The sequence below is a fragment of the Lepus europaeus genome, chromosome 21 (genome assembly GCF_033115175.1).
Source record: "Lepus europaeus isolate LE1 chromosome 21, mLepTim1.pri, whole genome shotgun sequence".
Taxonomy (NCBI): domain Eukaryota; kingdom Metazoa; phylum Chordata; class Mammalia; order Lagomorpha; family Leporidae; genus Lepus; species Lepus europaeus.
In genome coordinates this window covers 21,887,601-22,105,600 of record NC_084847.1, presented here as the reverse complement: position 1 = coordinate 22,105,600, position 218,000 = coordinate 21,887,601, and the positions used below count along the sequence as shown (strand labels likewise).

General features: G+C 55.2%; 2 protein-coding genes and 1 non-coding gene across 3 annotated transcripts; 2 read left to right on the top strand and 1 right to left on the bottom strand.

The window, feature by feature from the left end:
- The first annotated feature begins 83,576 nt into the window (after positions 1 to 83,576).
- On the top strand, positions 83,577 to 144,120 carry LOC133750771 (germ cell-specific gene 1-like protein). Its single transcript, XM_062180440.1, has 5 exons — positions 83,577 to 83,725; positions 114,121 to 114,232; positions 126,537 to 126,704; positions 134,028 to 134,098; positions 144,023 to 144,120. The coding sequence occupies exons 1-5, from the start codon at positions 83,641 to 83,643 to the stop codon at positions 144,118 to 144,120; spliced, it is 534 nt and encodes a 177-aa protein (XP_062036424.1). The 5' UTR covers positions 83,577 to 83,640.
- On the top strand, positions 99,253 to 99,360 carry LOC133751124 (U6 spliceosomal RNA). Its single transcript, XR_009864759.1, has one exon. It is a non-coding gene; the product is annotated as a U6 spliceosomal RNA (small nuclear RNA).
- Positions 144,121 to 148,794: 4,674 nt separating the features above from the next.
- Positions 148,795 to 213,150, bottom strand: LOC133750452 (katanin-interacting protein-like). Its single transcript, XM_062180056.1, has 19 exons — positions 213,036 to 213,150; positions 210,984 to 211,156; positions 210,043 to 210,120; positions 208,275 to 208,379; positions 191,423 to 191,560; positions 175,381 to 176,203; positions 169,547 to 170,269; positions 168,566 to 168,771; positions 166,773 to 166,851; positions 162,593 to 162,770; positions 157,318 to 157,483; positions 154,943 to 155,103; positions 154,022 to 154,086; positions 153,276 to 153,386; positions 152,441 to 152,580; positions 151,473 to 151,574; positions 150,797 to 150,957; positions 150,612 to 150,700; positions 148,795 to 150,138 (listed from the first exon to the last, which is right to left on the bottom strand). Exons 1-19 carry the CDS (start codon positions 213,148 to 213,150, stop codon positions 150,014 to 150,016), a joined length of 3,738 nt encoding a protein of 1,245 aa, XP_062036040.1. The 3' UTR covers positions 148,795 to 150,013.
- Positions 213,151 to 218,000: the final 4,850 nt, after the last annotated feature.

Genomic DNA, 218,000 nt, shown 5'->3' with positions numbered 1-218,000 from the left:
AGGAACAAAATCTAAAACCCAATCTCCTCAAACTACTAGAGAACATTGGGGAAAACCGAAAGGTATCGGCCTAGGCAAAGATTTCTGGGGAAAAAGATCCCAGAAGCACAAGCAATAAAAGCAGAGACAGACAAATATGATTCCATCAGGCCAAGAAGCTTCTGCACTACAAAAGAAACACTCAGCAAAGTGAAAAGGCAACTGAAAGAATGGGAGAAAATACTTGCAAACTATGAAACTGATAAAAGATTAATATCCGGAATCTATAAAGAGTTCAAGAAATTCAACAACCACAAAACAAAAAATCCAGTTTAGAAATGGGAAAAGGACTTGAACAGGCATTTTTTTCAAGAGAGGGAATTCATATGGCCAACAGACACTTGAAAAAGTGCTCGAGATCACAAATCATCAAAGAACTGCAAATCCAAATGACAATGAGGTTTCACTGCACAATAGTTAGAATGGCTCACATACAGAAATCAACAAACAGTAAATGCTACTGAGGATGTGACAACTATGGGAACGTAATCCACTGCTGGTGGGAATGTAAACTGGTGAAGCCATTGTGGAAGCAAGTAGAGATACCTCAGAAAGCTGGAAATAAATCTACTATATGACTCAGCAATCCATCTCAAGGTGATTTACCCCTAGGAAATGAAATGAGCAGATTTGAAAGGGATGTTTGCACCTCCAAGTTTAGTATAGCTCAGTTCACAATAGCTAAGATATGGAATCAACCCTGATGTCCATGAAATGATGACTGGATAAAGAAATCATGGCCTATATACACTAGGTAACACAACCCATTGGGGATTACAGAGATGCTGTCTTTAGCAACAAAATGGATATAATTGGAAACCAGTATATTTAGTGAAATAAACCATTCTGAAAGGACAAATACCATATGTTACCCTGATTTGTTGGTAACTAATAGAGACCTACAGGGTAATGGGCAGGAGGGAAACTGACATTCTGTGATAGATGATTTTCTACAGTGTTTTTTTTTCTTCATACTGTTTTGTACTTATTGTATGCTTAATCATATGAGTATATGGTTAACTGAAAATAGATAATTATTAAGAATTAAGAGTGGTAACAAAAGAGGGAATGAGCAGAAGGGTGTGAGAGCAGGATGGAGGGATTGTAGCATGGGAAGAAGTATCAGTATATTTTGACTCTGTACAGAAGAAATGCATGAAATTTGTATACCTGACATAAAATTTTAAAAAAAATAATAGATAATCCTCTAACCAGACTAACATAACAAAAGAGAAAAACTCTACAGTAAGTGAAATTACAGATGAAAAAGCAGACATAATAACCAACATCACTGAAATACAAGGCTTCAAAAGAAATTGCTATTCAATATCATATGCTAAAAAATTGGAAAAAGACAGGAAGAAATTGAGAAATTCTTCAACAACAAATACATATAAACTACTAAGATTAAAACCAGAAAACCCAGACATCTGAAAAAGACCCTTTAAAGCCAATGAGATTGAAGCAGTAATTAAAAATTTTCCAGCAAACTCCAGGCATTAAAACTCCAGCAATGAAAACTGCTTGCATTACAACGGAATTCAATAAAACATTTCAAAAGGCACTTCAACACTTCTCAAACTGCTTCAAAATACTGAATAACACTGAATTTTGGCAAACACTTTTTATGAGGCCAGCATTCCTTTGACACCAGGAACTACAAAAGACATGAAATGCATAGAAAATTGCCACCCTATATCCTTAATGAAATAGATGAAAACATTCTTAATAAAATTCTAGCCAAAATAAAAAAAAAACTCCAAAACCACATGGTAAAGCTCATATATTACCTTCAATTGGAATTTGTCCCAGAAATGCCATGCTGGTTCCACATTTGCAAAACAATAAACATAAATAGATCAAAATCATGAAAGAATAAAACCATACTGTCAGGGAGAGTGCTGTGTTCAAGCAGGTTAAAGACACGACAAGAAGTGCAGGCATCCATATGGGTGCTAATTTGAGACCTAACTGCTCCTTTCCCCATGCAGCTCCCTCCTAATGTGCCTGGGAATGTGGCAGAGGATGCCCCAAGTCATTGGACCACTGAAACCACATGAGAGACCAGGAAGAAGGTCCTGGATCCTGACTTTGTATTGGCTCAGTTTGGTCATCGCAGCCATTGGGGAGTTAATTAGCAAATAGAAGAGCTCTCTCTTTCCCTTTCTTTTTCTCTCTCTTTGTTTCTAACTCTCTCTGCAAGTCTTTGATTAAGCTTCGTAGAACTGCCTTCCCTCTCTTATTTGGTTTCCTCCAAAGTGTGTTCTAATCTTCACAAATTTGAGGTGAATGCATGCAGATAGCAGTACCAAGAGGGAGTTAATGCTCTGAAGTGCCTGATTGTCAAGAAGACATCCACTAATGGAAATAATGCATGTGAAAGAAAAGTCAACACAACACTTTCCTTGAGAGAGAAAAATGAACTGGGCTGGGCTACCTTCCATGGAGTTTTCAGTGATCTAGCCGGGGTATCCAACACATATGTACATACAGAGCTGAAGAAAAGTTTAAAGGAAGAGAAAATATATAAATCCAAAAAAGGGAATATTTTAATGTGAAAACAAACTTATGTTAAAACAGAGTCAAGAGATCTTCCTGCTTTGCAAACTATTTGGCTTAAAGAACAGCCATTAATGATTAATGATTCCATTAATTTTAAATCAGTGTACATTCTTCAGACTACCATTTTGTTTATCAGAGTACTGGTATAAATAACTGTGCAGTCATCATTATTTTCCCTCTTGCATTTAATAAATAAATGACTGGCATTTATCCCACAGCATGGGATGCAAGATGTGTACATGGATGTTGAATAAAGCTTTATGCACTGATTTAAATTAACTGTGGACAACCAGGTTTAATTTTTTAAATATTTTCAAGGCTCTAAGCCATATATTCATTAATTTGCATTCTAGAGTGAAGACTGGTATCTGAATGTATGAGAGTAGTTGTCAGCAGAGATTTGTAACTTAGGATTAATGAGAGCTTTGAACTGGAGTGGTGGTGGGGGAGTGTGAGTTGGGATAATATAAATGCAACATGCAGTGTAACATGCTGATGTGGGCAAATCGTGCTAAACAGCAAGGTCTGGTCCAGTCCCATGCTTTCAGCAAACTATAATTTCTTATAGCGAAGCAGGATTCCCTATGATGTTCACCTACCTAGAAAAGCAGCAGGCGAGACAGTGCCGTTGCTTCTTGAAACCATGACACTGATCCCTGTCTTCACAAAGGGCACGGAGAATTCCACCACTTCAGAACGCTCCTCATTGATGTTGTCGAGCCCACTGCCAGGACTGCTTTGTGGCAGACCATCTGGAGGTAAGGCATAAAAAGAATGGCACCTTTACGTGTTCTTTCTAACACTTCTGATGACCACAGGCCCCTGTCAGAATGGGAGGCCAGGGGTGGAAAGATGACTTACTTCCCTCAATCACTCCAATCCACATATTGTTGATATTTTTGTCATGCTTCCCTTTGGTCACCAGGTAGAAGGCATAGGTAAACTTGACCGTCCAGGAGAGCTTCTTCAGGATACCAATGCAGAACCCCTTGCAGCATTTCTTAAAGGTTATCCCCTTGTTAGCTGAATTGCTGCAAAGAAAATCCCAAGACCATGGGCTGTTAGCACTGGAAGACTTGTCTAGTCATTAGCTATACTCTTCTACTAGCTTTGCAAAGTTGAAGTTCAAGAAGGGAAGTAACTTTTCCATGGACACACACTGAGCTTATGGTGGCCAGAGGAGAAAGTGTTTTTAATTATAGCAGTTAATAGCACAATAGCTAATGTTTATTGTTACTACACTGCAGTTAGGCACTGTACTAAATGCTTTATACCAATTGCTGGATTGAGCTCCATGATGTTTCTCCAAATTAGGTAGCATTTGTACCCCTGCTAAACCGGCAATAGTTACTAACTCTTATTTTTAAAACATTTCTAACACATTCAACTTCTTTTTTCTTTATTTGACAGACTGAGTTAGGCAGTGAGAGAGAGACAGATAGAAAGGTCTTCCTTCTGTTGGTTCACACCGCAATGGCCACTATGGCCGGAGCTACGCCGATCCGAAGCCAGGAGCCAGGTGCTTCCTCCTGGTCTCCCATGAAGTTGCAGGGGCCCAAGCACTTGGGCCATCCTACACTGCCTCCCAGGCCACAGCAGAGAGCTGAACTGGAAGAGGAGCAACCAGGACTAGAACTGGCACCCATATGGGATGCCGGTGCTGCAGGAGAAGGATTAACAAAGTGAGCCACGGCACCGGCCCCCACATACAACTTCATTAAACCAGAGTCTAGCCATCTGATCTAAGTTGAGTTATAAAAACTTATTGGAAAATGGAAGAGAAGAAGGTGTGAAATTCTCAAGTAAAGTAAGGTTTTGCTTCATCCTCTAAGGATGGAGACCTGAAACCAAAGGGAAGAACTGGAAGTGCCTAGATAACACCTATGATCATGGGGTTCTACCCCATGCCTGAGTCTACAGAATTAACTTCTCACACTAGGCCCGACTATCACATGAAGGCTCATTCGTACTATCTTTTCTTCCTAACAACATGGTTTGATGCACAAAAGGTCAAACTTTTCAAGAGTAATATCCAGGACTGGGGGAAAAATCGCCATTAAAACAGAGACCATATTGCCAGCGGAAAGCCTATCTTCTGAGCTGCCAGGGTCAACCTCACTGTTTTCTACCAGGCACCCTGCTGTACTCTCCTGACCAACTCCTAGAAAAGAACACCCACACGAATCAGAAACGTCTTTGGTAAGGAAGGAAATGCTGGACTTCCCCACTGATAGCAGAAAGTCTTAGACAATGCAGGCAGGAAGACCACAGCCTCTTCAGGGAACAAACTTGCTTACACTGGAACATCCCAGTAGCTCTACCTTCTACTTGAATCACACATGCTACAATGTAGGTGCTCCGTCTGTAACCTTCCATTTTGAGCACAATCACACACTGCACTATCGTCTAAGCACTAAAATAATGTTTGAAGACACTCAACTTCATAGTAGGAAAGTACATTTCTATCTCTTAGTTTAAAAAATAGGTCATATAATACTATAAATAATAATCACAGCTATGTAAAGGCCAATGAGTTTACGAAATAACTGGATGAAAAAATAATGAGAAGCACAGCTATTTTTAATGGTAGAAAATGATTTTTGCCTTTTCATATTAGGATTTTTGCATCAAATTCTCCAGTTAATATGGACTACATATATCATATATAATTTGTTACACACTCATAATCGAGTCAGAGAGGTTTATTTATAGCTACATACATGAATGTGGACAGACTTGAAAATATAACTGAGCAGCAGAAGTAGGTTGAAAATGCCACCTTTTCCCTGAAGCTCTCCTTTATTCCAGAATCACCAACCACCTACCTTCCTCACCACCACAGTCATGCTGCCCCTGAGTTCACCTCAACCACTCTGCTTCTACAGCCATGATCACCATGTAGACTTTGAGCTCTAGCCTCCAGAGTGATGATCCCAGATCTGGAGTACTCTGAGACCACCCTTGTATATATTCCATGTGATAACCACTGGACTCAAGGCCTAAACTGGTTTTGGAGACTAATATGTGCCTCCAAGACCCCAGAATCTCCCAGGGGCTAGAAAGGGCAGTTTTTTCCCTGGAAAAATCAGTACCAAGTAAATACAGTCATGTTGACCAACAGGAATTCTTTTTGCAACCAATTAGCCTGGTTCAAAATGTTACATTTAGGAAATTTAATTGCTTTAACCTACGTTAATGTTGGGATTCATGGATTCTAATTTTGTATTGCTCCCATGGAAGTCAAAGGCTTTAATTCACCTCTATACATAGCAAACTTCTCATGTTATCAAGCAGAAAAGGCAAAGCCACAAGCTGCCACCTCCCTACAGGAACAACAACAAAAACAAAATTTGAGCTTGAACCTAATAAGCTGTTCACAGTGTTCAGTAAAAATATCAATTCTTTCATAGAGAGTCATGGATTTTTGGCTCATGTACTTCATAGTCAAGCAAACTGGGATGTGGACATTTACTTGTTTTCAGCTCTAGGCCTTCTGATTTTCAAAGACTGTAAACTCCTGCTATCGACTATGAAGAAGAGACTACAATCATGGATCATAATGAAGCACACAGGGTGTTGTCCCACAGATGTTATGCTCCTTGCTTTCTTCACGTGGTCAAGCTTGGCTCCCAACACCCACTGAAATCAGAACGGCCATTGGTAACAAACCTGCAATGTCCCCTTCATCCTCCTCCAGCCCACGACTTCCCTGCACAGTCCCCTCCATCTTCCACCAACCTGTGACTTTCCAGCACGGATGCAACGCTGGCATGCTGTCAGTGGTTCAAACTCCACCTCTACAGCATCAGGAAATCATTCCCAAGCAGTGTCCAGCCCTGATCTGGGAAATACAGAGGAGGGGGGACGTGCCAGGGAGGGGACGGACAGAAAAATGGTTAAAACCAGGAGAAGCACCTGGCTCCTGCCTTCGGATCAGCGTGGTGCGCCAGCCACAGAGCGCCGGCCACAGCGGCCATTGAAGGGTGAAACAACGGCAAAGGAAGACCTTTCTCTCTGTCTCTCTCTCTCTCTCATTGTCCACTCTGCCTGTCCAAAAAAAAAAAAATCCTTTAAGGAGAGACTTTTTAGGATGCTGGGGGATGACTGAGCACCATGGGTAAGAACACAGCTGGAGTCAGCCATACCTCTGGATGGCTTCAGCCGTGTTCTCCAACCTGCCCATAACTCAACTGTATCAACTGTAAATGGCAAATGCCCTCACCCCATATGGCTGTGAGAATTTAACGGATGTAAACTTAGTGCATCTCCAGGCAATCATAAACATAAGCCCATTGTTAACACTACAGCTATCACAACAGTGTCTTCTGTATTACGTTTTGTAGTACAGATGCTGTTGTGACCAATGACTTGCACTATTTGACAGGCGTGGGCATGTCCAGACCACAGCCTCCCTGGCACTCACTTGATTCTGATGAACTTTCAACATGGCACCATGTTCCGCACACACGCCTCAGTCAGCAGGTTGATGTCTTCCACGATGACGAAGGGGGCCTCCTCCAGGGTGACAATGCTCAGGTGGTTGTGATCCAGCTCACAGTCAGAGAAGGACTTGTACCGGGGCCACACCATGGGTCTTGGGCTCAGGGTCTGGTTCTCCCACTTGCCCACCTGCACCACAAACACAGAGATACACCAGTGCTGCCTTGTGCCCCTGACTTCCGGAAGGGTGAGTCCTTCCCCTCGGAAGGCATGGGAGCAGAAATCCATCTGCCATAAGAGCTGTCCTCTTACTTTCCTAAACATGTGCTCTTGCTCACGGGTTAAGACAAACTGGGGATAATGAGAAAACAGAGTATCGGGTCGCAGTTGCCCCTAGCTCCTCCACAGAGGAACTGAACATGCATGTCTGGGAGTGGCACCAAAGCATGATGTCCTGTCAGAGCTCATTGTCATGAACGTGATGGAAAAAGCATAGACTTCTGAAAAAATCAGCAAGGTCTATGTCCAGCCCTCCAAAAAGGATGCGGGTGTCCCAGGAAGTGACCTAACTGTTGCACCAAATGCCTGCTCCGAAAAAATTGATTTTGGTATAAAAATTTTGACATGGATACCTACGTGAGAGGTCTTGAAAAAACTTCATGAAAATGTCTATTATTAAAAAAAAACTACGTTGTGGAATTCAAAGAATGTTGCAACAAAATCAAGTTATCTTTGAATTCCATTTTCTAGGAATTCATTGAAGTACCTTCATTCTAACTGAAATACTCTAGGCACACGCTTCATCACTGACAGCTTCATTTTCCCAGCTATAAAATGTACACAATCCCACCTTCTTCCTAAGAACAGCATGACAATTAAATAAGGCAGTGCCAGAAAAGGAAAAAACACCCATTAGGGACTCCATACTTTCTCCCCCTTAAGTATACAGTAGGTAAAATTGAAAGGAGAAAGCTGGAAAGTTGCTGAGAAAAAGAGAAGGAAACAGGAATGGCGAATGGTAAAAAGGAGATGAGAAATGGGAGAAGAGGCAACACCAGTGGACAGAGCAGGAGAGGAAATTAGCTCAACCCAGCCCCACATAGGCTTCCACTTCTGTTGCAAATTCAGGTGAACTTGTGTTGACCCAGCACAGGATGGAGATGGTTACTGCTTAGCATACATCAGGACCTGTCAAAGCAGAATCAACTGTGCTCCCTCTGAGCTGCTTGAGCGTCTTGGTGAAAGTGAATTGAAGACTGTGGGCTGTATTTTTATTTTGACAGGCAGATTTAGACAGTGAGAGAGACAGAGAGAGGTCTTCCTTTTCTATTGGTTCACCCCCAAGTGGCCGCTACAGTGGCTGCGTCTGGTGCGCTGTGCCGATCTGAAACCAGGAGCCAGGTGTTTCCTCCTGGTCTCCCATATGGGTGCAGGGCCCAAAGACTTGGGCCATCCTCCACTATCTTACTGGCACACAACAGGGAGCTGGACTGGGAGAGGAGCAACCAGGACAGAACCAGTGCCCCAATCAGGACTAGAACCCTGCGTGCCGGCACTGCAGGCAGAGAATTAGCCTAGTGAGCCGTGGTGCTGGCCGGCTGTATGTTTTAAAACATAATTTTTTGACAGCTTATTGGCACTGCTCACACACACCGAGAAAAAGCTGCCCTGACCAGCGCTGGCTCCTTCCTCCTCCTGCTCCTGCTCCCACTTCCACACATGATCACTTGACACCGCAGGTCAGTGCTGTGTTTGTGACAGTAACCTCCGGGGAAACACCTCGTCTGAAAAGCTAAGTGCCAAGTCCAGGCTCTGCTGGGTGGCTGTGACCCCTCCCCACCCCTTCAGGAACATCAACATCACATGAAACGAATGGTGGACCAGCAGGGCACCAGGAGTCTGAATCTGAAGGTGCTTTCTGCAGGGTGTTTCTGTTAACCCAGCTACAGCAACTGTGTCATAGCCACAAAACCCGACCTGCTTGGCACACTAGGCTCCTAAATCACCAAGGCAACATAAACTAAGGCAAAGGCTGTGCAGCCAGCACAACCTTTGGTGATGTCACTGACCACATTACACAGAGGACTTCACAGCAAAATTCCAGCCAAAGCTGGTCTGGGTCAGATCAGTGCAGCTCCAGCCATTGTAGCCAACTGGGGATTGAACCAGCAGATAGGAGCCCTCTCTCTACCTCTACCTCTCTCTCTCTCTCTCTCTCTTTCTCTTTCACTCTCTGCCTGTCCTTTTCTCTTTGCGTACCTCTGACTTTCAAACTATAAATAAATAAATAAATTTTTAAAAAAAGCTAATATGGAGGGTGGCTATTTGGTGAATTGGTTGCAACACGGCTTGGGCCACCCGCATCCCATATCAGAATGCTTGGGTTCAATTCCCAGCCCAAGCTCCCAATTCCAGCTTCCTGCCAATGCAGACCTTTGGAGGCAGCAGGTGATGGCTCAAGTACCTGGAACCTGATACCCATGTGAGGGAGGGGCTGGGGGCCAGCAGGTGTGAACAGGGAGCTGAGGGGAGGCCGTGGGCCAGCAGGGGTAACAGGGACCTGAGGGAGGGGCTGGGTGCTAGCAGGGGAAAAGGGACCTGAGGGAGGTGCCGGGGGCCAGCAGGGTACGGGGACCTGATAGAGATGTTGAGGGCCATCAGGGTTTGGGGATCTGAGGGAGAGGCTGAAGGCCAGCAGGGAACGGGGTCCTGAGGGAGGGGCCGGGGCCAGCAGGGAACAGTGACATAAGGGAAGGGCTGGTGGCCAAAAGGGGAACAGGGACCTGAGGGAGGGTCTGGGGGCCAGCAGGGGTGAATAGAAACCTGAGGGAGGGGCCGGCGTCGTGGCTCAACAGGCTAATCCTCCGCCTTGCAGCACCGGCACACCGGGTTCTAGTCCCGGTTGGGGCACCGATCCTGTCCCGGTTGCCCCTCTTCCAGGCCAGCTCTCTGCTGTGGCCAGGGAGTGCAGTGGAGAATGGCCCAAGTGCTTGGGCTCTGCACCCCATTGGAGACCAGGATAAGCACCTGGCTCCTGCCATCGGAACAGCGCGGTGCGCCGGCCGCAGCGCGCTACCGCGGCAGCCATTGGAGGGTGAACCAACGGCAAAAGAAAGACCTTTCTCTCTGTCTCTCTCTCACTGTCCACTCTGCCTGTCAAAAATTAAAAAAAAAAAAAGAAACCTGAGGGAGGAGCCGGGGGCCAGCAGGGAACAGGGACCTGACTGAGGGGCTGAGGGCTAGCAGGGTACGGGGTCCTGAGGGAGGGGCCCGGGTCATCAGGGGTGAACAGGGACCAGAGAGAGGTGCTGGGGGCCAGCAGGAACAAGGACCTAAGTTAGGAGCCGTCGGTCAACAGGGGAACAGAGACCTGAGGGAGTGGTTGAGGGCCAGCAGGGTACGGGGTCCCAAAGGAGGGGCCAGGGACCCGGAGGGGTGAACAGGGACCAGAGAGAGGTGCTGGGGGCCAGCAGGGTATGGGGAACTGAGGGAGGGGCTGGGGGCAGCAGGGTACGGGGAACTGAGGGAGGTGCTGGTGGCCTGCAAGGGAACAGGGACCTGAGGGAGGTGCTGGGTGCCAGCAGGGGAACAGGGACCTGTGGGAGGGGCCGGGGCCCAGCAGGGGAACAGGGATCTGAGTTAGGGGCCGGTGGCCAGCCGGGTAACAGGGTCCTGAGTGAGGGGTCCGGAGCCAGCAGGAGAACAAGGTCCTGAGGAAGGGGCCGGTGGCCAGCAGGGGAACAGGGACCTGAGGGAGGGGCCGTGGCCAGCAGGGGTGAACAGGGACCTGATGGAGGGGCCAGGGGCCAGCAGGGGAACAGGGACCTGAGGGTGGGGCCAGGGGCCAGGATTGGTGAACACTGAACTGAGAGAGGGGCTGGGGGCCAGCAGCGGTGAAGAGGAATCTGAGGGAGGGGCTGGGGGCCAGTAGGGTATAGGGACCTGAGAGAGAGGCTGTAGGCCAGCAGGGGTGAACAGGGACCTGAGTTAGGGGACAGGGGCCAAAAGGGTTATCAGGAATATTATGGAGGGGCTGAGGGCCAGCTTGGTACGGGGATCTGAGGGAGGCTCTGCGGGTCTGGAGGGGAACAGGGACCTGAGGAAGGGGCTGGGGGCCAGCAGGGGAACAGGGACCTGAGGGAGGGGCCAGGGGCCACCAGGTGTGAACAGTGACCTAAGGGAGGGGCCGTCACCATGGCACCCCAGGACGCACCTGCACACTGTTGCATCCAGCGTCCGAAGCCCCAGGGCCGCTTCCAGTCCGCCTCTCCAGGCTGTGACCAGGGACGCAGACGCTGATGGCCCGGGTTCTCTGGACCCCACCTTCCTGCCTCGTGGGAGTCCTCAATGGAGCTCCTGTCTCCTCGCTTCTGCCTGGCCCAGCGCTGGCCTTTCGTTGCAGCCGCTTGGGGAGAGAAGCAGTGCAGGAGGCATCGGCAGTGCGCGCTCGCTCTCTCTCTCTCGCTCTCTCTCCCTCTCACTCTCTCCGTCTCTCTCTCTCAGTGATCATCCATCTGGGGGTTCACCCTTGAGGTGGCTACAAAGGCCAGGACTGGGACAGAAGCCAGGGGCTGAAGCAGAACCCAGGCACTTTAGCCGGCACTCCATTCTGGTTTCAGGGGCCTAAGTCCTTGGGCCGTCTCCCTCTGCTTTCCCAGGCAGCTTAGCAGACAGCTGGATCCCACGGCGAACGGCTTCCGGGAGGTTCGGCACTGTGAGGTAGCCGGTAAAGCCACCGCCCGCAGTGCCGGCTTCCCATATGGGTGCCAGTTCGAGTCCAGCTGCTCCACTTCCGACGCAGCTCTCTGCTATGGCCTGGGAAGGCAGCAGAAGACGTCCCAAGTCCTTGTGCCTCTGCACCCATGAGGAGATCTCAGCGAGGCTCCTGGCTCCTGGCATCAGGTACTCTAGCTATGCCATTTGAAGCCAATTGGGTAATGGACCAGCAGATGGAAGACTTCTCTCTCTCTCTCACTCTCTCACTCTCACTCACTCCCTCTCTCCCTCCCTCCCTCCCTCCCTCCCTGTCTCCCTGCCTCCATGCCCCCCTCCTTCCTCTCATCTCCTCTGTGTGTAACACTCAATGTCAAATAAATAAGACCTTCAAGAAAAGTAAAGAAATTCAAAAAGGAAGACATAGCTATAAATAAAATATCACATCAAGGCCAACTACTAGAGTTTTTTTTTTTTTTAAATTTGGTATTGTAGGCATTACCTACCCTATTAACCCAGAATTTGAGAAAGAGTTTAACTCGGTCTTAGAACAGATTGTGGCACCCAGTCATTCTCTTCTTCCTTACAAACATTCTGTGTGGCATTATGTCTGACTTGCGCATGAGGAAATCTTTGGAATTTACGAATTCAGACACTTACGTACCCACTGGCACAAGGACTTGAAACACCTGTGATCTACAGAGTTCTCCACAGAACACAGGTCTGCTTCCCAGTCCCCGCCCTCCACAGTCTAGCCCTGCCTTTAAAGTATGGATCCTGTTGGAAATAGACCAAATCGTGCCTTCCACAAAGCAAGAGAGAATACAGAAAGGAAGCATCTGAGGTCACTGTCGGCATTTTCGGCGTGCACGTTATCATGTCGGTATTTTTCCTCTCATTGCTCAATGTTAGTTACATATTGAGAGGGGGGAAGTCCAACTATCCCTATTTGCAGATGACATGATTGCATTTAAATATATAGGAGATCCAAAAGATTCCACTAAGACACTCTCAAAACTCAGAGTAGAGTGTGGTAAAGTGGCAGGAGAGAACATCAGCAGCCTACTTGTAGACACAGACAATGGCATGGCTGAGAAAGGACTTCAAAGACCAATCCCGTTCACATAGCTACAAAGAAAAGACAATAGCTTGGAATCCATTTAGCCAAGGATGTGCAATAGCTGAGAATCACAAAAGATTAAAGAATGAAATAGAAGAGGACACCCAAAACAAACAAACAAAAAACAAACAAAAAACAAACCACCACCACAACAAATTGAGCAGCTTCTGCACTGCCAAAGACACACGCAGCAAAGTGAAGAAGCAAAGTAACAGTTGCAAAGCATGCAGCTGATAAAGAATCAACTGCCGCAAACTTTCAAGAAACTCAGCAAAACCAGCCAAACAAACCACCCACTCAAGAAATGGGCAAGGGACTTCAACAGGCTAAATATTTCAAGAAAGCAAATCTAAATGGCCAGCAAACACATGCAGAAATGCTCAGGATCACTAGCCATCAGGGAAATGCAAGTCGATCCGACAACGGCCTGGAGGATGTGGGGGAAAAGGCACCCTCATCCACTGCTGGTGGGAATGTAAACTGGTATCGCCCCTGTGGAAGGCAGTATGGAGGTAAGTCAGAAATCTGAAAACAGACGTACCATATGAGCCAGCCATTCCACCCCTGGGAATACACCCAAGGGAAAGGAAATCAGCATACGAAAAAAAAAAAAAGAGTGACCCCTGCCCACATATTCACTACAGCTCGCTTCACAATAGCAAAGATATGCAATCAGCCAACATGCCGATCCCCTGGCATCAGTAATATCCCTAGGCTCTAGTCATGAGTTGCCAAGGCTATGGAAGCCTTTAGAGTTCGCCTACTTTGATCTTATTCCGATAGGGTCATAGTCAAAGTGGAAGTTCTCTCCTCCCTTCAGAGAAAGGTACCTCCATTTTGATGGCCCCGTTCTTTCCACTGGGATCTCACTCGCAGAGATCTTTCATTTAGGTCTTCTCCTTTTTTTTTTTCTTTTCCATGGTGTCTTGGCTTTCCATGCCTACAATACTCTCATGGGCTCCTCAGCCAGATCCAAATGCCTGAAGGGCTGATTCTGAGGCCAGAGTGCTGTTTAGGACATCTGCCATTCTATGAGTCTGCTGTGTATCCCACTTCCCATGTTGGATCATTCTCTCCCTTTTTGATTCTATCAGTTAATATTAGCAGACACTAGTCTTGTTTGTGTGATCCCTTTGACTCTTAGACCTATCAGAGCCATCAATTGTGAACTGAAATTGATCACTTGGACTGGTGTGATGGCATTGGTACATGCCACCTTGATGGGATTGTATTGTAATCCCCTGGCACATTTCTAACTCCATCATTTGGGGCAAGTCCGGTTGAGCATGTCCCAAATTGTACATCTCCTCCCTCTCTTTTTCCCACTCTTATATTTAAGGGATCACTTTTCAGTTAAAATTTAAACACCTAAGAATAATTGTGTGTTAATTACAGAGTTCAACCACTAGTACTAGAACAACAACAACAACAACAAATACTAAAAAGGATAAAGTATTACATTGTACATCTAGAGTCAGGACAAGAGCTGATCAGGTCATTGTTTCTTATAGTGTCCATTTCACTTCCACAGGTTTCCCCTTTGGTGCTCAGTTAGTTGTCATCGATCAGGGAGAACAAATATTTGTCTCTTTGGGACTGGCTTAATTCACTCAGCATGATGTTTTCCAGATTCCTCCATCTTGTTGCAAATGACCAGGTTTCATTGTTTCTTACTGCTGTATAGTATTCTATGGAGTACGTGTCCCATAATTTCTTTATCTAGTCTACTGTTGATGGGCATTTGGGTTGGTTCGAGGTCTTAGCTATTGTGAATTGAGCTGCAATAAACATTAATGTGCAGATGGCTTTTTTGTTTACCAATTTAATTTCCTTTGGGTAAATTCCAAGGAGTGGGATGGCTGGGTTGTATGGTAGGGTTATATTCAGGTTTCTGAGGAAACTCCAGACTGACTTCCTTAGTGGCTTAACTAGTTTGCATTCCCACCAAGAGTGGGTTAGTGTCCCTTTTTCCCCACATCTCTCCAGCATCTATTTTTGGTAGATTTCTGAATGTGAGCCATTCTCAGTGGGGTGAGGTGAAATCTCATTGTGGTTTTGATTTGCATTTCTCTGATTGCTAGTGATCTTGAACATTTTTTCATGTGTCCATTGGCCATTTGGATTTCCTCTTTGCAAAAATATCTGCTGAGGTCCTTGGCCCATCTCTTCAGTGGGTTGTTTGTTTTGTTGCTGTGGCGTTTCTTGATTTCTTTGTAGATTCTGGTTATCAACCCTCTATCTGTAGCATAGTTTGCAAATATTTTTTCCCATTCTGTCGGTTGCCTCTTCACTTTCCTGTTTCTTTCGAAGTACAGAAACTTCTCAATTTGATGCAATTCCAAATGTTAATTTTGGCTTTGACTGCCTGTGCTTCTGGGGTCTTTTCCAAGAAGTCTTTGCTAGTACCTATATCTTGCAGGATTTCTCCAATGTTCTCGAATAATTTGATGGTTTTGGGTTGTAGATTTAAGTCTTTAATCCATGTTGAGTGAATTTTTGTGTAAGGTGAAAGGTAGGGGTCTTGCTTCATGATTCTGCCTGTGGAAATCCAATTTTCCCAGCAACATTTATTAAATAGACTGTCCTTGCTCCAGGGATTGGTCTTGGATCTTTGATCAAATGTAAGTTGGCTGTAGATGTTTGGATTGATTTCTGGTGTTTCTATTCTGTTCCATTGGTCTATCCATCTGTTTCTGTACCAGTACCATGCTGTTTTGATAGCTACTGCCCTGTAGTATGCCCTGAAATCTGGTATTGTGATGCCTTCGGCTTTGTTTTTGTTGTACAAGATTGCTTTAGCTATTCGAGGTCTCCTGTGTCTCCATATGAATTTCAGCATCATTTTTTCTAGATCTGAGAAAAATGTCTTTGGTATCTTGATTTGTATTGCATTGGATGTATAAATTGCTTTTGGGAGAATAGACATTTTGATGATATTGATTCTTCCAATCCATGAGCATGGAAGATTTCTCCATTTTTTTGGTATCCTCTTCTATTTCTTTCTGTAAGGTTTTGTAATTTTCATCATAGAGATCTTTAACGTCCATGGTTAAGTTTATTCCAAGGTATTTGATTGTTTTTGTAGCTATTGTGAATGGGATTGATCATCGAAGTTCTTCCTCAGCCATGGCATTGCCTGTGTATACAAAGGCTGTTGATTTTTGTGCATTGATTTTATATCCTGCTACTTTGCCAAACTCTTCTATGAGTTCCAATTGTCTCTCAGTAGAGTTCTTTGGGTCCCCTAAGTAAAGAATCATATCATCTGCAAAGAGGGATAGTTTGAGTTCTTCCTTCCCAATTTGTATCCCTTGAATTTCTTTTTCTTGACAGGATTCTTGAATTGTTGTGGTATATGTATATATTCTTTATACTCATTGAGCCAGATGGCTGTAATTTAAAAATGTTGTTGGGGAGAGTCTTTGGGGCGGTTGTTAAGATGCTGCTTGGGACACCTACCTTCCGTGTTGGAGTGCTTAATTCAAGTTCGCACTCCACTTCAGACCCAGCTTCCAGCTAATGTGCACCCTGGGAGGCAGCAGGGAATGCTTCTAGTGCATGGGTCTCTGCCACCTGCATGGGACACCAGGATTGAGTTTCTGGCTTCTGGCTTTGGCCTAGACAGCCCCAGCAATTGCAGGCATTTGGGGAGTGAACCAGCAGATGGAAGATCTTTGTCTGTCTCTCTGCCTTTCAAATAAAAGTGAAAATAGATAATTTTTTAATTAAGTTAGTTCTGGCATTTTTGAGAGGTAGTCATAGTTTACGTGGATCACAGATTTCTGTCTGGCAGAGTACTGGGGAAGGGGACACTCCAGGTGTGCCCTTGGTATTCTGAGCAGACGTTTTCAGAAATAATGATAATTTTCAGTTTGTTCTAAATGATATTTATTTACTATGAAATCGCACATACAATCTTCTCCCCCCACCCTCTTTGCAGTTTCATTTTCTATAGTTTGGTTTACTTGTGGTCAAAAAATGTAAGATGGAAAATTCCAAGAATAAAAATTTGTAAGTTTTGAGTGTCATTCTAAGTAGTGTCATGAAATCTTGTTCCATCGCTCTCTTGAATGATCTCTCTGTCCATCCCCAGCACATCAGACATATCACACATGCAACTCCCTGCTAGTCACTTTGTAGCCTTCTCAGTTATCATGTACCTCAGTGTTCAGTTTATTTAGTTGTTTTTCCCAAAGTCCAAGAGCAGTGGTGCTGTCAGTTCAGAGAAGCCATCAAGTGCTTCCTTTAGGTGAAAAGTTCAAAGTTCTCAACTTACTAAGGAAAGAAAAAGAAGTCATATACTGAACTTGCTAGAATCTGTGGTAAGAACAAACCTTCTGTCCTGAAATTATGAAAAAAGAGAAAGAAATTCATGTGAGGTTTTGCTATCCACCTCAAACTGCAAATTATAGCCACCATGTGTGATAAAGTTTGTGTGTTTGGGGGAAAATATTAATAATGCCCACAGTGTCAGGCATGCACTGGGGGGCTTGAAATGTATCCCCCTGGATAAGGAGGGTTTACTGTGAGCACTACTTTTTGGTGTGAGATGATCACGACCTGTCACTGCAAGTGGATATTGAAGAAGTCAACAGCCCCCTCCCCCAATCCTGAGAGACCAGGGGGCATTTGTTCCTGCCACCAGGTAGATTTCATCCTCTCTAATTTCCTTCAGATAGAATCATTCTAGGCCATTCATTTGAAGGTTTATTTTAAAAATTTTGGGATAGCCATTGTTATTTTGGAGATGAGAATTGAACACATTTATGAGAGCCACTGTGTTTGATTTACGAAGAGATGCATTTAGAGGAAAGGGAAATTAAAAAGAATAATCAGAAGCTAATTTCTTTTGCTGTTGAAACCATAAAGAAGAAATCCCTTTCTTAAAATGGCATTTGGGGACCTTTATTAGTGCATTTGGGAACTGAAGATAGTAGACACTGCCAGCATTCTGTTTCAGTTATGGCAACATGAAGGTAACCTGCTCCTCTGCTGTGGGCCTGTAAGAAGCTAGTATATGTGGCAAGAACTAATTTGCCACCTTCATAAGAATAAAACAAAGACCATGCCATTAGTTCCTTTTTAGTCTGAGATATTGGATTGAAATGAAAACCATTTATATTCAGCTGTTTACTCCTTCCCTTCATCTAGCCACATGGTAGGAAAAAAATGTGTTATACCTGTGACAAATTAGAAAAATGAAAAATCACATAACTAAAATTAGAGCAACTTTTGGAGCTTATTCATTTTAGAGTCTTTCTAATAAGATATTTTTTCTAGCTTTCGAATTTGTAAAAACAATAATAATAAATATTAAACACCTAAAGTGGCTGTGTCCGTCATTGCTTCTCCCAACAAGTGAACCACATCATGAGATGTAGGGAGACCTGGTCCAGTAATCCAAGGAAGCTTTTACTTTGTTTTTCACTCATGCTCCTCTGTTGGCTCTGTTGACGATCAAAGTTAACCATGTAAAGATTTCTGTTACCAGAAAGAACATTCTTCCTCTTTTCTGTCCCTGGCTCCTGATGGAAAATTACCATTTCTTGACATTATGTGCTTTAAAAATATCTGCTGGCTGGTGCCGCGGCTCAATAGGCTAATCCTCCGCCTTGTGGCACCGGCACACCGGGTTCTAGTCCCGGTCAGGGCACTGATCCTGTCCCGGTTGCCCCTCTTCAAGGCCAGCTCTCTGCTGTGGCCAGGGAGTGCAGTGGAGGATGGCCCAAGTGCTTGGGCCCTGCACCCCATGGGAGACCAGGAGAAGCACCTGGCTCCTGCCATCGGATCAGCGCGGTGCGCCGGCAGCAGCGCGCCAACCGTGGCGGCCATTGGAGGGTGAACCAACGGCAAAAAGGAAGACCTTTCTCTCTGTCTCTCTCTCTCACTGCCCACTCTGCCTGTCAAAAAATTAAAAAAAAAATTTAAAAAAATGTCTGCTGGCCTTTGAAGAGCACTGGCAAATACTCCAGTTGGGGTCTCATTTGTGTGTTTGTAACTGATTACGTGTGAGTGCATCTTCCTTGTTTTCCCCAGGGTGAAGGCAGTGATTTTGATTCCTGGTTGCCATTTTCTGGGGTAGCAGGACTGGAGACATGCATTGGAGGAACACAAGAGACCACCCAGTGTTCTAGAACCCTCCTCCTCATAATCTCGAAGAGGGAAGCAGAAATCCTCCAGCCTACATTTCTTCAGAGGTTTTTTTCCAAATTACTTAGCTTGTAAAAGCTGTATTCGAATTCTGAAAAATACTGGTATCATGCATTGTGTACTTTTTAAATATTTATTTATTTATTTGAAAGGCAGAGTTACAGAGAGGCAGAGGCTGGGAAAGAGAGAGAGAGAGAGAGAGAGAAAGTCTTCCATCTGCTGGTTCACTCTTCAGATGGCTGCAACAGCTGGAGCTGTGCCAATCTGAAGCCAGGAGACAGGAGCTTCTTCCAGGTCTCCCACATGGGTGCAGGGGCCCAGGGACTTTTGCCATCCTCTACTTCTTAACCAGCCCACAGCAGAGATCTGGATCAGAAGTGGAGCAGCTGGGACTCGAACCAGCGCACATGTGGAATGCTGACACACAGGCATCGCCTTTACCCACTGGGCCACAGCACCAGGCTTGCTTTATATACTTCTTAGGAGTTGCTTTTTTTTTAAAAAAAATATTTTTACCTCTTTGTTTATATATAAATTTACCTCATTTTTACATAGCTATACCCCATTCCTGCAGTTATGTGATTTATTTAACCATTTCTTAATTGATGGGTATTTCCATGTTTATAATAAGCAAATAGTAATTTTAATGCACTTGTATTCTAGCACCATTTTAGATTTTCATACAAATTACAAGGATAGTACAGTATGTTCCCATGTATACCCCTTCCCTCAGCATACCCAGTTTCCTGTTATCAACATGCTGCCCATTGATAAATACATTTGTTGCAACTCACAAACTAATATTGATAAACTAAATCCAGACTTTCTCACATTTCCTTGGGTTTTGCCGAATGTCCTTTATCTATTCCAGGATCCTATCTAGGATACCACATTATATTTAATAAACACATCTTTTTAAGCTTCTCTTGGCTGGACAATTTCTCAGACTTTTCATAACTTGACGGTTTGGGGAACTGATTAAATATTTTGTAGACCATCCTTTGAGATCTCCCTGATGTTTTTCTTGTGCTTTGATTATGATTATGTGTTTTGGAGAGGGAAATCACAGAGCAAAAGTTTGTATACATTAAGAGCCACCCACTTTTTGTGCTATAAAGTCCTATGATTTTTAGTTTTTTAAAAATTATTTTTATTGATTTGAAAGGCAAAAAGAGATTTTTCTATCCATTGTTTCATCTCCAAGTTGTTCAAAAGAGCCAAGACTGGGCCAGGCCAAAGCCAAGAACCTGGAACTCATTCTGGGTCTCCTATGTGGGTATCAAGGACCCAACTACTTGAGCCATCACTTGTTGCCTCCCAGTGTTGACAGGAAGCTGGATCGGAAGCAGAACTGAGACATGAATCCAGGGACTCCCACATGAGTTGTGGGCATCCCAAGCAGTGTGCTTTTTGCTGTGCCAAATGCCTGCCTCATGTTCTGTGGTTTTGATTAGTGCATAGTATCATGTCACAGATAAATATCAGATAAACCAGTTTTACCACCTCAAAAATCTCACACATTTCACTATTCAATTCTCTCTACCTCTCCCTAAGCCCCTGACAAACACTGATCCTTCCCCCCATTTCTAAGTAATTTTTCATTTTGTCATGTAATTGGATCACATAGTATGTAGTCTTTTCACAGTGGCTTTTAAGATGCACATGCATGCATTTAAGATTCTTTCATGTTTTTTGCAGCTTCATAGCTCCTCTCTTTTTACCAAGGAGTCATAACCCATTGCATGGATATGGCACAGACTATTTGTCCACTCACACATTCAAGGATGTTTTTGCTAGGGGAAGTGGTTGCTTGGAATTCCAGCATCCCATAATAGAGAACCCAGTTTCAGGTCCAGGCTCTGCCCTGGATTGCAACTTCCTGGTAATGGACACACTACTGTCTCCCTCCCTTCCTTCCTTTCTTCCCGGGATGTGAGCCCTCCCTCGGTGCCCTGTGTCCATGCTGGGTACACTGCTTGCCCTTTTGTCACTCCACAGCCATCTCAGTGATGGCGCTACCTGTCCCAGTATCAGGCGCGAGACAGAGACCATGCTCACGTCAGTGCTAGGACTGTCCTGTTGTGTTCTTGGTTATTACTGTCCATCTCTGTGCCAAGTTCACACATGGTACTTTGCCATAGGTCTGTGCGGAGTGGGCAAGTGCAGTCTATGGAGGGTTGGGTCTTCTCCAAGGTTCTGGGCATTGGCAGTGCACCTGCTGTCTCCCACAGATGAGGGTGGGTGTCTGTCCTGCAGTGACTTCTGTGATTTCCACTTGGTGGGTGGAGCAAAGGCTCAGTGAGGTGCAGCCGCTCGCAGCAGTCACGTGGCTGGGAGGAGGTGCGGGGTGGACTTGAACTCACACCCTGTGGCTCTTGAGCCCCACCCTCTGTTAGTTTGCACACACCCCCACTCAAGGAGGGAGCCCTGGGAACGTGTCGACTGCCCTGGGGGCTGAGGGTCCATTTGTCAAGTGGATGTCGGAATTTTTAAAAATGTGATTGCTTGATTAATTTCAAAATTTTTGCTTATTGATTTTCAGTTATCGGAAAGGCAGAGACAGACAGAGAGAGACAGAGAAAGAGAGAGATCTTAGGCCGGCGCCGCGGCTCAGTAGGCTAATCCTCCGTCTTGCGGCGCCGGCACACCAGGTTCTAGTCCCGGTCGGGGCACCGATCCTGTCCCGGTTGCCCCTCTTCCAGGCCAGCTCTCTGCTGTGGCCAGGGAGTGCAGTGGAGGATGGCCCAAGTCCTTGGGCCCTGCACTCCATGGGAGACCAGGAGAAGCACCTGGCTCCTGCCATTGGAACAGCGCGGTGCGCCGGCCGCAGCGCGCCTACCGCGGCGGCCATTGGAGGGTGAACCAACGGCAAAGGAGGACCTTTCTCTCTGTCTCTGTCTCTCACTGTCCACTCTGCCTGTAAAAAAAAAAAAAAATAAGAAAGAGAGATCTTGTGTTTGCTGCTTCACTCTCCAGATGCCCCCCACAGCCAGGGTTCAGTCATGCCAAAGCCAGGAGCCAGAACCCCCCTCCTGTTCTCCCACGGGGGTGGCAGGGGCCCCAGCACTTGAGCCATCACTGCCACCTCCCAGGTGCACGTTAGCAGGAAGCTGGGACCGGAAGCAGAGCCAGGGCTCCAGCACGTGCTGATACGGAATGAGGGTGTCCCAAGTGGAGTGCTAACCGCCATGCCAAGCGCCTGCCCATGCTGTCTGATTTAAATGCTAACTGGTGACATCTTGCTTTATATCCATTTCCTCATTTAGCTCCCGAGGCAGCCCCAGGAGGCTGGAGTGAGTGGCCTTTCCTGGCAGAGGAGAAGCCAGCCTCAAGAGCGGCAAACCATTCGTTACCCACAGTCCCCAGCTAGCGGGCGGCAGAGCTGGGATCTGAACTCAGGCCCACAGGAGAGCAGAGCTCAGGCCTCGAATCACCCTGCCCGGCCTGCCGTCCCCCCGGGCGCCTGATGCCTCCCCTGGCTGCTGTGCGTACCGAGCATCTTTCTCAGTTCGACCCAGCCTGGTGGAGGGAGACCTTGGGTGAAATTCCTGGAATCAGGCCTGGGTGTGGACCCAGAGTGAGGCGGCTCCCCTGTGGCGTCTGCCGGTGGGTTCCTGGAAGTCTCATTTCTGCCAAGGGTCCGTGCCAGCCTCCATGTGGGAGCCGCTGCCTCCAGGGTGGTTTCCAAGCTCCCCCCACCCAAAACGGGGGTCGGGGGGTAGGGGAGTCAGAGAGGTCAGTAAGGGGGAGGGGCAGACAAGGTAGTGGTCAAGGTTGGAGCGTGTATTTCGTTCCCTCGTTGCTGTGACAGCCCACTAAGGTGATGATGCCACCAGATCGAGGAAAAAAAGTGTCCTGCCTCTCATCTTGTTTGCCTGCCCTTCAAAAGGACATTTCACATCCAACTTCTGGGATTTGTTTCAAAATAACCCCATGCAGACACCACCGGCTGTGAGTTGACAGTTACGGGGGCTGGGGCTGGGGACCCAAAGCTGTCGGAGCCGTCTCTCTGCTGAGGTCAGACAGAGACAGAAGTTTCCCATCACAGACATATGTCAGAGAGGTCTTTTGAGCCCACATGCTCTGGCTGGGGAGTGGCCCCAGGCCTCTGCTGCACGTCTGGTCACATGAGCCCCCAGCCTCGAGGCTGGATCCCGACTGCCATAACCTTGGGCAAGGAGGCTGTGCCTCGGGCACCTCAGGTGCCTGCTCTGGACGGTAGGGGGTGGGGATGCTGACCTCACATGGTTATGGTCATGATGCCAGGTGCTTGGTGAGTACTTGGCCTGCACTGTCCTTGGGGTCTCCGATTGTGGATCAGAAGGCAACGGAATGACATTGAGCCTGCACCTGCTGGTGTGAGATGTGCTACTCACAGCCCCATGGGCATCACCATGCGCCTGGTGTAGGAGGTGTCGATGTGACGAGAGATGCTTTGATAAAACCCCTGGGGAATTCACACATGTTAGCCGTCACAAAGCACACCAAACACCGGAGTAAGGGAAAGGGTTTATTGGGAAAAACCCAGCAGGCTGGAGGGGAGGGACAAAGAAGGATAAGAGAGAGAAAGAGAGTATAAGAGAGAGAGAGAGAGAGAGAGAGAGAGAGAGAGAGAGAGAGAGAGAGAGATGAGAGACGAGAGGAGAAGAGCCAAGAGAGAGGAGCCAAGAGAGCAGGAGAGAAGAGCCAAGAGCCACGTGTTCAGGGACAGGTCCTTTTAAAACTTTGCCCGAGGGCGGGCAGGGAAGCAGGAGCATCGAATCCCATTAGGATGGGCGTGGAGCTTGACAATGGTGATTGGGCAATGTGGCCACCTGGCTTCCAGCAGTGGTGGCAGGATGTAAATCAGGGTATAGATCGTGCCATAGATAAAACTGCGCCAGTTTCCTAATAACACAGGGGGATGCCATCTCCTAGGTGAACAGGCAGGTCAGTGGCCAGGGCGCCGGTGGGCATTTGGGCTGTATCTTGAAGGCTGGGGAGAGTTCAGGTGGGGAGAAATGGAGGGAGAGGAGGTTTTGAGGCTAAGGGAGTAGCCGGGTCCGAGGCATGGGGGTGGGAAAGGCAGGGAATTAACCTGACCCTGAAGGGACAAGAAGCAGAGAGGGGCCTGGGGGTGGAGGGCAGGGTCCGGAGATGTTCAAGGTCATCTCTTTGTCTCCAGTCCTCTGCCACAGGGCAGGGGAGGCTCAACGTGGCTGCCCAGAGGCTGCCCTTGGAGCCATCACCTCTGACCTGGGTGGTGTCAGTGCTCCCTTTCTCTTAGACACAGAGGTGACCGGCAGACATAGAAAGATGACAGTTGATATGGGGATCCTAGAGAGACTGCAGATAGATGACAGAGAGATGACAGATTGAGAGATGACTGACAGGTTACAGATAGATGACAGATAAGATAGGTAGATGATAGATGGTGGATAAAATAGAGGACAGATTATAGATGATAGATTACAGATTATAGATGATGATTAAATGATAGATAGATAGATAGATAGATAGATAGATAGATAGAGAACTCTGCCTGATCTCAGCCTGGCCCAGAGTGTGGTCCAGCCCACAGCCCACAGCCCACACACAGTTCCCTGGAAGTGGAGCTCAAAGCCCAGGAAAAGCCCGTGGCACATTCTGCAGAGGACCCAGACACTCAACAAGCAAACACAAGCACAAACAAGAGCCTCTGGACTCCTGGCTCTGCACCAGTGCACGACACCACCACCTGTGCTAGTGTGTCCTTCCTGGGGCTTCTGCAGTGTCCTGGGAGGGTGGTGGACCTGCCCGGGCAGGGCATGGTGATGATGATGATGATGATGGAGCCAGTGTCTCCTGATCGCCCGCTCTGTGCCAGGCACCGTGTCTGAGCTCTTTGCCCATTTCACAAACACAGAAGTCAGGGCGCAGGGCCACTGGGGGTGCGCACAGGTGGCAGGAGGTGCAGAGCCAGCATCGGAACCTGACCGCCATGCCATCCTGCCCAGGTACGCTGTTGCTTGAAGGTGTCTGGTGCAACAGCAGGAGCCACGCTGGAGGGGCTCACTTCTGTTTGACTGATGTGGAAAATCCATTTGTCTGTAAGTCAGAGTGGAGCGTGCACATTAGCATAACCTGGGAAGCTTTGAAAACCCTTCCAAGGGGCTGGCATTTGGAACGGAGGTTAACTCCACATGGGACATCCACATGCCATGTCTGAGTGCCCAGGTTCGGGTCTCACCTCTGTTCTCCAGCTTCCTGCTGGGTGCACCTGGAGAGACAGCTGGTGATGGCTTTAGTAGTTGGGTTCCTGCCAGCCATGTGGGAGACTCAGAGTGGGTTCCAGGCTCCTGGCTTTGGCCTGGCCCAGTCCTAGCTGTTGGGGGCCTTTAGGGAGTAAGCCAGTGGTTGGAATATCTGTTTCTCTCTGCCTTTCAAATAAAACATGAAAATAAATTTAAATTCTACTGATGTTTAGATCCCATTCAGACAAATTCAATTGGAGTTGTGGGTGGGTGGGAGGGGGGTGCCAGGCTCCCCAGGGCTGAGCACTCCTCGCTGGGTGACTTCAGGGTCTTCCTGAGGTTCCTAGGACACATGCTGCCATCAGGTGGTGGCGACATGCCACAGCTCTGAGGTCAGCATCAGCCTCCTCCGTCTGAACTGTGTGGATGCTGATGAATGCACTTGTCTTCAGTTTTATACCCCAGATCAGTCCTTTAATTAAACACAGCAGCTTGATGATAATCCACACACGGTGTGACTGCTGTAAGGGTCGCTTAGCTAAGCTCGAGCATGCAGAGTGAGGAGGTGGAGGGAAAAGCTCTCTCCCGTGCTTGGATTTCCCGCCAGGCTTTTAACCACTGAAATCGCCCATCTTCCTCTGGTCATCTCTATGATTTGTCCTCAAGCCTCAGCTTTGCCCTGCATGGGTGATATGGGCTGAGTTTGGCCATCTGTGTCCAGCGGAGATGGATGTGAGAGCCATTTAGGTGGCTTCCCGTGTATCTCCCAAGTGTTTAGGGAGAGCTGTGTTCCCAGGGGGTTTCCTATGGGGCACTGCACTCAGTGGGCAGAGCTGGCTGCAGGAGGAGGCTGCAACAGAGCAAAGTGCAGAGAGCTGGGAAGGTTTGGAGGCACGGACTCTGCTGTCTATGGGCCCTGGAGGAGCCCTGCCCCCCATACTGGCAGCAGGGTTGTGGGCAAGTTGAGGAAAATTCAGAGCCTCAGTTTGCTTGTCTCTAAAATGGGGATTCTCAGAGGTAACTTGCAGGTTGGTGTGGGATTAATAAGAAGGGAAATACCATTTCACAGTAAAACCACACCACCAAGCTGGAACAGATGCGACCTTTTCAGCTTGGCTTTTCAGCTTGGCAAGGGGCATATATGAAAAGAAGTAGCTAACAGCAAACTCACCAGAGCAACAGGGAATGCTTTTCCTCTAAGATCAGGAACAAGACAAGGGTGTTTGACACTGTACTGGAGCTTTGAGCCAGAACAATCAGGCAAGAAGAAGAAATAAAGGAAATTGAGATTGGAAAGGAAAAAGTAAAACGATCTTTGTTTGACAGGATCTTGAAGATTGCAAGTCTAAAGAATGCATTAAAAATATTAAATGAATCAGTGTGTTCAACACGATTGCTCAGTACAAGATCAATAACAAAAAATTAATCATACTTCTCTACACTAGCTTTTTTAAAAAAAAAAGATTTATTTACTTGAGAGTCAGAGTTACACACACACACACACACACAGGTCTTCCATCTGCTGGTTCACTCCCCAATTCGCCACAATGGCTGGAGCTGTGCTGATCTGAAGCCAGGAGCCAGGAGCTTCTTCCTGGTCTCCCATGTGGGTACAGGGGACCAAGCACTTGGGCCATCTTCTACTGCTATCTCAGGCCATTGCAGAGAGCTGGATTGAAAGTGGAGCAGCCGGGACTCGAACCAGCACCCATATGGGATGCTGGCACTGCAGACTGGGGCTTTACCTGTTACATCACAGTGCCAGCCCCTACACTAGCTTTTGAAAAATTGAGGAAACAATTATATTCCTAACAGCATCAAAAAAGAGTAAAGTACTTAGGAGTAAATTTCACAAAAGAAATGCGAAACTTAGAACCTTCAAGCTGTAATATGTCACTGAAAGAAATTAAAATAGATCTAAGCGAATGGAAAGGCACACCATGTTCATGGAGTGGCCGAAGAATGTTCTGAAGATGGCAGTGGTCCCCAGAGTGATCTCAAGGTCCCAGCCTGCACATCTCTGCAGAAATGCACAAGTCGATCCTAAAACTCATATGGCAATGCTAGAGCCCTGGCACGGCCAAAACGACATTAAAAATGAGAGTCAAAGCTGGAGCACTCACACCTCCCAATTTCAAACTCACTACATGGTCATGGCAGTTAAGACAGTGTAGTCATGGCATCGGGCAGACCTGTAGGTCAGTGGGACAGAGCTGCGAGGACAGAATCAACCCTCACACTGGCAATTCACCTTCGACAAGGGTAGCAAGATGATCCAGTGGAGAGAGAGTAGTCTTCTAACACACAGTGCTGGGATGGCAGGAGACCCACGTGCAGAGTTTCTGGGAGCCCTTTTGTGCGCCCTACATGAAGCTCAACTCAGAATGCACAGCAGACCTAAATGGAAGCACTAATGCCACAGAGCCGGGGCCAGCACTGTGGTGCAGCGGGTCAGTTATTACCTGTGGTGCTGGCATCCCACATGCATGCCATGTTGAGTCTTGGTTGTTCCGCTTTCATACCCAGCCCTCTGCTGATGTGCCTGGAAAAGCAATGGAAGACGGCCCATGTGCTTGGACAACCAGGATGGAGTTCCTGGCTCCTAGCTTTGGCCTGACCCAGCCCTGGCTGTTCGCTCCATTTGGAGAGTGAACCACTGGTTGGAAATCTGTCTCTCTCAGTATTGTCACTCTACCTTTGAAATAAACACATAAACCTTAAAAAAACTTTGTGATCCTGAGTTAGGCAAAGCTAATGTTTGAGGAACGTGATGGGGAGAGGGGAGAGGTAAACCTCCAGCTGTCTGAACACTCCAAGCAGAAGTTGTACATGCAAAGGGCCTGGGGCAGGGGCATGCTCAGCTTGCCCAGAGTGCAGCCAGGAGGCCAGCTTGGAGGAGTTGGGGGGTAGGACAAACAGCAGGGGTCAGGGGATATGGAGGGGATGGGAGGACAGGCCATGGAGGGGATGGGAGGACAGGCCATGGAGGGGACAGGGGACAGGACACAGGGGACAGGACACGGGGGGACAGGGGGCAGGCCACAGAGGGGACAGGAGGACATGGAGGGGACAGGGGGCAGGCCACAGAGGGGACAGGAGGACATGGAGGGGGCAGGGGACAGGCCACAGAGGGGACAGGAGGATATGGAGGGGGCAGGAGGACAGGCCATGGAGGGGACAGGGGACATGGAGGGGACAGGGGACAGACCATGGAGGGGACAGGGGACATGGAGGGGACAGGGGACAGGCCATGGAGGGGACAGGCCACGGGGGGACAGGGGACAGGTCACAGAGAGGACTCAGGCTCCGACTCTGGGTGGGTTGGGCATCCAGGAGGGTTGTGAGCAAACAGTGGGCCTGAGTGCTCTTAGGCTGTGATAGGATCCTCTGGCCGCTGTGTGGCTGGGGGCAGAGGGAGGAGGAGCAGCGCAGGTGGTGGCTGGGAGCCACAGGGCAGTGAGAAGGGTGCAGGGTCGTGGCACACGGTGGGGGTTCAAGGCTCTCCATCTCTCTGTGAGGAAGGATCTGGAAGCAGAAGGCTGGGGGATGAACACACTTCCAAGGGAAGGAAACGCTTACTGCTCCATCTACTCATCTTCACACCAACATGGCCGCGGAATCTAAGTTTCAGCTTCATTTAAAGAAGGCAGCAGAGTCCGAGGCCCACTGTGGTGCTACTGAGGCCATGGCTGCAGACCCCACTTGGCTATTAAATTCCACCCCTCCGACTTCCGACAGTGTAACCTTGAAGAACCTCTAACAAAGGCACCTGGAGTCCGCCCCATCTAGTGCCACCTCCTTCCCCCGCCTCTCCTCTTTCTCCCAGTGCCCCTGCGGCTCTCAGCTGTCCATGGACAGCCGTCCCAGCAGGCTATAACCCTGCTACACTAACGTGCACCCCAGACAGGTGCGTGACAGCGTCTGAGTGCGGCCAAGGTGCTGTGTGAGTTGTGAGAGTGGAAGTGTGTTCCAGGAGGGAGGGGCAGCATGTGCAAAGGCCCTGTGGTGAGCTGGGGCGCGGGCAGTGCAGGGAGCTGAGTGGGGAGGGGGCGTGATAAGGGGTGTGGCCAGTGTTGAGTCCTCCCGTGGGGCTCTGGACTTCTCTCCTTTGGGGTCTGAAGCTGGTGCGTGCTTGTGCGGGGTGGGCATGCCTGAGTGCCTTTCATGCAACCAGAACTGTGTGTTCTGAAAGTGTCCGTGGGCCTAGCAGTTAAGATGCCACATGGACACCCACATCTCATATCGAGGGCCTAGGTGTGAGTCCTCGCTCTGCTCCCAAGAAGCACTGTGTTGAGTGGACTGTGAGATTAGGAAAAACACTGCTTAATACTAACATTGAGGGGGTGGGCATTTGGCCTAGCGGTCAGATGCTGGTTAAAACACTTGCGTCCTGCAGAGAGGGTCTGGATTCACGTCCTGCTCCTGACCCCAGTTCTGTGCTCAGAGATGTCCATGGTGAGGGTTCAGTGGGAGGCAGTGGTGATGGCTCAAGCCCTTGGGCCCCTGCACCTATGTGGGAGACAGGGAGGAAACTCCTGGCTCCTGGCTTCAGCCTGGCCATTGCAGGCATTTGGGGAGTGAACCAGCAGATGGAAGACCTCTCTCTAGCTCGCTCAAATAAATATTAAAAAAACTTTGAAAAAAGAAAATATCTGGGGCCAGCGCTGTGGCGCAGGTTAATCCCCCGCCTGTGGCGCCGGCATCCCATATGGGCATTGGTTTGAGTCCCAACTGCTCCACTTCCCATCCAGCTCTCTGGTGTGGCCTGGGAAAGCAGAGGAAGATGGCCCAAGTCCTTGGGCCCCTACATCCACGTAGGAGACCTGGAAGGAGCTCCTGGCTCCTGGTTTCGGATCGGCCCAATCTCTGGCAGTTGCGGCCATTTCGGGAGTAAACCAGCAGATGGAAGACCTCTCTCTGTCTCTCCCTCTCACTGTAACTCTAGCTCTCAAAATAAATAAAATCTTTAAAAAAAAAAAAAAAAGGAAGAAGAAGAAAAGAAAATAGCCCTCTGGCCGCAGCAAGGAGAGGGATGGAGAGAACACAGCAGAGGCCTGGGGAGAGCAGTAGGCAGAGCCTGGCCGGGATGAGGGCGCTGCACGGGGGACCGGGCTGTGGAGGAGGCAGGGGAGCGGGGCTGGGGGGCTGGGGTGGGGGCGGGGGCGCGGGGCTGGGCGGCGGGGGTGGGGGCTGGGGCGCCGGTGGCTGGCACTGCTGGGACGCTAGGGGGGGCGGGGAGTAAGAAGCCCCCTGGGGCTGGGGCAGCCATGTCTGTGGGTCCAGGTCCCAGGGGACGGGGGTGGGGTTGGGGGCAGGTAGAGCTGGCAGCGCGCATGCGTCCTCTGACCTGAAAAACCCCTCTTCTCTTTCCAAAGGTGAGAAATGTCGCAGCTTCATTGACCTGGCTCCAGCGTCGGAGAAAGGTGAGTGTGGCCCCTTCCAGAAACTTCTCCGCACGGCGCCTCCCCTGGGCGCCAGGTGCCGGCGGCCCCGCTGCGGTGAAGGTCCGGCGGAGCAGGAGAGGTGGCCGGAGGCGAGTCCGCCCGCCCAGTGCATGCTGGGACTGCGGGGAAGCGCCAGGGCTGATGGGAGAGCGGAAGTGTGGCTCGGGGTGGCCGGAAGTCAGCTGTGCGGAGGGCCCATCTGACTGAAGGTTGCCACCCCCAGGGATTTCACTGGGGTGCGGGGCCCGGCGGCAGAGACAGAGCCCATTGCCGTGCTCAGGAGTAGGGACAACAGTCAGGATCAGGCTTACCTGCAAGTAAGTGACCCGGAAGAACTAATGTCTCTTATGAAAGTTTGGAGGTAGGCAGTGTTCAGACTGGCTCTGCCCGGCGAGGTCCTCTGCCGCTCCCCATCACCCATGGCTTTTGTCTTCGTGGTCTAAGGTGGTGGCTGGAGCACCAGCTATCACAGCAGCATTCCAGGCAGTGGAACGGAAGCAGGGCAGAGAAGATGGGCAAAGGCTGCACATCTGTCAACTCTGAGGTTCTCCGGACTTGCCCCAAAGTGCGCCTGCAGGCATTCCTTGGGCAGGACTTAGCTACAGGGAGGCGGGATGTAGGAGCTTAATCCCGGGCAACGCCGGGCCCAGCTATAAGTCAGGTTTTGTTCTTAGGGAAGAGTAGGGGGGTGGGTCTGAAGGGTGACCCGGCCCAGGGATGTGGGGTGTGTGGCCAGCTCCCCACCTGCCTGTGCCGGGCCACCCAGGGGCAAGGTTTCTGAGGGTGAACAGGTGAGCAGAGGCCTTCACATGTGTGCTGGAGACTCTGAGAGGGCTCTGGTCCTGGGAGTTGGAGGCGGGGAAACTGAGGCAGAAAGCTGGCCTATCAATCATCTCAACAGAGAGTGTGGAGCTGCTTGGCTCAGGGGACTCTAAGTCCTGGGCGCATGGCGCCCCCTGCTGGCGAGACTGAGCCCCCCCCCCCCAGGCGGTTGGCAAAGGCAGAGGGGGGCCAGGGCTGGTGACGGGTCTGTCTCGCAGGTGCTGCTTCCTCCTTGGAGAGCTCCAGCCCAGTAGCCTTTGGGAGGCTGAGGGACAGGTGTCAGGGACCCCGCTGGGCTCTCCGCCCCCGAGTGGTTCAGCCACTGGGGCACTGGGAGACACTCATGGCTGCACCAGGCACCTAAGCTGCAGGAAGTGAGCAGCTGGCCCACCCTGTCTGAGGATGGGGCCGCTATTCTCAGTGCCACTGGACAGAGGGGGAAGCAGGCTGAGCGAGATTGTCATGTAAGCCTCACACACAGAGCCAAACCAGGCTTTAGGGCAGGCCCCTGACCCCATGCTGCATGCCCGTGTGTTGTGCTGTGGCCCTCGGGTACACACATCCCATAATCCACCAGGCCTGGGGAAATCTGATCTCTGGCTCCCAAGAAGCAGGGCCTGTGTGTGTGTGTGTGTGTGTGTCCCCCTGAGCAGCGACCCCTGGAAGTGTATGTGCATGTGTGCATGCCGGTGTGAGGGTGGGCGTGGACACGTATGTACACACATGAGCATGGAGGTACCTCTTAGGGACACGTGCACGGATTCGTCCCCTCCTCACACTTGGACCCTGCACTTCCCGTGGAGTGTTGGATGGATGTGGTCAGGAGCAAGACCTCCCGAGACTGGATGGTGCCCCCTTGGCCTTCTTGGGGACTCTGAAGCACTCCCATCTTCCTCAGGGTAAACACATGCGCACCATGGCCTAAAAGCCCTGCCTGGCTGGGCCCCATACGCGGGATCTCGCCTCCTGCCGTCGCTCCCTGCCACTCCTGGTGCGTGCCCCAGGGCTTTTGCATGTGCTCTTCCAGGCTCCCAAGCCCAGATCTGGGGCCAGGTTGAGGGTAATAGCCACGAGGAGGGTGACTTCGCTTGTCTCCATCCTTTGCTAGCATCCTAGGCACTCAAGTCCCCTTGGCCGAAGCAAACCACAGAGCCAAGTCCACCACCAGCCACCCTGCGGGCATGGGGATAAGTCTGGGCTGGAGCAGGCGTGAAAGTCTGCTGAGCCGTGTGTTTCATCTTCCATACCTGCTGGGCAGGCTGGGCCGGGCTGGAACTGGCCCAGCTGCATCGGTGTGTGTGTGTGTGTGTGTGTACCCGTGCACGTGTGTGTGACTCATCAGTTGGCTTGTGGAAGTCTCCCCTGCTCATCGGCTCCTGGATGAGGTCATCGTCCTCCGGTTGTTCACGGAGCGCCCAGGGCATGCCCTCTCTGTGCTGGCCACGTCCACGGGTGCCTTTCCCCGGGGCACATGCTCCCCGAGCACCTGCGTACACCAGCTCCTGGCCGCGGTGGGCGGGCTGCCAGTGAGCCAGGAAAACCCACCATACTGGAAAGGCGGAGACCGTCTCTCATCCGCGGCGTTGGCTACGCCAGTAATGCAACCCCCACCTCGGGTCCACACAAGCCTGGGAAGGGTCTGAATCCCCCACCCCCACCCCACCCCACCATCCCCAAGTCAAGATGAGTCCCAGGCTGCTGGACGCAGAGAAAGGTCTCATTCCCAGGCGTCAGCGTGGGGCTGATCCTAGCAGGTGGATGGGCTCCCACGGTGAATGCGTGCGGCGTCCCGTGGCTCTCATCTGGCTGCGCTGTCCGGCTGCTGCTTTTCTTTTTTTTTTTTTAATTTTTTGACAGGCAGAGTGGACAGTGAGAGAGAGAGACAGAGAGAAAGGTCTTCCTTTTGCCATTGGTTCACCCTCCAATGGCCACCGCGGTTGGCGTGCTGCGGCCGGCGCACCGCGCTGATCCAATGGCAGGAGCCAGGTGCTTCTCCTGGTCTCCCATGGGGTGCAGGGCCCAAGCACTTGGGCCACCCTCCACTGCACTCCCTGGCCACAGCAGAGAGCTGGCCTGGAAGAGGGGCAACCGGGACAGAATCCGGTGCCCCGACCGGGACTAGAACCCGGTGTGCCGGCGCCGCAAGGCGGAGGATTAGCTTAGTGAGCCGCGGCGCCGGCCCGGCTGCTGCTTTTCTGTGCTTGTCTGGAGGCGTCCATGAGCTACCAGGGACAGCCCTGACCAGGAGGATGTGTTCAGTGTTTACCTGGTGTCAGGTGCGCCTTCCCAAATCTTCTTCCCTCTTAGCTGCACGTGCTTCCACCCTCCCTGCTTGGGGTGGTGGAACCCGTGGGGGTCCCCAGGCATTCTTCCCACTCCTGTCCTAACCTCTCTCCACGGGCGCACCTGACTTTGTGGGTGCCCGAGCCACACTGTGCTGACGACCACCGCCTCTGCCTCTGGGACCTTTAAACAAGGTGCTTTCATGTTTTAAAAACTCAAAATGGTATAAGCACGTGGTTTTGAAAGTCTAAAACGGGGGCAGCATTCGACCTGGTCGGTCAGCTGCTGTCGGGATCCCTGTACCTGTGTTGGTGAGTCTGGGTTCACCTCCGGGCTTCCGTCTCCAGTCCGGCTACCTGCCAATGCACACTGAGATTTATTTATTTGAAAGTCAGAGTTACACAGAGAGAGAAGGGGAGGCAGAGAGAGAGAGGTCTTCCATCCGCTGGTTCACTTCCCAGTTGGCCGCAATGGCCAGAGCTGTGCCAATCTGAAGCCAGGAGCCAGGAGCTTCCTCTGGGTCTCCCATGTGGGTGCAGGGGCCCAAGGCCTTGGGCCATCTTCTGCTGCTTTCCCAGGCCATAGCTGAGAGCTGGATCAGAAGTGGAGCAACAGGGAATTGAACCAGTGCCCATATGGGATGCCGGCAATGCAGGCGGTGGCTTTACCTGCTATGCCACAGCACCGGTCCCAACTTTCAACATCTTATCTTCTGGGGCCGGTGTCCTGCAATAGTGCCGACATCCCATATGGGTGCCAGTTTGTGTCCTGAGTCCTGCTTGCTCTATTTCCTGTCCAGCTCCCTGCTGACAGCCTGGGAAAGGCAGCGGAAGGTGGCCTGCGTGTTTGGGCTCCTGCACATGAGTGGGAGACCTGGAGGAGGCTCCTGGCTCCTGGCATCAGCCTGGCCCAGTGCTGGCCATTGCGACCATCTGAGAATGGAAGATCTCTCTGTCTGTCTGTCTCTGTATCTGTCTCTCCCTTCCTCTCTAACTCTGACTGTCAAATAAATAAATAAATCTGAAAAAGACATCCTATGTTCTGTTCTTATTTTTTAAGCTTTTCTGTTTTCATCATTATTTGGCTTTTTATTTAGTCCTGTGATATTTACTCAACTTTCAGCTATTCTATTTTTAAGATTTCTGCAGTTACATTTTTAATTTTAAGAACTTTGTCTCGTTATCGGAATGTTCCTTTTTATAGCCTTGGTTTTATGGACACAATATCTTCTCCTGTTTCTCTGAGGATATGAATTATTTTGTTTGTTTTCCTCTGGATGCTTTCATGTCTGTGTTTCCTCAAAGTTCCTTGTCCTGTTTTCATTTTGAACTTGATCTTTTCTATTCTACATCTTCCTCAGTTAGCTGATGTCCGTATTGAAGGGGGCAGTGCTGACTTCGAATTTGAAGTTCTAGTTGAGGGGGGGATACTGGCTCTAGGCTTCCTGCTCACCCAAGGAGTCCATCTGGTCAACCCAGCCCCACCTACCTTTACTGGGATTTTCCCCTTGCACCAATGGGGCTGTGAGACTGGAACCAGCATTCTAATGTGGGATGTGGGCGTCCCAAGTGGTTAACTCAGCCACTGCGCCACCACGCCGGCCATTCCAGGCACTTTTGGAGGTGTCCTTATCCCCACCTCCTCCAGGCTTTTCCCACCTACTGAGCCATTGGCCACCTCTCCAGGAACTTCCCCGCAGTTAAAATGTTGCAGCCAACTTCCGTCTGTTATCACCTCCTCTCGGTCCCCTGTGCCCTGAAACTTGGGCCTTTCTGATTCGCTACTGTGATGGTTGATGGTGTCAGAAGAGAGCAGAAGCCTTTGCTTCAACCTACTGTCAGCTGCTCTGGACTTCCGAGGCCCAGGTCTCTCCTCTGGCCTCTGGACTCCACCCCCTGCTGCCTGCTGGATGCTTCCTCCCGGATGTCCCCCAGCTGCTGCACTCCCAGCTTGTCCATGGCAAGAATCATTCTTTTATTTGAAAGACAGAGGGAGAGAGATCTTCCATCAGCTGGTTCACTCCCCAAACAGCCTCAACAGCCTGGGCTGAGCCAGGCCATAGCCAGGAGCCAGGGGCTTCATCCAAGTCTCCCATATGGACCATCTTCCGCTGCTTTCCCAGGCGCCTTAGCAGGGAGCTGGCTCAGAAGCAGAGCAGCCAGGAATCGAACCCGCACTCCGATACAGGATGCTGGTGTAGCAGGTGGCGGCTTACCCTGCCACACCACAAAGCCTGTTTCAACCTCTTCCTTCCTCATCCAGCATCCTGTCCTCACCAGCACCTGCTGTCTCCCAAGCCAGGGACCAGAAAGTCACCCTCAACTCCTCCCTGGCCGGATCCAGTTGTTGATGGCTACCTCCCCTCCGTGTCTTCTGCACCTGCTCTCCATCCTCACCACCACAGCTTCAGTTCCATTCCTCCTGTCCCTGGTTATGGGGGTGCTTCCTCAGCTGGCCTCTCAGACTCTAGTCTGTACCACTTAACGTTCCTTCCTTAGGGCTCTGGTCTGCCATCCCGGGCCCCTCCTACATCTCCTGACAGGACTGCCATGCTCCAGGCCTGCCTCCGCTCCCCCCAGACACCCCATTGCTTCTCACACCTCAGGGCCTTGCCCTGTGCTGGCTCTCAGTCTGACTGGCATCCACCACCTCTTGTTTGCTTTGTGAACTTCTATTCATCCTTCAAAACCCAGCTTAGACTTGTCCCCCTTCTAAACAGCCATCCCAGGAGCCCCAGAAGTACCTACCTGCAGTGCCATGTGCACCTGTGATGCTGCATTGAGGGCCTCTCCCCCACCAGGGTGGACCCTCCTGAGGATAGACCCTATGTCTTACCCTTCCCTGCAGTCCCCAGGGCCCCGAGTGGGATTGCACAGAGCCAGGATTTAGTAATGGTTTGTTGAATGAATAAAGAAAGAGCAGAATGCATGGGGGCTCCTGTTAGAGATACTGGGTATCCCATTTGGGCTTAGAAACCTGGCTCCGGGGCCAGCGCTGTGGCATAGCAGGTAAAATCACCGCCTTCAATTCTGGCATCCCATATGGGTGCCAGTTCCAGTCCTGGCTGCTCCACTTCTGATCCAGCTCTCTGCTATGGCCTGGGACAGCAGTAGAAGATGGCCTAAGTCCTTGGACCTCTGCACCCATGTGGGAGACCTGGAAGAAGCTCCTGGCTCCTGGCTTTGGATTGGTGCAGCTCCAGCCATTGCGGTCAGTTGGGGAGTGAATCAGCGGATGGATGACCCCTTGCCTCTGTCTCTCCTTCACTCTCTGTGTAACTCTGACTTTCAAATAAATAAATCAATCTTAAAAAAAAAAAATAGAAGCCTGGCTCCAACTCCTAAAGTATTGGTCTCCTCTAACCCATCTAGACTGAGCTGTGTTTTTAGAATTTTCTTTTATGTAATTGTATTTATTTGGAGGAGAGAGAGAGAGGGAGAGAGACTTCCATCCACTGATTCACTCCCCCAAGTTGTGCAGGCTGAAGCCAGGGCCAGGAACTCAATCCTGGTCTCCCATTGTGGCTGGCAGGCACCCAAGTGCCTGAACCATCACCTACCACCTCCCAAGGTGGGCATTAGCAGGAAGCTGGAATCGGGGGCAGAGCCAGGACTCAAGCCCAGGCCCTCCGGTGTGGTGTGTAGGTGATCCAGGGGGGCCCTGAGCTGGTTTTATTGTTTTTTGTTTTTACTTTTTGATGCCCTTGCCCCCTCCCCCTGCTTCCCAGCTGTCCAGGACTTGGTGTGACCATGATCTCCAAAGCTCAGAGGCTTCATTTGCTGAGCGTCTCAGCGATGTGCAGCGCTGGGGTAGGCTCTGCCGTCGGCTCCCCGAGCGCCGCGCGAGTCGGTTCCTCACTTCGCTTTCAGTGCTCACCTCTGCTGCTTTCCTCAACCTCTCTGGGCCTCCTCCACCCAAAATCGATTTACAATTCTGCTGCTCACTTAATTCATTTAGTGCACCGTATTGATTTATGTCATAGAACTAAAGTGTGCATAGATGAGATCCCGCGGAGCAGGGAAGGGCTTGGGGAGCCCCCTGCTCCTGCTGCCCCGGGCGCTGCCCCGCTGGGAACCCATTGGCTGCTGGCTGCGGCTGAGAGCATCCCCTGGGGGTGGAGGCCAGCATATCCTTGACCCTGTGTGTGAACCCTGGGCTCCCTGGGGATCGCTCCATCTGCCTTCACCAGCCAAGCCAAAAGTCTCATCTCTGCTAAGCTCCCCTCACCCCCAGACTGTTTTTCCTGCTCTCTGCTACCAGGCCACCAGGGAAATGGCTGTGGCCAGCCTGAGTCCGGCAAAATTGGTTCTTCCCATACCTGGAGAACAAACACTTGCGGTCGGTGAGAGGCAGAGACCGGCCCAGGCGCTCGCTGCACCTGCCTGCCACTCCAGGTGATGCTGAGATGATGCTTCCAGCCCTCTGTCCTGGGGGAAGGAGGGGGAGTCAGCAGCCCTCTCAATGGCCCTGGGCCATCTGTATTGTTCTGGAGTCTTCCAACGGGAGCTCACTGTGGGACCATCTCCATAGACTCACTGCAGAGGTCACCGATTCTTGGAAACAGGATGGCTGGCAGCTCTGCTGTCAGGTGTAAGCTACTGCCACCTGCCTCCGCCTCGTCTCTGGCCAGTTTGTCAGCCTCTCTCCATGCCAAGCTGTGTGCCAGGGGCTGAGAACCAACCCCCATGCCCCCAGCCCTGCTCCTGGACTCGTCCCTGAGCAAAGGGGACAGCAGGCTTTGCAGGGGAAGATGGCAGTCTGGGAAGGCTGCGTGGAGGTGGTGTGGGGTGGGCCTTGAGGGAGGAGTCACTCCTGGGAGAAGGAACGGCCCCACAGAGGAGGCGAGCCCAGGTGTCCCTCGACGCTGCTGGATGGACAGCCCAGAGAGGTTAGGTGCCTGCGGCAGATCACACAGCAGGTGCACATTAGAGTGGGCTCACCCTCCAGCCTCCTGGGGTCTTTTAATCAGCGCCCCGCCGGCCGGCTCCCAGCCTCTTCCTCCCTCCCCACCTCCCGGGTTCTGAAGTGCTCATCTGCCACTCTCATCTCTGAAACCCTGGATTCCTCTAATTATGCGCTCTTATTAAAGGTGATTAAATCCCTGAGCCTGGTGGACGATTGCTGGCAGAGATCACAACATCTAATAATTGCTTTAGTTGCTCTAATTCCAATTATTCAAGATTATCTTTCCAAGTAATTAGGCGGCTGGGCAGTCTCGCCTGCTTGCTCTCTCATGGAGCACCGTTGTATTAACCCCGAACAGTGGCCGCCTTTCATGTTTCATAATTGGAAACAGTTTCTCTGTGCTGAGAAGGCTCTGCTAAGTGTAAACAGTGGGCGCTTAAATTTCTGCGTGACTCTACCGTCTTATCAAGCTTTGGTGGGAGAAATGACCGTGCTGGGTTGGGAGAGGGATGGGTCATGATTCCCCCTGTGCTCTCTTGTGAATGGCGTGCGTGTGCACAGTGCCCATCCTGTGCAACTGTACATGGGTGCCAGGGGGAGGCAGACAGTGTGGAAAGAAGACAGTGTTCGTCCTCCAAGGCTGCGCTTGCTAAACCACACTGCCCGGGGGGTGCAGGGAGTGTGTGCTCCTATTTGGTCATGTTCCTTTTGAACAAAGTGACATCAGGTGTCCCCGAGTGTCTGAGGGGGAGGGGTTCCAGGAGCCCCCTTGGATACCAGATCCAGGGATGCTCAGTCCCTTCCTTATACTGGCACAGGATTTGTGGGTAACACTCGTCTGTATACTTTAACGTCTCCAGGTGACTTACAGCCCCTAATATGATGAAAATGCTAGCAGGTGGTTTCCTGTAGAATTAACAGGGAGCACTGACAAGGAAGAGCCCAGGACACATGCCATTTTGCCTGAGTATTTTTTAGTTTGTTTTTTGTAAAAATTTATTTTATTAATTTGAAAGGCAGAGTTACAGAGAGAACAGGAGAGATGGAGAGAGAGAGAGATCTTCCATCCACTGGGTCACTCCTCAAATGGTTGCAACACCCAGAGCTGGGCCAGGCTGAAGCCAGGAGCCAGGAGCTTCCTCCGGGTCTCCCTCATGGGTGCAGGGGCCCAAGCACTTGGGCCACCTTCTACTGCTTCCCCAGGCACATTAGCAGGGAGCTGGATGGGAAGTGGAGCAGCCGGGACTGGAACCAGTGCTCTGCTCTGGGATGCTGGGATCCCAAGCAGAAGCTTAACTGGCTGTGCCACCACACCGGCCCCTGCTCATTCTCTTGATGACAGTGGGGCTAAGGACATTGACCTTGTGGGATTCCTTGGAGATGGAGCTGAGACAAACGTGGATGAAGTCAGCCTAGGCAGAGAAGGGCCCTGTGTGGAGGCTGCGGCTCCCAGGGCAGCAGGAAACACACTGGCGTCTCTGCTTTCCATCTGGTTGGTGTCTCCATGCTTGCCTGTCACTGGCGCATCTCTTCTGGGGGTTGAGGGAGGAGGGCAGAGGTCACCCATTTATTCATTTGTTTCAAATAAAGCCTTTTTTTTTTTTTTTTTGGTAAGAGCATTATTGAGATATCCACTCATGGGTCACTTAGCGATGGGATTGTGTTTTATTTATTTTTTTAAAAGATTTATTTTATTTATTTGAAAGAGTTACAGAGAGAGGTAGAGAAAGAGAGAGAGGTCTTCTATCTGCTGGTTCATTCCCTAGATGGCCGCAACGGCCAGAGCTTTGATGATCCAAAGCTAGGAGCCAGGAGCTTCTTCCGGGTTTCCCACGTGGGTACAGGGGCCCAAGGACTTGGGCCATCTTCGACTGCTTTCCCAGGCCATAGTAGAGAGCTGGATCGGAAGTGAAGCAACTGGGACTTGAACCAGAGCCCATACGGTTTGCCAGAACTTTCGGCCAGGGCTTTAGCCCGCCATGCCTCAGCACCAGCCCCGATGGGGTCATGTTTTATAAATGAGCCCTTGTGACTGCATCTTCAAATGCACCTGTCCACACCTGGACCTGATAGGCTGCCGTGTCACTCACTTCAGGCTGGGGCCTGTGGCTTCTGGGACCATGATGGACAGAACCCAAGATTAAATGTAGCACTGGAGAAAGTGACACAGTCAAGACACTTCGTGCCAACCTTCTTTTTTTCCATCAGTAGAAGGATACACCCTAAAAGAGAGGTGAAAGGTTGAGCCTAGGGCAGGTGCAGTGGCGAAGACCCTGCCTGGGAGGTCCGCATCCCATATCGGAGCCCTGGCTCCACTCTCCACCCCAGCTGCCTGCTGACGTGCACCCGGAGGCAGCAGGTGTCCTGGCCACTGGTGTGGGAGACCCAGATTGGGGTCCCCGGCTCCCCCCGCCTCCAGCCACCCCACCAGCTATTTTGAGATTTGGGGGAGTGAACGAGCAGATGGAAGATCTCTGTCTCTCTCTCTCTCTCTGCCTTTCAAATGAAAAGGAAAAAAAATTAACAATGTGATGAATACAGACTACGCAATGCCATGGATCTACACGACTGGTAGGGCAGGAGATCTGTTTACAGTGGCATCACCACAAACACGCGGGCAACATCACAGGGACATTTGCAGTGTCCGCTGGTGAGGGGAGGTGGTCAGCCCCATGGTGGCCTCAGGCCCGCTGCCGTGCGGACGGCCCATTGTCAAGTGCAGCATCACTGCATGGTGTGGCTCCGTGATCTCTTCCAGGCAGCTTCCCTCATTCAGGGGCACAGCCTGGTGGTTCCCCATGGATCCGGAGAGTCACGCAACCATTGCCACTCTGCATTTTAGAATATTTGCATTGTCCAGGAAAGCAAAGCCCATGGCATCCAACCACTGCCCCCACAAACCTGGGCAGCCCCTGAGCTACTGCTTTCTGCCCCCATTGATGCACTTGTTCTGAGCGCATTAAAGAATTGCACGGGATGAAAGGCTGACTTTGGCATCCGGCTTCTTTCCAGGAGGGTTTTTTTTTTTTTTTTTAAGATTTATTTTTTTTTTGAAAGGCGGAGTTACAGAGAGAGAGGGACAAACACACACACACACACACACAGAAAAGGGGGGAGGTGTCTTCCATTCACTGGTTCACTCACCAAATGGCCGCAATAGCCAGAGCCAAGAGCCTGAAAGTCCATCCAGGTCTCCAATGTGGGTGCAGGGGCCCAAGCACTGCGGGCCATCTTCCATTGCTTTCCCAGGGGCAGGGAGCTGGATCTGAAGTGGAGCAGCCAGGACTCAGGAACTGGTGCCTGTATGGGCTGCAGGTGTTGCAGGAGGCTGCGTAACCCACTGCCCCACAGCACCGGTTCCTGCGTTAATTTTCGTGCTCTCAGTCCTGTGTTATTTTTTATTGCCAGATATCCTATGGTGTGAGTTGAGCACATTTTGCTGATCTACTCGTTATTTAATTTAAAAAAGCCTTTCAAACTGAGATGTACAGCGCAATTCAGAAAAAAATACATAAAATATACATATACAACTTACAGAATTTCTGTAAATAAAACTGTTGTGGGTGACGTCAGGAAATAGGTCATTGCTGATCTCCCAGAATTCTCTGGGAGCTCCTCGCTGGCTATTATTCACCTCTCCCCTGGAAGAGGAATCATCATCGCCAGGGGTCAGCCAACTATGACCCATTGCCTCTTTTGTCAATAAAGTTTTATTGGAACACAGACACACCGGTTCCTTTAGGCACCGGGCTGGCCATGTCTGTGCTGCAATGGGAGAGTTCTGCCATCACCATGGAAACCGTCTGGTCTGCACAACACAAAATGTTTACTCCCCTGGCTCTTTGCAGAAAAAGTTAGCTGACCCTGCTTCATAGTTTTATCACCAAGCCCACCAACCTAAGCCCTCCAGATTGGCCCGTTTCTGAACATTGTGCCTCAGGGTGATGCATGTACTTTCATGCATCTGACCCTACAGCCTGTTGTCCTTGGCTCACTCATTTTCATTGCTGTGCAATATTCCGTGGTATGAGAGCACCACCTTCTGATGGGTCACTGCACTCAGTGGGTAATTGAGTCATTTTCTGTTTTTATTAGGAATAAGCCTGCTGGTGCAAGTGTCGTCCCCGTAAGCATCACTTGGGAGGGTGTTAGAAATGCAAGTCCTGGCCAGCGCCGTGGCTCACTAGGCTAATCCTCCACCTTGCGGCGCCGGCACACCGGGTTCTAGTCCCGGTCGGGGCACCGATCCTGTCCCGGTTGCCCCTCTTCCAGGCCAGCTCTCTGCTGTGGCCAGGGAGTGCAGTGGAGGATGGCCCAAGTTCTTGGGCCCTGCACCCCATGGGAGACCAGGAGAAGCACCTGGCTCCTGCCATCGGATCGGCACGGTGTGCCGGCCGCAGTGCACCTACCGCGGCGGCCATTGGAGCGTGAACCAACGGCAAAAGGAAGACCTTTCTCTCTGTCTCTCTCTCACTGTCCACTCTGCCTGTCAAAAAATAAAAATAAAAAAAATAAATAAAAAAAGAAATGCAAGTCCTGGGCCCCACCAGGAACCTCCTGAGCTGGACACTGCAGCCTGGGGATTTGTGTGGAGCAGGCTTTCTGGGTGATGCTGCTGTGTGCCCCAGCTTGTTCTGGTGTTTACACAGGGGCAAGGAATGACCCACTTTCCTTTTTCTGTCTTGAACCTCTCCAAGTGAAGCCATGCCATTTACTAAAAGTGGGCTATAGGTGTACTACCCCACAAGTGGGCTGTGAAAATCTCCATCACTCAGGGCTGGCGTTGAGGTGCAGCCATTTAAGCTGCTGCTTACGACACCCACATCCCATATCAGAGTGCAGGTTCGAGTCCCGGCTGCTCCACTTCTGATCCAGCTCCCTGCTAATGCACCTGGGAAGGCAGCGGAAGAGGGCCCAAATGCTTGGGCTCCTGCACCCACGTGGGAAACCCGGATGGAGTTCAAGGCTCCTGGATTAGGTCTGGTCCAGCCTCAGCCTTTGCAGCCATTTGGAGAGTGAACCAGCAGATGTAAGGTCTGTCTCTCTCTTCAAAATAAATAAAAATAATTTTTTAAAGAAAACTGTATCCTTCTATCCTTGGCATTATCAGATTTATACATTTTTCCCATCTGGACATTGAAAAGTGACATCTCCTGGCTTTCAGCCTGCATTTCTCTGATCATGGATGAAGCTGGGGCTCTTTAGATGTTTGTGGCTTTTGGGAGCTTCTCTGGCTGGAAGGGCCACGTTTCCATGAGACCACCTTCCTCTGATTGATCTCTGGGAGTCTCTACTACTGTACTCCTTTGTTGCTTTTATGTATTGCAGAGATATCTCGAGACTTCTCTCTGATGTCTTTTGATGAGTGGAAGTTCTATGTTATTTCATTGTAGTGAAATAGACATAGTAGGACATTTACCATTTTAGCCATTCTCATGTGTCCGGTTCCATGGCATGAAATCCACTCACATTCTTCATGGCCACCGTTACCATCGTCTGTAGAACTTTTTCTTTCTTCCTTCCTTCCTTCCTTCCTTCCTTCCTTCCTTCCTTCCTTCCTTCCTTCCTTCCAGATTATTTGAGAGTAGCAGACAGAGGGGGAGAGAGACAGAAAAAGAAAGGTCTTCCATCTGCTGCTTCACAAGATGGCCACAATGGCCAGAGCTGCACTGATCCGAAGCCAGGAGCCAGGAGCTTCTTCCGGGTCTCTCACATGGGTGCAGGGGCCCAAGCACTTGGGCCATCTTGTACTGCTTTCCCAGGCCATAGCAGAGAGCTGGATTGGAAGTGGAGCAGCTGGGACTCGAACCTGTGCCCATATGGAATGCCGGTGCCACAGGCAGAGGCTTAGCTCACTATGCCATAGCACCGGCCCCTAATGTGGAGCTTTCTGTCTTCTTAAGTTGAAGCTCTGTTCATGAAATGATCACTCTCTGTTTTCTCCTTGCCTCAACCCTGGCAGCCACCATTCTCCTTCGTGTCTCTATGGATCTGATTGCTGTCACTGTCTCGTGGAAATAGCATCATCCCTATCTTTGGCCTTTATGTCTGGTGTTTGTCTTTTGCATATTGTCTTCATTGTGCTGCTGAAGGTGTCCATTCCTTTTCCAGGCTGAGTAATATTCCATTGTGGGTCTGGATCATATTTTGGTTGTCCTTTGATCTGTTGGGAGCGTTTGGGATTTTTTCCCCATCTGTGGGCTCTTGTGACTAATGCTGCTATGATCACCAGTTGTGTGCTATCTATTTCAGTCCTCGCTTTCAGATTTTTGGGGGTGCAAATCCAGGAGTGGAATTGCTGGATCATAGAGTAAATCCTATGTTTGATTGTTTGAGGAACCACCATGTTGCTTTCCACAGTGGCCACACAACCTCACTCCCACCGGCAATGCACAGGGGTTCCGGTTTCTCCACTTACTGGCCAACAACTGCTATAGATTGATTCATTAGTTGTTAACGGCCATCCTGATGGGTGTGAGATAGTACCCCACTGTGGTTTTGATTTGCAGTTACCTGGTGATTAGTGATGCTGAGGAGCTTTTCATGTACTTACAGCTTCTTTGGAGAAATGTCTGTTCAAGTCCTTCGCCCATTTTTGAATCAGAGTTTTCTTTTTTAAAGGTTGATTTATTTATTTGAAAGAGTTACACAGAAAGAGAAGGAGATGCAGAGAGAAAGAGAGAGAGATCTTACATCTGCTGGTTTACTCCTCAATTGGCCGCAATGGCCGGAGCTGTGCCAATCCAAAGCCAGGAGCCAGGAGCCCCCTTCAGGTCTCCCACGTGGGTGCAGGGGCCCAAGAACTTGGGCCATCTTCCACTGCTTCCCCAGGCCACAGCAGAGAGCTGGATCAGAAATGGAACAGCTGGGACTTGAGCCAGCACCCATATGGGATGCTGGCACTGCAGGCGGCAGCTTTACCCTCTACAACACAGCACTGGCCCCACTGTTGTTTTTTTCTTTTTGTTCTTGTTTGTTGTTGTTGTTGTTTTTGTTTTTTGTTTTTTGCTGTTGAGTTATAAGAGGAGTTCTTTATGTATTCTAGATATTAGCCTCTCATCAGAGATCTGATTTTCAAATATTTTCTCCCATTCTGTAGGTTTCCTTTTCATTCTCTTAAGTGTTCTTTGATGCTTGTTTTAATTTTAATTTTTTAATCCCATTTATCTCTTTTTCTTTTGTTGCCTGTGCTTTTAGTTTCATATCCAAGAAATCAATGCCAGATCCAGCGTCGTGAAGCTTTCCTCCTCTGTTTTCTTCTGTGTTTTAGCTTGTACATTTTGGTCTTTGATCCATTTTGGGTTAATTTTTTTGCATATGGTCTAAGGTAAGGGCCCAAAGAAATTCTTAATTTTAAAACTGCTAAATATATCCATGCTTTTCTTTAGTATTGGTGCTTTGTCTGTCTCATTTAAGCAAACTTTCCCCATCCCAAGTTCATGAACATCAGTAGTTTTATTTATGTTCTGAGCATCTGTTACAGCAAGTGCCTGGTAGACATTCTGAGGTCAGTCCTGCCTGGTCCATCCCCGCTTCTGGTTACTATTTGCTGCCCACTTTCTGGGAGAGTGCCAGGGGACCCCCAACTGCAGGCCCTGCCAAGACCCAAGGCAGGACTGGCCCTGGCTGTACACATATCCCATGGTTTTCATGAACCTCTCCCTGCATTCTGGGTTCCTGCTCCTCATTAATTGGACCCACAGTTGAAGATCCAAGGGGCTGCTTCCAAGGCACACCAGTGAAACATCTCTAGGACACAGGTCGAAAGCCTGGATGGGGAAAGCAGGTGTGTGGGTCTAGGATTTAATCAGGGCTGTATGTGTGGGTGCTCAGTAAACATTGGAGCTCACAGGGAGTGTTCCTGCCCCCATCTGGAGGATTACCTGCTGCATAGCTGCAGCCAGCTGTTGCACTGCAGACACATGGGCCCAGCTATGCCTGGTGCCAAGAGAACTGGACATCTGAACCTGTGTGTGTGCACCTGTGTGTGCATGGTTGTGTGTGAATGCATCCAGTTAAAACATGTCCCGAGGGCTGAGGCAATAGGACTCTGACACCAGACTGCTTGGGTTCAAATCCCACCTTCTCCACTCTTCAGCTGTGTGATTCAGAAAAAATGATTTAAATCTTGTTGAACCTCAGTTTACTTATCTGTAATATAAAAACAGCATCTACCTGCTAGGGTTTTATGGGGTGGTAATGCAAACAAGTGACTGTAATTGCTTTGTTCATTATTATATTTTCAGTACAGAAAATAGTGTCTTACACCTGGAAAAACAAGGCATGGGAACACCCAGAGCTTTTTAATTCACTCATCCATGTATCCACCTATCCATTGATCCATTCATCTGTCTGTCCACTCCTGTATCTGCTCCTCCACCCACCTATCCATCCATCCACCCACCCAGCATCCATCTATCCATACAGACATCCAACCATCCATTAACCCACCTATCCACCTATCTGTTCATCCATCCATCCATCATCCATCCACCAGCCATCCATCCATCCTTCCATTCATCCACCCATCCATCCGTCCATCTATCCATCTAACCATCCATCCATCCAACCATCCATCCCTCATCCATCAATCCATCCAACCATCCATCCATCCATCTATCCATCCATCCTTCCATTCATCCACCCATCCATCCATCCAACCATCCATCCATCCACCCACCCATCCATCCATCCATCTATCCATCCATCCATCCATCCATCCACCCACCCAGCATCCATCTATCCATACAAACATCCAACCATCCATTAACCCACCTATCCACCTATCTGTCCATCCTTCCATTCATCCACCCATCCATCCATCCAACCATCCATCCATCCACCCACCCATCCATCCATCCATCTATCCATCCATCCATCCATCCATCCACCCACCCAGCATCCATCTATCCATACAAACATCCAACCATCCATTAACCCACCTATCCACCTATCTGTTCATCCATCCATCCATCATCCATCCACCAGCCATCCATCTATCCATCCTTCCATTCATCCACCCATCCATCCATCCATCTATCCATCTAACCATCTAACCATCCATCCAACCATCCATCCCTCATCCATCATCCATCAATCCATCCTTCCATTCATCCACCCATCCACCCATCCAACCATCCATCCACCCATCCATCTGCCCATCCATCCATCCATCATCCATCCATTCATCATCCATCCATCCATCCATCCATCCAGTAAGCACCTGTTGAGCTCCTTTCACACGTCAGGTACTGAGGATAAATGAATTGATCTGAGAAGGTCCTACTAAGCCCTCTAAACAAGACCTCCAAGCCTGATTAGTTCTGTTAATTCTCCAGCTGCATCAACCCCACACTTGGCATTGTAACAAACACACTGAGGCCGTCCCAGGTCCATTTGGACACCTACTACAAACACTCATTTGCCCCTGCCCTGCACTTGGTGCAGGCTGACCCTGGAGTCATGTTGCTCTCCTTGGGAGGCAGGATAATCCTCTCTGCTTGAGCATGCCCTAGAGTCTGTTCTCTTACAGGAAGGCTGGGACGTGCGCACACAATGTGGACACAGGTGTGTTTGGGAGGAATGTGTGGTGGCCCTGGTCCATTCCAGCATCTCTAGTTTCTTTGTTTACCCTCGTATTAGGAGCACTAGCTGTTGTAACAAGCATGCCCCCAAGTCTCCAGGTTTCTGTATGGTAAAGTGGACTTTCAGCTCACGTGGAGTCCTGTTCACTCAGAGCTTCAGCTCCTTCCCTTTGCTGGCTTCACCTCTCCTGGTTCATGGAGTCTTCGCCATTCAGCCAGTGGTTGGGGAAGCAGAACTAGTAGAGGATGGCAAGAAGGTCCCTACGGGCCGAGCTTTATATGACCAATTCCATTGGCCAGAACTCGGTCACATGACTATGCTCAACCACAGGAGCCACTGGGAAGTGTACTTCCATTGTGTGTCTACAAGGAAAAGGAGGTGGATTTGGTGGTGCACAGGAGTCTGTCATACACCCTGCTTTCCCGTCCTCTTTCCCCGGGGCCGGGGGAACTTTGTGTAGTATGGGGTGTGTTGGGGGGAAGTCACCCACACCTTCATTTCTTTTTCTCAGTGTTCTCTAGGCCGGCTTTGAATTTGAAAGACCAGACTCCTGCAACTCAGGCATCCTGTTCTCGTGGCCTGAGCTGCCCCTCCTCTTCCCCCTGCACCATCTTCCCTGGCAGCCATGAATACAGATGGGGTAAAACCTCAGTGCAGGTCCCAGCCTCGGTCCCAGCGTGGTGAACCCCAGCATCTCGGCTGTGGACTCTGCCACTGCCAGGGTGGCAGCTTCCGGCTTCTCTCTCTTTTGGAAATTGACATGCTCCCTTGCAAATTGGAGCTGGAAATCTACTCACTCCTTGTTGGTCTCCAGAAGTCCTGACCACGTCAGCAGAGGCCCCATCCATCCCCTGTGCAGGGTCCCAGGGCCCTGGTCTGAGTTCCCGCTGGGGGAGGGACTGGAACCTTGACTTCTGTTTGAACTTTGGCTGCACCTTGCCAGGGCTCCCCATGCCCTTTTCCTTTTAAATTATTCTCTTTCTTGCCAGAGGAGTCAGAAGTCAGAAACAAAGCAGCGGAGGGGAAATGCCTGCCCCCTCCCTGTCATGCTCTTGACGTCGCACCCCAGGCTCGTGGCAGCCTGTTCGTCCTTGCTTTGTCATCCATGTCCTGAACAGAAGGGAAGAGCTCTTTCTTGCTCCCCCAGAGTGTTTGCGGGCTCAGCCCCTGCAGCACATGCCTGCCCCTCCTGGTAGGCTCCTGATGACTTTGCTGCTCTCTGGTATTCACCCCGTCATCCTGCATGTACAGCCCCTGAAACCTCCTTCTCCACGGGGGCATCCACTTCCGTCTCTCCCAGGACCCCAGCCAGTGTGCTGATGGATGCTGGCCTCAATGCAAACCTTTGGGGAGCCTGGGACTCTGGATTCCTGGGAAGTCAATGGTCTTCCCTGACCCTGTCCCCTCCCAGGAGACTTCTCCCTTGATACTGGGGAAGGGAGGCAACCATTCACTTCCGGGTCATTCCCCAAGGGAGCCAGACTGGGACAGTGACCCGTGGAGCACTTCCTACATCCTTGGTGTCATCATCGGATTGGGGAGTTGGTGGGGATTTTATAGAGGAAGATTGGCTGCCAGGGCCAGAAGCCTGCTGGGACCAGCTCAGGTGCAAAGGGGGCTGTGAGAGGGTGCAGGGCACTGGCCCAGGGCCCAGATGAGGGGTACTTGAAGGCTGGACTTAGATACAAGTAGGGGCCTGCCTTACCGTCACCTCCACTCTGCATAGTGGCTTCATCCTTTATCTGTGACAACCCCAGATGATCACCATACCCCTGTGGTCGTCCACCCCGACCTCAGCTCTGCAATACTCCCTATTAACTTAGTCTTAGGTCTCATTTCTAAAAACCCAAGGCAGGAGAGCCTGATTGGTTGAGCTTGAGGGTGGAAACAGCTTAGGTCCAAAGAGCTGAGGCAGGAGGTGGGATTGCATGGTGCAGAGAGCTGCTTGCCAGGCCTGGACAGTTTCATTAAGATGGGGGTGTGGTCAGGGGGGCAGTGACTGGGGTGGACTACTGGTTTAGTAGACAGAGGACGACTGGGTAGGGGTGCTTGGCTTAGTGGTTAACATGCTGGTTAGGACGCCCACATCCCATGTTGGAGGGCATGGGTTCAAGTCCCATCTCCAGCTTCCTGCTGTGCAGACCCTGGCAGGCAGCGGATGATGGCTCCAGTGATTGGGTCCCTGCCCCGCACTGGGGAGACCTGGATGGAGTTCCTGACTCCTGACTTCGTGTGACCTGCTGGGGCAGGTGGGCTGGGCAGGCCGTTTCCAAAGTGTTCTCAGCGGCCATTCCAACACTGGTGGAGCCATTCACTGATGGGATGGGCTCCTCCAGCTCCTGTTTGTACCCAGGCCTCCCACAACGGGCCCCTTCCCACCCTCAAGGTCACGTCAATGTCATCTCCTTGGACAACTCTCCCCGGCCATCCTGTCTAAAACTACCTCCTGCACACTCCCAAACTGGTCTTATTTTGGGGTGTTTGCTTATTTCAGCTTCCAGTTCTTTCTCTTAGCTGTGGGCACAGCAAGTATTTATTGAGCACCAACTGTATACTTCCTGGTGCTCTTCCTAGGGCCTGGCCCTCACGCACCTGGTTTCTGTCTTGTTCTCTTCACACGAACTTGAGCTCCAGGGGGCACTGCCTTCCCTGCCTGGTTCCAGGCCAAACCCCAGCACCGTGCCTGGCACCCAGTAGGTGCTGAACCACGCATCGTGGAACCTCGACCTTGAGCCACGTGCCCTGTGTGGGCCATCTCATTGTCTCCCTGAATCCTCCCAGCAGCCCCAGGACGGAGGTGCTAGTGTGTTCCTATTTTGCAAATAGGGGACACTGAGGCTGGTGGTGGCTAACCAAGTGCATTGTCCACACTTGCACCGCTGTGAGGGGACCTGAGTCGGGAGTCACTGCCAGGGATGGTGCACACCAGAGCCAGAGCCCCAGCATGATGCACTCTGCTCTGGCTTTCCTTAACTGCCTGTCCACTTCCAGAACCTTCTTGGGTCCTTGACAGTGATGGCCATCGCTTTTTTCTAGAGGCCACCCTCCCTTCCTGCCCCTCGAGACCCTCCTCCCCTGGGTGTCAGTACTTGGAATGAAGTGACAGGAGCGGGGCGTGGCCCTGGCACGTGGGAGGGGGAGCGGCTATGCCAGGAAGGTGGTGCCTTCTGCTGCCTCGTTCTCTCCTGCTGTCCTGCTCTCATCGCTGTCCCCTTAGGGCTGAAGCGGACACAGAAATAGGCTGGGATGGTGACAGCGATTCAGCTCAGCGCCACGCCGCTGTGTCCTTCGTCCTCCCACCGGGCAGAACCTGGGCGGAACCCCTAGCAGACCCAGGGGGCCCTGCAGGGCCTGTGTTTAGTTGCTGCAGGGCCTCGACCCATTCCTGAGCCTGTCTCAGACGGGCAGTAAAGGCGTTGCTACACTGGGAGGTGGTGGAGGCAGGGTCCCCAGTGTGGCAATGTTGGCAGGTGCGGGGACCTTTCAGAGTAAGGGCCTGGTGGGAAGTAGGGAGGGAGGTCCTAGCGAACACTGCCCTGGGAAAAAATCAAGGTCATCCTTGGGGGAATCATGTGTGTGATGATGCTGGTGTCAACAAACCATCAGGTTTCAAGCACAGCGTGTGCCATGATGCAGAGCAAGTGACGACAAAAAACACCTGCGTTGCTGGGTTATGTGTGTATTTGCCATACCATACTTTCAATCATTATTTTCAATCATTATTTCAGTGTGTGCTCCTAGTGTGTTTTTTAAAGATTTGTTTATTTATTTAAAGGAGAGAGAGAGAGAGAGGCACACACACAGAGAGATCTTCCATTTGCTGGGTCAATCCCCAAGTGGCTGCAACAACCAGGACGGAGCCGGGCTGAAGCCAGGAGTCAGGAGCTTCTTCTGGGTCTCCCACATGGGTCCAGGCACTTGGCCCATCTTCCACTGCTTTCCCAAGCACATTAGCATGGAGTTGGTTTGGAAGTGGAGCAGCCAGGACTGGAACAGGTGTCTGTATGGGATGCTGGTGTTGCAAGGCAGAGACTTTACCTGCTGAGCCAAATGCTGGCTACCATTTGCGCCTAATTCTAAAAAATATTTGTTGTCAGGGGCTAGCATTGTGGCTCAGCAAGTAAAGTTGCTGCCTCCTGTGACACCAGCATCCCATTGGGGCGCTTGTTCTAGTCCTGAGCCTCATCTGCTCCACTTCCAATCCAGCTCCCTGCTCGTGCACCTGGGAAAGCATCAGAGGATGGCACAAGTCGTTGGGTCCCTGCCACCCATGTGGGAGTCCTGGGTGGAGTTCCAGGCTCCTAGCTTCCACCTGGCCCAGCCCCGGCCATTGTGGTCATTTGGGGAGTGGACCAGCGAGTGGAAGATCTCTCTCTCTCTCTCTCTCTCTCTCTCTCTCTCTCTGCCTCTGTTTCTCTCTCTCTGTAACTCTGCCTTTCAAATAAATAAATTCTGCTGCAGGGTCATCCAGCCCTGGGTCTCCTGCTTTGGCAGTGTTCCGTTGAGCGCTTGAGATCCACTGTGAGGCTGTGTCTGCACCTAGCCCAACGCCTGCCGGGTGCCTCAGCCTGAGCTTGTCCTCTAAGCTGTGGATACTGAGGCTGTGAACAACTCCCTATCTGTACAAATGCTGCTGCAAAGTGCCTCTTCCGGGCTGTCCTCCTAGATGACCCTTGTGAGAACAGGATGGCAGGAGATGCTCCATGTGCCCAGGTCACGCCCGTGCCTCCCCAGGTGCAGACCAGTGGTGGGAGTCAGCCTGCTTTACCCGGGTTGGCCTGTGTAATCAGTGTGGAGCCCTGTGCCGTCCCGTACCACCTTCATTTGCATTTTCTGATGAGTATCGTGTCTGAGTGTCTCTTCACCAAGTTTCCACTTCTGGAAACTGTCTTTTGCCAGGGGCTGGGGGTTTGTAGGGTGAGGGGGTGGGGGCTGGATCAGGATCCAGCAGCGTGGAGGCCGCATTGGAGGCAGTGGGCAGGAGGGCGGGGCAGGGCATCTGTGGACCCAGGAGGGAGATTTCAGCCGGGAAGAAGCCAGGGGCACCTGCCCTGTCCCAGGCGTTCATTATTTAACCTTAATTAGCAGCGCTGAGATGGGAAACCAGTTGTTGCCTTGATTGGCTCCAGGGAGAACCTGAGTGGAGAAACAGTTGTCAAATCAGAGTCGTGCCTGGGTCTCCACAGGGGACAGATCCTCGTTCCCACCCCAGTCCGCAGTGCTCGCGTGCCTACCACAAAATGGCAAAGTGTTTGCGTAGAATTTTCTGTATCCTTTAAATATCTCTGGATTACTCAGAACACCTAGACGATGTAAACCATTGTTCTACAGTATTGTTTAATGAATAACTGCATGATGAAATGTACAGACATAAAAGTACAGGCACAAAGTTTATTTCTGAATATTCTGTTTGAGGTTATTATTTCATTTATTTGAAAGGCAGAGTTAGAGAGAAAAAGAGATTTAAAAAAAAAGATTTTTAATTTATTTATTTGAGAGGTGGAGTTACAGAGAGAAAGTTCTTCCATCTGCTGGTTCACTCCCCAAATGACCACAATTGCCAGAGCTGCGCTGATCCAAAGCCAGGAACCAGGAGCTTTTTCCGGGTCTCCCACATGGATGCAGGGGCCCAAGCACTTGGGCCATCATCTACTACTTTCCCAGGCCACAGCAGAGAGCTGGATCGGAAGTGGAGCAGCTGGGACTAGAACCGGCTTCCATATGGGATGCCGGCGCCACAGGTGGAGGATTAACCTACTGTGTCACAGCATCAGCCCCGACAGAGAGAGAGATCTTCTATTCGCTGGTTCACTTCCCATATGGCTGCAATGGCCGGTTCTGAGCTAGGCTAAAGCCAGGAGCCAAGAACTCCACCAGGGCTTCCCACATGGGTAGCAGGGGTCCAACTACTAGGGCCATCTTCTGCTGCCTTCCCAGGTGCATTAGTAGGGAACAGGATTGGAAGTGGAGCAGCCAGGACTTGAACTGGCACCCATATGGGATGCCAGCATCACAGGTCACCCTTTCTATTTTCTTTCTTCCCTTCTTTCTTCCTTCCTTTCTTTCTTTCTTTCTCTCTTTCTTTCTTTCTTTCTTTCTTTCTTTGACAGGTAGAGTTATAGACAGTGAGAGAGAGAGAGAGAGGTCTTCCTTCCGCTGGTTCACTCCCCAAATGGCTGCCACGTGTCCTTTCTATTTTCAACATGAGGTTGGTTGGCCCCACAGATGCACACAACCCTTGGATGCAGAGGGGCAGCACTTTCTGCTTTATTGTGGATGTCCTGGAGATATAGACAATAGGCACCCCAAACTCTTTTTCTTTTGCTGGTTACCTTGGGGATGATTGGTAGACTAGTTGCTTGGGAGGGTTGTATCCATTCACTGTGTCAACACGCTTTTCATGAGAGCACCTACTGTGTGCTGGGCACTGTACTGGAAAGCACAGATCTGACAGTGAATAAAAGAAAATTAGACTGTCTTATTGGAGCTCATATTGCAATGTAATGCAGATGGCAAATAGACATGAGATACGCAGAGTAGGTCTACTGAGGTGTGCCAGTGGATGGAAGGAAGCAGAGGGGTTGAAGTTGTAAATTGGGCAGTCCAGGAAGGCCTCCCTGAGAAGGTGTAGTTTGAGTAAAGACCCCAAGGAATTAGACCCGTGGGGGACCAATCCCAGGAGGAACAGTGAGGGCAGTGCCTGACACCCAGTAGGCACTCTGTGACATGATTACTGTGTGTAGGTGAGGGAGGGGTGACTCAGAAGGGTTATGGGACCTGCCCCAAGTCACTGAGCTGCTGGGAGCAGATGGGGACCAGGTTGAAGACCCCAGGGTGCCAAGTGTGAGGACACTGCTCGCTCTCAGAGGTCCTAGACTCTGGGGCACACACAGAGTGGGGTACCCCTAAGCAGTACATCACGGGATGGAGCGGCACAGCTATGCATGGCTTGGCTGCCTACAGGGGTCTTTTCTGGATATGATATGAGCTATAGGAGACCCCCGTGAGCAGGTGAGGAAGGGGTGCTGTGGAGGAGGGCCCAGAGGTGGGGTCCCACCCGCCCATTCCTCTGCACCGGCTATTCCGGGCTGCGTGAGCTGGAATATGCCCCCCCCCATCTCACACGTGTTCCTCACCAGGCTCACCACGGAGCAGGTGTCATGGCAACACCTGGCTCTGCCAAAGCCTTTAAAAACCACACCAAGCAGAAACACAACTGAAGGGAAAAAGGGGATTTGAGGGCTCAGGTCACTGAATGCAGCCTTCAGGCATGGCTGGATCCAGGAACTCAAACGACATCCCTAGAATTCATCTCCTTTCAGCACTTGGCTTTGAGGTTCCTGTTATGACTTCCTTCTCAGAGACACTTTCCCTAGGAGACGGTAGAAGGATTGTGTGTGCAGGTAGGTGGGAGGGGTGGGGGTCCATTCCTTGAGGAAAGAGCTTTTCTCGGAGAAACCCAGAAACCCAGGGCCATGAGGAGACAGCATGCCCTTCCCGAATCAGTTACATTCATTTGGGAGATGGAAAACTCCAATTGGCCAAGTCTGAGTCATGTGACCCAGGCCAGACCCCCCCCCCCCCAGGGACTGAGGGTGTGGAAGGGGTGGTTCCCCAAGGAAAACCAGGCAGAAGAAGGGGGAGCGGATGGAGTGAGCCCACCCTGCAGGCTGAGTTCCCTCTGCGCTGTCACCTCTGAGGAGCCTGTGTGTCCGTTAGTGCAGGGGTCCTGGGGCCTGGCTGCTGGCTAAACCCCGTTGGGTGGATGCTAAACAAGGCCGGTGCTGGTTAGAATGCAGGTGGTGACACAGGCAGATGGTTGGAACCACATGGGCAGAGGAGCTTCTTCCAGGTCTCCCATGCGGGTGCAGGGGCCCAAAGACCTGGGCCATCCTCCACTGCTCTCCCAGGCCATAGCAGGGAGCTGGATTGGCAGTGGAGCATCCGGTTCTCAAACCGCCGCCCATATGGGATGCCGTGGATGTGAAGCAGGACCCGAGCATCATGGGTGTGTAAAAGCCGGCCGGGAGCTGCTGTTGTGGCCAGGGCTGAGCCCTGCTGCCCTCCTGGGCCCCTATGCCTGCGTTCTTTCTCAGCCTCCCAATTTCTAAGAAACACAGGCTGTTAGCCCCTGAGCTGGTGTCCATCCCGCTGGGCTAGGGACCAGGATGGCTCACGGCGCAATGTGGCTTCATACTGGGCCTCCGAGCCCTTGGGTTAACTTCCCTGTCCTGGGTGGCCACAGATGGGGGCCTGCGTGGTGACCCTGTGACCTTACCACCCACCGTGTGGCCGCCATGGGGCCCCCAGTATCAGCAGAAAGCTGGCACTTGGCACAGCAGTGTCCAGTGAGAGGCCTCTGCCCAATGCGAGGCGGACCCTGGAGAGGATGAGCCAGGGCTTAATTTTGCTTTCACTCCACTTACAAGGATTTTGTTTTTCTTTTAACTGGGCTGTGGGCCCTTGGGAAGGGCTGAGAGGCTGGGAAGGGCCAGGTCAGCACGTGGGAGAGATGATCTTGTGCGTGTGTGGCTCGGCAGAAGCTGGTGGAGTCAAGGGGAGGGAGCGAGTGCTTGCTCCCCCTCCCCTAAACAACAAAGGGAAGTCTTGAAGGGTTCAAGTGCCAGGTGACAAGGTCAGATTGCTTTTTTAAAAGATCCTTGTGGCTGCAGCTGGAAAGCAGACGGTAGGGGAGCCGAGTGGGCCTGGGACTCCCAGTAGGAAGCACCTGCAGTCATGTGCATGAGCGAAGGTGGAGCGAGTGTGGGCCAGGGAGGGGGCTCCATGGACAGGAGCAGAACCTGGGTGCTGGACTCACACCCTGAACCCATCTGAGCCCAAGTTTCTTCCACTGTAAAGGAGGGTCATCCGCCGGTGCCACGGCTCAATAGGCCAGCCCTCCACCTTGCGGCGCCGGCACACCGGGTTCTAGTCCCGGTCGGGGCGCCGGATTCTGTCTCGGTTGCCCCTCTTCCAGGCCAGCTCACTGCTATGGCCTAGGAGTGCAGTGGAGGATGGCCCAAGTGCTTTGGTCCTGCACCCGCATGGGAGACCAGGAGAAGCACCTGGCTCCTGGCTTCGGATCAGCGCAATGTGCCGGCCACAGCACGCCAGCCACGGCGGCCATTGGAGGGTGAACCAACGGCAAAAAGGAAGACCTTTCTCTCTGTCTCTCTCTCTCACACTATCCACACTGCCTGTCAAAAAAAAAAAAAGGAGGGTCATCCCCGTGCCCAGCCCAGTGCCCGGCACACAGCAGGTGCCTAACACACTCTATCAGGGAATAGAACCGATCCTTCACTCTCTAGAGCCAGGGCCCCGGCCAGCCTGTGGCCATGTGGCTGTGGGACACTGCAGACGTAGCTGCCCTGGGCCGCATCCTATGTTCAGTGCCTTTCCTTGAAGAAAGTAGGGTGCTCCAAAAGTTCACAGGAAAAAAAGTGGAATGAAAAGATAAATTTATTTTGGTGCAAAAAATGGAAGTCCACACATATATATATATTTTCATCATGCACGTTTTCCATGAGCTTCTTAATGGCTCTTGCGGCTGCCCATGACACTTTGCCACTGCTGTCCACTCTTGCGTATTCACAGGGACAGTTTCTTCTGCAAGGTGGCATTGTCATCTCCACGTTGGTGAACGTGGACAAACTTCCTCGGAGTGCACCTCCTCAGCCTCAGCACGCACATGGCTTCACTCGGCTCACATCTGCCTGTCCCCTCTGTTGTCAGATAAATGTGGTTTTCTCTGAGTCTCCTAAGCTGCTCTCTGCTGTCGCTGTGCAAGGGGCTGGCAGCTTGCCAGAAAACCAGGGCCCTGTGCTCGCCCCAGGCAGGGCCCTGTTCCTGATAGTCTTCTTGCTTCTCTTGCTTGCTGGCTTGGTGGTGAGGCCATTGTCCCTTTTGTCACCCCCTGCCTTCCTGCTCCTGTCTTGAAATGAACTCCCCCACCTGACCCATGGGGCCCACCTTTCTTCATGAGTGGAATCTGTCAGCTCCTTGCCATGAACATCACTGTGGGGTGAGCCCACGGCCCCCCACCATTGAGGCATCCATGGGTTGTCCCAAGCTGTCTCGCTTCAGCCACCTCTCCCCAGCTGAGAACCCTGTACCTGCCAAGCTCCTTTCTGAGATCCCTCTCTGGCTGCTTGTGGCCCCCACTGTTCTGGGTCCAGCCTCCTCCAGTAGGCAGTTAGACCCTTCCCCCAGGCTGACCCCGAAATCTACCCTCACCTTCCACCCGCCCCTCCCTTCCACAGCCTGTCACCTCGTTCTCCCTGGGATGTGCCCCACAGTTCCCACCTCCGTGACTCTGCTCACCCTAGAACTTCAGCCTCAAGTGAGGCCCCTCCCACTTCTGGCATTGACACATCTTCAAAAGCCCAGATCACACGCCATCTCCCCGAAGTGTTTTCACTCCTTTGCTCAGCGTCGATCGCTCCTTCAGGTTGGAGACAAGCAAAACGTTCACAATAGGAAAAAGAGTGGCGCTGTTCACCATCCCCCTGCCCCCATATCTTCCCTCTCCTGCAAAAGAAATTTGGTTTTGTCCAGCTCTCCTCTCTCGGGGAATGTGACCCCACATTCCCAGCCCAGGGATGAATCCTGATTGTGATTGTTCCAAGTCCACGTCGTTACTCTGTGCCCTTGACCGTGGTTGGTTTAGAAGGAAGTTGTGGGGCCAAGTTCAGCTGGGAGACCATGGAAAGCTCTTTACTGTCGAGACTTGCACATCAGCCTCTCCTTCCACTGCAGACTGCATGGCTGCAGTCTTATTACCATGGTCAGGGTCAATGCCAAGAACAACCACCATCCATCACCCTTGGGACATAGAGCACAAATATAGAAAGGTCCTTATCTGTGATGATATTGCTGAACTGCTAAATTCATCAACCCCAGAGATGTTTTCCTTCCAAGGTTTCTTTTATGTGAGATAAGAAAATCCCTTCTTCCTTAAGGGAGTTGGGGTAGGGCTTCAAGTTACTTGTAGCCCAACACACCAGAGCAGTTCAAGTGGAATCCCTAAGTCGATCCAGGTCTGTCGTAAGAAACAGTGTTGTTGACATCACTTACATGAAAAACTCTGACACTAAACTGTAGGTCCAGCATGATATAAAAGTTATGCAAGGGCCAGCGCTGTGGTGCAGTGAGTTAAAGCCCTGTTCCACAGTGCTGGCATCCCATATGGGTGCCGATTCAAGTCCCAGCTGTTCCACTTCCAATCCAGCTCTCTGCTATGACCTGAGAAAGCAGTGGAGGATGGCCCAGGTCTTTGGGCCCCTGCACCCACATGGGAGACCCAGAAGAAGCTCCTGGCTCCTGGCTTCAGATCGGTGCAGCTCCAGCCATTGCAGCCATTTGGAGAGTGAACCATTGGATGGAAGACCTCTCTCTCTCTCTCTCTCTCTCTCTCTCTCTCTCTCTCTCTTCTCCCAACTCTCTCCCTCTCACCTCTCTGTAATTCTGTCTTCCAAATAAATAAATCTTTTTTAAAAGTGCATGCAAATAAAAATCAGAAGAAAATAAACTTTATTTTACAAATATTTATTTACTTATTTTTATTTTATTTGAAAGGCAGAGACACAGAGAAAGACACAAAGAGATCTTCCATCCGCTGGTGCCACTCGATGCTGTCTCATTTTGTCAATTCCATTTCTGCCATTAGATGTCTAAATGATGTTAGATTGAAGCAGTTGTGGAGAGGTGTGGGGGGGAAGGGGGGGTCCTGAGTGCCCACATTGGGTGGTTGCCTCTGCCTGTATTTGTTGGGGAAGAAGCTGGTGAGGAGCATCCTTGGATGCCAACCCTGGGGCGCTTGCTATGGGGGAGCAGTCCAGAGAACGCTGCTGAAATCTTGGCTCTCAGGAGAAAGAAGGATACAGGGTGAACAAAAGGGAAAAGAGAGAGGCAAAGGAGCCACAGGAACTGGGAATCCAGGTCAGCATCTCTGCCAGAAAGGCCCCATCTTTCACAGAGGTGATCAGTACAATCGATTCGGGGGGCGATCTATTATAATTGAGTAGGGAAACTTATTAGGTTAAGTAGTGAGTCTCTAAAATGTATTTGATTATGGGTAGCTGAAGGCAAGATAGAATTATGTGGCCATACATGTTTGGAAATATTTTGTAGTGATGTTTTGTTGGGATAAATAGAGTATGTGGATCAATGGAATGAGACAAATGTCTTGGGCAGCAAGATACTCAGAGATGCGGGCATGATGAAGGGGGGATCTGTAGTCTTGACATTCTTGTGGCCACGAGAGAGAGGGAAGAATTAGCATAGAATGGAGGAGGGAGAAACAAGTCATCTTCGAGGCAGGAGGGATGGGTGATGGATAAGGAGAGACGCATGGGCCTGGTCGCAAGAGTAAGTCAGCGAAATGTCGGTGAATTTGTTTATCATGTTCTGTTCATCTTCACAGCTGATTGGAGAACTGATCAGATTGGCGAAGGTGGGGAAGGTTAGAAAACCTCCCCTGGTGGTCTTTTTTTGGGGGGTAGGCTTGAGTTTTTACAAATTGCCTTAGTCTATCTCCCTGTCTCTTGCTGTTGTCCAAAGTAGTAGGTGATGGGTACAGTCAAGGCAGAGTCCTCATCTTGGGAGGGAGCTACAGCCTAAGACATATCATTCAGCTGAGACTTGGAACAGAAACCCAGACAGGGATCTTATTCTACACAGAGCAGTATCCAAGCTGTCAAGAGTTTCCCTGGTAAATCAGGAAGCCCAGTTATGTGAACCAGGGTACCACTGGGAAGGCTATTGAAGGCTGAGTAGGAGTTTTGCAGGAAACACGAGGCAGAGAGAAATCTCCTTTGGGGAACAGAGGAAAATTCATGTATCTAGGGTTCATGGTGTTTGTCTTGTGAGAAATGAGGCTGGGAAATTTACTAGGGGAGTTTTAAAAATATATGCATATGAACTTTAAAAAATGGTAAGAGCGTTCTTCACAGTCTGTAACAACACATAGGCAGCAACCAGCCCATGGGTGCTGGCCATGGTGCTGGACCAAGCCCTGGGTGGGAAATCCCAAAGGTGCTGGAAAGCTGGGGAGCAGTGTGTGTGTTGGGGCAGGGGATGAGGGGGGCACCTGGCAGGAGGTGTTCAAGGTAGCAGCTACTTGCCAGTAAGAACGAGTGTAGGAGTGAGTATTTTTTTTTAAGATTTATTTATGTGAAAGACAGAGTTACAGAGGGAGGTAGAGACACAGAGAGAGGTCTTCCATCCATTGGTTTACTCTCCAGATGGCCACAATGGCTGGAGCTGCGCCGATCTGAAGCCAGGAGTCAGGAGCTTCTTCTGGGTCTCCCATGCAGGTGCAGGGGCCCAAGGACTTGGGCCATCCTCCACTGCTTTCCCAGGGCACAGCAGAGAGTTGGATGGGAAGAGGAGCAGCCAGGACTAGAACCAGTGCCCACATGGGATGCTGGCGCTTCAGGCCAGGGCTTTAACCCGCTGTGCCACAGCACCCTCCTGGGAGTGAGTATTTTAATATGGCCACACAGGTGCCTGTCAGTTGACAGTCAGGCCCGAGCTGGGAACCAGGGAGTGACAGCATTGGATTTATGATCTGAAAACTGGTTCTGGCCTCAGCAAATGTTTGTTTGCCGGGTGGACTGGCAGGTCACAGAATTTTAGCATGAGCAAGACCCCGGGCTCTTTCTTTCCATGCGACAGAATGTAAACGTTTCCTGGCCCTGGCCAGAAATGACCTGCTTTCATCTGGCCACTCAGTCCCTGGGACTAACCATTTCCCCAGGTCTCCCTAGGCCTGTGCCCATGGCCACTGCAGCCAGAGCTGCTCTGTCCTGCATGATTGTCTCTGCTCAGCCCTGTCTGGACACGCCTGCTGGGCCTCGCTCTCTGCTCCCCTCACCAGCAGGAGAGTTGGCAATCTTCTGGGATTTAATTACAGCTTCCCCGAGGGCCTTCCAGCCCATCACAGGGCTCCTGCCGGCTGCCGGCTGGGAGGGTGACAGGCGGGTGCGGTGATGAACAGCGACTTCCTGGCATGGCGGCTGTACCCAGTGGCCGGCCCACGCTCCTTGGGATGCTCTGCATTTTCTTGAGCAAAACATGTCTCACTCCCATTTTGTAAGATCAGAGAGCGAGCGGGGAAAACACTTGCAGCAGGGAAGATGATGAAAGGGAGAGCGCGGTGCACACAGGGCAGCGGACAGAAAGCACAGCGGTTCCCCTGGAGGTGGTGCCTGCCTCCCAGTGACTCCTGGAAACTCTTTACCTCGTTAAATAATGACTTAGTAATGCTGTTCACTTTAATTAAGTCAGCCTGGTGTGCTGACAGCTCAGGTCCAGGGAGGGGATCGTTTTGGCCTCAGGCAGCCACGGTGGAGTCCAAAACCTCCGTAACTAGGGTCAGCAAATACACAGAAGGCACACCACCCTCCCCCCTCACTCCTCCACCCACAGCAGACATTGCTAATTGATCACGCACGACTAAGCCTGAATGTTTTAGGAGCTTGGATGTGAATTCTTGCTATCCAGGGCATGGGGATGGCTTAACACCAGACAATGAGAGATTTCTTTTCTTTCTGTCATAGGCATTGTAAGGCCTTGGGTGTGCTTCCAAGGTTGACATTCTAACCAAGCTTTGAGTCTCTAATCTCTGGATTCCTAATCTCTTGCCAAGTCAACCCCCTCTGGACATAGCGTTTGTCACAGGGTAGGACAGACTGTCACTGGGGGAGATTGGAAGAATTCACTCATCTCGGTACCTGGAATAAAAAGCAAGCCTTGGCAGGTCTGGGTTTTCCAGATGTCCTGTCTCCCAAATTCCTCCTTCCAGGTGAAAATCAAGTGATGTGGGCTTTGTGTTATCATCTGGGGCAAAGTGTTGAGTCCTTCCCCTCTCTGCCAAAGCTGTGTGGCTTCCTCATGGGCATTCAGTGCTCTACTCTTAGTTGGTGAGTTGGAAGGTAAAGCTGACCGTCTCCCCAAGGGCAACACACAGGACTCAGACCTGGCTGCCCAGAGTGCCCCATCTTCTGGGATGCCACGATGGGTCCTGGATTCTCGTGGGCGGGCAGTTTCACTGCATGGGCTCAGAAGGTGAGCAAATCTCCTTTCCCTGGGCTTGGGGACAAAGCTGGAGGAACGTTAGCCTGGGGCTGCCAGCAGGTGTCTTTGCCGCCATGTGGGGAGATCCTGCAAAGGCTCTGAGGTGGGATTGGGCTTGTCGTGATTTGAGGAATGAAAAGACAGAATGGTTGGGGCAGGGAGGGAGGGTGATGGGAGAGTGCAGGAGAGGAAGGCAGGGACAAGGTCCTGGGCTGCCTTGCAGGCCACCACGGGGAATTTGGAGCTCATTCAGCATTGTGGAATAAGCTCATTCCAGCATTGTGGAATTGCTTTCCCACATGGCATTGTGGAATTTGCATTCCACAGCCCCCCCATCACGAGCTCTGTTCCTGCTCCAGCTCATGATGAACTGAATGAGTTCAAGGAGAACAAAAAGATTGAATCTTCCATCCTTGCTCTCGTCCGTTGGTAATGTCTGCGGGGACAGCAGTGCGGAGAAGGATTGCAAAGCATCTCCCTGGCGCTGTGGGAGGATGCCATGATCGATTAGCAATGTCTGCTCTGGGTAAAGGACAGGAAATGGTGAATCTTTTGTCTCAAGACCAGTCTCTTGCAGAGGTGTCTCCTGTGGCACTCGACGGTGCTTTAAGTCTGAGATATCTGCAGCTTGGAGCCCCAGACCAGGAATGAAAAGGCCCAGCAAGTTGGAGAACCTCTGCAGGTTCCCCCTCCACAGATTTGGCTTGTCCTTTTTCCTGTTGGACCCTCACCCCGTCCTCATGCCATTTTAGTAGGAAAACAATCTGTCATGTTTGCCTCCTACCCAGCATCCCTTCTCTTGGTAACCATACTCCAGTTTTGTCCCTGTGTGTCATTTCCTTCATGTGCTTTAGGACTGAGAGAGTGAAGCAGGAGAATCCAGCCTATGTCAATCAAAGCCTCCGGGACCCATGGCCATGGCATTGGCCAAGAGGGACCCCCGACCAGCCCACAGGCTAGGAGATGCAATGAGATGCCTGTTGCAACCTCAGGGGATGAAAATTGTGCTCAGTGGGTGGAAGGTGGTAAGACAGGCATCTAGCTGTGCCAGGGCTGGTTTGTTTATTTGTTTGTTTATGAGACAGAAATATTTTTTTAAAGATTTATTTATGTTATTTGAAAGTCAGAATTACAGAGCAAGCAAGAAAGAGAAAGAGAAATCTTATAACCACTGGTTCACCTTTCAAATGGCAGGAACGGCCAGAGCGGGGCCAGATCAAAGCCAGGAGGAGCTGGGAGCTTCTTCTCAGTCTCCCACAAGGGTGCAAGGATCAAGCACCTGGGTCATCTTCCGCTGCTTTCCCAGGCACATTATCAGGGAGCTGGATTGGAAGTGGAGCAGTCGGGCCTTGAACCAGTGCCTGTATGAGATGCCAGTGCAGCAGGTGGAGGCCTTAACCTGCTGTGCCACAGCACCGGTCCCAAAGGCTATTTTTTATGGCCTTGAGAGCTGTCAACTTTAGTGTTCAGTGACATTGGCCAAGTAGAAATATTTGCTATACATCCAAGTGATTTTTTTTGCCCCTTGGTACCAACTTGGCATCTACCAATGGCACAGAGCCCGAGACCCCAGCTGGCAAAGGGCAGGTGGAGCCAACACAAAGAAACGGACCGAGGCCTGAGTCCAGCTGTGCCTGAGGCGAGATCTGCCTTTACACCTTCCAGATGATAAATTATTCTTCTGTTTAAGCCTGTCTGGTTGTGTTTTATGTCCCTTGCAGCTGAGAGGCCTGGTATAAATTTTATACCCAGAGGGCAAAAGAAAAGATGGTTTTATACCCATCTCTTTAAAATTCTGGGATTAGGGGCGGGTGTTGCAGTTCAGTGAGTTAAACTGCCACTTGGGACACTGGTTCACTCCCCAAGTGATTGTAACAGCCAGGTCTGGCCAGGCCAAAGCCAGGAGCCAGGCACTCCATGTGGGTCTCCCACGAGCATGGCAGGGGCCCAAGGACCTGTGAGCCTCACCTGCTGCCTCCCAGGTGTGTATTAAGCTGGAATCAGACTCAGAGCCAGGATCAAATCCAAGCACTGCAGTATAGGATGCCACCATCCAAAGTAGTGTCTTAACTGTTGTAACAACACCCACCCTAATACAAAGGAATCTTAATAGTGCATTATATGGGCCAGGCAGCCTCGAGGTGCAGTGGGTCAGGCCACTGCATGCAATACAGGCATCCCAGTTCGAGTCCCGGCTGCTCCTCTTCCAATCCAGCTCCCTGCTAGTGCACCTGGGAGGGCAGCAGAGGATGATGGCCCAAGTACTCGGGGCCTTGCCACCCATGGGGAAGACCCAGAAGGAATTCTGGGTGCCTGGCTGAAACCTGGCCCAGCCCTGGCCATTGTGGCCATTTGGGGAGTAAAGCAGCAGGTGGAAGCTCTGTCTCTCTGCCTTTCAAGATAAATAAATAAATAAATATTATATATATATATATATATATATATATCAAGAGCACACTATAAACAAGTTGATATAAGTATCATGATCCCATTTATCTAAAGTTCAAACATATAATAAAAACTATACATTTAGATGGACAAGCTTCTAACTGTTCATTTAGATGAAAAAAATGCAAAGGAATGTCAAATCCAGAAGTCAGGAGTAGTTCCCAGCAAAAGGAGGGGCTGGGAGCAGAGGGGGAGTCCCAGGACTTCAAAGCTGGTGACAATGAAGGGTTACTTAAGTTGGTGATCCACTGTAATTTTATTATTTGTATTTTGAAATTATTTTTATAAACATTATTAGTATTTTGAATTTATTTTTATCTTTTGCATCTATTCAAATATTTGATTCTTTTTAAAAATATTTATTTATTTATTTGAAATGCACAGTTATAGAGAGGGAGAGAGAGAGAGACAGTCTTCCATCCACTGGTTCACTCCCCAGATGGCTGAAATGGCTGGGCCTGGGCCAAGCCAAAACCAGGAGCCAGGAGTGTCTTCAAGGTCTCCCATGTGGGTGCAGGGGCCCAAGCACTTGAGTCATCTTCCACTTCTTTCCCAGGCCATAGCAGAGAGCTGGATCAGAAGAGGAGCAGCTGGGACACAAACCAGCGCTCATATGGGATGCACCAGCCCCTGGGTAACATTGTTGATTTGAAAGAAAGAATGAGAGAGAGCTGGGCCAGGCCAAAGACAAGAGCTGGGAACTCAATCCAGGTGAGCCATCACGGGCTGCCTCCTAGGGTCTGCATTAATGGGAAGCTGGACTCAGGAGCAGAGCCAGGACTCAAACCCCAGGATTCTGATGTGGGACGTGGGTATTTTAATCCGTGTCTTAACCATTAGGCCAGAGCCCAGCCCAGTTTTTCTGTTTGCTTGCTTACGTACGTGTATGCATTCTCCCTCCATACCAGGAGCACGCTGACTCTGCAGTTTCATCTCAGGAGCAGTTTTTCTGCATGGCTTAATTACATTCCATTTTTGCTATTATTTATAAGTAACGATGCAATTAGTATCCTTGTACACATGTCTTCGTCGACAGTATGAAATATTATATAGTCATCCAAAATGAATTCTTCAAGGGATTTTAAATGCTGTAAAGACTGTCGCGGCTGTATTATTGATACCAGCAAAAAGACCAGAAACATTATAAATGGCCTGGCGTGGGGGCTGGGGGGGGCAGCGTGGAATTATTATGTGGATTCAGTGTATCACACAATGGAATATTCCAGAACTCTCGAGGGTGATGACCGTGAAGGAAGGAAAGACGGTTCTCCCTCTAATCTTCAGCTTCCTCATCTTCAGTCTCCCGGTGGAGTCACAGGAGGACTTTGAAAGCATCTGACACCATGAGTCAGCCATGTAGGTTGCATTCCCCAAGCCCGAGCTATTGTTATTGATAATATAAATTAGCGGGAGGGGATAGGTCAGCGCTGCAGCCCACCAGCTGCTAAATATTTTAAAGATTTCCCCTGGCTACACCCACATGAGGTGAGTGCCGGGAAGGGGCCCCCAGAGAAGAGGCAGGCCACCCTCCTCTGCCTCTGCCTGAGGCCTGTGATGGCTGCTCCCATCCCATTTGTGTGATCATTGAAGGGCTCTGATCCCAAATGGGCTTGGATGAGAATCTCCCTGCAGTCGAGACAGGGGCACATGGTTGTGCACCCTGCAGACATAGCAAAGCAACTACTGAGCAGCCTCGATCAGAGCTGAGGCAGAGCCAGGCAGAGTGGAGGGGCAGCTCCCAGAGGGGAGAATGAGGAGTGGCAGAGGTATCTCTTCTCCCAGAGGATGTGCACCCGAGCACGTGTGTGCATGCACACACACAACACAGAGGCCATGTTGGTTTTCAAAACTCACCAGGAAGCAGGGAAGGAGAGGCAGGTGAGGGAGGGAGGCTTTGCCAGTCTTCCATTTCCATTATAAAAGAAATATCTGGAAGCGAAGAAATCCTGACCAGCAGAAGGCTTTGTGGAGCGTGGAAGGCAGGGCAGGGGGCTGGTAAGTATCCAGGGTGCTGGAGAAAGAGCCACGAGTTTGAAAATAAGTTTGCCACAGTCAGTGGGACGCGTCAGGTATCACAGCCCCAGCACAGCGTGTGCAACTCCGCTGTGAGCCAGACGGACTGGGTTCCAGTCCTGGCACTTCCTGCCACCAGGTGGGGCCTTGGGCAAGTCAGTTAACCTCTTAGTGGTCAGCATTGCTACTGCCCTGCTCAGCTCTCCCCGACAGGCAGGGCACAGCTGCCCTGGCTGCTGTGAGTGGCCACTAAAGGCTCACACTGCAGAAAATTGGCATTTGCTGAGTGGCAGCCAGCTCACCTGCGAGGTAGCCCTGGCCCTGAGGCATGCTGGGAGCTGGGTGCGTGGCTAGTGGGACAATGGTGGGAGTTAGGTCCTGGTAGGGTTTGTGGGGGGTGATGAGGGCTCAACGTGGATCCCACAGCAGGAGGTCTGTGTTCTTATAGCATGGACTCAATGCTGACTCATTTCTTCATCACGTGTTGAAGTCTACTATGTGCCAGGTACCAGGGGACTGTGGTCGAGAACAGGGACAGCAGTCTGCCTGGTGCAGCTTACACGTTCACGGAGAGATATGTCATTGATCATGTGGCTTTCTTAGCTGGTGGTAAGTGTGGGGACGAGCAGAGTGGGTGAAGGGTGGAGAACCACAGAGGGGCCAGCCCTGTGGCCCAGTGGCTTAAGCTGCACCTGCGATGCCAGCATTCCCTATCCGAGCATCAGTTCAAGTCCTGACTGCTCTGCTTCTGAGCCAGCTCCCTGCTAATGAGCTTGGAAGATAGCAGGTGATGGCTCAATTACTTGGACCCCTGCCACCCATGTGGGAGACCCGGATGGAGTTCCTGGCTCTTGGCTTTGGCCTGGCCCAGCCCTGGCTGTTATGGCCATTTGGAGAATGAATGAATCAGCAGATGAAAGAAAACTCTCTCTGTCTTTCAAGGTCATTCATTTTTTAAAAAAGAATGTCAGAGAGTGAAAGGGTCTTTGCATTCCACATGGGGACCAGCATGGGTCTCCCTGAGAGGGTGACATTTGAGCAAAGACCTGAGGCAGATGGCAGAGCTGGCCATGAGGATGTCTGGTGAAACACTGTTCCAAGCAACAGGAGCAGCAGGTGCAAAGGCCCTGGGGCAGGGAGAAAGCCTGATTTGTTCAAAGACCCATCAAGCTGCAAGCAGACCAGCATACTTGCCACCAAGAGAGGAAGGGGGAGAGGGAGAGGAGTTGAGTTCCGAGACAGAAGAGGGCCACACCGTGCTGGGCTGTGCAAAGGGTAGGCTTGGTTCTGGGGCCGAGAGACTCTGTTAGAGGCAGCAGGTCCTGGAACCTGCTAGGGAGGAAGTGGGCAGGGTCTGCAGACAGTGCCAGTGTCCCCAACCCTCGCTTGGGGCTCCGATCAAGGAACTGGCATGCTTGGGTAAGGCAGCCTAGCTGTGTGTGTGTGTGGTGTGTGTGTGTGTGTTTGGGCTTTGGGGATGGAAAGACAAAGGCTTGTGTAGCCTGTGGTTCATGGTGTGACCCCAGGACAAGAGGCAAACTCAGAGCTGGGGGAGCTCAGGCAGGGCAGGGGTGAGAGCCTGGAGGAGGTGCCGGGGCCGCCGGGCTGAGCCTGACAAATCTCCCCAGGCTAAGGTTGCTCTGCGATGCCCCTCTCAACTCCTTGGACCCTGTGTGCCACAATGGCCCTCCAGCCCCAGGGCCTCGACAGCACCATAGGGCTGAAGTGGCCAGAGCTGAGGTCAGGAGCCTGGAACTCCATCCGGGTCTCCCACGTGGTGGCAGGGGCCCAGGCACGTGGGCCATCCTCTGGGGGCTTTGGGCTGGTCCAGCACGTGGGCCATCCTCTGCTGGCTTTGGGCTGGTCCAGCACAAAGAAGTGGCCTAGCAGCCCCTGGTGTGGGTGGGACGAGGCAGTTACTGAGCTGAGCTGAGCAGCGAGGGGTGCGTAGGAGTTGGCCAGGCAGACTGCTGTGGTTTGAGTATTTCTGTCCCTTCCAAAAGTTCATGTCTTGGAAATGCAAGCCTCAACGCAGTAGCGCTGGAAGGAGCGGCGTTTTGGCAGGCGTTTGGATCTGGCTGCCTGACCAGATTGGTGCTGCTCGAAGCAGGGCTTAGTGTGTGCGTTTGGCCTGGCTCCTTAAGGCACTTGTTGAGTTCCACATTGGAGAGCCCGGCCCCGGCTCCCTGCCACCACCCACATGGGAGATCTGGGTGGTGTTCCTGCTCCTGGCTTCAGCGCCTGCCCAGCTCCAGCCGTCGCAGGTGCCTGGGGAGTGGATCACTGGATGATTCTCTGTCTCTGCCTCTCTGTGTCTTTCCACCTCTCCAGTAAATGCTACTGAACCGCAGGCTTGTGATCAATCACAGCGCAAACGGCCCAGGACACAGGTCAAAGTAGGGGCAGGGAGGGCTACCCAGGAGGGAGAAGACCACAAGCAATGCCTTGAGGGAGTCAGGGAACTGTAGCCCGTGTTCGTAGCTATCCATTGCCAAGATAGCACCCCCTGCCGGCCGACCATGGCCGCAGAGAAATGCGGGAGCGAGCGTTTATTGCTCAGAGATCTGGAGATGGCTCTGCGGATGACGGCCGCTGTGCTTCCGCGTCTGGGCATAAACTGAACATTGGCTAATGTAGGCCGGTCTCCGCAGGGATGACCAGGATGGAGCCCTGCTCTAGGAACCCTCAGCAGGGCCAGGCTCCCGCTTTGAAAACACCCCCAAGGACCTCACGACTTCCCAATAGGCCCAACTCCCAGGCACCATGGTTGGGTCAAGTTTCTGCCCATCAACGTAAGACTTTGGAATGTAACTGTCAGAGAGTTCAGAGCCACATCCCATTCAAATCACGGCAGGGAGGGGCCCGGCCGATGGGCCGATGGCACACAGACCCAAGGGGGCGTGGTGAAACGGGGGGTCCTGCCGTGGGACAGTCAGCCATGCAAGGTGGTGGTGGGGAAGCTCAGGATGCAGTTGAGGGGTCACTGGGGTGGAGCCTGTGGCCAGGCTGGGCCCACAGGAAGCAGGAGGGGTTAGGAGGCTCCAGGCCCCCACAAGAGGAGTAGGGCAGTGGCAGTGGCCCGAGGGGTGATTGATTCTGCTACGTTTGTCCTAGAAAAACCAAGACGGGCAGGCCGTGGCGCTTCGTCTGCTACACAGATGTCCCAAGTGGTCCCTGGGATGTAATTGGCCTTGGCCTCTGCAGAAAGGTTAATTGCTCCAATCACGCAGTCCTGGGCTGCTGCGAGTGACAGCAGCTCCCCAGTGAATGGCCTGGAGCCGGGGGGCTTTCCGTTGCTCCTGGTCACTTGACCACGGCTGTGTGGGGCTGTGGAAGGGCCAAGGGGCCCTGGGGGTGGGGGTGGGGGAGGCCCTGCCCTTGGCCTCAGGGAGTGCACAGCCCTGGAGGGAGACCAAGCATTATGCATTCTGGAGCTGTGACCAGTGTGGGACAGGGCCAGTGAAGGGCTGCTGTGGCTTCGGGAGGGAGGAAACGCATGGCCAATGGGCGTGAGCCCCAGGAGGAGGTTCTGGGCGGGGGCCAGCAACGCAGGGGCGGTTCTTGTGCAGCTATGGCTGCACCCAGGGGCTGCCACGTAGCAGGTGCACAGGAGGCTGCTCTGTGGTCGCTTAGCTCAGCTTTCCTGTGTCTTTGCCATTCCCAAGAGGCAAGGCACTGGCCTCTGACTGCCCATGTTCCTGCCCTCCCCAGTGTGGCAGCCCCCCCATGTGGGTAGGGGGCGGCCCCTGCTAGATGTTCCAGTGTTCAAGTCCCAGGACTGGATCCGGTGGGCCCTGGCTGAGTCATATCCCACAGTGCAGCCCCGGGACCTGGGAGAGTGTGGGTTGACCCCAGGACGCCCCTGAGAATGGGGGAGCTACAGACCCTGGAGGGAATAAGCTGGAAGCTGGGCTGGCCCAGGACACAGGAGGTAGCGGCAGAGGCAGGGTCTCTGGAGTCATGTTGGAGAGGAAGGGACCACGTGGGGATGGTTGAGTCCCAGCGCCCATTTCACAGATGATGAAACTGAGACCAGGATTTGCCCATTTCAAAATGGGAAAGTCACCAGGAAGACCAACTGATGTCAGAAGGGGCCGTGGCCAGGAGAGGGGAGGCTGGGGCCTTTCTGGGTTCTCTCCGAGGAGCTCACGTTGGAGCTGAGACCCGAATGGAGAAAAAAACCCTCAGCCATGCGAGGCAGAAAGGCTAGAACATTCTAGAAGGAATGGCAGAGTGCCCAGGGCCGCAGACTCAGTGGGGGCAGGGTACACTCTGACCTCTTGAACCTGTGGCTTCCATCAGGTGCCACATGAGAACTGGAGAGTTCCAGCCACAACTGCTCTGTGCCTTGTCCCTGAAGCAGGGTGTGTGTCCCCCTACCCTTGTCTGCCATGGGGCTGGGGGCACAAGAACACTGCGTGGCTTCTGTGTGACAGGTGCCTGCCCAGGACACCCCCCTGTGCCATCGGCCACTTCCGCCAGAAGCCCAGATCTGAAAAGCCTTGGCTTACCCCACCGGCTCCAAGAGCTCTCTCAAGAGTGTTTCCATTTCAGTTTTGTTACTAGTGAGGTCAAATCGATTTTGCCATGCAACTTCAACTCAGTTGGTTTCTTCTTTTGTGGGCTGTCTGGAAACCCCACCTTTAAGACCTCCTTACAAAACTCTTGGTTGTTTTTTTTTTTTTTCTTTAACCTGAAACTCGAGGCATTTGGAAGCACTGATCTCAAAGGCCCCAGTGCAGCCGGCTTCTTCCCTTGGATTCTCTGATCTTTAAAAATACCAAAGGAAATGCCATTTATATTGGCAGAAGCTTTATGGGTGCCTACCAGATGAGAGAGAAAACCCCCGAAGTTGGGAGGCTGGATATTTTTAGCTTCCTCCACTGGGTCATATAAAGTGCCTGCTCCATTTGTGCAAGGTGGGGGCAGGGGCAGGGGTAGAAGCAGGGCCACCGCCCAGGTGCAGGGGAATCAAAGGTGGAGTGGGGAGTTGGGCGTGGCTGTCCATGCCCTGCTGGGAAGGACGTCCATTTCAGATGGAGGAGGCCCTCCTGTGTTCCAGAACACTCCTTCCTGCCCGAACCCTTGCAGACAAGCCCTGTGGCGTGGTGTTCACTGGCTTCCTTTTCATCACTCTGCCCATACCTGAAAAACGCTGACAGAGGGCGCTGTGGTGTAGAGGGTAAAGCCGCCACCTGCCGTGCCTGTATCCCATAGTGAGTGCAGGTTCGAGACCCAGCTACTCCACTTCCGATCTCGCTCTCTGCTATGGCCTGGGAAAGCAGCAGCAGATGACCCAAGTCCTTGGGCCCCTATACCCACATGGGAGACCCGGAAGAAGCTCCTGGTTCCTGGCTTCAGATCAGCCCAGCTCTGGCTGTTGCGGTCATTGGGGAGTGAAACAGCGAACGGAAGACTCTCTCTGCCTCTCTGGAACTCTGCCGTTCACATAAATAATTAAATCTTTTAAAAAAAAAAAAAAGACACCAACAGGAAGTGCCTCGATGCAGCCGGCAGAGACCCGGGTTGGAGCCCTGCTCTGCTGTGGGCTGCATGGCCCTGGTCCAGCTTCCTGCTCTCTCTGGGTGCATTTTTACCATCTGCAAAAAGGATGTGCAAGGGGTTCAGTTCTCAGTTATGGTCAGGATTCCAAGTTCTGCTAGGGCTGGAAACTGGTAGGCACGTTTCACCGACCCATGCGGCATTTAGTTCATGGCTGGTGTCTCAAGGTGGGGAGAAGTCACATGAAAAACCGAATTCCTGGCTTCTTTTGGAAAGGCAGACAGTCTGGCAGTCCTGGGCACACGCCGCCGCCAGAGCTGGGCAGTGGCCCCTGCCTGGGTATGTGCGGCCCCTCCAGGCGGCTGCAGTTGCTGTCACTGCCTTTACCTCCTCCAGTTCTGCTCGTGCCTCTGGGTGAGGAGGGAAGGGCGCACTGTGCCTGGGGTCCAAGCCCCCAAGGTTTCTCACCCCCTGAAGGAAGAGTCGAAGCATGGTGACGGTGACCCTGCACAAGTCACTCGCCCTCTCTGTGCCTTCATGGAAAGGCGGACTTGGGGTTGGGTGGACAGGACGCCTCTTGCAGTAGCTGTCAGATGCGTGTTTCGTGGCCCAGGTAAGCCAGCCTGGGCCTCTGAGCTGGGGACCTGTCTTTGGCTCTGATAGGCAGCCTCTCGTGTGTGGGCTAGACCCTGTGGAAGCCGTGTAACTGGAGTTTTCTAGAAAGTTTACCCCCCATGCAGGTGTCAGGAGGACTCTCACGTGGCCCTGAGATTGTGCACTGCTGCCGGGTGTCAGGGGTCAAAGGGGCTTGCGACACCATCTGGGGGTGGGGGTGGGGCTTCATTACCTACGTGCTCTTGGGAGCCATGGGTGTGTACTGACCCTGGAGCGTGGGCCTCGCTCAGCCCTGTGGCCATTCCCGTGTGAGGACGCAAGGCCCCTAAATAGGGTGCACCTGTTTTTGCCAATGCACTCCAGGAAGCTGGTGTTTTATGTAGTCTGCTATTTTTAAATGTCGGTCATGAATCCAGATATTTTTAAAATATCCTGTGGGCCAAACCAAGGCTGAATTCAGCCTGGCGACTCCTTGACTGGAAAACTATTTACTGAGAGGGAAACTGAGGTGCACAAGTCTGCGGTGTCAGGGCTGCTGGCGCATGGTGCACATACCTCCTGTTGGTCCCGCTGCAGCTCTGGCTTCCAGAAACTTCCTTGCCTCCACCCCCACTCCTCAACCCTTGGGGCTCCCACAGAGCCAGCCCATTCCCCAGCCATGCAACAGATGGCAGCCCCAGCGCTGGGAGGAAGACCCCTCCACCCCGGGCCGCCTGTGCCCCCTGCTTGCTCTGTGACGTGGCCAGGTCCCAGGCCCACACGGGCACGAGCTTCCGCTTCTGCAGAACCAACACGGAGCACCCGGCGGCCCCCAGAGTCCCTTGTCTCCCAGCTCCATCCCTGCCTCCCAGCTCCCGGCATTGACACTTTGCCAACAGCAGCCGACCCTGAGGTCTGGGCCCGTGTCATTGCCATGGCTGCACATGCTCCGTGCCAGGGGGCGTGTCACCCGTCTCATGTCTCACACTGAGCAGTGACTTATTGATTGGATGGATCGAACAGATGGATTTATTTTGGGGGGAGTGTTCCCTTTTGAAATGCCACAGCGTCTCGGGAGCTGATGGCTTTGCGACAGTTCCACTCTGATCCCTGTGAAGGTTTTATTTGTCTGGTGGCTGATGTGCACTTGTCCAGGCTTCTCAGTTCTCCCTGGTCCCATGCCTGTAACAGAAATGACAGCCACGGCTGATGCTTGCGTGACACTGTCCCTGGCTCAGGCACTGTCTGGAGCCCTTGACCCCCCTCATCCTCGCAGTAGTACATGAAGTGGGGTCTGTATTTATTCCCAAATGACGGATGAGACAGCTGGGGCTAATGGGGACCCATCACTTGCCCGGTCTCCCCACCTAGGCACTGCCAGAGCTGGGGGTGGGCAGTCTGCATGGACAAGCTGCTCAAGACCCGCGGTCTTTCCCTCTGTGTCTTTCTTGGTGACCTCTGTAATTATTCTAATTGCCAATAATTTTTAAAAATTGATTCATTGTATTTCTTTGAAAACAAGAGAGCGAGAGAGACAGAGACAGAGAAAGAGAGGTCTTTTATCCACTGGTTCACTCCTCAAATGTCCGTAGCAGCCAGGGCTGGGCCAGGCCAAAGCCAGTGGCCAGGAACTCCATGCGGGTCTCTAACGTGGGTGGTAGGGACTTCAATGCCTGAGCCACCGCCACCTGCTCTCTCCTCCCAGGGTGCCCACTGGCAGGAAGTGTGGCTTGGGAGCAGAGTCGGGACTCAACCCCAGGCACTGTGATACGGGATCCAGGCATCCTAAGCCGCACCACCTGCCTCCCCCACCCATAACTTGACTTATTGCAAGTAATAGGCTCACTCCGCTTTCTTGCATGCTCTTCAAGAGTCAGCCATGCGTGACTTACAGATGGCATCTCACGTAAGGCTCATGACAAAGTCTGCGACATGGAGAGACTGAGGGCCAGGGTGGCGAGGCCCCTGGCTGAGGTCGCTCCAACAGGACACAGTGCCCACCTGTGTCTCTTGCTCAGCCGAGGAGCTGGCCCCGGGAAGTATCTCAGCGAGGGACGGATGGGGTGACAAGGAAACCATTGCTGCCAACACATCCATTCCGTTGCTGGAGGAGCAGAGCTGGGGTCACACAGCTGGTTTTTAAAAAGGCAGAGAGTGCCGCTCACCCCACGGGCCCACACCTGATGAGAAGTCATTTCTTCTGCCCCTTGATGTCACCTGTTCTGTGCTGCAAATAGAACCATTGGTGGCCAGTGGAGCAGCCGCAGGACAGTCACCCCCAGCTTTGCGGAGCCTTTCCCAGTGTCCCCAAGGTAAGGCCCAGCTGGCCCCGACCCAGGGTACCAGCCATGCCTGTCTGACTCCTGTGCATCTCACGTATGCGTGTGCGTCTCACGTGTGCATGTGTGTGTGTGCGTGTGAGTTCAGAGAGTCTCAAGTCAAAGGGTGCATCAGAGTCCCCAGCAGTGCCCATTACAGCGCCGACTGGGTCCTGCTCAGAGTTTCTGATTCAGTGAGGTCCAGGGCGGGGCCTCAGACTCTGCACCCCAAGTTGCCAGGTGGTCTCAATGCTGCTGGTCGGGACCCACTTTGAGACCGCTCCAAAGGGAAACCAGGACTCCTTGAAATTAAATAAGAGACAGTGAGAGAGCAGGAGGGACAGACAGAGGCATCTGTGGGGTCCCTTTGGGAAATGACTCCCCAGAGGCTGGGGGGTCAGGACAGGGAGGGGGCAGGGAAGAAATCCCTGGCTGTTCACCCCCCCTTCTGATCTGCAGCTGGCGCTCCGTGGCTGAACCCAGCAGCAGGGTTGGGGCGTGGGGTTTGTGTGTGACAGTCTCCTGGAGCCCAGAGCTGGACAGAGATGGAGGAGGCTGCTGGCTTGGGGGGTGGGTGGGGGATGGAGAAAGTAAGCCACAGGACTGTGACTGTAAAAAAAAAAAAAAAAAAAAAAAAAAAAGGAAGATTCTGAGTTCTAGCCTGGCCCTCTTTTTATTTAAAAGAAAATGACAAGACTTAGCCAGGTGTTAAGAATACAGTAGCACCAAACAGAGGCTCTTTTTTTTTTTAAGATTTATTTATTTATTTGAAAGGCAGAGTTAGAGGCAGAGGCAGAGAGAGAGAGAGAGAGACAGAGAGAGAGGCCTTCCATCTGCTGGTTCACTCCCCAAATGGCCGCAACAGCCAGGGCTGCACTGATCCGAAGCCAGGAGCCAGGAGCTTCTTCCAGATCTCCCACGTGGGTGCAGGGACCCAAGGACTTGGGCCATCTTCTGCTGCTTTCCCAGGCCACAGCAGAGAGCTGGATGGGAAGAGGAGCAACCGGGACTCGAACTGGCGCCCAAATGGGATGCCTAGGCACTGCAGGCAATGGCTTTACCTGCTATGCACAGCTCCAGCCCCATGGAGGCTCTTTGGATGGAAGTAGTGAGACCCACAAATAGCAGGAGAGAGAAGTGGCTGTTTCACCTTTGGGTTCAGGGAGTTGAAAGTTGTGGCTTGGTGCCATTTTACAGCCCTGATGGGAACACGGACGTGTGGACCACGCCCTGCACTGTCACCTGCCTTGGGGACTGACTGCTATCCCTGGGGATAGAGCCAGGGCAGTGTGGGTCCCCCAGCGGTGGGGAGGAGTGGGCGCAGGTGGCCAGGGAGTTGTGACTGCTAATAAGTGGGCATGTGCACCAGGTGCTGTGGGCGTGATAGGGGCCCCCTCCATGTCTGCTCTGCCCCCACAGCCCCCCACCCCTGCTGCTCCTCTTAAGGATTGCTGCACCCTGCGACCCCACCTGCCAGCTGGGACCCCAGCTCCCACCTGTTGTCCTGAGCTTTTCAGAGGCGTTTTGTGGGCTCCCAGGCCTCTGGCCACTCTCTGACAATCAGCAGATGTTTAGTGAATGCCAAGGCTCCTGCATCTGTCTGAGCTCCAGCTGCCTGGTGGGCATCCCTGCTGGGTGGCCCCACTGTGAATGTCTACCTCGCATGTCCAGGAGTGACCACATCACCTCCCTGCAGTGGCCTTGTCCCTGTAGACCTTGAAGCGCGTCATGGTCCGTGGCGCCCCTCTGCCTCCTTGTCCCTTTCTGCCTCAGGTCTGCAGCATGCTGAGTGCACCGTCGGGGCCGGGGAGGGAGTCTCAAGTTCCCCCACTGGTCCTCAGCCCAGCCATGGCCACAGCTCAGGCGCTGGTGAAGCCTCCAGTGTGTCCCACCGCCTGCCCGGACCGTCTTTCTTTTCCATCCATTCTTGTTCTCCACACCCCTCCCAGCACAGTCACTGCCCTGCTGGGACCCTGCACGCGGGTCAGGCCCTGCTTGCCCAGCCTGGCTTTTTCCAAGTTGCTCCAGGACCTCTGGGCTCCTCCTCCATTGCCCTTGGTGGCCAGGTGGGCTTGGGATTGCTGAGAACCAAGGGGGCCGCTCCATGCCACCTGGGGCCATTCTCTCCCTGAGATGCTGGACGTCTGGCGTGACAGCCTTGACTGGAGATGCTTACACCTGGTGGCAGCCAGCTCGAGTAATAGGTATGAGTGCCAAGTGGCCACTCCCCTGCAGTTTCAACCCTCCCTACCCAGGATGTCTCCCAGAGTCAAAGGGGTCTGGGTTTGAATCTGGCTTATACCACGGTCTAGCTATGCCGTCTCTAGAACCTAAGCTTTTTCACCTGTGAGATGGGCAATCTGTTGCCACCTTGCGAGGTAGTTAGAGAATTTTGGGAAGGAATTTGCATGAAGACTGCTATCTAAGGTCAAGTTCCCCCACACACACACACCCCGAAGAAGATGCTGAGATGGGGATTCACGTGCAAGCCGTTTATAAAGTCAGCGCTCCCCTAGAGAGCCGGGGAGAGAACTGTGGATGCAGCCCGGGGTAGGGAGGGGGCGCAGCTAAGGGACAGTGTCAGGCCAGTCTGACCCTCGGCTCTGCGTGAAGCTCAGCTCAGTCGCACCAGCCAGAGACCCAGGACCGGGCTCCACTGGGCAGCTACTGGCTGCCGACAGCACAGAGTGGGTCATGTCAGTGCCCAGTTACTGTCTTTTCTGTTCTTTAAAACATTTTGGGGTGGGGGACAGGTGTGGTGTAGCAGGTTAAGCCTCTGCCTGCAGTGCCGGCATCCCATATGGGTGCAGGTTCGAGTCCAGGCGGCTCCACTTCCGATCCAGCTCCCTGCTAATGCGCCTGGGAAAGCGGCAGAAGGTGGTTCATAGTCTCTTTGCCCCTGAACTTATGTGGGCCACCTGGAAGAAGCTCCTGGCTCCTGGGTTAGGAGCAGCTTAGTTTTGGCCATTGCAACCATCTGGTGGGGGGGGGGTGAACCAGGAGATGGAGGACCTCTCTTGGCTCTTTCCTTCTCTCTGTGTCTCTGCCTTTCAATTAAATAAATTAAAAAAAAAAAAAAGATTTTTTGAGAGGCAGAGAGAGAGAGAACGAGTTCCCATCTGCAGGCTCATGCCCCAATGGCCAGCTGGGGTTGGGCTGGGGCCTAAGCTGGGAACTCGATCCAGGTCTCCCAGGCAGGTGGCAGGGGCCCACGTTCTGGAGCCATCACCACAGGTGTGCGTTAGCAGGGAGCGGGAGACTCAGGACACAGAGTCGGCATCCAGCCTAGGCACTGCGGTGCGGGAAGCAGATGTCTTCACCTGGGCTCCGCTCAACACCTGTTCTTGCTCTCACACTTGCCCGAGGGCGAACCTCAAAGACAGAAACTCTAAAGTGAGAGCGCATAGGATCTTGGGTGAGCAGAGACTTCCAGTCAGCTGAAGACCAGGGGAGATGAACCTCCCCACTGAGGCTGTAACACCCCTCTCCCCCAGCATTGGGGATCCCAACCCTGTTTCCCCAGGGCTCACTTCCGAAACACTCCGCCCCCACACCCCAGCCTGTCTCCAGTCTGCAACAGCGGAGCAGGGCCCTGCTGGGAGGGCGAGGCGTGGGGAGGGGGAAGGCCTGGCCCAGAGTCCAGTGGGCTGCGCTGAGCAGGCCCCTGGCGGGAAGGGGGCCATGGGCAAGGGAGGGAGGCAGCTGAGCCAGCAAGTGCATTATGGTGGATTCCACCCCTCCAGCACCCTGGGGAGTCTGGAAAGGCCTGGGAGAGGCTGCTGGGTGGGGTGGGCGTGCCACTGTCCTGGCAGGCTCAGCACTCCCTGGGTCTCTCCCTGCCACCTCCTGGGCCTTGGCCAGCACTGGCCTCGGGGCTGTGAGTATGCAGTGCCAGGTGGTGTTTTAACAGCTTCCAGGCTGCCAAGGGCGCATTATTTTCTTACAGAAAATCCAAGGGATTGCCCAGGACATGCGATATTCCTGTAGCCAAAAGGAAAGAGAGAGAGAAGGTTCTCCAAAGCCCTAAAAGCCCTCCAGTGTCAGGCGTGCCAGCAGGCAGTTGACGGCCCAGATTCCTCGGTAGGGGGCAGACAGGGACTCAGCATCTGCTGCCTCCAAGAAGTAGTGTGTGTCGCATGTCCCTGGCACAGCTCGGGCACTGGCAGAGGGAAGGAAAGGACATGACTGACAGCCTCAGAGAACAGGGAAGCGGAAGATAAGGAGGCCACTTCAGACAGATATGGGATTAATTGGCTCATGTGATTAAAGAACAGAGGACATGCAGCTTCAGGCACGGCTGGATCCAGGCGCACTAGCAATGTCATCAGAACACAATTTTCCTCCGTCTCTTGGCTTTGACCTCTGTGGTACTGGCTGCCCCTCGGGAAGGCTCTGACCCCTGTTGACTGGGTCAGGTCCCACCTTCCATCCTTCCATCCTTGGACCAGCTGGGAAGAAAAGCAAGGGCTTTGGGAGGCAGGTCACGTACACATGGTCCTGGTTCCATCAGTTACTTGCCACATGTCTCATGTCACCATGTGACACAGCATCTTGCTCCCTCATGACCTTGTCTGTAGCCTTGACCCCAGTCATGAGCCCATGGGCTGCACTTCCTGTCACCACTGGTTCTCCCATGTGACAAATGTAGCAGTGCACCCAATTTTTTAAAATTCATTTGAAAGATGGAGAGAGAGAGAGAGAGAGAGAGAGAGAGAGAGGAACTTCCATCACTGGTTCACTCCCTAAATGGCTGCAACAGCCAGTTCTGGATCAAGCCAAAGCCAGGAACCAAGAGCTTCTTCCAGGTCTCCCATGTGGGTGCAGGGCCCAACCACCTGGGCCATCTTCCACTGCTTTCCCAGGCCATAGCAGAGAGCTGGATGGGAAGTGGAGCAGCTGGCACTGGAACTGGCCTCCTATGGGATGCCTATGTCTCGGCCAGTGTCTTAACCCACTGCACCACAGTGCAGATCCCGCACCAATGTAAGCTCTCACCGTATGCTGTCATAAGTTCTTTTTTTCAAAATCTTTTTTTTTTCAGCCATGAAACAAAAACTTTTATTATCACAAAATAAAAATGAAATCTAACTGCAGTGACTGGGCCGATTTTATTAATGCATTTCCTGACATCAAACCTCACATTCGCTACTTAGGAAGTAAATATTAATAATAAATCTAAGGTATTCTACCTGACCTGAAATCATTGTTTAAAAAATACTTTATGGGGCCAGCACTGTGGCATATTGGGTAAAGTCACTGCCTGCAGTGCCGGCATCCCATATGGGTCCAGTTCGAGTCCCCGGTGCTCCACTTCTGATCCAGCTCTCTGCTGTGGCCTGGGAAACTGTGGAAGATGGCCCAAGTTCTTGGGCCCCTGCACCCACATGGGAGATCTGGAAGAAGATCCTGGCTCCTGGCTTCGGATCGGTGCAGCTCCGGCCATTGAGGCCAACTGGGGAGTGAACCAGCAAATGGAAGACCTCTCTCTCTCTCTCTGTAACTCTGCCTTTCAAATAAATAAATAAATCTAAAAAAAAAATACTTTTTTGAGATAACATAATTTTATATGATACTGAAAAGCTTATTGGCTCTGCCAAATAAAGAATTCAACAATGAGAAAGTGACAAGACCAGGAAGCCAGCACACCATCTTCCAGTTGTAGCCATTCTGCTGTCAGTACTAGAATATCATTCTTTTATGTAGCTGAATAGTATTCCATGTGTGTGTGTGTGTGTGTGTGTTCCTCATCTATTTTTTTAATCTGTTCAGTGGATGATGGACACCTCCGTTGATTCCATATTTTGGCTCTTGTAAACAAAGCAGCTACAAACATGGTGGTGCAGGTGTCTCTTTGATACAACGTGTTCCTGTCTTTTGGGACTATACCCAGTTACTGGGATTGCTGGATCCTTTGGGGAAGTCCTATTTCTAGCTTTCAGAGGAAATCTCCACACTGCTTTCCCCGGGGGCTGCCCTGATGTACGTTCCCACCAGCAGTGTGTAAAAGTTTTGTCATTTGGGGCCGGCACCATGGCTCACTTGGTTAATCCTCCACCTGCGGCGCCGGCATCCCATATGGGCGCTGGTTCAAGTCCCAGCTGTTCCTCTTCCAATCCAGCTCTCTGCTGTGGCCCGGGAAGGCAGTGGAGGATGGCCCAAGTGCTTGGGCCCTGCACCCACATGGGAGAACAGGAAGAAGCTCCTGGCTCCTGGCTTCGGATCGGCGCAGCACCGGCTGTAGCAGCCATTTGGGGGGGTGAACCAATGGAAGGAAGACCTTTCTCTCTGTCTCTCTCTCTCCCTAACTGTATCTGTCAAATAAAAAAAAAAAAGTTTTGCCAGCATCTGCTGCTGTCTTTCAGAAAACAGCTGTTGTGGCAGGGGTGTGGTGCTGTCTCATCGTGGTTTTGATGAGAGAGGGAAGTGGGCAGGAAGAAGAAGATGTAACAGGGGCGGGAACAGCAGGAGACCTCCCATAAGCTAGAAAGCTAGATAGCAGATGAATGCAGCCCAGTTGTGGGGGAGGGGACCGCCGGCCTTCAGGCACAGCTGGAACCAGGTGTTTACATGGTCCAAAGGCTTTGACTCGCAGCTGAGCCTCTCTCTCCTGGTCCACTTCAGTAGTTCCATGCCCCAGATTTCAACAGAAATATGTTGATTGGTCAGTTTTAGGTCAGGTGATCTGTTAGACCCATCAGCTGTGCACAGTGGGGCAGGGTCGCGGCTGCTGGAAGAGCAGGGTCCAGAGCAGATAACAGCATGGATATCGGGCACTGCTGCTGTGGTGTAGTGGGTAAAGCCACCGCCTGCAGTGCCAGCATCCCATATGGGTGCCGGTTGGAGTCCTGGCTGCTCCACTTCCAGTACCACTGAGGACAAGCAGGGATGAGATGGGACACCTGATACAGACAGCTTCACTGTGACTGGCTACCAGGAGAGCCCCACTGTCTCAGGTACCAGGTGCAGGGGAGAGCTGCCCCCAGGGCTCTCCGTGGGCATCTGTAGTTCCATCCCAGGCCACTAGGGCGGGGTAAAGTGGCTTCGAGACTACCAGAAAGAGCCCATCTGGAGAGCACAGTGTGCACGCTCTCTCTTGCCGCCTGGACCAGCACTGGGCACCCAGCAAGTGACTTCAGCGGGGGTTCCCGAGCCCTTCCCCGGGGATGCCGCGCGATGGCAATGGTCTCAGCCGGGAGACCTGGTGTCTGCTCTTGAGCCACCTGCAGCCTCCCACTGCCCCCCACGCTGGGGCTTGGGAGCACAGGACCCGGCGGGGTGGGGGTGATAGTGGCGGGGGTGGGGCAGTCTGGCAGGGGTCGGGCCTCACCTCTCAGCCTTCCCGTCCAGGGGTCCTGTGGCTGTCAGTGGTCTCCGAGGTGCTGTACATCCTCCTGCTGGTGGTCGGCTTCAGCCTCATGTGTCTCGAGCTCTTCCACTCCAGCAACGTCATCGACGGGCTCAAGCTGAACGCCTTCGCAGCCGTCTTCACGGTGCTCTCAGGTAAGGCGGAGCCTGGCCCACGGAGCAGGAGCAGGAGCTTGTAGGAGAGGGGAGGGCTGGGCTCAGGAGCCTCCGGCGGGGGATGCGGCTTTGGGCAAACCGCTTCTCTTCTCTGAATCCCACTTCTACCATTGGTACTGGTGCATTCAGGCGCATTGAGCACGTATCTGGTGAGATCTGCCGTGTGCTGGGCACCGTACCGAGTGCAGGGGGTATGGCGATGAAGACAGGTGGGCAGTTCTGGCCCTGGTGAAGCCTAGAGGTGGGCTCCTTCGAGATGTCTTTAGGAGGTCAAAGTCACTGGGCTTGGCGCTGGATGGTGTTTGTTGTATGGTAGAGAGAGAGAGAGCTGGGTGTGCAGAGTGGACACCCCATGTGGCCCTCCTGGGAGCCGAGCTGGGGAGGAGGCCACATCCCACTCTGCCTGAGCAGACCCGAGTAGGAAGTCAAATGATGAGGCCCCCTTGGGTGCTTTAGGGCCAGGCTGTGGTGGGGGTGGGGGACTGTGGACCAAGAATGGCATGGCTACCAACATCACACAACCCAGAGGCGTGGAGACCCAGAGGGCCTCCAAGACGGTGCCGCTGCATGGGGTGGCCCAGTGTCCAGAGTGATTTCTGCAGAGCTGAGCGAGAAAGGGTCACTGGGGGAATGTTCCAGAAGGCAGTCAAAGAGGCCTCCAAGCTCTGCAGAGGGACACAGCGCGACTTGGCTGGGGGAGACACTGTTCCTCAACAGCCACGTGTATATTGAATTTCTATAAATTTGATCCTGTTCATCACGCCTTGCAAGAACTCTGTGTAACCCAATGGGCATGCAGAGGCCTTGGGTAAGCGAAACCATCGTGGCTTAATTGAGGTCTGGGTATCTAACAGAGGGGTTCCCCAAGAAGCTGGCAGAACACACGCCATGGACCCCAACAAGGGAGGCCTGTCACTTCCAGGAGGTGAGAAACCGCCTCTCTCACGATGGAGAAGAGGAGAAACGTGCAACTGTTGGCAGAGTGCAGTATTGATTTTGGTGCCCGCTAACCCATCCCCAGCTACTCGGGGCCTGAGAGCCATTTTAGCCTTGTTTGCAACATCTTCGATTCGTTGCCTCAACGTGCATTTGTGGAAGGCCTGCTGGGCCCCGGCCACTGGGCTGGACTGGAGGGAGTCGAAGGAGGAGGCCCCAGTCCTTGCCCTAATGGAGTCTGCAGCCTTGGAGAGAGAGGGGCTTTGTCGAGGGGTTGGAACGTGGTGTGCTGACCCCTGTGCTCCAGGTTGGGGCAGGGCCCAGGGAGTAGGGACAGTGGGCAGGCCATGGGGATGGCAAGCTGTGAGCAGAGACCTGGAGGATCAGCAGGGTTGGCTTGGAGGGCGATTCGGGGAGGGAGCTGCACAGGTGAAGTTGTAGTGAGGAGGTGTGCTCTGGGGACTTCACCCAGGTCAGCATGGAGGGGCAGGGGCTGAGCATGTCTACAGGTGGGGCCACAGAGCTAGGGGTGGGTCTTGGTGCCTTGCAGAAGTTGTTAGATGGACAACAGGAGCCCTGGATGGCTCAAGGCAAGGGGTGACCGGGTCAAGGGTTTTGCATTTGTCTGTGGTCTCTCTCGGGTTCAGAGTGGAGAACAGATGGGATGGAGCAAGAGTGGAGGAGGGGAAGGCTGGCCAGGAGGTCACCATGGTGATCAGATGAGAAACAATGAGCCCACCCCCACCTCCCAGGAGTAGCAGTGGGGATGGGAGAACACAAGAGATGAAGTCAGCGAGACTTGCCCTGGGTTAGGAGGGTGGGGGGGGGGGGAGGTGAGGGAGTGGTTAGGGTAAGCAGAGGGCTGAGGTCCAGGGGTCCCAGCTTGGAGTGCTTGGAATTCAGGGAGTCTGCGACCCTGGACGGGAGGAGGTGCGCATCTTTGTTTCACTAACTTGTAACTGTCAGTCATGGTGTTCTGGGGGCAGGACCCATGACAGGAGCATTGTGGTTGTTGCAAGGGTCTGGAAGGGCACTCCTTCCAGAGTGTAACACCCACCAGAGCTTCCACGGAGTCTCCCAGCCACACCTTAATGGAGCAGCGCTTTCGTCCCTGTACAGCCGATTTGAGTATTTTGTTGTGTTTCAGTAACTGCTTTCTATCATCTTATATAGTAGTAGTTGAGCATCTCTGCTACAAAAATCTGAAATTCCCCCAAATCCAGAGTCTTTGCATGCTGACATAAGGCCACAGGTGGAGAATTCCACACCTGAACCCTTGGGGGGGGGGGGGCGCACCACAGTCAAAACACAGGTATGGCCGGCGCCGTGGCTCAACAGGCTAATCCTCTGCCTTGCGGCACTGGCACGCCAGGTTCTAGTCCCAGTCGGGGCGCCGGATTCTATCCCAGTTGCCCCTCTTCCAGGCCAGCTCTCTGCTATGGCCCGGGAAGGCAGTGGAGGATGGCCCAGGTCCTTGGGCCCTGCACCTGCATGGGAGACCAGGAGGAAGCACCTGGCTCCTCGCTTCAGATCAGCGCGATGCGCCGGCCGCAGCGGCCATTGGAGGGTGAACCAACGGCAAAAAGGAAGACCTTTCTGTCTCTCTCTCTCACTATCCACTCTGCCTGTCAAAAGAAAAAAATAAATAAATAAATAAAACACAGCTGCACTAAAAACATTGCATAAAATATCCTTCAGGCTCTGTGTAGAAAATATGTGTGTAACGTCAATGAATTCCATGTTTACGCTTGGGTTGCACCCCCAAGATACCTCATTACGGATATGCAAATATTCCAAAAAGCCACACCCCAAACCTGAAATCCCAAGCATTTTGCATAAGGGATGCTCACCCTGTTCTGAGAAGATGCCTGTAAGTCCGACAGGCCAGAGGCCCTGATGTGGGGGTGGGAAGTAAGCCCAGGTGACCACCTACCCACCACAGGATGGACTCAGAAACACCAAGGAAGCAGAAAGCAAGCTGTTTACTGCGCCCGCTCTTGAGAGTGGCGAGTGGCTGGTGGAAGCAGGCACCGCCCCCCGAGAGTCAGCAGCTCTCGTGCCTGTTACGCCGGGACCCCTTCCTCCAGTTCCTCACGCCCTGCCCATGCCCCTGTAGCCATGCAGGTGGCCCCAGCCTTCCCCCCAAGGAAAGCACCCCAGGGAATCGCTTCTGCCCCATGCCAGGTGGGGCCGCCCAGGCTGAGAACACAGAGCAGTAAAACCGTGGGAGGAATTGCAGCCAACGCTTTGTCCTGGAGAAGAGGGAGGAGGGGAAGGAGCAGTGGCGGGAAGAAGGAGAACCCGGTCCCTTAGCACCTGCAGTCTAGACGACAGCGAGGCGCCGTCCCTCAGGTCCCTTTCCGGAGAGGTGCCCGTCGGCTCTGACGCTGCCCCACCCCACTCCGCCAGGCCACCTGGCTGACCACTCTGCCTCACGTCTGGATTCTGTCTTGCACGAAGACAACAACCTATTCTGCCCATCTCCCCTGAGCGAGCTCATCACTTGAACCACTTTGTTGTTGTTTTTGCTTTTTTTTTTTTTAACTTAGCCTCCCCCCCCCCCCCCACCATTGCAGCTGGGAACTAGGCCCTGGCATCACGGCTACACTTGGGCTAAGCCAAGTGCTTATGAAAAGACACCACTGGTTCACTTCTCACAGGGGTGGGCCCTGGGACAGGTCGAACAGAGGCCTCATCAGATGGGGAAATTAGAAGAGGCAGAGGGATGATGGGCTGGGTTTCAATGCTCTATGCAGCATCCTGGCTCCTGTCCCACAACCAGGGCTTCCTCTGTTCTCCTTCTCTTTCCCTTCACCCAACAACAAAGAGTCCCCTGCATTAACCCAGGCACCCAGCCCACCCCCTGCACCTGCCGACCCTGGTCACAAAGCAGAAGCTGCTTGTCAGTCCAGGGCAGCCCTCTCCAGTTTAGAAAGCAGGTGTGGCACATGGGCTAGGTCAGTAGCTCCTCCCTCTCCCTCCTGGGAAGACCTTGTCTCTTTAAGTGCAGGCAGACAAAGAATCCAGGACCCAAGAGGTTAATGGCCATGGCCAGGGTCACACAGCCCGGGGAGTGTGGGACTGGGATAAAAGGTGCCTCCAGGCCGGCGCCGCAGCTCACTAGGCTAATCCTCCGCCTTGCAGCGCCGGCACACCGGGTTCTAGTCCTGGTCGGGGCACCGATCCTGTCCCAGTTGCCCCTCTTCCAGGCCAGCTCTCTGCTGTGGCCAGGGAGTACAGTGGAGGATGGCCCAAGTCCTTGGGCCCTGCACCCCATGGGAGACCAGGAGAAGCACCTGGCTCCTGCCATCGGATCAGCGTGGTGCGCTGGCCACAGCGCGCCAGCCGCGGCGGCCATTGGAGGATGAACCAACGGCAAAAGGAAGACCTTTCTCTCTGTCTCTCTCTCTCACTGTCTACTCTGCCTGTAAAAAAAAAAAAAAAAAAAAAAAAAAAAAAAAAAAAAAAAAAAAAAAAAGGTGCCTCCAGCCAGCTTCAAAGGCCTGAGCTGTTTTCACAGAATCAGGCTATGGCAGCGTGTGCCCGGGCCCCAACCAGCCAACAGTCCCTGAGAAGTGCATAGTGCCCGGATGATGCCATAAGACCTGGGCGACAAGTGGCGGTGAGGAAGGACTTTTGCGTTTGTGCCCGGGAGAAGGTAGACCTGAGTGGTGTGATAGGAAGAGGTGAACATTGCAGCTGCTGCCGCAAGAGCCAGGGTTGGGAGAAAGGAGAGGCTGGATGGGGGAGCCCCTAAGAGCAGGAGGTGGAGTGGCCCCTGGCACGGGCAGTGCCAACACGCAGAGGCCAGCAAGTGAGCCCTCCTGGGCAGAGGCTGGGGTCTGCCGCCTGCTTGATGAGCCGAGGTCTGTGCCTTCGAGAGCTGAGGAGGAAGCAAAGCTTACGGATTAGGGAGTGGGATTGGGCCTGGCGGCTGAGATGCCCGCTGCCAGTACTGGAGCGCTTGGGTTTCAGTCCCAGCTCTGGCTCCCGACTCCAGCTTCCTGCCAGTGCCCACCCTGGGAGGCAGCAGCTGATGTCTCAGGGACCTCGGGTCCCTAGTACTTGAGCAGTGATAAGAGTTCACAATTAATTATCATAATTAACTAGTTACTATTAATCCTACTTGATTGACACGTAACAGACTTACTCCTGGGACCCAGTTTCAATCAGGCTCCTCTGAATGCCCTTTCTGACTCTCAACCTTGGGCTTGAGCTGTGTCGTTGGCTCACACAGGTCATTTGTAGCAAGAATCCTGCTGGGTCAGTTTAGCGAAAATGCCTCCCCCTGGATGGCTGCTCACATGCCTCATCTCTCGCGCTCCATACGTTATCACCCTTGGTCATGCATTTTAACCAGAATTCCCGATCCCGATGGCCAGTTCTCCCCTCCTTGCTCTGATGAACCCCTTGTAAGCTAAACAATACTGTACGTGGAGAGTGTACGGGGCAGACACTGCCCCCTGAGTGTCCCAGATCGGTCACACGGTGTGCTGTTGAGTGCTGGCTGTATACCTTTGTTACTGCAGTGCTTGCTGGGAGCCGCACCTGCTTCCAGTCCCTGCCCAGTCTCGTGCGAGAGCAGCCTACCCCTGTGTTGCCAGGCTGGGGAAAGATGGGAATTCAAGCCTGCGAGGTGCAGCTTCCATTGAATGCGTGTGGCTCTTGTAGCATCTTGTAGCTGCACTAAATGCCTGTCTCCCCATTTTACAGCTGAGGAAACTGAGGCACAGAACTAGTACATGGCAGTGATGGCTTCCAAGCCCCTGCGCTTTCCTAGGGGCCTGGTCTCATGTGGGTTATGCTGAGCACGCAGAGAGCTGTCTGCATGGTCCCCCTGGCTGGAGGCAGCCACAAGATGGAAGAGTGGGACCGGTAACATCAGTGGCCTTGGTCTTGTCACCCTGGATTGGGGTTCTTATGTCTAGTGCCCACAGAGACGTATAGGCAGCATAAACACCCTGATGCAACCCAACAGGTTCCCTGGGGACCGACAGACCCCCCCCCCCATCCCAACTGTATAGTTACCGCAGAGACACATGCACATGTTCGAGGAAAACCCAAGTCTGTTTTTTTTTAATTAATGGAAAACTATTTTTAATTTTAAAAAGTTAAAATAGCTTTAGGGAGGTCTAATTTACGCATAGTAAACAACACTCATTTAAAGCCTACAATTTGGTAGGTTTGGAAACCAACATCGTAATCTGATTTTAAGACATTTTCATCCCCTCCCCAAAGAAGCCCCGCCCACCAGCAGGCACCACGCTATCGTCCCCCCACCAAAGCAACTGCTGACCCACTGTCATCTCCAGGACATGCCTGCTCTACACAGATGGTGTCAGTGGACTCAAGTAACATACACTGTCTTGTGGGGCTTTCAAGGTTCATGTCCATGGGAGCAGATGCCCACGCCTCTCTCCTTTTTCATGCCTGAGTAATATTCCATCGTATGGGTAGCCCTCCTTTTTGTTGCCAGGTCATCGGTTGATGGGCCTTTGGCTTGTTGCCACCTTGTGGCCATTGTGTGTAGTGCTGCTGTGAACCTTCAGGTACCCGTGCTTTGTGTGGGCCTGCACTTTGCTTTCTCTTGGGTTTAAACCTAGAGGAAGAACAGCCGGATTGAATGGCAGCTGTCACTAACTCTTTAATTCCAAGTATGTCCAACATCACTCTGGAACCTCGGCTCCCTCTCGTGCCCCAGCCAAGAGAAAAATCCAATCTGTTTTTATCCTGAGTATTGGAAGATGACTCCCCCTACCCCACTCCCAGAGACTCCTGGCTTCTCAATAAAGGAAGGCGTTTTGAAAATGAAAGCCAACAAGGGAAGTCTTTGGCAGATGGGTTTTGCTCCCCCTTTCCTGCAAAACTTCGGGGGCGAGGAGGTCCGGAACCTTAAAGGGAAGGGGTGGGAATATAGCAGGGGGTAAAAAACAAACCAGTGAACATAACTTAACCTCAAAATATTATCTGGATGCACCTGCTAGCATACTGTCACCCTGTGCCCAGGTATCCTGGAGGGATTGGCTCCAGGGCCACTGCTGGGTACCAGACTCGGAGGGTGCTCAGGGCCTTGACATGGGGGTCTTCGCCCAGACCCTGCCCCTCCCATGTGTGGGACAAATGCGTTGTGAATGCCTTGTAAACCACGGTGCTCACAAGTCGTTTACAGAATCACGACGAGGAGCAGTGTCTGTCCATGTTCCATACAGAAGCGATTATTTTTTTTTTCCCCTTGGAGTGGTTTCCAGCCCCAGTTGGTTGGCTGTGGGGATGTGGAGCGGGCAGGCCTGGAGGGCTGATGGCTGTGATCAATTTGCACCTTACCCGTGGGCCCCACACTGCTTGTCATCGTGTATTCAGCCCTCGGCATGATACAAAGTCCCCGGCCCCTGGAGAATAGAGGGGAGTCTTTTCTCACTCCGCCTAATTTGACCTGTTGAAGCATCTGTTTGTGGAATGGAAAGCAAGCTCCTGGCCATGACTGTGACTGCACGGTGGGGCCTCTGCCTGTCTCCAAGGTCACCCTCCCCTCCTTGGCTGGCGCTCGGACCGCCAGGCTTCCTGGCTCCCTTCCTCAGTGCTGGGGCCTCGGTGCAGGTGACGCCTCCTGGGGACAGCGTCCCTCCCTCCCCACCGTCTTCTGGCCCCTTCTGCCCTGTCCTCCTCCCTGGCCTGATTGCTTCAGCAGAGCTCCTAGACCGTGGACTCGTCGCGCGAGGCATGCCGTGCGCTTTCGATGAGCTGGTGAAGGAACTTGAACCGCCATGGGTCCCTTCGGAACAGGGACAGCGAGGGATGCGTCGCCAGACGAACATTGCGGAGTTACTCACACACACCTAGAAGGTGGAGGTCAAGCTCGGCTCGTGGCTTCCTGGTGCAGTCAAGACCAGCTGTGCCCGGCCTGACACGACTGCTGCTCACAGTAAATTCATTTCTAGAAATTCTTGAAAAAGTGACATTTATTTATTTGAAAAACAGAGTGACACAGAGAGAGACCGTCCATCTGGTTCACTCTCCAAATGTCAGCAACAGGCAGGGCTGGGCCAGGCTGAAGCCAGGAGCCGGGAGCTCCATCCGGGTCTCCCACGTGGATGTAGGAGCCCAGACACTTGGGCCATCTTCTGCTGCTTTCCCAGGCACATCAGCAGGGAGCTGGATCGGAAGCAGAGGTGGAACTTGAACTCTTGTGCTCCGATATGGGATGTGGGTGTCCCAGGCAGACTTCGCCCGCTGCACCCTGCCTGCCCCAACCTTTCTTTGAGAACTGGAAGAAGCACCTAGCACAGCAAGTGCACTAGACAGTGCCGTGCGGGCTCGGTGCCACGGCCGAGTGCTATGTACGCTACCTAATGGAACAAACCGCTGGTTTGTCTATGCCAGCCTCACTGCCAGTCATGCCTTGGGTGGGGACTTTGTCACGCCAACCATGTCCCTAGCCACAGTCACTTCTCAGCTCCACGGAGCCTGCCGGGACCAGCATGGGGTCAAGGCTTGGCGTGGAGCAGAACATCCCCATGCAGTGCGTGAGTGCGTCGTCCCTGGGCGCCACGAGGTGGCCTCCAGTGCCCCAGGCCGGGTGCTCTCCACCGCGGCCCTGCTGACGTCTGGGTCTGCCCCCTTTTGGGGGGCTGTCCTGTGCCCTGTGTGATGTTCAGCAGCCTCCTTGGCCTCTGCCCGCCAGGGGCCAGCTGCGCCCCACCCAAGCCAGGGCGGCTCAAGGTTTTCATGGTCAGGGAAGGTGCCTCACCTAGGATAGCATGGGGTCAGGGCAGGAAAGGGGGCCTGGGACAACAGGCCGGGAAATGGGGGCTTCATCCTGGGTGGTGGGGGTGGGGTGCACTGAGAAACCCCCGAGGGCTTTACATGAGGGAGCAACAAGGTCAGGATGAGGTTCGGTGAGATCATGTCTAGGGTGCAGGGAAGGCCAGTGTGGGTGAGCCTGGCTGGAAGTTACCATACGTGGATCTGGCCACAAAGAGGTGGGGCCAGGGCCACAGAGCACCGTGTGCCTAGAACTGGCTGGGCCTGGGGACAGGCCCAAGGGGCAGGGAACAGTCCTAGAAGATGCAGAGGTGGGGACTGTGCTGGGGTCAGGAGCACAGTGGGAAGGTGGGAGGGGGGCTCCTGCTGGGGGTGGGGGTGGGGCCAGGCCCTCCGTTGGGAAGTACTTCCTGGGGGAGGGGGGCAGGGAGGAAAGAGAGAGGGACAGGGAAAGAGGCAGCAGGAGATGGGGAAGGCTTGGAGGCAGACTCACAGGCGAACGCGCACACATAGATCAGGAGAAAAAGACACACACACACACACACGTGCTTGCACACGTCAAGAGAAAGAGACAAAACGAGAGGGAGGGACAGAGACAGAGGCCCAGGGAGGGAGGAAGGAGGAGCAGGGAGACACAGAAGACAGCAGCAGACGGACCAACCTTTCCTTAGCTCGTGGCATGCACCAGACGCCTATCAAAGCCCAGGACACAGGGTCCCTGACTCCCCTGCACCCCCCTCCCCAACTCCTAGACCCCGGACTCCCTCCTTCTGCCACCTGCACTCACCCACAGCCTCACTCTCACCTACCTGGGGCAGTCCCAGAAGACCAGGGTGGGAGCTGGGGTCGCCCTAGGTCAGGAGCCCATCCAAGCGGGGGCCCTTGAGCTCTGGCAGGGCTGGGGGACCCTGAGCCTCACCCCCTCCCCTGCTGCCATGGCACCCCTCCCCACCCTCCTCCTTGCCTCCATCCCTATCCTCTCCCCTTCCCCGACCCCCGGGATGCAGGCTGATCTCTCTATGCCCAGCTCCAAGTTCACCTGCAAGGCCAGGGCAAACCTGCCTCTTCCCTCCTCCAGGCTCTCTCCAGGGCTTAGAGCACAGAAGCATGCAGGGGCCTAGGGGGAAACACAGATGACTGAGTGACATGGGGGTCTCAGGAGTTGCCAGCAAACAGGGAAGTGTGGGTGCTGGTGCAGGAGGGGCAGGCAGATTCGGCATCTGGTTAGGGCCTCCACGTGTGGAGGCAGCTGAGCAGCCCCTAAGGCCCGCCCCAAGGCCCCGCCCCCAAGGTCCGCCCCTAAGTCCTGCCCCAAGGCCCACCCCAAGGCCCCGCCCCCAAGGCCTGCCCTCAAGGCCCCGCCTCCTGGAGACAGCTGGCCAGGGATGAAGTTTCAGCAGAGGAGTTTGGGGAGGGCAGCCAGTGAGGACCCCGGGGGGCTGCTCAGGTGTCTGCTTTTCACGAGAGAAGCCCCAACTCCCGTGTTTTCAGGCACATCCTCCAGATTTTTTAATGTTGACCAAAAAACGCATCGTGTATTTTAACCATCTTTTAAAAAAAAAAGATTATTTATTTATTTATTTATTTGAAAGGCAGAGTTACAGAGAGGCAGAGGCAGAGAGAGAGAGAGAGAGAGAGAGAGAGAGAGAGAGGTCTTCCATCTGCTGGTTCACTCCCCAGATGGCCACAATGGCCAGACCTGGGCCATTCCGAAGCCAGTAGCCAGGAGCTTCTTCAGGGTCTCCCATGTGGGTGCAGGGTCCCAAAGACTTGGGCCATCTTCTACTGCTTTCCCAGTACACAGCAGAGAGCTGGATCGGAAGTAGAGCAGCCGGGACTCAAACCAGCATCCATATGGGATGCCAGCTCTGCAGGTGGTGGCTTTACCGGCTCCGCCACAGTGCCAGCCCCCTTTTATTTTTGTTTTACAGCTGTTGCCAACATCTGCAGGTTGGATTCAGCCCATGGACTGCCAGTTTTTGATCGTGGCTGCACATGTTTCTATTTTAGTGTTTGTCGTAATTGATTTTGCTTCACCATGAGTGTCGTTCTCCTCCTTAGCCCTTGGGGGGTAATGGCTGGGTCAGACCTGTGACCCTGTCCCCCAGACCTGCGACCCTGTCCCCCAGACCCACAACCTTGTTCCCCGTGACTGCGCCAGCACCTCCCAGACCGTGGAAGCGTCATATCCTTAGGTGAATGAATGAGCTGCATGTTGCAAGCGAGGGTGCTGTCTGCAGAGGGGTCTGAAGGTTCTAGAAGATTCCAGAAGCCATGACCTGTTGGCTGAAGGGCAGCCAGTGCATCTGCAGGAAGCAGGGCACTGTGTCCTGTTGCTGGCCCCCTGAGACCACCTGTGATTTAAATTCCACCACGTCCTTTGTGTGCTCCTCCTGGGAGCAGGGACCAAGGGGAGGATGTAGGCATTCAGGCTCCCTTACCCTGAACCTGGCCCCAGGCACAGGGCCAGGCAGAAATGGGACTCTGGGAACCTGGGGAAGAAGCCAGAATTTTAATAAGTGTAATAAAAATATGTAGTAAATCCCACCACGGTGGGAGGGGTGTTGGCGGCCCAGGCACTGATCCACCCAGAAGGCTGGACTCTGAGGGGCGTGGCCAGGAAGTGGCAGGTGCCTAGAGGTGTGGCCTCAGGAGGGTGAGGCAGCTGGAGCTGCTCAGGCTGAGGTCGAGGTAAGTGCCCTCTTCCTGGTGCGGCCAGCAGAGGGCAGCACAGGCGCAGGATGCAGTCCCAGAGGAGAGAGTTGTTTAGGGAACCAAGCAGAGAAATGGAAGCCCTGTGATGGGGGAGAAGCAAGGCTCTTGGGGTCTCTAATACACAGAGGCAAGGGCTTAGTGGACAGTCCAGCTCCCGTGTCTCCTCCAAGTTGGAGGGAACCAGGGACAGCTCATGGGGTGGTGCCCACTAGGCTGCATTGCCTGTGACAGATCCAGGCCCCACTTCCTCCTCCACCATTGCCAGTGCTCCAGACAACATCTTGGGTCCCCTCACTCATATTTTAGGGATAAGATAAAGAGGGCCCAGAGATTTGTCACTCAGCTGCAAGGGGAGCCGGGCCCAGGGCCACACGGTGCAGTGAGCATGTCTGTACCTGCCCGACCTCCCTGGAGGGGGAGCCTTAGAATGGGACTTGCTCCTTCCTGGTTGTTCTTACATCCCTAGAATCTGGCAGGGGTGGGGTCAGTTGCATCCCTTCCATCAAGTGAGGCGCTGTGTGGGGCCCAGGCATGGGTCATGGCTGCGTCGGTGGCTGTGTGCTTTTGTACAAGTTCTCCATCTTCCCCGAGTCGCAGTTCTCCTGACTTCAAAGTGGGATAATACTGATGCCTATCACAGAGGGGGTTGTGAGGGTTTAAGGCAGGGGTGGGGAACGTCTGGGCCACAGGCCATATGAGGCCCCCCAAAAAAATCATTTGGCCTGGCCCTGACAAGGTGCACTCAGGTTGGACTCGACATCTGATACATCTAAGGCAGGCTAATTTTTAAGCTGATAATTTTTTTTAAAGATTTATTTATTTTTTTGAAAGCCAGAGTTACAGCGAGGCAGAGAGAGAGAGAGAGAGGTCTTCCATCCACTTGTTCACTCCCCAGATGGCCACAATGGCAGAGCTGAGCCAATCAGAAGCCGAAGCCAGGAGCCTAGAGCATCCTCTGAGTCTCCCACGTGGGTGCAGCGTAAGCTGGTAATTTTGTATGGCCTCTGAGTGATGTTCTAAATATCCTAATGGCCCTTGCAGAAGAAAGGTTCCCCACCCTTGGTTTAACGTGCTTAGCCTCGTGCTTGGGCACCGGCTGACTATGGGGATGATGACTGTAATAGAACAGGTAATATCACGGCAACTCCGGGACACTCAACAGCGTGCAGTGGCTTTTTGGTATTATGGTGACAAGGCTTGCAGTGCATGTGACAGGGGATGGGCACAGGGCAGGTCAGACCCACAGAAGGAAAGAGGGATCTGGGAGGGGGCATGCAGACCATGGTACTTAGGGACACAGAGAGAGAGAGAGTAGAGGGAGAGAGGGAGGGAGGTGGCTAAGCCTGCTGTTGATGTCTGTCCAGGGCAGGCACGTCCACCTCCTCTGCCCACCGTGTGTCCCCCAGGGTCTGACAAGGCCAGTAGAGCTCCCAGCCACACAGACAGATGGCCAGTTAGAGCCCAGGTCATACTGGGGCAGGAGACATGTCCCCCACAGTGACCAGGAGAGCAAAGTCCTAGGAGCCTGCAGTGCTTCTGTTTGGATGAATCCAGTTCAGAAACACAGGCTGCAGGGTCCCAGTCAGGAGCGGGGTGACGAAGGGTAAGAGGCTTGGGGGCCATTGCGGGGTGGAAGCCAGGCAGTGGTGGGGTAGGGGGTAGTCCAGGGAGAGTGCTGGACTGGAGCTCAAGGGGCCCAGCCTATGGGTGCTGGGGCTGGTGCACAGGAGAGCAGGTGGGCTGCTGCCATCTTGGACTCAGGCACCGGACACACTAGTTGGCCCTCAGACCAAGGATACCCCGCCAGGCATCCCCACCCAGACCCCGAGCCACAGCCAGGGCCCTGTTCCCTTCATCTCCGTGTGTCTGCAGCCTGGGGCACCACATGAGCGGATGACAGGTCTGGTGTGGCTGCAGTGCTAGAGGAGTCGTCCCCCCACAGAGAGCCAGGCTCTGTCCTGGCGCCCAGGGCCAGGGCATAGAGTTTCCCTTGGGAGTCTTCACGCAAGGACGTGGTGACCTGCATTTTGCTGTGTCAGAGGCTGTTTGGTCTCCTCCCTGGCTTGTGGTCGGTCGTCTTCTGGTCCAAGACGCTGAGTCTTCTTTGATCCGAGGCAGAGTTGTATTTTTCCAAAGGTCATTCCGTCATTTCCTCTGGCTTTACCTGGTGGTGGCTGCCGGTGAGCAGAGGGGAGGGGCTGCCGTCCCTGAGGATGTTAAGCCCAGGGGCTGGGTGACCTCGGCATTCAGGGCCCATGCTGGGAGCTGCGGGGATGGCAGTTAGGAGGAGGGCGCTGGGGCCCATCCAGCACCCAGCCTCGGCCGGCCACCGTGCCACTTACCGTGGATCCCTGTGGCTCTGCCTTTCTCATGTGCTTTTCCCCTTCTTTAGCTTAGAGCACTGTGACTTTTCTTTTGAATCCGTCTCTTCCCCACTCTCGGGCAGGCCACGTTGACACCCCCCACACCCACCACGGAAGTGGCCCCAGGGTCCCATCACAGCATCCCAGCCCCTTGGCCACCATGGCTGGCTCAGGGATGAGCATGTAATAGAAACCAGGGCAGTAAGGTTCAGCTCTAGGATGTTTGTAGCAACTGCCCGACACCACAAATGCTATTTTCTTAAGATGAGAGGATGGAGGGGCTGGTGGTGTGGTGCAGTGGGTTGAGCTGCTGCCTGCAATGCCAGCATCCCATAGGTTTGAGTCCCAGCTGTTCCACTTCTGATCCATCTCCCTGTTAACACACCTGGGACAGCAGTGGAAGATGGCCCGAGTCCTTGGGCCCTGGCACCCACTTGGGAGACCCGGAAGAAGCTCCTGGATCCTGGCTTCAGATCAGCCCAGCTCTGGCTGTTGCGGCCATCTGGGGTGACATTGCCACCTCTCATGACCACAAGAGTCCTCATACAGCCCAGATGAGCTCAGCTCCAAATACTGTGGGGTCTTCAGTGCAAGGCAGGTGGGGGGAGCCAGGCCAATGTCAGAGCAATGCCCTGAGCTGGTGTCTCTGTGGTCTCTGAGTTGTGGTCTCTCCTTTGGCTGTCCCCTGAAAGTGATGCTATTCCCCCAGGCCACTCAGACCTGTTGTCTTATTTGGCTGTGTACCCCTGGGACATCAGTGACAGAATGAGTGCATGCTAAAGTGGGTGGAAATGAATCCAAATAAAAGTAAATGTGACTGGGTTAAATCTGCCAATTAAAAGACAAGGCTCCTTGGCTGTAGGAATGAAAACAACTAGATTCAACAATAGAAGAGGAACACTTTAAAAGAGAAAAGGCTGGGGTGAGACATGCCTGGAAGATATGTATCAAAATGAGCTGGGTTAGCACCTCTGCCTAAATGTAATGTAGAATTTAAGACCAAATGATCATAAGGGACAAATAAAGAAATTATAGGTGAGTAACAAGGATAATAAAACAAGGAAAAATGTATCTTCCATAAGCACAGCCTTACCTACTGTGCAAGCTTCAAAACATATTGAATAATAACTGATGGAGCTTCAAGAGGAAGTAGGTAAATCAGCAGTGGCAGGTAGAGATTTTTAACATGCACACACACACACACACACCTCAGAAACTAACAGAGAAACAGAATATTAGCTAGGGGCACAGTGGGTTAAGCTGCCATTTTGGACACTCACATCCCATATCAGAGAGCTGGTTCCAGTCCTGGCTACTCTGTGCTTCCATCCAGCTCCCTGCTAATGTGTTTGGGCTTCTGCCACCCACGTGGGATGCCTGGATGGAGTTCCTGGCTCCTGGCTTCAGCCTGTACTAGCCCTGGCTATTGCAGGCACTGGTGGTAGGGGTCAAGGTTGGGGTGGGTAGGCATTGGTGGCAGGGGTGAGGTTGGGGTGGGGGGTGTTATGAATCAGCAGATGGTAGATCTCTTTCTCTATGTTGTTCTTTCAAATAAAAAACTTTTTAAAAAAAGTCATCTGAACAGCTGAACTCTTAAACAATACAATTACAACATTTTCATTATTAAGTCAGTATGGAATTCTATACCCACTCCCCCCAAAAAGCATCCCTACAGAACACACATGTATTTGAAACATGCACACACAAAGAGATCAGAAACATACATGTTGGGTGCTCGCTTCGGCAGCACATATACTAAAAATTGGAATGATACAGAGAAGATTAGCATGGCCCCTGCGCAAGGATGACACGCAAATTCGTGAAGCGTTCCATATTTTTATACAGTAAGTAGAAAAAACCTCCCTTTCAGACCAAAGGGAAAGAAAGTTTTAAAGTGAGAATATAATTTTCCTCATGGGCATTGTCTACCTTAGAAAAACTACTACAGAACATGCCTGTGACTATAGACTTGTAGTTCAGGCCACCAAAGATTAGAGATGGGACACGGGCACTCCCTTGACTTGCATCCTCTGGTCTGCTTTAAGACAAACCAGGAGGAAAAGAAAGCTAGGCATCAGACGCAATGGGTGGCAGGCCTATTAATGGCTGATCTGTACAGTGATCTGCCCTCAAGGAGACCCAACAGGCCAGTCCACTGCAGTGGCTTTCAATGTGGTAAGCCTGGGCTTCAGCAGAAGTCAGCTTGTGAAGAGCCCTGGCAGCTCTGCCAAGAGTTGGATCACTGGAAATGGACCTGCCCTGGAGTCGAAGGATGCCCAGGTCAGAGCCACAGATCTTATTGGCTCTAAGCTGAAAAGCCCTTCACTCAGCCCAACTTCCAAAGTGACTACTGCAGCTGAGGGTATGGTCAAGTAGGGCCAGCAACATTGCAGGCAGAACTGTACATTTCTTGTTAGAGATGCCCCCTGCCTTTACCTGGCCAGCTCTCCTCCCAGGCCAGCCAAGTAATGAAAGTCAACAGAGTGCCTTCCCCTAGGAGGTTCACACCTCCCTTAGGATATACTCCATGTGAAGAGATAGATAGGTCTGGGCCTCTTAACTTACAAGGCCTAAAGCCCACCAGATTATTATCAAGCCCCTTCTATCAGGTTCTATTTGCCTCTCAATCAGAAAACTTAATTGTAGCTTAGACAGCACCTTTCTTAGCTCCTCTAATAATGACTCTGTCCTTTGTTCTAGGCCCTGTCTAGTGCACTTGGGCCTCATTCCTTTGTAATCATAACCTCTACTCTACCACCAATGGCTCTACTCCCAACCTGTGTGTACTGATGGTCCTCTTCCCCACTTAATGCTGTATAATTGTTCAAACCCGGTAAATGCCACTCTTAGGATCATTGGTTACTATCCTCACCCTGTCTTTTATGACCTTGTCTAAATATGATCAGAGTCGGCAAACTTGGAAGGCTTTCATAGCCTTGGCAACTCATGACGAGAGCCTAGGGTGGTTACTGGCGCCATAAACTAGAGTGTCAATTTGTTGGGTCAACAACAGGAGCCACTGTGCAGTTGCTCCTCATGTGGGATCTCTGTCCTTAATGTGCTGTACATTTTGATTTGATGCTATAACTAGTACTCAAACAGTATGTTTCACTTTGTGTGTCTATGTGGGTGCAAACTGTTGAAACCTTTATACTAAATTGATCTTCTGTATATAAAGAGAATTGAAAATGAATCTTGATGCAAATGGAAGGGGAGAGGGAGCGGGAGAGGGGAGGGTTGCGGGTGGGAGGGAAGTTATGGGAGGGGGAAGCCATTGTAATCCATAAGCTGTACACTGGAAATTTATATTCATTAAATAAAAGTTAAAAAAAAATCCAAAAAAAAAAAAAACATACATGTTGGGGGCAGGACTTGAACTGTGCTGTCTTTAAGGGTCTGTGTTGCTCTGCACCATGTGTGTTTGCAGGGGTGAGTGGGGTGGAGGCTGACCTAGAGAACTTGGCTGCAGCCAGGCTGGGGATGTGGACTGGAGGGATCTAGCCTCTGGGCTGCTGAGGCACCAGGACTGTGTGTGTAGCCTGGGCTGGACCACAGGCTTGGCTGCCCCAGCAGCCCCAGGAGGAGAGCAGCAGGCTGCAGCCCCACCAGCTGCCTGGGACTCAGTCCATAGCCCTGGTCAGGCCTGGATCAGGGCCCACAGCCAAATGTTTGCAGCCCTGTTGGGTTATTTATTGGTGTGCAATAATATTGCCACCAACTTAGTAACTTGAAACAACACACACTTACTAGGTCACCACTGAGGGTCGGAAGTCCCAGGCTGGCTCCACAAAGCTGCAGCCTGGGTGTCCACCAGAGCCGGGCCCACCAGGAACTCCTCCAGGAAGGGTCCACTTCCGGTCTTTGTGGTTGGTGTCAGATTTCTGCTCCTGAAGTCTCCAGCAAAGACAGTGGTGGAAGGCCACTGTTTCTGGAGGCCACTTCCGGTTCCTAGATGTGTGGCCCCCAGCGAGGTCACTTCCTCAAGCCATGAAGGAGGGCATGGTCTCCCCACCATGGGGACTTCAGGATCTGATGTAACATGATCCTGTGCAATCTGTCACCACAGGTGGCCCTATTGGTTAGGGGGAAAGATTACATGCCAAGGGCATGGGGCCACCTAAGGCAGCAACCAAACCAGAATAAATGGCAGTGTGGCAGGTGTGGCAGGCGTGGCAGCTTACACACGCCCTATGACTAGATGGCTCACCTCTGAGAGATAACAAGACCCTGAGGCCACTGACTCCTCTGAGCTGAGGGGCTCTAGGCTCCCAGAGTGGATGAGTCCACACTGGCATTGCTAAAGCCCCAGGAGTATGGCCTCCAAATAGCCCCAGCCACGTGCACTGTGGAAAGGACTGGACTCTGAGCCCCAAGTAAGTAACAAATGGCAAGACATAGGGATGTCTGGGTGAGGAGCAGTGCAAGTAGTTGGAACAGCAAATGCAAAGGCCCTGGGGCAGGCATATGCCTGGAATATTCATGGACAAGCAGGGGAGCCAGAGTGACCACAGAGGAGTGGGAGAGGGTGAGGCCGGGTGTGGAGACGGTGATGGTCTCCCAAGGGTTTGCGGGTTGAAAGCTTGGTCCCCTCTGTGGCAGTGTTGGAGGATGTTAGGCCCTTTCAGAGGGGACCTTGGGGGGCGGGGACATGTTCTTGACCCCTCCCCATCACATCCTGGCTTCTCCTATGGCCAGGGGATTGTTCCTTTTTGCACACACTCTGAGCAGACCACCCACCATGCATTACAGCCAGAGGGACCCTCACCAGGGGTCCGTGCCTTGCCCTTGAACCTCCACACTGTGTGCTGCGTAAACAGTTTCTGTATCCCCCAGCCTCAGGTCTTTTCATTACAGCAGCAGAAAAAGGAGTGCCACCGAGATGTAGATTTCTGTCACCATAGCTTCACCTCCTGGTTCCCTGCTGGGCTGTCACCAGTGCCCTTGCCCACACACGGCAGCTCCCAGTGCCAGTTCCTGCAGGTGGAGTCGCTGGGCAGAAGGGGTGGTGCTGTTCTGACAACCATCGCCAGCTCCCTTCCCCCACCAGAAGCCGACCCCCACCCCATCTCCAGACCCTTCTGAGGCTCCTCCTCCCTGCCCTGACCTCCTGGTCTCTGCCTGGGCCTGGTGTCCACAGCGGCTGCCATCTCCCACCGGCCACAGCTCTGCTATTGCAGGTGGCTGAGCTGAGCCCTTGGAGACCCTTACCTTGGGGGACCCTCCTCCACTGAAGACCCTCCCGCTCACACACGATATTTTCAGTGCTATTCCCAAGAGCTGGAAACTCCCCAGGGGCTAGTTTGAGACAAGGGTGTGCGGTGTTCAAGCTAGCCCACCATTTATCTCTGGGCAGGAGGCTGGAAGGCAGGTTTATCCAGTGGGCAGCATGTAGAGAGCAGCCGTACACTGTCCACATGGCCTCTCGGGGCCTGGGGCTCTGAGACCTGCCAGGATGGAGGCCACTCAGGAGTCGACTGCCATCATCAGGCTTCCACTGCATGCTCTGTGCTTTTGTGGGTGATGGGAAGTCAACAGGGCTGACTGCCTGCAACTGGGCGCTTCTGCTGTGCTCCAAATACAACCCCAGCTCCCCCACCCCACCCCGAGCTGGTCTTACACCCAGGCTGCAGCCACACTCCCCTACTTTCTTTCTTTCAAGATTGTATTCATTTATTTGACAGGTATAGTTACAGACTGTGAGAGGGAGAGACAGAGAGAGAGAGGTCTTCCATCCGCTGGTTCACTCCCTAGATGGCTGCAATGGCCGGAGCTGCGCTGATCCAAAGCCAGGAGCCAGGAGCTTCTTTCAAGTCTCTCACATTGATGTAGGGGTCCCAGGACTTGGGCCATCTTCTACTGCTTTCCCAGGCCACAGCGGAGAGCTGGATCAGAAGTGGGGCGGCTGGAACTCGAGCTGTTGTCCATATGGGATGCCGGCACTGCAGGTGGAGGTTTAGCCTACTACACCACAGTGCTGGCCCCCAACTCTGGTTTTTTGTTTTTTTTTTTTTTTTAATTTTTGACAGGCAGAGTGGACAGTGAGAGAGAGACAGAGAGAAAGGTCTTCCTTTTGCCGTTGGTTCACCCTCCAATGGCCGCCGCGGTAGCGCGCTGCGGCCGGCACACCACGCTGTTCCGATGGCAGGAGCCAGGTGCTTATCCTGGTCTCCCATGGGGTGCAGAGCCCAAACACTTGGGCCATCCTCCACTGCACTCCCTGGCCACAGCAGAGAGCTGGCCTGGAAGAGGGGCAACCGGGACAGGATCGGTGCCCCGACTGGGACTAGAACCCGGTGTGCCGGCGCCGCAAGGCGGAGGATTAGCCTGTTGAGCCACGGCGCCGGCCCCCAACTCTTGATTTTTAAAAAATATTTATTTGAAAGTGAGAGTTACACAAAGAGAGGAGAGGCAGAGAGAGAGAGAGAGAGAGAGAGAGGTCTTCCATCCAATGATTCACTCCCCAGTTGGCCGCCAACAGCCGAAGCCAGGAGCCAGGTGCTTCCTCCTGGTCTCCCATGTGGGTGCAGGGGGCCAAGAATTTGGGCCATCTTCTACTGCTTTCCCAGGCCATAGCAGAGAGCTGGATTGGAAATGGAGCAGCTGGGTCTCAAACTGGCAGCCATATGGGATGCTGGTGCTTCAGGCCTGGGCATTAACTCGCTGTGCCACAGTGCCAGCTCCCCCAACTCTGATTTTTAAGAGTTCTGCATTTACTCTTTCCTCTCATAAGGATGTCAGCAGTCTGAAAGCAGGGAACTTGTTTGTCTTATTTTCCCCTTTATTTCCTGAGCTGGGAAGAGACCCTGGCATATGTTGAATGAATGAATGAGGGGAAGTGGCTGTGATGGATGGATGTGGAGTTGGGGAGCTTCACATACATGGCTCTTTCCATGCTGTGTGACCCTGGGTGGGCTGCTTTACCTCTCTGAGCCCCACCCTCTTGCATATCAAATAGGATGTGACCCAGCCTAGCCTCCCTGGGGTAAGGCCAGGACAGCTTTACAAACTGTTCAGTGCCCCCAGAAAGGGAGAGGCCATCATTTCAGGCTCTCCGGGGGTTTGAGGCGGCTGCCCAGCCCCCAACTTTCTTAGTGCACAGGCAGCTCCGTGGGCAGAGAAGCTCACGGGATGGGCTCGCAGCGTGGCTGCAGGGTCACGCCAAGGCTCCGAGCACTTGCAGGAAGCAGGGTCTGCATTTGGGCTCCTGCCACTGGCTGTCTATCCAGCTGTCTATCAGGCTGTCCAGAGGGGAGGAAGGGCAGTGCTGGGAGTGGTTGCTTAGGAGGGGAAGCAGGAGCCAGCCAGTGGTGTGGGGAGGAGAGGGGGTGGGGACTGGAGCTGCAGCCCCTCCCTACCCTGTCTCACTGGTTTCCCCTTGTAGGCTCTGGGCCAAGTGGGAAAGGGAGGACTCCAGCCTTGAGACCCAAATGCAGCCCATGGTCCTGCCTCTAGCTTGGGCAGATCGAGCTGATAATTCTGGGAGAGACAGAGTGGGAAACCAGACAAGATAGCAGGACAGACAGAGACAGACAGGACAGACAGAGACAGGCAGGAGGAGAGCTGAAAGCTGAGGGAGTGATTCTGCCATTGTCCCTGCCATGAGCTCCTGTCCCAGGAGGCACTCAGATGGGCTTGCCCAGGGGCAGCCACCTCTCAGAGCCCCCTGCCTGCCAGGAGTGTGTGTGTAAAGATGCCTGTCTCCCCCACTAGGGGGTCCCCAAAGTTAGGTGCACCTGTTCCTCGGGTGCCCAGCCACAGACCACCTGTTGCTAGGTGGAGGGAAAGCCGACCTTGACCATCCAAGAGAGCAGCTGTGCATGCCCATACGACTTCCCGCTGAGGCTTCCCAGGCACGTCACACATGTGTGAGACACTGTTATAACCCCTCCACATGCCGATGGGATCCCGCCGCCCCCTTCAGCAGACAGCGCGCCTCACAGTGGGGCTGCGTGGCCTTCCCTGCACCTCCGTAGGGCACAGGTGCCATCGCTGACTCAGCATTTTCCTCCAGTTCCCTCACTGGTTTTGCAGCTTGCATTCAGTCCAAAAGGAAACTTCGAATCCCTGCCGGAAATGAGAAGGCAGTGTCACTTGCCATAAAGAGAAGTGTAAAAAAAAAAAAAAAAAAAACCTTCCCATTGTTAAAAAAGTGCATGCAGCGTCTAAACCAGCGACCAGCAGCGGTGAGCCCTGGCACTCCTGACAGTGGGGGGCAGAGATCCCCTCACCGCCCTCACCAGGGACAACTGGTAATGACTGGAGACCTTTCTGATTGTTATGACTGCTACATGTGCATGTGTGTGCATGTGTGTGTCCATGGATGTGGGTATGCATGGGTGTGCCCATGGGTGTGTGTGTGTGGGTGTGTGTGTAGGGTGTGCCCATAGGTGTGTGTGCATAGATGTGTGTGCATAGATGTGTGTGCATGTGTGTCCATGGATGTGGGTATGCATGGGTGTGCCCATGGGTGTGTGTGTGTGTATGGGTGTGTGTAAGGTGTGCCCATAGGTGTGTGTGCATAGATGTGTGTGCATGTGTGTGTCCATGGATGTGGTATGCATGGGTGTGCCCATAGCTGTGTGTGCATGGGTGTGTGTGCAGGGTGTGCCCATAGGTGTGTGCATGGGGTGTATATGCATGTGTGTGCCCATAGGTGTGTGTACATGGATGTGTGTGCATGGGTGTGTCCATAAGTGTGAATATGCATATGTGTATCATGAGTGTATGTGTGTCCATGTGTGTGCATTTGTACACATGTGCGTCTGCAAGTGCATTGTGTGCTTGCATGAATGTCTGTGCCCATGTGTGTGTGTCCCCATGGGTGTGTGTGTGTGTGTGTGTGGCTGTTCCTTGTACACAGTGGAAAGGTGCTGCTGAGCCTTCTGCCATGCCCAGGGCAGCTCCCCCTGGTAAAGGACCCCCTGTCTCCCACTGTCAGTAGTGCCAACATTTACAAATCCTGGTCTAAAATCGGCTTGAGCACCGCCTGGACTGTACCCACACTTGGGGCAGCTGTGGCCTGGTTCACTCCTCCAGGTTCAGCTGCAAACCCCGTCCCATGCCCCCTACAACAGGTGCCCCCCGAGGTCAGCTCTGAGGGTCCCCAAACCTCCCGGGTCCTGATTCTCAGACCTCAATGGCAGCTTCCTGTTGGCATCTGTCTCCCTCCCTGGAGCAGAAGCCCTGAGCGGCCAGGACCTACGCCATCCCCTGCCCCTATTTCTCCAGCCCTCAGCACAGGGCCTGGCTCAGTGCCTGTGCTGGAATGAGTGAGTGGGCATGGGCCAGGACAGACGTGGACTCCCCTCCTGGTGCCCGCCACCACTGTCATTGTCACCTGTGCAACAGACAGCACAGAGGCCTGTTGAGCCATCAGAGACAGGGGTATGGAAGCCCCTGGCAGAGGGAAGGTTGTAGGCAATGGCAGGGGCGCCCTGAGTGCAGGCTGGGTGCTCGTCCCCTCATTCATTCATTTCTCCGTTGTTAGGGAGTTCCCTGTGCTCCTGCTGTGCCCAGGCACCTTTTGTCCCCTCCTCGGCAGGCTCAGAAGTGTCCTGGTTTCAGCACTAAATTACAGTTCTGCTTCAGTGACCACTAGGGACGGCTTCCGGGACCCCTGTGGATACCAAAGTCTGCAGAGGCTCAGGTCCCTTCTGTGGTCAGGGCTATAGAACAGTGGGTTAAACTCCTGTCTGCATCGCTGGCGTCCCACATCGGAGTGCTGGTTCAAGTCCCGGCTGCTCCACTTCCGATCCAGCTTCCTGCTGATGGGCCTGGGAAAGCAGTGGAAGATGGCCCAAGTGCTTGGGTTCCTGCCACCAAAGTGGGAGACCCGCATGGGAGCTTCCAGTTCTTGATCAGCTTCAGCCTGACCCAAATCTGGCTGCTGGGACCATTTGACAAATGAATCAGCAGATGGAAAATCGCTCTCCCCATCTCTCCTCTCTTGCTGTCACTCTTTCAAATAAATAAGTCTTTAAAAAAAAGATACAATACTGCAGTATTTGCAAACAACCTATGCACATTCTACCCTACACCTCAAATTACCTCTAGCTAACTCCTAATAGCTGACACAATGTAAATGCTTTGCAAATAGTTGTTACACTGTATTGTTTAGTGAATAATGACAAGAAGGAAAGTCCGTCTGTGCTCAGTACACAGGCAGTGTTTTTCCCTGAGTATTTTCTATTCCCAGTCGGTCCAATCTGCAGCTGTGACTTCCCTCTCAGCTGCTCTCAGCTGGGGTGTGCAGGGAGCTATGAAGATAATTGAGGCTCGGAAGAGCCGTCTGCCCTGGCGCTGGCCTCTGCCATTGCTCCCACCCTCCTGCACCTGCTTTTTTTTTTTTTTTTTGTAAGATTTATTGTTTGTTTATTAGAAAGGCAGAGTGACACAGAGAGGGAGAGACAGAAAAAAAGAAATCTTCCATCTACTGGTTCACTGCTCGAATTCTACAGCAGCCAGGGCTGGATCAAGCCAAAGCCAGGAACCAGGAGCTCCATCAGGGTCTTCCATGTAGGTGGCAGTGGCCCACGCACTTAGGCCATCTTCTGCTGTTTTCCCAGGCACTTTAGCAGGAAGCTGGATAGGAAATGGAACAGCTGGGACTCGAACCCTCATTCTGATATGGGATTCCGCATTGTAGGCTGGGGTTTTACCCACTGTGCCCCTGGGCCCACTTGGGACTCCCACTTGGTGGCAGTGGGGGCGTCCAAGCCCATTCATTGCTTCTGGGCTGGGAATGGGGCTGGGGTGACCAGACTGCTTGTGGGAGTTTTGCCCCTTTTGGGGGTTGCAATGTTTGCATCCAGCATCACCTCTGAATTGGGTCACTGGGCAGAATTCAACAAGAGTGACACTGATGGCCCCGGTGGTCTCCAGTGGAGAAAGGGCAGGGCAGTGGTGGTGGTCTCTGCCGAGGGGAGAGGCCGGGGGACGCCCCAGGAGACTCCTCTCCAGCAGGTGCCCCCAGCCACAGCCCACTTGTCCTCCGAGGCCAGAGCGAGCAATCGTCTTCAATTGTGGAGCTGGAAAGATTGAGGTTACGTGTAAGGAGGAACTTTTAAAACTCTGAAGTCTGCTGCTGCGGGTTCTCGAGAGAGTCTAAAAATAGCTCGTGCTTTAAAAATAGGTCTGGGGCGGCTTTACACATAGCCGCAGCCGGCTCCCCGGGCAGGGCACTAAGCAAGGCATTTGGCAGTGAGGACCCCTCCCCCTCCCCGGCTGAAGGGCTTGGGGAAGAGGCAGCCTTTGGTCTCTGTGGTAGGAGCATCTGGCTGTTTCAGACACATGCAGACAGGGCATTGGCTTGGCCCTCGGCCCCCTGCTGACTGGGGTCATGGACAGCCGGCCCGAGGACTGCAAAGTTCTCTTTCTGTGGGGGGTTGGATGCTAACTGGGCGGGTCCCAGGAGCCACTCCCTGTTTCCCCAGTCCCTCTGCATTGCTGAGCCAGGCTCTGCAGGACCCGAGGGAGGGTTTCCTGGGAACTCCTCCATCATCGTGGTGGTGCCGAGCGTGCTGTGGCTGGCCCCAGCCCACCTCCTGCACCCCGGCAGCCTGGCCTGGCCACCTCCTTTCCTGCCGTGAGATCCACCGCTGCCCCTCTGGCTGCCCTTCCTCCTGCCTTCCACGCAGCGCCTCCGATGCCCACTGCAATGCCTGCCACTGCCCACTGCCCTCAGGGCACAGGCTGCCCTCCCAAGAGGGCACAGGACTTGTCACAACGCGTCCTTGCTTACTCGCTGGCTGCCTCCCGCTGGCCCTACCTACCCACCTGTCCCGGCCATGCCAAGCTGCTACACCTGCTCCCCATCCCTCTTCCACGGTCCCTTCTCTCCCCGCGTGGTGGCACCTCCTCCAGGATCCTCTCTGACCTCTCCATTTCCCAGGCCGTGCCTACAAGAAAAAGCCTGGTGTATACAGTAGGTGCTCAACAGATGCTCAGTGACTGCTAGGATGCCAGACTGCCGCTAGCAGGGGTTTCCCTTGCCCCTCACCTGGCTCCCACTTCCTCCAGTCCCCGCCAGCACCTCTGTGTCTCAAGTCCCTGTTGGCATGTGTGTGGAATGCTGGCCACGCGAGGTCCATGCCCAGGGCATTTTGGGAGATGTTGAGTGCTCCCCAAGTGTCCTCCGTGGCAACTCAGACAGCCTCTTTCCTAATAAGCCCTATTATAAGTCAATTCATCAGCCAGCTCCCGGATGTTGCAATCAAATGGAGCGTGGCACGCACATAACATTTCCAAAGCCTGCAAAGCAGAGCTGGGCGAGTTGCAAGAGGCGCCCTGGAAAGCAGGTCACCACAATCCCTGCAGGCCCTCACCCAGGCCGATAGCCTCAGACGGGGTCACCTGCGCCCCCGGCTGCCCCAGGACTCAGCCAGCACTCCTCCCAGGGATGGGACACAGGGTGACTTGGGACATCCCCGGATGACCCTGTGTCTCTAGGCTGCCGTGAATGCTTTAAATCCAAGGACACAGATCTCCCAAGGTGCACACGCAGCGCCTCGCATCCTGCCACGTGCACGTCCCCCGTCTGTTGGCTTCTCCACTGCTCCCTGCTCCCTAGCCTCTCCCCTGCCCTCCCCTGTCTGCCTCCCTGGCAGCCGCTCCCCTTGCTTGGTGGAGAGAAGAGAAACCTCTCTGCCCAGGAACTTGACCCTCATGCAGGCACAATTCTTCCCTCGACGGCTTGGCTCTGGGGAGGCAGCCCAGCTCTTGCCAAAGCCTGCCCTCTGCATCCTAGGACCTCCTCCTGCCGCGGGCCTCGCCCCCTCGATGCTGGCCAGTCCTGGGTGGGTGTGGCAAGGTAGCCATGCCCATGTATTCGCATGTGCAGAGGCCTCCCGTCTCCTGCCCACTCTTCCTCTTCCCAGCCCCTTCTAACTGAGCCTCTGCCCTTGAGACAGGGGCTGGCAAGGTCGCCTGTGACCCCCGTGTGGGCAAAGCCAACAATCGCTCCTCTGCCTGCATCCTTGGCCTTGTGGTCATCCCCTCCTTTGTTTTATTTTAAAAGCATGTACTAGTTAATCTTTTTGAAAGGCAGAGTAACAGAGATGGGGAGAGAGAGACACCTTCCATCTACTGGGTTCACTCCCCAAATGGGTGCAACAACTGAGGCTGGGCCAGGCCGAAGCCAGGAGCTTCCTCCAGGTCTCCCACTTGAGTGCAGGAGCCCAAGGACTTGGGCCATCCTCTACTGCTTTCCCAGGCCATAGCAGAGAGCTGGATTGGAATTGGAGCGGCCAGGACTTGACCAGGACTTGAACCGGCTCCCATATGGGATGCCGGCACTGCAGGCGGTAGCTTTACCCACTACACCACAGTGCTGGCCCTGGCATCGCCTCTTGACTGTGACCGCACGCCCCCTGGGTGTGACAGCAGAGAGCAGGCATTTGTACTTGGCCTCTGGGCTAGCATCCCCCACCCAGGGAGCAGGTAGGAATCACCCCTGTGTCCCCACCACTTGGCCTGGGAATTCCATCGGTGGTGTCAGAGGTGGAAGATCAGGAAACCACAGGTGCGGGGGGGAGGGGGAGAGAAGGGAAGGAGTTTGGAAGCAGCCTCTTGTGCATGTGGGGCAGGGGCGGGGGCACAGGTTGCACACTGCGTATCTGAAACGCCCAGCACCAGTGGCACCAGCAGAGTTCTGGGTTGTCTGGGTTGTCTTTTTCAGATTTGTGGAATATTTGCATAGGCATAATGAGATATTTTGTGAATGGGACAGAAGTCCACGTCTTGGTGTTTCACATACACCTCATACAGACAGCTTGCAGGTCACTATGCGACATTTGTAGTGCCACCTGCGTTTTGACTGTGGCTCAGCAGTCAGGTATGGAATCTGCACACCGGCACTCTAAGGTGTTCAGATTTGGGGGGGTGTTTTAGATTCTGTTTTTTGATTTAGGGTGTCTGCTCTGTAGAAAGAGGAGACTTGCAATCCAGCCAGGTGTCCTGCGTGCTGGCAGGGACCCAAGTACTTGCAGCATCACGTGCCGCCTCCCGGGTCCAGCAGCAGGAAGCTGGCTGTGAAGCAGAGCCTGGGCTCAACCCCAGGCACTGGGAGATGGGGTGCGGTAAGCCACCGTGCCCCCACGCCCGCCCCTGGTTCCCAAGTTGTACCCCAGCCACCCCATTCCTACCAGGGGAGATTGTGGGGTGGGGGCGGGGCAGAATGCTGGAACTCTGTACCTCCCAATTTCCCCATAAACAAAAGCTACTCTTAAATTATCAGTTGGAAAACAAAAAGTGCAGCAGAAGACCATTTGCAATCTATGGAGGAATAGTAGCCAGAGACACAGAATTTCTACCGACTGACGCGGAGGAGTCTTGTTTTTATTATTATTTTTTTTTTAGGGTAAAATTGACCAGGGGTACAGACAGGCAGATTCAAAGACACAGACATCAAAATGGCGAGGGATGAATGACAAGTGGTCTAACTCTCGGGCAGCAACTCGGCGGCTCAATAAACAGTGGTGAGCCGTCATCTCGAACCATGGAATGGGCCCAGTCCTGACTGCGGAGGGCTTGGGCGGGGGCTTCAGCCCCTGTCACTGTCACCGTCCTCGCTCTGGGTTTCCGGACCCCAGAATGTATCACCCGCCCTACTGTCATCGAGCAGTAAGAGGCGTGCGTAGGCGGCCGAACCCAGCCCGCTGTCTCGGCAGGCCCTGGAGTCTGCTGGCCCCTCCCACGGGGGGGCTGACTGCGCATGTGTCTGCCCTGGCCCCTCCCACAGGGGCTGACTGCGCATGTCTCTGTCCTGGCCCCTCCCACGGGGGGCTGACTGCTCGGCTCTGCTCTGTCCCCGCCCACTGGGACTGACTGCGCATGTGTCTGCCCTGGCCCCTCAACTCGGGGACTGACTGCACAGGGGTCTGCTCGGCCTTCAGGCCCGTGGCGCCGCCATCTTGGAACCGGCCTCTGGAGTATTTACACCATGGCCATTGGCTTTTTCTTTTTTCTCCTGCCCCTCCCCCTTTATCAGAGAAACAGTTAAGTATTTGCTTTCACTTGCAGAAGACAGAGTGTATGCCACCCCTGACCCCTCCAAAATAAAAACAGGCAAGCAGGCAGAGGCTGGCTTCCGGGATCACATTCACTGTTGGCTTCTTTTATTTTTCTTATCCCCACTGCCCGTCCATGAATCTTTGACTTCCATCTGTTGGTTCACTCCCTAAATACCTGCAACAGCCAGGGCTGGGTCAGGCCGAAGCCAGGAGCCCAGACCTCAATCCGGGTCTCCCGTGTGGGTGCAGGGGCCCAAGGACTTGGGGTCGTCCTCTGCCGCCTCCCAGGTGCATTACCAGGAGGCTGGACTCGGGAGGTGAGCTGACTCCAGCCCACTCTGGTGTGGGGTGGGCGGCCTTAGTGGTGCCTTAGCTACTGCGCTAGGCGCCAGCCCTGCACGGCGGAGCCGTTCCTCCATGCTCTGCGTGACCCGGGACAGACTTTGCGGCTCCACCTTCCATTTGCTCACCTGTCAGAGTCAGGGTGGCCACATCCAGCCTAGCAGGTGCGGCTCTGACTTCACACCGGGGGCTGCGTGTGCTGAGACTGGGATGTGAGTGGTGCCCTTTGGAGATGTGCCGTAGGCAAGTTGAGCAACGGTACATGACCCTCATTATAGTACTTACTTCCGAAGGCTGTTATGAAGATTTAAAGAGATCATAATGGAGGTGACTGAGTGACAGAATGCTTGGCATACAGGTGTACAAGCATCATTGGGTTTCTTTCTTCTTCTGTCTACCCCCATCTTCCTCATCAATACTGTATATTTTCATCTGTATGATTGATTTGTTAAAGGATTCACTGTTTTCTTTAAAAAACAGACAGCTCGGCCCCCGTGTATATGACTGAGTCCCGGCCGTGCCCCTGGCTTACAGTCACCCTGGCGTACCCCACCCGGCCTCCTATCACTGCCGTAGCCTCACCTCCCGGCTCAGAGGGGTGGAGTGCCTTGCCCAGGGTCACACAGGAAAACCATGGTGGAGAGATTCGCACTCAGATCCCACAAGGCCAATGTTTTCCACGCCAGAGGCTCCTGGACGACTGAAAAATCACACTTCCTCTTGCCATGGATAACCCACACCTCTCCTGCACAGAACGGGCATGTTTCTCCGGATAGCACTGACCCCGGCTTGAAGGTCTCAGACATTTCTAGCCCATCTGATTCCCTTTTAAAAATCCTGACGGCATTAAACATCCACAATTTCTCAACCCATTAGTCTGATGAGGCGGAGCTGCTCCCGGGCGACCTCTGACACAGAGAGCAGCAAAGCCATGGGCCCCGCCCACGTCTGGCCCCGTGCTTGTGTGTGTCAATAAAGTTTTATTGGAACATGGTCACGTTCATTGCTTTGCCTGGTGAGCACGGCTGCCTCCGTGCTACACTTAGCAGAGCCGGGGAGTGGCGGCAGCGACAGCCTGAGTGTTCACTTTGCTGGCCTCGCGCAGGGACATTCGGCTGATCTGCAGAGCCAGCTCACCGTGCACCTGCCATGCGTGATTGGTCTCGGGCTCCCCGTGGTCCTGTGGCTCCCACGCTCTGTCCCCTGTCCTCCCCCAGCTCGCTGACGCCCTGCTCTGTCTGCCCCACAGGCCTCCTGGGAATGGTCGCCCACATGATGTACACGCAGGTGTTCCAGGTCACCGTAAGCCTCGGCCCTGAGGACTGGAGACCCCACTCCTGGGACTACGGGTGGTCCTTCTGGTAAGCGGCCTTTGGTACGGGGCCCCAAGGCATGCTGGGATGTCAGCAGCTCTGCCATCTGAGTAGGGAGGGTACGTGGGCAGGAGGATGGCAGTCACAGGTGGCAAGGTTTGCAAATCCGTCCAGAGAAGAACATAAGCGTCATGAGTGGAATGGCATGAAAGTCGCACCTCAGCAGCTGTACCTAAAGCTGTCTTGGAGCACAGCCGTGCACGGTGTCTACTCGCGGAGGGTTCTGGGTGGTCCAATGGGGGAGGAGGACTCTGAGGGAGGGGGCCCTGGGTGTACTGAGCTCCGGAAAGGCAGAGCTACGTCTGCAGGGCGTGGAGTGGCCGGCTTCAGTGAGCAAGTCCGTGCAGCCGACATGTGCAGCCGGAGCAGCCAGCGAGCTCTGGTTTGTCTTGCCCGGCCCCGCCCACATAAGCCTAGGCGCTGGTTCACTGCACTGCCAAGGCAGCTGTGGGTGGGCTTCAGGATCTGCTTGATCCAGGGGGTCGAGCTCTCTCCTCTATGAGAGCAGCCCGGTGCTCCAGTGAGCTCTATGCATGGGGTGCTCTCTCTTGGTGCTGGGAGAGCCCTCCCAAGGCTGCACACCAGAGGAGGAGCTCCTCTTCCTGCCACACTGACTAAAATCCCAAGCTTCCCTCTGCTCAGCCTTGGTCATTTTCTCTCGCTGAGTCATCACCACTGCTGGGAGGGTGGGGGAGGGGAGCATCAGGAGCCCCCTTGGCTCAGCTCCCGCAGGCTAGGGCCAAGAAGGACTCAGGCCTCTCAGATGGTGAATGGGTGGAATAGATGTCGCGTGAGCTGCCATAATGTCTGCTTCAGGCACGGCTGGATCCAGGGGACGAGGAGATTTCATCTGGAGCTGGGTCACCCTCTCCCCCTTCCCTGTCTCTGTCCCCCGTGTTTTGTGTTTATTCTCAAGCAGCCTTTCCGTGGGTGGCAGCAAAGAGGCTCACTAGACACAGTTCTAGGCCAAAATCCTACAACTGTGGCCATACCAGCAGACAGATGGGGTCTCCTTCCAATACTCCGGCCAGAATCCTGGTCATCATTGCCCTGGCTCAGCTCATGGCATGAGACCATGGGCAGGGGAGAGTGGGATGCTGTGGCCCTGAGTCGTGTGGTCTGGAGAGCGCGGCTGGGACAGAGAGATCCTTGTGAGAAGCCCCCAGGCAGATGGCAGTGGTGGTGCTGGAGGGAGGGAGGCAGTAGTGTCCCACTGGGTGCAGGGCATGCACGTCTGTCCTGGTGGCCAGGGACCACGAAGCCATGCAGCCACGGAGCCACGCAGCCACTTAGCACATGTTTATTGGGCGCTGACTCCAGGGTAGCTGGGCAGATTGCTGCGGGGAGGGTACATGGTGGAAGACCAGGCCTTCAAGGGACCCTGACCCTTTAACTCTGGTCCCAACCCCTTCCAATAGGACGATCCCAGGGAAGCCGGCCGAGGCCCCGCCTCCCATGACCCAGCCCTTCCCTGTGGAGCAGCTCCTTCGCTGGAGTCGGGTGGGAGGGCAGGGAGCAGCGTGCTTCCGTGCGATGGCCCTCCCACATCCTGCACACTGACGCAGCGGGGAGCCGAGGTGCAAACGCAGTGGGTGGGGGTGCCCGAGAACTCGGGTTCCTGTCCGAGCAGGCTTCCAACCCAGGCAGGCGGGCCCTGGAGCCCACACCCCCAGCCTCTTGGAGATGCCCAGGGAATGGCTGGATCGCTTAGGGACGTGCAGAGCAGTGTCTCTCACACACACACACACACACACACACCCGCCGCCGCCACGGGCGTGCCCAGGGACCATTGTCACCTCGACATCTCGAGTCGCCTATGTGAACGCTGAGGCTCAGAACGCGGGGTCTCCTGCTCTGGGTCCCACACCCTAAGCAGCAAGATTCGCATCCGCCTCCTGCCTGTCTCTCTCCCCAAGTCCCCGGCTCCCCGCCCTGGGGGCTGTCTCAGCCTGTTGATGTCCTCCGTGGGAGCCTTTCTCCTCTCCCTGGGACCCGGGGCCTCCCGCCCGTGCCTCCTGAGGGGCACCGGGTCTCCAATGGGCTCGTTAGAGGCTGGGCTGCTGTGCGGTCCCTGAGGGAGCTGGTCCCTTTCCCTTGTCACTGAGACCCGCGAGATGACGGATCGGCCCCGTTTCTCATCCTCGCATTCGGGGCCTTCCAGGGCTGGCCGGGCCATCTTTCTTGTTTAACACGTGCAAGGTCATTTGTCAACGTTTGGGTCCCCAGCTGGAGCTGCCACCTGCTCCCAGCCCCGCTCAGACGGACGACAACGGCCGGGTCTGTCTCCCCTGCCCCCACCCCTGCAGCAGGGGCGGGGAGGGGTGGTCCAGGAGTGCAGAGGAGCTCGGTGGCTGGGGGGCACCAGATTCTAAAGGGACATCTTGGCAGGAAGTTGGGATTCCCAAAGTTAGGCGTCCAGCAGCCCCAGGTACACAGCAGAGGGCGTGGCCTCCGCTCCCACCACCAGCAGTGGATCTTGGCCAGCTCTGTGCCTCAGCATTCTCAGCTGTAACATGGGCACAGCCCACATACCCACCACCAGGGCTGTCCTGAGTGGGACTGGCCCAGTTCTCCGCGTAAGCCTCCCATTGTGGCAGCCGAAAAGGAACGTGTATGAGTTTGGTGGCTTGGGGGGGGGGGGGGTTGAGTGGGCTCGGCGGGGTGGCCCTTGCTTGGGTCCTCCGCGAAGCTTCAGTTGGATGTCAGCTGGGGCTCAGGTTACACACTGGTGGCCTGGGAGGTCTGGGCCCCCAAGGTAGCCCCTCACAAGGCTGGCAGTGGGTGCTGGTGGTGGCTGTGGTGGCTGCTCACAGCGTGGGGGACAGGGTCCTGGGGGTGGGGGGCTCTGTGAAGTGGAAGCGTGAACCCCAGGAGGGGCCCTCCCGGGGGTCCCCTGTTGGAGATGCAATGCGGCCAGGAGGAGGTGAGGTGACGCCTGGGCGTCCTTAGCACAGGTTGGCTGCCAGCTCTCTGTGGTCTCAGCCTGCATCTCAGCCCCGGCCTGGTTCTCTGCAGACGGCGATGAGAGCGTGGGTCGAGATGCTGTGCTCACTCGCTAGGCCCGCGTGCACCACATGACAGACAGCGTGGCCTCTGGTGAGGCGTCCCTGGGCTCTGCCCTCTTCATACTCCAACCTACCTGCCTCGCTGCTCGGGTTTCCTCCCAGGAATTTGGAGGCTTCCTGGGTCTCAAGCCCTGGCCACGCCCCCTGTGCTGATGCTCCACCCTCAAAGCCCCATGCCCCGCCCTGAGCCGCGCACCTGCTTCTCACTCCCGATCTCAGTCCTGCCCTTGCTGCAGGTCCACCTGACACCTGGTCCAGGCCAGATCCCGGTGGGCACCCAGGCTTAAGGGGAGGGTGTGGGCTGACTTGAAGCTCGGTGGACACCTGGTTTGTGTGGGCACAGTGGGGGGCCCTAAGTGAGCTGGCTTCTCTGCCACCGTCCCTCTGCCGGAGGGGTTCGGAGCCCAGCAGACAGGCTCAGGGAGCCCCCAGGGCCCAGAGCTACACAGCCTCAGGCGCGGCGAGCTGCAGCTGTGCAGGGCTGCACAGGCCTGCGGGTGGTTCCTGTAGCCTGGCACGGTGTTTCTAACATTTCTGACATCTCCAGAGGCGAATATGGAGCCACCGGCTCCACACTGGCCCCAGGCCCCACCACTCCCTGTTGCCTTGCACTCACCCACCCTGTCCCTACTTAGTCACGTGCTGGAGCACAGCGACCTCCCTCTGCAGCCTCCATGACCCTGTGAAAGGTGCAGGCCAGCCCCTTCCCTCTCAGCAGACCCCGTAGCTGGTGGTGCAGCAGGCAGGCGCCTTAGAGGGGGCGGGTGCGCCCCAGTCACTCCAGAGGAGCGGCGGCTGGGGCGCTTTTGCTGTGTGGTCAGCAGGAAGCTGGCTCTGGCTCATCCCCCCAGAGGCAGCTGGCTGTGGCCTCCTTTCCCAGAAAACCAGGGCAGAGAAAAGGAGGTGGCTGCCCAAGGGAGCCCTGCTGGCCATCAAGGGACCCACGGGGCCCACAGAGCCCATGGTCATCGTGCTTCCAGCCCCATCAGCTCCTAGGCCCCGAGAGTGGCCTGCATGGGGCGTTTGCACCTGGTGCCACCCTGCGCAGGAGTCTGCACGCCTCTGACCTCCCTTAGGGCCCAGCTGCCACCTTCCAGCCATGCAGGGCCTGGACTCAACTGCAAGGCGGCATCCCTGTGTCTCTGAGACTGCTCCCCGGTGTCCCTCTGCCCCCGCCCTGCAGCTCCCAGGGGATGGAGAGTGGCCTGGCATCCATCCCCTCCCGTCCTCGCCGTCATGTCCGCTCTGCTCTGGGCTCTGAAAACCAGGCCAGCTGCCCACGTAGCTCACTGCACCAGCTCAGAAATGCAAGTAGCAAACAAAAACAAAAGAAAGGTGCCAGCAGGTACCTCAGCCTGTATGTTTCTAAACAGTGCCCTCTGTGGGCTCCTTGGGCCTGGGGGTGAAAGGAATAGGACAGTGGGGGCTTGTAGGTACACCTGAGCCCCCCACCACAATGAAACCAGAACAGAACAGTGTGTTTCTGTCTTGTTTTCAATTGGTTCTTTTTTTTTTAAGTTTTTTTATTTATTTGAGAAGCAGAGTTATAGAGGCAGAGAGAGACAGAGAGAGAGAGAGAGAGAGAGAGAGAGAGAGAGAGAGAGAGAGAGAGAGAGAGGTTTTCCTTCTGCTAGTTCACGCCCCAGATGGCCACAATGGCTGGAGCTGGATCAATCCGAAGCCAGGAGTCAGGAGCTTCTTCCAGGTCTCCCACATGAGTGCAGGGGCCCAAGGACTTGGGCCATCTTCTACTGCTTTCCCAGGCCACAGCAGAGAGCTGGATCAGAAGTGGAGCAGCCAGGACTGAACCAGCACCCATATGGGATGCCGGCACTGCAGGCGGCGGCTTTACTCTACTACGCCACAGTGCTGGCCCCTCAATCGGTTCATGCTTGACTGTTCATCTCCTGGCTCTTCCCTGAGCACTTACTGTGTACCAGGCACCGTGCTAGGAGTCATGAGCTAAACAAGCGAGGCTCCTGTTTGCTTGCAGCTGCCGTGCTGGGGGGTAGGAGGAGTGGATCAGAACATGCACCAAGGCTTCCACTTCTGGGGGGAGGGAGTAGAGAGACTTCTCATCCCTCCTGTCGGGATGGCTGAACTCCTTGAACAACGTCCTGGTTTCTCTGTCCCCCTGGAGTTCATGTACTGGCCCCTGGTGTGGCAGTGTTGACATGGTAGAATGTTTAAAAAGTGAGGCCTGGTAGCAGGCCTGTGGTCACTGGCAGAGCTGCCCTCAGGAGGGGCTCTCATTGGAGCTCCGAGTGCTCCCGGGAGCACCTGGCTACGGAGTGAGCCCATGCCCTGCTCTGCTCTTGGCTTCCTGTCTTGTGATGGGGTCTCCCCCTCTGCCAAGCCCCCACGAGGTCCTCCCCAGGGGTGAGCTGGTGCCAGGACCCTGAGCTCTGTTCTGGAAACCTCTTTTCTTCAAAAAGTTAGCCTGCTTCTAGTATCTCATTATAGGAACTGAAAGTTGACGGATGTGGGCGTTCTACCTATGGTAGACCCACAGAGAGCCTGCACGGTGCAGGGGAGGCTGCAGGTGGGTCAGGAACCCCATGCAGGTGAGGCTTTGGGTGTCTCTTATCCTGGATGTGGAGCTGAGACGTCAGCTACTCAGAAATACCGAGAGGTGCAGATGGAACGAAACAAGCCCCAGGTAAAAGCCGATAGTCTCAGGGCCTTCCTGCTGAGCCAGAAAGTTCTCAGCAGTAACTGCCCTACCACAGCCAAGGAAAAAAACCCTGGTGCCACCTTGCCCTGGGCTAGCAAGGGAGTGGGGAGCTACGATCCCCACCCACTGCTTGCTGGGCTGGCACCAGAGTGGGGAGCTGGGCTTTCATACCCGCTGGACAGTCATAAGCCCCACCTGGCCCCACAAGGGGACCGTGGACTTCCACCTGCGCTAGGCTGTAACAAGGTGCCCTTCCCCTGCCTGCTGGGAGGATGTCACAGGAGAACTAGCCAGAGAGTCGGGATTTTTGCTACTGCACAGTGGTAATGAGACCACCCCACCCCCACCCAGCCACCGTGTCAGTAGGAGCAATGTAGGGAGCAGCAATGAGGCCCCCGTGCCCCTGTCAGCCAGGGTGGTATCCACAGAGGCCTGGTGGAGACTCAGAACTCCCATCCGTGCCCGGGAGTGGCCAGGAGCCCTGCCCATCTTGAATGTCCATGATGTACTGGACTTCCGCCTCTGTGCTGAAGTCAGCCAGCACTGCTCCCTCCTGCCTTGCCAGAGCGCTGTCAGAGGAAGCCAATGAAAGCAGATGACTTAGAAAGATCCAGAATGTCATTCTGAAAGGACCAGAATGTCCAGGTTGCAGTTGAAGTTAGTTGCTGTGCCAAGAACCAGCAAGATCTCAACTTGAGTGAGAAAAGGGAGTTGCCAGTTCCCAAGGCTGACAGAGATGTTGGAATTAGCTGACAAGGAATCTGAGCTTCGATGAGGGATTATAAACACCTTGCACAGTGATCTCAGGGAAGAAGTAGAGCATAGATAGGAGAACCAAATGGAAATTTTAGAACTGAAAAATGCAGTAACCAAAATAGAAAATTCAACAGTTGGACTCAACAGGAGAATTGGAGGGGTGGGGGCATGGTAGAACCAGTGCATTTGGAAATAGCATGATGGAAATTACAATGGAAATCTGCAACAGAGAGAAAATAAATTTTTAAAAACCGAGCAAAGTCTCTAGGACTAATGGAACTGTAACAAAATGTGGAACAGCACTTGTACATGGAAGATTGCAAACCACCAACAAAAACAATTCAAGAGCTAAATAGATGAGCGCTGTTCCCATGTCCGGGAGTCAGAACACTCAGCCTACTGAAAGCTGCCGGTTCTCGAGTTGGTATACAGGTTTAAAGCAATTTCTGTCAAAAATCCCAGCAGTATCTTTAGTAGACCTAAACAAGATGATTCTAAAATGTATACAGAAGGACTGAAACCATTTTGAAAAAGAATACAGTGGGATGAACCAGTCTACCCAATTTCAAGACTTATTCTACAGCTACAGGCATTGCAACTGCATGATAATATTGGAGGGATTGATCAGTGGGACACAATAGGAAATCCAGAAAGAGATCAATTCAAATAACGCCCAGATAATTTTTGACAATGGTGCAAAGTAATTCAGTAGAAGGGGGAGGGGGGAACATTCCTAATGAGTGGTGCTGGACACTCACAGCTGAAAAAATCAGCCTTATTCTAGCTTCATGCCTTTTGTAAGAAATAATTCAAAGTGCATCACAGAGTTAAATGTAAAACGTTTAGAAAAGAATAGGGGGAAATCTTTGGACTGTAGGGTTAGGCAGAGTTCTGAGGCTTGATTTTAAAAAGCATAAAGAAAAATTTGATCCATTGGATGTTATAAAAAGTTAACACCTTTGCCCTATTAACAAGTCGAAAAGACAAGCTATAAACTGGGAGAAAATTTTTGTAAACTACATATTTGACAAAGGACTGGTACCTGGGATACATAAAGGCATAGGAGGTAAAGCTGCTGCTTGCCGCACCTGCATCCCATATGGGCGCCAGTTCTAGTCCCAGCTGCTCCTCTTCCGATCCAGCTCTCTGCTATGGCCTGGGAAAGCAGTAGAAGATGGCCCAAGTCCTTGGGCCCCTGCACCCAAGTGGGAGACCTGGGAGGAAGCTCCTGGCTCCTGGCTTCTGATCGGCACAGCTCTAACCGTTGCGGCCAATTGGGGAAGTGAATCAGCAGATGGAAGACCCCCACACACACCTATCCTCTCTCTGTGTAACTGACTTTCAAATAAATAAATTAAAAAAAAAAAAAACCTAAACACCCCCCCCCCAAAAAAAAAACAGTCCAGCTAGAAAATGAACAAAAACATGAGCAGACATTGTGCCAAACACAATGTGCCCAAAGCGAATAAGCAGATGAGCGCCTGCGGCTCTTAGGGAAATGCGGAACTACAGCACAGTACATTCGCCATCCGACTCTACTGCACATCTCTCAGCAGTGGCTCAGATATTAAGAATGACACCCCCCGAGTGCTGGCGAGGAGGTGGAGGAGCTTCCTGTCCCTGGCAGGAGTACTATTCAGCAATGCAAAGGAGCAAACTGTTGAGTTGGACTCCTTGGTGATTCTCAGAGAATTACGGTGAATGAACCCAGGAGACATCGATAGTGCATGGCTCCATTTAGGAAAAAATCTGTGAAGTGGCGGAATTCTAGACATGAAGAGCAGGTTAGGGGTTAGGGGGAACTGGGAGAGGTTAGGATGGAGGGGGGTGTGGCCGGGGCTCCTGGCTCTGTATTTTGACACAAGGTGACTGGGAGATTGTACTATAGTTACACTAATTTTGCAAGATGGTTCCTTTGTAGGAAACTGGCTAACAAGTACCTGGGATCTCTCTCTCTCTCTCTGCATGTCGATTTACAAGTATCTAAAAATTTTTTTTAATTAATTTTAAAAGCAAAAAATAAATCAATGAAAGTAGAAAAGAGACAAAAGAATTTCAGGATCTGCTGGGGAATGTGATGAAGTTAAACAGCAGTGTGTGGTAGAGTGGGGGGGGGCTTCTTAGGGAGCCCCACCAAGCATAAGGTGACATGCAAAGGTGACAAGGAGCCAGACCAAGATCCTGGGAAGGACTCAGAAGGTAGCAGATCTGAGCATCCTAGGGATGGGAGTTGAGGAGGAATGTGGGGTTCCTCAGGGGTAGAGGGGGGGCCATGAGGCTGGAAGGTGGGATGCCGGCTGGGGTGGGGGGGCGAGCCCTGGCCACACTTGATCTGAACAACAGGTGGTGCACGCACAGCAGATGGAGAGCAGGGCTGGGGGCACCCTTCCCAGGCCAGTCTGCCTTTGCTCCTGTCCAGCCTAGAACGCGTGTTTCTGGAGCCCCTGAGATTGGCATCCCCACAGCACACCCTCCCCGGAGAGCTCACCAACCACCCCGAGTCGCCGGACCCCGCTGCTGCTTCAGGGTGTGTGTGCTGCCTGGCACTTGTTCTCACCTTGCTCAGTCTTCCGATCTGGATGCCTGAAACGTTTCCACTCCATCCTCTGGGGGGTGCAGGGCATTGGTGCTGAGAGTGGGACCTGTTCAGAATCGAGATTCCTGGCAGTGGAGGCCAGAAATTCACTTCCCACAGCACTTAGGCAGGGAAAGGGAGGTTTTAGAAAATAATTGTGTAAGAACTTCTGTTGCCAGTGACAGCAACCTAATTCAAGTTGCCTTAAGGGGAAGAAAAAAAAAAAAAAAAAACAATCCCAAACAAGGTATTTGGGTTCCTGTGATTGATACGTCCAGGGATAATGGCTTTAGCTCCTGCGTTAGTCAGCTTTTTGTGGCTTTAAATACCCGAGAGGAGCTTCTTGGGCAGGACAGGATTTATTTTGGCACCCATTTTAGAGGTTCATGGTTCAGGATTGGGGTGATCCCATTATTCTGGCATCTGGTGGAGGCTGCATGAAGAGGAATGGTCACTGGGAGGCCAGGAAGCAGAGAGCGAAGCCCAGCAGCCCATATAACCCACCCTCCACGGCAGTTACCTGCTGGGGCTGCGCTGTGGTGCAGTTAAGCCACCGTCTGCAGCACCAGCATCCCAAATGGACGCAGTTCCAGTCCCAGCTGCTCCACTTGCGATCCAGCTCCCTGCTAATGTGCCTGGGAAAGCAGTGGAAGATGACTCAGGGCCCCTGCACTCACATGGGAGACCTAGAAGAAGCTCCTGGCTGTTGCAGCCATTTGGGGAGTGAACGAGCAGATGGAAGATCATTCTCTGTCTCTCTTTCTCTCTCTCTAACTCTACCTTTCAAGACTATAAATAAATCTTAAGGAAAAAAGAAAACGGAGTTACCTTTCAAATCAAGCCCCCCTAGTGAACTGAAGATCACCCACTGACTCTCCCTCCTAGCCTCCACAGTTAGGTCAAGATCCAGCAAACCATAGTTGCTAATCCAGCAGCTATTAGTATTAATTCAGTAACTGCTAACTTAAGACTTTGAGTTTTTTTTTAAAAAAGATTTATTTTGTTTATTTGAAAGACAGTGTTACAGAGAGTAGTAGAGAAAGAGGGGTCTTCCATCCACTGGTTCACTCCCCAGATGGCCACAATGGCTGGAGCTGCGCCAATCTGAAGCCAGGAGCCAGGAGCTTCTTCTGGGTCTCCCAAGCAGGTGCAGGGGCCCAAGGACTTGAGCCATCCTCCACTGCTTTCCCAGGCCATAGCAGAGAGCTGGATCAGAAGTGGAGCAGCCAGGACTCGAACTGGTGTCCATGTTGGATGCCGGCACTGCAGGCCAAGGCTTTAACCTGCTGCGCCACAGTGCTGGCCCCGACTTTGAGGTTTAAACTTCTGCATGAACTTGAGGAACCCAGTCCTGTTCAATCCATAAGAGTTCCTTTTCATGACTCTGCTTCATTTCCTCAATCTGGGTGGTGGCGAGATGGTCCCCAGTAATTCCTGGCTGGAACCCCACCAGCTTAGCACCCCACAAGAAAGATGGGCCCCAATTCCCTATAGCTTCAAAGTCCTGAGATTGAGTCTTGGGAGCCTGACCTGGGTCACGTGCTCATTCCCTGAACCAATCACCATGGTCGGAGGGAAGCAGCACTCTCACTGGCTGAGCCTGAGTCATGTGATCACTCCTAGAGATTGGAAGTGTTGCCAGACCCACAAAACACCGCATGGCCTGAGCAGAGGGGGAGGAGTGCCCTTAGTGGAATCCAGGTGTTGTTTCCAGAAGGAAGAACAGATGTGGATCAGGCAAAAATAGACATCCTCGTGGATTCTAGAAAAAAAAAAAACAAACTCTTCATTCTCAATCCTCAGGTTCTGAGTTGTGGCCATACTGGTACAAAGAGAGACCTCCCAGACTGAGCTAGAATTCTGCTCAGGAGAGAGTATCTGCTTGGACCAGCTGTGGTCAGATGCTCAGCCCCTGTCCAGTCATCTTGAAACTGGGAGCTCTGGGTCGTGATATGGACTCTTTGGTGGACAGGGGACATTGTTAGAGGGGCCAGGCTGACACCCCAAAACTGTCAATTAGAAAACTCAAGGCTTCTGCAAGATGTAACTTAGCTCCTTAACGTGGAAGAATCATGGGTTCGGTGTTCAGGGAAAGCGATGATTGCTTAACATCCCTCTGAGGAAGAGTCCCCTCGTCTTCCTGCTGGGGGTCCTGAGACTGACAGGGGAAGAGCAGTGGGTACAGGAGGTGGGCTGCATTGCCGCGGGGAAATGCTGGGGTGGTGTTTAGAGACCAGATGAGTGGCACTCCCAGGAAGTACGGGTAGGAACAGCAAAAAGGACTCCTTGGTTTGGGAAGAGTCATCAGGGCATAGACTGGGAAGCAGAAGCCCATGTACCAGGCCAAGCGTGGCTAGAGTTGGGCAGTTACCCCACTCCTGGTACTGAATGGGAAAGCACAGACTCAGACAGAGGAACCAGGCAGGTGGCCATTTATAGAATTAGCACTTGGCCACCTGCATCTCCTTCCATTGTCCCCAGAGGGACTGGCTTAGCATTCATATCAGGTGAGGGCAGCCAGCAGTCCCAGGTGTGGAGAGAGAAAGATGCAGAGTGTAGAGTCATGCCGGTCAGCATAAGCTCATCTCCCAAGGGAGCACTTGCAGACGAAGTCGTGTGGCAGTGAGAATGTCAACAATAGTGATGTGGGCAAGGAGAGCCGGCCTTCCTGGAGAGCCAGCTAGCTGCCAGATGCTGTTCTAAGATGTGCTTCATGGAGCATCTCCTTTAACCCTTGCAACAACTCTGTGATGTAGTGCTGTTGCGTGTCCATTAAAGTGGATGTAAGGAGTATGAGACAGTTTGAGCATCTTTCCTAGGACCGCCCATGAGCAAAGATAATTTAGCTCACGCAAAATGAGCTCCTCCGTCATCAGCTCCAACACACCTCCTCCTGTCTTCTCACTCTGATGTCCCAAACTCCTGAGACTGTGTGGAAGGCTCTCCACTTCCTCATGCCTCCACGCCTTTGCACATACTGTTTCTTTCTTCTAGAATGATCTTCTCCCTGGCTGACACTCATGCTGCAATTCTCTATCTCCCAGGCCAGACTATGGGCAAAGCAGAGACCAACTCTTACTCTTTTTCCGTGGCTGTACCTGCTCAGGATCTGGCCCAGACGAGGCACCTGTGTAGGGACAAATGCGTGTTTGGTGGATGCGGGGAGTGTTTCCCGTCCCCTGCCCTACTCACTGTGGTATCTCTCTCCTAATCTCTCGGCAGCCTGGCGTGGGGCTCCTTTACCTGCTGCATGGCAGCTTCTGTCACCACGCTCAACTCCTACACCAAGACGGTCATTGAGTTCCGGCACAAACGCAAGGTCTTTGAGCAGGGCTACAGGGAGGAGCCAACCTTCGTAGACCCGGAGGCCATCAAGTACTTCCGGGAGAGGTCAGTGCACGTGGGTCACCTCCAGCCACCATTGGACCTCAGGGCCTAGTCTCAGTGGCCCTAAGGTCCCTCCCCACTAACTGGTATCATCCAACAGAGGTATTCCGGGGGGAGTGTAGGGTAGAATGGAAAGGCTGGGGGAGGCAGCGTTTGGAATTCATTGAGGCAGAATTGCTGGTACATTTTAATGCTTTATGGGGAGTGAGGTTGTGCTGGGCTTATGTGATCCAAGTGTAAGCCTAACATCTGGCCTCATGTTTCTTAGAGCCGTGTTAAAGAGGCTGAACCAAGGTTTCCTTCTGGGGCTCTGCCATGGCACTGACCATGCAGAGAGCCCAGCAATGGGACTGGTGATTCCTGTGAGGGGATGGTGGCTCCTAAAGGCCAGGGACTCCTGGCCAGGGACACCTGAGTCTTTGGCGTCCTACTAGGAACAGATGGAGGTGACAATCAATGGTGGGTGTGTGCGTGCATAGATGGACAGATAGCTAGCTGGGTAGGTTAATTGTTTAGGGTTTGATAGAGGCATGCAAGGGTGGATGGATGCATGGATGGCTAGCTGGGGGAGTGGATGGGTGGATGGGTAGATGGCTGGCTGCATGTATGGATAGGTGGATGGATGAATGGGTGGGGTGCATAGTTGGGTAGATGGATGAATGGGTGGTTGGGTAGATGTATAGGTAGATATATGTATGTATGTATGGTAGGCTAGATAAGTGGATTGATGGGTGGATAGATGAATTGATAGGTGAGTGTTTGGGTGGGCTGATGGATGGGTGGATGGATGGATGGATGGGTGTGTGGGTAGATGGTTGACTAGATAAGCTGGTAGGCAAGGGAATGGATAAGTAGGTGGATAGATTAACAAATGGAGGGAGGGAAGGCAGAGGGATGAGTGGAAGAACAGATGTACTAAGATGTGGCTGTCCACTGTTAGGATTTCAGAGACTGGGGAGATCCTTAGACAGAACTCCCCAGCATCTTCAGGTGAAGCCACCAGGGCAATAGCAGCCTGAAACCTGGACTGCTGAGCCCTCTCTCTAGAGAGCGAGTTCGATGGTTCTAGTCTGTCCACCTTGCTATGCACTGCTGTCTCCCGGCTCCATCCGAAACTGTTCCCACGGGCCCACCTATTCCCTATGAACTGTTCTAGTCTCTTCTGTGCTGTGCAGGGCAGGTGGCCTCCTTAGCACATCTGGCATCGCTGGAGAGAGCAGCCCTGCCTGTGTGTGCACCCAGCCCCATGCAGTCACAGCCCGGGCGGCTCTCTCTGAAGTACAGCTGCCTCCCGGGCCGCTCTGAATCGGTGGTGGTAGACATGGGACAGCGCGCTCTGACTGGCACCCTGGCCACACCCCAGCCTGTCCTGCTCACTCTTGGAGAACTAAAGAACGGCAGATCTGGACCTGGGGTCCTCATGCTCCCAGGTTGTCGTGGGGACCAGAGGAGCACTGGAACCCCACCTGTGGTTTTAAACACCGTGGCGGCCTCCAGCATCCAACTCTTGCCAAAACTTACGGCATTGCGCTGGCTTGCTCCCCCTGCACCCAGCACCTCCCGGGGACCTCTGCAGCTCCCAGATCCCTGGCTGGGGCTAGGCTGTGTTCTCCCTGCCTGGAGCTCTGTGGGGCTCTTTTCTCTCTGGGAGCACCCCCGATGCTTCCCCAGGACCCCCCTCGGTGACCATGCTCCCCTGTGCTCTCTCTTGGCATCCAGCATGAATGCCTGGGATCAGTCAAGAGCGATCTCGCTGTGGGTGGCTCCTCTAGAGGTTGTCCAGGGTGGGGGTGGGTGCCTCTAGTGCTAGGGATTCTTCCTATTTCCAAGTAATCATTTCTGTCCTGTGCATTTCTAAAAGCAGTCTCAAGGTGTTCCTTTCCAGAAACCTCTCTTTAAAATCCAGCACTGGATACGTGGGAGGAAAAAAAAAAAAAAAAAGAATTCCAGCATTGGATACATGGGGGCATTCACACTGTGGACGGCTCTGTCTTCTCTTATGTTGCGAATGTTTTGTAGCATGATGCTATTACTCTAAAAATGGGAAAAAGAAAAAAAAAAAGAACGAACCTTTTTTTTTTTTTAATTAAACTTTTATTTAATGAATATAAATTTCCAAAGTATAGCTTATGGGTTACAATGGCTTCCCCCCTCCCATAACTTCCCTCCCGCCCGCTACCCTCCCCTTTCCCGCTCCCTTTCCCCTTCCATTCATGTAAAGATTCATTTTCAATTCTCTTTGTATACAGAAGATCAGTTTAGTATATATTAGGTAAAGATTTCAACTTTTTGCCCATATAGCAACATCAAGTGAAAAAACTACCATTGGATTACTAATTATAGCATTAAATAGCAATGTACAGCACATTAAAGACAGAGATCCTACATAATTTTTTTTTTCAAATTAATTAATTTTCTATGCCATTTCCATTTTAACACCAGGTTGTTTTTTTTTTTTTTCATTTCCAATTCTCTTTATATACAGAAGATCACTTCAGTATATAATTAGCAAAGACCTCATCAGTCTGCGCCCACACAGAAACGCAAAGTATAAAAATACCGTTTCAGTACCAGTCATAGCATCACTTGGCTTTAGACGACACATTAGGGACAGATCCCACATGGGGTGTAAGTACACAGTGACTCCTGTTGCTGACTTAACAATTTGACACTCCTGTTCATGGCGTCAGTAATCTCCCTAGGCTCTAGTCATGAGTTGCCAGGGCTATGGAAGCCTTTAGAGTTCGCTGACTTTGATCTTATTCCGATAGGGTCATAGTCAAAGTGGAGGTTCTCTCCTCCCTTCGGAGAAGGGTACCTCCTTCTTTGATGGCCCCGAAGAACGAACCTTTTTAAAAACCCATTTATTTCCCTCCCTCTCGCCGTGGCCCTTTTGATGTGATGGTTATGGAATCTTAATTTACTACCTGCGCTCATTCGCTTGCCAAAATTCCTTTTAATTCCATTCTTCATTCCATCGTGAATCGATCGTTGAAGAATCAACGTGTCTTTGTCCGCCGTGACTGTTTCCTGGGTGTTTAACCTCGGCGACCTGTTCAGTCTCCGTGCTCTCTTACGCGTCAGCCATCCCGGGTCACCTGTGACTTCTCACCCTGCCTTGTGCCACCTCACCCTGCCTTGCCCTGTGTTGGAGGCCGAGTTGGGGAGGGTCCTTTGACACGCCTCCCCGCCTCCCCAGCAGAGATCATAGGGCCCCTGCCGGGCGGACGGGATCAGATCTGAGATGGCCATCATTGCCCGGTGCGTGAGGCAGGCCAAAAAAGGCACGAGACGCACCACTCCTTGAAGTGGAAAAAGATCAAAGAGGATTCGTAGAAGGAACATCTGGAAGGAGCAGCCGCTGCCCCAATGCCTGTGCTGTCTCCTTGCTGTGCCGCAGCTGCAGGGGGTATGAATGGGAGGTGAGAGGGAGGCAGCTGCCCGTCCCCCGTCCGGCCCAGCATTCGCCTCCGCTGGGCTGCTGGTTCATGTGCCTTGGTAACCAGGGTTGCGGGGAGGATCCTGGAGACCGGGGTTGAGCCAAGCCTCCACACACACACACACACACACACACACACACGTCCAAGGCCTCACACGTGATCTGGGACCAACCGTGTTGGCCTCGCCCTTAGAAATGCAGACTCCAGGCCCAGGCAGACTCTGCTCCCATGACTGCTGGTACCTTCAGGTGTGGAATGGCCCAGGCTGAAGGACAGGTGCCGGTCAGCAGGTGGGTGTGGCCTGCAGAAGCCAGTGGAGAAAGGGAGGTCTCCCGGGCCAGTGCTACTCAAAGTGTGGTCCCTGGACGGTTGCCCATGTGCAAACATTCTAGTAGGAGAACAGAACTTGAGACAAATGGAAACTTAGTTGGCAGGGACACCATGTTTAACCTTTTTTTTAATTTCATTTTTATTTATTAGAAAGGGTTGGTCCAAGGTAGATTGAAGCTGGAGGGGCGTTGCGGCGGTGGGGGGACCTGGTCCTTGGTAGTGGAGTTGGAGGAGCACAGTGTGCTATAGATGGTGGGTTCAGGCCATGGCTGGAGGGCTGGGGAAGGGGAGGAGCTTGGGGCTGGGGAGATGGGGGCTAGCCTTGAAAGGGTCAGACGCAAGAGGCGGACAGCAGCGGCCTGGGGGCCATGCACTGACCTTGGGACAGTAGAGAGGGGGGCTAGCCTTGAGGAGGTCAGAATATAAGAGGTGGGCAGCAGCAGTCTGGATGCTGTAAACCTGACCCTGGGACGTTAGAGAGAAGGCTTGTCGGGACCCCTGCCAATGTCCTTGACACCTTCAGCCCTGGAGCTAGGCCAGTGAGTTCCCAAGAAGCCAACGGATTCCCCCTCTCTGGATCCCCAGGGCCACCCAGCTCCGGTCACTCGATTTCTCTTCAAAGAGCGAACCCCAGACTATCTTGGGTTACTGAGGGCAGCAACTGGGACACTGGAAGCTGGGGGCATCTCCGCTGTCCAGGAAGCTGGTCATGCATGGTCATGAGTGTCCAGCAGCCACCAGGATCTCACAATGTAGCTGAGTCCCGGGCAGGTCCTGACTGAGAGCCCCCTGCCTGCTGGGGGCGGGGGTCCACAGGTTGCCGTGAAAACACGCTCATACTGCAGAGGCCCAGGAAGCTGAGCTGCTGTCCCAGTCCTGCCAGCTGCAGGGGTGGGGCCAACACTGACCTATTCACACGCACCCAGGGGGCGAATCTCTTTCAGCTCCACATCCTTCGATGTCCCAGCAGTGACTTCCGATTGGCCACAGTGGGACTTCTCACCCCACCAACTGTGACCAGGGAGGCAGGGGTGGCAGTCGCTCCTGCCACCTCCACCCGTGGCACATGCGGGAAAACCAAGACTCAGAGTGGCCGGCAGTTTGCACGGAGTCGCTCTGCCTGCTCAGTGCAGAGCCAAGGTCAACCATGACCCCTCCGCACTCCAGGGCCAGAGTTCCAGGCTCCTGGCTTTGGCCAGGCCCATCCCTGGCTATTGCAGCCATTTGGGGAGTGAACTAGCGGATAGAAGACACCTCCCCCGCCCCGTCAGTTTCTCTCCCTCTCTCTCTAATTCTTCCTTTCAATAAGTAAATCAATTTAAAAAGAAAAAAAAAAAAAAAAGGAAACCGTGCCCAGAGTTTCCTCCCTGCGAAGCTCAGGTTTGGTCCTTGCTCCAGCCACCATGACAGTCCCTGTGTGGCGTCACTCACTGCCCATCATTTCCTAGCCTGCGTGCGCTAGACTGGGTCCCCAGGGACTTCCTGGTGACGCAGTGAATGAATGAATGAGTGATCGTAACAGGGAGTGGGTGAGCCTTTCTCTTCCTACTTCTTCAGGGTCACCTTGGCATTGCCTGCTCCCCATGCACCACCTGGGCCCCGTCTGCTCCTCCAGCCCCAAGCTTTTGCACGTGGCTTCGTAGCTAGGAGGAAGAGGCAGTGGGAAGGGTCAGGGGACAGAGGTGGGCGCTGGCTTTGGAGAGAAGGGAGGCCGAGAGAGAGGGGCAGGGGAACTGCCCAGAGGTGTGGCTGCAGATACCGACTGGATAGCTGCGGAGTTCTCTAGGAGATCCAATGATGAGGAAATTGGTTTCGCCTCAGGGGACTGGATGGCGTTGCTGGCACTGTGATGCCCATTTGGACTGGACCGCATGCTGCGCTGGGATTTATCTGGGTTGCAAATGACTACGTGCAGTGAGGGCTACCGCCGCTCACATCCTCTGGCCCAGCTGTCCAAGATGGGGCAGGGGGAGGTCCCGTGACTATGTCACTCTCCAGGCCCTTGTCCCCTCTGCTCCATGCTTGTCACCAGTGCCCCATGGAGGCACTGGGCCTGCTGAGATCTTACAGAGGGAGGCCCTTGCTGTTGGTGGGGAGAGCCTTGTGCCAGCAGGTGGAAGACCAGGGCCGTGTGTGTGTGTGTGTAATTGTCTTTAGGGGGTGGGCATTTGGCACAGCAGTCCTGGAATGCCCATATCGCGTTATTGAGGTGCTTGGGTTCTAATATGGGTTCCATTCCCAATCCAGGGAGGCAGCAGGTAATGGCCCAAGTATCTGGGTCCCTGCCACCCACATGGGAGACTCAGATGGAATTCTCGGCTCCTGGCTTTGGCCTGGCGCAGCCCTGGCTGTTGAGACCATTTGGAAAGTGAACCAGTGGATGGGAGAGCTCTATCTGTCTCTCTCTGCCAGTCAAATACTTCTAAAACCACACAATTTATTTTTTTTTAGAAAAATCTTCTTTAGGGTATGTTTTAAGTTAATTAAGAAATGTTACACTGCTAATAAAAGTCTGCAGCCCCCCAAATCTGAAAAATAGAGGAAAGCAAAAAGAAAACACCAGTTGATCCCTAAGCTGCTGTTACATAGAGACAGTCACCACTGAGCTTTTGGTAAACCTGTCTGATGGTTTACGGTACGTTCCGGTGCACAGCCTGTGCTACAAGCCACACTGCACACAGTCTGAGAGATTTGCACATGCTCGGTGTTTGTCTTCCCATGAAAACGATGGCTTTGCACCCCTCTGCCCCCGATGTCTGGGCTGGGTGGCCCTGGGTCAGCCCAGTCACCTCCCAACGGCTCTGTGGCTTCATCAATCAAATGAAAATAATGGCACCTGTCAACTTAAATAACAAGCAGAGAGGGCGTCTCTGGAGAATAATAATGTTTATTATTCATTGTCGTATTGGGAGTAGCACAGCCTTGCGGGGGCGGGAGGGGGGGATACGTGAGCCACAGAAAGCTGTGGAAATACTTGAAGAACTCCAGGAAAGGGAAAAAAATCTTAAAAGCAAAGTATGGGCGGGGCTTTGTGGTGCAGCCGGTTAAGCTTCCGCATGGGCACCTGCATCTCAGATCACCATGCTTTTCTGAGTCCGGGCTGCTCCACTTCCCATCCAGCTCCCTGCTAATGCATCCTGGGAGGCAGCTGATGAGGGCACAGGTGCTTGGGGCCCCCACCACCCACGTGGGAGACCTGGAAGGAATCCCTGGTTCCTGGCTTCCACTTTGCCTACCCCTGGCTGTTGCAGGTTGCAGGCATTTGAGGAATGGATTGGAAGATTCTCTCTCTCTCTCTCTCTCTCTCTCTCTCTCTCTCTCTCTCTCTCTCCTCTGCTTTCAAGTAGATGAAGATATAAATGTTTTTAAATTTTAAAAAGCAAAATGAGGGGCCAGCCTAGTGGCCAGGGTCTCCGGAGCAGCGGCAGAGAAATGCTTTGCAAACCTCCAGCACGGGGGCGGGGCTGCGGGCCAGGGAGGGCCCCGCGCGTTTCCTGGGGGTCTGCCTCCCGCGGACGGGCCTGTGGTCCATTCTGGTTTGCTTCTTTCTTCCCAGGCTGGAGAAGGGCGATGGCAGCGAGGAGGAGGACCTGCACCTGGACTGCCGTCACGAGCACTACCCCAGCCGTAAGTGGCCACCTCGCCAGGCACCTGCTGTGGCAGGGGGCGTGGGCCAGCCTCCCCACCGGGCCCCCTGCATGCCCCCACACACCCCCGCTGTGGTGATGAGGAAACCCAGGCAGGTGTCTCAGCCAGCGGTTCCCTTGTGTGCAGTGACGGGGAGGGGAGATCCTGGGATTGGAAGTGACCGTGGAGAGGATTTGTGGGCAGCAGGGATGCCCTTGGCCATGAGGGGCCTCACTGTGGGGCTGCCATTAGGAAAACCCATGTTGGGAGCGGAAGGCAGAGAGGAGAGGGGAGGAGGGAGAGGGCCTTGCGTAGGACACAAAGGTGGGAGCCGCGGGAGCTGGGAGTTCAAACACACCAGTGTCCACTGTGCCCACTCAGTGCCCGCCACGTGTCCCCTGATTCTTCCTGATTTTTTAAAAAATATTAATTTATTTGAAAGGCAGAGAGACAGAGCTCTTCCGTTCTCTAAATGCTTGCAGCAGCCAGGGCTGGGCCAGGCCACAGCCAGGAGCTGAGAACTCCATCCGGGTCTCCCATGAGAGTGGCAGGGACCCAAGTGCGGGAGCCACCACCTGCCGCCAGAGTGCGCGTTGGCAGGAAGCAGGAATCGGGCAGGGGGTCGACTGGAACCCGGGCCCTCCAGTACAGGATGCGGGCGTCCCAGACAGCTGGCCCCCACCCCCTACCTCCATGCTGACCCTCGACCCCTGCAGCCAAGATTGCTGTGCCCACTTCACAGATGAAGGCTCAGAGAGGTAGAGCAACGTGCCCAGGGTCGCACAGCCTGCCCTGTGGCTCTCAGGTCCCGTGGGACACTGCAGTGACTTCTGTCTGAATCTGTCCCCCTGTGCCAGGGGGGCTGCCCCCACCCCCAGAAGACTGCAGGTGCCGGGGACGTGGGGGCGCAGACACGGCAGCTCCCTCGCCTGCCCTGGCCGGCACCCCTGAGCCGTGTGTCTGGGAGCTCCCCGCAGGCTGCAGAGCCGCTGGCTGTCAGGTATCAGGCGCAGCAGTCCCCTCCCCACACCCCCCTTCCCTGCCCCGTGCTGCCTCCCCTCTGCTGCAGGCGTCGCCCAAAGGCCGGTGCCTGCCTGAGAAACAGGGGTGGCACTGAAGTGGACGCTGCACCTGCACGTCCTTCCTGGCCGGGTGGCTGTGCTAGCCTGGGGGCTTCCTGGAGGAAGGGGCCAGGAAGCAGGGGATGGAGATGGCTGGGCACGCCTGCCTGGGGGCTGGGGGCTGCAGAGGGGAGAACACCCACAGGCTGAGCTCCCCTGTTTGGGACTGAGTCTCCTGGGTTCCCTGCAGAGCGGGCAGGACACACTGGAGGCTTGTCTGGGGGGTGGGTTTTTGTCCGGGGTGGAGCTTTCTGGGACAGGGTTTTATCTGGGGGCAGGGCTTGTCAGAGGTGGGGTTTTGTCTGGGGGCAGAGCTTGTCTGGGCGGCGGGGAGCTCAGACCCTGAGAACGGAGGGCAGGGACCAGGGGTGCCAGCCCGCCCTGGCTGGCATCAGGAATGAAGGGTGCAGGGCAGGGGGAATGCAGCAGGCTGCCCTCAGGCAGCCCTCACCCCTGCCCTGGCCCCCAGTATGGGGTGCCTGCGCTCCCTCACCAGGACTGTCTGTGCCTAAGCTGGAGGAGGCGGGGGGAAGGAGGCAGGCCAGCCCGGGGTGGGGGTTGGGGGGAGCTGTGGAGCCACCTGGGGCAGAGCTCAGCTCCAGGGGGGCTGAGGAAACTGGGGTGGAGCTGCCGGGGTGGGGCTCGGGCAGAGCAGCCCAACAAAGAGGTGCCCAGGCCCAGGAAACAGGAAGGCAGGAAGGGCGGGAGAGGCGCCCTGGTTCTGCACAGGGTCCTGGGCAGGGGGGAGGCGGAGCTCTCTTCTCCGATTTCTCATCTACTTATGCAGCCAGCTGTTTCCCACCTCTCTCTCTCTCTCTCTCTCTCTCTCTCTCTCTCTCTGTAACTCTGCCTTTCAAATAAATAAATATATCTTTAAAAAAGATAAATGTGTATTATGGAAAAATTATGCATAGATTTCGAAACATTTTGCACCATAGTAGTCTCTTAACTTCATTTTCCCATGGAGTTGTTGAAGTTCTGAGGACTTTACTCTTATTCACTCATTTAATTCTGAATCCAGCCCCATTTCCCAGAGGCGGACGACTGAGGCCCAGGCAGGCCCAGCACTGTGCAGCCAGGAAGCGGCCGAGTGGGGATTTGGACTCTGCAGAGCCCCCAGCCCGGCTGCTGCCTGAGCTGCCTCGTGTCAGCTGGTGGCTCCAGCTGCCAGGCGCCGGGCAGGATGTGGAGGCCGCGGGCCCCAGCCAGGCGTGGTCTGGCTCTCACAGAGCTCACGGCCGAGAGAAGCCGCTGGTCTGGCTGCCCAGGGAGATGATGCCGTCTCCAGCATCGGGCCCCTTGGCTACCACTGGGTTTGTGGCCAGGGAAATGTTTTAGAGATGCCTGGACGCGTTTCGCAGGATTTCTGCGCGGAGCCTGCGGCAGGCTGAGTTGCCTGCAGGCAGCACCGGGATAGAGGGATCACAGAGAGCTGCATTATTAAACACTTACTGGATGCACATCTGTACCAAGCTCTCGGCTGCCAGCTAAGGAGGAGGAGGAAGAGGGCTGAGCCTTCATCGTGGGCAGATGAGAAACCAGGGCATGGAAGGACTCTGCTCCCCTCGGTGACAGAACTTGGCTTGGCATTTAGAGCTTCCCCCCAGACCCCAGCCCTTCCCTCCTCCCACCCTCCCCTCCCACGCTGCTCCAGTCACCCTGGCCTGCCTTGTTCTGGGATGCAGAACTCCCTCCCTCCACAGGGCCTTTGCACCTGCTGTCCTCGCTGTGTGGATGCTCTCCCTCTAAACCTTTGCGTGGCTGACTGTGTCTCTTCTTCAAGTTCCAGCTGAAAGGCCCCCTACTCCAGGAAGCCTTCCTGGCTCTGCACCAACTCCCTGGTCAACACAAAGCTCTCTTTACTTTGCAGCCTTAGCCCCTCTCTGAAATTATCTCTTCGTTTCCATTGTATTTGAAAGGCAGGACACGGAAAAACAGAGAGGAGAGAGGGCTCTCGTTGGCTGGTTCACTCCCCAAATGCCCACAACAGCCAGTGCTGAGCCAGGCAGAAGCCAGGAGCCAGGAGCTCCCTCTGGGTCTCCCACGTGGGCGGCAGGGACCAAGCACCTGAGCCATCACCCACTGCCTCCCAGGGTGTGCACCAAGAGGGAGCTGGGGTCAGGAGTGGGAGCTGGGACTGCAGTATGGAGGCAGACGTCCCACGTCTTGTAGATCTTCTTGTAGACTTCTACGGTGCACTCGGTTGATGTGGTTTTGCCCTCAGTTCGGAGAGAACGGACTCCTTTTCAGCCTCATTCGTGCCTGTGTCTTGAGAGCCTAGAGCAGTGTGTACTATACAGTAGGTGCTCAATCATTGCTCTACACCTCCAAGTCTCTCCTGCCTCCTGTGTGAGCAGCCACTTTTATATAAACGGTTACATAAACCTTTGCTTCTCTTAACTGCCCCCAAACTTGCTATTTTTTTTTCCCCTTGGGCTACTGTCATATGAATTCTGCCACAATTTTTTTTTTCCTAAGAAAGAGTTTGCTTTGGAAACCCGCCTCTGGGGCTCTGCAGAGCCACCGGCGACCTCAGGAGCACATCAGATGTGACATCTGACAGCGGCGATGCTGCCATCTGGCACAGGTGTTAGCAGCTCCCCTTCCCGGGCCGCTGGGGTGTGCAGCTGATTGCGGCTGTCAAGTTCAATGCCCGAGACAAGCCTTTGATTAGGCCAGGTGTGTCTGGGAGGCTGGGCTCCGCCAGGGCTGTCACTCATCAGGCACAGAGGTGACTGCTGGGTGCGCTGTCTGCGTCTGGACAGGGGTCTCTGCCGATGCTGTCCCCCAGGATAGCCCAGGGGGGTTCGGGGGAGACTTTTCCTGGCCCCAGAGCACGCTGGCATTTTTATTAGATCCGAATCCAATCCCGTCTAGTACTGCTCCAGTTATTTCCTTTATTGAAATGGAAAGAGCCGGTATTTCTGAAATAAATATCAATGCCAATTTGCTGGGAGCACAGCCGGGCACGCAGCCTGGAGACGTCTGAGACCCTGAGACTGGGGATTGAGAGCCTGAAGCCAACGTCCACATCGGAGTCACGTGGGGGCCGGGCCTGGCCCTCTGTGTTCCCGGCTCAGGGTGGCTGGGGTGGCCTGGGATTCTTCACTTCTAACAGGTTCGCAGGGGCGCCAGTTTGCTGGCCCAACAGCCCACCCTCTGAGTGGGCCTGGGCCCTAGGCAGTGCCTGTGCCTCTGAAGCTGCCGCTGGGAGCTGCGTTTGTCAGTTGTGTGGGCTGTTCAGCAACTCGTGCGTGGGGACTGCTGCTTCCAGGGCCGGGCTCCCTCCCATCCATCTTCTAGTGGCCGAGCTTGCTCCCGCCCCCTGCAGCCCCGCCCCAGCTCCAGGGACCATCCTGCGGGGCCTGCCCCCTCGGCCCAAGCCCCCTCCTCTCCCTGCTCCGTGCTGTTTTTGGAACCCTTCTTCGCTGTCTACTGTATTCCCAGTCTCTCCCCACTAGAGTGGAAGTGTCACCGGGACAGGGACCTCGTTGTCACCGTTCCCGTGGCAGCCCCGCTGCCCAGCACGCCGGGTCACTCAGTCCTCAGGAGACAGCAGCTCCGCACCATGGGAAGAGACTCGGGCTCACTTGTCCTGGGTCCAGGCCTGGAGCAGAGCCGTCTGCGCCGTTTGTTTTGGCCAAGGCAAGCGCCTCCCAATCTCACCTGATGCTGAGAGACACGTGGGAGACAAATTAGCCTGGCGAGCCTCCTCTGGCCGGAAGCATGGCGGGCCCTGCTCTCACACGGGAACCCCTGCAGCGCAGGGAGAACCCTGCACACCCTAGGGAGCCTGCTGGGCCCTCTGCACCTGACACCCGGCTACTGTGCTCTCCTTCCCCAGCTACTGCACGGCTGTGTTTTTCACACCTCCTGAAACATCTCACTTGCCTGCCAAGAACCTATTTCACACCCTTTCCTTCTGCCTGAAGTGACCTCCCCCGTCCTCCCCTAGCAGAGTGAAGCTCTGCCATTGTGACCACGAGGCATGCGGGTGCTCTCTGAGCCTAGCTCACATGGCTGCCAGCAGTGGCCCCTGCCCCTGGCAGAGGTGGGCGTGTTCTGTGTCTGGGAGACAGAATGGTATGAGCACAACCTCGGGAATGAGCCTGCCTGGGTCAAGTCCCCTCAGAGAGACCTTGGACAAATGACTTAACCTACCTGAGCCTCAGTTTTCTTATCTGTGAAATGGCTACAGTCATGGGACTTCACTTATGGTCTTGAAGCGTGAATGAGTCCACTTAAGTGCACCTTGCACATTAGCAGGAGACATGTGTGTGTGTGTGCGTGTGTGTCCACCTGTGTCCCTCCCTGGACTGTGGACACCCAGAGGACAGGCCTGTGACGCTCTCGTTGGTAGATCCGGCTCCCCGTACAAAAGCTGACGTACATACAGTACATGCCCACCACACGCTCAGTAAAGGAACCAGGAGTCGCTGGCTCTGGGGAGCAGCAGCAGGTTAGGTGGGCTCAACCTGCCCCTGAGTGTGAGAAAGAGGCCAATGTTACAGTCACAAACAGGCAGACTCCAATAGATAGAAACCTAGGAGGCACTGCCCCAAGGTAGACCAGAAGACCGGACCTCCCGGTCCCCATGGACCCCATGAAAATCAGTGCTGCTTTCTGGTCCTCTCTTCTTCATCCAGTCAACAGATAGGCGCTCTCCATACTGCACTGGGAGCCGGGCTGTGTGCTGCCGATGCAGCCACAGGCAACAGCAGGGCTGGCCTTGGTCCCCCTGTGACACACAGCACAGCCCCGTAGGAGAGACGAGGAGGAAGTGAGGAAACACGTTCCAAGTATGCTGGCAGCTCTGAAGGTTTATAAGGCAAAGCTGACTGCGTGACGCAGTCAAGGTGCCCTCACTGAGGAGGTGCCATTCTAGAGCATTGTTGTGTCGCCAGGTAACCAGTTTCCAAACCAAACTCCTTAGTGCCAGCCCTGAGTCCTTTCTCCTCCATTCAGTCTCAGTGGCCCAGAGGGCAGAGTTCAAGGCCAAGCGGGCAGTGGTGGGCTCTGGGTGGGCCTGAGAGTTGGAGAGGCTTTCAGCACATGGACAGCACAATAGTGCACTGCCCGCGGGGATGGAACGATTGGGTCTTCTGGTCAACCTTGGGGCAGTGTCTCAGATGGCCCTTCCTTGTAAGGGACCCCAGCTCCTCCCACCAGGCTGGGCTGCCATGGGTCTGGAGCAGCAGGAGCAGCCACTGCTGCAGAGTGACCCTGGGCAAGTCAGTCCCCCTCTGACTGCCTCTGTTTCCCCGTCTGCACACTTGCAGCAGCATTGACACTCTTGGTTCGAGGGGCCCTTTCAGCCCAGTGAATCCATTCTTCGAACCATCGATGTGACTTGACTGAATCCAGCAGAGCTGGGCGCTGGTCCCTGGGATCTCAGTGCTTCGGAGAGGATTCAGGACCCAGTCCTCTCCCGGAGAAGGCCCGAGCAGGCAGGGCCAGAAGAGACCAGACAGCGAGTGTGCTCATGGTTTCCTGTCTAGTTTGACGAGAGCAGAGGAATCGCATTTGCAAGGCTGATGCTCTCCAAGCCCAGGAGGCTCCACAGGAGCTCAGCCGACCGAGCAGGACCTTGAGCAAATCTCTTCCCACCCACGGGTTTCCGTTCCCCTAGCTGTGAAGAGGTCGTTGAACCCAAGCCCCCTCCGGAGCTCACGATGTGTCCTTGTCACGTCCACCCGGCATTGGAGGTTGGGTAGTGGAGGGCGTCTCACACCCACCTGCAGGCTCAGAGAAGTGAGGTTGTTTTCAGAAGTCACACAGGTGACTTCTAGGTGGTGGAGCCTGGACCCCGACTTTTGTTAGCCTGAAAGGCACAGGGAGAGGCGGGGAGCACGGCCCCTGCCCACAGCCCTGGGGAAGGCTTCCCAGAGGAGGAAGTATCTGAGAGGAGACGGGAGGGTCCAGAGGCCAGCGGCCAGCAGAGGCGGGAAGAACAATCCTGGCAAGGGACCAGCACGGGCAACAAAGACCCAGTGGGAGACAAGGGTCACCCACCGGCCTCCTGGGGCTGTCTGACCCAGGAGGTGTTCCCTGACCCACGGATTGTGTGAAATACAAAGGCACCTCAAAAAGTACGTTTTTGGAAAGGGGCTGGCACTGACATGGAGGTCAGGATGCCACTTGGGACACGCACATCGGTATCAGAGCACCCGAGTCCCAGCTCCGCACCCGCCTCCAGCTCCCTGCTGATGCACACCCTGGGGCAGCAGGTGAGGGCTCAGGTGCCTGGGTCCCTGACGCTCCTGTGAGGGACTGAGGGCGAACTCTGGGCTCCTGCACATTTAGGGAGCGAACCGGTAGATGGGAGGGCTCTGTCTGCCTGTCTCCCTGACTCAAATTTTAAAAAATGATTATAAACAGATTTGTGGAAAAATTTAATTTAGGGTTGAGATCCCAGCTTCAGACCCCAGGCCATTGCAGGCATTGGATGAGGGCTTTCTTTCTCTGTTGTCTCTCTCTCTCTCTCTCTCTCTCTCCCCCTCCCTGACTCTCAAATAAAGAAATAAAAATGTTTTTAAAAGATAAGTTTATTTTGGTGCAGAAGAGTGCGAAGCCCATGCGCAGTTCTCCTTTCTCTGCATTTCCCATGGACTGTCTGAGGCTTCCCTCCTATTTTTAAAAATCCGTAGTAGTCATCATTCGCAGGTCAGGAGGCTGTATTTGGTAATCCCCGTTTTCGACTCCTCTGAACCTCCGGGAAGCTCTGAGCCGACGATCTCCATGCAACACGCAGCTGCCTCTGCCCACTTCACTGTCTCCAGGACTCACATGGGCCCGGGAGACATTCTGAGTTGCGATGCCCCAGTCCACAGCCCAGGGCCTTTTTTTTTCCCCCTGGCTGGTGGCTGGCTTGCAAGTGCAGGACAGGGAGATGGGGAGAGAGGCGAAGCAGTGGCTGCTGGGGGCTCCTCCCCGCACGCTCCGTACATGGCTCCGGGCCCTGAGCCCCTTCTGGGAGGCCAGGGAAGTGGGGAAGGCCCAGTCCTCGGGGTGTGGCCTCCAGGTCCAGGGGGCAGAGAGCCCAAGTCTAACAACAGAGAGAGGTTTTTGGATTTTTTTTTTTAAATCCATTATCACTTTCCCTGGGTTCCAGTAAGCCCTCCACTGTGTGCCTCCTGGCAGCCGTAAAGCAGCCCCAGTCTCTTCTGGATACCCATTAGAAAGACAGTCAAACCTCGTGTGCACCAAATATTTGCTTCCAGATTAAAAAATTCTTAAAAGCCCAAATACCTTTATCTTGGCAGCAAGCATCTCAGAAGATTGCAACTGTTTCAGTAGCTGGGCCAAAACAAATGTTGTGGTTTTTTTTTTTTTCCTAAGGCCAAATGATTCCAGAATGTTTGCAAAATGTTTCCCTCCCCTTAAAAAATACAGTGAAATGTGCAATACACTAGCATTAAGGAATATTAAAAACAGAAGGGAGAGACAGCCCACACCCACCCACACACCCACACATCCCCTCGAGTCTCCCTCTCTGCCTCTTCCCACCCAGCCTTATCACCAGAGAGAATCTCCCACCTTGACGGGACACTCTGAGTTGTGCAAGCAGGGGCTTGGCTGCACTAGGAAGCTCCGCCCCCGTGTGCCTTCCTTCTGCTGAGCCCATCTGACCCTAGAGTGTGACAAGTATGTCGGGGCATCCACGAACAGCATAGCGGGAAAACCAAACCCTGGGGAGCCCTCGGGAAGAAGTGAACCCCCTGCAGCCCCTCCGTTGCTGGGAGTCCCGAGGCAGCGACTCCTCCTTGCAGAGCCTCAGCCCCCTCATCTGTGAAATGGGCAGAACCTACTTCACAGGCGTGGGGCAGGCACGGAGCCCAGTGGGCCACTGCTGGTTTCTCCTTCCTCTCCTCCTCTGTGGGTTTTCCTCTTTCGGTCTCCACCCCCACAGTCCCAGCTTGCAGCACCTTGAGGGGGTGGGCTCCGCCCCTGCTTTCCTGGGGATGAAGCTGGAGGAGGGTGCTGCTCCTGGTGGGTGCATCCCTGCAGGTCGCCAGGGAGAGGAAGTCAGGGAAGGCTTCATGTAGGAGGCAGCACTTGAGCGGGGTGCTTAGGCTTCGACAGTAGGTATGAGGACTTGTCAGCAGGTCCCACGGTGAGATGGGAACGGCTTTGGCACTGAGGGAGGGTGGGGGCGGGGCGGGCGCGATCCTTTGAGAATCAGGACAAAGGAGGGAGAACATTGGGGAAGGGGGTCTCCCTGGCCGCACCCTCTTGCCCAGGCTGTGAGAGCAGCAGCTGATGGGTGGATGGTGGGAGCAGGTGCACGGCGGGGGGCCACGCGGCCAGCTGTTGGATGGCTGAGCTGTCGGTAGGGGACAGGACACTGGATCAGGGGTGGCGTGTTTGAGACTACAGGTGCATGTGGGTGTAGAAAGGGTGTATTCTGGGGGTGGTGGGAGGTGAGCAGGTGCATGGCGGGTGTGCTGACTGGGGAGGGGACACGAATGGCTTTTAGGGCTGTGGGTGGTTGTGCAGGGGACAAGAGTGCAAGGGTGGTGGATGAATGGTTGGTAAGCGGACAGCAGCTGTATGGGTACGTGTTGGTGAGCTGGCGGCTGAGGGCGGTTGGGGGCGGCTGGGGGCGGGATGGGGTGGAGAGAGAGGTGTGTAGACAGGTTGATGGGCGGGTTGACACTCATGGGAGGATACCTCGTCAGTGAAGGGGTGGGTGCTGGACGCAGGTGTGTTGATAGGCTGGAGGCCTGCCCCCCACGCCTTGACGGGCGTGCGGGGGTGGGGCTGGAGGAAGGGGCTGTCGGCACTGCCCTCTTGTCTCTTGCAGGATACCAGCCGCACGTGGGGGATTCCTGGCCTCGGAGCGCGGCACAGGAGGCGCCCGAGCTGAGCCGCCAGTGCTGGGTCCTGGGTCACTGGGTGTGACAGAGACCCCAGCCCGGCCCCTGGACCTCGGGCCGTCGCTGGCACCGCCCCCTGGCATCCCAGAAGCCCGGCCTGGGTGCTGTGGACTCAGCCCGCGTGTAGGGGGAGACGCCAGGCTCGTGCCTCCTGCCTGCCTGGACCCTGGGGTCCTGGACACTGGGGGCCAGGATGAGTCCAAGGGTCCCCCGCGGCCGCACAGACACCTCGGGACAGCGGCCCTGAACTTTCTCCGTCCGCCACCACGCACAGAGCCCACCCGGCGCGGCCGGAGCACCGGATGGACGCAGCCACTGACCACTGCGTGCCGGGACACCTACAGCCGGCCAGGAAGCTGAGGAGGCGCCCAGAGGGGCGGATCCCTGGGGGGGGTGCAGGGAGCTGGGCCCCTGAAGGAAGGGGGGGCAGCACACTGGCTCAGCGGGAGAGGGGCCGGTCACCTGGCAGGCACACAGCAGGGGCTCAATAAATGCGTCTTGAACCTGTGATCTGGCGGTGTGTGCAGGCCAGTCGCTCGCCGGGCCAGCCGTGGCTGCCCCCTCATCACCCGCCATGGAGCCCTGAGTGCCGAGGCCAGGGCCAGAGATGGAGGGGATGGAGGGCGCCTCGGGCACGGCACAGTCTTGGCTTCCAGAGGGCGGGCAAGGCCGGGGACTGAAAGGGAGGGCGAAGGAGCCGCGGTTCTCTGGAGCTCGGGGACCCTCAGGGCCCTGTGCCCAGTGTCTCTCTGTGGAACCATGAGGGGGCAGGCGGTGCTGGCGGTTACAGAGCCCACGAACGGCAGCGCTGGGCCCTGAACCGGGGCTCCCGAGACCTCCCAGGAGGCCACACCGCTGCCCGGAGGGTCTCCAGAGCTTTCCTCGAAGCAGAGTCTTGCTCACCCATCCACCCCTCCCTCCAGCTGGCTCCCGTCTGTCCACCTACCCGCCCATCCATCCGTCCAGATCCTCATTCATCAACCCACCACTACCCACCCAGCCATCCGTCATCCGTCCCTTCGTCCCTTGGTCCATGCCTTACCCACCACGCATCTCTCCATCACGTCACCCACCCGTGGGGCAGAGTGGCAGCCAGGGACAGTGGCACTGGAGGCCGGGAGCCCAGGCAGCAGGTGGTGGGGTGAGCAGGGGCCGGAGGGCCATGGGGAGCCGGCCGGGGAGGGTGTCGGGGGTGCGGGGGCATAGGAAGCTCAGAGCCTGTGCCAGCCACCGCATGCGAGCAGGTACATGGTCCAGAAAGATGCCTTCCGCACCCTTGCGATGCTCAGAGTGACAGCAGGGGTGGCCTGGGGGAGGGAGCAGCCGGGCGGACTCGGGTTGGAGGGACTGACGAGGGCGCAGTGGAACGTGGGCCGTGAACTCCGTGGTGTGGGGTGGGTGCCACTGGGGGAGACAGGCTCTGCTTCAGAGGTGCCCAGGGGACACACGGGTGGAGGGGCTTGCTCAACACGCATGCATTGACGGACCAAGTGAGTGATGCGCTAACTCACGTGTCACTCATCCGGGAAGTCCCGCAGCTGGAGCGCAGCCTGGGAGGGAGCTCAGGGCCCCGGGCACCGGGGCACAGGGAGCTCCAGCCTGGCCTCGGGCAGGGCGGCGGGGGGCTGGGCGGGGCTTCCAGATTCTCCCTGCCCCGGGACCTCCCAGAACCGAGCCGGCGCCTTGGCAACATTTCCATCTATTTTAATAGTTGTGTTTATGTAAATGTGTATTAGAAAAAAATGTGTAATGGACACATCAGTGCTGTGATTTCGCAGACACTATTGCTTAGGAGAAAACCAAAATAGGCATTTCAGTAAAAAAAGAACAAAGGCTTTGAGAAAACTATGAACTAAGTCATCGTGTGAGTACTGCTTGCGCTATGGGGGCGGCCCCTGGGACAGCGCTGCGGGGAGGGAGGGGGAGAGCACACAAGGGGGCCGGCGGTGGTGGTCTTCCTGGACTGTTCCTGTGCAGCAGGAAGGCTGCTGGTTGGATCGAAGGCGGCACTTCCAGGTGGGGGGAGAGGGTCGCCCCCCCCCCCAGGCCACCTGGTTGGAAGGCGGCTTGGGTGACATCCGGGGGCCTGGATGGAGCAGCTGTGCCCACCAGCCCTGCCCCGGGCTAGGCAGACGTGGCGTCACCCTGCCAGGCTGGCTGCTGGCTCCGGGGCGTGTTCCGTGTGGCCGCCCATACGCTGGCCTCAGCACAGCCCAGAGCAGTTCCCACACAGCCGGGACTGCCCGGGACCGCCGTGCGTCCAATGTCTCTGTAGCCACACGGCCTGGGCACACATGCTCCCCGGTCACACACTCACACACGGGAACACGGGAGGCCTTAGAGGTGGACCTCACACACGCGTGTGCTAATGTGTGCGGGCCGTGTGCTCCCAGCTCCGTTCCCCTGGCCACAGGCTGGTGAGAGGTGGCCTCTGGGAGTGGCCGGGCTGTGTCCCTGCCGTCTCCCTCTGCCCTGCCCCAGCCACGCTCTCCGCCATGTGCCCGGCTCCCCTGGTAATGGAAGCATCTGCTGGATTCATGGGTGTTTGTCCGAGGCTGAAGAATGAGCCTGGGGCGGCGGACTGTCAGGAGCCTGGGTTTGAGTCCTGAGTCTACCACTGACCTGCCGTGGGCCCCACTCACCCAGGAGGTAGTCACCGAGGGAGCTCCGCGTGCCAGGCACCAGGCTGTGCAAGGGGACTCCACAGACGCCACCGCCCCCCTCCCAGGGCGCACAGTCTGGGGGAGATGCAAATAACCCTCGTAACACAGCCATCCCTCGGGTAGTGAGGCGCAGTCCGCAGGTGAGCCAAGGAAGGCTCTGATTTAGACCAGGGAACCGCAGGGGCGGCATGTGCAAAGGCCCCAAGAACCACACCTGCCGCTGAAGCCTGCGATGTCTCTGACAGCTGGCTTTGGTGACGCACCTGCCAAGGGGCACTGGTCTGTACTGGCTGTGATGATCACAAAATATGGCGGCCAGAGGCAGAGGCTGGGAGACCGAAAACAGTATCCGAGCGCCACAAAGCACCCGGAGACCTGGCACACCCCCGTGCACCTGCTCCAAGTGGCAGACACCCCCAGGTTCCTTGGGGACACAAACTCCGCCCTGGGCAGAGGCCAGCCCCTGCCTCTCTTCCCCAGTCCCCCTGGCCTGGCTGGTGCCAGTGTGGACACCAGACGGTTAAGGCCCAGGCCTCAGAGCGCCCTCGGGCTGTGCAGGTTATGCCAGTGAAGACAGGGGCTGAAGGCGGGACTGGGGTGCCAGGGGGCCCTGCCTGCCCAGGTGCCGGGCCCAGCTGGGGACGCGGGACCTGGGTTGCCAGGTCTTCTCATCTTCCCAGGGAAGCGGAGTATCTGACCTTGCACATGAACTCTCACGGGAGACCAGGGTTAACTGATTAACACTGCCTAGACCGGTAGTCAGCCAGACCCGGGCAGCCAAGCCCAGGTCTGGGTCCGGTAACCCGGCCAGGACTAGGGGCTGTGGAGATGTCCAAAGGGGAAGCCCCCCGCCCCCAGGACCCAAAGGCCCACTCCAGTGACCCGGGGGGCTGTCCGCACAGACAGGGGCTGAGGGGCCGGGGGAGGGGCTCCTCTCCCTGCTCTTCCTCCCAGGAGGCTGCAGCTCGGGGTGGGGGCTGGGCGGGCAGCAATGGTGGGGCTGATGTCCCCGCAGAGGCAGGTGGGTGACACACCGTGGGGGACAGACCCGAGCCTGCCGCAGACACGCGGTACTGGGCTTACTCCGTTTGCTTGTTTAAGTTGAGTCAATATTTGAAACTTAGAGTTCATGTGGAAAATAAATAAAACGGTCAGGATCGGGAGCCACGCCTCCCACGGAGAGGGCCTGTGCAGCCTGGGGCCCGGGGTCCCCGCAGGTCGCTCGCCTGGCCCCTGGGACCCAGCACACAGCTCTGGCTGCGGGCTGCGGAGGCTGAGGTGCTGTGAGGCCCCCAGGCCCGCGCGGCTGCAGGGAGGCAGGGAGGGGGGAGCGCTCTCCACGCCAGGGCGGCCGCGCCCGTGGGGCCCCTTCTAGGAGCCAGGAAGGTCCCTGAACGTTCCGGCACACGTGGGGCCGGGGCCTCGCCTGTGGGGCTGAAGGCTTCTCCCCAGTACCGGGGACTTGGGGAGCCCCAAAGGTCCCTCCTACCTGGTGCCAGTACCCCCTCAATGCAGCCCCCTTTCAGGGCTGCTTTACCCAGAAGCCAAGAGCCCCAACACTCAGCCCTGAAGGGAGCGGGGGGCTGGGGGGCAACGGGGAGGGGGCCCAGGTGCCCGGCACCTGGGGGCTCCTGTTCCAGGACCCCCTCCTGGAGAAGGGAGACCCCAGGCCCTTGACAGACCCACGGATGGTCATGTGGTCACTTCTGGCTCTCGGCACTAACAGCTTCTGAGGCTGTGTGTCCTGGGCACGTCACACAGCCTCTCTGTGCTCTCTGTGAAAGGGGGTGATGGGAGCATCCTTTCCCACGGGGCTGTGCGTGGATTCAGCGTGCAGCGCCGGGCTCACGGTAACCACGCCACGCGCAGGGGCTGCTTGCCGTGTGCTGGGCAGGCTGAGCCAGGGCCACCCCCCAACTCCGCAGGTGGGGAAGGGGCTCAGCCCAGGCCCTCGGCGTCGTACGGGCTGCTTCCGGCAAGCGCTGACTCAGGGCTCCCGCCATCTGACCCCATTCCAGCGCGCCAGGCTGCAGCCTTAATAACATCTTTTATTGATTTTGCAAGAAGAAAAAAAAAATAGAAATTTATGTTAGCGTTAACGCCTGTATAGCTTCTCTTCCCTGCTTCCTAAAGCTGCACATCCATCAGTCATTAGCAACATCGTTGGGAGTGTGGGAGCCAACGGCCGCGCGCGGCGCCCCGGCTGTCTCCCCACCATGTGCAGCCGGTCCAGGGTCCCCCCCCGTGTCCCCACGCCTGAGGCCCCCTCTAAGAGCCACGGCCCCGACTGGGGGGGGGGGGGCCTGGGAGCTGGTTGGGTCTCTCCTGGGAGCCACGTAAGCCCGAGGAGTGATGGATCGCACCCGCACAGCAGCCCATCCGCATAGCCACACCCGCGCCCGTATCTGCGGGGCGCTCGGCCGCATAGGATCGCACTGGCACCCGGGCCGGGCTGCCTGCCAGCCGAACAACGGATTAATATTTGGAACGAGAAATTACCCACCCCTGGGAAACCAATTAGGCCCCTGATCCGAGCTTGTTACAGAGATGGAAACAGATGCGCGCGGGGCGTCGCTCAGCGGCGGCGCCGGGCTCGCTTCCAGGGCGCTGGGATGTGCTGGCCCGGCAGGCGGGGAGGGCCCGGAGAGCCGGGGACCCCACAGCAGGGCTTCAGGGGCGCAGGGCACCGACAGGCAGGGAGGAGCGACCAGGGAGAGCCGTAGAACAGATCCGGAAGGGGCAGCCGGGGAGTGCAATGGGGGCCGGCTTCTCCAGGCTGAGTTCAAGTACAAGGTGGGCTGTGGTGTGCGGGCCCCAGGTGGGGTGCGCTCCCCGCCTCTGCGTCCACACAGCGTCTGGGTGGGCTCTGTCGGCCCCCTGGCGGCCAGCTCCTCCCTTCTGGGCCTGGCTACAGCACAGTGGGGACCTCAGCAGGACACCCACCCTAAGAGGCCCACACAGCAGGAGCTCCCCTAGAGAGTGGGCCGTGGCCACCGCGACCGACACTGAACACCCAGGAGAGACACTGGTCCCTGAGCCCCCAGAGGAGGCAGGACTGGGCACTGGCTACCCTAGGAAAGACACAGTGTCCCTGGTCTGCCCACCATGCCCCCACCTGTCAGCCCAGTGTGGCTGAGCGGGATCGGACAGGGGAGGCGGGCGGGGATCGCCCTGTGCAGCCCGGAACGGCAGGCCCCCGTGTCCCGGCCGCAGCGCCCGCGAGCTGGCAGCCGGCTCTCCCTCTGGCACCGTGGGTCAGCACCGCCACCGTCTCACCGGCTCCTTCGTGCTGAGGCAGGTTTTGGGGCGTAAGGCTGTCAAGGCAGAGCACGGGGGTGGCCAGTTACCAGCCGCTGGGGGGCGAGGGCACTGCACAGTCTCTGTGGGAAAACCCATAGCTTAGGCGGCCTGCAGGCCCTCAAACACCCGGCCCCTAGCCCCCTGGCCCCCTGGCCCCCTGGCCTGTCCTCTGCCTGGAGTAGGCCCTGGGCATGCCTTTGCTGGTGCCTCGCATCCCATGGGATCCAGTGCCAATGTCACCTCCTCCAGGAAGCCCTCGCCTTGGCATCCCCTACTGGTTTCCTCTGAGCACCTTTCTCCCTTTGCACCTGCAGCCCCGGGCTTACACAAGGCCACACCTGTGCCTGCGGGCAGGTCATTTGTTGCTCAGGGAGGTTCTGCCTTCCCCCACCCGCCCAACCTACCCCCGCCCCCGCCCCGCCCCCTCGGCAGGCTTCTGGGTGGTGGAGAGGCGCCCGTGGGCAGCCAGGGGCGGGGGCGAGGCTGCCGGCTCCTTGTGGGTGGGGACCAGGTGGGAGGGAGCCGGAGGAGCTGGCAGAGGGAGGAGGCTGACCTGGGTCGACGGCGCCCGGCTTCCTCTTGGCGTTCGTCACGATTTGGTTCTCGTTCGTCAGCTGCACGTCCTGGTCCTCTACCTGGGTGCTGGGGGGGAGGGGGGCGGAGACAGGAGGTCGCGTCCGGCCCCGGCCGCGTGGCCCCCGCCGCCCACCCTGGCTGGGGCTGCGGGCCGGAACGCACCTGACGCTGGTGTGTCTCTCCTGGTGCCAGGTGCCGGCGTCGTCCGTGAAGAGGATGGTGTGGTAGGGCATCGTGGGCTCACACGTGGGCAGGATGCCGCCCACCAGGTGGCTCACCATGGCCAGGATCCCATTGTACACGAGCAGGTCGTCGACCAGGAGCTGCAGAGACGACAGCCCCGGGGCTGGTGGGCTCCCCGTCCTCCCTGCCACACCGACCAGCGGGCCTCTGGGAGATGGGCGTCGCCTCCCTGAGCCCACCGGGTCCCGGGCCTGCGTGATTTCGGGGTCTTCAACAGCCAGCAGGAAAGGCAAGTGCTATTAGCCCCATACTGCAGCTGTGCAAACCGAGGTGCGAAGGGCCTATGAATCCCATGAAAACCCTTAGCTATGGTTAGCCCAGGCGGCCGAGCCGGGAGGTCCTGGATGGACCCTGCTTCTTCCTCGTCCTTGAGAACCCCCGCCAAAAGTCACCTCCCGCCAAAAGCCAAAAATCAGAACAGAAGAGAAAAGGCAGGTGGATTTGGGCGGCAGCTCTGGGGTCTGGAACTCATTTCCGGGTGGCGATCTCCCAGCACTCAGACCGCCACACATGGTGACTGCCGGCAGCCTACTTACCAATAAGCATAATTACCTCCAAAAAACCCGAGCCCCAAACCCAGCTAGGAAGTACTTACCCCAAACTCCCTCACCCCGCGATGCGGCGTTTTCGCGTAATTCCACAGCTTGATCATGGACACGGTGGTAGGCAGATCGAAAATCACGTACACCCGATTCACCTGCCGGGGGAGCAGACGGGCGTGTCTGGAGGCAGGGGCGCCGGGCGTGGGCAGGGGCTGCGCCCCCCGGCGCTGCCCAGGTGGCCGGGCCCGGAATCCCCACCACCGCCTCTCGCCTCCTCCGAGCCCATCTGGAATCGGAGCACGTGTGGCTGCGTTTGCAGCAAACTGCTGAGCTGGCACGGGGAGGGCCTGCATTCTTGAGTCTGGTGTGGCCCACCGGGGAGTGCCCGCAGCCAGCTGGGACTGTCCCTGGCCTTCCCCCTGGATCGGGCCCAGACACTGCCTGCCCCCCCTCCAGGAATCCACAGGGCTCTGACCCCTGTCTGTCCTCTCTCCCGCTCAGAAATGCAAAGCCAAGCCTCTGTCTCTGACCCTGGGCTGCAGAGTTGAAGAGCCAGCACGGCTGAAGCCAGCTAGGAAAGGAAGACCCCCATGGCTCCACCAGCCGCCCCTCCACCCCCCGCTCAGGGCTCTCAAATATTAGGGCCCCAGTGCAAGACCGAAGGAAGAAGCAAAAACTCCATGTGGGTCCCAGACCCTTGGTCCCAGCCTGTGGCCATGCTCGGGATGTCTGGAGTGGGAGGGGTCGGGGCGGGCTTGGGCGGGGAGGGCCCTGTCTGGGTGTGCCCCTGGAACAGTGAAGGTCAGGGTTATCAAATTCAGCCGCCCTCAGGGCTCCAACAGGAGCACTGGGCCCTGTGGCCTCGGGGCGCCAGACAGTGGCACACACCTGCAGGCGACACCTGCGGCCCTGTGTGCAGCCAGGTCTCAGGGCTGCTGGGCTGGGAGTGACCCCAGCTGGCCGCCAGCGACCACCTGACCCCTCTGAGCGGCCTGGCTCGTCCCCGCCCCCAGGCACGCACCAGGCCGGGCAGGATGGGAGCCAGCCACATGTGCCTGCCGTCGCTGGTGTCGTTGACTTGATCGATGAGCTTGTCGGGGGTGCGGGCGTCCCCGCACACACCCTCCAGCGAGTTCACACTGTCCGGGAAGGCGGCGATGTCTGAGGCTGTGTCCAGGAGGCTGTAACCCAGGAGCTGTGTGTGCGGCCGGCACCCAGGGCCCTGGGACTGGCGGGCCTGCTGCTCTGGGCAGCGTGGGAGAGGGCATAGTTGCGTTAGACCCGCTCTGGGGAGGACGAGAGCCCCGGGGTGCGTGGCTGTGCAGGGGCGGCCAGGTTCAAGTTCACGGGGAAGGGAGTAGAGAGAGCTGGCTGGGGATACGGTGCTCCTGGAGTGGCCAGGGGTGGGGCACAGGGTGGGGCTGGGTGAAACGGGGGCACAACAGCTCACTCCACAGCACTGTCACGAGAGCCAACGGGGCACCATGTACCGAGCCCTGGATTCTAGAAACATCGGCAGCTCATGTCCAATATTTGGAAGGGCTCGTGGGCTCACAGTGGACAGACGCTGGGGCAGGCACTCCATGAGCCCAGGGCTCCTGGGTTAGGCTCACACCGCCTGGAACGCAATGCGGGAACCCCCTTCTCACTGCTGCAGACCTTGTCAGAGCCTTTGGACTGCCCAAGAGCCTGCACTTCTCTGGGGGCGGCCTCCGGCTCGTGGGCGTCCTGCCGGGTTGTGGCTGGGGGTGGCAGAGCCCAGTGGCATTTTGAAGCCCGGGGCGCTGGTTCCTGGGGGCCCGGCCTGGCTGGCGCTGCCCCGCCCCGCCCCGCCCCTGCCCGCGGATTAAGGATACTGTTCTCGGACAGGGGGATTTTCTCTCCCCGCTCGTCGTACAGCTCCAGGCCGGTGAGGCCGATGTAATAGGGGTCGCCCCAGCTGGTGAGCAGCTGGAACTGGAAAATGACTGGCAGCGCAGATTAAGGAGGAGGGGGCAGAACAAAGAACGAGGGTGACAAGCAGGATTTGGGGGGCGGGGCGGGGCCAGGGCGTGGAGTGATCCCCATGAGACACGTTTCCTCTCTTGCTGAGACTGAGGTCTATCAAAATAAACGTGGCACCGGATTCCTTGCCTTTAAACTGCGTGTGCCGCGAGACCCTCACCTGCCTCCAGGCCCCCTCCCCCTGGGGACAGGAGTAGGGGGCGGGGGCGGGGTTAGGGAGCATGCAGGATGGGGGGCTCAACAGAGGCCCGCGCCTCAGTTTCCCTGACTGTAAAATGACAAGAACAGAGCGCCCATTCCCACCCACGGGGGGCTAAACGGGGAGATGTGGGCACCAGGAGGGCTGGGCGTGGCTGTGACCGGCACAGAGCCCTCTCCTGGCCCTGCGCTCCCAGGAGCAGGCTGGCAGGAGCCCAGGCCAGGCGGTCAGCTCAGCTTTGCAGCCTCTCCCAGCTGGGGGCCCTGGTGCTGCCTCCCCTGAGAGCCCTGGGAGCCCTGCCATCCCCTGCCTCAGTTTCCCTGCGTTGCGCTCCTGCTGGTTTGGCAGCCCAGACCCTGCCGTGGGCGGGGGGAGGTGCCGGTGAAGGGACAAGGATACAGCCGCACGGCATCAGCGGGGCCTCGTAGTCCATGCTCGGCCGCTCCAGGCTCTGCGTGTCGGGCCTGAGAAGACAAAACACAGCTCCGTGAAGATCCGGACAGCCCAGGGCAGGCCGAGCAGAGGGGCCACATGCCTGTCCCGGGCCCAGGGAGGCGCGGTGACTGTTCAGGGCCACGCGGCTGGTGGCTGGTGGGAGGGGCTGTGACCTGAGGCTGCGGGGGGTGGGGGGGACCGCTGCCCCTCCCTTAACCCCCACCTGCTGCCTGCCCCAGAGAGCCCACGCTGTATGGGACGGGATGGGCAGGGGGGGCCAGGCTACCTTACATCTCTCCGAGGAGGCAGCTGTGGGCGGGGCCCCAGGGAGCCTTCCAGGCAGGGGAGGGGCAGAGCAAAGGCCCTGTGGGGGTTAGGAGCTGGGCAGGGGGTGTCTGCCCCAGACAGGAGCCGGAGGGACTCGAGCGCCAGGGGCCTGGTGGGCAGAGGGAAGGGAGAGGAGGGGGGAGGGAGGGAGGGAGCTGAAGGGTTTGGCCTCAGTTTACAAATCTATAAAATGGGTGTAACAACCCCTACTTCAACACGTGGTTGGGAGCAGCAGGCACAGAGCTGGCCCTGGGGCAGGAGAGGCCCCTTCTCTTCCCTCTCGCCTCCCTCCACATCACCCCCCCCCTCCTCCTCCCCTGGGATTTTCTGCCTGGTCTGTGGGTGGCACCCTCCAGCCTCCCCTGGCTCCCCCTCCGTCTCGAGGCAACTGCTCCCCACGACCAGCTACAGTGGAGGGAAAAGCCACTGTGTTTCACGCGCATGGCCTGTGGCATTTGGACATGGTTGGGGGGTGTGGTTTACAGGGGTACACTCAGCGTTTACGAATGGTTCTGCATGCCTACCCCCGCCCCCCGGAGGCCCCAGCCATGCGCTCACCTCCTGGCGGGCTGGGGCAGCCATGGCCCGGCCTGCAGGTAGTCCACAAACAGCACTTCCTGGGCAAAGTCGAAGTGGCAGTGGCCTGGGCCCTTGCGGATGAGGAAGCCGTCCGGAGGGGAGATGCGCGAGCCATCCAAGGACACGTGGACGACCTTGGCCTGGCCGACAAGAAAGCAAGCCCTGCTCAAGGACAGGAAGTGGCGTGGGGGCGAGAGCTGGGGGGTGCGGGTAGCCTGTCTCCCAGACCAAGGTCCGACCCTCAGCATCACCCCTACTCCACGTCCGAGGCTGCTCTGGGCAGAGAGCGGAGGGCCCTGCCGTCTGCGGGCTCCGGCATCCATTCCCAGCCCCCAAGTTTCAGGCCTCACCAGCCTCGCCAGCGGCAGCAGCCTGCCGGGGAATGGCGTGGCGGCCAAGGGCGTGGGTGCAGGTGCTCTGACACCTGCCACTAGTGGTAGCTGGGCAAGTTACGGAGCTTCCCCAGGCCTCTCCTTCCTCATCTGTTAAATGGGCACACGACGGGTTGTCTGGGCAAAGTGCCCTGAACAGTGGCCGGCAGGAAATCTCTCCCCGTGCTGGCCTGTGGTGCTGCTACTCCAGACCGGCCCACAGGTCCACACCTCTCCCTGCACTACCCCTGGGCCAGCAGGAGCCGCCTGTCTCTCCTTTCCCGGTGCTCAGTGCCTCCTTCTGGGCAGGTGCTGGCCAGCGGCGTCCTCAGTGGTCACTGGGTCTCTCGGTGGCACAGACGCCAGCCAGACCATCCCCCTATCTGTCTAAGGGCTTGCTGTTTCCACAGGGATTTGGGCCAGCCCTCCTCCGGCCCCACCCCCGATTCTAGGTGTCCAGGATCTGCTGGGGTGTGTGCTAAGTGCCGGGGGGGGGGGGTAGGGGGGTAGGGAGGGGCCGGCCAGTCTCAATGCCTGCACAGAACAGTGAGCCTGGCTCCCGGCTCGGGTGTCCCCAGGCTCTGGTCCCGCACTCTGTGTCTCCCTTCTGCCCTCTTCCGGGGCGGGGATGAGGGGATTCGCAGCCTGGGCCAGGCCAGCTCCATCGGCGCTGACTCCCAGGCTTCTGCTGGCTCTCTGCCCTGCTGGACATGGCGCTGGCAGGTGAGCCTGCCGCTGCCAGGGCTGGAGCCCGCTGGCTGGAGTCGCGGAAGGTGAATCCAGCAACACAGAGGCCCAGGAAGCTCCTGTCTTCCCTCCAAGGCTGCACCTCCTCCTCCAGGCAGCACCCCTGACTTCCCCAGGCAGAGCTGGGCCCCTGCGCTCTGTTCACGCCCAGGCAGAAGGTTCCCGTTATCGCCTCCCCCTTAGAGCTGGGGAGATTCGGTCAGAGAGGCAAAGCCATTTGCCCAGGGCCCCCCGAAGGGCTCTGAAGCCCCATCCCAGGAGTCCAAGGCCCTGGCTTCTGAACACCCGCCAGGGGCTGTGGGAACAGGAGTCGCCCCATCTTTCCCGCTGCACCAGGCGATCTGTCCTCGCAGGCCACGTGTGCCTCCCTTGTCTCCCTCAGCCCCGTGTGGCCGCTGGCCCCGGCACCAAGGCTGCTGGGCCAGACATGGGAGGCAGGCGCTCCGGGTTCAGCCTTGCAGGTGGGGAGAGGCGGGACCCCTGCGGCACAGGGACACACAGCTGGCTCTGCCCCTGCCACGCCGGGAGGGCCAGGGGCTCTGGGTCCACTGAGACTGTACCCTTGCTTTGTCAGCTGTGGTGTGGCAAAGGCGATGCCAGCCCAGGGGAATCAGGTCACTGGCAGCGGGCAGAGCTGAGGCTCCAATGCCTGTGCCCAGGCCTCGCTGTGTCGCTATGTCGCTGTGTGGCTGGGCTTGTGGTGGCCTCAGCAGGGGAGGGACAAACGCTGACTCCTTCTTAGAAGCCCCCAGCCAGGGAAGAGCACGGGGGGAGGGTAGGGGGGCGGGGGAGTCACAGGCGCAGGCCCAAAGTCCGGCCGGCCTGGGTGGGCCTCGGGACCTTTCTGCCCTGCCGGATGGGGGTGTTGCACCTGCTTCCCAGAGCCTGCGTGGTGCAGCCAACAAAACGGCTCTCAGCATGGGCCTGGCGCCACACTGCTTCCTGGAAGGGGGGTGGGGAGCTGCGGCAGACCCCCCTCCCGCCTCCCTTTGTCCCCAAGACCAGAAGCCACGGGGCTCTGATGCTGCCCGCCCACCTGAGGCCGCCCCTGGCTCTTGGGTCTGCGCCTGCTGTTTGCGGGAGGAACCAGAAGCTGGCTCTCTACCCCCTTGCTTGCTGGGTGTCAGCCCCGGCTCCATCTGGAAAGTTCGGGTGGATTTATGCTCCTCTCCGCTGCCACACCGGCCATTCATCAAGGAGCCGCTGCCCTGACAGTGGCCACCGTTGCCGGCTTACCCCACGGTACGTGTCCTCTGGAGATTTATTGTAGTTCCAGAAGCGCAGGCCGGCGATGCTTTGGGCTCTGTCGAAGCGGATTGTGACCAGGTGGTCCCGCCCTGGCGAGAAGGGGGTCAGCCACATGTGCTCATCCTCTGTGGTGATGTTGGTGCCGTCAATCAATCTGCAGGAGGTGGGGCCAGAGTAGGGGGCGGGGTAGGCATCACCAAGGGGCCAGTGTCCACTCAGCCCTGCCCTTTCACCCCGTCGAAGCCCCCTGCCCAGTGCTAGCCAGGCTGGATCGGGCTCAGGAAGGGGCGGCGTAGAGACCAATGAGGCCCAGAGTGAGGGGCGTCTCTCATCTGAGATCAGAGGGCGTCTGCAGGGAGGAGAGGGGCAGCCCAGGCGGTCCCGGAGCTGAGAGGGAGCAGGGGCCGTTTTCTGAAGCTTTTAGCCCCTGATTCCGTTGCTGGGATTTTCTTTGCCCATTTGGAAAATCTACTCCACACCTTGGAAAGGCTCTCTGCCTAAAGATGTTCACAACAGTGTTATTTATCCTGGCAAGAAAATCAAAATAATAATAAAAAAAAAGACAATAAAAGATCTGGAGCTGGGGCGGGGAGTGAGACAGGCGTGCACAGTGGTCTGCGACGTGTTGGCCGTGAGGACACTGCAGGAGCAGGGAAAGGGCAGGCCTGGACGCAGGGACGCCGACCGTGAGCCTGGGAGACGAGGACCAGGCCTAGGGGAGACGAGGCGGAAGCACAGGCATTTGCGGGTTAGGGGGATGAAGGGGACTCTTCTCTGTATGTCCCAGACTGTAAAACCGAAGGCAGTGTGTCTCTTCTTCTTCACGCTACAGGACAGAGAGGGGCAAGCACTGGATGGACTTGACAACTCCTGACTGGGGACAAGGACAGGAAGGGGCAGGTGACTCTAGCTGGTCTGGCCTCACTGTGCTCCGTAGCCACAGGCCTGGGCATCCCATGGAAACCCCAGGCCTTAGGCAGGAGCCCCCAGCACCCAAGCTCTTCCCAGCCACTGTTCTGAACTTGTCTCCTTGGCCCCAGACAAGTCTGTCCTCGCCAGTGGGTGGTCCCCCCTGCGTGGGACATCCTGCCTTCACCTTCCCGAGTCTGCCCATTGTTCCAAGGACCCTCCTGCCTCAGGCTACCTTGGACTTCCCAGCTTGGCTCAGCCCAGACCCCAGGCCCTGGTCCCTGGGACTTGGGTCTGGCCATCAACCCCGCCCCCCAACTCCACATCCCTGGAATCCTGGGCAATGCAGGCTGCTGTCACGTTTGTTGGATTTTAAAATAAACTTTTGTTTCTCTTTTACATTTCTAAGTTTGGGGTTTGGCATAAATCTTAACAGTCGAAGCGTTCATCCAATGAGGTCGTGTTTCTCTCTTGCTCTAAAAGGCTGTTACTAGATTGATGGATGGTGCGTCTTACAGCTGCTGGCACCTTGGAACGGAGGCAGTTCAGCCGCTCACCGCTGGGCGTGTGTGGAGCTGAGCTGAGCACTGTCACTGGAGAACCTTTATTTCCTGTCAGTCCTAGAAGTGGGGTCACCTCTGCGGCAAAGCAGGTGCATGGCCGTGCAGACAATGACCCCCAGCACGGACAGCTGGCAGGGCGGAGACACCCTCGGGAATCCACACGGATTCCCAGTGTTGCCTAGAAACAGTGGCCATCCCAGTAGCAGTGAGCATCCCCACTGGCTGGATTATGGCCTCTAACTACCATTTCCCACACACAGGGACCAGGGCCTCTCAGGGAAACGGCTGGATTGCTGGTCCTGGACAAGAAATAGACACGAGGAGCCTGGAGCCTCCCGAACCCTTGGGAGTCGAGGAAGCTGGCAGAGATGAGGCCTCTCAGGGGACTTGGAGGCGGGGAGAGGCTGGCACTGCGGCCGGCACAGCAGGTTTAGCAGCTGCTTGTGAGGTTGGCATCCCGTTAGCAATGCCGGTTCCAAGGCCCAGCTGTTCCACTTCTGATCCAGCTCCCTGCTAATGCGCCTGGGAAGGAAATGGAAGATGGCTCCAGTGTGTGGGCCCCTGCCACCCACATGGGAGACCGGGAGGGAATTTCTGGCTGGTGGCATTGGCCTGGCCTAGTGTCAGTGTTGCAACCATTTGGGGAGTGAACCAGTGATGGAAGAAGATCTCTCTCTCCCTCTCTCTCTGCTGCTCTGCCTTTCAAATAAATTAATTGATTAAAAAATAAATAAAAGGAGCCCCCGTGCCCAACAGGGGAGAATCTGGGCATCAGTAAGGATAAAAATGGCGATGAATTAAAATTCTTCATCTAGGCTGGCGCCGTGGCTCAATAGGCTAATCCTCCGCCTGCGGCGCTGGCACCCCGGGTTCTAGTCCCGGTTGGGAAGCCGGATTCTATCCCGGTTGTCCCTCTTCTAGGCCAGCTCTCTGCTATGGCCAGGGAGTGCAGTGGAGGATGGCCCAAGACCTTGGGCCCTGCACCTGCAAGGGAGACCAGGAGAAGCACTTGGCTCCTGGCTTCGGATCAGCGTGGTGCACCGGCCGCAGTGGCCATTGAGGGGTGAACCAACGGCAAAGGAAGACCTTTCTCTCTGTCTCTCTCTCTCACTGTTCACTCTGCCTGTCCAAAAAAAAAAATTTCTTCGTCTATACTCATGCTTCTAATGAGTTCCTAATGAGCTCCAGAAGAAACAGACAAATGTTTCCCAGGGTGCCAGAGATACACCTTGTTATTCCAAACACTGGACAAAAAATAAAATAAAACGAGGGCATGCAGACTGAAGCGCTGAGGCGGCCTTCCCTGTGGGAATCGGACAAGTCCACACACGGTGAAGGGAAGGGCTCTCTTTCCTGCCGTAACATGAGCAGATGAGCAGGAGAAGGGCCGGCCGGCAGGCCTGGAAGGTTCCCTGAGAGGGAGGCAGCTGCAGGCAGCAGGTGTGACCGGCAGCCACTGTCACCGTGACCCTGGCAGCCACGCCGTGCACAGAAGCTGCCGCCCCTTACCCACAGTTTTTTTTTTTTTTTTTTTTTTTTTGACAGGCAGAGTGGATAGTGAGAGAGAGAGACAGAGAGAAAGGTCTTCCTTTTGCCGTTGGTTCACCCTCCAATGGCCGCCGCGGTAGCGTGCTGCGGCCGGCGCACCGCGCTGTTCCGATGGCAGGAGCCAGGTGCTTCTCCTGGTCTCCCATGGGGTGCAGGGCCCAAGGACTTGGGCCATCCTCCACTGCACTCCCTAGCCACAGCAGAGAGCTGGCCTGGAAGAGGGGCAACCGGGACAGGATCGGTGCCCCGACCGGGACTAGAACCCGGTGTGCCGGTGCCGCAAGGCGGAGGATTAGCCTAGTGAGCCGCGGCGCCGGCTCCCTTACCCACAGTTTTACTCTCCACAGTTTCAGATCCCCGGGTCCAAAAAGTACTACATGGAAAATTCCAGAAAGAAATAATTTCTAAAGTTTTCAATAGCTCTTATTAGGACATGTTATCACAATTTTTCTTATTAGGATTTATAGTTGTTAATCTCTTAGTAGGCCTAATTTATTTATTTATTTTTTAAAGATTTATTTTATTTATTTGAAAGAAAGTTACAGAGAGAGGGAGAGCCAGAGAGAGGTCTTCCATTCCACTGGTTCACTCTCCAGATGGCTGCGATGGCCAGAGCTGAGCTGATCCGAAGCCAGGAGCCAGGAGCTTCTTCTGGGTCTCCCACATGGGTGTAGGGGCCCAAGGACTTGGGCCATCTTCCACTGCTTTCCCAGGCCATAGCAGAGAGCTAGATCGGAAGTGGAGCAGCTGGGTCTCAAACAGGCAGCCATATGGGATGCCAGCACTTCAGGCCAGGGCATTAACCCGCTGCGCCACAGTGCCAGCCCCCTGGGCCTAATTTATAAAGTGAACTTTATCAGGGGTACGCCTGGCATGTACAGGGCTCAGGACCGTTGCAGTATTGGGCACCTGCCAGGGCTCTTGGGATGGATGCCCCATGGATAAGGAGGACAACTGTCCATGTCCCAGCGGCCACGCACTGCAACTTCTAGGCCATCATCTTGTCCCCAGAGCGATGCCTCAGTCTGACGAGGTCTGTACACCAGAGACACGGGGAGCGAGGGACAGGCTAAACAGCACCATCGAGACACAGCCAGTAAAACCCAGACTGCACAGGGCAAAAAAACCCTGCTTCCTTCCAAGGCGATTTACAAGGGAAAAAAATTGGACCTTTGGGAGCGGTGATGGGAGGCTACAGACATCTCAAACCGTCTTGATGCTGGACCTCACGGGGCATCCCAGGCAAGCAAAATGGGCTAAAAAGGCCGGGGCAGGGAGAATACGACCCCACTGGGGATCTGGGAACACAAGGGATCCCCGTGAGGTTTTCAGAGCCGGTCCTGAGATGACATTCATCCCAGTCACGCTGACGGAGATGACGTTTTGAGTCCTGTGGTTTAGAGACCAGGATATTGAGGGGGAAATGCAGGCAGGCTGGGGATTTGCTGTGAGCCCTTCTGGGCAGAGGGCTGGATGAGCAGGCTGGGCCGGGAGCTGGGGACACAGGCTCCGTGTCTACATCCCCAGGAGGGGCCTGCCAGGATGCGAGGTGGCAGTGGCCCAAGGGCGGTCGGTGCCAGCAGGGGGTGAGGGCCAGCTTCTGGGGGAGCAGGCGGGAGCCCACAGCGACCCAGCTCCAACACCAGGTATGACCACCATCATCATCACCATCACTGCTCTTGCTAGAAAGGTTACGGAACTTACCTATGGGTGGCATGGGGCACAGGTGGGATTTGAACTCCTGTCCCTGATTCCCTGGATGCCTCCCCTCGTTCATAGCGCCAGGCAGGGCCCAGGCCCTGGAGCAGGGGGTGACAGAGTCCCCGGGGAGCAATGCCTCAGCTGCGGCTCGTCCAGTTCTGACTGCATCCACCTTTGGCTTAGGAGCTCTGACAAACGCAGCACAAAGAGGCCTCCCTGGCCCTGACCTCCAACCCCCGCCAGGGGCCGGGGTTGCTCACGCGTGAATGCAGAGCCGGCACCTGTGTGTGAGGCGTGGCGCTCAGCATGGTGGGGGACATGCTGACCACAGCTCTGTCTGTGGGCACAAGACCCTGGTGGCCCTGTGGGGGCGGGGGATCGCCTTCCTCCCCCCAGCCTCAGTTTCCCTCGGTCACAGGGTCTTGGCTGCGGGACGGCCAAGAGCAGGTGGCCCATGGGAGTTACTTGATGTTTGTGCCTGAGGTCAAAGAGACAGAACGGGTCCCCCCCAACCCCGCTGTCCTGCGAGCAACGCTACTCACTTGTCCAGGGTGCGGGAGTCGTCCGTGTACTCGGGGAGGTCATTCAAGTCTCTGGGGGAGGCGGAGATCTGGGACAGGCTGATGGGCAGGGCCTGGCCGTCCCGGCTCACCACTTCCAGGCTGGTGAGGCCCAGGTAGTGCAGGTCCCCCCACGAGGCCGTAAAGTTCAGCTGCAGGCCTGCGACAGGAGGGAGGGGTGGCCCCCATCAGCGCCCAGGCTCCGGGGGATGGAGACGGAGAACGAATGAGCTTCAGCCTCTGCCACCCACCTGCTGGAACCCAGATCAGAACAGAAGTGTCCGGCGCCTGGGCGCCACCTCTTCCCCCTGGGACTCTCAGGAGCAGGCCACTGCCCCCCGTTACAGAGGGGCTCCGGGTGCCATTCGTGGGACAGGGACAGGTCTGGATGCGGGCCAAGGAGTGGGCGTGGATGAGAGGGGGCAGGAGAAATGCCACTTTCCCTTGTGAAGACAAAAGGGACGCAGCCTGGCCTCTCCCCTGCCTGGCGCCTCTGTTTGCCTGGCAAGATGCACCGGGAACCTGCCTAAACCGGGGCCGCTCCGAGAGCCATTTCTCTCCTTTTACAGCGGACATCCATGTTCTGTATCCACGTGCCTCTGGGGTATCAATTAGTGTTTACGCAAATGGAAATTCATTGTGGGATTTCTCCCCTGTCTCTGCACCCTCGGCAGTGCGTCTGGGGACCGTGCAGGTGACAGGGCCAGCGCTGTTTCCGGCCGGTGCTCCCTCAGCCTGCCAGCCCGCCTCCTCCTGGTTGGGGGACCCTGATGAAGCGCCCCAGGCCCATCCACAGTGTTGGCAGGGCTGGCACCTCTCCCCGGGCTCCGGCGCTGGGCTGATGCTGGGCCCGGCCAGAGCTGTATTTCCCACCTCTCGCCTCCCTTCTTCCTCACCTACACGATTCATGGGGATTGGCTGAAGGCCCTGGAACAGCTATGGGATCTGTCAGGAAGCAGAAATGCTTGTTTCTACACCCAGGCCCTCCAGGGGCCAGCACTGCGGTGCAGCAGGGTTAAGCTGCCTCCCACACGAGTGCCGGTTCGAGTCCTGGCTGTGCCACTTCTGCTCCAGGTTCCTTGCTAATGCGACTGAGGAAAGCAGCAGAAGACGGCCCCCGCCACTCGGAGACCCGGATGGAGCTCCAGGCTTCTGGCTTCAGCCTGGCCCAACCCCAGCTGTTGCAGCCATTTGGGGAAGTGAACCAGCTAATGAAGATCCCTCTCTCTCTGTCTCTGATGCATCACTCTGCCTTTTAAATAAATAAAAAATCAATAAGCAAATAAACCAGACCTCCAAGAGTCCCCAGATGGACAGGACTGAAGAGCAGGGGGGAGACGGGGAGGAAAGCAGAGCAGAGGGGTGGCACGAGGCACCACGGTCTGAGAACACCTTTATCTGGAGCCAGCAACGTGAGAAACCAGCGGCCCTGAGATCTTAGCTGCACAAAACGGAACCAAACCAAATTCTGTTTTTTGGTTAACTCAGCTTGAATATGGATTCCATTGTGAAAGAAAGAGAGAAAGAGAGAGAGAGAAAGAAAGAGTGAGAGAAAGAGAAAGAAAGAAAGAAAGAGAGAGAGAGAAAGAAAGAGAAAGAGAAAGAGAGAGAAAAAGAAAGAAAGAGAGAGAGAGAGAGAGAAAGGGAGGGAGGGAAGAGAAGAGGAAAGAAAAGAAATCCGATGAACATAGGAACATGGGGACACCATGTTCTCAAACGTGCTTCCTCCCATTCCGGCTTCAGTACCAGCTGTGTGATGGGCCTCGGCTGCTCTATCTAATCTGGGAAATGGGCATCATAGGAGCTGGGAGCGCTCTCTGGGAGAAGGCAGGGAAGCCCCGGCCTGGCGCCTGCCTGGGAGATGAGGGTGCCTCAGCTAGGCCCTCACCCAACATTAGCTGGGCCTTTTAAGTTGCTCTGTCCCTTCATGGCCCTGGGATGCTGTGAGGATTCGAAATCAGACGGCTTCCTCTGTGTTTTTTTTTTTTTTTTTTTTTTGGACAGGCAGAGTGGACAGTGAGAGAGAGAGACAGAGAGAAAGGTCTTCCTTTACCGTTGGTTCACCCTTCAATGGCCGCTGCGGCCGGCGCGCTGCAGCCGGCACACCGCGCTGATCCGAAGCCAGGAGCCAGGTGCTTCTCCTGGTCTCCCATGGGGTGCAGGGCCCAAGCACCTGGGCCATCCTACACTGCACTCCCTGGCCACAGCAGAGAGCTGGCCTGGAAGAGGGGCAACCGGGACAGAATCCGGCGCCCCGACCAGGACTAGAACCCAGTGTGCCGGCGCCGCAGGCGGAGGATTAGCCTAGTGAGCCACGGCGCCGGCGTGCTCTTTTCTAAGAGATGATTTGTCCTTGTGGAGAGGGGGAAGGAGGGGTGACTTTTCAGTGGGGACGATGAGGAAGAGCAGGGGTGTGGGGGACACTGGGGGCACTGATCTGACCAAGGGCTCAGCCCTCCAGTGGCTGGGAAGGCGGACCCCTGACAGCTCACCCCTGGGTCCCTCGCTGGCTGCACTGCCTGAAGAGCCCCCCACCTCCTCCCCGGGCAGCCCAACCCAGTGACGTGTGCACACAGGTGCAAAAGGGCCCTGCCTGTCACTCTACCCTGGGTAGCTCCCAGGCCATCCCCACTTCCCAACTCCCTGTGCAGCTGCCCAAGGCCCTGATGTGGCTGCTTCCCATTCCCCCAAAACACCACCTCACAGCCCAGCAGGGAACGGGCAGTGTCAGCGGCAGGCGGAGAGGGAAGGCCTCCCAGGCTGAGGTCCAGCGATGGCAAGGGGCCAGGGGAGCAAGTGCTCGGGCTAGAGCTCAGAGATGTTCCGGCTTCAGTCCAGAGGGAGAGGGTGGTGGGGAGGCGGGAGAGGGAGCGTGACAACGTCACAGCTCTTGTTTTCAGGAAAAACTGGAGCGGGAAGTCAGACTGCCAGAATCGTGTCCCTGGCATCTGTTAACAGGGCGTGGAAATGGACCCACAGTCAGCCATGACCTTGGCCTGAGGGTTCCTTAGGACATGGAGGTGCTGATGAGGTGTATGTGGATTAAGAGGGGGACTGTTGAGGCCAGCATTGCGACCAGCATTGCGGTACAGCGGGCAAAGCCACCACTTGAGACACCAGTGTCCCAAAGGATTGCCGGTTCGAGTCCTGGCTGCTCCACTTCCGGTCCAGCTCCCTGCTAATGCGCTGGGGAAAGCAGCAGAGGATGGCCCAGGGTGCTTGGGCCCCTGCCACCCTTGTGAGAGACATGGGTGGAGTTCCTGGTTCCTAGCTTTGGCTCGGCTGTTGTGGTCATTTGGGGGTGAGCCAGCAGATGGAAGCTCTCTCTCTGTCTCTCCCTCTCTGCCCCCCTGACTTGCAAATAAATAAACAAGGGTTGGTGATGTGGTATAGCAGGTAAAGCCACTGCCTATGACACTGGCATCCCACAGGGGAGCCATTGTGCTTCGAGTTCCAGCTGCTTCACTTCCGATCCAGCTCTCTGATGTGGCCTGGGAAAGCAGCAGATGATGGCCCAACTCCTTGGGCCTCTGCACCCGCGTGGGAGACCCAGAAGAAGCTCCTAGATCCTGGCTTCAGATCGGCGCAGCTCCGGCCGTTGCAGCCATCTGGGGAGTGAACCAGTGGACAGAGACCCCTCTCTCTGTCTCTCCCTCTCACTCTCTGTGGCTCTACCTCTTAAATAAATAAATAAAATCTTAACAACAATAACAACAAAAAGTAGCAATTTGGAGCTTTCCTATGAAACTTGGGACTCCCGACTTGTGAGAGGTCTGGGGGCCTGGCAGCCTGAGTGTACACAGAGGATACAGGGTCTCACTGCTCAGTGAGGGGTCTGAAGACACAGCTTGAACCCCTTCTCGTCCTGCACCCCTGGGATCCGAATGCAGCCTAACACATGATGCATCTGCATGTAAAATGCAAAAACACTGCCATCTGGGAGGGCAAACTGGAAGAGGCCGCTTTGTCTGAGGGTGTGCGGCCCTGCTAGGCCTTGTAGCGGAGCGCCGGCTGGCTTCTGTGCCTGCTCGCCGCACGGTTTGCTGTTTCTCTGCACAGTGTACAACCCGCCCAACTGTCCAAGGCACGCAGCTCCCCACCCCCGCCCCCGGCCCCTGCAGGCACTCCTTCCACCTGAGACCACCCCAGGAGAGGTACTCACAGGTCCCGTGGTAGATGCCTGGCTCTGGCGTGGTGACTTCAGGGACAGGGGGGCTGGGGGGCAGCTCTGGTCCTGGGCCCTGCACACCAGTCGGGGAGAGAGGCAGAGGGAAAGGCCAGTGATTTAGTGACACCCACATGGCCACCTGCTGTTCTCCCAGAGCGTGGCCCACCCTGTGCCCAGGTCAGCTCAGGTCTTTTCTTGCATTTCTGGCCTGCGCGCAGCCTCTGTGACCAGTGACCTGGGCTGGCCTGGAAACACTTGTACATCTGAGTCCTTGTTAGCAGCGGTTCTTATGGGGCAGGGGAAGGGCCTGATGCTGCTGGCAAGGTGCTAGGTTTTCTCAAACAAGAAAGAACCCTAGTGAGTAGACGGAGGTGTGGGCGGGGCGGGGGTGAGCAAGGGAGGGAGGGGGAACCCAAGCCCCAGAGAGTGGTTCGGATTGCTCCCACCCCCTCCCCTTCTCCTCACACCTGCCACAACGTCCCCCCCCAGACACACGGGTCTCTCCTACTTCACTTTACAAATTCTTATTTGCAGGGAGCTGGTCTTGCCATGCAGCTGGCTGAGCCACGGCCTGTGACGTCGACATCCTAGATGAGCACCAGTCTGAGTCCCTGCTGCTTTGTTCCACATCCAGCTCTCTGCTAAGGAGCCTGGGAAAGCAGCGGCAGCTTTGGGAGACCCGGATGGAGTTTCCAGGCTCCTGGCTTTAGCCTGGCCCAGCCCTGGCTGTTGCAGCCATCTGGGGAGTGAGCCAGCGGATGCAAGATCTCTTTATCTGTCTTTCCCTCTCTGTAACTCTGCCTTTCAAGTAGATAAATACATCTTTACAAATTTTTATCAGTTTTTTTAAAAGATGTATTTATTTATTTGGAAGGCAGAGTTACAGAGAGGCAGAGGCGGGGAGGTGGAGAGAGAGAAAGAGAGAGAGTCTTCCATCTGCTGGTTCACTCCCCAGATGGCCGCAATGGCTGGAGCTGGGCAGATCTGAAGCCAGGAGCCAGGAGCCAGGTGCAGGGGCCCAAGGACTTGGGCCATCTTCTACTGCTTTTCCAGGCCATAGCAGAGAGCTGGATCAGAAGTGGAGCATCTGGGACTCGAACTGGCGCCCATATGGGATGCGGGCACTGTAGGTGGCGGCTTTACCCGCTATGCCACAGTGCCAGGCGCGGTTTATCAGTTTTAAAAGCATACAGATTATAATCCAGCGTTCAAGTTCAAACCTCGGGACGCTTTCACATGCTCCCTGGGGGAAGTCACGTGTGACCTGTCGGAGCCTTGGTGGTTTTCTCCATGGGCACAGTCATTGTCCCTTCTAATAGGAACAGCCTCATGGGCACCGAACGCGGCAGCACCGTGCCCTGGGCTTGGCTCGCCAGCGCACTCTGGAAACTTTCCCTGTGATTAGCTTTATTTTAATACTAAATCTGCCTATTAAAAGCATTTCTGGTCTTTCCATCAAAAACAACAGCGAGTGATCAAAAAGCAACCCAGGGGGGGAAAAAAAACTCCCCTGAGACTGCCAACCTCTAAATTACACAGATGACACAGAGATGATTTCTTTCGGCTTTGATTAAAATTTGAATACTTTCTTCACTTCGGTTTGAAAAAACGAGGCAAGTGAAATATGATACACAGGGCAGAAAATGAAGCAGAAAAATGGGTGATGTCAAAGCAGGAGCAGCAGCAACCTCAAGGACATCCATCTTAATTCTCCCCGCCGCCCTCCGGGTTGGGAGAAGGAAATCCATGTGGGGTGCCCGCCCCGTGGCCCCCAGCCCCAGGCCTACCCAGCCATCCGCCCACAAGCCAGCCTGGGTGAAGGGCCGCTCGTCCCCCTCGCCGTCGGCCGTGCTGGGCCTCTGCAGGGCCTCGTCCGGCTGCAGGGGGCACAGGCTCTCCACGTCCAGGTCGAATGTCGCATCCGAGCAGAATATGGCCTCGAGGATGTCGTCGTCGGTGGTGAATAAGATCGTGTCTCCGAAGTGCTCCGGGGCTGCGCCAAGGACCGGGAAGGCCAAGGGTCAACCCCACCCCCAGACATTGAGGGCCCAGAGATCAGGAAACTAACCAGCCCCCCCCCCCGCTGCCCCCCCCTTCCTCTCCCTTCTCCCCAGCCCCCCGGGTGGGGGGGGCCTTCTCTTGCACTCAGGGCTGTGTGGCTATTTCTAACATCATTCTCGGGCCATGCAAAATTACCAGCTGAAAAATGAGCCTGCAGGGGACGTACTAAATTCTGCCTGCGGTTGACTTGGGGCAGGGCCAGACCGAAGGGTTTGGGGGGGCTTTAATATGGCCCGCGAGCCAGACATGCCCCAACCCTGACCTAAACCCATCAGCCTTTATGCTCTGTGATCCTCATCCTCCTCGAACATTTGCAAATGGGATTCAGGCCCCCTGAGCACCAGGTTAAAAGGGTGAGTTTGGGCACACGAGGCTCCTATCAATGATCTGCAAGCCAGGGGTGGGGAGACAGGGCGGGGGTCATTGCTCACTTTCTAGAGCGCAATTGGGGTCAGTGGAGGCCAGCTTTTCCCCGCACCCATAACCCTTGCAGCCCTGACCACAGGCGTTCCTCTTGCCAAAGAACCCTGCTAAGACAGGGACTCGGAGGAGGCGTTTAAGCGCGGTGGGTCCCAGCCCACCCATAGATACCGTGGGAGGGGAGGAGACCTATCTATTGTTGGCCAGCCCCGTGAGCTTATCTTTCTTCCTGGGGCGGGGGGCAGGGGGCAGGGGGCTTCGAGCAGATTCTTGCAGGCACACCGTACCTCCCATGAGGGTTCCCGAGGCCTTGGCAATCTCGCCTTGGAAGACGCACTGTGCGTCCAGCAGCATGGTGACGTCCTTCACGCCGCGGAACGAGTGGATCCGGGACTTGTTGTAGTTCCAGATCCTGATGAGGGCGACCTGGCAGGGGTGCGTGAAGTCGATGCAGATGTAGTGGGGTTTGCCTGGTGTGAACGGGGCCAGCCAGACGTGCATGTCGTCCTGGGTCCTGTTTACCCCGTCGATGAGGTTGCCCACCACGCGGGGGTCTTTTCCGTAGGCTGGCAACACGTTGATGTCGGGCGGGTCTGCCCTGATGCTCGCGATCTGCACGGGCTGCCCCTGGGCGCTGAAGATCTCTATCCCGTTCAGGCCCACGTAGTGTCTGTCCCCCCAGGTGGACTGGATGTTGATGACCAGGTGCTGCCCGTAAGGCAGGACAGGGATCTGGAAGTCGCCGTCGCTGTCGTCGGCGCGGGCGTCGCTCCCTGTGCCCCGCGTGTCCGGCCCTGGCGACGCTCCAGCCTGGCCCGGCCCCTGCCGGCTGCCTTTCTGTTGCTGCTGCAGGAACTCATCCAGGATGTCGCCCTGGAACTCCGGGTGGGAGATGCGGCCCCGGTGGGAGTGGTCGAAGGCGCTGAGGGAGTCCCAGGACTCATGCAGCGTGAGCTCCTGCTCACTGCACCACCTGGAGCGCGGCGGGGTCCTGGTGGACCAGGTGTCTCCTGGAAGACAGGTCACGGGAGGGGTGAAGGCCTGGCCGCGGAACCCAGGGGAGCGGGGACCTCCAACTGCTTCATCTCCTAAGCTCCCTGCACGGACGAGGAAGCTTCGAGCAGCATCCTTGGACAATGTGCTCAGCTTCTAATGGCATTTTCCCAGGGACGTCTCATGATCAAGAACCCACACTATTATAAGAAAGCCAATCAGCCAGGCGGATGGCACGCGGAGCAGGTGGGCACGGCCCCTAGAGGGCGCTGCCCGGGGCACCCAATGCCCGGCCTGTCCTGGCAGCCCTGCTGCACCTGCTGTCCACAGTGTCACTCTGGAGAGAGTGAAGCAGTGGCTGACGGCCTTGACGTTCTGTTTTCTCTCCTTTCGTGTTGCCCTGGGCCCTGCTCTCCGTTTCCTGCCTGTCTCCTAAGGCGCTCGAGTCCATCAATTACTTCTCTCCAGGATCCTCCATCATTCCTTCCCCCGACACCCGCTGCCTCCCTGCCCACAGACACACATAAATCTTTCCTCCCAAAGCGAGAAGACAGGAACGGGAAGCAGACCCAGTCCCAGGGCTCAGGCCGGCCGCTGTCCTGTTTCCTCCCTCCGCCCCGCCTGGCTCTCTGCTTCCTCCCTGTGGTGCCAGGGTCCTGTCTACCCCAACTCCACTACCCTTCCTCCTGGCGCAAGCCCTGCACACCAGGTGCAGGCTGGCAGCTCCCTCCCAACCTGGGCTCAAGGAAGGACTCTTTCAACTGGGCTGGCCGGAAGTCACGTGGGGTCGCCAGGGGGCTACTCTGCCACACTGTAGCAGGGCGGGGCCTGAGGACAGTGCTGGGAGAGTCCTGATGACATCATGTGAGCTCCCAGATCTGTCTGTGTCTGAAGTCAAACCCTGGGGGCCTTCCTGTCCACCGCGTACACTGGCATCCCACGATTCCCACAAGCTCTCCACGGTCTTCTCTCAGTCCTCACTCCATGCTGGTACCCCAGGCAGGGCTCTGCCATGTGCTATTTCTTCCCTCTCCCCCCCCCCCACCACTGGCTTGGGAGGCTCCATCCCTTGCTGCTCCCCCACACCTACCCACGGTCTGTGACAACTGGGTCGCTGTCCCACACCCTAGGTCTGGGAGTGTCCCAAGGTCTGGGAGTGTCCCAAGCCCTCTGCTCTGTCTCTCGCCCTCCTCCAGCTCTTGGCTCCCATGTAGGTGCTGCTCAACTTCCTGTGTCAAGTCTTGGATCCTCTGCCATTTCCAGCGACCACTCGGAGGTCCAGATGCGTCCACTCCGCCACTCCCAGCCCCACATACCTAACCGACACGCTCTCTCTGGCACTGAGAGTAGAGCCATCTCGGCCTCGCCACGCCCGCGGGGCCTCAGTGAGGTGCCTGCTGACTCTTGCGACCTCACCCCACTGGCAACCTGTCCCATGATCCCTCTGCTCCCGCCACGCTCCCTTCCGTTCGGGGACACAGCCGGTCCCATCTTGCCTCTGCACCTTGGCCCCCGCCGTGCCCTCTGCCTCCAGGTGCCCACTTGGCTGGCTCTTCTAGTCACCCACGTCCTCGGGGAGGCCCTCTCTGCCACCTCACCCTGGCACACCGCCAGTGCACAGAAGCGCTTCACAAGTGTGTGTCGGTAAAGAGAGGGCTGGTTAGCAGCACTTCTCTGCACGCCATGGGTTCAGGCCTGTGGGCCAAGGGACTCCCCGCCACCTGGCAGCCCTCCTGCACCTGTCTTCTCCCCTGCCCCAACCCTTCTCGTGTGCAGCGGAAAGATCCCAGCAGTTCCTCCATCCTCTCCTCCCAGGCACGCGCCCTAACAGCTGGCAGAAGGAACTCCCCATCTGGAGCGCCAGGACTTCCGCTGACGTGACCTGACTTCCCCAGACTGCGTGAGCAGCCTGGGCTGGTTCGCAGGCGCTGTAGGAGACAGCAGCAAAACTCACGAGGCAGCGACTCGGCCCATGTTTCTCTGCCCAGGGCACCAGCGAAAAGGCAGGGCCCTGGCTTCCCTTCTGCAGCGGCTTCCTCACCTACTCTCCCTGCCTCGTGCTCTCCGGGTTTCCCCGGGACCTCACAGAGCCGAGACAGTGGCCTGGGGCCCCACGTGTCTCTGCTCCTGCACCACCGGCGTGGAGAAGCCGCTGGGGTCACTGCATGCCCTGTTGGTGCCAAGGCTTCCCTCCTACATCGGGACGGACAGTGGCAATCAGTCTGCAGCCGGCGCAGTCTGGGAGGGGCCGCCGATTATGAGGAGATGGGATCCAAGACTCCAAAACCCTCCCAGGCCGAGATGAATATGAACTACCAAGCTCTGAATTTGAACGTCTAAAAGTCGACCGCACCACTGCGAGGTGTGCCTCAATTGCTGCTAAAACAGGAGCAAAAGCACTTTGAGGGTATTGCCTTTGCTGATTGGACAAGGAGTGGACACCTGATCCCAAGTGGACCAATCAGCTTCTGCCCTGAGACTTTGGAGCTGGAGCCCAGGCATCGTCACACTAGGGCTCTGAGGTCATTTCCTGCTGTGGGGCTAGAGCAGAGATAGCCCATGTGGGGAGGAGGTTCCTCCCTCCAGTCCTGTGCGACAGGCAGCATCTTTCCTGCCTTTGGGGTGAGTGCCCTTTGAGCATCCTTTGGGTGACAGGCCCCTCACTGCTTCCCAACTGGGCCGATGAGATTTCATTCACTCGTCATCAACTGGCCCTGGGGCGGAGGCCCCTCTGAGATGCAGGTGTCATCCCCGCGGCTGTTCTGTTGGACCCAGGATCCCGGGGAGGGGCTCAGAGGGTCGATGGAGGACTTGCCCTGTGCCTTTCCCCTCGGGCAAGGGATCTGGCTCTGGGTAATGAGTTAACTCCAAATGTCTACACAACTTCCCTTTATAAGCATGACCTGCTTAACGAGCATGGAATCTCAGGGGCTTGGTTCTTTTTTTTTTTTTTTTTTTTTGACAGGCAGAGTGGACAGTGAGAGAGAGAGACAGAGAGAAAGGTCTTCCTTTTTGCCGTTGGTTCACCCTCCAATGGCCTCTGCGGCCGGTGCATCTCTGTGATCCAAAGCCAGGAGCCAGGTGCTTCTCCTGGTCTCCCATGGGGTGCAGGGCCCAAGGACTTGGGCCATCCTCCACTGCACTCCCTGGCCACAACAGAGAGCTGGCCTGGAAGAGGGGCAACCGGGACAGGATCGGTGCCCCGACCGGGACTAGAACCCCGTGTGCTGGCGCCGCAAGGCGGAGGATTAGCCTGTTAAGCCACGGCACCGGCCAGGGGCTTGGTTCTTAACATGCCATTGAGCCAAGCAGTGAAATCAGGGCAGAAACCAGGCGAGACCAAGTCTTCAGAACGTAGGCATCTTACGGCAACGCCTGTCACCCTGCAACTCCCACAGGCTCCCCAGGGGGCGTGGACTGGTCTGGCTCTCCCAGGACCCCTTAGGATGAAGGCATGAAGCATGGAGGCTAGGGCTGGCCTGCCTGGGTTCAGATCCCACTCTAGCCCTAACTGGCTGTGTGCACCGAGGGAAGCAACTTGAACTTCAGGCTTGCTCTGTAGAATGGGGCTGTCGTGTGAGGCGTAGCACTCGTGTGGGGAACACGCCTGCGCCACAGCCGGGCATCCAATCACTGCATTTCCTCCCGCCCATCGTCCTCGCCCAGACTGCAGAGGACCTGCCCTCCAAGTGCCTCCTGGTCTTTCTCTCCCAGTCTGCTCTCCTCCCCAACACCCAGTCTCGGGGCTAAATCTCAGCAGGGGTGGGCCCCGGAACTCAGTGAGGCTGGGGAGCCACAGGGGTCGGCTCTGCGGGAGGGCATGGAGTATCTGAGGGCCTTGCTCTGATGTCCTAAATGGCAGACCCTGGCAGGATCTACACACCTGCCAGACACTCCCTGATATAGCAGATGCCGGTAGGATCATTAAAAACAAGCACTGTGGCTGGGCACAGTGGTTCAGCGTGGTGAGCCACTGCTTACAATGTCCTCTTCCCCAATCAGAGCGCCAGTTCAAGTCCTGGCTGCTCCACTTCCCAGCCGGCTCCCTGCCAACGGGGCTGGGAAGCAGCAGAGAAGGGCCCAAGTACTCGTGTCCCCACCACCCATGCGGGAGACCCAGATGGAGTTCCTGGCTCCTGACTTTGGCCTGACCCAGGCCCTGGGCCATCACTGGCTGCCTCATTGGGGCAAAGCAGGAAGCTGGAACGGAGAGCGGAGCGGGACATGAACCCAAGCACTCTGAGAAAGGCCGCACGCAGGAACCACCGGCAGCACTGCGCGCCCTGGGCCCCACGCCGCAGGCTACACCCTTGATGCCAGCATCTCACCCATTCCTCCAAGGCCCGGGAAGCCGCAGGGGGTCATGCAGGTGCAGAAGCAGAGGCTCCAGACCCGCGTGGACACAGCCGATGCGTTTGCCTCAGCCACAAGGCCACACTCCTCCCCGGATTGAAACCTCAGGGCAGCTGCTCCGACCCCCAGCCCTTGAAGTCCCCTCCCTCCAGAGCTGGGGATGCCCAGCACGCCCTCAGGGAGCTTTGTGCCTTTCCGTGTGGACACACGTTCGCTTAAAGATAACCTCTGTGAGTTGCCAGTGCTGAAAAAGCCAACATTTTCCATATCTCTGGCTTCTCTTGAACAAAGGCAGGGGGACCTGGCACACTCGCCTGCCGTTCCTGGAACCCACAGGAAGCCCGGGTGGCGCAGCGGCTGCCCCCTTCAGCTGGGCTTTCGCTCGCCAGTTTGCCCCAGTCCCCACCACTCCCTATAGTGCTTCCGACACCCAAGGAAATCCGCTGCTATTTCTCATGGGGCTTAGGTGAGTTTTCTAACAGCACAGCTGAGAGTAAAGTCAGGGCACTGGAGATCACTGAATCTATCGAGGGCAGAACAGCAGCCTCTAGATGGGGCGTGGGGCATGTCTTATAAGAAAATGGGTACAAGGACATATCTCGGTAATGACAGGGCCACCTAGGAGTTTAACATGCACACTGCCTCCTGCCCACGTCTTCCACTTGAACACCGCCTCTGGCCTCGTGACCCCACGCCGGGATCCGGGTCCAGGGAGCCACGCAGCGTGGAGCCACCAGGGGGCACTGGCACGTGACGGTGCCGGGCCCAAGCTTACCTCTGCTGGCCGGCTGCTCGTCCCCGTGACCACTGCCCAGGGCCTCCTTCCTCACGCTCCTCCTCCCACTGGCAGGGCGCTCCCTGATGGGGGGCTGGGCGAAGATGTCGAGATCATCCCCGCAGCCTTTGGGGGGCCCCCGCGGGGGCCTCTCCCCGGCGAGGACGCTCCAGCTCGTCACCCGCCCTGGCTCCGGCTGGAGGCCTCTCTCCTCGGCCTCCGTCTCTCCAGGGCCCTCGCTGTGTGCGGGGAGCGGCTTGTCCGGGCTGAGCCACGGGGGTTTCGGCTTCCTGCCTCCCTGCCTCCTGCCCTGCCCGCTGGGAGAAGGCTGCAGCCAGGGCGGCGTTTTCCCCGGCGGCACAGGTGTCTTCCGGCCCGTGAGATTCTCCAGTTGCTGGATCCCCCAGGGCTCCGCATCCAGGGGAGGGCATTTCCCCGGCGGGGAGGGTGAGGAGGCCCTGGGGGCGTCGCTCGTGCCCGCGGGGGCTGCCAATGACTCTGAATCCTCCCCTGTGGTGGGCAAAACGTCTTTCCAGCCGTCAGCAGAATCTGTCCTTTGGCTAAATAAATGTCCCTGTGAAGAGGCGGTGGCGCCCACCATGGCTGCTTCGGCTGGCTGTGAGCAGGTGCCACTGAGGTCCCCGGCCCCTGCCGCGCCGGCCACCCTGGGAGCCACCGTGTCCTCTGCCCTCTCGCTCTTCAGCTCCACCAGGATGCTGCGAGGGTCGGCCGGGGCCTCGCCGTCACCTCTGTCCAATTCGCCGGCGAAGATGAGGCTCTCGTTGACATAAAGCCTCACGTCCTTGGCACCGATGTCCAGATCCTGGGGACACAAAATTGTAAGAAAATGAAGATGTGAGGCCTCACTGGGACGTGGCACACACAGAAGGGGAAGACGGCAGAAAAGCAAAGTGGGACACGCTAGAGACACGGGCTTTGGGAAAGCTCCAGCCCCGGGGATGTTAAATAAGACTCGGTCTCATTTCTACGCAGGCTGCTACAGGCTCCCTGAGTGCTGGGCTCGGCTGCCCCCTCCTGCCGGCGCAGCTCTGACGGCCTGCTTAGGGCTCTCGCTGCTTCCGCCTGGAAGGTCGTTTTCTCTAAGCGCAGATCGGCCTCAGCGCTGTCCCGTGGTGAAGCCCTTTGTGCTCTCCCGCTGCCCCTGGCAGTGTTACTGGGCCGTCTGCATGAGGGAGGCCTGACGTACACCTGCTGGGCTCCACGTGTGTCCCTATTTGGGCACCCCACAAACAGGGCGGCTTGCCTGGCAGCTCAGGGGCCAAAGAGAGCCCCAAACATGTTTCCTTTGATTCTAAATTTGAAAACAGATGCCACACACACACACACACACACACACAGAGATAGAGAGAGAGAGAGAGAGAGAGAGAGAGAGAGAGAGACCTTCCACCACCCTCTGGTTCACTCCCCAAAAGCCCACAACAGCCAGGGCTGGACCGAAGCCGGGAAGCGGGAACTCCTTCCAGGTCTCCCATGCAGGTGGCAGGGACCCGAGCACTTGCTGCCTCCCTGGGAGTTCATCAGCAGGAAGCTGGCTCAGAAGTGGAGGTGCGACCGGAACCCTGGCCCTCTGATATGGGATGCAGGCATCCCAAGCAGCGGCTTAATCTGCTGTGCCGCCATGCCTGCCCCCAAAACGTGTTTTTGAGCTGGGCACGGCTGTGGGCAACTGTGGCTCCCTGAGGAACCCCTAGTTGGCACCCATGATTGTCCCTCCCCAGTCTGGGAGGCCGAGGCATGTACCCACTGCTGCCGAGGCTGCCCCCGGGGGGCACGGGCTAAGCTGAGAGCCTGGTAAGCAGCTAGAGCAGCCACCACACCTGGCTCTGTCCCAGCTCAGCTGTGGCTGCAGCCAGGGGCGAGCTATGGGGACCGGGCACAGGGACCAAGACCATGGCCACGATGGCAGTCTCCGGGGGACTCCTTTCACATAGGGACGTGAATCCCAACCCATCAGCACAGCACATGGCTCACGAAAGGGTCCCCGCCTTGCCTTCCTGTCTCCTCCCCCAACCACAGCGCCCCTGTGTCACGCAGGAATTCTAGGCATCTCTGTTAGTGCCTAAAATGAAGCCCCACCTCCTCCTGTCACGGCCAGGCTCCTCTCTTCCTCTTCACAGAAAAACTCTCCGTTTTACAGCTTTATGGAGGAAGAGAACACATACCTCGTGCAGGAAACGCATCGTCTCAAGTGTGCAACTTGGTGAGCGTTAACAAGCATCCACACCCACACATCCTGTGCGTATCCAAGAGACTGAGCACACACCTTCACCCCCAAAGCTTCCCGGCACCCCCCGCCGCCCCTCCCTCCCCGCCTCCGCGCCCCCAGCCGCGGGCACCACCCAGCCACCTCGCATCACGGTGGATCATGGTGGATTGGTGGACCATCCGCATTTTCCAGCATTTCCTAGGAAAGGACTCAGGCCCCCAGGTACTGGGTGTGGCTGGCTTTTCCCACTTAGCATAGTCACTCTCGAGGTTTGCCCACCCCCCTCCAGGGTCTCTCCCACAGCTGCTGTCCCTGGGGCTCTGTGGCCGCCGCCTGCCCAGGGCAGGGATAAGGAGGGTGACATGCTGCCCAGTGTTTATCCCGGACAGGATGGGTCTGATGGACGCCTGCCGTCCTGGGGGAATCGTTCCACTCTCACAAGTGTCCTGCCTGGGACAATACATTACTGGGTCCAGCGGACTGCCAAAGCTGGTGGAAAATTCTCGGCGCTTGGGAGCTTGGGAGGCACGGCAGCTCAGTGTGCCGCTAGCCACTCCTCCCTCTCAAGCGACTGCCTGCCTCTGGCTGCTGTGGCTCTGAGCTCCCCAGGTTTGGCTCCTGCCTCACTGGCTGCCCCTCCCCAAGCTCTATGGCTGGGCCTTGACCCAGTGGGCCGCCGTCGCCAGGTTCCACCCGGGGCTCCCAGTCTTCCTGCACCCCCTCACTACGTGTCTCATACACGACACGACCCCCCAATTACTCGGATCTCCAACCCCGACCTCTTCACCAAGCGCCACGTGGCTGCTTTTCGCTCTGTCACGGTTCGCAGCCTCTGCATGCCCCAGACAGCATTCTTACTTCATTTTGGCCAAACTCCGTCTTTTCAAACCTTAAAAGGGGTCCCACTACAGGGCTGCGTTTTGGTACAGTGGGTTAAGCTGCTGCTGCTTGTGACACCGGCATCCCACATGGGCGCCGGTTCAAGTCCCGGTTGCTCCACTTCTGATCCAGCTGCCCGCTCTGTGACCCCAGAGATGTCCACCGTATACTGAGCACCCCTCTGGCCCTCCTGAATGCCAGGCGAAACATCGGGTGCTCTGAATCAGAGAGGTTTCAATTCAGCATGAGAGGCTTGAGGCCGGGGAGCTCCCTGGGAAGCCGACTTCAATCACCCAATTGCGGGACAGCAGGCTACTATTTGCCGGCTGTCAGAAACGCCGATTCTCAAAGCACTCTTTTACATGTTTATACGGATGTGTTCTCTGTTTAGTGCAGACACAGAGCAAGCGCGTGCTGAGAATTAATCAGGAAATAGCTCTTCGCCAAGGACGGCACGGGCGGCTTTCAGCGACTGGTTCCGCCAAATTACCACCAGGGAAGACAGAAACGCTCTCCCTGCAAGGGGTGGAAAGCGCGGGTCTTTATGCACAGCGCAGCCCGGGGTGAGCATCCAGGCTCTCCTGATGGGGTGTCTGCCTAGCCACACTTGTCGGCTCCCTTCAGGCAACAGTCGGCAGCACCATCTGATCTGCTCAGATCACCAAGGTGGCCCAGAGGACACAGGAGGAGGCGGGCGGATCAAGGTGGGGGGTCGGGCAGGTGGGGGGGTGGTGTTGGGGAGCGGGAGGCGTGGAGATGCGAGACGTTTCTGGTACCCTGTAGGTCCCATTCAGCCCCCTCTCCGGGTGAGTCTGAGCCGAGGGTCACCAGAGTGGGAGGCCCCTCGGAGGGAACAGGTGTCAGTCACCTCGCTGGACAAAACCAAGGGCTGCAGCGTCCCACACAGTCCTCAGCGAAGGGTTCACTCGTGCCTCAGTTTACAGAAGAAGAAATTGAGCCTCGTGCCTTCTCCGGGGTTCACACGGTGGCTGGGGCGCAGCAAGCCGCGCTGGCTGGCACAGTGGAGGCCTTAACTGCCACCCCCCTCCCTGCAGGCCAAGCCAGACGCTGAGAGCCGGGCCTCGGCCTTGGCTCCTGCTAGCCTGGCACTGGCAGAATCGCCTGTGTGGTGGCACTGGAGCCCTCATGTTTTAAAATTAAGTCCCTACAGGCCAGCTCTCTCCTACCCATCTCAGCTCCCTCCTCCTCCCCAGAGGTGATCACTGTGGGTATTGTGTGCTGCCTGTTTGTGCACGCTCTTGTCTTTCTAGAGTGTTTTGTGCTGTGTGTGTGTGTGTGTGAGAGAGAGAGAGAGAGAGAGAGAGAGAGAGCGCACTCTGGTCCTTCTAGACGTTTCCAGGACCCCTGTGGATACCAAGTCAGCAGATGCTCAAGTCCCTTTGGTAAAATGCAGTGGTATTTGCATAGGAGCTTCACACACCCTCTGCCTGCTGTAAATCATCTCCGGATGACTTAGAACACAGAGTGCACGGCCGGTGCTGTGTAGACAGTGGTTATACTGTGTTGTTAGGGAGCAACAAGAAAATGAGTCTGTGCCTGTTCAGTAAGGATGCAGGTTTTTAAAAAGTATTTATTTTTATTCATTTGAAAGGGAGAGGGAGAGGAATAGGAAGAAGGGGGGGGGATGGAGGGAGGGAGAGAGAGACTGACTCACACTGAGAGACAGAGAGAGAGAGAGAGAGAGACCTTCCATCTGCTGGTTCACTTCCCAAATGCTTGCAAGAGTCAGGGCTGGGCCAGGCCAAAGCCAGGAGCCCAGAACTCCATTCTGGGTCTCCCTGGTGGGTGGCAGGGAACCATGCACTCAAACCATCACCTGTGTTTCCCAGGTTGCATCTGCAGGAAGACGGCTCTGAAGCAGAGTAGCTGGGAACTCAGACCAGCACTCCAGTGTGTGGTGCCAATGTCCCAAGCAGTGGCGTAGCCCCCTGTGCGACAAAGCCTGCTCCTGGATGCAGTTTTAAGAAAAATATTTCCAGTCTGTGATTGGCTGAATCCATGTGCAGGTGCAGAGCCCATGGCCATGGAAGCCGCCGATATCGGGGCTGACTCTGGCGGTGTCCACAATGGTGGGGAGTGTCACTGCCCCTTGAGGCTCACGCCTGGGAGCTGTCTGAGCGCCACATCGGCGTCTTGGAGAAGACGGGGTGGAAGAACGGCAGGTCCCTCCAGACATCTCTGGACAAGGGCTGTCATTAGGACGGGATCCCAGCGGGGCAGGTGTTGTGGCGTGGTGGGTAAGCTGCCCCGTAGGATGCCTACATCTCCCAGCTGCAGTGCCGGCTGGAGTCCTGGCTACTTTGCTTTTTCCGATCCAGCTCCTTGCTAATGCATCCTGGGGGCAGCGGAGGATGGCTCAAGTGTTTGAGCCCCTGCCACCCACATGGGAGACCTGGATGGAGTTCCAGCCTCCTGCCTTCAATCTGGCTCAGCCCTGGCTCTTATAGACATTTGTGGAGAGTGAACCAGCGGAGGACGATTCTCTCTGCTGCTCTGTCTTTCAAGTAGATGAAATAAACACACTTAAAAAAATAGCTGTTTGCTCCCCAGGAACGATCCTGCTTTCTGTGATCCACTAGCCAAGGATTTAACCCCACACTCTCTCCTTTGCACCTGCTTCTAGGAAGGCTAGGGTGAGCCTTTCTCCTGCCGCCTACCTCCATCTTTGCAGCCACTTGTGTGTGTGTGTGTGTGTCCCAGTTTCCTTGGAACGAATCTTTTCTTCCTGGTTTAACTAGGGTTATGTTTATACCTTCCATCACACCTTCCTCAAATACTTTCCACATTTTCCATTATGCCTGCTTCCTCAAATCCCTCTCCCAACGGATTTTCACAAGGACATTTGGAAACTCCAGCTGGCACGCGGGTAACCACAAAACACCTTTCCTAGCCCCCGTTTCACCCCGCATCTGATGAGAACTAGCTGTGTTAAGACCATAACACATTTTTAATATAACAATATTAATATTGTTTCAATCTAAGCAATTTAATTAACTTGGCAAGGCTGCCTTCCTCCCTGGCCCTGGCATGGAGCGACACGTGTCTCCCAGTGAGCGCACAGACTGCTCAGTCGAGATTAATAGCGGCACCAGTCACGACAGCCACAGCGGAGCTGGGGGCCTCGGTGCTCTCCATCACTCTCCCAGGATGGGCGCCCGCCTTCAGTGCAGCCTATGTGACCAGAAGAGAGACCCATGGAGCAAAGCACTGGCTGGGCCTCCTGTATACCGAATGCCTGGGCGAATCCTTTAAAGCAAACGGAATGTTAGCTCCGCGCCTGGAGTTGGGCCAGATGCGCACTGGCTGCGCTAGGGCCATGTGCAGCCCTGGGGGCCCACGCTGAGGGCGTCCCACACTCGCACACTGCAGGGGGACTCAGGCTTGTCCCCTTGGCTCACTGTTCTCTCCCTCACTGTAGGCTTGGTGGGGGGGGGGGGGCGTGGTGGGCTTCACGGAGTGAGCTGTTTCTGCCCAGGGAGCCACGGCCCGTCTTTAGCACTTGGCTCAAGCGCCGGCTCCTCCAGGAACTCTCGGCCCTCCCTGGCACCCCCAACTCCAGTGGGGTCAAGGGGCTTCCTCTGGTCTCCCAGAGTTTGGCTGGCAACCTGGATCCCTACATGTACGACCTCGCCTGGGGACCCCATGTGCGTGCCTATCCTTGCCAGGACGGGAGACTGCCAAGGTCAGGGCGGGGGCCCATTTCTAGTCATCTGGGGGCACAACTCTGGTGACTGGATGCGCTTTGAGAGTGCAGGAGGTGTCGGTGGGACCTTGTGGCACTGAGCAGGGCCAGGCTCTGAGCTGACCACTCCGCACTGCAGCCAACGTCATGGTTTCTGAGGACAGAGGGCGTGGCTGGGACCTGGCACTTAAGATCTCAATCCCCGCTGGCAAGGCCTGCAGAACACTTAACAATCTCAGAACTAGCTGCTCATATTTAAACACGATGTCCATTTCTGGCCATCCTGGAAAACCTAGGCCAACGGGCAACACAGGTGCTGAGTCATGGCCGCCCTCGGGCTGCGAGGCAGTTTTCTCTCTGTTGGGAGGCAGGGCCGTGGGGCAGTCCTGTGATCACCAACAAGCTGCTCTGTGTTATGTGCCTCAGTTTCCCCATGTGGAAAGTCGAGCTGTCCCCACCTCCTAGGACTGCTGCACAGAATCAATGAGCTGGTATAGGACGCGCATGCTTGGGGTACTACCTGCCCCTGCCCTGTACTGTGTGCTCAGGAACCACGAGCTGTCATCATGCCTTGGGCCTGGTCTGCTTCCTGGATGTATGCACCTGCTAAGTTGGCTGCTTAGGCTAGCGGGGTCCAGGGACATCCTATTCCACTAAGGCCAGGTGCCGAGGTCTTGCTCCTGGCACAATCTGGCAGCAGGCACAGAACAAGCCCCATCCACTCTAAGGGTGTAGACTTTTTCTTGTTACCTTAGGGCCAGCCTCTGCAAGGCCTGGGCGTGTGCTATGCTTGCCATTTTAATTGACCCAATGGACACTGTAGAGGGGGCTGTCAGGGTCCTGGCCCGGGGGGAGGCAAAAGAAGCAAGCACAGCTCCTGTCCTCCATGCGTTCAGCTGTAGATGAAGGGGCTGTGAATTCAATGCCAGGGGGGCCCCAGGGGTGGGCGTCTGTGAGCTGCAGGACGCATGCCCCCACCCCCAGGTCTGGGGAGCAGGGGCTACTCGGCTCCAGCCAGGGGATGCGTGGAGGGAATGCCGCCAGCTCTTCAAAAGCCAATTTCCCGATGCTGTCAAAGGATGCCCGAGCCATAAAACACCGTGAGGACCACACAGAATATATCTTCCAGGGGACACTGGCTTGTGACACCTGAGGCTCAGGACACTGAGGACACCCTAGGGAGGCGTGGGGCTGGAAGACCACCAGAGGGGTGCAGGGCAGCCTGGCACTGGGGGAGGCTCGTATGTGCAGAGACGTTTAAGCAGAGCCTTGGGGCTTCTGAAGGCAGGGTCTGGAATGAGCTGAGTCAAGCACTCCAGGCAGGGGTCGGCAGGGGTGAAGGCATACTGGAAGAAGAGCTTTACGGGCCCAGAGAGAGGGGCTGCAGGGGGATAGGAGAGCCGGGGTGGGGGGCAGATCTGGGGATCCCGGAGCGGAGGAGGTCACCAGCACCAGTGCATCCAGGGTGCAGACCAGTACTGCACAGGACAGGGGCAGCACTGTGCCCTCTGCTAGGGAGGCGACCAGGAGTAGTGGCGACTGTGGCGCCATGACTCAGCTTCAGCAGAGCTCCCAGGGGCGAATGGCGAATGTGGCCGGTGCTGCCAGCTCTTCTGGGCTCCCAAGAAAAGTAAAAAAAGCAAAAGGACCCCGTTTTTAAATGTTAGCAATTAATTCAAATAATTGGAAAAACGCCTTGGGAGCCAGCTGAAGTCCGTGGGCCATGTGTATCCAGCCCGAGCACAGCCCCAGGGGCCCGGCTTTCTTCCTAGGATTCGGGTGAGGCCAGTGGCTCGGGGCTGCTTCCCTGAGGTAGCCTGAAGCTTCAGGGCCTTGCCTTCCTGGCCCCCGGAGCCCCCGGTCCACCAGCAGGTCTGGGTTCATCTTGCTGCCCCAGGCCTGTGTCTGTGCGCACTTGGGCATTTCTCTCTGCGCAGGCGTCTGCCTGGTCCCAGCAGCAGCACAGGGGTGTCAGCTCCCCAGCCTGCCCTGGGTCCGGGCAGCACAGGGGCGTCAGCTCCCCAGCCTGCCCTGGGGCCGGGCAGCACAGGGGCGTCAGCTCCCCAGCCTGCCCTGGCCCCGGCAGCAGCACAGGGGCGTCAGCTCCCCAGCCTGCCCTGGCCCCGGCAGCAGCACAGGGGCGTCAGCTCCCCAGCCTGCCCTGGCCCCGGCAGCAGCACAGGGGCGTCAGCTCCCCAGCCTGCCCTGGCCCCGGCAGCAGCACAGGGGCGTCAGCTCCCCAGCCTGCCCTGGCCCCGGCAGCAGCACAGGGGCGTCAGCTCCCCAGCCTGCCCTGGCCCCGGCAGCAGCACAGGGGCGTCAGCTCCCCAGCCTGCACTGGGTCCGGGCAGCACAGGGGCGTCAGCTCCCCAGCCTGCCCTGGGTCTGGGCAGCACAGGGGCGTCCGCTCCCCAGCCTGCCCTGGGTCCGGGCAGCACAGGGGTGTCAGCTCCCCAGCATCTGCGCATGTCCTCTGGCTGGGACACAGCTCAGCTCTGAGTTCTAACCTGCTGGGTGGAGCCTGCACGCCTCGTTGGGCCCCTCCCTCTAAAACCCAACATCTTTCCATTCCCCTCAGCTGCTTCCAACTTGAGCCCTCTGTGGGGGCCCTTGTGGCTACCACGCCTGTTTCTGAGTGTGGACTCCGCCAGGGACTTTAAGTGCTGCAGCCCACACACCAGAGCGCAACCTCTGGCTACACACAGTGGCCCAGCCGAGCCCGAGGCCAACACCCCAGGAGTGAGGTGCCAGTTCCATTTCCACCGGCCACCCTACTGAGCTAAGTCACCTCGGCAGGCTGCACTGACTCAGCCGACCATGTGAAGGTTACAACTCCGACTTAAAGGTCATTGCCATGTTTGCCCTTGGTTTATAACCTGATACAAATAAACTACCTGTAAAAAAAAAAAAAAAAAAAAAAAAAAAAAAAAAAAAAAAAAAAAAAACCATGATTTTTGAGACGATTTGGGCTATTTAAACACAGAGTGGATATTAGATGAACAAAATGTTCAGAATGTTCAGAATCCTGGCGGCACTAGGCTTACAGAAAGACACACAAGGTACTGAGGGTTGAAATGGGATGACAGCTACTATTTACCTTCCCATGTTACAGGGACAAATGGGACAAGAACAGCAGGGATGCTGGTCATGGCTGGAGCTAGGGATGGAAACACGGGCCATCAAGGAACAAACCTCCTCACTTTCCAATTGATTGGAAACTTCCTCCTGGGCAAAGGCGTGGCTTGATATGCAAATGGTGGGGACAGCGTCTCCCTCGAACAACCCATGGGCACTGCCGTCCTCATCCACGCCCTGATCATGAGCCTCCTCTCTGGGCCGCCCACACCCTGTCCTCCCTTCTCCAAAGAGCAGTCTGAGTGGTCTTTGAAATTCCTCACCCCACTCACAGCTCCCCAGGGCTGGCACTCACACAGAGGGCACAAAGGGCAGGCATTCCACCCCCCTTCGTTTGGGGAGCAGCGATTCCCCATTCAACAGATGCAGCCGGGGCACCAGGACATGGACTAACCTGCCCACGGACCTGCCTCGGGTAGGTGCCCTGCCGCACACCTGTGCTCTGATCACCCAGCCTGCTCTCTCTCTCTCTCTCTCTCCGAATTAAGATCCACGTAACCTGGTCTCTGCCTCCCCCTGGGACCTGCCCTTACACTCCTTTGCTCTCCATCCTCCAGCCACTGACTCAACAGCCGGCCCATCAAAGTTCCTGTCTCAGGAGCTGAGCCCAATGAAGAACGCTTTTCCCATGGCGGCTCCAGCTCATCCTCTAGGCCAGCGGAGACACCTGCCCACCGCACCTGCTTCTCCCTGCGCTATTGTATCATCTTAGGAACTCTTAGCACTACCGGGTATTTCGTCATCCCCTTGCATCCTGGTTTCTCCCCCCCCCCCCCCCGTCCCCACCAGAGGGGCAGGGCTGGGCAGACCAGGTTCACCACCATGTCCTGAGCGCCAAGAGCTGTGCGGCCCAACATGTAGTCAGGCAGGGCTCCTTAAATCAACATGAATTAGAGCTGAGCACCACTTGAAATGCAGCTTCGCAGGTCGGGCGCCCTGGCCATATTTCGAGTTCCCAGTCGCCACCTGTGTCACGTGTCTCCTCCATGGGACAGGACACGTAGAGCACACTCCGATGGGCGGTGCTGGCTGAGACCACATGACGTATCACAGACGTATACACTGGGGGATCACACTGTTCACCCATTCACTCTAAACGGAACGAGCACCGTGGCTGTACCCCGGGTGCCGGTCCTGCCCGGCTCCTCTCAGCTGCCCCACTCACAGTTACAAACACGGAAGAGGTGGCATGGCCAGTGCCCGTGCCAGCCATGTGCCTGTCGTCACTGCAGCAGATGGCGGCACCAGGACTGTCACACAGGAAAACTGGTGGGATGGTAGCAACCCTCTTCCCAGCAGGTGTTGAGAAAAAACCAACAAGCCTCAGGGTCCCCGCCCAGCCCTGTCCCTTACACCCTCTGGCGGGGGTGGGGGGTCTTCACCTGGGAACATCAGAAGAGGGGACAAACCCGTCATCACATGCTCCTCCTGAGCCATGATCCATCACGGCACCCTTGACGAACCAGAAGGAAGGTTCCAGATCCCGCTTGAGACAGCACTGCCAATCAAAGGCGGCAGGAGACACAGTCCAGCCACCACGCAGGGTCGGGGGCTCCCAAGCCCCGGCGCCTCTTGTTTAGTGGTCGCTTCTCCCACGGAGGACTTGCTGAGAGCCGCTGAGTGACCAGCCCCTCCCCCCTCCCCGCCGCGCTCAACAAATGGCAGCTGTCACAAGCGGAGGTGGCTGCATGCCATCTTCTGCGCACGGCGGTGGATGGAGTGTGGCCTGCACGTCCTCACTTCCCCTCCCAAGCCCCTCTGCGTGGGGCCGGCTCACAGGCAACCATGTGGCCTAGTGAGGCAGGGAGGAGCCTCAGGACTTCACCGGTGGCACGTTTTCCAGGCAAGACCCCCCTTTTCCTAGCACCTTCTCTTCTGGGCCAAATAAGCCTGCGCAGGATGAGCTCCCACACGGAACTCTGCTTCCTGGATTCCCACGCACAAAGAAGCTGTATTAACAAGCCGTGTCTGGGAGGCCGAGCCCTGTCTCCCATAAACTCTCCTTTTATCTCCTCTAAAACACACAGTGATAGCCTTCTCTGGAGAATATCAAAGCCAGCCAACCTGCGGCTGCATCTGTTTGTGCTTTTCACTCCCTGCTGGGTTGTGGCAACAGATGGCTGTGTGTGACACAGGCGGCGCCGGCCGGCCGGCAGGTTTCAGTCCTCTGCAGCCAGTCCGGGCGGGGGGGGGGGGGGGGGGTGTGCCCAGGACCTTAGGGCTCTGGTCCTGCAGCCGCCAGTTCCTCCCCGCCCTGTGCACTGCGGCTCTGCCCTGGGTGCCTGTAGAACTCCGGGCCTTGCTTCTGTTTTGTATTCTACACACACGAGGCAGGCTGAGCAGAGGTTAAAGAAGAAAGGCAGGCCTTGGTCAAAAGGGGTGAGGCTTATCTGCTTTGTAATCCGGCACACAGAATCTGAGCTACGCGTTCAGCGGCAGGGCCGGGCCACGGGGTATGGGCTTGGCAGCCGGCACTGTTTCATCTCCCCTTCCAGAAGGTGCTGGGGCCCCTGCCAGGAAGTGCTGAGCAGGAGAAGGGAGCGTATGGCCCCAGAGGCCTGGCGGGGGCTGCATCCAGGGCCTGGAGGGGGAAGGGGAGGGGGAGGGGGCTGCCGTGCCCACCAAGACGTCCTCGCAACTGCCAGCAGCCTGGGCTTCTTTCCCTCAAATTCAAGCTTTGGATGCTTGTTAAAAACAAAACAAACAAACAAAAACCCAAGGGGCTAGCGCTGTGGCACACAGGATAAGCCACGGCTTGTGATACCTGTATCCCATACGAGTCCCGGCTGCTCCACTTCCTATCTACAGGATGGATTTCTTGGCTCCTGCCTTCAGCCCGGGCCAGCTATGGCCGTTGTGGCCATTTGGAGCGTGAACTAGCAAATGGCAGATCTTTCGGTCTCTCCCTCTCTCTGTTAACTCTGCCTCTCAAATAAATAAAATAATTCTTCCAAAAACAAACAAACAAAAAAACCCAAGACAGAGATCAGAGAAAGCTTCCCGTTATCCGTCTGGGCAGCCTCGTGTGTGAACAGAGCTGGCCGGCTCCTGAGCTGCGGGGGCCAGCAGTTGCCAAGGGCTCAGGATGCGGTTAGTAGGGAGATGGCCAGAAGGGCGGGGATGTGGGAGAAGTGCAGGGAGGGAGGGCGGCAGGCTTGGCTCCCGGCCTGGCTCCCCAGCTCCACCTCTAGCCTGCTGGGTGACCCATGCAAGCCGCCGACCTCTCGCATCCTCTCGGGCCCTCACCCGGCTGTCAGAGGATGACCCAACTGCTCATGGGCTCCTGGGAGCAGCAGCTCCATCGTTCACTCCTCGACCGCTTATTTCGGGTTTTATTTATGACTCCGACCCTGCTCTCTCGAGGTGTGCACAGCCCCGTGAGGGGGACAGGTGTAAGTGCTGATGCAGGGGAGGATGCCCCTTAGCCATGAGGGCCAGCTTCCTGGGCGGATGTGAGGCCTGGGTTTCCCAGGACTAGGAGGCAGAGAAGCCCATTCTGAGCCCCAAGGGGCCCGGGATGAAAGGCGTGGCTGCCTGGCAGGCAACAGAGCAGCGGGCAGCTGGCACTCTGCAGGGTGCCATGAGCAGGCGGCACGGACAGGCAGGAGAGAGGTGCCAGGGCGTGGGGGTGAGGTTCTGATGGCAACCTCAGGGCTTTGACTTGGATCTCCCGGGTCAAGGGGGGCCCCTGAGGATTGGAAGCAGCAGAGGAGTGGGTCAGGCCGTCCCGGCAGCTGCTGGAGAGAGGGGAGGCTGGACCCGGGGCTGGCCTTCTCCTTCCGCACTTCCTTGCTTTTGCACGCATGGTTCCCGCTACCCAGGCTACGCTGCCTCCCTCTCTGCCTCAGCTGGCTGCTGCTGTCTTGGTGCACTCCTGCTCAGCCATGTGCTCCTTCTAGAACCTTCCCTGATTGCCTCCAGTCAGAGGCAGTTGGCTCCATGCAATCTGGGAGGGGCCAGTGCAAACTGGAAGATGAGTTTTCTTTGAACTTTAGGAGGGTTTAAAAAGAGGACTGAAATTAACTACTGATATTTACAAACAGGAAGGCTCACATCAAAATATTAAATATTCCCGCTTGCTGGGAATATTTCAAAGCTCATAAGACAGGGGTGGGGGTGTGTGTGCATCTGGCCGAGGAGCAGTTAGGGTGCGGTTGGGATGCCTGTATCCCGTACTGGAGTGCCTGGGTGGGAGTCCCAGCTCCTTTGCTTCTTTTTTTTTTTTTTTAATTTTTATTTATTTATTTATTTGCTGGCAGTTATAGACAGAAAGAGAGAGATAGAGAGGAAAGAGAGAAAGGTCTTCCCTCAGCTGGTTCACTCCCCAAATGGCCGCTACAGCCGGCACCAAGCTGATCTGAAGCCAGGAGCCAGGAGCTTCTTCCTGGTCTCCTATGCAGGTACAGGGGCCCAAGCACTTGGGCCATCCTCCAATGCCCTCCCGGGCCACAGCAGAGAGCTGGACTGGAAGAGGGGCAACCAGGACAGAACCCGGTGCCCATATGGGATGCCGGTGCCGCAGGCGGAGGATTAACCATGTGAGCCACGGCGCCGGCCCCTCCTTTGCTTCTGATCCAGCTTCCTGCTGATGCACATCCAGGAGGCAGCAGGTAATGGCTCAAGTAGCTGGGTCCCCGCCACACCTGTGGGGGATCTGGAACCAGTTCCAAGCTCCCAGCTTCAGCCTGGCCCAGCCCTGGCTGCTGAGGGCATCTGAGGCGTGAGCCAGTGGTGGGAGACCATTGCTGGTCTCTGGCTCTGCTTTTAGATAAAATGAACAATAACACAAACAGATGTAGCTGCACTGGCTCCATGCTCCTACCTAGTAACCATTCCTTGAAGATGAAAAGTGGCTTTCTCTTTACCCGGGGGATGGGCTTGCCAGTGTGCCACAGTCCTCACCACGCCCTCTTGTCTGTAACAATACTGAGGATGAGGGTCAGCTCCTACTACTGGTGACCGGACAGTATGGCAATTCTCGACCTTGTGTCCATTGTTGAGAGAGGACACCAGGTAGGCGGAGTGCGTCCCCATCCGCCTCCCTCACTGGGCTACCTGCCGGGTCACAGGCTGTCTGACTTTGCCTTTCATTGAGTCCTTAGTCACACTCCAGGTACACCCATCGTAGCTTGAACTTGTCAAGTCAGACGCACAGAGTCCGCCTCACCTAGTGCATCGTGTTCCGCGGCGCTGTGCCCTGGAGAGCGCCGGCTGTTTCCCTGTCGCAACCACGGGGCTGACTGCCACCCAGCATCGCTAGAGAGGAACACACTGTGTGTCACTAGTCCGGGTAGAAGATCCAGACTCAAACTTCAAAGTATGGATTGTACCGAATGTCTGTCACTTTTGTAACCAGAGTCAGGTCCAAAAATCCTGCATGGAGCCATGCGGAGCCGGGGGAGCCATCTGCACATCACATTTCTGTATTTCCTTGTCTGCTCGGCTTGTGAGACAAGGCGTTCCTCCAGGGCTCGGAGCACAGCACCGTCAGAATCTCTCACGCAGCCCGACGGCGCCTAGTCCGTGCTCACTCATACACACGAAACGAAGGAGCCAACACAAATGAACACGGCGTGGAGGGAAGGCCAGGGAAGGGGAGACAGTGTGAGGCTCGAAGGGCTCAGGGTGGGGTCTGGACCTGGGGGGCGCACGGCAGCTGTAGGCCAGGGCCCACTGCACAGAGTGTGTGTGTGTGGGCGGGGGGAGTCCCATACCAGAGGACTGTGCGCCTGAGAGCTACGAAGAGATGTGGAATCCTGGGCCCTGACCGACGCTGCTGAATGAGAACCTGCAGTTTAGCAAGACCCAGGGCGGCGGTGTCACTGCGGCTACGCGTGTGACAGGTGATAACTAAGAGACTGGGCCTGGGGTCCAATTGATGGGTTCAGGTTCTCTGACACTTACTGGCTGTGTGACCTGGGGCCAGTTCCATGGCCTCTCTGTGTCTTGTCTGGCTAACCGAGTCTCAGCTGTGTTCCTGGGGGGCTCTGACAAACCCAGGTGAAAGAGCGGGGCCTCCTCGGACCCCCTATGCCACTGGAGGAATCGGGCTGTTGGCTGACCACTGAGCGCCTCCACCCGCCCGGCCAGATACTCACGTCGTCTGCCGTCCAGTAATTCCACACCTTGATCTCGGCCAGCCCGAAGTTGCTCAGCTGTCTGGTGTTGCGGATGACGAAAAAGAGCTGCAGCGGCGGGTGGAAGGGACACACCCACGGGGAGGCGTCCTTTGCACTCTGAAAGGCCAGTGAGAGAGGGCGGTGGTTAGGCACATTCCAGTCGCTCCCCAGAGGAAAATGGCGGGGACCTTTGGGCTGACCGGAAGCAGGAGGGGGCCAGGCCAGGACTCCAGGCCACCGTCACAACCCAGCACAGGTGGGGTCTCAGATCACCCCCACCTGGACTGCGCCTCGCAGTATGCTAATAACCCCGCCCCCCCTGCAAAGCTGCGCGTGGGCCCCTCTGATCTGCCCGCCAGCCTGGGGGTGGGGGTGCAGGTTGGGGAGAGATGCCAGGGAGAGGGTGGGCAAGAACCACCGTTTGCTTGGGCTGTTTGTCTGATTAACCTGGCAGACACAGCATATGCTTTTCTTTTGTGAAACCCTGCCGAGTTTTCTCAAATTTAAAAATAGCAAAGAAAGAAAACTGGCTTAGGCATTCAGTGGGAACGGGGCCACGGCACTGAGCCTTGGGATTTATTCTGTTCCCTTTCAGGGTTTCCAAGTCTGCAGGTCTCGGGTTGCAGCTTCCGCCCCGCCTTCCGCCTCCATGAGTGGCAGCCAAGGCTACTCTTCAAGACTAGAGGGGCAGAGCGGGCAGGGGGCCTCCGTGTCATTTCTCATTCCCACCAACCACAGTCTGTGTCATACGCACTTTGGAGCAAGCCACATCAGGAGGAAGCCAGCTCCTCGCTTCTCTTTTCAGATAGCTCCCTGTTCTCCGCCGGGAAAGCCGACAGCTGTCCCAGCTGTGTCCACGCCGGCTCGACCGCCGTGCCTTTGCACGGGCTGGGCCTCTGCTTCCTTGTAGTGGTCCTCCCGCCCTGGGAAATCCAGGATGCAGCTGGCACGATCACCTCTTCCTCTGACCCGGTTACTCTGGCCCCCGGCTGCACCCAGCACCTTGCGATGTCCACGTGCCTTTCTGGCCCACGTGACCTGCTTGCATGCTGACCCCTCACTCCCCACTCAGCTGTGAGGCCCCTAAAGGAAGTGCCTGCCCGTATGGAACTCAGCCCAGAACCCTCAGGGTTCAGCACAGTCCCCTGGCCATGCACAAAGGACAGCAGAAGCTTTGGAAGATGAAGACATGACTGAAGGAGTGGATCGATGAAATGCACCTGCTAACAGCTGTCTTCTTATTTATTTTACTTATTTACTTGAGAGGCAGAGATAGGAGGTGGGGAGAGATATCTCCCACTGCTGCTTCATTCCCCAGATGCCTGGCCTGAGCCAGGAGCCAGGAATCAAATCCCGATCCCTGTTGGGAGGGCAGGCATCCAAGTGCCGAGCCGTCATCTGCTGACTCTGGGAGGCCGTGAGCAGACGCTGGAATGGAGAGTGGGGCTGGCCCTGGAACGCAGGCACTGGGATTCGGGATGCTGGCATCTCAAGCAGCAGCTCCCTTGCCATGCCACAGCCTGGAGCCAGGGTGGTGGCTCTCTAGTGGGCCACAGTCCCCACTACTCCCTACTGCCTCACTTCCCTCTGTATGTGCCCGCCCAGCCCCTGCAGGCGGCTGAGTCTGGGGTCCTCACTCAGGGGCTGCAGCATGAGCACCTGCTGAGCCCTGCCACTGGCCTGGTGGTGACCCTGCTGCACAAGGAGCCTCACCCTGCATCTGAGAACACCTCCACCGACTCCTGCGCCTGCTCCTAGCAGGAGCCAGGGAAAGCCGCTGGGGTTGTGCTGGCCCCCAGGGCATGGGAGGGAGAGGCTCAAGCCCCAGCTGCGGGCCAGGACAAAGGAGGTCTGTTGTGGTGCCAACAGCGCCCGTCAGGAGGGAGGAGGCGGCTTCTGTTAAGGGGGAGAGACAAGTTCGCAGGGGTTCTGACTTCTTCCAGCGGCCAAGCCTCCAGCCCCGCAAGGACTCAGAGTGCTCTGGGCAGCTGCCAGGGGTCGAGAGGCGAAGGCAGTGCGGAATCCAGGGCGGGAGTGTCCTTTCCTGGCTGCGCAGGCGCCAAAAATGGGTCCCTGTGGCTGCTTGACGGGACGCTGACCCTCCGAGGTGGGCTGTAATGGATTTCCCTTCACGTCGCTGTCAGCGGGGGGGAACAGCAGGAAGCCTAAGTGGGAGCCGTGGTGTTCAAAGTCAGAGAACATTAACCTGTGTGGGGCTCGGGGCCTCATTAGCAGCTGAGCTTCTGATGTTTCCTGGCCACAGATAGAATCCTGCCAGAGCAGGACTGGCAGGAGGCGGCCGAGGGCGGGGCCGGTGCACGCCGGGCTGAGCCCCAGGTGCCAGGCCAGCAGGCAGAGCGGCCGCCGGCGGTGCCCTCCCTCCCCACCACAGGCGGTTAAGAAAGACCCCTGGTTCTCTCTGAAGCTGGGAGCAGGCCCTGCTGCGGTTCCAGAGACCAGAGCTCCCGCAGGGCTGGGATTTGCCCAAGGCTGCTCAAGATGGCGGATTGAGTCTTCACAAATTCATTCATTCATTCATTCATTCGGCCCCAGTTTGGACTTTCCCCTGAGGCAGAGCCTGCGGCAAGGAGCCCAGCATTAAGCAGTTTGTTTAGGCAGTGCAGGAAGCACCAGCCGGAGAGCCGGGAAGGCAGCTCGCGACAGGTGTGCGAGCAAGCCAGCTGCTCTGGTGGGCACCGGAGCTCAGGCCTGCAGGGAATCAGGAACCAGCATAGCAACTCCACGGACCAGCACAAGCAAATCCAGGGGACAAACAGCAGTGCTGGTGGTCGGAAGAACAAGGGTTTGAATATTTGGCCTCTTAGCTCACACAGGAGTCCCGGCCGCAAAGTCCTATGTTAACGGTTACTCAGAGGTCGGCCACTGCATCGCATTGCAATATCGGGAGGTGAGGCCTTTGAGGGGTGTTTAGACTGGACCAGGTGGTAGGGGCAGAGCCCCCATGAGTCAGTCCTGGTGGCTTTATAAGGAGACAGGGGCCGGCGCTGTGGCATAGTAGTGCCTACATCCTATATGGGCACTGGTAAGAAACCCAGCTGCTCCACTCTCTGCTGATGGCCTGGGAAAGCAGTAGAAGATGGCCCAAATCCTTGGGCCCCTGCACCCATGTGGGACCCCTGGAAGAAGCTCCTGGCTTTTGGCTTCAGATCAGCTCAGCTCTGGCTGTTGCGGTCATTTGGGGAGTGAACCAGCAAATAGAAGACCTCTCTTCTCTCTTTTTGTCTCTCCCTCTCTGTCTGTAACTCTGCCTCTCAAATAAGTAAATACATCTTGGGGAAAAAAAAAAGAAAATAAAAAGGAGAGAGCCAGACAGACACTGCTCCTGCCATGATGAGATGTAGCCCATGGGGACTCTGGCCAGAGCCTGCATCATCGTGGTGGGATTTCGAGCCTTCAGACTGTAGGCCAAAACAGATCTCTTTTCTTGATCGGGCTGCCCCTGGTGCTTTGTTATAACGAAAGCTGACTGATAACCGGTGCAACAAGTATGCACTGAAGTGGCAGAGCGAAGCAGTATGGGTGGCACCAACAGCATCTGCTACACATTTGCCCTACAAATGCCAAGTTTGACTGGAAAGCAGAATTAGACATTCGAACAACTCAGTGCCATCAGGGAGGGCAAACTAGTACAACTGCCAAGAAGGGGGAAAAAAAAAGGCTTGTCTATGAATGTGCCTAGCGGCATTGTTCCTAACAGCCGACAGGGGTCAGGATGCAACCGATGACTGGCAGATCCAGTGTGCTCTGGCTGTGCCACGGGTGTCATTCAGCCATAAAAAGGAGGGAAGCGCTGATGCACGCTGCAGCGTGGATGGACCTGGAGCACACGACACGGAGTGGAAGCAGCCAGACACAGTACGATCTCATTTATAAGAGATGTCCAGGGCAGGCAAACCTATACACAGAAAGTAGGCTGATGGCTGCCAACGGGGTGGAGTGGAGAATGGTTATTAATGGGGACACGGGGAACTGGCACTGCGTTGTAGTGGCTAAAGCCACTGCCTGCAGTGCCGGCATCCCATTTGGGCACTGGTTCGAGTCCTGGCTGCTCCACTTCTGATCCAGCTCTCTGCTATGGCCTGGGAAAGCAGTAGCAGATGGCCCAAGTCCTTGGGACCCTGCACCCATGTGGGAAGACCCAGAGGAAGTTCCTGGCTTCGGATCAGTGCAGCTCTGGCTGCTGTGGCCAACTGGGGAGTGAACCAGCAGATGGAAGACCTCTCTCTCTCTCTCTGCCTCTCCTTCTCTCTCTTTGTAACTCTTTCAAATAAATAAATAAATAAATCTTTTTTAAAAATGGGACATGGGTTTCTTTTGGGGCCTAAACTCTACGATGCAAATAAGAAATGTTCTGGGTCTGTGGCATGAATGATCAGGGAAGTCTCTCTGCAGCTCCTAAGCTAAGGGGCTTTTCCAGTCCAGCTTTTCCTAATAGGATCTGTCACCCACAGGGACACAGGGCTGTCCTCAGAACCAGCTCCAACTTACTGAACCATCACATCACGAAGGAAAGAATGACTGAGATACCTAACAACTTGGGAGGAGGTCAAGGGCACTAGGCAGGCAGAGGAAAAGACCACCTCGGCAAGACCGCGCACCGTAGGAGGCCATATTTACAGCATTCGTAAAACGTCAGGGAGCACGGGACGGAGAGCAGTGTCGGCGGCGGAGAGGGAGGTACGGGGAGCCCTTTGCGGCGATGGGTCTGGGCTGGACCGATATGGTGGGAGCCACGTGGAACTGTACACACACACACACATCGCATGCAAGTGAGGGCGTGAAGGTCTGGACTTTGCACCTATGTTGAGGTCCTGGTTTTGACCACATACACAGGATGTTACCTGTGAGGGAAGCTGAGCAGGGGCCTGTGGCATCTCTCCATCCCTTTTGTCTTAAAGGAGATAGGATTCACATACCATAAAACCCAACATTTTCAAATGTACAATTCAGGGTTTTGTCTTTTTTTTTTTTTTTTTTTTTCAGTTTAATAACTATCACCACTATCTTCTCCCAACGCTGTTCATTGCCCACAAAGACCCATGTCCCCATTAGTAGTCACTCTCCACTCCAAGCCCTGGCGACCATTGATCTGCTTCTGTCCCTAGACTCGCCTGTCCCGGGAGCCTCTTACAAATGGGAACATACAATATGTGGCCTCCTGGGTGGCTGCTTTCACGCAGCATCATGCACGTGGCCGCAGGCATCAGTGCTTCCTTCCTAAGGCTGAGTGATGTCTCACCACACCCTACACCACACAGCTTAACCACTCAGCAGCTGATGGACACTGGGGCTACTATGAAGCCTGCCACCATGAACATGCATGCCCAAGCTTGTCAAATATATACCTCAGTGTTCTCATTTCTCTCGGGTACAGATCTAGGCGTGGCGTTGTCAGGACACGGGGTAACGCCACAGTGCACTTTGAGGAACGGCCAAGCTGTTTCCCGCAGTGACTGCATCTCTGAACTTTCACATCTCTGACAGCAAAGTACGGGGGCTCCAAGCTCTCCAGGTGCTGGTCCTAACACTTGTCACTTTCTCTTTTCTTTCATTTGTAAGAATGACAGCCATCACTGTGGGTGTGAGGTGTGATACTGATTTGCATTTCCCTAATGATTAACACTGCTGAGAATCCTTGCATGTGCTTGTTAGCCATTAGTATATCTTCTTGGAAGAATGGCTATTAACAGTCCTCTAGCCACATTAGAATTGGGTTTTTGTTGCTGTTAAATTTCAGAGTTCTTCTCTTTATATATTCTGGATACTAGGTCCTTGTCAGACACATGAGTTTGGAAATACTTCTCTCAGTTTATGGTTATCCTTTTACCTTCTTAATAGTGCATCTGAAGCAAACACGTTTTAAATACTTGATCTGTCAATTTTTTTCTTCAGTTGCTTGTACTTTGGGTGTCAGATCTAAGATTCCACTGACAAATTCAAGGCTCAAAGATTTACATCTCTGTTTTCTTGTAAGGGTTTTAGAACTTCAGTTCTTACCTTTAGGTCTCTGATCCATTAAGTTGGTTTTGGATGTGGTTTGAAGCAGGAGTCCAACTTGATTCTTTTGGATGTGGAAATGCACTTGTTGAAAAGATCATGGCTTCTTCACTGCATGGCCTTGCCACTGTGGTCGAAATCAACTGGCCGTAGAAGTAGGCGTTTATTTCTGAACTTTCAGTTCTATTCCACAGATCCACCGGAGGATCTATGCCAGGAGCATGCGATTTTGATTACTGTAGTTCAGCAGTAAGTTTTGAAAACTGAGTAGTGTGAGTCCTTGTCCTTCTTTTTCAACACTGTTTTGGCTATCTCGGGTCCCTTGAATTCCTATGTGCCTATTTAGGATCGGCTTATAAATTCCTCAAAAAAGGCAGCTGGACTGTTGATTGGATTGCATTGAATCTGTAGATCAATTTGGGGAGTCCATAAACATGAACGCTTTCCCATTTATTTAGGTGGTCTTTGATTTCTGTTGACAATATTTTGTACTTTCCAGTGTGTCCATGTGTGGTACTTCTTAGGTGAAATTTATTCCTAGCTCTTTATTTTGATAAGTATTACGAACAGCATTGTTCTCTGAATTTTCTTTTTAGATTGGTTATTGCTAGTGCATAGAGACACAACTGATTTTTGTATATTGATTTCTTACCTTGTAAACTTGAGCTCAATTTGAGCCTTCCTGGTATATTTTCTGTATGTGAGATCATATTAACCGCAAACACAGTTTCATATCTTCCTTTCTATTTGCTCACTTAACCGCCCACGGAAGAGGAGTGGTGGAAGCAGGCCTTCCTGCTTCGTTCCTGATCTTTCGGTCTTCCACTGCGAAGTCTGACGTCAGCTGTGGTGGCTTCAGAGATGTCCTTTGCCAAAGGTTGAAGGGGAGGCTGAGGATGCTGTCTTCCTGGTGGCTTTTCTTTCGAAGCCATCAAAGACTGCTGGATTGGGTCAAACGCCTTGTCTACCTCTATGAGATGCCATCAGGCTACTTCCCCCTTTGTCGTATTAATATGTTGTAACACACCTTTTTTAATGTTGCACAAGCTTTGCATTACTGGGATAAATTTCACCTGGTCTTGATGTGTAGTTCTCCTTATCAACTGCCAGATCCGATTTGCTAGTGCTTTGTTCAGAGTGTTTACATCTAATTTCATGAGGGATATTGGTTTCTAGCTGCCTTTCTTACAATGTCTTTGGTTTTGCAATCAGGATAATCCTGGCCTCAAAGAAAAGCATACCCTCATTTTAGAAGGGTTTATGAAGGATTGGTGTTCATTCTTTAAAAAAGATTTTATTTATTTGTGTGAAAGAGTGACAGCAAAAGATGAGAAAGAGAGAGAGAGAGAGGTAGAGGTAGAGAGAGAGAGAGAGAGAGAGAGAGAGAGATCTGTCATTCACTGGTTCACATCTTCACATAGTTGTATAATACACAGGACTGGGCTAGGCCTAGGCCAGGAGCCAGGAACTCCATCCTGGTCTCCTACATGAGTGGCAGGGGCCCAGGTACTTGTGCCATCATTCACTGCCCTCCCAGGCACAGCAGCAGGAAGCTGGATTGTAAATACAACAGCAGGGACTTGAACCAGCACTCTGATAGGGATGCCAGTGCTGCAAACAGCAGCTGAACCCACTACAACACAATGCTGGCCCCGACTAGGGGTTAACACTTTGGTAGAATTCAGTGAAGCCATCTGGTCCTGGGCTTTTGTTTGTGGGAAGTGCTTTTGATTATTAACCCAGTCTCTTTATTTCCTATAGGTCTATTCAGGTTTTCTATTTCTTCTTGAGTCAGCTTTGGTAATTTGTGTCTTCCTAAGAATTTTTCCATTTTATCTATATCTAGTTTGTTGGCATCCAATTATTCATAAGACTCTTACAAATTTTTTCATTTCTGTAAGATCGGTAGTGATATCCTGATTTTATTAATATGAATCTTTTCATTCTTTTTTTTCCCTTTCCCAAGCCTAGCTAGATTTGTCAGTTTTATTGATCCTTTCAAACAACTAACTTTAATTTCATTGACTTTTCTCTATTGTTTTTCTGTTTCTGGACTATTTTTTACAATTTCCTGGGGATTTATAATTCTTTCCAAATAAAAAGGTTAAAAAAGAGATTGCATGAGTATTGCACTCTTTTCTGTGCTGGGGATAGAGTACAATTAGGGCAAATCAAAGCCTAAGCCCTCAATGGAGAAGTCAGAGAGTAAACATGTGAACAACACAGGTCTCACAGTGAGGGTGCTCTGAAGAAAGTGACAAATGACAACGTGACATTGGCTATAGGGGGAGGGGCCAGGACTCTTCCAAAGTTGCTGGGTCAGGGAAGGTCTCGCTGAGAAAGTGATATTTGGGGCTGAGATCTGAGTGTCAAGAAGCCACTTGGAAATCTGGAGGGAAGAAATTCTGAAGAGGTGGTAATGAACTTGGCAGCTCAGAGGAGCAGAAGGCAGGCCTGTGGCTGCGGGAGCCCTGTGTGCAAGGGGTGTGTTTGCCGAGTAGGGGGTGGAGGTCAGAGGAGGGCAGAGAGGAAGGAGGGGCCTGCTCACAGGAGAGGGACCTGGGTTTTATTCCTCAGTGCAATGAGAAGTGACGGTGGGGCTTCTAGGTGGGGAAGGGCACAATCTGATCGCCTTGGACACAGAGTGGAAAACGCAGTGGGCGGCACGAGAACAGAAGAAAGTAAGAAATGGAGGCTGTTTTATAATCCACACGCGACTGAAGCTGAGTTGGCAGCAGACATAGGGAGAAGGGACCGGATTCGGGCTCCATGGTGGGGGCAGGAGCAATAGGATGTGGCGGCCTGCGGGAAGGTGGTAGGGACAGTGTCCTGTCCACATTGCATTCCAGGACAGAAAAGTGCGTGGCACAGACTTTAATTTTTGATTTGGAGCTAATCACAGGCTCGCAGGGAACCGCTGATGGTGCAGACTCCTACAGACTCCAACGGGTGGGCTCGGGCAGCAGAGCGCTCGGTGAGCAGATACACCTAGAGGAGAAGACACATGTGGTTGGGGGGCAGTGGGACTCCAGCTCTGGTTTCAGATCTCTGAAGGACAAGCTGACATTCATGGTGGGGACTCTGAGGAGCAGGCAGGGCTGGGCATAAAATCAGGGGTCACCTTGAGGCTGTAGGCCAGGGCGTGGCCAGGGAGAGAAAAGGGGGTGGGCATAGATGGAGGAAAGTCTGGTGGAGCCCCCAGTGCCTCCATTGCAGCCCCTGCTCTTCTGAACCCAGCCTCCACTCCTGGGGACCTCAGCTCAGCTGTCAGCTGGGCCCCAGCCACTGCTCTACAGTTAGGGGAAGCCATGGGACTTGGGTTTCTTGGGGATAAAACGGGGAGCCTCATCGCAGGGGGAGGGTTGAATGAGGAGGTGCGCCAGGCCCTGGCTGGCACACACAGTGGACCTGATGGCTCTGATGGGTTCTGTGTCCTGGGAGTCCCAGGCCTGGCATGCAGGATGGCCCTCCAGGAGGCAGGGGGCACCCAACCCGGCCCACCCCCTTGCAGGCCCTGGGAGACACAGCTGCTTATGTCCCAACCTCAGGACAGAAAACTAAAAACAGAAGCCACAAATCCCCAAATACCCAAACCACAGGCCAAAGTCCTCACTGCCACCCCACAGCAAGCTTCGGTGCCTGACTATTGCCCTCTCTTATGTACTGGGGATAGAGTACAAGCAGGACAAATCAAAGCCCACAGACTCCAATCCGCAGGCACAGCAGAGAGGTGCAGGCCACGGCATCCACACAGCCGTGACCCCACAGGGCCTGTTTCTCTCAGAGGTGGGGCTCCCAGGGCTGCTCACCTGGAAAGGGGCTCAGATCCGCCTGGTCCAAGCCTGGGCACAGCTGGTTCCCAGCTGTCTCACGTCTCTGCTGCCTTCCCTGACCTAACAATCTGGAATTTCTTCAAGGAGGATGCTTCCCTACCCTCCTGGGGTGCCGGTGGCCCCAGCATCTGGGTGCCCTCTCAGAGCCAGGGGGAGCATGAGTGTTCCTCTCTGGGGACTGTACATCCCCAGCAGAGCAAAAGATCGACATACCACCCAACCAACAAACAGACTGACGGATTGACGGACAGACTGACCAGCCATCCAAAAGGCACGCTCTGTTCCCTCCCCCTGCAAAGAAGACCAGACCCCAGGATACTAGTACAACTCCACCATGACTGTGGGGCCTTCTGGGCTGGCTGCAGTGGTGAGCCCAGCAAAGACTTGAAACACCTTCTCTTCTTTCTCTTTCTCTCCTTTCCTTCCCTCTCTTTCTCTGTTTCTCTTTTTAAGATGTATATACTTATTTGAGAGGCAGAGTTATAGACAGAGACAGAGAGAGGGAGAGAGAGAGACAGAAAGGTCTTCCACTCACTGGTTCACTCCCCAGCTGGTCGCAATGGCCAGAGCTGGGCTGATCCAAAGCCAGAAGCCAGGAGCTTCTTCCGGGTCTCCCATGTGGGTGTAGGGTCCCAAACACTTGGGCCAGCCATCTTTTGCTGTTTTCTCAGTCGCATTAGCAGAGAGCTGGATCGGAAGTGGAGCAGCTGGGACAAACCGGTGCCCATATGGGATGCAGGCACTGCAGGTGGAGGCTTCACCTATTACCCCACAGTGCTGGCCCCTCTCTCTCCTTTATTTTTTAAAAATGCACTAAAGTGAGCCAGGTTCGAGTTTTGCTGATGATAGTCTAAGAGCTGCAACAGGTTATCTCCCTCATCTCTCACCTGTCCACAGGGTCAAGACCAGAATGCGGCTAGCTACAGCTGGGGGTTTTAAAGCCTTGTTTTCTCGTTTTCTCTTTGAAATGGGGTTAGTGACATCTACTCCTTGGTGCTATCACTCTTGGTGAACAGCAAGATCTGGTATCTGGAGCCCAGAGGAGACCCAAGCACCACGCAAAACTCCTGCTGCTCACACAGGAGCCTGTGTGTTGCGTTGATATAAGAATCATTTTTTTTTTTTTTTTTTGGTGCCCATTTTACAGATGAGGGAACTACAGTAGAAGTTAGGAGAATGGCTTGGGGGCCCCGAAGTTGCAGGTCATCAGCTTTGGGAGTGGGTCTTTGGTCTTCTCGAGACTATGCAGTTAGGTCAAAGTTGGATTATAGCTCCGAAGACACTCTTTGCACCCTTCTTTGGAAGAGATACCACAAGGACAGGGCAGGGAATTTAAAAGGCACAAGAGAGCACCCGAGGAACGCTCTTCATCTTGCCCTGGGCCCCGGCCTGCAGGCAGCCCTGTCTCAGTCCCTCAGGCCCCCCTGAAGGTAACTGTGAATGAACCGAAGGGGTGCACGGTGAAGACCCTGTGGCTGGTCGTTTTGTCTTGGTCTGACTTGCAAGTGGCAGGAAGGGAAAATGCCAAGGTTGTGAAAACCTGCTAGATAATTTCAAGGAAGGGAAACATTCGGTGCTGGTAGGGGGAAGCAGGACTCCGAGAAGGTGTGGCCCTGGGTCCCGGGCCAGGCTGCAGGATGGCCGTGAAGGGCGCTCCACTAACTTCCACTGTGTGCCCCCTTCAAGTCCAGAGCTTATATAGGGAAGCTTACATTGCTGAAGACAAAAGAAATTTCAAGATTACAAAACTTGTTAAGGCTAATGGGGTTACATGATTAACTTTACAAGAGACACAGGGAGACATTGTGGTGATGATTCGCAGTCCTACTTTTAAGAAAAAGGTAAAGGTCAGGTTACTAGTTAACCTCTCATTAGGAGAACCTGGGACAGGGGAGTAATCAGATGGTGGTGCTTGTTAGCTCAAGTTCCATATATCACCTATGTAAGATTGAATGTAGCTTTCTCATTCCTATGCTGCCTAAACTTTCTGATGACCCGGGACCTAATTTACACCCCAGCTCTCTAAAGCTAACACCTCAGCTCCCTTTGTTTTATCTTGTCTAGGGTGAGCTGTTTCTTGTCAGTGTTTAATGCCTCCTCGTAAATTGCCCTAATGACTGGTGGGCCAAAGTCTAAAGTGCTTTTTGTTGATTTTTGTGAAATGCTTATTGGCACTACTTGACTCCTTTGTTTCTAATCATGGTGCACTTGTCCTAACGCACTACGTGGCATAACTACTAAATACAAAATCACTATTAATGTTGAGACACATTGCCTTATTAACCAGCAGTAATTAGGCCTTTCACTTCTTGACACGTGCGTAAGCCGAAAGTTTTTTACAACCTTGGGCTGCGCGGGAACAGCTTTGAGGCCACGCTCCGCAAAAAAGCTCTTACCTCGTCCCTGCAGCGTGGACTTCCAATGTAACATTTTGCTACATGGGCGTCACAACAGCTGCTGGGCCCAGCACTGGGCCTGCTGACAGACTTACACCAGCCTGGCTGACTTGGGGTGGGGGAGGCGGGGCAGGGTAATGAGCTCCTGCTTGTGGGGCGCACTCCAGGAGCTGGTGGGCAGCCTGGGAGGCGTGAAGAAGCGGCAAGGCTGTTCACCTGGCTCGGCGGGGCTGCAGAGGGGCTGCACGGCAGGAGGGGGCTGCCGGGGCTGCTGCCCGGCTCCACGTCATGCGTGCCAACTCCTGAGCTGAGCTCTGTGAGGGCTGCGGGCCCGTTCACCCAGGACATCACGACTCGCCACAGGACCGCCACCTGCTTTCTGTATTGCCCGTCGGAGGCCCCTCCTGGGGGTCTGGAGGCAATGCGGGCTGGGAAGCCCCCAGCGTCCACTGTCCCCTCTCTCCCTGAGACCGCATGGTTGCCCTGCGGCAAAGTCACTCCTCTCTTCTCAGCCATGAGACACAGGAGGACCGAGCTCTTCCCACCCCGAGGAGGGCACCCTGTGTGTGTCCCTGGGCCACCAGGAGGGCACAGCTCGGTGATGTCCTGGCCTGTCCTAATCTCTGCTTTGTGTGGGTGGGGGGGGGCGAGGGCGGTCTTCTCTCCCAACAGTGGGGTCTGAGAGTCTCCCAGCACAAGCTGGGAGCTCCGCCCACTATCAGGCACCTGGGCAGAGAGCACTGGGGATTGGAGCCTTGGGGTGCAGCTGACGCTGTGGGGACCCAGCAGAGAGACAGGGTGTGAGCTGCCGGATCCAGCCCCACCCGGTCCCCTCCGTGGAACTGGTGGTGACACGTGTTGGTAATCTTTCTCCTCTCTGTTGCCTAAGTCAGTTTGCCCTGCGTTTTCTGATGTCTCCCACAATACAAAGGGATGTGAACGATCCAAGCTCTTTCTCGTGTGCCTGAAGTTGCACTACGCTTAGAATCCCTACAGCTAAGCAAGCAACTGTTCCAGGCAGGGCAAGCAAGGAGCCGACTGCTGCAGATAGCAAACTTTCAGAGGCTGGTACCAGTTCCTCCCCGCCCTGAACCACACCTGTGACATCCTCGCGGGGTCCTGGGGGGAGGGTGGGTAGGTTATTTCTCCTATGTGACAGCCACCCAAGGTCACACGATCTCCATGTGATGGCACCAGATTAAAGCCAGGATGAGGGGCAGGCAGTGCGTGCAGAGGTTGGGACACCTGCAGCTCATACAGGAGTGCCTGGGTTCAAGTCCTGGCTCGGCTTCTGATCTCAGCTTCCTGCTAGTGCTCACCTGGGGAGGCAGCAGGTGATGGCTCGAGTATCTGCGTCTGTGCCACCCACATGAGGGACCCAGATTGAAGTCCTAGCTCCTGGCTTTGGTCTGGTTCAGCACTGGCTGGTGTGAGCATTTGGAGCATGTGTGAGCATTACCAACGGATTGCTCTCTCCCTCTGTCTCTGCCTTTCAAATAGAATGAATGAATAAAAATTTTAAAAATAAACCATATGTGTCGGCACTGTAGCACAGCAGGTTAAGCCACTGCTTGAGATGCTGGCATTCTAGATAAGCTCCAGCTAGAGCCCCAGCTGCTCTGCTTCTGATCCAGCTCCCTGCGAATGCACCAGGAAAAGCAATCAGCAGAAGATGGCTCAAGTCCTTGGGCCTCTGCCTTCTATGGGGGAACCCAGGATGGAGTTCCTGGCTCTTGGCTTTGGCCTTGGCCTATTACTGGCTGTTGCTGCCACTGGGGAGTGAGCCAGCTGATGGAGGATCTCTCTGTCACTCTGCCTTCCAAATAAATCAGTGTGCGAAAATATGAAAGCTCCTGGTCATGCAGCACTGCTGCCTTTTGTAGTTTGTGCCCAGCCCCATCAATACTCAGCACCTGAGGCCGGCGCTCTGACACAGTGGGCTACGCCTCTGCCTGTGGCTCCAGCATCCCATATGGGCGCTGGTTCATGTCCCGGCTGCTCCACTTCCGATCCAGCTCTGCTATGGCCTGGGAAAGCCCCTGCACTTGGAATAAGCTCCTGCCTCCTGACTTCAGATTGACGCAGCTCCAGCCGTGGGGCCATCTGGGGAGTGAACCAGCAGATGGAAGACCTCTCTCTCTGTCTCTCTCTTTCTATAAGTACCTTTCAAATAAATAACTAAAATCTTGGAAAAACAAAACAAAATCATTCAACAGCTGAGTCTTCGCAAGGCTGACCCAACCATTTGGCCTCAATGAAGACCAACGTCGCCTTGTGCAGTGGACCTTACACCCTTGGGAGTTCTATGTGCGGCGTCTCCGCGAGGACCACTCCAGCCATTCGCACTCCTGCGCCATGCTGACATCGCACACTTCCCCGCCTAGGTCCGTTATCACGAGACATTTAGGTTACCTCTCTTTCCATCCCGCCCCTCATTTCCGCCTACTTCCCCGCAGCTGAGTGATGTCCTCGGGGTAAGAAAGGGGGTGGCCGCGCAGGAGCCGTAGGCGTTTCTGGGGCTCTGTCTGCCTGCGCCTGGCCTTTCAAGAGCCCTTCCTGTTCGCTCAGCCGCCAGCAAGGTGCGGCGGCCTCGGCTTGGCCATATCCCTGCCAGCGCTCGGGGTCACCATCAGAAGTCCTTTGTCAACTCTCACACCAAATGGGACGCTGGGGTTGTTTTACTTTGCATTTTTTGATGGCGAGCGGGGCGGGGGCCTTTCCCTCAGGGCTTCGGGTTCTATGTCTCTCCAGAAATTTCTGGCCCCCATCTTTCTTTCCCTGTTTTCTACCGCTGCATCAGCTATGTGTCTGTCTGTGTGCTGGGGAGGAGCGGAGATGGAGACCAGGGCAGAAGTGAGCGTTCAGAGGCTGCTTCCACTCCCGGCTTCCGGGCAGGACCTGCAGTCCATCTAGAAGCCCCCATAAGTCAAGGCCCTCACCTCAGGGTCCAGTGCGCACTCCTGGGGTGGTGACACAACCTCGCCGAGATGGGCAGGGTCATTTTCCATGGCCTGCAGGACTTCCAGAAGCTTCTGCTGCTGTCTGAAATGGGACTGCGTGTTAGCAACCAGGCAGTAACAGATGATAAACAAAAGGCGGCCTTCCCATCAAGGGCCCCCCTGCTGACTCTCCTACCTCGGGGAGAAGTCGCAATGTGGGAAGCAAGGCTGCACCCTGCCCGTGGTTCCAAGGCTCACACAGGCAGGCAGGCCTGCTTCTCCCTTTGTCAACAGCTGGACAATTAGGGAGGAGATCAGAGCCCAGCTGGAGCAAAGCTGCTGGGGCCAGCCAGCCCTCACCTCCCTCAGCCACGGAGAACTCGCTCCAAGAGCAGGGCCCGGCTGAAATAAGGCCTGCAGGACAAATCCAGCCCACCTTTTGCATGAAACATTTAAAAAACGGTGCTTATTTTTATTTCTTTGAAAGGCAGAGAAGAGAGACAGAGAGAGAATAAGAGGAATGCTCCTATCCATTGGTTTTCTCCTCAAATGCCCACAAGAGCTTGGGCTGACCAGGCGGAAGTCAGGAGCTCAGAACTCCATCGAGGTCTCCCACGTGGGTGGCAGGGACGCAAGCACTTGAGCCATCAGCTGCTGCCTCCAGCGGCCGCATTAGCAGGAAGCTGGGATAGGAAGCAGAGCCGGGCCTTGAACCCAGGTGCTCCAACGAGGCACATGGGGGTCCCAAGCAGAGCTGCTGAGCCAGATGCCCCCCTCTCTGCATGACCTTTGAGCCAAGAACAGCCTTTATGTTTTTAAAGACTGCTAGAACAAACATGTGGAAATAGAAACAAGTGCCACACGGGAAGTGTATGCTATCTGCCCCTGTCTGAGACAGTGTGCTGCCCGCTGGCCTCCAGGTCTGCTCTGCCGATCTCATTTCTGAGCACACAGGTGCAGGCTCACGCGTGGCTTGGCGCCCACACACACATCCAGGGCCGCTGTGTGCAGGGCTGGGTGCTTTGCAGGATTGTGCACGTGCCTGGCTGAGAGGCGAGCACATCCCAGAGCCAGCCCGCACACGGATCACAGTGGAGGCCAGAGCAGGGGCCGCTTCAGCCCAGGAAGGGGATAGAGCTTGCCCGCCGGGTGAGGGAGGGATTTCCCAGCCACGGTGCATCTTTCTGAAGGTGAATTTTGCCTCAAGGCTAGGGGGAAGCTTTGCCTTTGACAACAAAACTGGACTGTTGCAATGACAGACACTGGACAGGAAGGGAACAGGTGTTGAGCCTTCAACAGGGAAACTGTAAAAGGTGCTGCTGGGCCCCTCCCCGACTCCCAGGCCAGCTGGGGAGCAAGTTCACCACCCTTGGGCTGTGTGGGGTGCTGCCAGTGGAAACTTCCAGAAGCCTGGCACTTTACCAGGCTGGGACCAAACGGAACAATCCAGGAGCCAGCTGGCCTGAAAGAAATCAAATGAATTTTGTGCTTGAGGGCTGGAAGGGGTGAGAGCGCACGGCCTGAAGCAGCAGTTTAGAATGGTCTGGAATAACATGGAGCAGCAACAAGAACCGTGAGCTGATAAGAGCCTCCTTGTGCTGTGCTGGGCTCTGTGTTTGGGTTTTGGGCCAGCGTGGCGAAGTACCTGCTTCCCAGAAGGCAGACTGTCAGGAGCTTGCCCGATGCCTTTGGCTCCCTCTGCTGCCCTGGACGGCTCTGGAGCGGCGGTCATGGGTGCGCTGGGAAGCGGCTGGGGATGGAAAACGCTTATTAAACAGGGGTCGGAGGTACCACTCCCGGGCCAGAGTGACAGCACGCACGTCCCTGGCCCTCAGTCCCCTCGTCGGGCCCAGGGCCAGGAATACAAGGCTGATTAGATCCAGAACCTTCTCAAGCAATTCCAGCTTCCCACGATCCGAGAGGGCCTGGGAGACGGTCAGGCTCCGTGCACTCTCAGACCATCTCTCTCTCTCTCTCTCTGCGAAACCTCTCACTGCTGTGATGGCATCCCTGTTCCATGAGCTCATGGGCAGCCAGACTCCACGGAGGGTCCCAGGAGCACCCCTGGCCCCTTCCACGCTCTGTCCTCCAAGCCTCCTGCCTCCCGTGGCCCCTGTCACCGACACTGGAAATGTGCCTGCTGCCTGTCTGCAGAGGATTTCACTCATTGGAAACCATGAGGGGGGCAAGGCTCGGGTCGCCCAGCAACCCTGGGGGTCAGTCCTGGTGGGCAGGGTTGGTGACAGTTTCAGAAGACCAGGAACTGACAGGCCGAGCAGGACCCAGGCAGAAAGCAAAGCAGCAGGACGGTGCCGGGGTGCTGTCCCGCCCACCACGCCGTCCCGCTCTGGTGCGCGCGCCTGCCTCCTCCTCTCCCGTGCACAGGTCTTCTTCCTGTTCCTCGATTAAGCCAGGCGCATTCCCACCCCAAAGCTTCCTCCGTGTCCCTTCCCCCTGGAATGCTGCTGCCCGCTGCTGCTGCCTTCTTAAGGCAGGGCTCCGCTCAAATAGGACACACCTTTTTATTATTATTATTATTATTATTATTATTATTTAAAGATTTATTTATTTGAAGGGCAGAGCGACAGAGAGAGAGGGAGAGACAGACAGACAGACAGACATCTTCCATCTGCTGATTCACTCCCCACATAGTCACAACAACCAGAGCTGGGCCCTTCTAAAGGCAAGCACCAGGAGCTCCCCCTGGGTCTCCCACCTGGGTGGCAGGGACGCAAGCACTTGGGCCAGCACCTGCTGCCTTCTAGGCACATTAGCGGGGGGCTGGACTGGAAGCGGAGTAACTGGGACACAAGTGTCCCAAGGAGCAGCTTAAGTTGCTGCACCACAATGGCTGCTCTGGGACACACCTGGGACCCCCTCACCCCACCCCTCAGGAGCAGCCGGGACTGTGACCGGGGTCTGACCCCGGCTTCCTTTCCCACTGCCTGGAGGTTCCAGGAGGCCAGGGGTTCTTATCTGCCGCAGCCACCTCTGTATCGTGGCCAGAGACACAGGCTTGTGCGTGGGGTAAGACATGCACTGCTCGGCGCTTTGTTCATTCTCGTCCATATCTGTCAGCTGGCCTCCTTGGCTGAGCCATGTCTACCTGAACCTGAACTCGAAAGACAGGCGTGAGCCCCCTTTTTCATGATACTAAGGTCTGCTTCTGTGTTGCTTTTGCCAGCAATTAGCAACATAAGGAGGGACTGGAGTCAGCAGGCCTGTGCGACTTCTGGCTTGAACTTGCAACCTCGAGCAAGCCACTCCAGCCCCCAGCTTCCTAGCCGTGAAATGGGCAGAACGATACCAGGGTTCAGTACACTGGGTGGGGACCTGCACTGGGTGGGGACCGTGCAAGGGAAGAACTCAGGAGCTCATGGGGGATGTGGTGTCATTCTTGGCCTCCCACTGACCTCAAGGCTCTCCTCCTCCTCCACCTCCCCCTCCGTCAGCAGACAGGCCCAGGGTTTTGCTGGTGGTCCCTCGGCAGCCTGGAAAGGTGCAGTCACACGATGTGAGGTGGAAGGAAAGCCATCCACTGTGTATTCAAGGGCACAGGGAGGGACAGGGACCATCCCAAGAGCTCCAGGTGTTTTCTGAATGCCCCCAGCAACCCCCAGAAGGCCTGGGGGACCATGGGTGGCACGGATGGGGACTAGGCTTGCAGGCAGGCTGACTTCAAAGACACGGCCTGAGCAGGTCACCTGGCTTTTAAGGTGCCTGTGGCCACATCTCCAAAACAGGCTGATGCCACCAGGCCTTCCCATTTCAGGGTTACCATGGGCATCGAGTGAGCTGGGCTACTCCCAACAGGGGAGTCCTGGGCCATGCTTCTGAGAAAGGATGCCTACACCCAGGCATATCCAAGGCCCACCCCTCCCTGCCCCCAGCTCCCCAGTGCACTGGCCCCGCCCACCTCCTGGCAGCAGGTGCAAAGCCAAACAGCTGCAGGGCCAGGGAAGCTCCTGGAACAAGCGAGGAGAGCCAGGGGCAGGGCAACGGGGAGCAGCGAGGACTGCAGCGGCCTGAGCTCCTTCCGGGGCAGCCAGACTTGGCTGTCTACTCCACTCAGTCCCTGCTCTCAAGGGATTCAGGGTTTGCAAGGCAATCGGCCAGAACTGGGGACACGTGAGCAGCCAGGAGGGGGCCCTCAGAGGTCAACAAGAGCTGAAAGGAGGGGGAAAGAATGGGAACCCTGGCAGGTCCCTGAACAAGGAAGTGCAGGTGAGTCTGGGGTCAGTGACACCCACCCTGCCTCTCCCTTCTCCCCACGGGCTCTTGCCACCCCTGCCCAGACCCCGCCTGCCCCCTGTGGAGCCAGCGCCCTCCGTCCCCTCCCTGCGCCTGCTGGCACCTGCAGTGGGCTGGTGGGCGGCTCCGTCTTCCTGCCAAGGAGCGCCCTCCCCAGGGCCGCGTTCTCCACCTGGATGGCTCTCAGCACAGCCGAGGCGTCTTCCTGCCTGTCCTTAGCCTCACACACGGGCTTGCGGGTTGCATAGAGGGGGCTCCCCCACCGGATTGCAGGTCCTGGGAGGGCAGAAAACAGAGGGTGCTCTTTGAGATTGTGTCCTCGGGGTGCAGCTCGGCATCCATCAGACTCGAAAGGAGACACCTTCTACAAAACCACCAGCCTGTCCTCCCCCCAAATGTCAAGGTCGTGAAAGGCAGAGAAAGCCGGGAGAACTGTTGTTCCGGCTTAAAGGAGACCTGGTGGGCATGGCAAGGCGGTGTCGGGCAAGCCCTGGGACCAGGTTCTGGGTGGGAAAACCAAATCGCAGCAAACTAACAGTGGCCTGCGCTCCAGGGCCCACGATGTGCAAATCCCTTATGTAAAATGGCGCAGTATTTGCATATAACCCATGCCCATTCCCTTGTATGCTTCACATCATTTCCTGGTGGTTTGTAAGTCACTGTTCCGGTCACTTCAGTAGCAATGAGGGGTGGGGGCGGGGGAGGGGCAGGCACGGTCTTAGGACCGATCCCTCTCGGATAAGAGGGACGGCTGCAGACCCCTGATCTGGTGTGAGGCTTACTGAGACCCTGGTCAAACCACATGCGGCTGGTTGTTAGGGTTTCCGGTTCATGCGCTTGACACTCCCGCCACACCTGTTAGGGCGTCGCGTCGGGATGGCCGTTCAAGCAGCAAGATCAAGGGCAGGAGCTGGGCATGGGGGTAAGGATGTGCGGCGATGGCTGCCGCCTAGGGGAGGCCTGGGTGGAGTTCAGCTACTCCGCTTCAGATCCACCTTCCTGCTATGAGCTCGGGAAAGCAGCCCCTGCCACCCACGTGGGAGACCCGGATGGAGTTCCTGGCTCCCGGCTTTGGTCTGTTGCTGGGCCATTTGGGAAGCAGGCCAGCGGATGCCAGCTATCTTTCTTTCTCTGTCTCCCTAGTAAGTCACTTTTTAATAAAGTGGCATTGCAGGAGAGGGCAGGAAGCATGCAGAAGCTCCACTGGGCTGGCTCCCAGCACAGCCAGGTCCTGGGATGATGGGGACTACAGGTGTCGATGCAAAGCTCAGCTAAGAGGCGGGAATGCCAGTTTCTAGCAGGCACCGGAAGAGGGGCTGTGAATGCACACACCTGGAAGAGCAGAGGCAGTGACAGCAAATGTCAGGGCCAAATGCCGCGGGATAAGGAGCCACCCCCACTACTGCCACAATGCCACGAGGGACTGTGCTCTTGCTGTTGCCAAATGCTGTTTCTTTGTCTCTTTTTGCAAGGACAGCTAGCTAGCATCTGAGGTTTAGGGGGATACCTGGATTGTCACAGAAATGCGGGCAGCTGAAGGGTGGTGAGGACCACACCAGATCCTCCTCACTCTGTGTAAGAGGGATCAGGTCCCTGGACTAGCCGGCGGGACAGAGCAAACAGAATGAGGGAAGCTCAAGGTCATGGCTCAGCAGCTGCAGCTGCAGCCATGCAAACACACCCTGGCCCCAAGGGCAGCAGAAGCAGACCTGGTTCACCAGTGAGGCCAAGGGGTGTCAGGACACAGGCTCCGGGCCTGCGCTCTGCTTCTTTGGCTGAGAGAGATGCTGCTCGGGGTCTGGGGATCGGGTGGAACAGACACACCCCTGCCCTCAAAGCCCCTGGTCACGGGCCAGAGACAGACATGGGGCAGGCAGGTACAGAGCTGGGAAGGGCCGCCCATTAGTTGCTATGCGGTGCTCAGGGAAGTGGACGTCTGAGTGGTGACCCAAAGGCAGTGAGCTTGTGAAGAGCCACATAGGGTGGCTAGGGAACAGCAGGTGCCAAGGTCCTGGGGTGAGCAGAGCTGTGCACTCTGAGGAATAGCACGGGGCTGGAATCGGGGAGCAAAGGGCAGGAAGGTGAACAAGGGAGGCAGTGGGCTCAGTTGTTAGGGGCCCCGGAGCCAGTAAAGCCTACAGGCCTCAGCAATTACTGAAGGTGCATCTTGTTCTCTGGCCCTTCCCTGCCACCTGTCGGATGAATGGCTGGCAGATGACGTCAGCCCCAGCCTTGTCAATCTTGGTGTCAAAGGACAGCACCCCCTTCATCCTCTGCAGGAAGGCACAGGCCCTACGGATGCTTCTAGAAATAACGGACTATGGCTAAGCAAGTGCACCACATCACCCTGACATCTGGGGACAGCACGCCGGCAGTGGCGGGAGGCTCTGGCAGCACTGGGCCATGGACCTGCAGTCCAGGAGCTCCGTCTCCATCTCCCCAAGAGCAGCATGGCTGCCGGACCTTTTCACTGCCAGTTCATGGGCAAGAGCTGTCCCTCTGGGGCCTAGGCGGCCTGGGCGGGGGCTGGGATGGGATGGGCGCCGCTGGGTAATGATGAAGCCGCCTGTCGATGGGGGAGGCACTCCGTCCCCAGCGCTGCAGTCCTCCCTTCCTGTCTTCTCTGAGAAGACAGTCCCCAGTGGGGCCCAGTCCTGCCCCCAAGCACCTTTCACAGAGGAGCGGGCAGGGTGCTCTTTCAGCTGCATGATCATCGGGGAGGCCTGTGCCCTTTGAGTCACGTTATGCTGATCGGATGCCTTAAAAAAATCAGACTGCCCTGTCTCCCAGCCAAGGTCGGCCCTGCGCTGTCCCTGCCCTGTCTGCACTCCCACCTGGCTCTCCTGCTCTCCCGGGTCCCACTGCTCCCGTGCTGTCCCACCCGCCATGCCAAACACCCGCTGTTAAACTCTCAGTGACGCTCTCATCCCTCACTTGGGCGAACATTGACCCGAACGCCACGTGACGGCGGATTCATTCTCATCGTAGATCTAGGGAATGTGGATTTATTCACACGGTAGACTTGTGCCACCAGCAAAAGCCAAATTGCCCGTTTTAACTTATCCCAAACTGCCCTTGTTTGCTCGAGAGCCATCCCTCTTCCTGCAACTTCACTTTGCCTTCGCTTCGCCAGCGCCCGCCCGCCCTTCTCTTGCACAGAGAAACCAGATGCAGATCGGTTCCGGAGCTTTACCGTGAAGGCAGCACGTGTCGTGTGCCGTGAAGCCGCAAGCCTGCCCCTGCCGGCTCGCCGCCAGCCAGGAAGCTCACACAGAGTCTGGGCAGAGGGGCTTTGGAGGTCCCCTGGGGACCCACCTAGATGACAAATATTAAATCCAAAGACATTAAGTGTCCATCATTGTGGTCACGAAGCTGAAGCTTGCCTGTAGATGCGGTGCTGTGTAATTTCTTCCTTTTTAAATTGGAAACAGATGCCAAGGTTTAAAAGCAATGCTTCAGGGAGGGGACTCCTGGTATCTCTTGAGCAGTCATACAACCCAGCAACCCTGGGACCCATGACCACATAGGGTGAGCTGGGTGGTGGCGCCCCTCCCCCCGTAGGTGGGGCAGGAACGTTCCAGTTCCCACCACGCACCCCTACCTGCTGTTGTGCCTGATGCATACGATGCCGCCCACTGCACTGGATGGCAACAGGTCCACGCAAACGGCTGACTTGGCCTCATTTGGCCTTGAGATGTCCTCACCAACCCTTGGAATCCAAGCGCACCCTGAGATGATGACCTGCACCTGAGTGCCCCCACCTCCATGCAGCTGTCACCAGACCACCTGCTTCCCCGCTGTGGGAGACTGGGCCAGGCGACCATAGGTCTCTCCAGCCCTGTCCACGACCACACGGCAGTGTGACCAGGCAGCAATTCCAGAAGGTGGTGAGATGGAGTCTGTTCTTCCTGCTGGGCTTGGCCCGGCAACATCCTTTGCTGACAGGTGTCAGCAACGGTGACCAGGCAGTCTAGAAAAAGCGCGCACACAGTGGGGCTTGGGCCTCTCCTGCCGCCTGCAGACCACCAGTGCTGGAGGACAGGAGCACACGGGTCACCCCAGCTGAGGTCGCCAGGCCAGAGCAGTCTGCCGGACACATGCCAGAGACCGCTTGTGACCAGCTAGCCAGCCACCGGCCGTTTCTCTGCACAGCTGCAGCCTTCCATGGACCGTTAGGCGGCACTGGCTGGCTGACACACCTGGCTTCTCAAGGCCTCGTCGTTTTCTCCTCGCTAAAGCCCGTTCTGGGGCCTCCCCATGGCAGGTGCTGTCTGCAGTCACGGGGCCCATCTGCCGCTGCCATGTTGGTCTTCACGCACGCGATGCTTGCAGCTGTCCGGCGAGCGAGGCCCCTTCCTCTCCGACGTTCCAGTCCTCTGCTCCACACCCTGCTCTGGAGAATCTGCAGCGGGGGGTCCCGGCGGGGGCGGAGGTGACTTTTATATGAAGCGAGCAGCGCTTGCTTCCCCGGCACCATGAACTTCACGGCACCCTTGGTTTTCCATCAGGAAGCCACCCTTTCCCTGGCGCGCTCAGCCGTTTGGGGAAATTTGACCCCACTGCTGAGTGGCCCGGTGTGGAGCAGGTTTGGGTGATCTGACCCCACTCCTGGCCCACGACTACTTGTTCCTGATTACAGAGCCTGGAGACTGGCTCAGGGGAAAGCTGGTTCTTGGACATTAGGAAGGCAGTGGTCTCTTTCCCACACGGTGGCAAAGCAGGTGAAAATGGAGTCTTGAACCTTGTGGGGATGGCAGGGCGTGTCAGGGGCACAGGTGGAACGCCTGCCTGGCAGCGACCAGGAACCAAGGTTCCCAAAGTGTGGCCCCTAGACCACCAGCAACATCGGCATCACCTGGGAACCTGTTAGGAATTAGGCTCCACCCTGCCATGCTCTGGCGCTGGGCCCACCCATCTGTGATTTCATTGGCTTGGTAAGTAATTCTGATGCACGCTCGAGTTTGAGGACCACTGGGCCAGAGGAAAACGGAGCAAAGTGTCCCCCGGTGACAGCATCCAGGCACCTGGATCCCCCCACGCCTGGGGCCACAGCGGCCGGCCTGTGAGCAATCGTACATTTTCCTTTGTTGCTTAACCCAGCCTTGAATTTCCATCACTTGCTACTAGCGAACGCTCAGGCGTTACGAGTCTCTGGGCTTAGGCAGAATGAGCAGGTTTTCCTGGCAGGAACGCTAACTGCAGGGCTGTCAGGTTCGCTAATTCACTCCCGCTGAGGGGTGTTACTTTATTTCCAGGGTTGGCAGCTTGTCTGGGAAAAGTGGTTCAGATACATCACCTCGCCAGGGCGCGCTGACAACCTGGACAGTAAACTTTCTGCATTAAAGACAGATGTGCTCTCCCCCTCGAGGAGACAGCAGGCCTGCAGGGGGAGATTATCCTGGCTTCTCGGGAGGCTACGGGTAGGCTGCGGGGTGCCCCAGGCCACGGGGCCCTTTCATTGGAAGTAGGGACAATGGCAGGGAGACAGAGGGGCGAGGCCTGTCGCAGAGTTACAACATGTGCACATGTACCTGCTACAAATTCAGGTGCATGAGCTTGGCAGGAGGCAAAGGGGCAAGGCGAGAAATGACTCCTTAGAGAGTTACCCTTCTGGAATGGTCGACGAGCTCGTTCGGCCCAACCCTTCCCTGGAGCACAGCTGGGACATCTGGACCGAATATTGTAACAGTCAGTTTGAAGGACCTGCGTTGTGGCACAGCACAGTAAACCATTACCTGTGATGCTGGCATCCTACATCGGAGTGCCAGTTCCAGTCCTGCCTGCTCAACTTCCGAACCAGCTCCCTGCTAAGGTGCCTGGGAAGGCAGCAGTGCTTCGGCCCCTGACACCCAAGTGGGAGACCCAGATGGAGTTCTGGGCCCAGCTGTCGAAGGCATTTGGGGAGTGAACCAGTGGATGGAAGATCTCTCTCTCTCTCACTCTCTCTCTCTCTCGTGCATGCTGTCTCTCTCTCTCTGCCCACTGAATCAATCAATTGGTACTTTTCTCTCTGTCTCTTTTTTTTTTTAAAAAGAAATCTGTGTGAAGCCCTGGAGAGTGGACAGGGCAGTGAAGAATGACAGGGCCAAGGCAAGCAGGAAAAAGCAAGCCAGGGAGGTGAACTGACGTCTGTAAGACCTTCCCCTCTGAGGTGCTGCAATCCCTACAGCAGCTGCACGAGGCTGGGAAGCAGAGCAGGGCTCGCGACAGATGCAGGGGCCACGGTCCGAGGGGCAGGGTGAAACAGCCAGGGGCAAAGGGCATAGAAAGGATGACACTTTGGGTGAACACAAATTATTACTGACTATATGGAATAATTAGAAGAAGCACGTCTGGTAGGGTTTAAACCAGAGGAGAATGAGAATGTGTGGCAATAGCATTTCAGTCGGGAGGGCAGTAAACACCCGTCAGGTCCTTCCACTGAAAGGGAAATGGTAAACTGGCTCATTTAAAGCAGACTTGAAGAAGTCAGAAATGCATGCTGTAATCTCTGGTAATGGCTAAAAGAATAATAAAAGAACGCATAACTAACAAGCTAACACAAAGGAAGAAAGAATGATGCAGAGCAATCCGTTCAAAACAAGGCAAGAAAGGAGAAAAGGGGAACATAAAACAGGTAGAACAAATAAAAAGCAAATAATGAGAAAGTAGATTTAAACAGAAATATATCAGCAGTTACATTAAACGTAAATGGACTAAATGTTCCCATTAAAACGCACAGATTGTTAAAGGAGAAAAATAAAAACCAATTACATGCTGCTTACTAGGGACAAACCTGAATATAAAGATGCAGAAGGTTTGAATGCAAAGCATAAAATAAAAGATACAGCACACGAACACGAACCAAAATGAAGTTGGAATAGCTCCGGGTCAGACAGGCTCTGAGGCGGACAGCGTCACTAAGGAGAAAGAGAGGCAGCTCACAATGACAAAAAGTTCCATTCACAGCAAGATGTCAGAAGTCTATTTTTTTTAAAAAAAATATTTATCTATGTGAAAGACAGAGTTAGAGAGAGACAAAGGAACAGAAAGAAATCTTCCATACACTGGTTCGCTACCTAAATGGCCACAATGGCTGGGACTGGGCCGGGGTAAAGCCGGAAGCCAGGAACTTCCACTG

Excerpts from the sequence above, each read along its gene's own strand:
- LOC133750452 (XM_062180056.1), bottom strand. The coding sequence starts at position 213,150 with ATGAAGGGGGTGCTGTCCTTTGACACCAAGATTGACAAGGCTGGGGCT. Across the intron at positions 191,561-208,274 it reads GTCTGCCTTCTGGGAAGCAG|AGTGCAAAGGACGCCTCCCC; the intron begins GTACTTCGCCAC and ends CTGGCCTTTCAG. Across the intron at positions 168,772-169,546 it reads CTCGGGAACCCTCATGGGAG|CCCCGGAGCACTTCGGAGAC; the intron begins GTACGGTGTGCC and ends TCCTTGGCGCAG.
- LOC133750771 (XM_062180440.1), top strand. The coding sequence starts at position 83,641 with ATGTGTCTCGAGCTCTTCCACTCCAGCAACGTCATCGACGGGCTCAAG. Across the intron at positions 83,726-114,120 it reads CGTCTTCACGGTGCTCTCAG|GCCTCCTGGGAATGGTCGCC; the intron begins GTAAGGCGGAGC and ends TCTGCCCCACAG. Across the intron at positions 114,233-126,536 it reads GACTACGGGTGGTCCTTCTG|CCTGGCGTGGGGCTCCTTTA; the intron begins GTAAGCGGCCTT and ends ATCTCTCGGCAG.